The 208471-nt window shown below is 43.2% G+C and overlaps 9 protein-coding genes across 17 annotated transcripts; 4 read left to right on the forward strand and 5 right to left on the reverse strand.

Moving 5' to 3' along the window:
- The first annotated feature begins 4958 nt into the window (after positions 1 to 4958).
- Positions 4959 to 39935, forward strand: CCDC158 (coiled-coil domain containing 158). Of its 3 annotated transcripts, XM_068941209.1 has the most exons (24): positions 4959 to 5113; positions 6064 to 6100; positions 8304 to 8434; positions 9208 to 9452; positions 9692 to 9801; positions 10083 to 10410; positions 12695 to 12771; positions 15633 to 15747; positions 18905 to 19024; positions 20568 to 20765; positions 22086 to 22568; positions 23338 to 23527; positions 24890 to 25042; positions 25501 to 25613; positions 26985 to 27143; positions 28952 to 29044; positions 30354 to 30479; positions 32584 to 32744; positions 33321 to 33380; positions 34685 to 34744; positions 35088 to 35155; positions 35807 to 36019; positions 38359 to 38460; positions 39659 to 39935. In XM_068941209.1, the coding sequence occupies exons 2-24, from the start codon at positions 6075 to 6077 to the stop codon at positions 39733 to 39735; spliced, it is 3408 nt and encodes a 1135-aa protein (XP_068797310.1). In that variant the 5' UTR covers positions 4959 to 5113; positions 6064 to 6074; the 3' UTR covers positions 39736 to 39935. The 3 variants fall into 3 exon arrangements, with proteins under 3 accessions (XP_068797310.1, XP_068797311.1, XP_068797312.1); XM_068941210.1 differs by lacking the exons at positions 9208 to 9452; positions 34685 to 34744 and adding an exon at positions 38899 to 38988 and having other exon boundaries at positions 4961 to 5199; XM_068941211.1 differs by lacking the exons at positions 9208 to 9452; positions 34685 to 34744 and having other exon boundaries at positions 4961 to 5199.
- Positions 39936 to 45520: 5585 nt separating this feature from the next.
- On the reverse strand, positions 45521 to 47339 carry STBD1 (starch binding domain 1). Its single transcript, XM_068941214.1, has 2 exons — positions 47039 to 47339; positions 45521 to 46803 (listed from the first exon to the last, which is right to left on the reverse strand). Exons 1-2 carry the CDS (start codon positions 47337 to 47339, stop codon positions 45983 to 45985), a joined length of 1122 nt encoding a protein of 373 aa, XP_068797315.1. The 3' UTR covers positions 45521 to 45982.
- A 1973-nt stretch (positions 47340 to 49312) lies between these two features.
- FAM47E (family with sequence similarity 47 member E) lies at positions 49313 to 62960 on the reverse strand. Its single transcript, XM_068941010.1, has 10 exons — positions 62944 to 62960; positions 62031 to 62391; positions 61258 to 61415; positions 60540 to 60694; positions 59914 to 59970; positions 56496 to 56554; positions 55664 to 55699; positions 51571 to 51723; positions 50198 to 50269; positions 49313 to 49547 (listed from the first exon to the last, which is right to left on the reverse strand). Exons 1-10 carry the CDS (start codon positions 62958 to 62960, stop codon positions 49485 to 49487), a joined length of 1131 nt encoding a protein of 376 aa, XP_068797111.1. The 3' UTR covers positions 49313 to 49484.
- A 5927-nt stretch (positions 62961 to 68887) lies between these two features.
- SCARB2 (scavenger receptor class B member 2) lies at positions 68888 to 97499 on the forward strand. 2 transcript variants are annotated; one of them, XM_068941213.1, is made up of 13 exons: positions 68902 to 69086; positions 76157 to 76314; positions 80201 to 80348; positions 81834 to 82022; positions 82793 to 82884; positions 83628 to 83747; positions 84680 to 84858; positions 85454 to 85572; positions 87698 to 87771; positions 89636 to 89687; positions 90326 to 90484; positions 90618 to 90687; positions 92923 to 97499. In XM_068941213.1, exons 1-12 carry the CDS (start codon positions 68970 to 68972, stop codon positions 90645 to 90647), a joined length of 1437 nt encoding a protein of 478 aa, XP_068797314.1. In that variant the 5' UTR covers positions 68902 to 68969; the 3' UTR covers positions 90648 to 90687; positions 92923 to 97499. The 2 variants fall into 2 exon arrangements, with proteins under 2 accessions (XP_068797313.1, XP_068797314.1); XM_068941212.1 differs by lacking the exon at positions 90618 to 90687 and having other exon boundaries at positions 68888 to 69086.
- Positions 97500 to 97750: 251 nt separating this feature from the next.
- Positions 97751 to 114574, forward strand: NUP54 (nucleoporin 54). Of its 2 annotated transcripts, XM_068941218.1 has the most exons (13): positions 97850 to 97974; positions 100707 to 100868; positions 103690 to 103773; positions 103904 to 104038; positions 104753 to 104982; positions 107863 to 108050; positions 108564 to 108760; positions 110468 to 110522; positions 111060 to 111153; positions 112212 to 112319; positions 112706 to 112825; positions 113255 to 113365; positions 113736 to 114574. In XM_068941218.1, exons 1-13 carry the CDS (start codon positions 97923 to 97925, stop codon positions 113862 to 113864), a joined length of 1665 nt encoding a protein of 554 aa, XP_068797319.1. In that variant the 5' UTR covers positions 97850 to 97922; the 3' UTR covers positions 113865 to 114574. The 2 variants fall into 2 exon arrangements, with proteins under 2 accessions (XP_068797320.1, XP_068797319.1); XM_068941219.1 differs by lacking the exon at positions 100707 to 100868 and having other exon boundaries at positions 97751 to 97974.
- PPEF2 (protein phosphatase with EF-hand domain 2) lies at positions 114095 to 142671 on the reverse strand. 2 transcript variants are annotated; one of them, XM_009687261.2, is made up of 17 exons: positions 142577 to 142671; positions 134460 to 141662; positions 130202 to 130329; positions 128981 to 129038; positions 127792 to 127967; positions 126957 to 127071; positions 125446 to 125492; positions 124797 to 124963; positions 124677 to 124713; positions 124433 to 124582; positions 123328 to 123663; positions 121362 to 121547; positions 120528 to 120670; positions 119711 to 119817; positions 118269 to 118432; positions 117085 to 117172; positions 114095 to 116434 (listed from the first exon to the last, which is right to left on the reverse strand). In XM_009687261.2, exons 2-17 carry the CDS (start codon positions 134518 to 134520, stop codon positions 116256 to 116258), a joined length of 2142 nt encoding a protein of 713 aa, XP_009685556.1. In that variant the 5' UTR covers positions 134521 to 141662; positions 142577 to 142671; the 3' UTR covers positions 114095 to 116255. The 2 variants fall into 2 exon arrangements, with proteins under 2 accessions (XP_009685556.1, XP_068797318.1); XM_068941217.1 differs by lacking the exons at positions 130202 to 130329; positions 134460 to 141662; positions 142577 to 142671 and adding an exon at positions 129388 to 129421.
- On the reverse strand, positions 142329 to 157092 carry NAAA (N-acylethanolamine acid amidase). 3 transcript variants are annotated; one of them, XM_068941220.1, is made up of 11 exons: positions 156671 to 157090; positions 155785 to 155949; positions 153726 to 153852; positions 152882 to 152972; positions 149461 to 149537; positions 148253 to 148425; positions 147315 to 147377; positions 146688 to 146754; positions 144509 to 144537; positions 143494 to 143575; positions 142329 to 142671 (listed from the first exon to the last, which is right to left on the reverse strand). In XM_068941220.1, exons 1-10 carry the CDS (start codon positions 156868 to 156870, stop codon positions 143500 to 143502), a joined length of 1068 nt encoding a protein of 355 aa, XP_068797321.1. In that variant the 5' UTR covers positions 156871 to 157090; the 3' UTR covers positions 142329 to 142671; positions 143494 to 143499. The 3 variants fall into 3 exon arrangements, 2 of the variants coding, with proteins under 2 accessions (XP_068797321.1, XP_068797322.1); XR_011140762.1 differs by lacking the exon at positions 144509 to 144537 and having other exon boundaries at positions 156671 to 157019; XM_068941221.1 differs by lacking the exon at positions 149461 to 149537 and having other exon boundaries at positions 148253 to 148340; positions 156671 to 157092.
- Positions 157093 to 158468: 1376 nt separating this feature from the next.
- Positions 158469 to 179061, reverse strand: SDAD1 (SDA1 domain containing 1). Of its 2 annotated transcripts, none has more exons than XM_068941216.1 (22): positions 178610 to 179061; positions 178098 to 178202; positions 177528 to 177626; positions 177229 to 177339; positions 176406 to 176477; positions 176214 to 176314; positions 174476 to 174533; positions 173457 to 173531; positions 172494 to 172595; positions 171868 to 171937; positions 170937 to 171040; positions 169537 to 169594; positions 168807 to 168865; positions 168030 to 168106; positions 166770 to 166867; positions 166273 to 166349; positions 165734 to 165866; positions 163939 to 164036; positions 163291 to 163481; positions 162708 to 162792; positions 162139 to 162300; positions 158469 to 158931 (listed from the first exon to the last, which is right to left on the reverse strand). In XM_068941216.1, exons 1-22 carry the CDS (start codon positions 178697 to 178699, stop codon positions 158881 to 158883), a joined length of 2076 nt encoding a protein of 691 aa, XP_068797317.1. In that variant the 5' UTR covers positions 178700 to 179061; the 3' UTR covers positions 158469 to 158880. The 2 variants fall into 2 exon arrangements, with proteins under 2 accessions (XP_068797317.1, XP_068797316.1); XM_068941215.1 differs by having other exon boundaries at positions 172494 to 172639; positions 173384 to 173531; positions 178610 to 178844.
- Positions 179062 to 194113: 15052 nt separating this feature from the next.
- On the forward strand, positions 194114 to 205660 carry LOC104152120 (protein FAM47E). Its single transcript, XM_068940978.1, has 10 exons — positions 194114 to 194201; positions 195568 to 195661; positions 196854 to 196902; positions 198099 to 198402; positions 199636 to 199784; positions 200628 to 200784; positions 201383 to 201589; positions 202668 to 202817; positions 204251 to 204325; positions 204974 to 205660. The coding sequence occupies exons 4-10, from the start codon at positions 198112 to 198114 to the stop codon at positions 205100 to 205102; spliced, it is 1158 nt and encodes a 385-aa protein (XP_068797079.1). The 5' UTR covers positions 194114 to 194201; positions 195568 to 195661; positions 196854 to 196902; positions 198099 to 198111; the 3' UTR covers positions 205103 to 205660.
- Positions 205661 to 208471: the final 2811 nt, after the last annotated feature.

Consider the following 208471-nt stretch of genomic DNA (forward strand, 5'->3'; position numbering starts at 1 on the left):
TATTATATTGCTAATGCAGGCAAAATTGCCATTGATTTCACTCTTCACAGTTCAAGGTCAAGCCCGACATCTTTCATCAACAGAGGCACTGCCTCCTTGCTGCTCCCTTCTCTGATTTTTTCTAAATTCCTTCAAATATTGCAAGTTTCTTTTGCAAATAAAGGCCTTCATCAGAGCAATACTGCCCCCATCTGTTGGCCTCTAGCTAGCACAGGTTTTAGTAAGTGGTCTTTATTGATTACAGTCCAAACATTTCACAGCTTAATTAATAGGCATTTCCTACTCTTTTCCTTTTCAAAAAGGAAGCCAAGCCTTTAGTAAGCATTTAGAGCACCATTATTGATCCTAACAGGGTCCCTCAGCTGGGGAAGTCATCAGGTCAGATTAAAAGTGAACCTAGCACACAAAATAAATTCAGTTCCTCTATTTTGTACACACCTGTTATTGCTTTTTTGGCTGGAGAATTAAATGTTATGATGGGTTCACATATACTTTCCCTTTAGCTATATCCTCTAAGTTCCGAGGAAGGAGGAAGCAAGCTCATGCTGATCTCTAAAGAGAAGTTTAATAAAAATAAAGCACCCTTCCTCTGTACTGATGGGACTTCTAAGGAGGAATAACATGCCCAAGTGGCTCAGATTTGTACATCAGAAGTTTAACTGATTACCCAATGTGCTGACTTTGGTAGAAAAATCATCACTGCAAGCAAGTCCACAAAGAGTGCAGGAGCCAGCACTGAACTGCCTCATTCTTGTTTTACTCCAGCACAACTCTGTTGACCTCCCAGGAATGAGTCTGTAAAAGTGAGAAAGGGCTCACAGTCACTTTCCAAGCATAAAGCATCTTTGGATGGTTCAGTATTTTTATTTCTAGCCTTTTCATGCAAAGGGGTGAACCAATACCATTCCAGGCTTTGCACATCTTCAGAGAGCACATGGTATATGGTCAGGCAAGACAGCAGAAACAGGATGTCTGTGCAAGTTTTGTGCTGAATAGAGGGGGAAGGCTGGGGCTTACCCCTCCCAGGGGCCTTTCTGGAGCCTTCCATGGAGATGGGTGCTGAGGGCATCAGTGCACCACACCTCCAGGCCAGGCACCCAAGCCTCTAGCATTACGGAGCTGCCATCCGTATTTCTAGCTGCACTCACAAATTGCTTATGAGTGAGTTAAAGGCTCAGACAGCTCTGCTCTACACATTTTGTATTAAATGTATATTTATTTAAATAGGCAAGGTGGAAGAAGTGGGGATCTTTGTACCTTTCACAGAAACAAGCAGAGAGACTATTAATCTTCAAGCACCAGTGTGCGTCTCAGTTTCCTCCTCATCCCCTAAGTCCCAAGGCTATTCACCTGCATCTGCAGAAGGATAGAGGGGAAAAACAAACAAACAAAAAGTGTTTGTCAAAAGCCACAACCCTGGTGTGAATCAGCCCAGGAGCTCTTAAGTGAAACGCTCCTTCTTGGGTTAATAATTCCTCAGAAGGTTTATTATATCAGTAAATTTACAAATGGGTAAATAGAAGAGTGGTTTTCTACACTTACCTCCAAGTAGTAAGTTGAGCTGACTCTAAAATACCCATTCACTCAAACTCTGTAAAATGTCATTCTGGCATCTAAAAGAAAAAATTAGAGGAAAGAGCCAAAATTAAGCCTCTATACGAATTCAAAGAGATGGTATCACACACCCACATTCAAAATATGTTTTCACAGAAGACGCTTCTATGGCTATACAGGGAAGTGTGTTCAAATGCCAGGCTGCACTTCAGTCCTTCTCTCTTCCAGACCACAGAATAAGTCTACTCGTCTGGACAAGTCCAGGATAAAATAAGAAAAATCAGACAGGGAAAGGGGAAAATGTAAAGTGTACACTTTTTTACACCCAAAAGTGTAAAGAAAGAACAAGGCTCAGAAACAGAAGGAAGCTGCAAAACCATGAATCTATCTTTTCACATTGGAAAAAGTGACCTCTGAAGGTCTGAAAAGAAAGAGCTCTCTTTAGTGAGCAAAGAACCCTCCTCTCCAGACAACGCTGCCTTTGGCACTGAACACCTCTCAGTCCCTCAGTTGCTCAGAGCAAACTGAAAAGCAACAAGACAAGGTGAAGAATAAAACTGTCCCTCTAAAGATACTAGAAGAGCAGTCACAACTGAAGTAGCTGAATTCCAGCTAAGTCCAGAACTGCAGAATTTTTCTTTGCACCTGCATTTTCACCTCTCCAACATAATGCAAAGAGTATAACCCTGTGAAAACAACTGCTTCAGTCAGGAACTAGTAATCAAAAAAGGTTCATAATACAATCCAAAAACACACATTGCATTAAAATTGTAATAACAGCAAGTACATTTCAGTAATAAGACTTCCTCATTTTCCATATATTGCCTTAAGCCCTTCCACACAAAGGAAGTCTGAACTCAAGACTTTATCAAGACTGACAGAAGCAGGCACTTCAGAAAGGAAGTCTTCATTCTAACACTAAATTAATAAGAGTCTGAGTATTTGGATTTATCCAGTATTATCAGGCAATAGCCAAAGGGGTTTTCCTTGCTTAGACTCAGTTACATGCTTTTTAAAAAGAGGGAAGCACAAAAGGCTTGGGGAAGCCATCCCCTCATGGAACCGTACAGTAGTATAGTAGTTAACTATACCTTAGCAGGCTATGTATACGATTTGACAGCTTCTAGATATATCCATTTGTTGACAGCAGAGGTTTCTGTGTCAAGCTACTTCTTGCAGCTGTTCCTTGCAATCTGGAATACAGATAAAGTCACCTGAGGCACCATGACAGGCACTGTTACCGCAGTTACAGTTACACCTTACTTACCTCAGCCACACTCTTCAGGGCAGGCACCACAGCAAAACAAGTTACCCCAACCCTGGCTGGACTGCAGGCTTCCACTGTACATGCACTTCTCACCTACCAAAAACATGAGGTAAAAATGGTAGCTTAAACCCCACTGAAGGAGCCAGGTGCTCTTACTATATTGCCATTCTATTATAATTCTTATATCCTAGAGTATAATTCTATTATATTAGTTTTCTGGTGTTAAACAGATTAAATCGTTGTAAAACAATTATTTAACCACTGAAAGTAGTTATCAATGCCTTTATCCAAAACTGAAATGGCTGGTGGGTATGGCTCAGATATTTTAGAATCAGTGCCTCAGCTGATATAAGTAAGTCCATTGCCTTCCCATAAAGCTGCATCCCCCTGCACACAGTGGAAGAAATGGATTTATCTTAAAGACAGGAATTTATATTTGCATCAGGCTGGCAAGCACGTGGAAATTCTTACATTTTCTTCTCAGAGTTATTCCCAAAATAGGAGAAAAGCTATCGGAGAATAGTCTTCTGAAATGGTTATTCTTTCTCCAGGATATGACTGGTGTCGGGGTGGGGGGGAGGAAGCAGCAGGGAAGGCCAAGCCCCTGGCTAGGCAAAAAAAAAGCACCTGTTGCCAGGAGAGGAAATGCTCCGTAGGAAGCACCCTGCGCTATCAAATTCCCTGCTGAAGCTGGCACATTTTGAATGAAACTTCGCAGAGAAATCAAACGCTGGATGTGGTTTTTATTGGTTCCCACTCACGCGCATGACCCGCTTCAGAGGAGGGGTCTGTTCCCAAGGCTACGGAGTCAGGCACAGGGGTGAGGGGCAGGTGGCTCCCAACGGCTCCCATAGTTCAGGAGTTGGGTTTTGGGAGCTGGATGTGCACCCCACAGCCAGAAAAGGGACAGGGGGGAGAGAAAAAGTGAGTGAAGGTGAGCTGATCACAGCCCCTCCTTTCCCAGCCCCAACACAGGGAGAAAAACCTCAGGACACACCATCCCTAGGAGCGTGATCCTCACCTCAGGAGGAGACGCACGTCAGTGCTCAACAAGCCATTCGAGAGCTGCCTGAGTGTCAGAAAAACAAACCTCTCCAGTGTCTGCCAGAGGTAGGTGCAGTCCACATCCCAGGTGAGTTTTTATGCTTTGTTACTACCTGAGACTGAGCCTTAAAGTCTGCCTTGGCATAGCGGCAGGACACCGGGTAGCATAATCCCATCTGCCTTCTCTGTCTCTGATTTACCTATAAACTTTCTTTCACCCCTTTTCGTTTTTGACAGAATAAGGAAGTACCTTTTCTTTTCCGCCTCTTTTTCCAGGTGGTGCAGCAGGAAACACTTCTTTCCTCAAGTTATTTCTCCATCCCGCATGCCAGTTTTGCAGCTGGCGCAGCAGGGAGAGCAAAAACCAGGGCTCTCTTTCCAACTGGCTGATTCTCTCCCTTGTCTCCTCAATCCCGAAGCAATCCCTGTAAAAACCACTTTTCCTCCTTTGCCTTTTGGGCTCAGTCTCTTAGTTGTAACAGGAAGGCTTTCTTCTCTCTGAAGAGCTACATTACCTCCTTTGGAGGAAAGGTGATGTGTTTTGCCACTTAGCTGCGGTATTTAAATATACGTACATATGCGTGTATGTTTTTCCCGGCTTCCTGCTGACTGAAGTTTTCGGAGCTCTGTGGCATTTTTCTTTCGCGTCCAGGTCACACACATATTCCTTGAGCGCCGTAGGGCGGTCTCTCCGGTATACGCTGCTGGCGGTGATTTCAAATAATCTGGTAGAGGTGCAGACTGCTGAGATCTGCACGCGCGCTCCTGAAATCAAGACCCAAGACGGCATAGGCACCACAGGGGCCGCGTTATACCCCCCTCCCCCCGTTCCCAGCCCCACCACCCACCTCCCGCCCGTTTTTCCTGTCACGCCACGCAGCCCCCCACACGCCGGCAACGGCCTGTGGGGGGGGGGGGGGCTGCCGGCGGGAGTCTCCCCCCACCCCCAAGGGAGGCAGCCGGTGCTCGGTGCTACGGGGGTTTTCGTTTTTACCTCCAGGCTCGAGAAAGGAGCTCGTTAAATCATTGGCGTTTACAACTTAGCGGCCGTGAGGGCGGCTCGAGTCCCCTCGGCGGCGGTCCGGGGTTGGGGGGGGGGGAGGAGAAGAAGGGGGGACACCAACGAGCGTCCATTTGAGGACGGCTCCCGCCCAGCCCCAGGGGGAGCCGGGCTGCCCGGCCTCTCCCCCCTCGCGGGGAGGGCAGCGCCGGCCGGCGGAGCTGCTCTGCTCTCGCTGCTGCTCTGAGGTGAAACGGGCGGCGATCGCCTCCCCCTGTGTGGGGAGGGGTGGTGGTGGTGGTGAGGCGGTTCCCTCGCGGGGAGCCCGCAGCCGGCGAGGCGAGAACCAGGGCGCCGCCGTCCCAAAAACCCGAGGAGGGGAGGCGGGAGGGTTTATAAAGGCGGGGGGGGCGCTTTCTCGCAGGTGGGTTGGGTCGTGCTCGCGGGGGCCACCTGAGGTAGTCGTCGCACACCTGGGAGGGGAGGGAGGGGAGAGCAGGGCTGGCGGCTTCAGGGGCGGCCATTTTGTGGGGGGCCCGGGCTGGCCTCGCGCCCCCCGCGCCGCCATTTTCCCACGCGGGAGCAAGGGGGGGCAGCGGGGTGACACGGTCTGAGCGGGCGTCGCGAAATCAGGCCTTTGGTTCGTGGCGTGGTTGAAGTTTCTGGGCCTTGCTATTGTCCTCAGGGGCTTTTATAGCAATCCGAAACTCAGTGCGTAGGAATCTAGGGGAACCCGTCTGAGGCTCACCTCAGACCTCGCTTTCTCTTTCCTCCTTGGGCATCCCTCCCAAAGCGCCTGTGTGAGCAGAAAGTCCACTTGGATTTAGTTGAGCAGACTGGATAGGTAAGATTTCTAAATAAGATCAAGGTAAACTTCTGTAGAAATCCAGTCTTCAACGTTTCTTTTAGAAGAAATTGCATATCGGAAAGCTTATCTCAGGAAAGTGTCAGTATACATGATTTTCCATTTAATTGTTGTTGAAAAACAGGAGATGCTAACAAGCATTTATAAGAACGTGCAGCTGTGTTTGTTCATCAAAATCCAGAATAAAGCATAAAACTATAAAGGAGAGTAACTATGACAATATCCTGGAGTTCCTCCTGCAGTATTCAAATTAGGGGGCCAAAATACATTTTGTATGACAGGAAGTTGAATGTTTAAATGCTACAAAATAACGATAGTTAATTTTCTTCACAGATGCTGTTACAATGAGCAAGAATATCCAGGAGTTAAGGTAGGATACTTTTGAGAATACTGTATCTGCCGTCATTACAGTAAACATCACGCTCACTGAAAACAGGAGCAAACAGACCGCGAAGGTGTAGTCTGTTAGTGGTAATTTAACAGGAAAGATGTAAACCCCACAAAATTTATGGGCATTGGTGCCCAAGACACTCCACGGTGAGGGATGAATTACACTGATAATTGTAATTTGTGTGCCAGTGTTATAGTTAGCTCTGTTTCTAGTCACAGTGGAATGAGTTCTCACGGATGGCAACAGGATTTTTTGCACAAAGAACAGGATATAGTGTGGCCCTGTGCTAATGAATTTGCAGGGCCCCTTTCTATCTACTATTAGATTCAGTAGCGGTCAACATTGGAAAAGTGATACATGGTTGTGAGATTTAGTGATTTTTCTTTTTCTTTTTTTTAATTAAAGTGATGCTTGGATTTAATAGTGTCTATATATAGCTGTGTACCTAATATTTGAAAGTTTATTCCAAAAAGGATCTTCAGTGAGTTTCAGAATTAATGGCCAAATGAGAAGCATGGGGATGTTAAGGATTTTCTTTTCTAAGCCTTAATTTACTGATTCCCTTTGATGGATCAAATCAAAGTTTCATCTAGCCACTGTCTTGATTCCAGCAGCGTCCAGTGGCAGATGCTTAGAAAAAGAGTGAGGTAAAAATGACACTTTCCTCAACATACCTCAGTATCTCAGTACCCAGGAACTTAACATTTAAATACTTCCTGAATCAGAATGTCCGTCCCAACTAGCAAGCCCTGGGGATTTCTCTAATCATTCTTTGCAACCATTTATGCCTTTGGGTTATATTCCGCAAAAACTGGTCTGTGTTGGTAGAACCCTCACCCTTCCCTGTAGCTGATGCCCCTTCTTCCCAATTTTCATGGTAACAGACTCCTCAAGATGCTTTTCTCTATGCTCTGCAGCTCTTTGTATCTGAGTCCTCAAGCTTTTTGCTTTTCCTTTCTGTAGTGGTATGGAATGAAAATCCAGATTTCTCAGGATGGGTTGATAAAAATGCAGAACAGCAGCATAAAAAGCGCGGTGCGTGCACACACAGTGACTGGTTGCTTGTGAAAAAACTGCCGTATGGACGAAAATCAACTGTGCGTGTTGTAATTGGGTCATTTGCGAATGTCACATTCCTGCTAAGCACACACAGTGGTAATTACACTAAGTGACATGAAGCTGCTCTCCTTGCTGATCTTGTATTCCTCTGGCTTCTGTAAAGTTCCCTTTAAAAAGTAGGGTTTTTTCCATAATTTTGTATTCCTCTTTGTCTTATTTTTTCTTCACGTTATTTTTTCTCCACGTTTCCTCGTCGTTTCCTTCTCTTTCCAGCTTGTAGGTGACCTGCCAAAGTTTGTCTAAGGCTGTTACTCTCACTTAAGTGGAATTTCTTTCTTTTTAGTTCAGAAGAATTCCTTTTGTCTGTTTTTTGATTATCTGCCCCTTACTTGACGCCCCCGGAACAAAGCCTACTTTCTAGGCTTGTAAATGTTTCCATATTTCATTGCTTAGACTTTAATTTCTTATTTTCCTGCATCCTCACTTGAAGAAGTCTTTCCCAGTTTCAGCAGTAATAGGCCATTGTTCCTGGGAGAATGGCCTGAAGACTGTTATGACCACTGATAAACTAATAGTATTTACACCAGTCGTCTTTTTTGCAGTTCTCATTCAAAGTACTCAGAATGGAGTTCAATCTTTGACCTTGTGTAATCCAAAATTAAATGTCTTGAGAAACGGTATGCATTATATCAAGACATCACCCAGTCTGAAAGTAGCTCAGCAGCTAACACCGCACCATCGTTTGTTGTTCCTGGTTACTTTTACAGTCCCATGAGGTATCCCTCCAACTTCTAGAGCTAGTACTATCTTGTGTGTAAAGTCAACATAGTGTGACCCGGGGTTTATATGAATGCAGATTCTGCTTGATGGTTTTGTTAATGCCTGCGTATTCCTACTTGAGTCAGCCAGCAGAGTTTCTAGTGTCTGTGACCACCCCTTCCTTTCTTTTACGCAGTTTGCACATAAGCTTTGCAACATCCCTCCTGAGCTGCTCCTGTGTGTGTTCTTATCCCTGGTGAAAAACGTACGGTTTGTAGCAGTGACAATATCCAACTAACAGTTGGATAGTCTTCTGTATTCAGACCTGATGTTTCAGCAAATGCTTTTATGTACCGTTTTGCAGAGAGGCGTCAGAAAGACAAACAGCAGATATTCTGAAACTCCGGGAGGAAGCCACCAAGGTCTCGGTGGAATCATTCACACATTCTCTGAGTCATGAGGAGACTTTACCAAGAGGCAACAGGCCTAGCATTGGCAAGTACTAAACAGATTTCACAGACAGATTTGGGACTCAATCACTATTCACATTACAGCTATTGTGTTGTTTTTAAGGTTGCTCAAAAGTTAATATTTCATATTTCTTTCAAGTTGAATCATTTGTAGCTAATTGCTTCCTGTTGTTCTGAAAACAACATTTTGAATCCTGAACAATGGAAAAATATGTTTTTCCAACAAAAGGGAGGCAGTGATAGTGACTGCAGAGGGATCTGTGTACAAAAGCATGCATTCTTAACTCAGTGTTACTGTACACTGGATCCCAAGGAAAAATCAGGCAGGCTGACAAACTAGCAATATTATCAGGCCCCCAGGCGTCATGAGAATGCAGTAATGCCTTGGCCATGCTACTTTGGTCAGGGGGAGAGGTAAGAAATGTGCTGCATCAACAGCAGCTTGTCCTGTTCGACCTTGGGCGAAGACCACCAGGCCTGCCTCACCAAGGCCTTGCATCTTGTGCAGCTCTTGTACGCAAGTGCAAGGTAGAAGCAGAGCGGGTTTGAAGCATTCCTGTCTGATCACTGTGGCGTTCCCCACCCAGTGTGCACTGGTGTATCAGAAGGCAGAGTGTACACACCAGGAGTCAGCTGGACTTCTTGTCCTTAGAAAAGATGATTCCTAGGCTTGGCTACCTACAGATGGGCACTCAGAGGCAGCGGTGTCCAGTGCCACTAATGTCCAGTTTGGGAAGAGATGACTGCATTCCTGTGTAACGGCTCTGTTTTCAACACTTACAATTGTCTACCTTTCAGGTACTGTTAGCCCATTTCTCAGCAACCAGAATGTTTTAGCTTCTTCCGTTCTCAACACAGTGATGGAAACCTCAGCCTCTTCTAATACTGGTAGCAGTCCCCCCAAAACTGTCTTCCATTCAAAATATGAAATGGACGTTGATTCTGTGAAAACAACCACAGGTTATCCTGGCAAAGAGCACATTGAGTATACCTTGGAACAATATTCACAGAAAGTCAGAGATCTGCAGAAGAGCCTGAATGAAGTGAGTTGCAAATCTGGGGCAGCTGCCTAGGTACAGCTGCGCTTTTGTCATCTTTGTAATTGCTAGGTCTTTGAACAGTTTCACCAGCGCTATTTTGAGAAGCCTCTTGGCTGCTCTAAATTGTACTTGGCTCTTCTGATTCCCAAGTGCCGTTTGGCAGACAGAAGTAGTTAATACAGTATTGGTGCAACCCCTGTAATGATGTCCCAAATTTACTCAGTTCACCTTTTTTTTTCCAGACCAGTGAGCTACATGAGCAACAAAAAATCAGTTTGAAACAGACCATTTCTGATTTGCAGACCAAACTCCTGGAAGTGCAGCTGGAGAGAGAAACACTTGAAGATATCAGGTATGAATGCCAAGCCAGCTCTATGTTATGTGGAGTTTATATTTGGGCTGTGGGAGGCAGACCAGATCTCCTAAGTGTGGGACTTGCCCTCAGGAATGAAGAAAATGAGACTGTGGCACCTTGGTTTAGAAAACAGCTTATGACATTGTCAAAATACTATTATATTAAAATTTATTACATTAATATTAAAATACTTACAAAAATGTTATACCTGCTATTCAGGATAAAAATTCTGTTGTGAATCCTATCTTTTAAAGTATTTCTTTGGTTTCCAAATTCAGGCAAAGGGAGTCCCAGAGCCAAGAGAACATAAAAATACAGCTTAAAACTACCATTCAAGAACTGGAAACTGCCAATCACCTGCAAGAGGAGATGCTAAGGGAGGCTGACAGCCAAACTGAGCATCTGAAAAAGATGGTCCATGGCCATGAGGAAGTACTCATGGAGCTGCGTGGTATCCTAATGGACTATAAAAACAGCGCAGGCAAGAAACTGTATGAGCATGAGAATATTACCAGCCTCCACATCCACAGCCTCAGCACAGCCTTTACTGAAGTCCTCCAAGATTTAGACTCAGAGGTGTTGTACCTCAAAGAAAAGGTTGTCCTGGTATGTGGAACTAGGTTTTGCTATATAGAAATATATTTTTTTAAAACTTTCCGTGGGCTGATGTCTGCACTGGCCTGAGCAAATGATTCATAGCTATCCACACTGGGGTTAGCTGAAGTTTCTTCCATCTAAAAATGGTTATCATGCAATTGACCTCTAAAGGCTGCGTGAGTTTGCTCTGTGAGCATCCCCTGCACCCCTGATTTTGAGGAGCCTGCTGGAACCTAGTTTAATGCAATTTTGTCTTTATATAGAGATAAGACACATTTGTGTTTATATAAAGTTTTCAAAAACACGTGGAATTTAATTGTTCCATGATTTCCTTTTTTTTATCTTTTACATTGGTTTGACAGCGGCAACTGAGTAGCTGTTGCACCTCAGTGACAATAACCTAAAATGATGTGGAAGTGTCCCTGCAAGGGCCAGGGGGCTAATCACAGCACTCCCCACATCCCCTGAGCATTGTGAGGCCCAAATCAGGAGTATTCAGGTGTTGCTTTTAAAGAGTCAAAAGAGAAGCTTCAGAGAGCATTAGGTGAGCACGAGTTCTTACTTTGAATGCTAAAAAAGAACTATCAGTGGAAGAAGTGCGACTGGTAGAATGACTGACTCAAAACTGAAGTGAAGTTCATGGGTGTATGGGCAGTCCTCCCTAGGCTGAATGTATGCCTGCTGGTTGAGGGAAAGGTGAAACCAGAAGAGGCACTGGTCGAGACAGCAGTGTCCAGGAGCAGGGGTTTTGGTTAGTAGCTATGGTGTGTCTCACAGGTGGAAGAAAAGGCCAAGAAAAAACCCACAGACATTGAGAAATGTATGAGAAGGAAAAATGGAGCCCCTTGGAGCACACTGGTAGTCTTAAAAATTGTAAGCAGGGAAAGTTATTTAATCTGTATTCCCACTTCATTCTGGAAAAAGGGACTTCTCGGGCATTTCATTTATAGCAGTCACCAAAAACGTCCTGGACTGGTATCACTAGTTTCTTCTCTAAACAGAAGTAACACAAGAAGGCCTTGGATATCAGCTGTCTTTTCATGTGACTAACAATAAAGTTGGTTAATAATGATCTTTTCTTTGTGAAGCTTCTCGTATGTGCTCAGCTTACCTTTGCTCATCTTACCTTTGCTGCAGTTTAGCAAGCTTAGCATGTTTTAAGAAGAACCCTACAGAGATCAGCTGTTGAAGTTGTCTTTACTTCATGTTCTTACATTTGTTTGTCTAAAACCAGGCATACCAGACCCTCCGACAGGTACAAAAAAGGTTTCACTGACGCTTGGGCAAAATTGGCCGTTGTCAGCTCAAGTTAGTCGGCTTGATCAAAAGCCCTCCTGAATGCAAAGAATAATTTAATTGTCAGTGCAGTGCTTTTTGAGGAGGAGAAGTTCTTTTATTTCTGTTTGTATCACATGAAATCTAGTAAGTTGCTCCTCATAAAGAGATCTAACAAGTTACAGTACTACAGATAATCAATATTAGAAACTATAAATCATCGGATGGTGCTAAATGCTAGTCGTTACGCAAAAACTACTATGTGCTTGGATTTCACTAGGATTTTAATTCAAGCTGATTAATCTAAGAACCCTCTTTTTTCCTGAATGAAGTCAATCCTGGGGGGCACACAGAGTCCCACTTCTTTTACATATGCTTTTCAAGAGCAGGAGTCTGGTGCTGCAGGTGTAAACAGCTGGTACTGCAGACCACTCTATCTTGAGGAAGGGAGGCAGTGAGAACCTGGATTATGTCTCCATCTTATCTCACAAGGCAAATGGAGATGACTGAGCTAAGGTATACCATCTGACCCAGTCCTGGTTTTCCTTAGAAAACTCTTCCTCTTTTGTCCAGAAATATTCTTCCAGAGGATAGCTTAATCTTGGATTTCTCAACGTGAAATAAATAGTATTTCTTGGAAAGGTCCAGTGTTTTGAACAAGAACTGCATTTCAACCAAGAATCCCAGGTATCCTCAGTGCATACATGCTGTAACTGTACAGCATAAGTGCAGGAGATCACATGATTCCCAAAAAGCACTGTAGCAAATCCTGGAGAAGCTAGAATCCATGCCAGGCATAAAGAGGGAAAAATGCGTTTTCACAGTTAGGAAGGCAGATGCTGGGATGCTAGGCTTTTGCACTATGCCTGGCTGGATCTGGGTTTATGGCTGGAGTTTAACCTGCATTATGCCCGTTTGCACTGGTCAAGGCAGAAACAAAAGGTAAGTTATTACTTTGCAAGCTCTTGTATAGACTGTGTTTTCTTCAGGGATTAGCATTGTTATCTGTTTACAATAGGTGGAAGAAGAACTGGAATCACTGAAAAAAGACTCACAGACCAAAACAGAACTTCTGCTTCAACAACATCAAAATAGGTACCTATTCTCCGTTTATTTACTCATAAAGCTTAGAGAGAGTTTTTCTCATTTTCCACAGATGATTCTTTGTTGATGATGGTAACACTATAGTGCAGTGGTGGAGCTGCGCAATCACTGTTTCAGAGGCCTTAATAATTGTTCTGTTTCTAGCTGTTTATTTGCTCATGACTTCCTGGTACTTTTTCCTTCCAGGCTGACAATTTCCAGTTGTAATTACTTCCTGAAAAAAATTATTTTGGAAGAATCTGGACGGAAAGGGTCCCAGTGTGTTGTAGTGGATTTTTTTTTTCCTGAGTTTTAACATGCACATAGCACATGTTTATTTTTCATTGACCTGCAAGTATTAAGATAATCTTATCTGAGGACCCATGCCTCTGAAAAGAGGACTTGGCCATCTGCACTGTGGAGGCTAAGCTCACTAGATGTGATCTCATGACTTCCTGACGCGCCTACTGGTCACGAATATCGGTATACGTTACTTTTGTTAGCATGGCAAGTCACCTATGCTCAGGCAGATCCTTGGAATTTGTTTGGAAAGTGTCTCCATTATTAAATAAATAAGAATTAAGGAAATGGATTCACTTGAGTGGTTCCATCAGTGTTTTTTCTTACTGATTTCATTCAGAACTTTGTTCTTCCTTCTTCAAGAAATCCTAATTTCCCCAACTATCCACCCGAGTTATGAATGAAGGGGTGAATAACTTGATACCTTGTACTTCATTCCCAATAAACCATCAAAATGTTACATTCCTGACTTTTGAAAAATACCGTTATCTGTTCAGTGGATGAGTTATTACTTGACGTGACTAAAATTATAACCAGTATTTTCTTTTTAAAACAGGATTGAGCAGCTAGTAAGTGAACATGAACAGGAGGTGGCAGCACTAACTGAAAAAGCTAACAGTGCACGCAGCCATGCAAATAGTATCCAAAGCCAAATGGAGATCATTCAGTATGTTTCTTGATAGAAAATGTTAAGAAAGTATAGAAAATGTTAAGAGTAACCTTATTTTGAGAGGAAGTTTACACACTGCTCGTATAGCTACCTTCTGCCCTGTTCTCTTGGTTTCTTCGTGTCTTTGTTTTAGAGTTCAGCAGTTCCTGCCTGAATTGTGGAATGGGAAAACAGAAAAAAAAAAAAAACCCAAAACTATGCTAAATAGATAAGACAGAAAATAGTTGTGCATTGAGCAAACTCTGAGAATCAGGAGACTCAGGGACTGATTTTCTTCCTGAACTGCTGTAGATAAGAAGCAGAGTAAATCCAGCAAAGTCAGTTGAAGTTCAAACTGTGTATTGAGCTCTGTTTTGTCACCAGCTTTCTGAATAGTGAATCCCTGGAATCTGAATCGTGAACAGTTCCTGCAGAGCATGCGGCTACCCTTCATTCAGGAACCAGTACTTAAGGCGCCTTGTAGACACAAAGCTTCAAGTGCTCCTTCTGAAACAGCACGTTGCTGCAGCACAGCACTGGATCATTCAGTTGGCTATAGTGTCTGAACCTGTGAAGTGAGGTTAAGAATACAGTTAACATATCAAATTATTTAACAGCAACTGTCTTGCTGTTTAAGCACTTTTTGTGGGGAAAAATGTCTAATTTTGTAGGGAATTTGAGTTTTTAATCAAAATAACTAGGAAAAAAGCAAATATTTTGTCCAAAAATCAAATTGTTCTGATTCATTGATGTTATGATGGGTAGGTTTCCTCATAATCCTTTTTTCCACCTTGGAATGGACGCTAGAGGCAGATAATCTCTCTCTCAGGCAGGAACTCATATTTAATGCACTGACCATGAGGGAGTCTCAGGAGAGACTGGGTCTGACCCAGCACTTGGGGAGACTGGACTCTTCAGGTACTTAATGTGTTTCCACTGGAGCATTTCCAAACTGAAATACTTTGAGCTGTGGTTTTTCATTATAAAGTTAAATCATCTTCTGTGGAAAAAATTAAGGGGGGAATTGTAATTTTTACTTTCTTCAAAATTTTCAGCAGGGAAATAAGTTCTTAGCTGCTGTGATGAAAATTGCCTACTTCCTCTTAGCTGCCTTGCAAAATTACTTTCGAATTCCTCAGGCAGAACTGCAACAATGAGTTATCAACGTAAGAACTGTGGCTGTGGGCAGAATTTGGATGCCCGTAGGCCAAGTGCGAGGATGCACCAAGGCCTTTGCCTTCTGGGCTTTCTGTGAATTCAGATACAAAATTTATTTCTAGCAATATTATCAGCTGAATCTCAAACAAGAATGGGTAAACAGTTGTGCTGTTTGCATATAGGTACAAATTGTAGTGAAGGGTAACTTTAAAGGGTAATTTTCATGGGGGAAAAATGCATATTTTTGCACTGTTGACATTGCCAATAATTAAGCAAGAATAAAGCAGCACTATAAATGTCACCAGCTACTGGCTGACTTGGAAGTCAGTGCTCAGTTTGTCAGTTAAACGACAAGGACATGCCTTGCGGTTCTGCAAACTTAAGATGGGATTTGGATATCAGTATGCATTTTATCTGACCTGAGTAGTTGAGACTTGACTAGCTGACAGCAAAGTGCTTCTCACTTCTGCTTGTACAGCAGTTGAAGTGCGTTTGAAAACAGCTTTCTTGGAACTTAGTTGATGGTAACTGAGTCGTCATCATCAGGAGTAAAAAGTATTAAGACTTAATTTTATGTGAGAGAACGCTGAGCAAATCGGTTCAGTAAGAAGGTATAATTTTTATGTAAGCCCACTGTGAATGATAATCACGTTTTTTAAAAGTGCATGTCACTGGTTGTATTGGTTAGTCTAAAAACGACCACAAATGTTTCAAGCTTTCATGGTTCTTACAGGTTTTTAATTTCTCCATTTAAAATATTTCTTAGAGAACAAACAAGAAGCCGTAATTCAATGCATGCACATCAAGTTAGTGAGCTGGAATCTACTGTTTCTCAACTGCGTTCTGAATTACGAGAAGCTAAGAGGATGTATGAACACAAGGTGCGTACGGATTCTTGTGTTAGGATTAGCGCTAGCTAAACTGGATATGTGCATATGTGAAGTGTTTTGTATAGCTAAGAAAAGGCTTTTGTCAAGCTATTGCTTCAGCAAAACTTAGGTGGATGATAAGTCACATTATCCCTAACTCTATTCATTTGTATTATTTTTAAGAACAAGCAATGTTTCTCTACCACAGAATATTTTGCAGAATGCATTCAAAGCATGCCAGAAATGATGCCTTGTGGGAAAACATAGAAAGGATTCTGCACTACAAATGTCACTTGCACATGCGGGACAAGGACATTGTTCCACTATACCACCAAAGAATTTATCAACAAAAAGCAGGAAATAAAAATTGTTTCTTATCTGAGTTGTAGCACCCAGAAAAATCCTGTGGTATCTTTGTCTTGGTAAGTGCAAAGATATGAGAGCATAGGAATTAAGGCAGCTCTTGAGAAGCATTCAGATGCCCAGAGATGCTCCAGTGTGAGTTAAGAATCTAACATTCATTGAAATCCATAGGGTTCTTACTGGCAGGATATGATATAGGCAAGAAAGACAGGCTGGTGAGCATCTATGTATTCAAACTTCTGTTTATTATCCCATAAGAAAACATTCTCAATAGATTATCTTTTTTTACCACACTCCACCCTGGAGACCAATTTTTTTCTGGGTAATACAGCATAGAATTACTCCAGACAAATGGAGAGAACTTCATACAATCCCATGACAGAATCTCTCCCTTTCTTGGAATCTTTCTTTTGAGAAAATGCAAAGGCTAAATCTGCCTTTTCGCAGTGGGAACAGCAAGAGAATTACTTTAGTGGTTTTTGGTGGGAGGGGAGAATTGCAATCCCTTTTTTGTCCTCATTTTCAAATCTAAGGACGTTGAACACAGACCTCAAAATTAAACTCCTGAGTGGTTACAGCAGCTTCAACGCTATAGGTCTTTCCCTGGGTTAACAAAATTCCTTTGAGGATACTTCCCTGAAACCAAAACATCCGTCTTGCAGGATCACCCAGAGGCTTGAGGGTCTACTTGGGTAAAGACTACTACCAGTTCTGACTACTTGAGGACTAGGGGCACCTCTGTTACCTCTACTTTGCTGAGGATCTATGAGTGAACCAAAAGAGTACAATTACAGCAGAGACTATTGTGCAGATGCCTACTAGATGTCCACTAGGCTCTTCAACAACTAGTAGAATAAGGGCGTTTGCGCAGGACGATTTAGACTTTCTCAATAGCAGATAACTCCAGGTCACTAATCACAGCATTTCTGTCCCCTTTCCCTATAATTGACATTTCCTCATTCACTTATTTTGTCCCTTTGGATTCTAGTTTTATGAACAATTTGAATATCTTTAAATCCTTTCTCATTATTGGTAAAGGAAAATTCACATTTTCCTTAGAAGATGATGTGAAAATAGTTGCTGTGCGCTCCCTTTAAAATTAGTGGAGCTGACTCATGCAGAAATGCTTGATGTATCCAAATCCAGTTTAGATTACAAGTCATGAGGATTTAGGCAGCCTTCTCCTACATACTATTGGAAAGTTCAGGCCACAGAGTGCTATGTGGTTTGACGGAGCTGATATTCTCTGATCCGAAAAGGTCTGGGAATAGAATGGCAGGGATGTGGCAGCTATGTTGTGGAGTTGTGGTAGGCACGTACTTGGACCATAAAGCGCAACGGGAAAGACATTGCCTTTTATCTCTTCCACAGAGTCTCATTTATCCCAATTCCGTTGATTCAGAATTCACACTCGTCCGTTCCAAAAGTGACTTTTCACAGCATCACAGCCAATCTGTTGTGAATTTGTAAATCTCTGCTATACTTCATCCTCAGGGAAAAGTTCAGTTACGTTGTGCTTTTCATGTAGGTCTATTTACCTAAGGTCTTTTGACTTAAATCATATAGTGCACTGCGTAAGAGCGTATCGTATGTGTAACTGTAGTGTGTATTCCCTTAGACATCTGCCTTTTCAAAGGCTCATAACAGATGTAAAATTGGAAACTCCCAATCAATTATAAGTTGTATTTCACAGTCTACTAACCCCAAGAAATGTTGGTTTCGTGCGTCTACAAAAGAATATGCTATTTGGTCCATCAATATAAATTTGCTTCCAAATGAGAAGTACAGTATACTGAGTTACTAAGCTAGACTTTAGTGAGAGACAAGTTTATAGGTGAAGAACATTTGATCTAAGGCTGCTCTGTGGAATCATTCCCAGGGAGGAATGGGAGTGAATCTAAATGAAGCTTTTCCAGCTGTATTTCTCTCTTTTACAACAAGCATTTCTCCACAGCTTCTCTGGTGGGAAAATGCCTTACCAACTAAAATTTTCGAGGCAATAGGTGAAAACTAAAGCTAGTGTGAGCTGTTGATAACAAGTACTTTCAGCAGTCAGAAAATCTGGTATTTATTTGTGAATATACACGTAAAGATTTAACAGTAAGTGTTCTGTTTGGATAGGCCACTATTAATATTTTTCTCTTTTTTAGAAAGGGCTGTAAACTGGCCTACCATCTCATACACGTCTCTTAAAATGTCACTGGCAGAAGTTGCAGGGGAAGAGAAAGGGAAGAGATTTATTACTTTTGTCATATGCTAAATAAACATTTTTAAGGAAGTAGAAAGAACATGCCTAGGTTTTGGTGTTGGCCAAAGCGGAGATTGCAGATCTTAAAGTGATTCTTAGAATAGCACTATGGGAGATTTAGTATGTTTTCTCTTTATGACTCCATATAAATTGCACTTTGCTTATACATAGACTATATTGGCTTTTCTAGCTGCTAATCCTGCGAACTAAGTGAAGAGCTTGATTGTTTTTTCCTAAAGCTTTTTCCCCCATTCTGCTGACGGTGCCTACAATTTAGTATTTACAGTGTAGGTAAGGAATTTTTTATGAGGTGTGGGTCAGGGCAGAATCGAACTCGTACTCATGAACCTGAGTTAGCTCTGCAATGAAACTGAGTGTAATCACTGAAATAACGCAATTCTGAATATACCTAGGGAACAGCTCTGCAGCAGAGTCAGAAGACTTTTGGACTTCTTTTAAGTAGCACTAAAAAGCAGCAGAGCTACCTTTTGAAGTGGAACACATTACAATAATTACCTTGAGGTGTTGGATTGCTTTTTGTTTGTGCTTTTATTTTAGGTAGAAGATCTTGAAAAGCAGTTGCACCAAGCTCGCTCTGAGATGGCAGAAGCTCAGACAGAGCGAGATCAGTACAGCCAAGAATCTGGAAATCTAGATGACCAGCTTCATCAGCTGTTGGTGAGCTCAAGTGATCATATTGAAAAATCTTGCTTTTTAAAAGCCTCTCCTTTCTCCTGGTGTTCTGACTTGTATGTTGCTTGCTTTAGAAGTGTGGCAGCCCGCTTATAATTAAGTTTGAGACTTATCTTTCATTATAAATTTGAATTAACTGTGAAGAAAATCTTCCAAAAGCCTTTTCCTTTGGAAATACCAAACAATGAGAATTAAGATTACTTTTGTCAGAAGTTCAAAATCCTTGGAAGTATGCAAATCATATTATAGACCTCAGCCACCTTCACTTTAACCTGACAGTTTAGATCCCTTTGTTAAGGAACCTTGGTCCTGTTACACATTTTTTGTAAGACGTATCCAAGATTTTCCTAACAGCTCTAAACATTCCTTTGTGATGAAAATATTCACAAATTGAATGTGCAGTATAGAAATTTTGCCATACACCGTTGGTTTCATCGCGGCTGGCTCCGTGCATTACAGTCACCCTTGCTGTTCTTCTTTACGTAAGATTACACTTTAATGACAGAGTTTTGGGAGATTAGTTTGTGTAGTTTCATTAGGTCTGTTTGCTGAATTAGCGTCACGGTGCTTCTGAAGGAGAGGCTGAAATGATTTCCTTCAGTATGGTGTCCTTCTCATAAGGAATATGTTAAGTGAATCTTTTCCTATAGATTGCACATAGCTGTAGGGAAGATTGGAGTCAAAATAATCATTGTATAGTTGAAAGCTAGGAATTCTAGTTTTAGGATCCCAGTTGTTTTGGTGCCTTCACTTCATATTTCCATTCTCTGAGCTTTCTACTTTGTTCTCTACTTTGGTTTAGCCATATAGGGGTAGTCTCAACTTCCAAAATAATAGCAAAAGTTATTCATAGCAGAAATTTCTATTCATAATTCTGTTTGGACTGATTTTTCATTCCTATTTTTGAAATTAGTAACTCAAAAATGTGTGTGTCAGTGGTTTTAATCTTATTTACATTTCTAAATATAATTTATAATTTTAGTTATGTACTGTTGGTATTATCTTTGAGATCTGCTAGTATTATCTTTGAGATAGGAAAGCTTTAAGCTCTGGAGAACATATAACAAATCACTGTATGAAATCAAACAAGGAATGAACAATTGTCGTTAGTGGTAAAGGATGGCTATTTATCTGAGAAGCCTTCCTTGGTATAGACTGTAGTGCTTTATTGTTTTTTATTTAATGTTGACACAATATAATCTCATTTTGCTGCTTAGACTGATTTTGGGGACAGATATAAATGACATCGAAGACTTCTGTGTTGCAATGTCGTATGCTTCAAAATAATTATAGTAGCAACATGTAAAGCAGATAGATAAAGTTGAAAGCTATTGCTTTGTTGTAAGAAAGCGTGCATAGGAGGTGTCAAACCAGTCTGGCCAATACTCCTGTCTTCTGTTACATGTAAATCCATGCAGTATTCCCTATTCAGATATGCAACTGTGTAATTGAGTGTTGCTAGTGTTAAGAAAAAGAACAAAAAAGCAAAGCATGATTCAAGGAGAGAGATGACTGTAATTTCTCCTAGGCTGAACTACATAAAAAAGAGATAGAACTAAGTCTAGAAAAAGAGCAGAACAAGAGATTTTGGGATCGGGATAGAGGCAACAGCATCACTATTGACCATCTACGGAGAGAGCTAGACACCAAGAACATGGAATTGCAGCACATGGAAAACATGGTGAAGGCAATGAGGATCGAATGTCAGGAACAAACAGAGTGCCAGGTTGGTGAGCAGCTGCAGCATAGCGGTGTTCTGGATATGAAGTGTAACGACAAGGGGCTGTTGTTCAGACAGAGCTGCTACAGCTTAGGTTATCATGGTTGGGAGGCCTCTGGAGCTAATGTGCCAAAGTATTCCATATATTTTATCTATATGTATATGTATGTATGTTTGTATATGTGCGTATGTGTGTATATATATAAAACATTAATAATGTAATACACTTATAAGTTGCATCTTCTGTCTGTTAATCTATTCTGTCCAGTCTTGCTCTCTGTTCACTGGTGTTGTACTAGAAGTGTTATTGTTAAATTTGATTTTTGTCAGTGACATCAGATTCATGGGAAAATGAATATTCTGCTGATACTGTGTTTGCTTTGATTGTAAACTTCCAAAATAACATTTTCAAAAATCTACAAAAAGTGTGATGCTCCCAGAAGTAACAAACAAGCTGTTCAAGGCAGTATTTTCAGTAGTGAGCACTTCTGTAAGGACGATGAGTAAATTAAAGGCCTTCATAATTGCCCTGCTTTATGCAGTGCTTAATGAGAACAGAATGATATTTATGTCTATACCCCAAATTCTAAGCTGAATGGAATCCTTTGTCAGAAGGAGCTACTTCTGACAAAGTAGACTCCTAAACATTGAGCCATAGTCCGATTCCTGAGGTTTCTTCAAGACCTCAGCCCCTCAAAAATGAGCTATGAGTAACTCGCTAGCAGTTCCGCTAGCTACTTCACGTTATGAGAAAAGATCAAGTTATACTGATTCTCTTGTTATCTACCAAACCACAAGCCTTGTGCTACTTCACACGTACCTTCGGCAGTTTCCCAAGCCATTATTTACCCCTTCAAATCCTCATACTATGGTGTTCATTCTTTTCTGCTGCTTCTCATCTATACTGTTAGCAATTCCTAAGTCATAACGCTTGTCATAAATGGTGGAACTCTATGTGCATTGCTGCCTCAGTAATAAAATCAGTGATAAATTAGCCACGTGATAAATTAGCCATTAGCCAACTCCTCTCAATTCTGTACTGCACTGCCATTTTGTTCTTTTTTTTTTTTTCCACATCACTCTAACATGTTTCATTTTCTATGATTCAAAATATTTATATTGCAAGCAGTACTTCATCAAGCAGGGAAATAGGAAGGAAAAGCAGAAGAAGCATGTGGTCATTATAGACCTGACCATGCCAACTTAATTTTCATGCGAGGCTGTTAGATGATTAAGATGATGTATAGAAAACCAGGAGGGGGAAGGAAATTCTGAAGGTAGAAATAAACATTCCTCTTAATTGACAGTTTCATTGCTTTTATTCAGATGGCTGCAATTAAGGAAAAAACCGAAAGCGCTGAAAGAGTCTCTACCCTGACTGCCCAACTGGAGTCAACCAAAGAGACACTCCGTAAAGTTAAGGAAGATCTTACAGCCAAACAGATGAATTTGGAGGCTGCTGAGAGAACAGTGTCAAATCTGACAGCCTGTGTGCAGGAGAAGGAGAGAGCCATTGACATTAGCAATAAGGAAATCAAGAAGCTGCGTTCAGAAGTTGGCAGTAGGGTGCAGGAGCTTCAGCATCTAAAGAATGAAGGAGACTGTTTACGCAATGTGCAGTCAGAATGTGACTCATTGAAACTGCAGGTGGTAGAGAAAGAAAGGATTATTGGGATCTTCCAAAAGCAAATTGATAACATGACCCAGATTGTGGGCCAGCACAGTCGAACTGCTGGAGCGATGGAAGTCGAGAAGTCTCAGCTTCTGAAAGAAATCAATGACTGGAAACTAGAAGTACAAGAACTTAAGGTCTGTAAATTTTATTATATTTCTATCTCTTTAAGAAAGTTCATTTGTTTTTTAAGTCCGTATATTAACACTATCTGGTTTTCAAGCAGGTCAGACAATGCACCTTGAATCCTAATAATATTAGAAGAGTTTTTGGATAGATAAGAATGATACTATCACATGACCATCAAAAATGAATAATCGGTTGTGCAAAGCAGTTGCCAAAAGGTTTGTGAGAGCTGGAATGTAGCATACTGTCCTCAGTGATATAATGATCCACATGAGTAACAGAACAAGAAATATAAAGTATTACTAAGAAATAAAACACTCTGAGCGTGCAGAGTTCCAAACTGAGGACGCTATTTGTAGCTGGCTATTTCTCAGACAAGAATCACATAATAGGGTGGTCTTAGTCAGGTCAGCAGCTTCAGAAAATTTTGACTTCAGATAGGGAATTCGGTTCTCTTCTGTGAGAAGATAGTTGAGTATTAGGAGTGAATGTGGAGGTAGTACTGCAAAAGGTTGGAAGTCATTCTCACGTCATACACCTGGCAAGGTAAAACATGTGCTGTAAAGCCATCAGGTCAGATCCTATTACACCCTTTTTGCCTGGATTAACAATGTTCAAGTAATTTGTCTCTTCTCCTCAGTTTTTCTGTCTTGCCCCAACTTGTTCTCTGACAAATGAGATTTAAAGTAATGATGATGTCTGCCCATCTTTATTGTTAATTTATGTGTTTCTGCATATTTCACATATTTATTGTGTGGTTTTTGTTTTTTGTATAAATAGGTTGTAAAAGATGAGAAAGAAGCCAGAATACTTGAAATGGAGGCCAGACTGAGTGAGCTGGAACTGGAAAAGGTTAAACTGGTGAACACATGCACCGAGAAGCTCCATGCAGTTAAAGATACGAAACTGGAAAAAGACCAGCTAATGAATGAACTGAAAGCCAGTCGCAGTGAACTAGCTGGCCTTGCAGGTAGGGAGCTTCAGCTTAGCTCAGCTCAGATAGCTGCTAAATCAGGCTGATGTTAAAAATAGAAGGGCAGCTTGCTTGCTGAATCCAAATATGGCTGCTGGTACAGCAGAAGGTTCCCTGCTAGCATGTGAGGGTCAGATTGCTTTGGAGAGCTAAGTCATGGTTTGGGATTCTGGCACAGAATGACGGAGATATAATCTTTATGGCAGTCTCCCTCCAACCGGTGCAAAAATAGTAATTGCTTGAATGACTTTCTCTGGAGCCCAATGAAGCATGTCTAGTAAGTCACAGAATACAAGCTTTACTACTTTTCCAAAGTGCTGTTTAAGGACACTAGCAGATCCCATTAGCCAACTTTGATCAGATTAGAGGAACTTGACTTCATTTGTCTTTGGTTGTAGTTGTACTAAATCATTATTTGAAAGCTTATGACTTAACTACAACCATGACTTTCACAACTGATATATGTGCAAGTAGATCAAGATAATAGTAACCAAAAAAACTCAGGGTAAAATATCAGGGCCTGCACCTGAGCAAGCACACCAAAATTCAAGGAGGTCCTCTGTTAGAACTGCGCTGCAGCCAGACGGATGATACTGTTCACGTGCTGTGCTGTCTAAGTAACCCCATACTCTGATAAAGCACCCATTGGTGACATCTGTTTCTTCACAATCGTGCTCAATACACAGCCACACTTCTAAACTCAGTAAGTTTTCTAAGAATTAAACAGATAATGTAATTTTACCTGGAAGGTCTGCTTTAGGTTTTTATAGTCCTAGCTAGGTGAATGAGGTGTGAGAAAGGCTTAGCAGAGCAAGTGACCACAAAGGAGTCGGGGCCAAGCTGTTGATACAGTCTGAGCACAGTGACCCATAGCTATACGGATGATGTGAGAGAAATTGGAGCGATGCATAAGAAACAGAGCTGAGAAGCAGAGTGGGAGGAGAACTGGGTGGAAAATGGGATCGGTTCGGACCTATGTCGTGCCTGTAAGTGAGACTGGAGAGAATGACCTGAGCTAAATGCTCTCTCTCATTAGTAGCTTCACCTTTCACAGTGTGCAGTTTATTGTAGCAGTGGGGAATCAGAAATGTAGATTTGTATCACCTTGTTGAACTGTTGCTTTGGGGAGCAATTGAAGAACACTTTTGTTTTTCTAGTGAAACAGAAGCTTTTGCTGACATGCAAAGCACTGAGCTACAGCTTCTATATTTATTAGCAGTGGTTGTTACTAGCTTTAGGTCTTAGCTATTTGCATATCTAGTATTCCCTTAAAGAACTAGGTAACAAGTCAGTAATCTTTGTCTACAAGGGTGATAACCTTTGGCCACTGTGATTTCAATCTTTCCTTACGCTCATCAGAGGAATATGAAAATCTGAAGAGGAATTACCGAGATAAAACTGAAGAGATGGAAAATACTGCAAAGAAACTGAAAATGCAGTTAAAATCTGCCAAAACTGAACTGGATCAGACCAGAGCTGCTCTAAAGACGATGGAAGGATCTGATGGCCATGGTAATTACAGAAAGAACTTTCTACCTATTTGTCTTTTTAGCAAGAGGATTTTTACAAGTATTGATAAAACTTATAAATAAAAGTTGTCTCAATAGATGTTGTTAATGATATTTCAGATACTCTGTGAAATAAAAAAATGAAGTTGCACATGCAGACGTATTCTTATCTTAGCATTTACTACATACTGCATACAGACCGTGAGCTGAATTTTCTCACATCTTTATTCAGACTTCCAGGGAATGTTCTCTTCTTGTCTTGCATGTGCCATGGGCCTGGTACCACCACGTATGGAACAACTCTTGTTGATCCTAATGTAAGTGACAGTGGTGTCCTGCTTCAGCATATCTGCCTTAGCGTACTGCTGATAACTGACTTCCAGAGTCTTTCATCAGAGCTCAGGATGCATAATCAATGTTGCTTTTTGAGAACTAACAGTTGGGAACCTTGTTCTTTTACAGCTATGAAAGTTGCAATGGGAATGCAGAAGCAAATCACAGCCAAGAGAGGACAGATAGATGCATTACAGAGCAAGATTAAATTCTTGGAAGAGGCAATGACAAATGCAGCTAAGGTCACAAGAGCTCCAAGTAAAAGTATTTAACTATATTTAGAGAAATTGTTCATTGCAGAGATATAGGGCCAAAAGCATAATTAGCCCAAGGAGTACCAAAGGGAGTATTACTTGATGTCACGGGCACCCTCCTTTGGCTTTCTGCTAGCGTATGACAGACCAAGGAGCGTCTCCACGACATAAATTAGACTCCCACAGACACAGAGTCAGGTTCTCGTTCATATTTGTTTTCTGTGAAAGAACAGTACCCGTATCGATGAGAATCAGGCTCTTAATCTCAGACCTTTTCAAACGTCTTAACTAACGCACTCTGTATCCTTCTGAATTTGGCCCACAGTGCTTCCCCTCTTTGTTTTCGAGACAAAGTTGAGACGACGAGCTGATTTCTCATCTGATATAGCCCTGTTGGAAACAGTTTACATCATCTGAATCTGTATTTGATACATTAGCAGATTCTATGTTTTCGGTGTAAATTCTCCAGGTATCTTTACTGTAGATTCTGCTCTCAATCCTGGCAAATCTGAAATTGTTTTCCAAGCAGCATTGTCTCAACATAATCGTCTTTCTTAAAAGTTTTCCAGCTACATAACCTTACAGTATACTGTTTCCTAGCTGGAAAATCCATCCAGAGATCATTAGGGTTCATTCTACCCAATGGCAAGTCAGTTGTTTTATTTGGCAGCTAATACATTTGATCTGTGCAGTACAGCAACTTGATTTCATGGTCTCTGTAAGCGTTAATGTTTGTGTGGGGTTACAGTCAGCTGTTTGCAAGGGAAGACTGTTTGCAGACTCTTCTATCTATCTTAACTCATACTTTTGACTGCAGTTCTGGTTGTGAGCTCTGTATGTTGAGGTCTGTCTAGCGTACTCTATGACAGAGAATCTTTATATCTGTTCACTGTAATTTGTTCTTCTCTGCTTCTCTTCCTTCTCTGGCTTATGTGACTTGCATGACTTTGGACAGATGTTCGGTGGCCATGAACACCTTTATGTATACAATGGGCCATTTAATATCTTTACAGTAGTACTTAGATTGTGGTAAAGTCTTGAGGCCTTAAACTGGAAGAGCTCATTAAAGTATGATGTGGAACTTTGACCAAGTCGTGGACTCCTGAACTTAAAATCCCAGATTGAAAAGGGGTCTAAAATCTGAGAGGTTACTTCTTCAGAGCTAGTCCCATTGTACTGTTCTTTATAAGACCTCATCTTGTTGAAAACAAGAATATTTGCAAAATGCAATAGCCACGCTTCTGGAATGGTTTATGCAAAACTTTCAAAAATCAAAAAGATCACAGGAAAAAAATACATATAATGTAGGTAGCTCTAAATTCTTGTCTCACACTTTGTCCGTCGTCTCCTTAAACTCAGGAAAAGCATTATCTCAAAGAAGAAAATAGTAAACTAAGCCAAGAACTGAGCAATATTGCAACAGAAAATACCAAGATGGCTGGGGAACTGGAGATCCTGAGGTCACAAGACAAACGGCTGAAAGAAAAAATATCCAAGATGGAGACAGCCCTTGATAAGGTAGCTTTCAGTTCAGTAAGATGACTGGGTGCTTTCCTTTGTGGTCTCTTAGGAAGAGACGATGCCTGACCTCTTATCCAGGTTGCGTTTAATATGTCCTATTCACATGTATTGCAAGCTAAATACCTAAAGAGAAAACTGTGGTTAAGATAGTCATCTGAATGTTATGATTAAATGCTTCTATTTTCATTAAGAGAATCCTTGATTTATTCCTTACTAGCTCAGGGAAATGGAAATTGTGGGGAATTTAAAGCAGACGGACCCTCCAGGCAGTAGCACTGGCTCTTGTATGGCTCCCCTTCCTGGGTGTTGCGGCCAGAAAGGGCACTATGCAGTTATGACCAGGGCTCTCCAGGAGCCGAACGTGGGCACACGCCGCCTCATCATGTGTCTGTGGCCAGCCCTTTCTGGGGCCTCAGTCAGCTGGCTGTGGGTCCCTCAGGGCAAGAGAAATTTTTAGGTGCCTCATGTTGTCACGTTTGCCTTTTTTAATTGAACTTCCTGTTGCTGACATATCTGCCTCTTAAGTCTAGGCCTTGGAATTAGGTCTGACTAGCACATAAATTACAGGTGAGCTGTTGGACTCTTCCCACTGCAAGAGTTCTTTTCAGACACTTAGAATTTTAGTTTTCAGGATATAAACTTCCGTGGACGGTGTCTGTCATGAACTGGAAAGACAGTTGTCAGACAAAAGAGTTCCACTCTTTCTGAAAATAATATTAGAGAAAAATAAATTGCTTCATCCCTTTAAAAAAAAAAAAAAAAAAAGAATAGCTCTGATATCTCCCAGGTGTGGCATTTTCTATTTTAAATGCTTGACATTGGAAACTTAACTTTCTTTTAACGTAAATCTTTGTGAACAGTACTGCCTAACTGACAGAGAGGCTGAGGTGCGTTGGAGGCCAGTGCTGACTGAAAACCAGCACATATGGTACACTGAATACCAGTTCATAGAAGTTATGGCATAAAGATTGCACTGTGACTTCTGACAGGATGTTAGTATCTACTGTTGCAGATCATCCATCGTATAAACATCAGAAAGTATTACAGGTCGTCTTGCTCATAAAAAAAAAAAAAAAAAACAGTTAAATTTTCAAAAAGCTGCTGCTTGTAACCTTACATGTACAGTGCCTCAGTGAGCCTGCACTTGCATCAGTGGCAGTCATAAAGAAGCACAGAAAGAGAGTCATGTTTTATTTTAACACTGAAGAATGACTTCTTTTAGACTGATGAAAGCAGTCTGATTCCTAAAGAACTCTTTTTTTTTTTTCGTGCTTCACTGCTTTGGCTTAGGGTTTTCCTCTTTTCTTCTTGATAACTTTCCTGATGAGCATTCAGTGAAAAATACTTACGTTATTAGATGTTGCCCATCTTTTCAGAGTAAACTGTTTTAAAGAAGAAATAGTATTTAACAGTGGCAATCCAGACACGTCAACAAAGTTATCAAACATCTACTTTAAAGCCTTGAGTAGGGTTTTGCTTTATTAAAACACTTGAATTATCTAATCCCAAAGGTGTTCAGTAGGTCTAGGACTGTTACTGACAGGATTAGTGCCCTTCTATGATGTTACAGTGTGCATATTATTGCTCCTAGGATCATGTAACAAGTCTGTTGCCCATGTAACCCCGTTAAGGAAGGCATCTGGTCATCTTCTGTTTCTATAAAGCACTTTCCATACTGCTAGCAGTAGGCAAATGAAATATCTGTATGTGTGCGTTCTTTTTCCTGTGTCAGAAGGACAACACGAAAGAATGTAATTCACAGAAAACTAGTAAAATTAATTTAAGGCTGGTACCCTCTCTTGCAGGCATCCATGCAGTTTTCAGAATGTCAGTGCATAATCCAGTGCCAGGAACAAGAAGCTATGCGCTTCAGACTGCAGCATGCTTTAAATGTAAAAGTAAGTACTTTATTTGTAAGTGTGGACATAAAGTAGGTGCATTTACTTTGTGTCCTGGCTTCAGTACTAACCCCATTTTTTGCCAGGTGGTCTCAAAAGTCTGTATTCTGAAACCTTTTCTTATGTGGAATAGCTCCTTTCTGCACAAGTAATGTTCATAGTTTCGGTTACTCTGAAGTGCTATACACTGGAAAGGCATCAAAACAATTAAAAAGTTCTAGGAATATTGGGCCATATGCTCCAGCTGCTAAGCTCTTGGTTTCAATGATCCTTCAGCGTTTTCTTGCGGCTTCAGGCAAATTAAAACTAGAAATGTTTATAACATTATTAGGAAAAATGAATTAGAGGGTCAAGGTCTATAGGGATAGGTGATGTCTTATTAGACCAACCGTAAGTATTAGAAAGGGCTAACAAGTTTTTGGGCACACGCGTGCCTATCCAGGTCTGGAGTAGAAGCAGCAGCCTTCAAGCTACATACAGGCTGGGAACAATGGCTTTTGGTCTTATTTCATTTTGCAAGTTAGTTAGGCAACATGAAAAAAAAAAATCATAAATTTTGAAGAAGCAGAGAGAGATGTTAGCAAGGGGAAAGCAGATATAGTGAGTAGGCACTTGGGAGGGAAAGACATGTGATTAGCATCTGGAGCTGTAAGAGACAGAATATCTCTGTGAGTCTAGAATTCATACTGCCCGGTAGAATTGGTATACTCTCCTATCTTTACTAATCAGTTTAATCCAGGATATTATTTCACCTTGCTTTGTTTATAGCCACAGCTGATTAAAGCTACAATAAAACTACTACTACAAATGAATGGTATACTGAGAACAGTAATTCTGTCATAAGAAATTATCATTAACATTACAGTGACCCCAATTTTTAGTTCTGAGTGCAAAATAAAATATTATATTCAAAATGTAAATTTACATAAATGATGCAAAAAATAGTTCATATGAATCATGGCGAAGGTGGAGAATCTCATATTCTAATGAAAGAAACTCTCACATCAATGGGAAAAGAACACACAAGAAATGTCTGACAGTTTAGTTTTGTAATGGCCCTGAGACTTCCTCCGTTTGAATGGTTCCAGAGCATATAATGAATGTCTAAAAACCACCCTTGTTGCATCCAATTCAGTCCCTAAAGCACTTGGAAGGGTTATGTCTGAGGACATACAATAAATATTATAGGTTGTTTTGAGAATTGAATGCTAGATATTATAAAAAGACGCAACCAAAAGAGAGGCCTTACTCCAGAGGCCTCTCCATACCCGCTTTTTCTGCTTGGCCTATGACTAATGTTCTTCCACAGGAGCTGCAGGGCCCAGGCTACTCATCAGCTTCTGCTTCGGGCAAGCAGCGGCACGTACTCCCGCTTCCCCGCCAGCACTCTGCGAGTGTGCCTCCTTCTGTGAACTTGGCCAGCTGTGTTCCTCATGTGAGTACCTCCCTCGAGCTGGGAAACTGCAATGAAGCAGGGATGTTCCAAAGATTAAAAATATATGGAATTTCTAAATGGGAGAGCAGGTGGTAGCAGGAATACAAAAAAGGATTCCTACCAATAAAGATTAAATCCTTTCCGGTATTTCTCTTACATTACAGACTCACCAGTTTTTCTTTTTTTCCCTTTGCGAAATGTATCTAAAAAACAACCAGGCAATAGAAAATTACATAGATCATAATAGCAGCTTTTCTTAACTTTTATATATTTTTTTCTGTCACTAATAACATTATGAGCTTTCAAAATTGAAATAACTGATTTATAAGCATTTTGTTTCTCTCTTTTTTTTTTTGCTAGTAGTTTACTTGTAAATCACTTATTTTTGGCAGTGAAAACAGACATGTACATAGTATCTGATCTATTTCATCATATTCATACAGGTGGTTCACCTGTAACAGCTTTTCTTATTTAAATATTTGAGTTCTTCTCCAAGTTCACTTTCATGGATTAAGACCAATTTTGTCCTAATATTAGACATGTCACTTTCCTTCCTTCCTTTTGTTTTTGGTTATCTCCACTTAGATTTAAATTAGATGCTAGTGCTGTTCTGATTTTTCATCACAGAAAGTATCATCTCAAATCTCTCTTGCCAGAAAAAAATCTGTTTTTTTCTGTATAGATTTTGTATAACTCTCCAAACTGGACTTGATGTAGCTCCCACAGAAGTTAGACCACTCCCCATGTATAATAACAGAGAAAGCATGTGTAGAATGAGAGGCAGATGCACTCCAAGAACACCCCACGTTCTTACCTTCCTAAGCTGAAAGTGTTTCATGTCGTCTTTTCCTCCTATATACATGCATATATGCAGCTTTCCTTCCCATAGAAGGAAGGGTGTGAAGGGGAGGATGGTGGGTACCCAGAGCTCGCCCTAGGGTGGAATTAGGATGTGACCAAGACAGGTAACCACCTGGAAAGCGTTCCCAAGTTCCACAGTATAGACAGTATAAGCGATACTATGCATATACCTTATTTATAACTGTAAAGATGCCATGGGGTGAATGCTATCCTCAGAGAACTCCAGCACCAGATGTTCCCTAGAGGGACCCTCCATCTTCCCTTTACTTACATACGTGGTCCAGTCCCATTGCTCCTGCCCCCACAGAACCCAAGTATAGTTAATGATGCTAGGGTGTCAGCAGATTTTACCTCAGCAGGTTTAAACTCTGCTGAAACTAGTGTGTTCCCATTGGAAGTTCCCATTTTGATGAATTGACCTTTTTCCCAAAAAAACATGTTAGCAAAAAGTTTCTAGCCAGTTCAGTCCACAGATGAAACTTAAGTCAATGGGAGTGGTGCTTTGAACTTAGAAAGTGCTGCGTACTCTGAAAAATCCAGTTCCTACCTCCTGCAATTCTTTCTCAGAAAGAATGTGTTCTTTTGAACTAGGTCTTTGCCTCAAGTAAAATGAGAGTAATAACTGCCCTTCATCTCAGCAGAGGGCTGTCACAATGGAGTGGTTAATATTTGCAGAAAACTCAGATGTTGCGGTAATGAGTGCCCTGAGAAATTAATATTTCTCTCTTCGGAGCTGTATTTGCATAATGTGCAGTACTACCTGCAATAACGTGTTAAAAAGAAGGAGAAAACATAGTTGTCCTTTAAGTGAAGTTTATCTATTTTGGGTCCTGAAAAAGGCAATGGTTATATGAAAAAAACAGCATATCATCTCATACTTAAAGCCTTATTGTAATGCTTTTGACCTTGCAACTATGGTAGTAAACTTTTCCCAAAGTTTACTTAAAATACAGATGTTACCATTGTTCTCCCTTAATCATAAATTTCTTTACAAAATTCTGCCAGATAGCAGATAAAGAGTCTAATCATGTTCAGAGAGTAGTTTGACAGTTTTCAAGTTATCATGATCTCACCTCCACCAATTTCCAACTAAAATTAACAGGAAAAAAAAAACAGTTTCCAAATTTTAAGTCAAGGAAAGAGGGGAAAAATATGTGCATAACTTTGAATGAATATATGTAGGAATGAAAAAACAGAATGCCGTTAGAAAAATACTTTATAATAGAGAATGATTTTATTTCAGATGACATCCAAACCAGGCATTTTGAAGGAGGAACCACTGCGAGATTTAAAGAGGATTCTTCAAGAATTAAGCTCAGACAGTGAGATCCCCTCTGTGGTTCTTAGCAAGAATGACAGTGATGGTGGGAGAACGTCACCTTTGGCAACCATGAGGAACATAGTGTAAGAGTAGTATACCGTATTTCTGTTGTGTGCTATGCACTTGTATTGCCTTCTGAAACTAGGGTCTGGCCATTCACGCACTTTAGGATCAGCACTTTAGGTTGCTTTTTTGCAGGAAAACTGGGTTTAGGAATAAACTTGAGCTGTATAAGGGGTTCCTCAGCTCCTACTGCTTGCCTGGTTCGTGACTACACCGTTTACCTTTATTGTTTTGCTTTCAGGCATTTGTGCTTTTATTTTAATTTTCAACTCCTTTTTCTGTGTTATATAAATATCCCTTCTCTTATTTTGGAAGCCGGCAAGTTTATTTTTCTTAACCTACAAATGATAGTGACAATGGTATATGAAGTTGAAAAATCAACACAACACAAATGCTGATGTTTCCAATCCAGGACATAAAGACACTTTGTAAAGGAAAATATAATTCACGGGCTTTCAGTAGGATCTTTTTATTTCAAGCATGACTTTTCTCCCATAATATATACGGATAGAACTAGATCAGATCAGTCCCAGTATGCTATATAGTCTGGTTTTTTTTGTTTTTCACCAGCTATGTTTTTTTTCTTTTTTACATAGAGATGGTGCAAGTAGAGAATGTGCTGCTACCTTCAGTCTGCGTTCAGATCCTTGCAAAAGGTGAGAAATCACCTTTCTGAAAAGATCCCAGATGATACAGTTGGTCGAGTGGGTACAGCAAAATGACACAGACAGAATTTTGAGAAACAAAGGCAGACAGAGCCGTTTGGCAAAATGGATTAAAAATTATGAAGAAATTACTATTTATGTTCCTAAAAAATAGGAAAAACCAGAAATTCCTTGCAGATCAAAATTCTGAGATAGATTAGTCAAGTAGTGATGTATAAGACTCATTGACCAGGCTTGTGTTCCAAAGTTTCTGTTTCCATGTGCCACTGACTTGGTGTTAAATGTGTGAGAAGGATTATTAAAAGGCATTCTGTACCGTGGCGTTTTCTTCAAAGAAAAATGTGACAATGACGTCCACAGGCCATTACTGAAATCCCTATAAATTAATACATTTCCTTTTGAATAGAATTGTTAATAAGTGGATAGAGGGCTTTTGTCAAAAGAACCACAAATGGTCTGTGGAAAACTTCTAGCTAGCTGAGGTAGAGCTGAGATTTTGTTGATTGTCTCCTATGAAAACTGAGATTAAGATTGTTTGGGTTAGTTTTTTTGTTCCCAGTGCCTTAGTATCCAAAGCTACGGATACAGTAGCAGAGCTTCTGGTGGGAGTGGAGCATTTCTGCCAAAGAACAATATTAAATTCAACAGGATTTTGCTTCTCTGAAACATTTCCATATGCCTCCCAAGGCTGATAAAATGCATCTGGTTGGTTTTTGGAAATTAATCAAGTTTAATGATCCATCTCCATAATCTCATCAAATACCACTATATTCTGAGAATTTACAGTACCTGAGAACATATATGGACCAAATACGAAAAAGGCAAGAATTCATGTCATGGCAGTCATCTGATGGCATTAGGTGAAATATGGGCTAAATAGCACGTTCCTAATAATTGGACACCATTTTGTAGAAGCTAAATAGAAGCACTGTTGCATGAGTAACCAGAAAGGAGATTGTTAAGGCATCAGTCATGAAAAGCAGATGTTTATTGAATTTTTTTTAATAATCTATGACTGTACAATATTGACACTGAGTATAGTCCTTTATTTCTCAAAGATATCCATTGCTTCCGTGGTCTAAATTCACTGCAACTCTAATACATCTTTTTAGTGAGCTCAGATGACAATTCTACTATGCTTTGGATTCAGTATTAGGATAAGAACAGCAGTCATCAGATGCATACCATTGCACTCTGCTTAAGAAATAAACTACTCTTCTAAAAATGTAGAATGTAGCGATCCTATTGGCAAGGCTTTTGTTGTGATTGTGATAGCAATATGTCTTTCCACGCAGGGAAACGCCAGTTAGAGACTCTGCTACTGAAAGCAGCATGGAACAGGATACTTTCAGCTGGTGAGAAGTGCTTTCACTTAGCTGAATTACCTGCTTTTCAAAGTACTGATTTAAGATTCAGTTTCTAAGTCATTTTTAAATTTAATCAGTCCTCAGCTTGTTTGTATTAGCTTATTCATTATGCTAAAAGCTTCCTGGGAATTACAAAACAAAGCTGTGAGCGTCTTTCATCCCTCTAAGTAAGAGCTCTGGAACTTATTTGCATTGTTTACCTTTAGTATACATGTATGAGATCTGTGAATTACATATTAAAGCCTCACACTCACTGTGGTGACTAGCTAGCGTGAGCAGAATTTAGCACAATACTTCCAAAATGTGAGTTTTGCTGTCATTTTGCTTGCAGGGATCCTTTACCCTTACATACTGCAGATCTGCAGTCCCAGGATGTTTCCCTGCCTTTCACATCAACTGGTAAGTTTTCACTGGCTGCATTTAAGGATAAATGCGCCACGCAGATGTGGAACTGGAACATTACAGAATAGCAGAAAAACAAACGCAGTCCAAATACGGTCTATTTCGTTAGGTCACTTTTTGAAGGACCTCTTAGCAGGAATTATTTACAAAGTCTCCACTGCACTTGGTGCAAAATCTGTATTTTGTTGCAAACCTCCTCCATGGAGGCTGATACCAGCTCACCTAAAATGAATATCTTCCATGATAGTTATTTACAAATAGTGGTAGTCTTGTTTAATTAGTGTGAATAATATTTTCAAATTTTGGTGCCTAAAATCAGGCTCCTAAATTCTGTATTTAAATAAATAAATATGAAATAAAATAAATATGAAATGAGTTGCCAGCAGAAAAAAAACAGGCATTGCTTTCTCCTAGGCAGGTTTATAGGCCATTCCTCACATGACAATCAGTTTAGCAGAAACAAGCATGTTTTGCAAAAAGGCTATAATATTCTTCTCCCCTGGCTACTAATTAGGAATGGAAAGGATAAAAGAGTACATACAATGAAGGGGACCCAACTTGGCAAACATTGCATAGGTAGTGCTGACACTGGTAACGGGGTGTGTGTTCAGGTGTGCACTCACTGGGCTTTGCTTGGCGATCTCCTAGGAGGTGCATCCATCTTCTTAGCAGCTCCTCGTTACACATCCTCCCCCAAGAAGATCTCTCGGGAAGAGAGGTGCAAAGAAAGGTCTCCAGTGCACTCACTATTAACTACTCCAGCCGATGACCTGGATGCTGGCCCTAGCGCTTCACCAGAGCGCAGACCATCCCTGCGGAAGGGTGGCTCTCCAGAGGGTGCAGCCACAGGCACCCGAATAAGTAAGTCTGGTCCCATTTCCGGTCCAAAGAGCTTGGCTGGGTCTCTTCCCAGCCAGTGCAGTAGTGACTTACAAACAGGAGGTTAAATTCAGCCCCTCTGTAATTCTGTAGAAAGCCGTAGAGTCCCACCATCATTCAAGGATACATTCTTGTGCAAATATATGATTGTGGCACTCTAGTCCATACTGTAAAATTTTCTTGTACCTTTATAATACGTAGCTAATGTAATCCATTCATGTCGCTGAACATGGTGATTCCCAAATGTGCATGGCTGACACGAGTCTCACCTTCAGCTTTGGTTCTCAGAAGTGCAACTACAATATGCAGATTTGTTGAAATGTGATTTGTTGACGTTTCGTTTTAAAACACAGTTTTAGCGCTCCAGGCCCACTTATGTATCAGAAATTGATCTGTGTTTGCTTACATCAGACTGCCTTCGTTACAAGGCCAAAGGCTTTTATCTTTTGAAAGCTTAGCACTGTCACAGTCCTGTTTAGGAGAAGTAGGGTGTTTTTTTTCTGTGATGAATGAAGTGTGAGTAAAACATAGCAGCTGATTAACACGGTGTACAAAGAGAAGAGAAGATAAATGCTATACACCACTAAATTTAGGAACTGGTAAATTGCTTTATTCAGTTAAATATGATGTGCAGTTGCTTAACATTAATAATTGCAATAATTGGCAACACAGTGGCCTAATATCAGTATTTGTAATAGTTCCTTTAGTTCCTGTAACACACTTAGAAAAGTTCTGGGGTTTACTGAAAGTATTGATGTAAGGCTCCCTCTGCGTATTACTTGAGATAAAAATAGGCTTTCCTGCACCTTTTCTACACCTGCATTCTCACAGGTTTGAAAATTATGAGTATTTTCATGATAGTTTTTACCTGCCAGCGAGCCAGGCTGTCAGGACTGCTTTATTACATTAAGTTGCAAAAGCCCCCCAAATGAATGGGTACAATAGGAAAAATGGGTGGGAGACTAACTTTTCAAGCAATATTACCTACGAGGTAGCATTTAAAAGTATATATTTTTCTCTCCCTCTGTCTTTCTAAAAGTCTGAAAATTGCATTTCTTTCAGAGGGTGCATAAGCACTGCAGGTAGCAGCGTAAGATGAAGTGTGCATTTGTTAGCTAATTTGTATTTCTGATGGATGTTTAACAACTGAGAAATGCCTGCTCATAAGAAGAGTTCAAATGTCTGTGGCGTTTCCCCATCAAAGTCCTGACCTGACCATGTGGGTTCATGCAAGTTCCTGTACCTGGAGACCAACAGCACCTTCCCCTGCAGTGGGCTTCAATTCTGGATGGTATTTGTTTTAGGCAAGGGATCAGTGGCAAATGTAGTGCCAGCTTTTGTGGTGTGGATATCTCTTAAATTGTAATTGGAGTTAAATCCCAAATTGTTTCTATACAGACCACTGGAGATGTAGCAATCCCAACCATGACTTTCAGTCATTGCTCTATTCAAAGGGAAAGAGGAGGAGTTGTAGCACTCCTGCCCGCCCCCGGTCCCCGCCCACCCTGGTTCCCATTTCTCGCCCAGTTGTTTTATTTGAGGATCAACAACTGCAGCAGAAATTATATAGTGCATGTTCTAGTCAGAAGAGACTCGAGGCTGGAGCCAGCCACCCAGTGAAACAGATCATAATTCTTCACAAAGCACTTCATAAAGATGCCTGTGCTCCTTCTCACTGGGCTAACATCTGCACAGGACCTTCTGATTAAGCTGAATCTCAAGCAGGCAGCTACCAAGATGTGCACTGCTGTTGCGGCTTTATGTTTCCGATCCATTTGTGGATGTCAGAAAGGCAGTGTGCCTGCTGAATTCTGCACTGGTCTGGGTCTCGGAAGACCTAGCATTTCTGGTTTTATTCCTGGCTTTAGTTAGTAACATCTTTCTGTGCTCTAGTTTTCCCACCTGTAAAATGCAAATTATACTCCTGCTTTCATTAGTACACCCCTAGTGTACTAATGTACTAGTGTACACTAGTGACCCCCTTCAGATCTACTGGCAAAGGGCAGTTTATACGTTGTGGGCATACATATTATTTCGTTAATATAAAGCACTGTTCCTCCATTCCCCAAAACTCGTTCACAGGCAATCTAGAAATTTGGTTCCATTCTCATTTAAATAGAAAAACCATTAAGTATAATATAAAATGACGTTAATAACCTTGTCATTTGCTTTTTTATTGGAAGTTTTATTATTTGAAATGTTATTTTCTAGGAGCTTTGTTTTAGATGGAATCTTTAAATAATTAAATTATGCTTTTTGTTGTTTTTTGTTGTTGTTTTTTAACATCTGCCCTAACATTTGACTAATAATTTTCTCAATAGCTTCTCAGCCCACGGAGACTAGTGAGAGTACATCTAGGAAGCTACAGAACAAGATGGAAAGCCTGCAAAACCTGGTGGAAACATTACAGATGAAAAACCAAGGTGCCAGAATTTACCAAAAATATTCCTATTTTATTTAAAATACTCACATTCACCAGAAATTATCTGTGGTACCTGCCATAGCCCTAGCTGTGTTCTTGCATTCTATCAGTTTAGATGTGTCTGACTGACTTACTAGTACCCCCTTGTACTTTATCCCGCTCCTAGGAGAGTAATTAGATTAACTCCACAAGATACTGTCAGCCCCTTAACTCTAATAAGCTTCAAGATCGTTAACATTTCAAGCATGGCATCTGGTCAGGGGTGCCCTCGTGTGCTGTCATGTCCAATTAAATGAAAATTTTAAAGAGCTGATGACACTTTCATGGGAACTGAAAGATATTCTGACAGCGGTAGAGTTCAAAACACACAGTTTCCCAGCAGTGGCCATCAAGCATATCCCGTCCTCCTCAATGTTTTTTTAATCTGAGATGACCACAGTGACCATGGAGGACTTTTCGAGTTCTGTTCTTACTCCCTTGGAAATCGCTGGTGAAACCCTCATGAATTCCTGTGATGGCAGGATGCCAGGTGGGATGGAATTTTTTTTTTCTGTGCTTATTGCAAATTCCAATTGCTGCCCTTTAATTCATGCCCTCCATGATGAATTTGGAAAACTATCTATTATTTCCCCACATCATAGAATTCATACAGGGATATATAAATAATCTGATTTAGGTAAAACTAATCAAATTATTTTATATAAAGTGTAAGGTAACTGTTCTCTCTCTTCACCATCTGTTTACATCTTCAGGTAGCTTGTTTCCTGTATCATACATTCAAAATATAGATTGAAATCTGTAATAGATCAACAGTTAACTATATGAAAGGGATGGAATCAAAAAGCCTTTTACATGCACACTAAGTAAATCCTATTCCATGAACACTGGACCAAAGGTATTAATTTCAAACCATTACATAAGAGAGATTCTGAAATCAGTAGCACGTTGCCACTCACTCCAGCTTTGGATTGTGGCCCTTTGGCTCCAAAAAGCAGATTAGGTGGTATCCATTTGTAATTAGGTTTATCTTTTCTATTAAAATCCTGCATTTAAAGAAATGCAAACTGAAGTTGCATTTGTAAGGGCTTGATAAATGCAGAGTATGACATGTGGGAGGATCTTACACAGCTTCAGGTGTCCACACTTCAATCATTTTAAAGGGCCATGTGCAGATAATCCCTTCTTGCTGCTATTTTCAGCAATGTCGTCAATGATCAGAACTCAGGAGAAGAAGATAGAGAAAGTGAAAGAAAAGGAGAAAAAACTAGCAAAATGAAGATGTTCTATACATTAGTGATTACTTTCGCGTATGTACATTGTGTTTAAAATATACTTTTAAAGATTAATAATAAAGGTTCTCATAGTTTTGTATTCCGTTCCTTGAACTAGCACACTCTTTACAATCCTTATTTTTAAATTAGTGGGAAGTACAGAGGAGTAAACATACATCTAAATACAGACTCTTTCACTGGCACGCATTTGGAATAGCTACGTGCTGTGAGGGACAGTGGCCACAGGGAATTGCTGACTGCTCCAAGTTCCAGTAAAGCATATGCACCCCAGGTATTCCGGATCTTGCACACAATTTCAGGTACTCTTTTTTAGAAAGTTTGTTTTGAAATGTCTTGTTTTGGTATTTTTCTTGCACTTCTAAAAAAAATTCCTTTCCCCCCCCCCCCATACTTCATGTTATTAGTTTAATAAATTACGATTCACCTGGATGTCCCAGAATGACCGACTATTTCCAATACAAGCAGGAAATCTCCCCTTGGCACGCGTTAACGTTGAGATAGGTGAAGCGTTGAGCCACGTGCCTACAGCTGCAAGACTGCACAGATTTCGTCCTATACCATGATTCCTTCAAGCAGAATGGACTCATCAAATGGTATTTTTTGTGTTATTTTCTCTGCTTGTTGTGATTGTTTGGTTTTATTCATAGTACAAGTGGAGTCCACAGTCTGCCCCGGGATCAGCTTTTCAAGCACAGCACTCATATTTTGACTTCAAGTCAAAATGCTAAGGGTGTGCAGGTCCCTGGTTTGTTTGGGACTCTGTCCTTTTTCAATCTGTGGCCCTCTGTAGAACTGAAAAAGAGGAAAGTTAGGCAGAAAAAAATGCATTTGGCATCCACACTGACTTTTCTTGTAATACTCTAAATACCTAAGTATGACTTACATGCCAGGCTCCAGCAGCCATTTTAAAAAGAAGTTTGCTAAAGTAGCTGGGCATAATTACTTCCAGTTGCTCTCCAAAATCTTCTTCAGTTGAGTCACCAAAACGCATAGACTTCCCTTAATACGCATGCCTAAAAATAACGTTCTGGAAGGCCACTCCTAGTCTAAGATTTAGTAATAAACAGGAAAGAATGTTGAGCACATCTGGCATACACCGATTTATTTTTAAACCTCCTGTGACTTCTGACATTTGAGAATTTTTGCAGTAGTGGGCAAATGACTTACTGCACTTGAAAGAATTAACACAATATCTTATGCTATAAACAATTCAAAAGCAAGAAGATAAACGGAATCACTCAAAAATCAGATTGATGTTTAAAGCCTCATTAGAGTTTGATGATATCTCAGGGAACAAGATAGTCACAGACAAAAGAGAGGAGAAATTTTATACCATCCCTCAATTGAATATGTTTGCAGAATTTGCCATTTGATTTTTTTTTTCCCTCTGGGGACCCATTCATGAAGAGCAGGTACAGTACTGCCCCTTCAGAGTCCAGCAAGGCTGTCTGAGAAATCGGTAACTGAAGCTGCTGGCCTGGTAGCAGGGGGGCTTTTCTGTAGACGCCGTGACAGTACTAACATGATAAGAGGCAGGATGTCCCCCCCCAATAAATCCGTGCCTGAGCACAAACAAGTAGGCCATACAGCTGTACCTGGGTCAGCAGGAGGTGGCTATGGGCCAGATTCACTAGCATTAGCATTATTGTCTTTCTCTGCTTTATGGAAAGCAGTGGTTGCCTTGGGTCTGTGGCAGGATGGAAAGCCATGCTGGCCTTCAAGGAGTTAGTTACAGTCAATTCAGTAACCTTCTCCACACCAGATGATTTGTAAGCAGGGCTCTGCAAAAGCAGCTTCATTAGCACAAGCCATCCAGTCATGAACTTTGTTTTATTGGCTTTAAAGCTGCATGGAACTATATTCAGAGCAGACCAAACCTCTGGATTTGTTCGATTTTGGGTCTTGTTGTGGGAAAGGAGAGATTACAGAGGTGTTCTTAAACTGTCCTCTGTCATTAGCAACAGTATTTTCACTTAATTCAAGCAGTTTTCTCTGAGCAGATCTTTTTTTTCCACTGATTCTTCGGAAACAGTGTTGCAAGCTTTAGTCATAATCTTAGTAAAGGCACATCCCTTTTCCTAGGAATCAGTTGCACTGACATGATTGTTTTAGGTGGGTTTTGCATTACAGTTTAGGCCTGTTTTACATATTAGACAGATTTACCAAGGCTTTAGTAAGAAAGAGGTGAGGTGAATGAGAGTCTGTATTCAGCCTGCAGCCCAGCAGGCTCAAAAAGGTCAGTGAAAAGTGCCCTTCCAGCTGTGCTCAAGCAGCCAAGTTAAAGAGAGTTTCAAAAGGCTGCAGCCCTGCAAGAATGGAAGGGGACAGGTGGAGAGGTGGAAATAGCCAGGGAGAAAGGAGATCTGCCACGCAGGAAAGCAACTTAACATCCTTGTGCTGTAACCCGGCAGAGCTTGGTACAGGTCTGGGCTTACTCTCTGCCACTACCAGAAAGGAAAACATTAGCTTGGGAAGGTGAAAAGGCCATAGATTAGCAGGGCCAAGACCAGATATCTGTGTCCTGGACTTTGCAGTATGAATGGCACTGTTATCCCGTGTCATACAGATACGGGTTTATGGGTGACAGGACTGTTAGGCAAATTTTGACCACAATAAGACACCACAGATAGGAACCAACCCCCTAGATATAAAACCTAATTCCAGTCTAATGTATTCGAGTGGATCAAGTGTAGAGCCTCCAAGCAGCGAGTTTAACTTCCAAAGAAAGGTAAGGAAGGGGCTTGCTTTTTGCAAAGGCACCTGCAAAATAAATAAGCAGCCAGTTGCAATGCAAGTTTCTATATACCACTTTAACTAGGTCCTGCCCAAAGAGAGCCCAGTCTCCGTGCCAGCCTTAGGCTGTTTGCTCAGCTTACCAGCGACATGTACCATTTCACATTTGTACACAATACTTCACAAATGAGACTAGATTGCATTTCACCTAAAAATAATCAAGTTGACAACAGCCTGAGCAGATAGCAACCAAAGACCTACATTCTAAGTCAGCCTCTCTCTCTCTCTTTGCCAAGCTACAAGTGAGGCAGTTTGTTATTTGCTTTTAGAAATCCCAAGCTGCTGGCTGCGAGGCTGTTATATCTACCTGGGAATGTCAACAATGACTTCTCACATAGAGCTTCCACCAGTGCTCACAGTCAGGACTGTGTCCTAGACAAGTCATCAGCCCATTCTAGTATGACCACCTTTCATGTAACAAAGCAACTTTATAGCTGTTTAAGTCTACCTTAAGGCTTGAGTGAATGCATCGTTCCGTAATGAGAAATTATCTCTGTAAACCTGGAGAAAATGCTGATTAACTACTCCTTTGGCATTGAAATCCAGATTTGTTTCATTCGCCATACAAATGGCATTGCATTTACATAGCATGGACCCTGCTGGGCAAGGAGTGACGTGAATGATGCAGTAATTTAGACATTTTTGGAAGAGTGCAGTGCAGGTCTGCGTAGAAATCTTGCTTGGTCATTCAGCAAGACGATGCAACCACGAAGACTCTGTATGTGCTGTCTGTGGGATCAAAGGGCAGCATGTTTAATTAAAAAAGTATCCTTACTTCTAATTTGAGAGACTTTTCAGGGTTAGTCTGAAACATGTTCATCATTGCATTAGAGGATCTATTCTAGTGTAGGGTAAGTGGCTTTCTAGTGAATATCTTAATCTAATAACACAGTTAATCTTCTCAGACGAGCCTGCAATGTATGTATAATTCCACTCAAATGGCAAAGGCTGTTAAACAAGTGGTTTTTAAGTTCACAGTACCTTACTGTTTGAAGAACTAGCAGCAATGGGAAAAATAACTTAGGGCATCTTGAAATAACATGCTTAGCTTAAACTTGAGTGGTTCCTTAAAAAAAATTTTTCTATTTCAACTGTACCCCCCGGGTATACTGTTAACTTTGATTTATTGGTAGGAAAGGTGAGTACAAAAATGTAATTACTGTACAAGAGCAGTAGTTCCAGCATGATTCTGCTTATTCATTTAAAGCTGTAAGCTGATGACTGAAGCCCACACAAGTATTTTGTGTATTCAGTCATAATGCACATTGACAGATCTTAGAGCTTTCTGTTTATACACAGATAGAAAGCAAGGTCATAATTAAACAGCAGGAGCATTTGTTACAATGAAGCAGGAGCTCCTCTGTTGAAATGAGCCTCATGTTAGTTTTTTTAACGCAGGGTATGCTTCAAAGAAAGTCCCATTCCTTTCAAATTAAGGCACTAAATAAGTTGCACTAATATTAGTTGTCTCTGAAGAAGTTTAGGACTAACACGCTCACACGTGCGAGACCTCTTCCTTCCAGAACCCACTGAACCAGCATTAGGCACGTCCTGAATTGACAGCACCTTCCTCTCCCTTTTTAGTCCAGTTAACATAAAAAGCTTGCAACCTTGCATTTACCCCTACCACCTTTTCTTACAATATTCTCTTGTATACAAGGTCTCTTCAGACAGGAAATCAAGACTTTTCTTCCCCAGAAGCTTTAGGTTGTTTAAGACAACCAGAAAGTAAAGCTGACAGTATCTGCAAAAGTAATCCTGACCCACAGAACAAGATGCTCTGTCATGTAATGACAACTGGAGATACTCGTTTTCCTGAGACAGACTCCAGCTTACCAATGCACCAGTGCATTTGCCAAAGTTCCCCCTCCCTTCTCATCCTCCCCTCAAAAAAACTCCAGATTGTCTTTAGCTTTTCTGTGGCTATGCCTACATGAGCAGGCAGCGCCACTCACTCAGAGTGAATTTGTATAATGAAACAGCTAGCACTTAAGATCCAGTAGCAACATTTCAGACAGTTGTTCTTGACAGCAGCTCTAGTACAGTCCACCAGCTGTATGCCAGTTAGCCATTAAACTGCAGGAGCTAAACTTCTGAAGTTCATCTGTTATCACTCAAAAAACGATCCAGTTCACATACTCAGACTGCTCCACCATGCAAGGAAAAAAGAATAAGCAGAGACAATTACTCAGAAACATGATTTTGACATTACTCTTCCCAACTAAATTGCCAATGTATACCCTTCCAGAATTCCTAGAAAACAACCCTCTTCAGAGCAAGTTCACACTAGGGAAGTCATATGAGCAAACTAGGTTCCTCCTTATGGGAAGGAGAGTTTGTTGGAAGGGGCATTATGTTATTTGTATCCTACAATACAAAGGGCAGGCAAGCAGCTTTCCGCTTTTGTCATGTATAAACGTCAGCTGTTGGATGCTTTGTCTTTTGTGGCTAGGAAGTGTTTTGCATCATCTGGCTTACTAGAAGCTCACAATTCAGAGGGAGCAAATTCATATGGAAAAGTCTAGTCCTGAGACAAGCATATGAGCCTCAGAAAAGAGAGTTCCTAGCACTGAAGAGAGGTAGTTGCTCTGTATTGTTCAGAGGTAGGCAGAACAAGGTACCTGCTTGTTTCAGATAGAATCCCATCCCTTAGCCACCACAGCAGTCCAGGTTTTTTTTAAAGCCTGGTCCCACCCTGACAAAAGTAATTTATTAAGCGCATCAGACAGTCGCTTCTGACCTTTGCTCTCCTCTTAGCAGAATGATCCAACTAAAAAGGACCTATCTGCCAAGCCTTCATTTGGGCTGAGGTATTTCCTAGAGAACAGGGAGCAGAGAACGAAGTACTTAAGAATTAAAGCTTTGGTACTCCAGAGCACCAGACACTTTTCGGGGAACTTCTAGCACTAAAAGTACAGCTCAACTAAATCAGTTCTATTCTATCCCAACTTACTAAGAGTCAGTTCACAGGTCAAGTTATGAAGGACCGTCAGTCTGAAAGTGTTTATTGCTTACTGATACGTTACATAAGTTAAAATGCTTAAGTTCCTACTACAGTGCAGGCAACCACACTTTCCAGTATGCTTTTAAAGCCCCTAAGCAGTTTGTACAATGATTCATCCCATAACCGCACTCAAAGCAATGCAAACTTAAGTCCAGGGTCCAGATTTATCCTGACAGGCAGCTGCTTGGAACGCTGCTCATGCCTTCATAGCCTACCTTGCACATCTTCAGAAGGTTTTGAGGTTGACTTTTCAGGTTGCTGAATTAACTCCTAAAGACAGCAAGATCTGCTGCTCACCCCGTTTAACCAGGTTTGATACAAGATGTACAGAGCTCTGCAATTGAGATGATCTACTGGAAGAGGGGTAAAGGTTCAGAGGTTCCGTGACTTATCTAAGCAGGCTTGCCATTAAATAAGCAGCTTCCAAAATCTATTTAATGATATCCCCACCACTGGTGAGCCATCTGATCTTCGTGTGCAGTCACTAGGGTTCTGTTACCGCATTCTTCCCAACGTCTGACCTTCCCGTTCTCCACCAAGATAAATTTCCACTCTACTTTGGTGTCTACTGGCAAGATAATGGATTCAGACCAGAAGCCGTCCTTGTCATACTTGAGTGGAACGTAGCTGTGCCACTGGCCAAGACACTCATGGTCACCCGTAACACCAATCAGCTGAGCATCCGAGTGTGTGATATAGTGCACGCGGAAAGTCACGTGGATGTTCTGAAGCATCGGGGGCACAGCTGCAACTCTCTTAGCTTTCAAGTCCCCATCGGGGCAGTCTCCTTGCTCCCCCTCCTTGTTGTCAGAGTCTTCTGCGCTGCCATTCTTAACAGCCTCCCCCCAGGCCAGGTGCTCGGAAACAACTTCCCACTCTTCATGGTCCAAGTCCCGACTCTCTGCTGGCTGACCAAGCTGCTCCTCGCTTTTGTCCTTTTGACCATTGCCAGAGGCTTCTGCCAAGTGCATCACGCACCATCCGTCGCTTGCCTGTCCCTTCTGGGCGCTCAGTTCCCCCGCCTGGTCACCATGGATTTCAGCCGGGCGTTCCCAGGAGTCACTCACGGAGGCGGCAGGCTTCTTTGGGAGCAGCGGCTCCGTCTCCAGCGATTCACAGGGAACTGCATCGCTTTGAACGTGGTTAAGCTCTTTCCTCGCTACAACTGCCAAATCCTCTCCTGGCTCCTGCGGGCTGGACAGGGCAGTGGCCTCGGCTGCTACCAGAACTTGCTCCCCGCTTGCCAAGAGGTCCTCTAAGCACAGTTAAAACAGGCATAAACAATAGTTTAAGCGCCACGGTTCAACTCAGCGGCAGCAAGCCCCTAGAAGCAGCCAGCCGGTCTTGCACACCACCCCACCGGCCCGGTTCGTGCCTCCTCTGAGGCCAGGGCTCTTCCCCCGCGCAAGCCGAGCGCGGGCGGCCTTGGCCAAACGCAGGCAGCGCCGCAACCCGCCGCCGCCCCGCAGCTCCCCGCCTCGCCCCGCTACCTGCGGCTGCCGCCTCGCCCCGCGGCTGCGGGGGCCCCGGGCCGAGCTCGCCGCGGCGGGGGGCTGCCGGCGCCTCGCCGCCCTCCTCGCCTCGCCCGTCGGCTCCGCCGTACCAGAGCCAGGCGACGAGGGCGGCCAGCAGCCCCACCACCAGCGCCGGCCACAGCCCCGCGCCCAGCCAGCCCCAGCCCCAGCCCCAGCCGCGGGCCGCGGCGGGGAGGGCGGCGGCGGCCGGCGGCGGGAGCCGCGGCTCGGCGGCGGCCGGCTGCCGCAGCACGGGCGGGCCGCTGTCGCGGGCCATAGCCGGGCACAGGCGACGGGGCCGGGACCGCCGCCGACCCGGGCGGCTTTAAGCCCTGCCCCGGCCGCGGGGGGAGGAGCCGCGGCCGCCACGAGCCGCCCCGGGGCGGGCCGCGCCGCCGCCACCGCCTCCGGGAGCCGTTGGGACCGTTGGGGCGGGCCGTTGGGGCGCCCTTGGTGGCAGCGGGGCAGGCGTGGGGTCCCGCGAAGCGCGCTCCCCCGCCGCTACGCGGGCTGGCCTTGAATTTATGCGGAGCGGTTGTAAGCAAGGATTAAAAGAAGAGATGATAAGCTAGGCGGGGGAAAGTGAAAGGGCTTGCTTCCCTCCTCACCCCCCTCCCTTACCTTTTCTGTCCTCCTTCCTTGTTTTCTTTTTCTTTCTTTCTCTCGTTATCTCGCCTTTATAGGCAGTCTGCCCGAGGCAACAGCAGAGGCGTTCCCCCCTTGCAGGTGTGTTAAGTCAAAGATAACATAAAATCGAGGTGAGAGGACGAGCAAAAGCTGACGAACGACAGCTTGATTCATTTATTTATTTATTTTTCTCATAGGAGAAGCATTCATGATTGGTGAGCTTATAGCTATAGTAAGCGCAGGAGTTTGTGGAGTTTAATTTTAGCAGTGTGGGTGGCGTTATGATTTATATGTTCCAGCAGGGTGACTGACTTGCTTGTGCTTTTGCTGCTTGTGCTGATGAATATTGGGCCGCGTTTTCCTGGTTTCCCCGAGAGGTGAGATACAGGTGCTACTTCAGGTGCATCGTATGCTAATGCTCACAGGTGGATTTCTTAATGTTGTCACGCTCTTCTGTCGTTTGTGTTACGCCCAGGGGGCTTGTGGGGGACTGGCAGGACTTCAGATGCCATTAGTGCAGAATCAGTTTTGACAATTACTTTGATCTGGCTTCATTTTGCTACCCAGTTCTGTTCCTCTTGAAGTGACGACGTCAAAATTTAATTCAGAATTAAATGATTGTACAGATAAATCTTACGCTAAGTACCCAGGAAATTCATACGATTTAGTATTTCAAATCGATAAGCCCGGAGTGACAAATGTTCAAAATGTTTAACAAACCGGTTCAGGTTGGACTATTAACAGCAGAGAAAGAATTAGGGGAGGTAGTTCCGTTGATTTTTTGACCACTGCTTTCTTAAAACCATTCCCTTTATCTGAACAAAGGTGTTGTCTTTGTCTAATTCTAAAGCCCACTGATGACATCTTACCGGCTATCTCATTAGAAAAGAGAATGGCTAAGTGGATGTCCGAATAAGTCTATTTCCAGTATGCCAAGTTCTTAATCTTTCAGTGTCATTTAGAGCAATGCTATCTCAGCTTAACAGGACATGAACTGTCATTTAAATTTATAGAAGCACAAGTGTGCGGTCTTCACAGTGAAGTTCCCTGGCTGATGTGGTACATGTCGATCTCTGTGAATACACCAAACCCACAATTTAAAACATTTTTGCCTTTCTGTGCATACAACATGGGTCTAATAGCTACAACACCTTCTCCGAAGCCTTGCTGCAACAAAGTGCTGAACTTGTGCTTTAGTATAAATGCGTACTTTGGTGCTTTGATGTATGGGATGTGTTCAGACTTGTAGCCTTGCTACTTCAAACAGAAAGTTGAAGTTAACTGCTCCTTGCATAGTAGATTATAATTCCATAGTTTGCTTATATCCCCTTTTTCTCGTCTTCAGAGCAGAAACAGTCCCTTGTTCTGTATTTATACAACACTTAGCACAGCTGTGCTTTTCAGTTAGGGTATCTACGTGCTGTTGTGCTTTAAGTAGTAGGTGTGGACTGTAGGTGAAAATTCCTAACCACCTCCCTGAAACAGAGCAGACAGAAATCATTACCTTTCTTATTACTGTGAAAGAGCATCCTTCTGCCAGCTCTCAGAACATCAGAACAGACAGTGTTTGGATCTGCAAATCCCAACATTTATTTTTTCCAGTATATCTGATAAAACGGCTAAGAAAGGAAGAGAAACCAAACTGACACAGCTTAGAAGTAACTGTTACAGAAATCTTTAAGGAACAGTTTATTTTCAAGACACAAAAGTCTGAGAGAGTAAAGGCAGAGTGCTTATATAAAGGCAAGGCACTTCTTAGCAGTAAGAAAAGAGCAAAGTTATCTCCTGGTTCTGTTTATCTCGCAGGCTCATCATCTGTTGCTTCAGCCTCCTCTTCACCTAGTATCTGCAGAAGAAACTAAAACAAAATGCACACACAAAAAACTGTGGTTACTAGTAATGCATTTGAATAGCACGGAAAAGACAAGTGACAGGGACCTAGGTGCCACCAGAGACAGGCTTCCCACAGAGTTGTACAGCCCTCCCAAGCAGAGAGGAACAGTTTTATAACCCTTTCCCAACTTGCTCCCTCTGCTGAGCTCCCCAGCCCGCTGCCAGTAGCTGCTAGCGGTGGGGTGGCTTCTGTTTTGTGCAGGGTCAAAGGGAGCAGGGAGCTCAGTGCTGCTGAGCAATGAGAATGGGTGACTAAGGGAAAGGCAGACCTGTCCCTTTCAGGGGCAATGTGAATTTCTGCTGGATTAAACTAGTTTAAGGCGGTTCAGTTATGACTGTAACAATGGTACCCTGTCCAGCTTAGCAGAGAATTTGAGCCTTGGAACTCCTCCTAGGCTGTCTATAGCTTACTTTGTATTTCCTTTTTTTAGAGCAAGTTCTCAGTGACTGCGAAGACTGAAATTTCTGGGTCACTGATCACTTACCACATATTAGAAAGAGAGATGCTTGACAGAAGAGAAGTGAGAAGAGTCATGGCTCAAGAGCTACAGGATGCTGAGCACTGAGGTAGCTGCTCCGATGCAAATGCACAGATCATCGTAATCGGTAACTTACCCCTGGTTTCCGGTAGCCTTTCCTCTCCAGGAATTCCTTAAATGCATGCATCCCGTAGTACTTGGGATTCTCCTATGAGAATTTCCAAAGCAGATTAATAGAAAGGCTGCAAAATACATCTTGCATTTTTTTTTTAAAAGTTTTCACTGGAAGCACACAAAGCAACAGTGCAGTAGAGGGGCAAGCAGGCAGCTTCTCAAAGTCTCAGGGATATTACCAATTCTGTTTCTGATTCAAGATTTTAGTTAATTCATGGGATCATTTCCAGTGTGGCATTATTTTAGAAGTTAGTGTCTTCAGTGAACACTGAGGCATTGTTGCACCATTGTTTATTCAGTAAACATGGTAGCAATTGCTGAACCTGATTTTGAAAAGCTACATGTGACTCTGCAGACTTGCCAGCCAGCTGGCTGGGGCAAGATCAGGAGCCTCAAACCTGCCACCTTCTCACATTTCAAAACCAAAACAGTAGGGTTTATATTTACTTCTGACAATTCTATAAACAACAACTATGCAGCCACGGCTGTTATTACAAAGCCCTGGCCCGTGTCCATTCTGTCTCTCAAGTTAACTTTCTGATTTTTACTCTGTAAGCTATGCCATCTAGTGTGGTGACAGGGAATCTCAGCTGTAATTTGCAAGAGTAGAAGAAATGCTCTCAACGCCCTATTGAATCAGACCAGCGATCCATCTACCTGACTCTTCTGGTTCTGACAGCGGCAGTAGGGGATGTTGTTTAGGGAGCACTCATGAGCCTGGCCAGTTTCCACTGTCTGATCCCCAGTATCTACAGTTATGGTATTAAGGAAGTTAGAGAGCACTGCTCTTCAACAACCCTTGTGTGAGTGCAGTGCTTCTTCTGGTTTTATTTTTGTAATAGAACAAAATGGAAACATGAACAAGTAGAGAAGAAATCAGTTAAGCAGCCCTATTATCCCTTTTGGCTGTACTAGTGGGGCGTCTGGAATTCCACAGACAAGTCAGGAAAGAGATTTGCAGGGGAAGCTTTACGGAGATTTGAAGGGAGCTCTTCCTGAGCACAAGGGCAGCGTGGGAGAAAGCCCAGTGGGGCTCTTAAGAGGCTCTAATGAGAAGGAAAAGGACAACAGCTCTTAGGTGACATGGAGGAAGGTAGCAGCTTTTTGATGAGTAAGAGCTGTCTGTGTTTGCATATTGCCAGGCCTTACACTGTGGCTTCTTGGTGTCACAAAGTGAAAAAAAGCAGTCATTGTCACCGGTAAGGTGAATAGTAGGAGCCCTTATGTCTCCTGTTAATACTGGATATGGTGCTCAGGTATTTTCCCATATCATGTACTGCGTAGTCCTTGACTCAGCTGAGCTCAGTGTCCATGATTTCATAGTGCTTACGGTACCTTCTTAACGGATGGTGTCGTGAAATTTTTAACGCTGTCGCCCGTTTCTTTTGGATCCATTAAAGGTTCACCCACTTTTTGCTTTTTCCATGTTTTAGGGTCAAGGTACCAGGCTCCATATCTGATCTTAACAAATTTGGGCTGGCCTGGTTCCTAAAACGTAATAGAATAATGAGTGGTAACTCTCTTATATTTCATATTGATAAAGCAGATGCCAAGTGCTAATGCTACATAAGCATACTTCAGTAGGTACCCCTTGTAGTAGCGGTATAGTAAAGTGTAATCATGTTTGTCGCCATTGATTCTTGCAGTGTAAAGAGTATTACACAAAAGACCCATGTCATGTCTACTATTCGTCTTGCGTTTGCTAACCCACCCATTTGCTAGTGAGTTGTTTATTCTTTGCATTCAAAGGGGCAGACTTAGGAAGATTCCTCTGTAGTAAAAGAGGATGCACAGCAGAGTGGAGGAAGACAAGCAGGGGACAGAGTTAGAAGGGAGAAGCACAGGTGGTTGTGTGGAAACAAGAGGAAAGATGGTTTGTTCTTCTCTTCTTGCTGTCCCTGATGTGCCCAAAGACAGAGCTAAAAAGAGATGGGAAAATAAACAGCATCAGTTCTTAGTAGCTCACAAGACTGAGTCTAAACTATCTTCCCCTAGAAGCCATCTGCCAAGGTAAAATCTCAAACTCAAGACTCAAGACACACTGAGAACTAGCCTTTTATCCACTTCGGGGATTTTCTTCAGATTTTCTTTTCTGAAAGTGCTGGCTTGACACCCTTTTGGGTGAGGACCCTTTTTGGTCCTCACCCAGACAGGTAGCCAAATCAGTGAGGAAAGTGTTCATACACCTTGGACGTGCTTCATCCTCCTAGAAGAAGCAGTAACCATGACCGTCCTTCTGTACCATCCTTTTCCCTATGCTAGTTGGTAGTACTGCAAGAATCTTGACCCCCTCCTGTGTGCAGTATTTCCCAGTAGCCGGCAGGTGGCACATGAGTAGTATTTTGATAATAAAAGCTCATTTTTGGTTCCACTGAGTGAAGGGATGGTTTCTCTTAGTCACTATTAGACAGTTTTTGAAGAGCAGTATTTGTTATGCCTTCTGACCCAGACTGCTGACCAAGAAGCTTCCTTCTACAATAACACATTGGAAAAGGTAGGGAGAGCACAGAAACCAAACCAGGCAGATTAGAACTGGTTGTAGCGCTGTCCTCTTAAGTAGCCTTCAGAGTGGCTAGTCATGAGGACACCCCAGATCTAGAGCTGCTTTACACTGTCAGCCATTGAAGGTTGGAAAGGAGCCAGTGAAGACAAGGGAAAGCTGTTTCTCATAGTGAAGAAGCGTGTGTGTCTATATGGCTCACAGTGATGGTGGAGGAAAACCAAGCACCAGCAAAGCCTTTTCTTGTGTCCAAGGTATCAAAGGCAATAGGGATCTCAAGAGTGTGGTGTTAGGGCTGATGTCTACAGGCTGCTTGTGGTCCATGAGGGTATTTATTAACAAAAAAAAGGATCACATGGATGGCAGCTATGTTTCTGCCTGTCAGCAGGTAGACTCAGGAACTGGTTCCCACCTACTACCAGTTACAAATTCAAATGTTTTAAAGTCTAATAATAAGATCCAAATTTTGGAAAACAGTAAAGTTTATTATATCTTGAGGGCTTTATTCTTTATAGCCACCAAAAAAATTGTAGGATACAAGAGAGTCTGTGGATCTCTTCAAAAAGTTTGTGATCTTACAATCAAGAAGCAGTGGTCTATTTTACCTGTCTGCCCTAAGACAACATCAACCTGCTGATGACTGTCTAACCTGATCCTGAAAGAGAGACGATCCACAGCCTCCAGGACAATGTATTTCATTGTTTACCTGTACTTTCTGTTAAAAAACTGTTGCTAGTTTTGTAACTAAATCTCTCTGCTCCCCCTGAGCTCAGTGTTTCTTACCCTATCCCAAAGAATCATGTGTCTTTGTATCACACTTCTACTTAATTGAAGCTTCTTACATGTATCCCCAATTATCTGTTATCTACATTAGATAATCAGTTTGCTACATCTTTGCATGTTTGGTCATAGGTATGTGGTCATTCATTTAGCTCTCCACATTTTTGCATTTGTTCACAGTTTTCTTGAAGAATAGTGACCAAAACTGGACACACACATCAGCCCCTGAGGTCTTACCCAGACTGAGCAGAGCAGAGGATTATCTCACATTCCTGCTTGTTCTCACGGTAGGTTACTTCCTTTTTTTACGTGACCAGGACACTGCTGACACTTGCAATCTACTAAAATTCCCATATCCTTTCCTGCTGATCTCCTGCCTAGCCGGTTGTTCCTCGTTCTGTATTTGTGCAGCTGAAAATTTATGCTTGGGAGAAGCAATTTGCATTTGGCCTTGTTTTTTTGCACTCTGCTTTTTTGTCTAATATGTCAGGATCATTTTGAATCCATCTGAATCCCTTCAACATCCTCAGTGTCTTCTAACTTGATTTCATCTGCAAATTCAATAGATTCTTTGGAGCTACGTGTGTTCTCCTTGATTTTTCAAGGAAACAGCTAGTGAGTCAGAGTTTGTTTCTACCATTTTTCCACAGTATAATGCATTTCACCCTTGCTTCGCTGCCTTGAAATCAATTAACAGGTCTAATTACTATGAAAACTATTCTATCCCTGGTACATCCTAAGATCTTAGTCCTTTGTGTGTTAATTGCCTTAGCTACTTGACTGTGACTGAGCTTTTCAGTAAAGTGAGGCAGAGAAAGTATTAAAGTCCGCCTCATCATCAATTGCTGATAGCTTCTTTCTCCACTGAGAAAATTTTTCCCTTGGTGTTCTGCTCATTACAAACATACATAAAGAATGTCTCCTTGCTACCTAATATCTCTTGCTAGTTGCCTCTCATTCAATGTGTTTACTTCTCTTAGTTTGCCCTAAACACTTGTGCTGCTCTTTCCTACTTGCCGTTAGTAATCTGACTTGGAACTCCTTCTTGGCTTTGAGGTAGAGCTTATTGCTTGCCCAGGCTGGTCTCTTACTTCATTTCCTGTGCTTCCTCAGAACATCTGTATTGTGCCAGTAATATTCTTTAAGGAATGCCAGCTTTCCCTAAGCTGATTTTCGCCTTATGTTTATTTCCCAGGAGACTTTATCTGCCAGTGATCTCAGTTTATTAAAGTTACCCTCTCTCAAAGTCATGCTTTCTGCTTTATTGTTCTTCATTCTCCTTTCCCTAACTGGCATGATTGCATGTCATCAGCCGTTTCAGGATTGATGCTTGATGCTTGATGCTTTTCACGTCCATATTCTCAAACAGATCCTCCTCCTAGGTTAGAATCGGATCTCTTCTAAGGATTTGAAGGAGGAGGGAGGAAATAGGAGACACTGACAGAGAAAAAGAAACAGAGACAGAAAAAAGACAGAGAAAAGAAAACATTCTAGTAGTGCAAATCTCCTCTTGGAGCCCAGTAGAAAGGGATCAAAGCTTGAAGATCCATAGATTTGGCATGGAGATTTTGCTCGAGCAAGTATCTCCCTGCAGCCAGTATTTTAATCAGCGTACTCTTTAGAGACATAATGAGAAAGGCCACCAAAATGCCTTTGTTCCTCAGTGGAAGTTCTACGTGCAGCAAAGGGGCAGAGTCAGTAGACAGTAAAGGAACAGACTGAAACAATAATAAGACATTGTTCTGTTCTGTTCTATTATTTTGCCAGTGATGGGCAGCAGCAGAGACACCAATACATAAAGCAGTGTGATATACTTTGGCCAAAATCTGTGAAGGGCTAAGTGTCCTGAGCTCATCCCAGAGTTCACTGAAGCCCTAGTACCCAGTAACTCTTAAAGGCTCCTTATTAATTAACTCCTAATTAAACTGTTGCAGCAAACAAGATCATCTAAAGTCCTAGAGACATTATGCCTTGACTTCCATGTGGATTCTTTACATTGCCTGGCTGGTAGAGAAGAGCAGCATAAAAGACATCCAAATATTTATTTTCAGGCAACTTCTAACACAGAGGATTATCCAAGTCCAAAGTCTGAAGAGCACTAAAAAAACAAATACAAGCTTGAATTTTGTGATAAGAAAGAACACGTACGTGTGTGTTTGTAGCTGGCGGGTGTAATCTTCCAGGCTGGAGACAGAAAACAATTGATGTTGAGAGAATACCAGAAATGTGTCTTTAACTGCTGGGAAAGAACAGTTCCTGGGAGCATACTCAGCAGGGAGCTGGTGTAGAGCATGGTATCTTTTCACACTCTCTTACTGCATGCTACCTATGTCAGCAAGCTCTACAGGCAGATTTCTTTTTTCAGCTGGAGCATCCCATGTGTATTCTCACAGCCTAGCTCTGATATTTTATTTACTGTAAAATTAAGCTGTTCATCAGATCGAAGGAGGCTTTAGAGCCGTATCACCGATGTCTTCACCTGGCTCATAGCGATACCTTCTTCACACTGATTTAAATATTCCCTTAGATTTGTAAGGTGCCAGGAATAACTTCATCTGCTTTCCTGAGGAAGGATTTTGCTGAGGTATGTCTGAGGTTTGTCTAAGTGAAGTAACTAAAGAGGTGCAGAGTGGAGCAGAAACAATTCACAGAGGGCTCTAAGTGAGCTTTCCTTCCTTTGATGAGCGTTTTCTTGCCCTCCAGCCTGCCTGTAGACTCTTTTACTTTTCTTCATCTATCACTGAGTGCAAGTTCTTCATTTTCAAGAGGCTGAGAGAGTCTGAGCCTTCAGGAGATCACTTATGCCAGACTTTCATATAATTTCTGAATTTGGCTGTTCCTGCCCCCTTTGTGAAGATAATGCTTTCCTGAAAGCTAGAAGTCATTTGATTGTCTTATAAATTGCATGATTACATTGCATTAAAAAAAGCTCCCAGTTCCCTGACTTTGCCTTTTTTTCTGTGTAGCCTGGCCTCCTTACCTCACGAGGACTCTTTATAGCTCTCCTGGGAAATGAGTCTCCCAGGCACTCTGTAAGCTCTGGGGGTATAACATTTATCTCCATCACCTAGACACTCTTGGTGTCAGAGCTGGTATTTTCTGTGGTGTAATATGTTTCTTCTCCATGAAATAAGAAGGCAGGGATATAAAAAACGCAGCAACAGGAAAGTTCCACGTGATTGAAATACACTTCTACTGACAGGAAGTCTTCATGCCCTATTCTGAAACTTCCCACAAGTTCCTCTTTCCTGGGCATAATGTTTGAGGGAGAATGTCATTTTGGTCACTTAATCATGTGCTGCTTCGGTCTAATAGCAAAAGAAAGCCTAAAGCCCTTTCCCACCCTATCATGCTAGAGAATAAAGCAAGATGTGGGCCTGTAATCTGTGCTTAGCAAGCCAGCACATGATGCAGTGACCCCGTCGTGAGACACCGGTCACGTGCCAGAACTGGGGGTGTGATTTTTTTACTTCACTGAAGTATTCCCTGCTTTGCCCTGGCTGAGGTGTCAACGGATACAACTAACCTATACAAGGCACTGCAGACTGCAGCGAAGGCCCCTCGTCACAGGGACTGTTGGCAACATGAGTCTCCAGCACTGCTTGTGGCCACAAAATATTCAGGACTGAAAACTGAGGCCAGCAGGCACAACGAAGCATGACACTGAGCCAGGGCTGGTGCCCAGGGGCTGACAAGCATTGGGGACAGACAAGTTTTCACTCAAGTGACGTTCTGCAAGATGCAGGTGACTAGGAGTAGCAAAGGCGTGATGAGTTGTTTGTCTTCCTGAGGAAGGTGGAGGTGGACAGGCAGTGCAGGAGGTTCTCAGACAGTATTCAGCCCCAAAATGTTCTTTTCTCAGAGACGCTTGTGGTGAGAAAATACTGCAAATAATTGAACACTCTGTTGCCCTGGTGTGAACAGCTGTACTCTTGAGGGGAGCTAGAGACCTGCCCATCTGAACAGCTGGTGGACTTTATGTTTATTGTGCTAGAATAAAATCCTGCTATGTGCAGGCGTTCATCACGTCGTGATGCCAAAGCTTTGTGCTCAGCAGAAAGACTGAGAGGAGGTGAATCTGCGTGACTGACATTCTGCAGTGGGTCTCTGGGTCTCCTCAGGTGGGGCTGGGAGAGGGACTAGATCTGCTGAGAGGGGCAGCTCGTTCCCGATCTGTGCATGCGCACAGAGGAGATCGTAAAGGAACCACAGGAAGGAGATGCCACAGTCTTCCTTAGTGGGATTAGGCCCCTAGGAGTCCTCTTGATTCTTTAACATCCCCATCTGTTCTCCCAGAGCCCCTTTGAACGTGGCTTCCTTACAACCCAACTTCTCCCCAGCCAAGTGGAGTTCGTGTTAGCACAAATGCATCTGGATGCTGATGCGTTCACCAGCATAGGTGTGTTTCAGAGATGGGCTTTCTCAGTGCTCACCTCAGGAGCACAGCCCAGTCCAGATCTGGGCCTGCTCCTGCTCCCTCCACAGCCAAAGGCCAGTTTTCCAGAGGAGTCCAGGTGAACTGGGAAGTCACATCACCATTGCATTCTCCCTCATGGGGCTAGGCGTGCCCTGTGTGACTGACTTATCTGTAATCACCCTTCCAGCAGCTGGAAAACAAGCTATCTGTCTCTAATAGCTCCTCCTTCTCCAGCACTGGTCACTTAAGACCCCTGTCACCTGGCACACTTCCAGGGAAGCAAGTGCCTTTCATGCCTTTAGCTAGTGTTGCCCTGCCCCAGGGCAGGAGCCAAGGGTTGTCACACAGAGAGCTTCATTGTTATACAATGTATAACAATGTATAACAATGTATAACAATGTATAACAATGTATAACAATGTTATACAATGTCTATCAGCTTATAGCTGATAGACATGAGCTATTTGTATAAAGGCTGACATATAAAGCATTTGTTTACTAATGGCTGCTACGGACCAACTGAGAGTAGGAGACAGGGGCTGAGAATGACTTCTAGGCGTGTCAAGCATGCATTTAAGTATAATAGACATTGGGAATCAGGAAGAGACTCCGACTGGATTTTCATTATCTTAAAGTAGATCTCATAGACCTCTCAGGTAAGCTGTGAATTCTTCTCCTCATAGTCTCTGTGCTGAATCCCTCTGGGAGTTTATAGATGTCTGTAAAGGTTCGCTGACAGCGGGCCAGGCCTTGATGCAGCATGAAGCAAACAGATGACCAAGTATTTCTGATGTGTACAGGAATTAGCAGATGACATGGTTTTACCTGCCTAGCGTGTCAAAGATGCACTGAAATGGGGAGGAGGCACTGCATTGTAACGCAGTAGGATCTTGAGAGTCCTCACAAGAAAAATACATCATCAGAAAGCTACCTCAGGCTTGTTCAAATAGGAATAGCGCTTGGGCTGCTCTGCTTTAAACCCTCATGCTGCGTATGTGAGCCATTTTGGTCTCTCTCCTCATCTGTGCCATTGAGCTCTGTGCACTTAAGGACTGCGACCGCAAGATTTGTGCATCCCAAGACTCTAGAGAGCTCAGCTGTGCTGCTCTCACTCCATTGATATTGCCTGCTGAAAGATACATTTATTTCAACATGTCAATAGTTGAAAGACTGAGCAAATAATACTGTAACACAGGCTAGCAAAATAATCTAATTGCAGCCTTCAAAACCTTTGTTGATTTCAGGAACAGGGGAAGAGATCAGCCCGTGATACAAGACAGCCTCAAAACAAAGCAGAAACTGATTGTAGGATTGCAGCCTCACTCAAATGTACAGGTAAGTAAACTGCAGTTAGAAGTAAAAAACCCTCTGTAAAAATCCCTTGCTCATTATGCAAGACCTCTACTTTTACTCCGTAAGATGGCACGCAGAGATAGCACACATCTATGTTTTAATACAGCAGCATAAATTTTTCGCTCCGGAATCTGTCCTTGAATTCTATGAGGTCAGTAAGAAGTTAAGCACAGGCTAAAAAAAGAAAACACAAGAATTCTAGAGCATTGTAGTGGGATTTTCAGAAGCACTTAGTCACCTGCTCCAACAGAAATAACTGGAAAGTTTATCTTTGACTTCAAAAGAAGACTAACGTGGAGCCAGAAGCATGGACGTAGGTAGAACAGGTTTCAAATCTGCTTCCCCAGAGTCTGCTCTATCATAAGCCAGTGGAGCATCCGTCACCTTTGCAAGGCTGAAGCGGTATTCTTGTGGAATACAACTCACAGGTCAGGAAAATGGGTGTCGTTGGTCGCCAATTTTAAATTGTACCCGTTGTGGTACAGTTCACATAAAACTAAGTATGGACCGCTGAAACTGCGCTCAGTCAGGCTGAATCCAAAATGAAGCAAATGAACGCAGCAAGTATCTCTCTCCGTCCCCTCTCTTCAGGCAGGCAAATGTTGAACAGAGGGATTTGGCAGTATTACCGAGTAAATTGACTTGTGATTTGCTTTGCACTTTGTTGTTCTCTATGTACAAAGCTCCTGTGAAATCAGAAGGCCCAGAGTCAGGGGCCTTTACATGCCAGGTTTTTCATCAGCTCCTGTGGGATTTAGGCCCTCAACTCCCCCGACAGTTGTAGACTTTAATCCTAAGTCTTTTAGGAGGTGTGAGTGTAGTATTTCATAAAAGATCATATAGGAAACAGTGTGTGATAACCATTACAGATACTGTGTGTCCAATTGCCTTTTGTTTCTACGCATTTTCTACCTATCATCATAGCATGTGAATTTGGCACTTTGTATTAATATTGCATTGGTCTTTATTTACTCCCTGTGCTGCATGACTTTTGAGTTGCTAAGTCAAATTCTTGTTGTCTGCCTTTTCTGTTTGGAAAAGGTCCTTGTATTCCCAGCTAATGTTTGAGGGTCAGCCCATTTAAAATCCTAGCAGCCAAGTCCTGAAGACCGTCATCTGCTGCAGCTGCTCACAGCTGCGAGTGTGCAGGGCATTTTTTTCAGATCTCAAGCTGTGTTAAGGCACACTACTTTTGAAGAGAGTAGTGTAAGTCGATGACACCAGCCTTTGGTGAAAAGGTTCTGTTTTTTCTTACTTACCCGAGATGCATCCCAGACACAGGATTCCCTGGCTGCCGGCTTTGTGTTTATATCCACAGGAGGAATGTAGCTCGGTCTGGGCACCTTTTCTCTTTTCTCTACCTCTGTTTTGAGAAGTTGTGTATGCAGGTTGTTTCGGCTGGACTCTTTGCTGCAGAAAGAAGAGACGTGACACAATTATTCATGGTCTATGGGTGCCTCTTGACAGCATAGAGGAGACCACAAGGTTTCAGGTCAGTGCAGTTTGGATAACTGTAGCTATGTCACACTCCACTTTATCCATGGGGAAAATGAAGAAAGTTTCTGGAACTGGTGGAGCTTCAGGCAGCTTTGTGACTGCCAGAGATGCATGTATAGACTTGCAGATCTCAGCCACAGCAAAGGGAGTCTCCTTTGAAGGCCATGGCTGTGGGTCAGGCCCATAAAAGCCTCTTTGGTGTGTGTAATTGGAGGAATTAGTTAGGGTACCCAGAATATTCCATATCCACTGAGCTGCTTAAGACAAAAGACAGCAATCAGGAAATTAGTGCTGTTCCTGGAGTCCTTCTAGAGGTAAACTGTGGCAAGATGTGGAACGCATCCCACCCACAGACATACACCCCCCCCCCCTTTTCTCTTTCCCCATCTTGCATTTTGGAAAAGAGAGACTGGGCTGAGTCCAGTCCTACATTCAGAAGCCAATTCTGAATTCAGACTGCCGTGTCCCATACTCACTGTGCTGATGACCCAGAGATTGCTTCTGTTTGGTGTTGGTCCTTGGGGTAACGCCAAATTTTCGGAGGAGGGAGGACCTCCTCTTCATGATCACTCTTCACAGCCCTGCAGCTCTTGTGCATCTCAGCTTCCAAGGTATTCATCACCTCTAGAAGGAGCTGAGGGCCAAACAAGAGGAGAGTTCAAAAAGACTGCCCCAGCTGTTCTTACTTCCACTGAGTTTAGGTGGGACCTCACAGCAGAAAAAGGAACACAATAAGAGGATAGGCTGGAGGGAAGAATGCCCTCCACATGGGAAAGGTGGTGTCTAAAGATGTGAGAAGTAATTGTAGTGTGTATGAGACAGCCTGAATTACAGATGTGATGCAGGACACCAGACCTTTATTCTATTTGAAGAAGGAGAGATTATTTAGTATTCTGGAACGTTCAGGGATATTGTGAGATGTTTCCAAGACTAAAGGGTAAGGCCCCTTCCCTCCAGTGTGATATATTGATGGGGAAGTGTGGAGCTGGTTAAATAACTGTGCGACTCATCTCACCATGTTAACAAAGTGTCGGAGTAACCTGTCAGCTCCTCAGAGCTGTCCCTACGATAAGATCAGGGATATATTTTTAAATGGCAATTCAGACTTTGTTGCCTTGCTATTTGTAAGGAATAATGAGTTTTGACTTTTATAAAAAAATCAACAGTCAATCCTGGACTGTTTTTGCATTTCGAGTGCTGAAAGAATGCTCATTTCAATGAAGAATATCTGCAACTAGATTGTCCTTACCTCTGGAAAGATGCTATCTTTCAAATGAGAGTAAAATGACTGAGGGTGCTGGCTCAGGTTGTGGTCTGTCTCCTCACTGAAATCCTTCTGGGCTTCCTGCTTTGACGTGAGCTTGCAGTCGGGTTTAGCAGATATCTTCCGTGCCTTCTGATGGGCCAAGTGTGATCTACTCTGTAGCACGATGGGGGAAAGCCCCTTTGTACTACGGATGATGATGTTATCACAAGGAGGAGGGAAGCCATTTCTGAAATCATCCAGACCACTTTTTAAGAATCGCCAGCGCTGGCTGTTTAGAGAATCTGAGAACCTGTGTTTGGTGCTGTGTCCTGGAAAACATCTTGATGACAATTTCCCCTTGTACCTGAAAGGGAAAACCTCTAGTTAGTGCAGAAAATGTCCATTATAAGGAAGCGTGTTTTAAGACTTAACTCACTTGTATTCAGAAAGCAGGAATAAAAGGCTAACCATGTCTGGGCTGTGGCTTGACATTTTATCTCCACTGTTTGCCCCACACAGAAGTGGGACATGGCAATTGAGGTCAGTGGTTAGTGTCAAAGCCTAGGACCAAATATGCAGCAACACTTGGGCTCCATGAGCTCAGGGTGTCAAAGGGGAGCTGGAAGCTGACATTCAGTAGCCAGGCAAAGAACTAGGTTACAAGCCAGGGGGTGATTTGCTTGCTTTGCCTGCTTGCCCACTTGCACATTTCACAGGCAAAAACTCTGGCCCAAACCCACTGACCCTGATGGCTGCCAGCCTGGCTCAGGATGGGGCCAACCTCTGCTGTCTGCCTAGGGTCTTTAAGCTAGAGCTTCTGGAGGGAAGAGCGAACGTGCCAGAGGGACAGGTAGGCTAAAGAAAGAGTGCTTAGCCTCACATTTCCACACCAGACCTCCCTGGGTCCCTTGCTCACCGTGGGGCTACGCTCATCCTGGCGGCTCTACGCCGCAAGGCCCTCACTGCCTGGCACGGAAGGGCAGAGCTCGCTGGCTCCAGGTCGCTAGGAGACGGCATAGAAGGTGCCTGTGGGCCAGGAGAGGTTCTCAGCCAAGTAACTCATCCCCAGGCTTCTCTGCTCTGTCCTTGAGACTTGTGCCCCACAAGCTCCTCTTCCCTGCCCCCATGGTCACCATCGTCTGCCAGGAGCCCCTGCCAGGTGACACTACTGTTGCAGATAAGAAAGCTGAGCTGAATTATGGCTAACTTCTTTCTGGGTCATCAAGGCCAGGCCCTCCTCTGCTCTACCACAGTGTACAGCATGGGCACGTTTAATCTGTGCTCCCAGTTTCTTCCTGGGTGCTGCAGCCTGTCACTTGGCATGAAGAGGGCCTGCCCAGCAGCCCAGAGCTGTTTGCAGTGCTCATCAGCAAAAGAACAAGAAATTTTTTTTTGGTCTTGGGGCTGCTTCAGGACTGTATGGAAAGCTGTGAGCTTGAAGCAGTTCTGTCAGTCTCCCTAGGCTCCAGCTGTCTATCTTGTAATGTCTCAGCTCCTCCCAAGACCTGAGGTGTCCTCAGGAAAGAGAGCAGGTGGAAAGTGGGACTTAATGCCTAAAAGTATAAGATCAGGCACTTGAAAAGCTTTCATGACCATGTTCTTGACTGTTGCAGTCTGCATTGGAGGAAGATGCAGTCTAATAGCTCTAACTTGATTTAAGGTAATAAAACTTTGACAATAGGAGACTTGCAGATTAGTGGGGCTTGGTACCGAAAGCCAGGTCCTCAGCAAACTGGTTATGCTGTTTGAGTTATCCAAATAGAGCCAAATGCTAGAGTCTCCCATGCTCCCAGTGCAGGTCCTGCTGCTTCCTCTCCTACCAAGATCTCTATTTCACAGCTGAGTGCCAAGTCATAGCCAAGTCATACGTACACAGCCGCTTGATGCATTCCCCCACTCCACAACATATTTCCTCCATGCCCCATCCCCTAGCATGGGATCCTTGGCCATGTTCAGTTTGTGAGAGTTCCCCAGTGCAGCAGTGAGGGCTCTAACGTTGCTGTGGCAGTGGTTAAATTCAGGTGTGCGACTGAGTAAAGAGGTCATAGTGTGGGCAGGCAGTCCACCCGGTGGCCAGAGGAGGAGGGGGACAGATTAGGTTCAAGGTAAAGTTTGTAGGAGAGGAGAGCTGACTGAGGAGAGAAATCTGGGTGAAAAGAACAGCAGGGGAAAGGTGGCCTGAAGCAATACTCTGTCCTCCTACACAGGCAGCTCAGTTTGATGCCTGTGAGTCATGAGCCATTATATGCAGAATCAGCTGATGAGTTAGGGAACCAGCAAACCAAACCAGAAGTAGTTGATGGGTAGGAGTAGTTCCACTGGCTAATCTTTGTATAACTCAGATTATGAGGAGTGTAGTTGCAGATGTGTAATTTTAAAATGTATTACATGATCTGTATCTCAAATATTGTACGTGTGTATGTGTGGCTTAGAATTCATGAGGACTGTGATTATTTAGCAAGAGAGAGTCAAAACATCTGAGTCAAGCAAGACCAAATTTCTGAAGAAAGAACGTTTTTGGTACTGTTCTCATGAAAGTTGGTAAGTACTAATTCCCTCAGAAGCAAAAACAAGTGCCTACAGATAATTCTCTTGTCCCTTAAAAAGTCACTGTGCCAAATTTGGACGCCAAACAGTGAAGCCCTTTATAAACATAAATCCCATCCTGGCCTTTATGATGTGCTTGCTTCACGTGCATCCATATGCAGTTAAACTAAGAGCAAAACTGCTGTTCCATAGGCCACAGCTCTGTTCACAGCCCTTTCCGAGGTCACTGTTGAACCTGTTAAATTGCAGGGTATCTTTGCCCTGTAGTGAACTGCTTTCCTGCCAGCAGCTAATTTGTCATGTGTGGGAGTAATAAATTAAGCTTCAGTACAATGAAATTTGATGCCTACCAACTTCCAAGCCTTTCAGAAAATTCTCAACTCTCAGCTGAAATCAGTAGGTTATAGTTACATTATTATTTTATTAATTACGCATACAGTGCTGAAGACATACACAGTATGTGTAAATTCATTGATGAGAAGTGTGTGTATTAGCTATGCACGAAAGGCAGAAGAGCTACGTCTCTGAGAACATTTCCCTTGTCTAGAGTTGATGCACTTGTTTCTCAAGAGCTTCTCTAAGATTGGGAGCGTATTGCATATAAAGCTTCTGCTGTTCTCCTTGGCCCATGCTGTGAAATGTCCAGCTAACAAAGGCTCTTTGTGGTGAGCTGTCAGGAAAACTTGAACTGTTAATGATCTGGAAGTTACCTGTAGTATATTTTATGTTCTATTAATGAGCAGGGTTGAGTTTAAATGATAGCTAGGGGTTAAATTCCAGCCAGTATGCAAAACAGAGGAATGCTCCACCTTCCTAAAAGTATCATTCCTGCTAACTAGATGTCAGTCGCTTTGAAGTTTATTTCTGAATTTGTTCTGTTGAATATCCCAGAGGAAAATACTGGTAGGATTCAGAAACATGGTGATGGAGATGGATGTAAATAGAGTACTAGGGACACAAAGATGAAAGGAGACTGAAAACGTCATCCAGCAGAAGGAAATGGGTGGACAAGTCTAACACAGCTTTAGATAGGACAGAAACCTGTAGAGTATTTATTGAATTAAACACTTTTCTAGTTATGATTACCTACTCGCTGTGGAGATGAAGCTACACTTGGCTCTGGAAAGGCTGTTTTATTTCCTCTGTATGCCTTCGGGTCACAGCTGCTGCAGGGAAGCAATACAGGGTTTGGATCCAGTTAAACCTGGTGTGAACAGGTCTGTCAGCGGTGACACACTGTATTGTAGAACCTAAGTCTGAAAGAAAGACAAGTGTGATTCCTATCCCGGGTAGTGAAAGCCGGAGATCTATGAACTGACACGGAGGCACACAAAGAGACAACTGAAAAATATCCTAATCCTCCTACCTACCCTTTCCACCCCTCCACTGTGGCCAACACGAAATATCCACTCAAGAAAAGGTCTAATAGTTATTAAAGTACAGGATTTCTGGGATCTGTTCTGATTTGATTGCTATTGTGCTATGTGATCCCCTGCTTCCTTCCTTGACAAGCCCTTTCCTTCCTTTTGTAGACCCCTAGGAGCCAAGTACCTGGTGTTAGACAAATTGAAGAAGCCATGTTGACAACTGCAGTAAATAATCCTTTTTTTTATTTCCAGATATTTTCCCAGTGCACGGGATGGGAGTATTTCACCCATGCTTTGGTTTTAAAACAAGGGTTCTTGAAACATTTTACAGCATGGAAATCATCGGGAGAGACCCTGAACTGTTCCCCTGGGAACATGAAACTTATCCTTTTCATCACGAGAGACTGCAAAATCTAGAGGAGCCTAGCGGTATAGGTGGGTGATGAGGGCAGAACAAGAGGCAGGCTCTATGACTGCTTGCTGCGTCTGTGTTCCTGCAGTTCGGTTTCTCCAGACCCTGACAACTCATCACTCTCTCTGGCCACAGCTCTCTGAATTACTTCCCCTATGCACCCATTCCAAGTCCGGAGTAGGACTGGCCTACTATTTTCACCGTATTTATGGTGTTATTGCCAGGGACCCACCCGAGCTAGGGTCCTGGTTGTACTGGGGTCTGTGCAATAGTAGAAAAACAAACAACCCGCCACAAGGCTTTACAATGGAAAAGAAAAGACAGAGGTGTAGCACATCAGCAGAGTAACTAGGATGAGCTTCACTATCGTTTTAAGTGTGTGGGGGGGGTGTTCTTGGGAATGGCTAATTAAATGGTAAGAAAGGGAAAGGAAGGGGGAGAGCGAAGAAGATTGAAGGAGGGAAGAAAGGGAAGAGTAAGGACATGCAAATCTCCTGGGATAAGCACATTTTCCCAAATCAGGGCCTTCTCTGCCTTTTCCCCTTGCAATATCATTGTGATTTTGGAATGGGAAGATATGCCTCTGCTTGTTTCATGGATTTGTAATTATGACACAGGATTGTGCCTTGAGCCAGCATTGCACCCACTGCATTCCCATGCTGCACTTGAGAGGTGGAGTCACTCTTCATGGGAATGTTTTAAACATATCATTGCTAGTAAGCAGTTTCTTGACTTCCAAAAATAAAATAACTTGGCAAAAAAAGAAGATAATCCTCATCAAGAACCTAGAAATCTGTATGGAGAAAGCATGTAGTTCTGTGCATCACATGCGTAGATTTTTATGAAGAAAAAAGGAACCACTGAATTAAGCAAAACCAAAATTCTGCAGAATTCACTGGTAATATCTGTATTACCAGATATTACCAGATATAAATGATCTGTAAATATTCATGCCAGTGTTCAGGTAAAAGCATTTCACTTCAGAATCCTTATCTGTTGCAATGGCTAATCAAATTTACCCTTAAGAAAAAATTAGATGTCCCATTTAAAGTATCACCTCAGATGTGATTACTAGTATCTCTTCAATGTTTCTGCCTTTCTTTTGATTTTCCAAAGTTTCAGATAAAACAGTGTTTTCTTTGACATGATTAATAAAAAATGCTTAACGGCTCTGAAAATTAATTATGATAAACATGACTGTGCAACTAAAGGATTGTTATCTATTCTTATTTTTCTAAATCTGTGTCTGATTTAGAGCCAGAGGACCGGATTCACTTTGTACTTGCATTGGAGCATGTGCATCAGGATATCCTTACTAAAATCAGAAGTCACAGAGCAGTTAAACTACTGCAGATGAGACAGGAGAGGCCTCCAATCCACTGCTTCGGGAGCCACGGAAAGTATGTTTAATGTACTGCAGGAGGAGACATTTGCTTGTAAAAGTTGTCGCTAGCTAGCGCCCACCCAGGGCAGCATTTTATGGCATAGGGAAGAGTTTATGGCTTCAGAGGGAGCGTTCCCACGGAAAAATTTTCCAGGGAGAGAACTCTATTGCTGTAGCTAAGTTAGCCTTCAGGAAGGGATTCCTAATCACTTAATCTGCTGCTTGCTTTTTGGAGAGATGATGACGAAACAGAGTGAAGACCACCGCTTTACAGTGCGAATCTGAGTTAAAACAGGTTGACAGCACAGTGTTTTTTCCTGCTTGGAAGGAACCACAATGATTCTAGTTTCCCAAACAACTGTGCAACATGACCACGTAACTTTCAATAAGCAGAAAGGTACGTACTAACATAACATTAACTGCTGCAATTACAATACCAGGAAGTAATATTTATAAAGGAAAATGCTCCAGTTCTTCTTAGCAGGAAATCCACCTAATGGTCTGCTTGCTGCCTTTTGGGGAAGGCATTGCTTGGATGATGGAGGCATTAAAGCATCGGCAAGCCACCAGTCTTGTGATTTGAAAGGGCGAGGGGAGAGGGAAGTGACTCATGGCTTTGGAGACAGTGGTGCTGCTAGCAGCATGGTTATAGCTGTGGGGCAGGAGTCCGGTACTGCTAAGCCTTACCTGCCTTTTGTGAAATACGGAGGCCGCGATGGGAAGCAATTAGCACAGCGCCCTTTCCTGGGAAAGGGGCTTTTGCAGATATCTTTCCCTACTGCTAGGAATGCTCTGAGTTGTGATTACGAGGGCGAAGCCGCGGCAATAGCGTCCGGTTAACTGTCTTTTAAAGGAGAAACGGGTACGTCAATTTATTTTGTGAGCGGCTTAACCGTATTAGTGAACCTCATTGATTTTATGGTAGAATCGGACGGCTATGTGAAGGCTGCTTCGGTCTAGAGGCAACTTGCGTTCCCGACAACGCTTTTTTCCCTGCTCTTCTTCCGGAGGAACAGCTGCTTTTCTGCTCGTTTGCCACAACAGCTTTCAAACGAGTCGCCTGGCGTCGAGAAACCCCCCCCCCCCCCCCTTGCGAGCCGGGAGCGCTGGTGGCTGCGCTGGCCGCGCCGAGGCGGGGCGGGGCGGGGCGAGAGGCGGCCGCCCGAGCCCGGCCCCGAGCCTGGCGGCGGCGGCGGCGGCGGCAGCGGCCGGCGCTCTCCTCCGCGGCAGCCATGAAGTCGCTGTGCCTCGTCACCGTGGGGGTGCTGGCCATGACGCTGCTCATCGCCAGCATCTCCTTGCTGGTGGCGCACGTCTTCCAGACGGTGGTGGACCTGCGGGTGAAGCAGGTGAGAGCCTGGCCCCGCGCTTCCCCCCCATCCCACCCTCTGCGTCCCTCCTTGCGGCGTTTCCTCCTTCGCGAAGCCTCTCCAAATAACCCGCGGCCTTGGGGGGGGGGGGTGGGAAGGAAGCCCACCGCCGGGAGGGCCTGGCGGGTACCGCTGCCCTCCTCCATCTTTGCCCCGGCCTGGTACGACCGTGGTCGCAGCATGGCGAGGCAGCAAAGCCCCCCCAGGATGGCCTGGGCCCGGGCTGCGTTTTCGTGTGAGTTAAAAAATCAACGCTTTACTAACGGTGAGGCAGCAACTGTAGCGATGGGCCTGCTCCAGAGCAGCAGCGCGCAGGGTGAGCAGGGGGTGCCTAAAGCGCCGCTCCTGCCTGCTCTTTCACCATCCTTACCTACCGTATTCTCCTTGGGACTTTCGTACGGTGGCTTGTTCTGCCGCCTCTGGAGCGCAGGCCTTCCGAGGTGCTCTAGGCCGAAACCTGTGCCCTGCCTGGGTGGTGATAGCAAAGCAGTTCACCCTCTTGTCCAAGGCTGCTCGCAGGGCACTTTGGGACATCTGTCCAGGCATTGTTATGATTGCAGGGCCCTTGTTGTTTATAGTTTGCCTAAGCTTTTGTTCCTCTCTTCTGCTGGCCCTTTATATTTATATGGTGGTTCAGTGAGAATGGTCAGCTGCCTTAGCGTTAGTAACCCCCGTGCTTAAGACTGGAAATGAAGACCATCAGCTGTTTCCCTTAAAATACCTGTGACCAATGTAAATGAATAATTATTAACTTACATACTCTGAAGAATATCATCCTCTCTTATTTTTTAAACAGGGAAATCAAGAGTGCTAAAAAATAGTGATGTGACCAGTGCTCCTGTCTAACTGGTGACAGAAGTCTGCTGATCCCCATAGTGTCCTAACCAATGTACTGATCTTTTCTTTGACGTATTGACAGGGAGCATTTCCTAACGTAGAAGCTGTATTGTCTTAACTTAAACCAGTTTGGCTTAAGTGCAGTTCTAGGTTGACAGTCAGCTTAAAACAAGTTTCAAGTCACTTTAAAGTGTGCCTGTAAAGTTTAGAGGATAGCCAGAAAAAAGCTACCGTAGGGTAGGCTGTCATGCAGCCTGCCAATGTGTCATCTGCTCTTCAGGAACTATTCATACAGGTACTCTGTAGTGTTTGTTCTCAGGTACATGCCTCTGCTGTGCTGCAGTGTAATCATGGGTGATACCCCTGGTTTACCCTGAAGTCATTTGTTCATCAGCGCATACGCTTCTCTAAGCAGTCTGAAAGCTGGGTGCAAACTGATATGAGTGGTAATGTATGCAAAGTTGCATGTATGTCAAACCAAGCCAAACCAATACAGCTTTGTGTAGACATGAACAGTTCCATCTCCCCTCATCTCAAGTCTCTTTGGAAAGGAGCTCTGTCATCTTCTGCATCAGGTCAGAAATTAGTTTCAAGCCTATTCCATGCTGTTACCCAAAGAGCAGTAGGGTGAAAAAAAAGGTTTGGTGGGAGAGGATAGGACTGTCAGGAATTAGGTTTGATCCTCCTTATGCATATTATCTCTTAGCTACATGCTCCTTACTCTTAATGTTTGATTGCATAAGAGTAAGTTGGTAGTTGGTCAGCAGAGCTTCCAGTAATGCAGCATAAAGCTTCTAGAGCACAGTGTTTTCCTCCTTACCACTCTTAGCTTGCGCTACCGTGCATCTGAATTGTGCAGAATCAAGCGTTTTACTCCCTGTGGTAGCCTGTGAATCCCTCCTGGCCTTCTCCAGAAGCCTCACCCACAAACTGCAGAACAGCTTTCAGCCCCAAAGCAGTGCACTCTTAGTCACTCTGCTGATTCTGCTGCTTTCCACATGTGCTCTTTCCCATGTGAGCTTCTTCTCATTTGTGTGTCGTCTAGGAAGTTGCTGTCTCTTGTGTAACTGTATATGCAGCTTGAAAATCTTGTGCAAATAAAGAAATCTTACTTTGCCTTTGAAATGTGGCAAGACTTAAGCTTTCCCAGCTTTCTTACTCCTCTACCGTCCAGGGCACTGGACATAAAATCTTATCTCTGCGCTCATGAATTTCACATTGGCTTCTCTTAGTCTCAGCGATCCTTCTGCCTTTAGGAGAGTTGCAAAAGAACAGCAGGACGAGGGGCAGCGGGCACAAACTGAAACACAGCAAATTTCACTTGAAAATAAGGAAAAACTTATTTCCTGTGAGGATGACTGAGCCCTGGCACAGGTTGCCCAGAGAGGTTGTGGAGTCTCCGTCCTTGGAGATATTCAAAGCCCAACTGGACATGGTCCTGGGCAACCTGCTCTAGGTGACCCTGCTTGCGCAGGGGGTTGGACCAGATGAGCTCCAGAGGTGCCTTCCAGCCCCAGCTATTCTGTGATTCTGCAAAGGGAGAGAGGTTACCATTACGACCAGTAGCTCTGAGGGCTCTCCTACAGTCCTGCAGCAGCAAACAGAGGTGTCTTGCAATGGAGAGCTATCTTTGCAGTCTCAGTTACAGCTTAAACGGAAGACTGCACTTTGGACCAGCCGAAATGCTTGTGTGGCCTGTGTTAGGACCTGTGAATCATTGCGAATGGGTCAGGTTTCACTAGGCAATTTGTGTGTTGCATGCCTTCTAGCCAAAGACAGGAAAAGGGAAGTCTGTTCCTGGGTAGAGGAGCAGGGGGTATACGAAGGGCAGGGAATCCAGCAGGCTACCAGACTTCTCATCTCCTTGAAAATCAGCAGGTGGACGGACGTGTGTCGTGACAAGGGGAGTAGGAGCACCTTTCCCAGAAGGCATTCAAATCTTGTCGACTTACTCTGTCGTCTTTGCCAGTCTTGCTAGCTTTTTATGAATTAGAGTGTCGTGCTGAATCAGATCAGATGTCCAGCTTGTTCAATATACATTAGCTGTCAGGGAATAGCATCTTAAAATCCAGTGAATGATGGGAAAAAACCGATACCAAACAAGAATAAAATAATTACCCATAGGAAAGAGCCATTTTAGCTGCAAGCACTGTTTGCCTTATGCTGTTTATTGGTTATATAGTTATGGCTTTAACTGCCATGACCATGCAGTTTATGACTGTATAACAAGCTTTGATCTATGTACTTAATTCCAAACTTGAGTAATCAATCCCTGAGCCTTTCCCTCAGGTGTTTGGTTTATGCCACATACCTTACACTGATCGCTTTAGAAAATGTTTAGTGCTCTGACCCCTTGAAATTTCACTGGAATTTTGTTCCGAGCCGTCTCTAGAGCTGTATTGGCAGGAGTGTTTAGTGCCCAGAAGGCCAAGGAAGATAGTATTATGTCTTAACTTTTTTTATGTATTGACCATTTTCAGGTGTGTGTTTTGTTTAATGTGAAATTACTAGAGCTCTCAGTACAGTTTAGTGTGGAGGCTTAGTCGAATGATGAGCTGAGCTACTCCTTTTGAGCCAACTGTACCCAAGGTGCAGGGGAATATCTGGGTCAAAGAACTCGTATTGGTCTAAAAGTTTACCCTGTTACTTGCTTCTTTAGCAATTGCAATTAAATTCTGTCATGGATGAACATATAGAAGTATGCCCTGACATTAGAACATTTTACAGCTCCAGAAAACAATGGAAATTTAGGTCAAAAAGCAGACAGTACCTTCCCTGCCCTGCCATAATTGCCACCGACAACTGTTACATTTCTGAGGGAAGACAGTTTTCATTTCCTGTGTGTGAAGAGTGGTCAAGGGAAGGAAACATAAGAAAATGAGATATGGGCAAATTCATGATACAGTCAGTGGGAAAGGCACCTTGGTAGGCTTGAAATGAAAGTGGAAAGTCTCCTTTCCACCTGGAAAGGAGAACGCCTGTTGTGCTGCTGGGTGGGGTTGCAAGATCACATTGTCAGCAGAATTTAGGTTGTGATCTTGTATTAAGGTACACCTTTGCATCTCTGTGAGAGAGGATTGTGGAGTTTTAGGCCTGCCCTCTAGACCTGCCTGCAGGACTAGTGTCTAACTTGAGGTTTCTGAGTGCTTTGAGTTTTATCTCTTGTTCTTGCATGTAAGTATCTGGAGGAAAAGTCTGACGCCCTGGCTTTACGTAGTACAGTAATTATAACTACAGTGGAACTCTATCTTTTATATATTCTATGGTTAAGAGCAGTTGTGCGATCTGATATCTCACAGCCTGCCCAACCTAGTAGTGAACACAGCCTCTGACAAAAAAAAATAGTAGTCCCAGTCATGTAGCATCAGATCCTACTCTAGTTTGAATAAAAGACGGCAGAGCCAAACTAACTGCCTTCAGCTGAGGGACGTGGACATATGTTTCTCTCAAAAATATGTGCTCATGTTTTTTCACTCAAGTCCAGGCTGTGTGATACCATGTCATAGACCCGAATATGCCTGGTAACATTTGGTGAAAAATAGAAGAAAAGAGCTTGCAATATTTTATTATTTGAGAGTTTCATGGAGTCTGAATCCTGCTCAGAAGTTTGTGAATCTGGGCTTACACTAGAGCTATCCATGTGCCGATCTGAAAATAGAGGCTGTCATTTCTGTGAGAGATCCAAATGGTCTTGGTCAGGTAATAAATCACCATATTACTTTGACTGTTTCAGTACCTTTTTGCTCTCCAGGCCATCTCCCAGGAGATCACTTGTGACTTCAGACTCTCAAGAGCATGTACTTGTTCCAGTCTGCCAGAGAAAAACTCCTACATTTCCTTCCTATTAATGCTCTTTGCATATAATCTGGTGCATATATTTATGTATTTATAGCTTGTTGGAAATCCATGTTACATTTTACTATGCTACATCAAGTGGGGGAGCTTCTTGTTCTCAGCTGAGCTCGGGAGAGGGGGACAGGGGAAGTGGCATCCTTGCACATCATGAATATGATTCCCCCTGTCAGAAAGGATAGACTGGAGCCTAAAACTGGAATGAGTATGACCAGAGTACACTTTTATATTTTTTTAATGTGTGAAACAGTTATACATTTAGATTGAGAAGTAATCCCTTTTGTAGTTGTCTTGCATGAGAGACATTTGAGCGCTAGATAGGTGGCCTGAATATGCTTAGTAGTTGTGGGGGAACAGTACAAATTCCTAGGTATGGATAGTTAAGCTCAAGGCAGGTAATAATTAGTTTAGTTATCAACGTTAAGCTTATCCTCACTGTGTTTCATGCACGTGAGAAACGTGAGCTTTATACAACTTTGGAAGGGAGCAGACCAGTAGTTCACTGCAATGCAACCTCTGAAATAATTGACTTTGTAGAGTGGCTATTTGCATATGGAGAAAAGCTGTCATGGTTATCTCTAGTAGTCTCAGATACGTTGCTGTCTCGTTCTCAGCCTTTTCTGTTATGGAATCATGGAAACTGTAGACCTGATTGGGTGAGATTTTCTGTTCCTGATCCTGAAAACCAAGTTCAGAAGGGCTCTATCTGAATACAGGGATAAGCCTCTTTGGCATAGATTACAAGGAAACAGAGTCAAATGTGTTGGGCTGTGTAGGTAACGGGATATATGAGGTGCTGGTAGCCCCAAAGAAATGCACAAAACTCCTGAAGCATGCCTAAAATACATTATTTTTTGTGGTATGTGCATGGTTTGAAAATCCTCAGAGGAAAGCAGTCTGCAACTTCTCAATGCTGCCAGCTGGGTTGGCTTTCATTGGCATTCAGAAATACTGCTACTGTTCAAACACCAGTGCGTTTTTCTTTGAAACAGTCTCCTCTTTATCTAATCACTGAAAATTAAAATAAAATACGGAGGGAAAACAGCCACTTAAGTGGAAGGCCCAGAATGAATCCTGAGGCAACAGTGGCTGATGATGTTAAGACCCCATAAATCGCATCCATGAAGTGGCAGCAGTCCAATCTGCCCTGCTTTTGAGCTTGTACTTACAATATTTGACTTGTTTTCTCAGAAGAATAAAAGAACAAGTGTTGATGAGACTCATTTAGTTGCAAATTATTTGCCCCCTTCTTCTGCCTACTGGTGGAGTAGCATTAAAGGTACAGTTTTCTTTGTACATATTCCTAAAAATTCCACTCTGCAAGCCAGTTTTTTCCCTACTACCACAGGGTCGGTATCAGTAGTATAACCATACAAAATGCCCTGATTTTGGTGGTGGTGATACTTTTATAGTTATGGTGAATTTTATCTAAAATGGAATGGTAATGAAATGAGGGAATAAGGCCTGTATTATATGTTCCTAATGGAGCCACGCACAGGTGCAGTTGTGTGACCTTCCTTATAACGTGAGTATGCTAGTGGATAAAGGAGTTGCTGATTCATTACTTAAGTGCTTCTATCATAAAATAATCGTTTATAGCTATCCTTCTGTAAGTCCCTGTTTTGCTGAATACAAAATAAGAGTGATACTTCATGGATTTGGAGATGCATGTGCTCTCATCACTGTAGGAAAGTAATAAAAGGCAGAGGCTAAAAAAACATTGCCCTGTTCAGAGACCTCAAAAGTTATGAATCCCCGTCTGCCTGAATTAAAGACATTTCTGTCACTTGCAGGTTTTCCTCCCAGGCTACTGAAAAACAAAGTCTAGTCACACTGGAGACAGAATCTCTTTGCCATACAGGAATCTGACATTCTTGGCAAAGAAATTAAAAACACAAGGAAGCTCAGCTTCTTTTCTGGCCTTGCTCCTCCTAAGATGCTCCTCTTAGTACTTTTTGGCATCACACTGTTGAGCTCCACTTCTTTTATTTGCAGTGTGGGCACATGTTTCATGATGTCTCATATGCAGTTTTGTTGATACACCTTAAACAGGTGTACTTCAATTAAACAGGTCCATTGTGTAATAGCTGATAAGCCTTCTTTCTCAGAAATGTCAGGCAGAAACGTTTGTGGGGAGAAATGGAACAACAATCCCAACAGACACATGCCCCTAGCCTGCAAGCATTGTCTGATTTTGTTAAGATTTAGTGAGAGGCTTTGAAGTAAAGCGTGTCTAAAAGTACGTGTGGAAATGGCATTTCCAAGCCTATTGCCCGTGCTTGTTTTGAGGGCATAGTGTTCCTCTTTCCTATAAATACTGCATCTATCAAAACAGTTAACTTGCCTTTGTGTTCTTTCAGGGAACAGTATTAAGAAATGGCACGGAAACATTTGAAGCCTGGGAAGATCCTTCTCCACCAGTCTACATGCAGTTCTACTTTTTTAATGTGACAAATCCTTTAGAAGTGCTTCAAGGAGATACTCCTCTCGTGGAGGAAGTAGGGCCGTACACCTACCGGTAAGACCATTTCACTGTATTTTTTGTAAAAACAAACCTGATGGTTGCGAGGAGGCAAAGAAGTGGGAGGACGTTTGGGATCCCGTTCTAGCAGAAAACCCAGCTGTTGATGTGTGTTTGAAAGTTTATCCAAGAGAGAATGGGTGGCCGAGTACCACTCGGACACCACAACTAGACTGATACGATCTGCAGTCTGTTCTAGATTCAGCTGGTCGCTTCTGTCTGATTTTAGTCAAAGCATTTAGGTATGCTCGCGTGCTCCTTTTTCTCAGCTGCTGGACACAGAGAAAGTTCTCTGCATGCTGGCCTGCTGCCTTAGGAGGAAAAAGACAGTGACTGGTGGGATGGTTTAGGAGTATGTGGTGAGGAGCATATGAACCATATGGTTCATATTTTCCCTTGGAAATTAGTTCCGAGCTAAAATGTAGCAATTCATATCAGTAAAAAGTGATGCCAGGTAGAACCGGTTACAGAGTGGGACTACAGGGATCTTCCTCAGCCAACCCTCACTATAAAACCTACTTAGATTCAGACCTAGCTACTATTTTACAGAAAGCAGGACCCAGGAAGAGCATGTGCAGTGATGGAGCTTGCCATACCTCCTGGACTCTTCTTTAACATGTTATGGCTTCACACTGCATGGTCTAACTTTGCTGCGTTTGGAGAGAAATTAAAGTCACTGTAGAAGTGAGGTTTCCACTAGAACTTCATTCTGTTCCACTGTACACAGCAGTGTAAACCAGGCAGGAGACCTTATGGCCTTTAACATGGAACCGTGGCAAAAAAATTGAGTTCTCGTCATTAGTCTCACTTCTGGTCGTTGACACCAGAAGTGTCAACCAGACACCAATTCAGACCAGGCAGCAGTTCAGCGTCAGAAGGAGTTGTCTTTACCTAAGCTGCAAGATGATTCAAGGTCAGGCTGTTAAGTGCTTGAAAAAGTACTGTAGAATAAAAAGGAGAGCTTTCTGTGGTCACCTCTGCCTCAGAGGTTTGTCTTCCTCCTCTCTTTCTCTCCTCCCACAGCTCAGCACCTCTACTTACATCTCTTTGCTTGGCCCTCTCTCTTCTGTATTTCATCGCTGTGTCTGTTTAGCCTTGGCATCCTGCGTGTGGTGCTTTGGCAAAATACCTTTTATTAGATAAACCAGTAGGACTGGGGAAAAAAAAACAGATGAACTTTCAGGTTCACAAGCTTTTCTTCAAGTCTGTATGGTATAATGTTAATAATTAGTCAGCAGCGCTTCCTTTCTGTCCAGCGGATAAATGGGACTAGCTCTAGATGGGACAGAACTATATGAAACCACATAGGCCCATGCTTTTTTGCATGGTGCCCTGGTACTCATACCCCCTTGTTAGTTTCTTTCTTCTCCCTTTTCTTAGCTCAGCCAGGTTTGTGAAGCTGCACCGCAAAGAAGGCATTGAGTGGGATGGGGCTGGGTTGGTGTAGCTGGCTGGGCTGGTCTGTGCCTGTCGGGAGGCACAGCCTGAGCTGCTGGATTGCGGTTCCCTGGGAAAGCCTCCCCCTGCAACGCGCACCGCAGGCAGTCTGTGAGTGGGTCGGGGCAGGCGACGCGGGCTCTCTCTGCCTTGTTTATTGCGATCTGAGCGAGGGAGGCTGCGCGTTCCAATGTCTTCTGTTTCAGTTGCTCCTGGCTTGTGTGGTTTGCCTGATTTTGACATGTCTCAGCAGGATTCGATTCTGCTGTGCTCTGTCTGAAAGAAGAAACAGTACAGCTAGAAACTGGAGTGCACTTTTCCAGCAGATTATTTAATCCTCGCCTGACTGTCACTGCTGGCTGGACTAGAGTGTTGGCGGTGGGTGGGGTGGAGAGGAGGCACGCAAGAAGAGAGGGAGAAGGGAGGGACACTGCAGACACACTGCATGCTAGAGCCAAAGATGAAATACCAAGTTGATCTCACAGGCCTGATGTAGCAAAGCTTTCCAGACCCACTTAGGTTTAAGCATGTGGTAGAACTCCTAAAGCACCCTAAAATGAAATGCATAGTTCTGTGTTTTTATAAAATGGGGGATTGGGGAGAAAGGCTGGAAGTGAACCGTCCCAGACAGGTCGGGGGAAAGCTCTTATGAGTGACAGAGTCTACGCTGGACAGCTAAACAGAATCTCTTCCTGCATGGCTAAGCTTAAGGCAGTTCATATTTTTGACCTGCATTGATTGGAAACCCAGTTAGTGCAGAGGTATATTCTGTAACAAAGGTATAGCAGTGTTTATCTTTCTGAATCTTGGCAGCTGGATTTACAACATATAAAATAATTCATTCTAAGGTACAAACTGCTTACCTGCCCAAGCCTACTGAGTCCTGAAGAGCACTTAAATATTGTGTGGTCTTGCCTGCTATTACAGTTTTTTGTCTTTAACATTTGAGATCTTCCTGCTTGTGTATCTGATCGGGGAGTATTATTTTCCTCTCCAGCCCTTTTAGAATAGCAGAGGCTTCTCAGGTTAACTGGCCTATTTTAGGGAAGTCGCTTCACATCCGCCCATTCCCATCCCCTCAGCTTAAGCCTTAGATTCTAGAGCAGATACGCTGTACAAGAGGCTCTTGCCCAGTCAAGCTGGAAGGGTTGCCAGACCAAAATGTTCCCAACTGGCAGGGATGCTGAAGAGTGGTAGATCTGCTATTTGTGTAAGGGAAGTGGGAAAGGGTTGATTTCTAGTAAGAGCAGTTTTATGGGCCTGTCCAGTCTGCTTTAAATTAGAAAGGCTGAACCAGAGTAGTACTTAATGCTGCATGTCAGTAAGCTGCGTGAACAGATCTAGTGCAGCTGAGAGAGAAGCAAGGATCTAAAATGAATGAAACACAGCACAGCACTGCGTCTTGCAGAATAAACCACCATTGCGTCTTGGGACTTAAAATTTACTAAGGAAGCAAGGCGATGTAAAAAGCAACAAACTCTTGGGTGAATACGGACTCATGAAATATTCACCTGGAATTTGCACCAAAAGGATCATGCCATGAGTACACAACCTGTCGCTTCCATTTTCTGGTTTAATGAAGACAAAGGTATAGCTCGTTTGGGACCTGAGCCAGCCAGTTCTGCAAAACTGTGTTTCTTGTTTGTAAGATGGTAGTGTCAATGGATTGAATTATGATTATGACAGACGTTTCAGAGTAATTAAGATCTGACTTCCTCACCAGGGCAGCACATAGCATTTGATGTTTCTACCAATTGGACTTGTTTGTCAGCAATCCTGGGTTCATTTTGGTGCTTGTCCAAGTGCTTGGACGCTAACAGAAGCAACCTCCCAGGCCGTGAGCAGTTCAGGACAAAAATTCAGTTGGTTTCTGTTGTGTCCAGGATTCCTATCTCAGAATTAAAGGGGAAGAGCCACCATGAGGTTTGTTCAGCAGTTGTCATGTGTAAGCCCAGAAGTCCTAGTGCAAAGTACGTAGAAGTCAGCAGAAAAATCCTGGTAGGTTCTTAGGTCAGGTTAATGAGACTTAAATGAACCCTACATCTTGTTCTGCCTGGGAGTGAATTTTGCCTGCAGCAATGATGCAAAAGTGTAATTTTCAGTCTGTATTTCAAGGTCAGGCCCACGTGTAGTGCCTCCAAATCCTTCTGTACTGTCTCAAATTGTCATCTTTCCTCTTAGGTTTTTAAAGACAAGGCAAATAAAGTGCAATGAGCCTGTGGGGTGCCATTTTCGAAAGCACCCTGTAAGGTCTGATTGAGCTCGCATTGACGCAAAGGGGAATCTTACTGCTGACAGCAGCAGCAGTGGAGATGGACCAGTTCCTAATGAACTGTAAATCCTTCCCTTTACGTGCTTAAAACAGTAGAATAGTTGTAAGTTGATTACAATTTATATTATTTTACATATTTAACTTGCTTAAAGAACCCACTCTCTTGTTTCCCAGAGAATACAGGCCAAGAGTGCATGTTCAGTTTTTGGACAATGGTACAAAAGTGTCTGCTCTGAACCCAAAGACCTATGTGTTTGAACCTCAGAAGTCAGTTGGAGACCCTGAAGTGGACCTGATTAGAACAGTTAATATTCCTGCAGTGGTGAGTTATCTTTGTTTTCTGCTTGGAAATTGTCCAGAAACACTTCATATCTAGCAGCTTTTTGCTTCTCACTGTCTCTCCCATTGTGGTAGATAAAGGTGATTCAAGAACCAGCGAGGCAGGTTATATCCAAGACGGATAATGCATTCAGTTTTGGAAGTGTAAGTTTGGGATGGGTTGGGTTTTTCTGTGATGTTCCTCCCTTGCCTTAGGCTTCTGCAGTGTCAGTGCCTCGCTCTTGCCCTGAGAGCTGATGCACATTTAAGTAGAAATCAGGCTTGTTGGGTTTTCACTGGCAAGTGAAATTAGGGGATTAGCGATGTCAAACGCATTGGAAGAACTCAGAGAGTTGAATGAGAAAACTTACAATTTTTTAAAGTCAAAATTGCAAAACTTACCTCCAAATCTGCATCTGAAACTGAAACATAGCATCTAAAGCAGAAGGGTTTCGGATATAGCTGAATGAAAAGGCATTCCCAGAATGATACTAAGATTACAAAAGGCATCCCCAAAGAGTGGCAGATTAAAATACTCTTCAAAGAAAGTTATGTTTTAGTGGTCACAGACAGACCACTATATCTGGTCTCACATGGGGATACCATGAGACCAGACATATGTAAAGTAGTCATACCTTGCAAAAGAAATTAGAGAATACCAAAATACTTGTTGATTGTGTAACTAAGCCTTTACTTTCCATTCTAATTTAATTGACTTCAGTTATAGGGTACATTCATTTCTATTTTTTCCCCAGCGTTTCCCAAAACGGCTGTCTGATTGTATGAATGAATGCATAAATGCATTGTATATAGGCTTAGCTAGAACTCAGCTTACAATAGCTTGCGCACAATACAGTCTCTATATTTACTTTCCCTTTCTAGCATTTAAGTGTTACTAAGTGTTATCTCTTGTCCATATTTTTGACCATGGTACACAGTGACGGGCAGTAGCAGAACTACGGCTTGGTTCGCCCAAGAAATATCCCCTCTTCTTTATTTTTGTGTTTTAAAAACATTGTAAAGCCATTTGTCATCTGCAAAGGAAATAAGTTTTGGCATTGTTTGCATTTTTGGGAAATGGTAATCTTTGCAGCCTGTAGTTTTACAAATGTAAACTACAGCTTCCTAAGGGTGAAATTCAAAGAGCATCTCCAGTTGTAATACACCAGTGAAATTAAGGCTATTTAGAAAGTGATTTTGCACATTTCACTTAAAATCCAGTCTTAAGAATACAGAAGTTAATGGCATGTAACCAAACTGATTGTGTGCCAGTGCTTGGCTGAATGGGAATCTGCAAGAGCACATCCTTGTGGGGGAATAGCTGAAGAACCTGTTAGCCAACACCTTACTTGCTGCAAGTAGAAATAATGGAATTTCATGCCATGCTGAAATGCATCCATGTGTCCGTGAATCTGTGTTTGTATGCAGCTGTTATTACATATTCTTCTGTAAATCTGGCCATTTATCCCTGATTCCAATTCTTTGGCAGACAACGATGGAGTTGACCAGATCAACCCCTCTTCGGTTTGCCACAGAGGTGCTACTAATTCTATACCAAGAATCCCTGTTCACAGTACACACCGTTCATGAATTACTGTGGGGCTACAAAGACAGGCTCCTGTCAACCATTCATCTTTTGCATCCTGAGACTGATCCAGAGTTTGGTTTGTTTAACAAGGTAACTGGTATACAAGATTTTCCGAGGCTTTAAATAAGGAGTGGTGTCATTGCTGCAGAGTTGGGACTGTCATCACTAGTCAGTTGAGAAGGATGTAGCCAGACTGAGGCCAGGAGGTGGGCTGCAGGGACAGCAAGAGGATTTCCCCACTACAGTTTGGCTGTATCTAGGTCCTGAAGCATAGCTTCGAGTGTTTTATCTCCCTTGACATTGTCAAGTATGCAGAAGCCTTCCTAGGCTGCATGTAAGCTATTTCACTGTTGCTTGAGTAACACACTCTTTGTGGGGTGGTTATGCAAACTACTAGAAGAACTTCCTGTCCGGTTTCCTTAGTGGTAATTGATTAAATTTGCATGTTATTTCTGTGCTGGAGCTATTACTGGCTTCCACGGTGCTTCTCATTGCAAGTCAGTCTGGATTGTGAGGACCAAACTTTTCTTGGAGAACATCTGTGATGCTCAGGTTATTTTCAATGGGTTTGTTTTTTTTCATTAAGGGCTGTTTTTTCGGTGAAAAATTCCAAAGTTAAAAAGACTAACCTATGTTATATTTTCTTTCCTTGGGAGGTGTGAGAATCTAGTTCAGTCACTTCCACCTCATTCATATTCAAGGTGGAGTTTAACAACTTGCCCCTACCTCAAGGGGACTCTGTCACTCCCAAGGCGGATTTTAAGAAGAGATGACAGCTTAGATGCCTGCCACCCTATTGTAGTTACCAGCAGGTGTTGCAGAATGAGTGGAGCGATATAAACTAATGTATCTCTCTCTAGATGAATGGAACTGATGATGGAGAATATGTTTTCCTAAGTGGGGAAAGGAGCTACCTTAACTTCTCAAGGATTGTGGAATGGAAAGGAGAAGAGTAAGTTTTTCAGTGTGGCCAGGCCTCTGTCAAAATCTGCCCCCCTTAACATTTTTGACAGACACAAGCATTCTTTACAAAAATGGTCCTTTCATAGTGAAGATGGTGGTGGTTCTTAGCAGCTCTAGCTTCGGACCAGGCCCCTGCTGTGTTTAGTGTGATATATTCATGAAAAGAAGACAGCCCTTGCCCTTAGAGAGCGGACTGCTGTGATTATTCACCTCTGAACCTCTGACTGCCTTTGGCAGAGGTGCCCCTGCCTCTGCTTCCTTCTCTAGGACATCCCTCCCTGCCCAGTGCGGGAACAGCTCCCCTGAGTAGCGAGCCTGGGACAGTGTTCCCCAACGCAGTGAGTATTCTCAGTACCTATTTACTTGCCTAGAGCCAAGTTGGGAGAACTTGTGCCAAGGTATATGACGCTCTTCAGTGGAGAGTCTGTGTTACAAAGAAGCCAAAATTGAATTACCTAAAGCTCCCCTTCCTCCATTAAATAAATTATGTGCCAGCAATAGCCTGTATGGGAGGAGCTGCTGAGATTCTTACTTGCCTATGGTAACAGTTTAGAGAGAAGATAAATGCAATTTATGCCCATTTGAATCCCTTTTTTTGGCTAGCAGACCTGAGGCAATAGGACTTAGCACTGTACAGGTCTGATTCTCGTTTGCTCCGACCATTAGCTGGCACTGTCTGGCTAGTGCCTAAAGATCTTTTAACCCTTTCTCTCTTTGCTTTATTTATGTCAGGTCATTGACCTGGTGGACAACAAAGACGTGTAACATGATCAACGGAACGGATGGGACATCCTTCCACCCACTGATTAGTAAAGATGAAAGCATTTATATCTTTTCTTCTGATTTCTGCAGGTAAGAAGAGGAAATTTTCCCTCAAGCTTTACAGCAGAGCACTTGCATCCATTCCTGTTGAGATTTCATGGTTTTCCTCCCATGATTTTATTTAATAGCATTAATGTTCTGCATTCGTTCATGCCATGAAGGACAAGAGTTAAACCAAAAAAAATCAAATTAAGGATGAGCTATATCTAAATAAAGGCAAAGTGAAAATTTGAGAGAAGACTGGCAAGACAGGCTGGACTGCCTTACAAGGCATGTAATGAGAGGAATGGAAGCATTTATCCAAACCTTGCCTAAAGCTTCTTTCCTCCAAAATCTTCCTCTGTGCCCTGCTTTTCTAGAGAAACCAGACTGCCCTATTTGGATTAGTGACTTGAAACAGTGCTGTTTAAAATGCAACAAGATGTAGAAGAGTTTTGTGTTTCCTTCCTTATATTCCACCTGCTAGTCTCCTCCCTTCCAGGTTTCCTTGTCTTTGAACAGAACCAATCTGAACTTCTCTATTTAAATCAACACAAATGCGTGTTATGCTAAATTTGGGACTTGCTGAATTTGTGCCTTCCTTCTGTTCTGTCTTGCCCAACTGTGTTCTTTTCCGTGTCCCTCACAGTAGCATGCAGTAGTACTGCTTCGCAGAACACACCACAACAACACGAGTGGCAGAGTGAGACCAAAATGCTGAAGGCAGGCCTCAGTGTCCCTGGAGCAGCACAGTTAGCGCAGGATTGTCCGTTTTGTGCAGCAGCAGAATGACAAGATGTGTATGTGCTGTTCAAAAGCCTATTAAATTTAATACAAAAGATCATGTGAGGGAGCTTTAGGCCAAGTCTGTAGTTTACTGTAAACTTAAGTAGAAATGCAGGCACCAGCAAGGAGGAATCTGCAGCAGATGTTAGCGTGTGCTCAAGACTAACGAATCTGGATCTGGCTTTTCTTCTCTGCAGATCTCTTTATCTGGTGTATGACAGCTCAGGAAGTGTTGCAGGCATCCCAACCTACCGCTTTGTGCCCTCTCCTAAGGTGTTTGCCAATACTACTGTTAACCCGGACAACGCTGGATTCTGTGTGCCGCCAGGAAACTGTCCTGGCGCCGGTGTCCTCAACGTCAGCATCTGCAAGCAAGGTACGTTGCCAAGTGGTGGAACCAGACTGGGAGGACACCAGCGGCAACGTATTTCTCTTCCTCTCCGAAGTGTATGAAGACAATTTGGTGAGCTCTGTCAAGATATGACTGTGCTCAATGAAATCAGTCACCAAAAAGTGATTGGTTGATTTAATGGTTCTAAACTTACAGTAGTGAGGAAATGTGATCTGAGGGATTCCTGTGAGATGCCATCTGTTCAGCAATGATTTAGATCAAGGAGTCAGAAGAAATGGAAGTTACCAGGATCCATACTGAACAGCTTGCGCATTTAGAGTCTGCTCTTACCCAGGTAGCTCTCACATTTGAGTAGTTGAATGAAAACAGTGCAAAAGACCACACGCAAGCCTGAGACCTGAAGCCATGCTGACTACTGCAGGGGGGTAAATTTGGCTTGCTCTGAAGGCAGGGGATCTGAGTGTCAATTCTGTAGCTTCAGAACGGACTTTTCCTTTGACTGTGGGTGGCACAGTGGGAAGGCTTTTGGGGTCCTCAAAGAGCGACTTTAATTAAAGTAACCTTCTAGAGACCTGCTTTGCATTTGTTAAATGGTGACTTTCTATCTTTTCACGTTCAGGTGCTCCCATATTTCTGTCAGCTCCACATTTTTACCAAGCAGATGAAAAATTTATTGCAGACATAGAGGGCATGCACCCAAAAAAGGAATATCACGAGACGTTTGTGGACATCAATCCTGTAAGTACAGCCTTTTTAAGAGTGATGTAGGCAAATCCAAGAACGTGGGTTTAGGTCGCCTCCTTCGATGGTATCGACATAGTCCCATGACTTCAGGGAATCTATGCTATTTATGTTGAATTGATCTATTTTTATTTGCTTGTTGTGCAGAGCAAACTTTGATAGATAACAAGAATTAAAATACTTGTGCCTGTGCAATTAAATATGCCATCAGACTGGTAATGATGAGATGAAGGGGTTGAAATATTGCCCAGGAGCCGATGAAGATAATTTTCTTGTTCACCTTGCCACCTCCGTCACTGCTCTTGACTGTGCTTTCCCCAAGTTGAAGAAGCTAGCATGTGGACTAAGAGAGCAAAGCAATAAAGATTCAGTAGATGCTGGGCTCAGTTTTGATAGCATGGAGTCATGTAAGGAGAGCTACAGAAGCATGATGACTGTGTCTTCCATGGAAGGTCGCAGAGTTCTTGGAAATCTCACTGTGAGCTGGCAACTCCAGTTTGCTGTCTATCCGATATTGAAAAGATCCTGCCATGTTGTTCCGAGTTCCATTTGGCGGGGCCTTGGCAAAGGAAAGCCGCGCATTATTACTGAGAGCAACACAAGAATCTTAATATCGTATTGTATTAAGATCAAGCACTTAATTTGGGGGGGCCATTCAGATCTCTACTGGTGTTAATCCAAGAGTTAAGCTGAGGCAGCAAAATCCCTAGACAGGGAATAACAACTTTAAGGCCTGAGTCACGTTCTGTAGGCTACTGGGGGCAAACTAGAGTCCTTATAAATTGCTCTCTAGTCTGCCTGGTTCCTGTGCAGTGCTGCCTTTTAAGTCGTGAAGGTAGCAGCTTGGAAAATGACACGTTTGCCAGTGCTTGTTCTACTTTGTTACCAGTCTGAGAACAGTGTGTGTAAATTCTGTTCATTTGCCCTGTCCATCCCTGCAGCCTTAAAAGTGCTCCGCTCAGCAGCCACCAAGTGGCCCTTTCCCAGAGAATGCAGAGCTGCTACAGGCAGTGCCTTGGGGAAGTCAGAGTTGATGAGTGGACCTAGTAGAGCCTTTTTTGTACCTAATGGTCTGGGGTTTTACACTCTTCCCTAGACGCCCACATCTGACTGCAGACTGAGGGAAAGAGCAAAATTATGTCCTGCTCAGTTGGCAGAGTACTCTGACTCATCAAGCTGTTAGGTGCAGCTAAAGCAGGAGGAAACTGACTAGTTCCTTTCTCAGCTCTAGTGCACATGCTTTTGGAATGTGGTTTGGTGCCAAGCACTTTCTGTTGCCTAGCTCCTAACCTGTCTTTTTTAAGTATTAGGATAAAATGCTCTCTACCCCTCATGCTCCCCCCCTGCGTACTAAATTGTGGGGCTTGGATAAGGAAAACAGTCCTGTTCATCCCATCGCAGCCTTTATTTTAGTGGTTGCAATATTGTGAGAAGTACTGTATGCTGTTCATCTCTGTGGGCGTTTACTCCCATTCCCTGTGGTCAGTAGTGACTAGGCACGGTTGGTGTCTGTTTTTTACCCTTTAAAAAGAAAGGTTTGTCTTACGGTTGAGATCATGAAAGCAGTCCTCACCTGCACCACTCCCCAGGGCTTTGTACGTGCTAGTTTATCTCTCTGCAGGAGAGATCAGGCACTTTAAACCCACCTGATTTTGCTCAACGGGTCACAAAAGTGCTTAAAAGGCCCTGCGGAGGCTCTGCAACAGTATTCAGGGACCAGAGCAAGTAGCTGTAGGTGGTTGCCTTTTCCAGAACTGCAGCTGGATCTGAAAGAAGAGGGATCCCTCCACAGCTTATCTGTGGGTCTGCACAGCATAGACAGCATGATGGCTCCCTTATCTCTTTTGTAGCCTCTTGACATCACTTTAATTTAGTGGCAGACTGGAATCTAGGTGCATGAGTTACAAGAGAATCTTGGTGGAGGGATACAAATAATACCCCTAAGTGGGTCTTCTCTTCTTTTAAACTTTGATCTGCCCCAGTTCCATCTCAACTAGCACACGCACTGTGTCACCATCCTATAAGCAGGTCCACACTGGTGTAAATATTAGGTTGGCATACTTCCAAATTCTTTTAATCTCATGTTTTTTTTTTTTTAACATGCATTTCCTTTATTTCCCAGCTGACAGGGCTCGTCCTGCAAGCAGCCAAGCGGATGCAGATCAATGTTCATGTCAGAAAATTACCTGAATTTGTGTAAGTGTTTGCTGCTGAGTGGATATCTCAGATCTGATGTAATACTCAGAATGAATTTGTCTGCAGTCTTGAGATGAAATATTGGTTGGGAAGAGCAAGTGAGAATGAGAAATTCAGTCAAATCTCAATTACGAATGACATTATCCTCTCCACAGATGAAGTGGGTGTTGAAGTTCCTTCTGCAGGTAAAGATAGTATTCAAGAAAAGTAAGATGTTGTGGAATGGTTCCTCAAGCATAAACCGCTTTTCCTGAGGCTGCCTGAGGCTGCTGGTTCGTTTTTAATGCAGACAGTGACCAACAGAAGAGCCTCGTGGCACCTGATTTGCATGGCATTTCAGAAACTTGGAGACTTAAATCATTCCCTAAAAAACACTATCGTATTTAACACCATAACCTTTTGATTTCTCATGTCGATCAGTTAGGATCTCTGTCAGTGCTCTTTTTAGCTCTAGTTAGCCTGAGCAGAACTTAAGTAAAAGAAGACAAATTCAGCTTCATTCTGATTTCCTTTGGATTGGTTTTAATGCAGTAAAACTCCTTTGCCTTGAAATGAACCATCTTCTTGCTCTGCATTGGTAAAGGTCCAAGTCAGGCCGGCTGTATCAAATGTAGGAGTAAACGTGTTTCTTCTGCTGTAGCAGCCTGACCATCACGGTGCTTTGGGGCTTACTCAAAGAGAGGGTCTGCCACAGTGGGGCAGAGCTTGAACTTGGAGTGTTGCTACTCACTGCATTGAGGGCGTGCCATCCTATTCTTCACAGCTTTTAAAAGGCAAGCATACAGCAATTATCATTATTTCTCATCCGTCTTCACGTGGAAACCAAATGAGAAGGCATGACCCCAGACAGAGCTGCCTGTGCCTTTCCCCCATGGGCACAAAGAGTAGATAGTGTGTGATATCTCGCAATGGCAGGCGAGTCCTATCCAGAACTCCAGAGGGAGGGCTTGTCTGATCAGGTAGAGAGAAGTAACTTGCCTGTGACTACGTTGGTAGGGTAAGAGAGGCTTTCGTATTGCAGCTTTGGCAGTCAGTACAACCCTCAAATGGGTATGATCTCAAGTTATGTGCGAGTAAAAGACCCCTTTTCTTCTCTGCTCCAAGTGGGTTCTGCATAATTTTCTGCGTATTGCAGTGTGACGGAGATGTCCCCAAACTGCGGCTCAGTTGTGCACAGATAAAGGACCTTTTACTTGGTCTTGTGTCTTTCTGACGTGTTGATTTCATTGTTGCCAGTGCCATGGAGCAGCTTTTCTTCTTGCTCAGCTTCTGAGCTGATATTGATAGGCATAGCTTTGCTATATATTATGACTTAAAAAAAAAAAACACACTATTTTGTCTGCCTGATCCTCTTGGGATGGTTGATGATATTTCTTCAGAATGCTACCACATTGTTTTCTGGTGTCCAGGAGCTGTTACAGCTTATCAGTAAGCTGTTATTTCATGTGTACCAAACGTGTTTTTTTTTTTAGCTGCTATCTGCATGTTGTATGGACAATAGTTTCAATGTTAAACAAATATGAGTAACTTTCAACTTCAGCTTAGCTTAGCATTCCCACTGACTGACACAAATTTGCCATTCAGTCTGTTAATAATGACCCTCTTATGGATCCATCTTTTTCTCTCCCCACCAAATCCCAAGGTATGTTATTGCTCTCAAAACAAAAATTATTTTCCATCGTGGAGGCTGAGATTGTTCTACTCCAGTGGGGAGGTGAAAATCAACAAAAATAAAAAAGGATAGCCCAGAGTTTCTTTAGAGGCAGTTTCCTCATTAGTTTTCTCTTGTAATCGGTCTTCAGAAATCTCAAGTTGAAAAGTTGCAAAACGATAATTTCTTACCTTTTTTTTTTTTTTAACACAGTGAAACAGGCAACATCCGAACACTGATTTTCCCAGTGATGTATATAAATGAGGTAAATATTTTTATTTATTTCTTTGCCATAATTTTATGTTATGCTTACAAAAATACTGTCTTTTTGCTGACCAAAAAAAATAATTTCCAATTTTTCTTGATGTTTTGTGCAGTAAGAGATAGGAAACTGTTACTGATTCCTACTAACATTCTGCCATTGCTTGCTGATCATTGCATTAGGCTGAGTCCTGCAAAACACCCTCAGTCACATAGTCCTTCTAGTTTCAAAGGTATTGGTCATGGGGAAAAAGGGCTGCTTAGCGGAGGAGGGGGCTCACAAGGTCAGAGGAGATTTTTGTGGCTATTTCTGTGCTGCAGTTGGATCACTGAATGCACTGGATTGAAGGAGGACTGTATGAGACTAGATTTGGTGATCTCTGTCATTCTTCCGGGCCTATATTGTTGTGATCCTAAACTGAGCATTCAGAATCACTGCTTTCTTTAGAAAATGCAGAGCCAGATTATCCCTCTGGCCACACAAGGAGTTTGAAGAATTCTTATCAGGGAAGGTACATCAAAAAGTAATGAAGCAGAGTTGGAGCAGTGTTGTTTTCGCTACTCTTCACAGCAATAAAATGGCTCATTATACAGAAGAATAGAAATAAATCTTTTTTCTCTGTTAATCCCCCTCTACTCCAGAGTGTTCTGATCGATGAAATGTCTGCCAGCAAACTCAAGCACGTCCTGCTGGAAGCCAGCGTTGTAACTGGAATCCCCTTCGTAATCATGGCTCTAGGAATTGTTTTTGGGATTGTTTTTATTGTGCTTGTGTGCAGGTCCCGTGGAATAAGCGAAGAGGTAAGTAGCATTTGAATTTGAGCTTGTTTACTCTATGTTTGCCTGTATTTGATCTTTCTTTTGGTTGATTTTACTTGTTGAGCGTCCACAAACTTTTTTTATGTGTTATTTTTGTTTAAAATGACCTTTCTAGGGAAGGGAAGTTTTAATAGACTCAGAATAAGTGCACCAAACAAAGGAATGCAGCTAATATAAGAAACATGGTAAGGCGGGTAGTATTTCCTGTGCCTAATTTCCTTGCCAATAGTAGTAAAAAAAATCAGCCTGTCTAGAGGACCCTAAAGGATAAGATGCAAAAAGTCCACCATATTTGATGAACAGATTTAGTCACAGACAATTTGACAGCATTCTCGGTAGAAACAATCGTCTTGTGCAACTCTGCTCTTGTAGGCTCAGCCAGCTTTCCAAACCTACTTGATAGAGAGACCTCTAAAAGCCTGCGAGCCTTAAGCCCATTCTGACTCTTAGTTTGGCTTTGCAGCTTGCTTGCTTTGAATGTAGTTTCCCTCAGTGTTCATCAGAGAACTGGGAATCATTCACAATATGTGGTCTGGCATTATTTAGTCATCGAATTGTAGTCAGATTTTAAGCAGCTTCGCTTATCAGCTTTTCAGACAGATGGAGGCTACCAAGTTGATGTTTTTTTTCAAAATCATAAAGCAAATTTATGACTGAAAGCAAACGAATTGTAAGGACAATAGCATGCTGATAGTTTTATCCAGACGATGCTAGTTTGCACATCTATTTATGAAAAGTTATGTTACAATGTGACATACTGGCATGAAGATACATACTGGCAGAAGCTGATGTTAAAGCTGATGCCAAGCCTTTGCCCTACGAGGCAAGGCAGAGGAGTTGAGACAAGATAAACTATGGATCCTTTGGGTAGAGTAATAGACTGGGTACTCTAAGTAGGCTGTTTTCTCCTCGTAGTTGCCATATCTTGGTGTGGTCTTGCTTGTATGATGTTTGCTAAGAACACCCTCACAACTGTCAAAAGCCCCCTCACGCCTACCTCCGAGTGTCTGACCAAGCTGCGCACATGCTTCATCTTAGTCTGTGAGAGCCAGTGCTGGGTAGGTATGCGATGGTAGTGGCAGCAGTGGCGATAGTTCGCCGATGAGGTGGTGCACTCCTGCAGCCTGGCTTCCTCGAGCAGTGGCTTGAGGAACTAGATCTTTGGATCTCTCAGCTTCACTCTGGCATTTTTCTCTGGATACCCAGGAAGGTTTCCCTGAGCAGATGCACTCAGGACCATAGTTCAGACTCCTTTACAAGAGAGCCTGATCCTTTTTCCTTTGAGCTTTTGAGCCTGCCTGTGCTATTGGCAGGCTCAGCCACAGGGTCTCAACTGTCCCATTGCCTGAGGCCTGTGTACCAGATATTCCCGTTCCTATATGTATATCTTGACACCAAGTCTCTTGGATGTTTCTGAACACTTCACAGTAATTAAAATGACAGAGGGACACCTAAATGTCATGCTTTTTTTACATTGGTTTTGTTGTTTTTCCTGCAAACACAGAGACCCCTCGTGACTCTGAAAAATAATTCAGCCAGTTACAATTCTCTGTGTCATTACCCTCCCACCAGCGTGCTCATGGCCTTCCATCAGCTGTAGGCTGCTACTGGGGGCCCAGCTCAGTCTCTCCAGCTCTTTTTGTCTTTGCATGTGAACGTGTACATCCGCCTTGCTGAGTCCTTCCTGAAATCCCTCCAGCTCGCTCCTGACATTCAAGTGATGCAGTGCTCACAGCTGAGCACACCACACCCCCAGATATGCTTCCAGCTGTAGCGAGAGGATTCCCTTCTCCCTTTGCCCTCTTCCCCCTCTCCCTCCCAGTGCTGTGGGGATGCAATCTGAGCCTTCCCTTTTTTTGCTTCCTTATTATCCCACTAATTAATGACTTGCCCATCACTTCCTCCCTCACATCTCCCACCTTTTGAGAGGACAATACTTTCTCCTAAGCACATGACTCACTGTATTTCCTACCACTGACCCAACGGTCCTGCTCTAGGAACCCTCCCTGGCCCCGCTGGCACGCACAGCTCTTCAAGTATAATCTTGATAGGCTGTTTACATCCTGCCTCGTACCAGCACTGTCTTAATCCGTGTCACCTTAGAGAAGGCAATGTCCTTCCTCGCTTAGTGCTGAAGCCCTGAGAAGCTTTCTGAGTGTGTGTGCAGTGGCTGCCGTTGTGTCGGGACCTGGTTGGGAGAGCTCTTTGTATCCTCTCAGTGCATGTCCCTGCAAAAGCTACCATCCGCCCTCCAGTGCTTCTTTGCAGTGTTGGTTCCCTTACTGAAAACTGCACTTAGAAGTAGGTGCCAAGATCTTTTTCCTTTCCTGCTTGGAGTATGAGAAATCCAGCTTCCCCACCTTGGAAGCTATCTAACGTGCCACAGTTAACTTTGCTGTGTCGTAATTTTTTACTTTCAGAGCACTGAAGATGAAAGGGCTCCACTCATCAGGACATCTTAGTAGATTTTCCTTAACATGTGGGCTTGGAGAATAAACTATTAGAGCTGACCTAATACCAACTACCACTACCCAGTGTTGTCCACTGTGGGAAACGATCGTGTCGAGTTTAACTTTTTGTGGTATAGAGATGGAAGAGAATCTGCAGCATCGTCAAAGGAGGAGACTTTTATTACCAGCTAAGTTACAACTTTAAAACTACATTTTAAAACTGCTTGAGATCCTGCTTTTTTCAGCCCTGCATTCTATTTGTACCTGCACTGACAGCCATAGATGATCATAACCACTATATCAGTGAAAAGAAAATGCCCTGATTTGTTATAAGAATGACGCGGGTAAAATTTGCAAATGGCCTTAGGAATGTGGGCTGCGGGAGTACCCTTTTAGCAGGGTATTGTACACTACAGCAGGCTCCTGTGTCACCCAGGAACACTTGAAAATTTTGCTGTAGGCCTCGTATTGTCTTTTCTGTAGAGTGCTACAGGCTTCTTACTACCAGGGTGCGCTGACTGTTAGTATCATTGGCCCTTTCACAGGACTGATTTGTAAAACTAATCCAAAACATTCACTGAAATTTAGTTAAACATACATAGATATTAAGTAAAAAGAAGCCAATGATTTGAAATGTTTTTCCTTACAGACCTCTTACCTGTTTTAACTGTGCGCAGGATCCCATTGCATGTTAGTGATACATTTATCCTTTAGTTTTTTCTTGAACTTATAAAACAAAACAAAGCACAGCATTGCTCTTGATGGTGGAGGGTACAAAATGGTATTCTTTTTTCTCTGATATTTGTGTCACAATTATCAACTGTGAGGTGTAATGTGATCGAAGACTTGGCAGTTAAATGTATTGTTTAGGATGCAAGCAGACCTCCACATTAAGGTATGTATAGGGCCCTGAAAAGCCAAAATGTTTTTTTACTTGTCAAGTGGAAACTCTGCTGTTTTAAAAACAAAGGTATTTTTTCCCCCAGTGCAAGGAGTATTTTCATTGAGAAAATATCCATGAGATAAGATAGTGAATCAAATTTTAAAATGTATTGTTTTTTTCAAAACAGAGGCATTGTTTTTGGCATTGTTTTGGTTTATCTTTTTGCCTAGCTGACAACTGGCTCAGCAGTTTTGTTCATCTGGAGCCAGTTCCATCCAGGAACTTTCACAGTGATGACAGTTATTTATTATGTGTTGTCTAAAAGCGCTTGCCGCAGCCCAGGGTCCTCACAGTGCTGCAGTTCCAGCTTTGCCTGTTCCACACAAGGGGCAGATTTGCCTCAAGCTGTGCTTTCAGCAGAAGGCCAGAGCCTAACAAATTAGTATCCTAAGCCAGGGCCCGAGCTTGCTGCTTGGCTGAGGAACAGGACTCCGCTAGGACATTGCCTGCCTATCTCCTTGTGAACTGTAAGCGTATACCCCAGGAATAAGAGACTCGTTCCAGCTTTTTACATGCAGTCACCTCAGCGAAGCTGTTCTGGAGCAACCCCTCTCTTCGACATCGTGGGCTGAAACTATCATCTCTACTCCATGTCCCCCAGATGTTGCCTTTTGGCTGTCTGGGCTGCAGATAATGCTCTGTGATAACACTTTGGCAACTTTCTTTGCTCTACTTTAACCCAGACTGCTGCTCTTCTTGCCATGTCCCGGATGCCGGATATGTAGTTGGAGTCAGTCACCTTAATGGTTTTGCGCTATTCATTTCCTTCCTCGGCTGATGTCTGAGAGAATCTGCCTCATAGGGAAAGTCCAGTGGATTTTCTTTCCTAGCTGCCTGCCAAGTCATACCCTGGGGAGAGTCTGCCTGCAAATTATGGTGTCAGGAAGGGGGCAGGGAAAAACTGCTGATTCCAATGTGAGGCAGCTCCCCACTAAGATAAGTCTTTCTCAGGCAGATATGGAGAGGCACCAGGCTGCGTGGCTACTATAATCAGCACAGTATAGCCACGTGAGTGTGTATCTCCTTCTCGAGTCAGTGTGCACTGACTTTTTGGGGGGGTTGATTAGGCTCCATCACGCTCTGTGCTAAAGGAGTTCGTTGCTCCCCTTGTAGAGCTGCCTCTGGTATCTGTGTGCCACAGCATGTAGGTAGGCTCCAAGGCATCTATATTCAGAGTCTCGTCTGCTAACAGGCAGTTTGTCTTGCACAGTGTAGGCCGGAGACTCGGCAAGGCCTCAGTGTCTCCGTTCTACAAGCCAGGCCACTGCGCTCTAAAGGCACGCGATCTGCCTTGGCTGCATCTTGTGCATGAGTGTCTAGACTGCAGCACAGAACTAAAATCCTCAGTGATGCTTCCACCATTGCCCATGGTTTTCCCAGTTTTAGTCTTAATAAATAAGTAATAAGATTCCTAGAAGGAATAAGATTATTCTGATCAAATGATAATGTTTCAGAGGGTAAAATCCCCCTTCCGGAGAGAATTAGCGAGCAGTCCCTGCACCACAGGTGCTTTGGCCAAAGTGGCTTCAGCCAACTCCAAGGCAGATGGGGGGGGTGACTTCAGAGCTGCAGCTGGTCTCAAGGACTAGGGAGCGGAGGCAAGCCAGAGCCTGACACAGGACTTCAGAGGTGGTAACTCCGTTCCTTGGGCTCATTGCTCAGCCACTGTAAACCTCCGTGGCTCCTTTGCCATCAGGGGAGCCGTTCCCCCTTACATATACGAGGGGCTTTGCCCTTCAGTGTTGCTCTCTTTCTGAAGATGCAAGATGAACATCCTAGCTCTCTGAATTACTGTTGCTAGCTGTTTGTTTGTGTGTGCTTCCCTAACATGATCCAGCACGTTAAGCTGCACTTCTCTTTTCCTTACTGAATTGCTGCAGTACCTCCATTCTGCGACCTGTTTCTGAGAAGTTTTTTTTTCCCTTGGGAATCGTCTGTTTCTTAAATCTGCATTTAACCAAAAAGGAGGAAATTTTCCTCCGCCTAATACACAGGGAAGATCTGGTTAGGTTCTGTAACTCTTTAATTATTTTTTCCTGCTCTACTATTAGACACTCGATTTATTCTTGTACAGTCAGACTGTTTTTCTGCATCTTCTCAGTTTTGGTGCAAGGGTGGAAATTCTCACAGTGCTGTGGAAAGTGGCTTTCTACTGATTTCAGGGCTGCTTTCTTCTCTGCTGGTGGTGAGGACCTGAGGGCAAAGTTCCGGCAAAAGTTGTCTTTAGTCTCTTGGTTTAGACACAGTTGTTCTGGGCTTCTGAACATCTGAATCTTCCAGCAACAGATACTGAAGCAGACGGATTTTCGGAAGACCGTAGCTTGACCTAGCCCTGTGCCCACAGAAGTCAGTTGCGTTCTGCTGTAGGCTCTGTGGGATCCTCTGAAACCTCCCCTATAAATGGGTACAAATTGACAGACAAATGCTTAGCTGCTTGGAGGAAGGTACATAAATGTCTTAGTAAAATGACTACAGAATTTTAGAAAGAAACGAGCCTAAAAGATGCCTGCTGGTTTGGCTGATATTTTATTTCCTTTTTGGTTTATTAAACCAGTGTATTTCCATGTGATGCCTTGTAGTGGAGTCTTATGCCCTCCTACTAATACAGCATCTACAAAATAGCAGCTGTACTTTGGAAGAGCTGTTCGCATTGGACACCAGGCTTTCCCTCACTAACTTAGACATGGTGACAGTTTGGTGGTTCACGCAGTGGGGACAGTTATCACCAAGAATTTATTGCACTATTTTGGTGTGATCAGTGGTCTGGCTATTTTCTGTGACGCCAGGGTCTCTTTTGTTCTCTCTTTTTATTTGTAAGTGTTCAAGAAAACACTAAAACATGTATTTTACTCCTGTGAGTGCATCGTGTGTATGATGACAATAACACTCGTGTGCCGGCGCAAGCTCCTGCGCTGCCCAGGGCCTGCAGGGTGGCTGGAGCTTTGGTTCCCCTGCTCCGTAGCACGCCTTCGTCCGCCTCCCGGCGCTTGGTGGTGACACGGGAGACGTACAGGGCTGCGAGGACGCTGGGCAACTTTGTGCGGGCGCTCGCGTAGGAGCAGGGGGAGCTGCCGCCTTTGCTATCCAGGGATGGTGGCGCTTCAACTGCACGGCGCAGCTGGGAGGAAGAAACCATTGGCCCTTGTAAAACGCGTGAAGCCGTCAGCGTGCAGCCACCCTTGGTGTGAGCGGGAGTCCAGCACGGGGCAGGGTGCTGAGCGCCGGGGCGGCAGCTCCCCGGGGCACCCAGGCATCTTGGTAAGAGTTGCACATGCTGCGCCCAGCAAAGACTGGACACGTAATCCCTCCCCTTTGCTGCTCCACAAAGTATTAGTTGTTCTCGGAGCCAAGGATGATCCCGTGCAGCGTTTAGTTACTTACAAGTGCTGAAGACTTGTGGGGGATGATTGTCAACTTCGCTGATTGTTTACTGATTGTTTTTTAAGCTGAAGTTATTTCCCGGTGGCTGACCAGAGGAGACACTTGAGCGCAAATCACTGTGTCTGCACGCGTGGCTCACTTCTTGAGACGAGCAGTTTTTATTTCCACTGTACATTCAGATCAGACGTCGCACTAATAAAAGTTAATGTTTCTATTTAAGCGACCCTGGGCGTGTGACGCTTCTTTTACCGGGCGCAGCCGCCCTGCTCTGCTTCTGCCCCTCAGTGCGCTGAGGGAAGCGCTGCGCCGAGAGCCGCTCACTCCCAGGCTGCGGGGCCCCGGGCCGGCTCCCACCCGCGGCCCCGCCGCAGCCTCCGCGCCGGGCGGCCCCCAGGGGGCGGCAGAGGGCGCGCGGGGGGAGGCGGGGAGGCGGCTCGCGTCATCCGTGGCGTCACCGCCCGGGGCCGCGCCCCGCCCCTCTGCGGCGCGCGTTGCCGTGGCGACAGGCGGGGCCGCGCTTGCTTCGGAGGTCGGCGGTATAACCCGGAAGCGGCGCTGGGCAGCGGCCGGAAGCAGCGGGGGTTTGTTTCCAGCCGGACGCCTCGGGCGTTGCACGCTGCTCCCGCGGCCCCGCCAGGAGCACCTCATGGCCTTCAACTTCGGGGCGACGGCGGGGGCCGGTGCCGCCAACCCTACCGGTGAGTGTGAGCGGCCGCGCGGGCGGGAGGGAGGAGCCGCTGCAGTCGCTCTGCTGGGGCCGGGGAGCTGCCTTTTTCTCTTCCCCCCCCCACGTGCCCTGCCGTGGCGGCCGAACCCCTAACGGTCGCGGGGCGCGCGAGCCCCCCCCGCACGAGCCCCCCCCCCACGTGCCCTGCCGTGGCAGCCGAGCCCCTAACGGTCGCGGGGCGCACGAGCCCCCCCCCCGCGTGCCCTGCCGTGGCAGCCGAGCCCCTAACGGTCGCGGGGCGCACGAGCCCCCCCCCACGTGCCCTGCCGTGGCGGCCGAACCCCTAACGGTCGCGGGGCGCACGAGCCCCCCCCCACGTGCCCTGCCGTGGCGGCCGAGCCCCTAACGGTCGCGGGGCGCACGAGCCCCCCCCCCCCACGTGCCCTGCCGTGGCGGCCGAACCCCTAACGGTCGCGGGGCGCGCGAGCCCCCCCCGCACGAGCCCCCCCCCCACGTGCCCTGCCGTGGCGGCCGAGCCCCTAACGGTCGCGGGGCGCGCGAGCCCCCCCCCCACGTGCCCTGCCGTGGCGGCCGAACCCCTAACGGTCGCGGGGCGCGCGAGCCCCCCCCGCACGAGCCCCCCCCCACGTGCCCTGCCGTGGCAGCCGAGCCCCTAACGGTCGCGGGGCGCGCGAGCCCCCCCCCCACGTGCCCTGCCGTGGCGGCCGAACCCCTAACGGTCGCGGGGCGCGCGAGCCCCCCCCGCACGAGCCCCCCCCCACGTGCCCTGCCGTGGCAGCCGAGCCCCTAACGGTCGCGGGGCGCACGAGCCCCCCCCCCACGTGCCCTGCCGTGGCGGCCGAGCCCCTAACGGTCGCGGGGCGCGCGAGCCCCCCCCCCACGTGCCCTGCCGTGGCGGCCGAGCCCCTAACGGTCGCGGGGCGCGCGAGCCCCCCCCGCACGAGCCCCCCCCCACGTGCCCTGCCGTGGCAGCCGAGCCCCTAACGGTCGCGGGGCGCACGAGCCCCCCCCCCACGTGCCCTGCCGTGGCGGCCGAACCCCTAAGGGTCGCGGGGCGCGCGGGGGTCAGCAGCCAAGCGCCCAACGGCCGCGCACGAGAGCTGTGTCCCCTTCCCCCCCCCCCCCCCCCCACAGCCCTACACACAGGTGAGGCGCCGCAGCAGCCGAGCCCCCAACGGTCGTGACGCGCCGTTGCAGGTGAGCCCCTAACGGTCGCCGGGTCCTTGGCATGGCTGGGCCGAGACTGTTTTTTCAGTTCTTGGCGGCGGCGGTGTGGGCTCCAGGACGGACCCCTCGGCTTTTTTCTCCCAGGCACTTTAGATCAGAGTTTGTCTCTCTGATTATGGTTGTTGTTAGTCTTTTTTCCCCCCCCCCCACCGTTTGTTTGTATGTCTTTCTCCTGTGGGTACAGCTGCAAGTAGCAGTGGGAGGTCACTGTAAGAACTTAGCCGGCGCTTGTCTGTATTCATGCAGTTGTGGAAATGCTTAAATATCGTTAGTCACTCTTAGAGCGTGCGGGGTATGCGTTACCTGACTGATGCTGACAGATCACTCAGATTCTCACTTTCAATTGCAGTAATGTTTCTCTAAGAATGAGAGGCTCCTGGAAGTCAATTTCTGAGAAGTGCAAAACACTGTTGAACTTGGAAAGACTGAAAGACTCCCCCTGCCCCTCTTTTTGTTGCTGCCCAATGACTGCCAGTGTTGGTGAAATGTAAATCAGAGCCTTTCTACTCTCATTTAGTAAAATTATTCTTTCTCAGCTTTTGGAATGTTTAAAATAGATTGAAGAGTCGTGTCTTCTCTGGCTAGTATGCACAGGGCTTGTCATCTTTGGTTTATCTCGGGTTACTTTATGGGCTCTCCTCCTGATTGTGTCATTGTTCTAGATGCAGACTTTCTGGCCCATCTTAAGGGAAAAGATAATATTTTACTGCTTGCACAGCTAGTTACTTGGTTTCGTGTGCGTGCAGACCACACACCCAAGAAATCCCAGTTGCCTGCCTAGCATGAGCCTGTTCCCCAGCTACTGCTGAGGAGGACCTGATAGGGATGCAGTGTATTGGCCCGTTTTTCTTAGCCTGGAGAACCTTGGGTGCGTGAGGTCAGACACCTGCAAGCACAAAGGTGGACAGAGAGAAGTTGTGAATGCACTTGAGTGATTGTTAGCCCTTAAGTGCTTGTTATCAGAGTGATTACTGTAGCGAAGATGTATCTTAGCAGCTCGTAGTGCTTTAACTGCTCAAGTTGTATTGCTGTGGTTACGCTGCTACAGCCACCCGTGTGAGGGTAGTATATGGGCATAAAGATCCTTTATCCTTGCCTTCCTGATAGTTTGTGAAATAATGATACTACTGTCAGTCGTGCTGGTACTGATGCAACTGTATTCAGCAGTCGTAGGTGGTTTAAAAAGTACTATTAATGCAAATCTTTAATCACATGGAAATTTTCCTGTTTAACTTAGAAATGGGAACAGAAAAGACTCAAGTGTGTTACATGCGGTATAGTTGAAAAATATGATTACAGTAGCGATGCAAGGAGAGTGTGTCAGACACTAAGCTTGCAATTGTCTTACTTGTGTTCAATAAATGCTCTTTAATATCAATTGACTTCTTACTCTCATTTTTTAACTATGCCTGTTTTGTCTCCTGTGATGGAAAATATTTTAGCTTTTACTTCCTGAACCTGCTTTTTACTTCAAACTAATGTTGCCTTGCTCTTTTTCTGCTTCCCACTTGTCAGGATTTGGTGGGCTTGAAACTGCAAACTCCACTGCCAGTGGGTTTAATTTTGGGGGTTTCGGATTAACTGCTAATCCTGCAGTGAATTTTAATATTGGGAATTTCGGTGTTTCCACTACCTCAACTCCACCATTCAATTTTGGTAACAGTCTGGCAAGTGCAGGTAGATAATGCATACGTGCTTGTTCTATAATAAATGTTAATAGCAGGGGTCCAAGAATTATTTTCTTAACTGAGAGTCTGTATTTAGGACTAATCTACTTGCTTCATATTCAGTGGGAATCGGAGATAAACGCTCTGAAAGGGGAATGGATTTGAGACCTGTAGATGCATAGTTCTTTTTTTTTTATTTTTTTTTGCCTATTAAATTCTCAAGAAACAGCTGTTGAGGGGAAAAAGGAACTGTATCCCAAACTCTCAGTTGCTGAAATGGAAACAAATCATGGTGTCCTGCCATTTTGCCTAGTCTAAAATTAAGCCTCGATTACCTAGCAGAACTGAAACATCGATTCTGTGTTCAGATCCAGGTAATTGGGAATAATTGCAGAGTTAGTTCCTAATGCCACGTTTCCTTACATGAGATTCTTGGACTACTGCAGTCATGTTTTTCATCTTTCCTGTGTCTTCTCATTGGCCTTCTGTTGGTTGTCATGAATGCACTACACCTAAGCAGTTTCTGTGGAGAAACAAATTTTATACGATCAGCACAAAATTAACAGCCCTTGCTGTAATCTCAGTTTACTAAATATTGTTCTGGCACATGTCCCAGGCTGTCTTGAAAAGATTTTCTAGTTTTTTGGGAGAGTGTTTTCTGTGTGATGAGTACACTGGATATTTCTTACAAAAAGCATTTATAGCCCAGTGTAGATCCATCAATTCTGAGTAATCAACTGATACGATTTCAGCTTAAAATTTTTCCATTTTACATGAAAATGCTTAACTATGTTGATTTCTAATATTTTCAGTTCTGTAGAATTAGCCCATGGGATCCTGTTGCAGCTGCTCGTATAGGAATTCTATTCATTCCACAGTGTCATTGCTCCCTGTGTTAGAGTACTCTTCTCTGTTCTGTGCACTTGAAGGGTCTGACTTGTTTTTTATTTGGTATGAATGCTATTAAACTGTATTTCTCTAGCTGAATTTGAACTGTTCCAGAAGAGAACTTGGATCCATATTTTTATTTCGTAGCTTACAGTTCTAGATCTTTTTCTGAGAGAAGCTACTAAATTATGAAACTACCTAAAAAGTGTGCTTATGTGATGGTACTCCTGTTACAGTTCCTCACCTTCTGGTAAGGGTTGAAACTTGAATGTTAAAGGGAACAACTTATATCCAGTTGCATTAAGCTTGATGCTGAATGAGAATAAAATGCAATGTCAAGTTCAGTTTAAGCTTTTTAGCTCTTATTTATACAAGAGGATGGTAAGTAGAGCAAGTCTGAAGATGCAACATTGTTGTTGTTGTTATTGACATATGAGTTAGCAGAGGCAGTGCCTGCCTCACAGATTTGCTCACATGAAGAATGACAAGTTCAAAACAGCTGGCAACAAAGCCATTTGATACTTTACAGCTAGCCAGGTGTGCACAGGCTATGTCTCTGCCTGCTGGAGCTGAGGACAGCGCTCGCGGTGCTGGAGGCCGTCAGACGGGCTGACGGGGGTAGCCTGGAGGAATTCCCAGAGGTAGGAGAATCACAGCACAGGCTGCCTGAGCGGGCATCACCCGAGGGAAACGCCACATCTCCACGTGCTCTGGAGATGGAAGAGGGCTGTGCTGCTGCCTCCTGTAAAGCACAGAGTAACAGTGCATGCTGCAGCTTCTTGTCTGAGATGAATCCTGTGGATAAGGGCACCTACTAAGCATGTAAGCTTATGCCAGGGTTTTCCTCCCTCTTAATCGCCCATCTCAGCCTTAAACAGTCCAGTCATCTAAGTAACTATCTCGTATCCTGTGGTTTTGGCCAGATGGTGTGGGCACCACTGTAGCTCAGGGGCTGCGCAGAGATGGTGCTGGAGCATCCCCTTCCTCGCTGACAGGGGCTCGTTGAGGTGGTGCCACCTGTCTGAAAGGGGATGGCGTTGAGGGTCAGGGAAGCTCCTGTCACAGGAGGTGCTGCCGGTGCCATGGCCCTACTATCCGCTTGGCTATGGCGATGGGCCCTGTGCCTGCGCAGGGCTGTCGCTGGGAGGCCCTCAGGGCTGGTAATGTGTTCCACCACGCCACTGCCCTGTGGTGGAGCCAACTCTTGTCAAGGGGGCAAATGGGAATATGGATTTGCAGGTTTTCTGGCGTGGTTGAGCTCAGGCCCTTGTTTACCAGGGTCTCCCTCTGCCACCTGTAGCTTTTGGATTTGTCTCCCTCTGGTGATGATTGAACCTCAAAACCAGGTTTAATGGGGAAACAAGCCCCAAAAAGGACCTTGTAGAATCCTTCCTGCATATAGAAAGGAATCGCTAGTGTGATAGCGCTCCTGTGTAGGCACAGCAATTGTGTATACCTTAGGCTCAGACTTAACTCACTTAGCTTCTATTTTTGCTCTTAATGCTTAAAAACGTTTTTTAAACTTGCAAGACATCAGATCACTTTTTGAACACCTAGCAACAACATAATCTAAAAGTATTCCTGAGAATGGCTAAGAAATACTAGTATTAGTTGTGACTTGATAAGGAAAGCATGTCCCGATGGTAAAAGAATAGGTTATTAACCATTGCCTTTCTTCTTTTTTTTCTTTTCTTTTTTTTTTTTTTGGCATTTCTTGCACACCATGGATGTGTTGGCTTTCTGATTCATGTTTTCTTTCCCGTTTACTCAGACAATGGACTTGGTAACCATGATCAGTGTGACCAACATGCTTGTAACATAATACGTTCATCTGTCGTTATCTCCTCTCATACCACCATCGAAGTGTGCAGTTTATTGTCCTGTTCTGCACAGTTGCAGCTCACAACCTGCTGTCTGCCTTACTTGTGAACTTTGTTCATTAGGTGCGTTTGGAGGATTTGGGACAACTACCACCACTGCGGGGTCAGCGTTTAGTTTTTCTGCTCCCACCAATACAGGCACCAGTGGTAAGAGATCACAAAGTTGAAAATAGTTGCCTTAGAATTAAACTTAGCGTCAATCCATAACAAATCATTTTTTTGCAATTCAGAAGTACAGTTCTCATATTTTGCTCAATAACTCTTATTTTATTTTCAGGACTCTTTGGTGCTTCCCAGAACAAAGGCTTTGGGTTTGGTACTAGTTTTGGCACAGGAACTGGAACTGGCTTGGGTACTGGGTTGGGAACCGGGTTAGGCTTTGGAGGCTTCGGTACGCAGCAGCAGCAAACTAGTAAGTATGGTCTTTTATTTGTTTACGCCCTTGGTTTCTAAGAAGTGTGTGAGACTACAACAGACTTTAGAGCGGTAGAGCTAGTGGTGTATCATGAAAGGAGCCTGTAACCATTCATCTCTTGGTTGATGGAGACGTCCTAGAAATTTAGTTTTAAAATGCCTACCTTTGCAGTCCTCACCTTTTTTCTTAAACGAGCTCAAGCAACTGTCTGAGCTTCACCCTTGAGTTTCTGATGACAATATTTGTCTCTCCGGTTTAGCAGCAGTAGAAAAAGCAGTTACGTAAGGTGGTGACTGCCAACAGTAGTTATTACAAAAGGGAGGAAAACAGTGCTGCGTTTAGTTTAAATTCAAGTTAGAATGAACAGCTGCAGGCTCTGAGTCCGTTGAACTTGTAACAGGTCTACCCTACAGATTAAGATATTGGAGATGATCGTGTAGCAGGTGAGCATAGATGTCTCAGCTAAAGGAAAAAAAAAGAGGGAGTTTTTTCTTCTAATTCAGCATTCAGTAATTACTGTTACTGATGATGACTGGATGTAAAAAGATGCTTTTATGAAGAAAATATCTGACGCTGATTTACCTGTCCTGTGTGTTTGTTTTGCTTCTCAAAATATGAAGTGATAGTGATCATGTGCAGATGGTATATGTTAGCAAGCAAGTCTTTCTTCCTTCATAAAGGAGTTTACTTGTTCTTTGCCTTCTGACACAGCACTGGGGAGCAGCTTGTTCAGCCAGCCGGCGCAAACACCTGCCCAGTCTAACCAGCTCATCAACACAGCCAGCGCCCTGTCGGCTCCAACGCTTTTGGGGGATGAGAGAGATGCTCTTTTGGCAAAATGGAACCAGCTGCAGGCCTTCTGGGGAACAGGCAAAGGATACTTCAACAACAACATTGCTCCAGTGGAGTTCACGCAGGAAAACCCATTTTGCAGATTTAAGGTATGGTATTATTTATCTGTCTGCAAACAATTTTGAAGCGGTTAGCTTGCTTGCTAGTTCTGCGTCTAAATGTGTCACAAGAGCTAGATTAGTTTTGCTTGCTGTTAAGAATAATCTGAAGTAATATTTTCCAGGTCATGGATGCAAATCTGATGTATGAAAATAAAAGGTTTGAAGATGTATAGATGCTGGAAATCTGGGTATTGCTGAGGGAGTAGACATGCCTGATGCGCATGCACTAGACAGGCATACGTGGATGACAAAAACAGGCTTCTCTATGATAGTGTTGAGATGAGCCTGTGTGTGTGGTTAGAGCAGATGTGTGGATATGAATTTCAGAAAAATGCTCTATGAACCTGGCCTGTACGTACTATCTTAAATGGACAGTCTTTGGGGTTTTTCTGCCTTCATCCTTGCAAGTGCTAAAGCTGACTTCATTCCACGCATGATATTGTCAACAATTCCTCATTCTGGTTCTCATGTCGGCAAAGAATATGTAGCTCTTCATCCTCTGCAAGTCTCATGTCTGCTGACCGTCTTGCTAAGCTTTGGACTTAGAAGCCAATTCAGGTCAAGCGCAGTAATGACCTCCTTTTCTAAGCTTATTCTTTGAAGTGTAAACTTGCTAACCTGAATGTAGGTTAATGCTTAATTAAGACTAGTTCTGATGCATGAATCAGGAGATTTTATAAAAAAAAATCTTTGTAACTCAATATCTGCATAAGAAACGTTTGGCTTCTTTTGCATTACATTTTATGGTGTCATCTTGAATGTTTTGCTGATAATGCACCTGTAAACATGCTTTCTTGTGAGTTGTGACCTGAAGTGGCTTTAGAGCTTTCTTGGCTTTATTTTATTTTATTTTTTTTCTCCAAAAGCAGAAGTTTTCCTTTCAAGTTAGACATGTGGTACCGTGTACTAAATTGACTCTTGTCTCTGTGACTTGAGTAGTACCGCTGCTGGTATGAATTTCTGTATCTAAAATGAATTATTATATATATGAAATATAGGAAAAGAAATCGGCTATATGCCAGCAATGGCAGACATCTAGGAAAAAGTGTAGACGTTACTAGCGCAGGTATCGTTGCAAAGCATCGTAAACTAGTTGGTTTATTGTCTCTGTCAGCATCAGACATCTAGTAGGAATGAAGTTAACTCACAGGGTTTCGACAGGAGTAAAGGAATCCAATTTTACACAAGTCCAACTCCAAGTCAGCTGAGCTGTGTATAGTTTTTAACCAGGAAAAGTGTGCTTTTAAGGTATGCGGTTCAGGCCAACATATGAAGAACCATGATGAATTTAAATAATCGTGGTAGCTTGAAATTATTACGTTCGGTAAAGAAATCCTGGTAGACTTTTTTCTAACAGAAACACCAGCGGAGTAATAGGTGTGCTGGTAGTACTACTTAGAATATAATGAGCTTTAGTTTTCTGTGTGTGAGTTCTCCCAGTGCAAGCCTTTCTCACAGCTATGAAAATGAAAGGGATGCATGTTTTAAAAAAAGAAAAAAAAAAAAAAGGTGATTTGTATGTGTGTCTTTTTTTTTTCTTTTGAGTTTAAGAAGGAACAGCTTAATTCAGGGACAAATGCAATACCAGTAACTTAAAAGTCACTTTTTTTAAAAGCCAGTTTTCTGTTCGACACTGTTATAGTGCATAATTCTTCCCCAGCTTTCACTGTTGTGCGCTGTGATACGATAGCGCGCCTGAAGAAAGCTGCTTTTGTGAGGCTTACCCTCAGGGTGCGTTACCCAGGGCTGAGGGAGGGTGGGCTCTTTGGCAAGTCCTCAGCTCATTTCTCTCTTCAGCTGCGCTTGCAGGGAAAACAGTAACTGACCCACATGCGGTGTCAGTGCCTTGAAAAGCACCCGTTGTCTAACACGTTGCCAGTGATATGTTGGTGCAACGGTACAGAGGCAAAACAAACTGCCTGCTCTGCTTTAGCTTCTAATGAGTAGGTCTCACAGGAGATGTGGAGTTCATGGTGGAGCTGACAGGATTTTTTTTGAAAGGGAAAAAGATCCTGATACTTGGCACAGATAGCACCCTAGTGTCACAGGGTGGCACAGATAGTGTCCCTGTACTAGGTTATGATGTTGCATTAAAACACCTACTCTTGCTACAGCTTTATCACGGAGAGGGTAAAGATGGCCTTAAGCCTTATTAGCAATTGTACGAAGCCATGATACCTGATAATCAAAAGAAAACTGCCTGTCCCAAACGTTTCTGTGATAATGTTGATTGATGCATGCCTTATGTAGTAGCAATATTCCATGTCTGTGTTTTGGCTTGTATTGTCAGGTAAACTGTCTTGATCTCCTCCAGTAAGAAAATACCAAGGGTGAGTTCCAGAAATCCATAGAGGATTATGGTTGGCCTCTTTTGTTTAGGTTATTTTAGTTACTGTTTTTCTTTCAGGCATCTGGAAATTTAACTTTACAAACCGCTTCTGGAACTCCCTAGTAATTGTTCTGTATTGGAGTCTGGTCCTGCAGTTCTGTTTGCACCTTAGAAGAAGTGTAAATCTGTAGACTGGTGCTGACTGAGATCAGTTCTAAAGGACCATAAACGTTCTGCTAAATTGGCATCTCCTGATCAGTAGCTTTAGTATTTGAAGATGGGGAATGATCACTTTAAAACTTTTTGCAAAATGAAACTGTTTCAGAAGCTACTCTACTGACGGCCTTGTGAGTGCACTTTTATTTTTAAAAATGGGATTGATTTATGTTTCCACATCTCTGAATATGTTGTGCCTTCCATTTAGAACCACTTGTTCTAAAAATTGAGGGATTCATCTTAATTTAGCCTCTCCCCTTCATACTGCATAGGTATGCTTTTGCTGAGGAATGCATCCCTGGTTTTTGTTTGTTCATTTGCAGGCTGTGGGTTACAGTTTAATGCCGAACAACAAGGATGAAGATGGCCTCGTGGTTTTGGTCTTTAATAGAAAAGAAATAGACATTCGAAGCCAGCAGCAGCAGCTAGTGGAATCGCTACACAAAATTCTGGGAGGAAACCAGACCCTCACTGTCAACGTAGAAGGTGTTAGAACAATGCCAGATGACCAGTATGTGAACTTGATATGGTTTTGTCCTTTTCTCCACCTCTGTGTTCTATAAAGGGTTGGCCCTTAGTCCGCTTCAGTGCGTGAGTGTTTGTTGTTGTAATATGGTTGATGTTCCTAAATGGCAATGGCTCACTCTTCCCTTCTCCTCAGTTTTGCCTCTACTCTTTCTGTGTTTGACTTCATTTCTAATTTCTTGCTGTTGTTTTTTTTTTCCTTAAGAAATTAAGTCCGGTATCTTTCTTGTGTATGTTGAAATGCAACCTGATGAGCGCGCCATCATAGGATATGGTTGTTAAAACAGGAGGAAGCTGTAATCTGTAGTGTATTTACAGCATATCTTTCTCATTTAATCCTGTTATGTTAAACCCTAGATTTACTGCTATTTCATATCTCAATTTGCTAAAGTTAACAGTCAACTGGGAGAAGTGTTAACTTAGACATAGGTTTGCTGTTGATCACGTTTGTCTAAGCTGCTGGCCTTTGCTGGCTGACAGTGTCCTTTGCCTTGCTCAGGACTGAAGTCATCATTTATGTTGTCGAGCGCTCGCCCAATGGCACTTCTAGGAGAGTTCCAGCAACGACCCTCTACGCACACTTTGAGCAAGCCAACATAAAGACGTCCCTGCAGCAGCTGGGGGTCACCCTGTCCATGGCCAGAACAGAGCTTTCCCCGGCACAAGTCAAACAGCTCCTGCAGAACCCTCCTGCTGGTACGTAGCCTGAGGCGGCGCGCTCAGGCTGCTAGTCGGGCTCTCTCGGGTCTCTGGGAACAACGTGTGTCACGTCCCCCTAGAATCACCTTTTAATGCTGCAGGGGTTTCCAAGGCGCTCTTGATGGCACGGTTATAATTGCAGCCAGCTTTAATACTGAAGTGCCGCTAGGTTATGAACGCAATTGTGGAAAAATTTAATTCAGCAGTAATGTGCCACGCAACACTAGGCTGTACTCTTTAGCTATCATAAATCATTTGAGCTTGTCTGATTTAAAAACAAGTTAAATATCAGAATAATCACATCTATGTTTAACCTCCCATTTTTTTCTGGGTCATTTGGACTGTATACCGACATTGCGTGGCCAGAGGTAGTAACTATACCACTTTGTTCCAGAGTGTTGCAGTGCTGTTCATGCCCCTTCATAGGGTAACTGATAGCTTATTCTTTATATACAGTACTGCATGTAATTCTTGCTGTGAGCTCCATGTAATGAGTCAGGGAAAGTGGCATGCAGTATCCAGCAGACTATAGAGAGAGAGAGAGAGCATGCTCAATGAGACCCCATAATGCTAAAATATAGCAAAAGTTACCATACCTGGATTGCAAAAAGAACTAGGCCTATTCTTGCAGAAAAATCAGAGGTGAGCAATGTCTTCCAATTACTGCAGTGCTGGGGAGGAGCTGTTGCTTTACGAGGGAGGAAGTTGGCCTTCGATAATACTGGAGGCCTATCGCAGGGCTTTTGGGTTGGTGGCTGAGCACAACTTGTCAGTTCATGACTGAGAAGGAGGCTCATTTTGTAGGTTGGCTAAGGAAGCAGTCACACCTACAGACGTGAGTATTAAGGCAATATGTTTGCAGAATGACCTGGAATGTTGTTTAAAAAAATGCCACAATTATGGTTCGTAACAGCTGACTGTCCTAGTCTGCTCTTTATGCTGGCCTGAAACTGATAACTTTTTTCTTGGTGGTTTGGTTTGGTTTTGTTTTGTTTTTTTTTTTGGTCAGGAAGTTGGTTACTTCTGTATCTGTCGGTTTACCCCCCCCCCCCCCCCAATAGTTAATCATGTGCATTTTAAACACTGGTTTGATTTGCAGTAAGGTCTGGAGAAGGTAATGACATGCATTATGGTGTTGAATTAAGTGTTGTACAACTAGATTGCTTTTAATGTATGTATTTACTTGATGAAGCACTTCATGGCAAAACAAGCAACAGTTCTCTGAAGAGGTAATAGTCCTTCATGTGAATCCTTTTAGGAGCCCTGATGAATCCTACTTGCAATTTTTTTTCCCAACTGGTTTAGTACTTTGATCACTTAAACATCAATTTTATTTATTCATACACACTCACTAACTTTGAGGGGAAAGATGATAAAACTATAGCATACAGTGGGAACAGAAAGATTTTTTTTTTTCCTCCAGAAGCATGTACAGTTTGATTTTTATCATTTATTAGTTGTTTTTTTTCTCACCCTTTCAAACTAGTAGGTGTGCTTGACAGTCTTTTGGGCTGGACTTATTGCCACAGCCCAGGACCAAGATTTTTAAGAGCTAACCTTGTTTGTTTAACCTTAATTTGTACAACAGTAATTCAGTTTACTGTAGCTCATGGGTTTTGTGTCTTTTACCATACTTCTATTTAACAGCTGTGAGATAACCTATTCAGATCTGTGTATAATCAAAACTTGCATTTTTTTTTTAAGGTGTTGATCCTATTATCTGGGAACAAGCCAAAGTTGATAATCCTGATCCTGACAAGTAAGTCTAATTGAGTATTACAAAAAAAGACTTGTAAAGAGAGAAGAGAAATACAGAATATTCTGGGTTATTCTTCAAGGTAACTCGTAAGAAACCACTTGCAGAATAACTTTGTCCAGTAGAGATGTCATCTGAGGTAGTGAGGATAACTAGGAATGCCTGCCTAATCCCTTTATCCATTTAGGTGCTTAAGGGGAAGCAGGATGAAAAACCTTACTTGAGTGACTTGGAGTTGCGATGTTCTGTTATCTGAACTAGTTCAGATGAGACGTTTTTCACAATCAGGATTTATTTATTTATTATTTCTACAACTGGTAGAGTGAAGTACCCGTGTACCTTCCGGTGGCTGAAGATAACTTGGGCTGACTTCTGTTATAACTGTTAGGAATAATGAGGACTATAGAACTTACCAAGAGATATATTAATTTGTAGTGGGGCAAGATCACCTGCAATTTAAGATCGTACTGTATGTGCAATTACTGCCCAATATATGTCTTGTTTAAAAATGTGTTGTGAGAAATATTTCTCTTCATGTAGGCTTATTCCTGTGCCAATGGTGGGTTTCAAGGAACTGCTGAGAAGACTGAAGGTCCAAGATCAGATGACCAAACAGCATCAAACCCGATTAGATGTAAGGTTTCTTATATTTATTGTGACTGTTTGTTATTGAGGAGGGAGTTGGTACTCAGTTAACCTCCCTTCTGTGCCTCTTGTGGGTGGAGAGCTGGTGCTGAAGCAATGAACAGGGAGCTGTGATTTTATTTTACTTTTTTCCCCCCTCTTGTTATTTCTGCAGCTGAAAAAGTGAGGTACACTCTAGTGGCTAACAGATAACTTAGGCTGATTTCCTTTGTGGTTGTTACAAACTTCTCCCTTTCTTTACTTTTTTTTATCTGCATAATCCTGAGCCTTCGTGAATTGGGAAAACACGCATTGAGGGAATAGATAGCTTATCTGAAGCAGCCTTTCTGTTTGCCCTAGCAGCTGCCAGGAGGTAGTATAATTTCCCTTTCCAGCCTGCAAAGGAGGAAGAAATAAATAGTTACTCTTAATGAAGCAGTTAGCATGTCTTAGGCCTCTGCTAATCACATATCTGTTGAATGACAGTAGATCCACAGGGTGCCAGGCCAGTTCTTGTCACTTGTAACTTTGAAACACCCTGACTATCCTTTTTCTACAAGCTAGGATCTCCTTTTGTTGTGTATTTTTGTATGCTTTGCGTGTATTTTTCTTTTGGGCAAAATCCGATCAGTGGGGTGGGTGGGGTGGGTGGGGGTGTGTTTGTTTTTTCCAAGCTTACTGGGGTGTTACATGTTAATTCAAACATGGACTTTCAAAACAGCTGAATTAAGTTGTACAGGTTAGGACTCTAAGCTGGGCACCCAGGTTTCTGATGCCTTAGGGAAATCTCAGCTACATTCAATTTCTTCTGCTATGTATGAAAATAGCTAGCAGCCAGAACAGAAGTGGTCCAGTGTAAAGTCAGCACTGGCAGCAGGGGACCCAAAAGCAGCGATGACGCTGCTGCACAGAACACTAGCATGCAAACAGCTTCCTGAGAGCATCTCTGGCGAGGACCCCAAACTGCCGGACCAATTACTGTTTTGGAACTCCTGGTATGAAAGCAGGACTAATGTGCCATATTATCAAAAAGTGTCCTAGCTTCCAACTGACTCATCTCCTTTGCAGATAATATCAGAAGATATCAGCGAGCTGCAAAAAAACCAGACAACAACGATGGCAAAAATTGCACAGTACAAAAGGAAACTGATGAAGCTTTCTCATAGGACTCTACAGGTAAAGTGGATGTTGTAAAGAACTCTGACGGACAGCCTGGTGCCAGCAAGCAAACTGACAGGGGACATCGAACTAACAGTTTGACCTCTTCAGTCTTGTGCCCAGCCCCATAGCTTGGCCAATGTTCATCTAATGCTATTGCTTTAAGTCACTTGCAAATCCGCCAGGACAGACTGGAGGGGTGAAGCATGTCTTGCTCTTCTGGGAACCTTCTCTCTCGCTTACCCGGAAGCTGTGGGATTGCTCTGAGGAGCAGACTACAAAATGGAACAAATCTGACTAGAGGGAGGCTGGACAAGGGGCAAAGAGAGATATGGAAGGGCTAGTAGGGAAAGAGAAGAGGAGACAAAGGCTTCTCTAGTGATCCTCAGAGGCTTCTTTTGCAGGTCTTAATAAAGCAGGAAATCCAAAGGAAAAGTGGCTATGCCATTCAAGCAGACGAAGAACAGCTTCGTGTACAGTTAGATACAATTCAATGTGAACTAAATGCACCTACGCAGTTCAAGGTGAGTAGTTACCAGATCTCTGCCAACAACTGTGTTTTTTCCTCATAAATCATTATAAAGTAAGTTTTCCAAACTAGGTGTAGTATTTGCGGAACGTTTTCAAGCAGCGTTTCTAGGTTATAGTGTCATACGCTTGCTGCGTGACTGCTAACACATCTGTGAGGTTTTTTTTATAAGAATTAATGTGTGTTATTTTTAATGTATTTTATAGTTATATTTACTTTAATTAGCACAAAGCATTAAATACTTTAAGTATTAATTTGAAAGACATGTTCTTCACATGTCTTCAAAAAAAAAAAAAAAAGTGGAGTGAGCAAGTAATATGTCCTGCTTTGATGACACAGGCAGTGTTGGATGCTGGAGCATTGCTGACAGAATTGAATGAGTTGTGTGATTTAAGCCCTTTTTTTTCCACATATGTCTTTCCAGGGCAGACTGAATGAGCTCATGTCCCAAATCAGGATGCAGAACCACTTTGGTGCAGTGAGGGCTGAAGAGCGCTATTACGTAGATGCAGATCTCTTAAGGGAAATCAAGCAAGTAAGTATTACCTGGTAGAAGCCTTGGATACTTTTTGAAAATGCACCACTGACGCCACTCCTGAGGCACTAACTTGGGAGGGCTATTTAGCATCTGATGTGGCTTTCAGTTGCTTGATAGCAAGTCCTTTTTGCTGTTTTCAGCAGCAGCACATCAAGATTGCACAAAGTTACTCTAAGCAGTGAAGCTGTTACTGTGGAAAGCGCTGATTTTTTTTTTTTTCTTACAAATAAATTATGTGAGGTTTGTCAGTGTGCCAAGGTTCCCCCCCCCAACATGGCAGCTTTGAGAAATATTACTTAAAAAAAAAAATCTGTCAAGTTGCACTATATTAACACTTTTTTTTAAAAACCTCTCCCTCTATCTGCAGCATCTGAAGCAGCAGCAAGAAGGCCTGAGTCACTTGATAAGCATTATAAAGGATGACTTGGAGGACATAAAGCTAATAGAACATGGGCTGAATGAGAGCATCCCCATCAGAGGAGGTGTCTTCAGTTGACATGTCAGATGGCTGCAGGGGTTACACAGAATGTGTTACTCCACTTATTGGTTCACCTTCCAAGGCTGAAATCAGTGAGGTAAAATAAAATGTTTATCTTCTAGAAGCAATGGTGTATTGGCTGTTATCTTTAGAATTAGCAAAGCCTCTTCTAAGCTTTTGAACTTGACCTTTGGAAGGTTTATATTTTATAAAGCTGTATATGCTTTAATAAAAGAAGGAAAACTGAATCTGTTCAGATACTGTTTTACTATAAAACTATATGTACTATTGTACATTTATTTCTATTTTTTTTTCACAACAGCATTGTCTTAAAAAAAAAAAAAGCAGTGCTGAGGGAGTGGTTCCAGTTGTAATTTGTTTTGGGGAACGCTTAACCTGCTTCCTTTTTTGTCAAAAGAATTAATGAACAACATTGTGTAAACAGCTAAGTCAAGTCATTAGTCATGTATGTTACTTTACCATAGTTTTCACAGTACCATTATTTGGTTGGGGGCGGGGGGGGGCGTTAAGTTGCAGGAAGTTGACATTATCATTGTCTGCCCTTCCTTGGGACTGCAAGGAGTTGCAGGATATGTTGTTATCAATCACTTTACATATGTGAATTATACAAAGCTTTCCTACCCCTCAACCAACAACAAAATGTCTAGATGTCTTCTGCCTTTTTTTAATTTCTGGAGACTAATAAATTCAGTCTCACTTTGTCATAAGTTGTGCATGGTCTTGGCTCTTTTTCAGCTCAGTCAGTATAGAAGTGAAACTGGTGGCAGGTACAGGTTAATGTACTTCGCTCTCCTCCATGCACTGCAGGTAACAGGCCACCAAACGTGATACCCCCCGCGCTACTGGGCAGCTGAAGTCCCCAAACAGTCATTTCCCTTAGGTCCTACCTGCTACCCAGGCCTGCAGAGCAGATGGTTACTGCAGGCACAAGAGAGAGGACTTCTAGCCCAAGTAACCTTTTTTTTTTTTTTTCCCCCTCATTACAAAAGTCACTGAAAAGCACTGAAACAAAAATACGCTATTTTTCGAACATGAGTTTGTACAGCATCCAGCAATGACAATTAGGTCTCCACGCACAGTGTGCTTCCCTCCCTGCAGTGTTTGAGTTCTATCTGCTTTGCAGTAGCAGGGGAAATGTTTTGTTCATTAGCCTCAATGAAAATAAAGACTTTCATTCATAAAACATACGTACGCGAGCGAACAAGAGAAATATACCTTCGGAGGATGTTGTAAAGGAGCTCCCCGCCAGTGGTTGTAATGCATGTTCGAGATAGTTTATTTTTGGAAACATGGTTCTACTGCAACTGAGAAAGGTATACGTGGAACTTCAACTGGGGCTGGGGGAAGGGGTTGTTTTAGTCCCTGGAAACCTTTCCAAAAATAAACTAGCTCGAACATGCATTACAACCACTGGCGGGGAGTTCTTTTACAATATCCTTTTAGGATGTATTTCCCTTTTTCAAGAGCCCAGTTAGTCTCTTAAGTCAAGACAACGTAGTCACTCCAGCAGGGACCTATGTTGCATGGTCGAGATAGAAGTGTTTCCAATGAATAAATAACCTAAAATAAACATCACTCTTTTTCATCTGCAATTGCACCATGCTTCCAAAAATAACCTGTCTTGAACATGCAACACAGTCACTCTAACAATTAAGGTGCTAAGCTGGCTCTTCAAAAGGGGAAATATAGCCTCACAGGATTTTATGAGAGCCCTCTGCTAGAGGCTGTTTTGCACGTTCGAGATAGTTTATTTTTGGAAGTGTTGCTCCACTGCACATATTTAATAGCTTCAAATGTACAAAACAGCCTTATTGGAGCAAAACAACAACAGTGCGTTGCAGATATTATCAGTAAAATACCACTGCTGCTAACAACATTGAAAAAGTAGAAAGGGTATGAGCAGCCCAGAAGAGGCAAGCTAGAAAAAAATTGCTTATTAAGGAGAAGGCTGTACTCAAATAATGTCCAACTGGTTAAAACAATGCCGACAATAAATAGTCGTCTTCCTATTTTACTAAAATTGAATAGATCTGTAAAATACCATCACCTGCATTGACAAGAGAGACCAAATTGCATCTTCCTCAGAGGGGAGATAGGCATCTACTCAAAAAACGGTTCCTTTTTAAAAATTGGTAAAAGCGAAGTGCAGCTTACCTATTTTACCAGTTAGTTACCATCTCAAAATAGAACACTTCTGTTTAGTGGGGTAATCACCGCTTTCAACGAAGACGTGCTACATGTACCTGACATTCCCTTTCCCTACACGGCTTCGCATCTGCAGGCACGTTCTGCGGTTAGGTAGGAAGAGGTTCATCGGGCTTCATAGACAGTCAAGGCATTGGACGTGGCGATCCAGCGAGGGCTGACAGGAGCTCTGCTGTTTTCTCACTACTGCGACTGTTTGACAAGGCGGAAGGCTTCTAGGAACTCGTTGAAGTCGATGTTTCCATCCTTATTGAAATCAATGCTGCGAACTAAGTCACTGATGCCGTCGTCCGTGAGTTCAATGTTCATATGGGAGCTGAACAGCTTCCAGGTTTGGTGAAATTCCTCAAATGAGATGAGGCCTAGGGGGCAGAAAGGCATAGCCACATCAGCGCAAGGCCAGCATGTGCACTACTGCCGGCCAGCCAGCAAGCCCTGCTCAACATGCAAGTGGCAGCCTCTGCTCAGGTTCAGTTTCTCAGCCCATCCCCACTGCCTGCCAGTCCCTAAAGGGAGGAAATAAATAACTCGTCCTCTACCTTTAAAGTGCTGCAACTAAATTTCCTAGTGTAGAGAGCACTGGATAACATACAACTTAAAACCGAAGAGCAGCAAAGGAATGTAATATAGTTTGGGAGAACAGTGGAAGGCAAAAAACAACTGTATTTTCTTTCCCAAAGTAGTTCAGTGCATTAGCAGGTAACATTCAGATCCCAAGAGTACTATATGGTGTTCTCATCTCCATTTTTTTCTATTAAATTCCTCCAGAACAATTCATTCGAATTCTCTGCCCTGGCTCCACCTGTTCCTCATGTTTGTGGAACTATGCAATGACATTTCAAAAGCCCTTGAGGCAGTAACCCTGATCTAGGGAGGAGCAAGCCCCAGGCCTTAAATTGTTACATTAAAAAAAAAAAATGCATTAGTATATAATAAAGGGAGCCCAAAAGTAGAACATGTCAACCAAACCCCCCCCCCCCCCCCCAATCCCCGGCCAGCACATCCACCTTACCTGAATGATCTCTGTCTATGATCCTGAATATGGTCTCCAAGTTGGATCTGTTTCGATAAATGACTTCCAGCAAGCCCGCCTGGACGTGCTGAAAGAGAACATGGTCACGCTCCTTCTCTAGCTCCTACCTAACACCGTAGAGCGCTGTGCTGTCTCTGGGCAGTTACTGCAGACGTTCCCAAAAATAGAAGCATCTGCTGCTCTCAAGACTCGTTCCACAGTTACCAGCTGAGGTGCTCAAGGATGAGTTTGTCAGCAATGCACTTTGCATCGTGCATGCACTAGGAAACAGGTTTGTAATGACTGGCCCCTCTGTGCACCTCTATATTACAGCACATCGTCAGCCTGTCAATTCCAAACAGACCATTTTTCCTGGTTAATAGGGGAGATGGTGATTTGGGCTATGACTTTTAACTGTTGCAGATTTGTTTTTGCTGGCTGTAATTAGGAAGCTGCAAGTCAGAGAAAGGAACCATGGCACTCCTGGAGAGAGTGCAGCGGAGGGCTACAAAGAGGATGAGGGGACTGGAGCCTCTCTCCTATGAAGAAAGGCTGCGAGAGCTGGGCCTGTTCAGCCTGGAGAAGAGCAGACTGAGAGGCGATCTCATCAACGTGTACAAGTATCTGAAGGGGAGGGGTGTCAAGAGAATGAGGCCAGCCTCTTCTCCGTGGTGCCCAGTGACAGGACAAGAGGCAATGGCAGAAACTGAACCACAGGAAGTTCCACCTAAACCTGAGGAAAAACTTCTTTCCTGGGAGGGTGACAGAGCACTGGAACAGGTTGCCCAGCGAGGTAGTGGAGTCTCCTTCGCTGGAGATATTCAAAACCCGTCTGGATGCCATCCTGGGCAACATGCTCTGGAGGACCCTGCTTGAGCAGGGAGGTTGGACTAGATGATCTCCAGAGGTCCCTCCCAACCTCAACCATTCTGTCATCTAGTTTTCCAGTTTAAAAGCCTGAATCCAAATCTAGGCTTCTATTTCACAGGGGGCATCCATTTCTATAATGGTCCAAACCCCTCTGGACTGCTCAGATTCATGCAAGTTTTTCCACTGATTCCAGTATGTTTTTGGCTCATACAGGAACCATCTGTTCTTCTAAACTTTCCTGCCACACTTGGTCCCCCACCCTGGGAATCTTGTGAGCTGCTCTGACAGAAGAGGGTGAGCGTGCCACCCCTTACCTCTCGGCTCCGCTGCTCCATGGCCAAGTCCTCGAGCCAGGATTTGTACTCCAGCATGCCATCGGCCGTGCTGCGCACCAGCTGCGGTCGCAGCATTCGCCATGGCAATCCCAGACGCAAGACGGATTCCACTGCCGTCGCCCAGTTGCTCAGCGTGATCCTTCCTGCAAGGAGCAGAGAGACCCATGGAGACCTCTGAGGGATGGGAGGCTGAAAGCACATTAAGATGACTGGCATGTTGCTTTTTCAGTGCCACTACTTGCCACAGCACTGTCCCCTTTAGGGACAAACAAAACTCTCTATGGCATCTGCTCCCTGCTTAGCTGGTAGGGTGATGGGACGGCAACACAGCAGATAGATACATTTAACACCCTATTCACCAAAGTAAAAAGGTGAATACATAGAACACACACCCTGTTTAGCAGGCTGCTGGCAGCAACAGCCTGGTTCCCAGGCTGTCTCGCTGCATTCCTGCATGGCACACCTGAGTGCTTTGGCAGAGGAAAAAGCCCTACACAGCCACAGAGAGGACATCAGCCCGCAGCCCTCACTGCAGGGCATAAGCACTTGCTGCTCCCCTCGACCTCAGCAAGGTCTTCGTTGCCTAAATCAGGGCAGTGGGGTCGCAAACCTCCAAACAAGGCAGAGCGGGAAGATGCTAACTAACTGGGTTTTTCATTGCAAGCCTGTGCCCTGCAGATTGTGGCCTTCACAGCTGGGCTAGTAGTTTCTCAGTGACCCAGCACTTGGAAAAGCTGCTATTTTAACAGCTGCTATACCTGCTAAATCTAAATTTGCAACCTATTTCGCTGCCAGGGAAGGGATACGCACAAGAACACAGTTCTGCTCAGTGTCTGTTTCCCCCTCACGGGCAGATCTCTTCAGTAGCACGTCTAGGTCACTGCACCAGCAGAGCACTCCTGGCTGGTGGAGAAGCAGCCCAGAGCTACAAGCTCACAGCTCCCTCCTTAAGGCTCTGACAGAGGCAGCTTCTGCTGAGGGCATCGGCTCCTTCACTTTCCGCTTGCTACTGGTTTTAGACTCCGTGGCTGAACGGACTCGAAGAGACCACGCAGTTCCCCGAGAGAGATGCGACTGACATGTGCCAGGCCACCTTCTCCAGCACTTCCTCAGTAGTCCTGTTCCAAAGGCTTTCCTTTTCTTGAGTCTAAAATGATGCAAATTAAGCTAATTGCCTCTTGCTTTTCCTCCTGACACCTTCCTCATTATAATGCCACTCTGAGGCGTTAATAGGTTCCTAACAGAGACGCTGAACAGCGGCAAACAGGACCAAGGCTTTGACTGGATCCGAGGCAGCCTCCTCGTGACAGAGCAGCTGACAGTCCCGTGAGGAGCCTCTCAAGCAGCCGCGCACCTGACTTACCCTCTCCAACCCTGTGCCATCAGGGAATTGACTTGAGCGTGTCTTGGCTCAGATTTACCTGTACCATCCTTATCATAGGCCTTGAATGCACTGATGAGGGCTGATGTGTGAGCAAAGAGCTTTTCCCGCAAGGCTCGAAAAGCTGACTCCTCTACTCTGCTGATTCTGGAGGATGCAGAAAGATAGAGAAGCACGTAAGGGCTCACCACAAACTGCAAGAGTCACCGCACCTTCCCATTCCTCCGACTTGTCCCTGGATTGCCCAGACCCTCACACAACGGCCCTGCGCAGCTACGCTGCATCGCACTGCCCGCAACAAGTCGCCGCGTGCTTGGAGCGGAATTCCCTGCAGTCAATGCAGTCGATCCCTGGCACAGCGCAGAACCCCTCACCCTTGCCCATACAAGTTGCTAGCAATCAGGCCAGGCTCAGGGAGGAACACCGCATCCCAGCTAACTTCCGCAGTTGGTGTTTACCCGTATTTGTTTCACTTCTACAATACCAGTTGCAGAGGCTTTTAATAGCTATGCAACTTGTGAAGTGATGAAGTGGAAAGGAACTTCAAAAGGATCAAAAGTTAAAACTCTACATTGAAAAGAGAAGTTGGAAAACAACAGTCTAACAAACAATCCTCTTCTGATCTTGCAACACTCCCTCCCCACCCCCTGAACCTCCCTCAGAAATTTCTACAAGGCTTGAATGCTCCTGTAGGACTACTACATACCCCTAAGAAACAATCTTTAGTAAATCAAGCTGTGAAAGTTCAGCTCTGGAGCCAAACTTTCTCAAAGCTCCCAAAGTCTTCCCTTTTGGAATTTGACTTGAATTCGTCAGCAGTCAAAAGCTGAGCTGAGTCAAAAACTGCAAAGCCTTGCCTTTGGGTCATGGTGAGAGTATGGGCTGTCTTGCTCGCTTGGTACTGAACAAAATGGGGAACCAGGTCCGGCCCCAGCTTCACATAGGCTCCCCTGTTGCTGCCAATCTCATAATAGTTGGAGGCTGAAAAAATGGTCAAAACCTAACCCCAGAAAAAAGGACAGGCATTTACAGTCAGTATATACATCCTATATACATATATACATACCAGTGAAAACAATACAGTCAATGCCATCTGCAGTCAAGAGACTGTGAAAGCAACGTGTTTTATGGTGAAAAGGAAGAGCTAGGTAGCAGCTGGGCTGCAAGCCTTAGAGGTGCGAGCTCCTTGCGGGCAAGCACTGACCTTGTGCAGATCTGGCCCCACGCTGGGCGTCTGCTATTTCACTGTACTCTCCCAGCAAGCTTCTACTCTCCTTGGCAGTGGGTAGAGTCAGAGGTGTCTCTGTGGAAGTCACTGAAGCTACTCTGAATCTTCTAAGGCAAAACTTTGCTGTGTCAGCTTAATAACACCCTTTTATAGTTCATCTTCAGGGACGGCTGCTTTAAGAGGAGGCAATGGTGCAAATCGGTTCAGATCTTTTCACAGCTACAGCGCACAGAAACGTGCCTTGCCCGCACAACAGATGCCCCTGACAGTATGGGGGGCTTCAAACTGCCCTGACCTAAGAGCTCAGCTGGGAGCGCGTTTCAGTAACTCCCAATAAGGCTGTTCAAGGACGTTGTATGTACTTAACAGAACCCCACTGGAAAAACACAGAGCTAAGAACCACCACCTCGGAAACCCCATCCTGGCAGAATGGGGTTTCCTTAACGCTGTCCCCCTCACCGACCTTCCGGTTGTGACAAAACTCGTAGCCCTCTTGCTTGCACTCGTGGGAGCGGATAAGGAACTGCAAGCTGTACTTCTCGAGGATCTTCTCTGTCACGTCAGGCCCAAAGTAGCAGCCACCACCTCGCACTGTATTTTCTCTGCAGCCCTCCTGAGGCATGGGGTCACTCCAGAGAATGTCCAAAATCTGAAAGGATCAGAAAGGTCCACTGCCAAATGCGTAGCACATCACTGTGCAGCACAGGAGCAGCCATCACCCATCAACGTGTACCAAGCAAATACAGCACTGGACCTCGGGGAAACAGAGATGCCTCCCACATCCACATCAGAGTCTCCCACACTGCTGTGCAGGGCTGTCACAGACTTGAGCCCTCACTGAGGTGACATTACTGTTGGCCTGGAGCTACAGGCACACCCAGAGCATCCGTGGGGAGAGAGGGTGGGGCCATAAATCAGGCCTGAAACGAGCTTTCCCTTTGCTCCCTCTAGATTTCAAAGAGCCTTTCCTGTCCTCCTCCAGCCCAAAACACAGGACCCAGAGCAAGAACCCCTGGCAGATCCCAGGGCCAGGAGCGCGCTCACCATTAAACTGCTTTGCTCTCTGGCCAGGACATTCAGCAGCCTCCAGAGACAGAAGTGCTGACTCAGTAACCCCTATTTGGATTAAAGTATAATCTCTTTAACCCTGACCTCAATATGCAGCTTTACACCGATAAGGTGTGCAATGCGTCAGGATGTCATATGTAACGTGAGGTAGGGAACGACTGTTTCACAGCGCACAGAAGAGGTTTACAAACAAACTAGTCTAAGAAAAACAGGAAGCTAAGTTCCCAGGCCCTGCCTTCCCTAGCAACTTGCTTGTAGGAATTGGCTAAAAATGCAAACTCACTCTGCTCTGAAGTTCTCAAGATCAGGACTCCTTGTACTCAGCAAGCGACATAACCGCTGGGCTATACAGTCAGTCTTGCTTAATATTTCTCTCTGTTACTGAGAGCCAAGAAGACCTGTAACCCCACTTTACGCCTGAGCAGCAGGTTTTGGGACAAAGCCCTGAGCTCAGAAAGCACAAAGCCTGGTGAAGAGGCTGACTTGCGAGGGAAGGAACAACGTGCCAGCAGAACAGGAGCTAGCACCAGTCTTGCACACGGTCAGAGCTCACCACTGCCACAGGACCCGCCAGGCAGGGCCTGGCCACGCTGCCTAAGCCGTGCTCACCACAGGAAGAGTCAGGGCGACAGGCAAGAGCACAGTGCCCAGTTAACTGTTGTATATCAAGCCCTGCTCTGCTGCCTGCACACAGCCCAGGGGACCTGGCTCCTTAAACCGCTCCCAAAGCACAGTCGCTCCCCTTGGCTTGAGGGAATCCATGAGGGCCAGATAACAGCTCTCACACTACGAACCAACTGCTGTAGCCAAGGAGGAGCTGATATGAAGGAGGAGCTGATATGAAAGAGTGAACACCTACTGCTCAACATTGTAACCTGCACTGGCACCAGCATGGGCGACCCAGTTCAGCTTCGCCTGTGCTGGCTCGTAGGGGTGCCCAGACAGGCTGAGGCTTCCTTGTTCTCCTATATGACTCATGGGCCCAGCTCTTCAGTTGCAGGGAACTGCACCAGAGGATGAGCAAGATGTAGCGCAAATATCTAACAAAACATCTCCGCGGAGCAGAGATCACACGCTCACGCAACACAGCTCCTTCCTGACCATTCACCATTGAATGACCAACGCCAGGCTGTCTGGGAGAGCAGAGCGGGAGGCACAAAATAATACAAATCCCATTAGCCATCCCGTTGGCACCCAGCATCGAGTTGCTCCTTAAGTCTATTTTACAGGGCAGGAAAAACCCCTTTGCATAGAGGGCTATTAACATATTTTATACCGAGATTCCTGGTAAGACAGAGAGAACAAGGCTGCAGGAGGCACCCGCAGCTCACTGAGCCCAGGGCCCTGCTTATACCACTCACCTGCTTCCACTCCTCCTGGCGAGTCCAGCACGGGGCATCCAAGTCAGCCATGGAGACGAAGCTGGAGTAGGTGAGCTCCTCCTCCTCTGACTCGCTGATGTCCACCAGCCGGCGGCACCGCTCAATTTGTTCCTGCACCGTCTGCCGGACCCACTTGGAGAACTCCAGCCTGTTGGCCATGCTGGGAGCCTGGGCTGGCCGAGGCTGCGAGGATGGACTGGTCGCTGCGTCATGCCCTGCTGGGGAGGCATCTGCTTTGCTTTCCCCGTTTATTTCCTGTATTTCCACATTTCTATTCGACTCCTTTCTTTTCTTCCCTCGCAATACAGAAATAAACTGAAAGAGGTAAGAGAGAAAAGAGAGCTGGTCACACAGCTTCGAAACCTAGAACTCGAAGTCTAAGATCTTCCATGGGTATCTGTCAAGTCAGCCAGGCCCCTGAGCCTCAGTTCCCCTCCCCGCCTTCAAATGCTGATTAGTTGTGCAAGGTTACTAGAGCAGCCCTCTCAGATGTACCATTCTTGTTTTAGAACTCCCTCCTGACCACAGACCATCTTTTCTTCATTGATTTTAGGCTGCTCAGATATTTCACAAAAGGTAGATCACATGGATTTAGTCTGCAATGGGAACTAGGCGACAGAACAAGGGAAAGATTAACGATCATCATTCCAGAAGTGAACGCAGAAAGGTTTAGCTGATAAGAAAACTTTAGGAGGACTTGAGCACACACAGAAATTCCACAGCTGCTCTAAGAACAGCGAGACTCTTAAGAACAGCGAGACTCTTATCCCAAGGAAAGTAGCTTTTCTCAACTGGGAAATGAGGCAGAGACAAGTTATAGTTGTCACAATCCCTCTGGAAATCCAGGGAAGGAGCCAGACTAAGGGACTACGGAGCAAAGTCCCGTCTTCACTGTTGTTTTCACAGTCAGTACCAGCATATCCATTTGCCCAAGCCATAATCCACCACTGCCCTAGCTAGGATCCTCACGTCTTCCAGAAGACAAAAGAATGCTTCTTCCCTTTACACCTTCTGCATACACGCCATTAAATCAAAGCGATCCACTCCAAACCTGTATCCAAACACACTTTGGCTAATAACCTACTTTGTGCCTCTGAATTTTCTCAAGCATGTCCAAGTCAGTGGTATCAGAGATGCCCCCGTGTATAATCAGGACTTTCTGATCAATGAGGGTGGCCAAGGGTAGCCAGCAGAAGACATTCTGTATCATCTTCAAGATTTTCTTTCCATGCACCTAGGAGGACAGGGCAGAAAGGAAAAGATGAAGCACCAAGCCTTCAAAGTCCATGTCCCACATGGTGGAGGAAGAGACACAAATATACGCCTACCTTGTATTTCTGCATGACTTCTTTAGTGAAGCCGTAGCTAATGAAACAGGAGAAAGGAGGTTAAGTGAGATTTTGCAGTGGCACCCTGACACTGCAATCAGTCCCACACCTAACCCATACCGTAAGTTGACCATGTGGTCCTCATGGTTCCCGCGGTTGAGATGAACCTCATTTGGATAGACCAAAAGGAAGGTAAAGAGGACAATCAGAATCTCGAGGGACTGTTTGCCTCTATCTACGAAGTCCCCATTGAACACATAGGACTTAGAAGGGGAAGGAAGGCCATTCTGTGAAAGCAAGAAAAAGGTGGATGTTACAAGAGAGGCCTCCCCACAGTACTGCCCCAAACACATGGAGTTCTGGATTGCAACAGCAATCTACATTACATATACTTCCCCTCTAGCTACACACCCTCTCAGTCCTGCCCCAGCTTATGCTATACGATAGATCCTGACCAGTTTTTTTATCCCGTAGGCTCCCAGTGGCAAGTGCGCTGGTAAATGAAAACCGCTGCCCCTGGTATTAGCACTTACAACAAAGCGTCCGTTGGCACTTATCAAATATGCATTAACAGGACAACGGCTCTAACAGATTGTAAAAGCCAGCAAGGGGATAAACTTTGGCTTTGTGAAGCACTTTAAAACCAATCAAACTGCACTGGAGAATTAAGCTTCAAGGGCCCAATCCTGCAATATACGTCTTAGCCTGACCCATGCGAAGCCTCACAAGGTCAGGCCCCAGCCTCCCTCTCACCAAATACGGTGCCTACCTTATAAAATATGAGGAACAAATCATCCAGCTGGCCATGCAAGTCTCCTAACAGGAACAAAAATACAAGTCACAATACGTTTAGCCACCTCATTGGTATTTAATATAGACGTAAATACCTTTAACTTAAAAAGACACCCATAAAGTAATTTCCAGTGAAGAATCTCCTCTATAAATTAATGACAACTGAAACGCTTTAGGAACTTCAAGGTCCAAGTTTCCTTACACTGAGGCAATGTACCCTGAGGAAAAGGGCATGAAGTAAAGGCTTGAGCTGAAGCCTGGGGAAGACAACAAAAAAATCTACCTCAACATCTGAAGATTCTCAATTAAAAGCTTAGCCCTCTGCTCTCTCCTGTTCAATACAGGGCAAGATGGCAGAAGAAACTGTTTGACCTTGATCATTAAATGGGAGAAGGGTTTGCGCAGAAAATGGTCAATAATCAAACTAAATCCTCATTTAACATGATACTGGAAAGAGGTTTCTTTCTTGGAAGCTGCCTACACACAGAAGTTCTGGGCAAACTGCATATTTTGCAGAAACATAACAAAGTTTAAATGTTAATCCAGGAGTAGGAAAACAATGCTGAAAAGCTTTGTCTCTTTCAAATGGGCTTGACAGGATTCAAAGACGTATTAGCTTTCTGGATCCAAATGTATATATGCTTCTGCTAATGAAGACTCAGCCAAAACAGCCCCAGGACTTGGTTGCCTAAATAATCCCAGGCACACAGCAGGGGAGGAAGCAGCTGAGTTTTGAGGCCAGTCCTCAGCTGTGGGTAGTTCCAGTGGTTTAGAAAAAAACAGCCCAACATACTCCATGTTCAGGGTTACAGAGCAAAGAAAAATTCTTTGAGTCTTTGCTGTAATATATAAACATTGTTAAGAGCCGCAGGCCATTACCATCACTCTTTATCTTCCCCTAAAGATAAATCTGGTATTATGGTTGGATTTATCTGAATTGCTCTTGGAGACATGTACTTTTTAGACGCAGGTCTATCCTTCCCATCCATACCCCCTCCTCTCCTTGCATTTTTATAATCTCTCTGACAGCAATGCTATTACAGCGGACTATGCTAAACTGAACACTACCATGTAAGGGGCAGGGTATGTTAACGATATATCCTAAAACCTCTCATGGAAGCTCAGGGACCAAACACAGGCTGCAAATAGCCAAGCCACCATCCCCTCACCACCACCATCCCATTCCAGACCAAGCAGATGTAGGGCCGTGACGGAAACTTACTCCCTCCAATGTTCGGGTTAGTCCTGGCAGCATCTCGAATACAGCACCTTAGCATAAACCGGCACATTTTACAGACAGCCCCAGTTGCCTCTCAGCACAAATCAAGTTTTGCACATGGACTGCGTTTGTGTTTCACGTTCAGTGCAGCACTGTGCCCAAGCTACTATTTCACATCTTTTGTACCCCTCAGCAGAACCCCTTCCACCTAACCGTTTCCTCCCAGAGCCTGCACAGTGCCCTCCCACTGTGCACTCCCCCAGACTCACCACACACGGTGACCTCCTCGCTATAGCAGGTGGAGACATGACTGATGTTTGGCAACTGCTTGAGGTGCTTCCTGGTCTCATGCAGAAGGTTTAAGACATAGCGAGCGTGAAGCTGCTACTAGGAGAAAGCAAAGGAATTAGAGCAGGAAATCAGTGACCGCTGAGCAGCCACATGGCTCTGTCTGCACAAACAAATAATGGCAAAAGAATGTTTCAACATGGACTATTGTGTTTTTTTTCCTTTTAAAATGAAATTCAGGTTCATATAGGTTCACACCTATGAAAAGTTTGCAATTTTGTCAGAACCCCATTTTCAGAAAGAAAAAAAAAAAGCCTTCATTGTGGGGGGAATAGCTATCAGATCATTTCTGTTCTGCTTTGCCCGTCTAGTTTGTTAGGAAGCCTAACAACAAATTATCTGTCCCATGCCCCTGCAGACGTTCACATAATATTTGCTTCATAAAACCCCTGTCCTCCTCTGCAGCAAGGGAAAATATATACCCCCTTCAAAGCTTCTATCAGATCTTTTGAAAGAGGGAACATGAAGTCAGCTTCCCCTTTGCCATCAACACACGCACAGTGAAGGCCCAAATTCTAGTAGACACTGTTTTCAAGTGAGCCTCCCTCACTGACTCTAGCCAAAAGGCTTCACGTACATCACTGAGAAGCATGTTGAGTCCATCACCCTCTGAAGGTAACAGTCTAAAAATTATCTACTTGACGTTCTTGGTGCAGGTGCCTGGAGGGAACCTACCCTATATTTCTCCACCTCCTCCTCCTGATGAGTCCCCCACTAGGGAGAAGGGGAAAGCGTGGGTGCTTTTGGGATCCTTACTTGTTTCTGTTTGAAAGCTTCCAGCAAGGCAGTTGCATGGTCAGGAAGTAGTGGGAAGGAGAGATGGGGCCCCGTGTAGGAGTCTGGCACCTCCATGGATTCATAGTCACAGTATTTTTCCAGTTCTGCTTCTTTGAAACTTTCACCACTTACAAACATGCGACTGATGAAATCTCCTGGATGGCAGATTTATTTATTTATTTTTTTAAAAGAGAGAGAGATGAGAAAAAGTTGATTCAGTCCAATACACCGTTCTAGTAATTTGCTAAAGAAAAGCTGTTTGCTTAGGCTAGAGCTCATGTGCCATAGCAGCAGTGTCGGCTAGCTCCTAGTTTGACAGGACAGAAGCATTTGCAGCAGGCAAAAGGCTGTAGGGACTACATTCAGACGAAGGTCAGTGTGCCAGATGTGAAGCAGTGCTGGCAGATACAGTAGTTTCTGCAACACTTGGGCAGAGCCAGATGGAAGCTGGCTGCCATGGTTAAGTGCAATTTTATTTACAATGACATGTAAAAAGAGACAGTAGAACAAGGAACTGTCTCCTATGTCACACTCCATTTTTAATACACCTGCACCTACATTCCCAGTGTTGCACAAAATTTGTATAAAGACACATGATTTTTTTTACTACTGTGATATCTCAGAGCCCACCTCAAGGAGCAGGACACCGTTGTGCTATGCTCCGTACGGACACTGAACAAAAAACGCCCCTTGCTCCGCAGAGCTTAGCTGTAAAATACGTTGGGTGATAGTGAGAAAAAGGGAGGCAGCTTGAAATGAAGGAACGGGCACTTCAGCAGGTTCAGGTCAGCAGTGTAAATAGTTAATACCCACATGTTTCTATCAGATTTCAGAATGACCTTCATTAGGAAGTTCATAGCGTTAAGAGCTAACATATCTCAGGAAAATAGTGTATCTGTTCCCACTGCGTTTTTCCCACCACAATCATGAATGAGAGACTAAATATAAAAAAGCAGATATTCTCAAGTATTCTGAAGTACTCTGACAGTCTCCAGATAATTCACTCCCTATCTGATTCCTGACACCCCTGTTCATTAGCAACACCTAGGGAGGCCCCCTTGGGCCCCTTAGCCAGCCTGAAGGGCCAGCAGAGAGCAACGGAATCAAGACAGGGTGCAACTTGCTGCACTGCAGGTGCCATATCTACAAACCGCATGCAGAAGCTTACGCTCTTTACTGCTGCTTGGCGTGAAGTGGTCCATGAGGTAACTGAAGAAGTTGTGAAGCTGCAAGAAGAGAGAGAGAGAGAGAGAGTGAGAGAGAGGGCGCACAAGCACACCCTGGAATATCACACACACTGCAAATTCTGCAGAGTGGCAAGTTAACATGGATCTTCTTTCTCTGACTATTATCTATACCCTTCCCGTGTTTTCTGGCATGTACAACAAATCAGACTATACTGATTCTAGTCTTGTATTTCTTGTGACAAAGTAAAAAAAAAAAAAAAAAAATGGAAGCAACTTTTCCTTCAACCATATAGACGTGAGTACACTCATCAGTCTTCCCCCCTCACCCCCGCCCCCTGTCAAGGCAACCACATAACAGAATACTGTGCAAAGCTAAAATAAAACAAACCAACTAGGCTTCCATCTCATGTTCTGACTCTCAGAAAAGGGTTGCGGTATTGAATGCTCTTTGTGACTTTATTTGATTCATGGCTTGTGGGTTCATCATGCACAAGCAGACAGGAAACCAAGAGGCAAACAAGTAGACAGGGCTTGAGTTACAACATAGTCCTTGGCCCACAGAAGCACTTACAGGATTACCAGCTCATACCCAGAAACAAGCGAGTCAGTGGCACAGAAACTACCTTCCTGTTTGAGAATCCAAAGAACTGGCCCTGTCTACCAGAATGGCCACCAATGGCAGGTTGGTAATGTTCTCTCCCAGAGGCAACAGAAAACAGGCTCCAAGAGGTGGAGAACTGCTCATTAAAAAACAAAACAAAACAAAAAATACCCCTCACCCTCTCTCAATTTAAAACAAAGTTGTGAAATTCTCGACACATGGAGATTACTCAGCTTCCCTAATACACGACGCACTTTGCTCGCTAGACTACTCCATTACTCTAGTCCCACCCACCTATGGTGGGCACTGGGATCCGTCCTAACTCTTAGCTCCTTTTACAGCAGCAGTCCATACAGGCCATCAGACAGAAGGCAATTTCTTTTGCTCTGTAAGTTGCACAGCATCCTAAAAGATACCCCGGCATCTTGCACTCCCAGACAGAAAGAAGCTCCCTGCTTCTGCCTAAGAAAGTAGTTTGCATTGGCTAGCTTCAGCACACAGAAATTGCTTCCAGACGCAAAGCCGGGCATAAAACTCAGCCACTATGGAAACTGCACAGAGAGGAAGTTTTTCCCACGTACTCTTTCTTCTGGCACCTTACCTTGATCTGATCCTGCTCACAGGCGTACTCAATGGATTGAAATATTCTCCAGGTGCACCGCCGGCGCATTTCCAGCCGAGCAACGTAGCGCCGATACCACCTTTGGATCAAGACGGCTGCCTTGAAAGCTAGGACACAAAAACACAAACAACCTGCTGAGCTGCCATTGCTGCACCAACTGAGGTACTCCCCACTGTCCCTTTCCTGACCCTGAAAATTAAAGAGGGACCTTTCCCTTTTGGGAGCAAGCTTTCAGGAAAGGTGTTCTGAAACCTAAATATTGAGGATATCAGAACACCCACTTCTCTTTACCACACTCTAAGAGGCAAGCTGACCTTGCCAGACCAGAGACCTCCAAAGTGCTTCTAACCATCACTGCCAACTCCTCAGCACCAGTGTTACCTCACAACAACTTTTTAGTGCCTACAGGTCCAACCACATTATTTATTGTTAATAGATAATTTCATCACTTTCTCTCTACCCTTATCATTATCACGTCCACCTTACAGGCTAGGTACTGGGGTTTCAGGAAACAAGAGATTTGACTGAAGCCACGCAAGGAGTCAGGTGAAAATAAGACACTGAGCTTCCTTCCAGAGCCTTAAAAACGTAGGTTTTGTCTCACTTCCTTTAAGCCAAACGCACACAGGACTTGAGTGACCACAGTTCTGGACGAACTTCAGGAGGGATCTGTCCTGGCATAAACGTTAACATCACACTGTCTTGGAGTAAAATAAAGACAAAATAAACACACTCATTGAAAAGAGGGAAATGGATCTTTGGCTACTCAGTGATGCAGAAGGAACGAAGCACTGGGAATTGCCAGGTCCCTGTTCAATCCACAGCCAGCACTGTACCAGATCCTTCCCTCCAAATGATGGCTGCTTGCCCTGGTGTTAAAAACCTAACCATTCCTCTGCGTTTCCCCAGTTCTAGGGGTTTTCATTAGAAGATTATTTCAGATGGCACGTGTGCATATTTAAAGCAAAGCGCACTGGTGCAGTTTACCTTCTCCTTTTTCATATTCTGCTACAGAACTGTATGTACCTCTATAAACTCTTCCATCCTCCTTAGCTGGTCTCGACCCAGTTTGAACTGCCTAATTGCTTTAGACCACCTTGCCAACCAGCTCGGCTACTCGACAGCTTTCTTTTCCTTATGCTTTGTGTCCCTTTCTGTTCATTTCTGGAGCCCTACTCCAGAGTCTTAAGTTTAAAACATTTTCTAACAATGCTGCTCTGGGTCACGTCAACTGAGGGAGGAACGACTGCTCTATCTATAGGCTGGCCCCAAAATCAAACACACAGTACAGAGTTACAGTTAGCCCCACTGCAGAAGCTTGTATTGCCTTGGTAGAGACCGGCATCTGGTTCGAGAGAGATCACTGCGGCGTTCACAAAAGCAGGAAGAGCAGTAGGGTATGTGGGGTGGAAAAGCTTGATAAAAAAGAAGGAAAAAATACCCACTGAAAGCTGCTAAGTGCTGGCAGGAGACAAAGAGATCACTTTAATTCAATTAGCTTGTATTACATAACATAAACCACTCCCCACATACATCAGCAGGAAACAATACTTGACCTTTACCTAAAAGAGATGTCTGGGTGGCTTATGCATTGAACCTAATAATCCTTCTAAATTAGGTTACCGTAACACCATTGAGAGCTGCAGCTGTTTTACCTACATCTAGTTAGAGGCAGCTGGTGGTCCCAAGAGCTCACACACTAAAAATTGCTGTTTTGCAGATGGGGAACTGAGCCCCACTAAAGTCTCAGGTAAGAAGGTAAGACTCCGTCTTAATTTAAGAACAGTATAAATAACTTATGTTATCCTTGGCCTGAGCCTTGTAGCTTCGTGCAAGCATGCTTTCTGATCTGCTGAGCCATGAAAAAATGAAAAAGGCTGATTTTTCTTTCTGCAGTTTGCCACTTCTGATGTTGCCTCCTCAAGCCTACAGTGTAACAGACCCAACGCTAGCTGCCTTACTTCTTGTATAGCAATTTGGCTGAGACATGACCAAAATCACAGTGGTAATCAGTCCCTAAAACAGCTTCTAAACACGTTGCATCCCTTAATAATCAACACAATGTCCAATTACGGCAGCAGGAGTCCCATGTTCTTCAACTGAATCTCAAGTGGAAGTTTATAGTTATACCCCCACATATACCAGTGGAAACTCTGAAACATTAAATCCATGAAAGATTAATTATCAAGTGCAGTGAGTACGTATATATCACCATCCACGTCATTTCAAGCTTCTGATGGACAAGCCATTATTTTCTTATGCTACTTTTACACAAACTGAATGGGCAACTGGAAAAGCCAGGTATTCTAATTTACCAGCTTACCTGGGTGAGTTGCATCTGGCAGTGTTTGTACTAGTTTAGAAAAAAAAAATAATAAAAAGGAAGAGAAACAGATTTATCCAGGATCCAAGCAGTAAACTGAATCATATATCATTGTATAAGCCACTGAAAGCATGCCAAGTGGCAGCACTTTCACTACAATATGCCTGTTCATGCTAGTAATATAGTTCAAAAACCACAAATCAGCTGTGAATAAATATTGCCTTCCTTTTCTAAAATAACCGATAACCAAATCAATTGCCTAAAAGTGGGCATCCCAGGATGATCCTTTCAGGTGTTTTGCATGGCAAAGTGCCAGCACAGTAGGATTCCCTAAGAAGGGCACTGCAGAAATACAGGCAGATAGCTAGAGGATGATTTTAACAACAACTTAAGCAAACTGGAAAGCCTATTCTAAGATCTACTGTTCTGAATTATTTTAAGTTTTAATCAGTGAAAAAAAGGCTAAGGAGCATTTTTGGTAAACTTTAACCTGACATAAGCAGCCCCAGTTCTACCCAATTTTCAGATTTAATTAAACAAGATTTAAACTAATTAATTTCCACATCTACACAGGCAAATGGCAACACTTCAACCACGTGTCTGTTCCACTATGCCGCCATGTGCGCTATCAGTGTCCCACAGCCTTTACAAGACAGTTACAGGCCCCACAGCCAGCAGTGGTAGCTGATGCCCTGTCAGCACAGCCCTGCTGCCTCACTCTGTGTCAGCTGATACCCGCTGAGGGTCTGGCCTGCTCCTAAGCAACTCCAGATCACCAGATCTAAATGCTTTTGAAAGAATCACATAAATTCACAGAGATTTTACAGTCATGAGAAATTTTTGATGAGGTGTCAGACCCAATGCATACTTTCAAACACATGACTAGTTCTACGCTATGTTTTGTTTGTTATGGACAAGCCCTTGCATAGTATCTGTCACAAAACAGCCCTGAACTTGCTGGGAAAGTCCCTGGTTCTCTGGTGCTATAGGCGTAGACAAATTCTGACTTACTTAAAGAACAGGTGGAGTTTTTCAACAAACAAAAGTTACAAATGAATAACGCTGAGTCACAACAGTATCCCCACTCTCTGAATTTGTAAATATAACTAATGTTCTTGCTTTCAAGGTAGTGGCAAACAGTCTGTACCATACTGCTGTACTGCCAGTGCAGATGACTGAAGGAAACAACAAAGAAAGTAGTCTATTTACTTTTTTACACTTTTTTACACTTCCTTCACGCATAAGCACCCTTTGTACCGCAGCAGACGAGAGCACGCACCCAGAGAACTGTTATTATCATACAGAGGGTTTCATAAAAAGGAAAATCATTACACATCTTGGAGGACTCATAAACAAGCCTAGATTAAGAGCAGACATAAGGACATTGCTCTGACATGTTAAAACAAAAAAAAATCTCACCACATTTCTTGGCTTTTCAGCTTTCCTTAGCCACACTATCTTACCTGCTTTAGAACCAGCTTTATTCTGGCTTTGCTAATGCCCCTGCTTTACCAGTCCTGCACCCCTAAAACATTCTTTAAATATGAAGTCCACCAGAAGCGTGAGGGTGATATCACCTATCTCACTGCCAGCACATGAGGTTATAACACGCACATAAGTCAGCAAATGATTATTTCACCTGGTGTCAGTTCCAACAGAACTGCTTTTTGCTGCTTCATTTCCAGTCTGTTTTTGACTGATTTTAATCTCGCCCTAGTCTAAATAGCTGTTATTTTCTCAAGCCTAGTACTGATTTTCAGCATGATAGCCGAGATTCTTCTTCATGGGATACTTGAAGACATAACCATGCCTCAATACGATCAAGAAAACCATGCAGTTCAGAAAGAAACACAACCTTCCAACAGGATGCGCGTGAGCAGACAGGAAAAGATTATATTTCAAAGAATCACTCACCATTTTCAGACTTCTGCAGGGAGTATCTGAAGTCGGCATTTACAGAACTACCAGATCCCATGTTCTCCTGCCAATACTCCTAGAATGCTGCAGACTGACCCCAGTATCACCAAAACCATGCAAGAGATGCAGGAAAGAGCATTCAGTCAGAATCAAACCAGCTGCAACGTGTCCCACAGTGCTGGGAGTCTATAATTAAACATATTAACACTTATTAAGATCACCAAGCAGATGGCCTGTCCTGTGCCCAAGTACACCTACTACTAGCAGGTTTTTCCCTACTTTGTTGTTTTCTAGACTATCTGATATGGGAATTTTTGTCTTACTCTTCAAAATTTCAAGTCAGCTGTGTAAATAGTAATAAATACAGCACTTTTGCTAGTTATATAAAAATATTACATATTTAGGTACTGTAGTTGTACAGTAGATGTATAAATCAGATATTCATGTATTCTCACAATGTTTCACACGCCTAATTTTAGGTTTCTAAACGTAAACTCTTAGTAAGATGGCAATATAGTGACCTCGACCTTCATTTCAAATGCTAGACTAAAATAAGCTTGATTCAGACAAAAAAAAAAAATTTTAATGAGATACTCACATTTCCAGAGTGGGGGGACGACCTGTATGTAGATAAGTTGTTAGCCATGCTCTGAGAGCAGACTACATCTCCCAGTCCTCACCCCACCTCCCCCCTTCCTCATGCACAATAGAAGTGACTAGATGAAGTAAAAGGTGCTAAATTACTGCACATGACTGCATGTTGGAGGCATTCACACACTCTATAGAAAAAAAAATCAAGTTTTGTAATGCTGATCTGGAAGGAAAAAAGTAATTAAGTGACTTCATTAACACTCATTTTAAGATTTGCAGACAAATATGCATGCATACACCACTCTGTGGAGGATAACTCTAATTATGAGGGATGAACACCCATGTGGTATTTAAATCTATTTGCAGTTCCACAACTGGAGTGGAGATAAGTCTAAAATAACAACTAGCTGTCATAAGAAAATAATCAGCTTTGTTAAATAAATACTGCTTTTCTTCACCTCGCAGATCTGCTTGAGCGTGGGGGTGTATTATACCATCAATCAGTTGCTCACACCCTTGCGAGCATAAAAGGACAGGACAGCTCGACTTCTTTCAACCTCACTGTTGCAAAGACAGCTCTACCCAGAGAGAACAGATCCTGTTTCAAGGGAACACAAAACACCATGTACTACTGCCAGAGCAGTCCCAGGCTGTACCGCACAGTAACTATAGATTCTTATTCTGACAGAGATTTGGAATGGGGCAGGGGGAGAGGGGAAGGAGTGAGAGAAAGGCTGAGAAAGGAAGGAACAAATCAGCTGTAAAAATGGTAAGTCACGTGCTAGTGGGAGGATTTTCCCACATCTCAAAGAATTTTGAAGGATCAAGAGAATGGGACTGCAGGGGCACTCTTTTTCCCCAGCAGAGGAGAAAATAGCCCTTCTCCTCCTTTTCCCACTTCCTGCAACCCCCTTGCCTACTTCAGTCTCATTCCACCTATCCCACACCTTTCTTGGCACAAATGCTAATTGAAGGAATATGACCTGTATTGTTTAAAGTACATGTGCACATTGTTCATGTAGGAAGATAATCATTTTGGTCTTGTGAAAGCTAAAAGAACTGTAAAAATATGGGCTTCAAAATCCAGTATCAAACATCAAATTGGAATAGGAAAAAAAGTCTAAAATCACAGTTCATCTGTGTCAGCAGGTAAGACCAGTTCACCTGGAAATTCTGTGCTCATTGCACGAAGCACAGCGTGAAATGATCATCAAACTCCTGATCCTGGCAAACCATTTTAAAGTCGGAGGTTCTCAAAAACTTTGCAAAGGGGACTGGAGCATTTTTTCACAGGTGCAGAAACTGAGAGGCTGGAGGAGGAAATTTCCAAGTTAGTAAGCACCCAAAAGGACAATCACACACACAAATCAGAATACCTAGCATTTAAGGCTCTTGCTTCTCACCTTCTGTACAAGGCAAATCCCATTTCACGAAAAACCTTATGAATTTTCAAGCCAAGAATTTCTAAGCATAGGCTTATAAATCCACATTTGGATATCCAAACAAAAGTATCTTTTCAAAGAGAGAAATCTGAAGATTTCAAAAAGTATTAGCTATCCAGAAAAGCAATGACATGAATGAATTAGTTTGAATTGGGAGCGTGCTTTAGAAACAAACATCCCCAATCACCTCCGCTTACTGCATTCTGGTATACATAGCAAAACAGTCTGAAACAGCATGAAACAGATTCCTTTCAGATGAACTGACACCAAAGACACGCTCCAGATACTAATGGGAGTTCAGTCCACAGGACCAGACTCAAGACAGACCCAAGGAAAAAAAAAGGAAACATGGATACTGCGGACAACTTACCCTCCCAGGCACACAGCCTGTGTGCCTAGTGTATCTTTAGTATCGGGTTCCTCAGCAGCACTACTGGTTTCAAACAAAAACCAGATGCTTCAGAAGAGAAGAGCACCTTTTAAAGGTACCTTTAAAAATGCAACCATGAGAAAAACTCTTTTTTCAGGAACTACAACAGTGCCAGATCACTCCTAAAAAACAGAGGACAAATTTTAAGCCAGTGCTCAAGTACAGAGTCGGGTACTCGGCTTGCCTAGGATGTGTTCAGGAGTACTACCTATCTGTGTTGATAAGATGTGATCTTGGGAGTTTTTTGAGATAGAAATCTCAAAATCTCTCTGAAGCCAGCTTTGGAGGCACAAAATAAAACTCTGCCTCATTTCCCTCCCTCTCAACACATAAAGAAGCATTTATTAATTTTTCACAGCCCTACTTTAAAGAGAAATTGTGGCCATCCAGATATAGGTATGGCCCAGTACTAGTGTGCCGCAGGAGCAACTACAGAGAGCAAGCACAGGCAACCATCACCCACCTATTTCTCTTGTCCTCAGCAGTCTGTCAGCAGGTCTCTCTCTCCTGAGGAATTCCTGCATCTGCAGGTATTTTCACCTCCCTACCCTCAGATTCTTCTGTGGACAGAGGCCTGACCAAAGGAGTGCACAGCAATAAGCTGGAGAATCCAGTGATAACAAACCTGTATCAAAGGTGGGAGGAGTGAGGAAGAAATAGAGCCAGCCCAGCTGCTCAGCACCTCTGATCCTTCCTCATCCACCCAACAGTGAAATGCACCCCTCCCCTACCCTAAAACCTGTAGGCAAGAAAAAGAAGAAAAAGGAACAGGGGCCTGAAAAGATGCAGCCTGGAAGACTTGAGAAAATCCAGCAGTGGCATCACCTCAAATACAGATTGTACTAAACAACAGCTGAGATGGAACAGCGCATCTGGGAAGCAGCCACCCACCTACTCCTTTCTCATCTTGCTCTCGGCCACCATTCCGCAGCTGCGGACACGTCTATGTTTTCTTTGGTCCCATTAAAAGACCTCTGAGACAGGCTTTCCTCAACACTTCTGGGAGTTTGCAGCACATTCACATGCATCTCAGCCTCAGCTCATGCGTTTCCCCTGGGACACAATGCTGCGCAGAGCATCCTCTATCAAACATTATGTGTAAGTAAAGCAAGGTGATAAAACCGGCTATACTTGCTTACATCAGGCCAGGACTTAAAAGCCACTAGAAAGAGTGGATTCAGAGTGGCACACGGATGTAGACAACTAACAGAACAACGCTTAATGTTTCAATTAGAGACCAGACACACACAGAGAAGATGTGCTTTTCCTGCTCACCAGTTACCCCCAAAAGTCAGGAGAAGTTTCTAACATCTCTACTCTATATGTACTTCTCAGGCAAAGGGATGACATACTCACTTTTGCAATAACACAAGCATAAAACTGATTAAAGGACATAAAAAAACATAAAACCGATTAAGGGAAGACTTGCACAAATACATTTATGTCAACTTAGGGGGGAAAAAAAAAACCACACACCCCAAAATCAAAAAGAAAAAAAAAAGTCTAAGGAAATTTCCTGGCTTACCGTGACTATTATTTTGAATTCCTTCAAAACTAAAACAAGTGAAACCATTTTGAGCCAAATTCTACACGTGCCATCACATCACTGAGCTTGCTCAGAGTACAGATCTGCACAGAATGTGGTGCTCCATCCATGTAAAATGAAGGCCTCTGCAAGGAGCACCAGATTGCTCTGGTACAGGAAACAGCTAACTCCCCAAAAAACCAGGGCTCCTAGGAAAGATGACACATTTCACATACACAGCAGAATCCCCACTGTCTTAACAATTTCACAGACATTTGGACAGAAACATAAATCTGGAAGACAACGAGAGGACAGGGTAGACTCAACAAGAGCTTACTAGGAAAAAACAGTGAAAAAAATGGGTGAGAGAAGGAAACAAATTTAAGTTCTGCTAAAAGAAAAAAAGGCAACAGGTCATTTAATGAATAAAAAAAAAACCTCCAATACAAGTCCCACAAGAATAAAGATGCTAGCTAGCACTAATGGAAGTGATGATCCTGCCTTTACTTCCTAGGGTAAATACCTATGTCCTGTGTGTGCATCCGATTCAGCGCTGCTCGTAGCTGGAAACAAGAAGGTGAAGCTTCTTTTATTTTACACATGCACTGACCTCTGCACCTGAACAGTTACTGCAATGCCAAAAAATGAGAATTTCAGTTAAAAACTCCCAACCATAATTTTATGTAGTCTGACGTATGACCAAGGATATTTCACCTCAAACTATGGGTGCTTAGTATTTCCTTCTGCACACAAAACATTGTTACAGAGAAAACAAAATGAAAAATACAACTTACCTTGCCACCAATTTCTAACTTAACGATAAACAGCATAGAAGCACTCCAATATTTTTTTTAGCTTTTGTTTGGTTTGTATGCTTATATAACCAGCATTCAATATTCAAAATGATCATTAATCTTTTAAGTGATTTACTTGGTTAGATTCAGAAACTCCTCCTCAGACACCTAAATTATCAAACAAGCTGTTCCCTTGGCCACTCAGTGGAAACTCCCATTTCTTTTAGCACTTGCAGTACAAGATGTGTGTGTTGTTCTGCAACAAGTGCAGACCCTTCAATTTATTTACTGCACAGTTGTTTTGAGCAGCCTTAAGAACCCTCCCATGTGATGCTTAAGAAAGGCCACAGATCTGAAATGGATTAGGATTACTGAGGGGGATTATGAATGAGAAATGCAATACATTGGCCTCTCTCATCTTAGAAGACAAACCAGCTCTTACACACTTTCCAGTTGCCTTTTGTTAACCATTCTTTTTCTTCTAGATGCTTGTAACGGTTTCACTCAGCTCGGATACTGAGCAGAAAAATTTTTTGGTGTTTGTAGATAGGGAGTCTGCTGTGCAGAAGCAACAGGATAAATGCAAGGATAAATTATTTATCTTAGCTCTATTTATTTACTTATAAATTCTACGTTGAGGAACTGACTGGGCTTGAGAAAACTGAAAAGCTCTTTTGCTTCCTGATCTCTAAAAAAAGGACACCCAAAGCAGATGAAATCACAAGCAGAAGGACGACCAGCAAGCAGTTCAGTTATCTACAAATGATCCTTCCTTTTGTTTAAAAGCAGAAAACAAAAACCTGCAAAAAATACAAATCCTTTAAAAAACTATCAGTGTTACACTTCATGTTTTCTTACGTATCCAGAATTGTTAAAATGGTTTTATTTAAGCTATTAAAAATGTTGACCCTCATTTTCATCAAATTTCAATCCTTATACAAAAGCAACTCAATACGCATCTCACAGGTTAAATCATCTATTTCATAAGATACATCATTTACCACTTGCTTAGCGTTTATATTTTTTAGCCTGTAATTAAACTGCTAAGACCTGAAAGTTAAATATCCTCCTGGTTAGCAAAAAAACCCTATTCAAATTAACATATAGGCTTTGTTTTGTTGTGAATCAGGATGTCTGAAGGTTTATGAACTGATGAAATGCAAGACTTCTGCTAAAAAAATTAGAAATTACAAAGGCAAAATAAAATTGACTTATTTAAATCTAGTTTCCTTTCTTGTTTAAAATCCAAAAAAAAAAAACAAATATTTTTGCAATATTCTACTTTGTGACTGGGCCTAAGCAAGTTCTGAATAGCTGATGAGATGAACAGGACAGGAATTTCTATTTGGCTGCTGAATATTCATGGATAACAAATATTTATATACTCCAGATCTGTTTTTACACATGGAAATGAATATATTTGATTAGTTCATAAACTACAGAGAAACTGGCCACACCATTGCCAGAAGCTAATCAGCCTACCGCTGCTGAGGAGGTCAAGACGACTATGCTAAATTACACAAGGGAGGATCCTTTTCGTCTCTACTTGTGGGTGGCTGTTACATAAAGAAAACTTGCTGGGATCAGGAGTCCATGTCTGCTCTGTGAATTAAAGCAATATCAATATGAAATCTCAAAGGGTGTGTGATCTCCTCTGTATCTTCTTTCAGGAAACCTCTGTTTTTCAACTGCATCAGTTAGGTCATAGGACTCCTCATAACATCACTGTGCAAACTGGGTCAAGGCAAAGCTTGCAGTGCATTTATCCAGGCAGAAGTAGAGGATGCAGGTAAGTAGGTTATGACACTTAGTGAGACTCAGTGCAAGACGATAAAGGGCCCACATCTCCAGAAGGCGCTCTCAGGAAGTTTGCATAATCCATGCACAAATACTGCAGGCAGTATCTGGAAATCGTGCTCCGGCTGCAGGAATGCACCCCCTGTACCCTTCACCTCGCTCACAGGGGAGCATTCTTCCTACATCCTACTACGCTGTCAGAATATTTCCTCCTGTTTTATCACTCATAGGAACTATGGGGGAAGAGGGGCTCTTGTCACAAAGTAAAACATCCACCAAGCTGGATACATGAGACATTACCAAAGGCGCTCCAGGTCATGGGAGAAACTTTCCATTTGAAGACCTAACAGTCTGATAGCATCATCCTCTCCCAGGTGAAATTCTCACCGACATTCGTGGGAATTTTGTCCAATGAAGAATCAAGCCTTTAAGCTTTATGTGAACGTATCCACTGGTCTTGACTCCTCAAACCCTTCTGTATTTCGGCTGTGCTTTCAAGAAGTGCGTGAATTGACTGTATGCAGGCACAACATAAGCAGACAAACCTAAAAACCTCTGTGTTCTAGAGAAAGCTCATCCCTTTTCCAATGTCACTGTTATCACATCACAGGCTTCTCTCATCTGTTAGAAGAAAAAAACTGTATTATCTTGTCTCCTTAAACAACTCTGGATTTCTGATGAATAAAATCACAATAATCTACAGCTATATATAGAGCTACTCCTTCTAGCCACATTTCATTGCCTTACACCAAATAACCACTTCTTCAACTGACTGAAAAGTCTACTGTGGTTAAACACCTTACCTACTACTAGAAGACAAGGGCTTTTAACATTATTTAGGGGCCTCCTTAAGACTACATGCCTCTCAGTCACCTTTCACAACCCTAGTAAAAACTAGGGGCCTATGCACCGGAGAACCACAACTGAAGGGGAGAGACACTGTCTGCAGTGGAATCCACACTGCTCAGAGCCACGTTCCCTGCACTGATGCAACAATTTCTGTGTCGAGGAAGGTCCCACAGAGCACATCAGGGCAGGATGGCCAAACGGATGCAGTTCGACACAGGATTAAAAGATCTGAGGACCTGCAGCAACCCCGTTCTGTAACTGTAATAGAACTGTCACAGGGTTCAGGAGAGTTCTGTCTGGTCTGCAGGCTCCCCTAGCCTGCCCTGGCACGCAGGCCAGTTCTCTCTGGACATAGCCTCTGCCCTGATGGGCTCAGGGTCACAGGCCCATCATATGTCAGAGAAAAGGACTATGACATTAACAGCAACAACACGGGTCTTCATAAATCAGCTGCATCTTTTTATTTAATTATATTCAGACCTACAGGCCAAGTAAAAATATAAACTTTTTATTTATTAGTAATTACATCCGTACATTCAAATCGCACAACTATTTCCAGAAATAGTAAAAATACCTTTAGCCATAAACACCTGCTAGAATATTAATGTAGTTAAAATAAAATCAAACTTCCACTACAGTTCATTAACAACATCTGGTAACACATTAAAGAACTAACAAGTCATTACCTGAATGGTTCATGTAATTAATATGCAGTGCTTTTAAGAGTAATTTTAAAAGCGTGTGCTGGTCTTGGAAACCTTCAACTTTTCACCCATTTTGCCTGTTGAAGTAAATAAAAAGACAGATAAATAAGAGAGCATAGGTTTGTCAGGAAAGAAGGCAAACTCTTTAGAATCTCCAAAGGAAAGGAATTAATCCCTCTGTAATCAGATGTCCAATACAACTGCTACCAGTAAGATACAACAACAGTTCAAAAATTAACTGTTCAAACGAGAATGCAGCTTCTCATGCTCCTGCCAAGCTCCAAGCTACCTGACTCTTTCTTGGAACAGAAATCCACATAACCTAATACCTTCCTCTGAACACATCAAAGCTATGATGTTGAGCACCCTGGGGGTTCAAGCACTTTGATTTTTCTGTAAGTCTACAGGACAAAACCCTCAGAGGATGCTGACGGTCAGTTGTCTGTGAGGGGCTGTCATAGACTAAGCTTGATCCTTCTTGGGGTCAAGTGCACAGCCCTCTCCTGCTGGGGTTCAGTTCGCTATGGTATGACTCCTTGTCATAATCAAGCTCCTGAAGACACGTGGTATGTTTCACAGGAGTGAGACTTGTGAAAATAATAGCTAAAACCTTCATATCGGGAACTGCTACCTTTAGGTCCTAACACCCCCCACCCTCTTCTCTCTGATAAAGCACTTTTCCTGACACAATAAAGATTTTGCAAAGAAAGTCAGTACTTAACTCTATCTCTAAAACAGCAAAGGAAGGTATTTGCCCAAGGTCAATAAGCAAACCAAAGGAGAGTCAGGAATTCAAACTAGGTCGCTTGAGTGCCACTGCAGTGCTCTGTCCCTCAATGACTCTTTCCTTGAAATTTTTATTTAAATACAAGTAGCTAGAGTACCAGCATGCTACTTACACCTCTTCACTTCACAGTTCTGATCCACGTCCTGTACTTATCTGGAAATGCAGCGCTCATTACTGTGGTATACACCGTGTTACTGGTAGGGGAAAAAGCGAAGAGTGAGCGAGTAAAAAAATCATTCCAAAGATGAGGGGATTCATGTATAAAACCAGCAAAGCAGCAGAACTAGTTTTAGCAGAAACAAATGTTCTGCTTACATAGAGAAGTGTTAGAAAGACATTGATAAAAAGGAAGGTTCTTGGCACAAATTTTTAACACGTTTTTTCCACCTACTAGAGCAAAGAAACTGTTTCTACATCTGTTTAATTAGTGTATTAAAATATTAGCACTGCTGATCTTAGTAGTCACACGGATATAATTTTCTCCTTTTCCAAATTTGTTCACATTTATAAGACAACAGAGATGAAGTCCTGGCACTGACTTTGAAGACACCATTGCAAGCTCTAATGTGAATGACTGATCCAGAGTAACACAAAACAAGGTAACCTGCAGAGGTACAATTTGTGTAACAATGCCGAACAATAACGGCATACTGAAATGATTCTGTTCTAGAAAGCCTGTAAATTGTACCTAAAAGCCAGTTTCCCGCACACTATTTTTCCTTTTCACACATCAAGCAGAGTTACGCCAGAAACTGCATGGAAAACCTTTTTCACGGTTAATACAAATCCAAAATTTCCAGAAGGGAAAGGCAGAAACGACTCCACAAAAAGTACCGCTGCTGGTCTGAGCAGTCATTTTTTTCGGTACTGCAAAAGGTAGCCTCTTCCCGTAACCAGACTAAGCCTAATGGAGCGCAGTTCAACGGCTGGAAAGCGAGGGACAGAGCAAAAAGGGAGAGCGTTGTGGAAGTGAAGACAGTTCCACGTGCACAAGCAGAAATCTAAGCTGGGAAATCACAAGATATTCAAAAAGACATACACAAAAATCTTGAGGAAGATTGTGTTTGCCTTTTCAGTGGCCTCAGGCATGGCAGGAGGCACTGATCAACACTGAACCTAATACTTACTTGTTTAAGACAGGCTTCACTGACAACACCTGTGCAGAAAGTTTGAAGAGTTGTCATTTTGGTAAATGAAAAGGGAATTAAAAGGCTGTTCAGAAACAGCAGTATGACTAAGTTATGAAAATGAATGATGCAGAATCAAGGATTACTCTTGCCATTTCCTTTTTAACATCAGACCACATCACAAACATATTTTAAATAAAAACTCTGAAATACACAAGACCCAAGTTCTCAAAACTAATTGGAAAGTATCACTCTTCTCTAACACTTTCCTTGCCTGCTGTAGCATTTGTAAGCGTGCTTGAACTGCACATAAATTATGGTCATGGATTCACCTCTTGCTCTTTCATGTTCTCCTTCTAGCAGTCAAAGAACAGCCATGTTACCAAAGACTGTTAGCCAAGGACAGTCATTCACAGACTCCTGGAAGGAATAAAGCTTATTTCTACACAAACTTTGCATAGTCCGTGTCCCTAACTGGGTAAAACTGCAGTCCGCACAATATACCTGAGCAAAATTCCGTTAAGTATCAATGCTCTTTCGGTTGATTTCCATATGTTGTGATTCTGTGGATCAACCCCTGGTATTAGAGTGTCATAGTCAGTCTAGTTATAGGAGTTCCTTCAATAAAATCTTTCTGTCTGAATGCCACACAGGGAAATCCACACAGAGAAAATTTAAGAACTTGGATTACACATAGAACAGGTTCTGGATGCCTCCAATTCTGATGTAATGTTATTTTCTCTATGCATACCTATGGAAATTTGAGTTATTCCAGTGATCTTTAGCATGCTTATCTGACACAGCCACCAAAACACCTGGATTGGTGGACCGTTAGGAAATGACTACGCAGAGAATGCAGAAATGTTTTGTACAGACTGTGCACCATTACACATTTTCACTGCTCTTTATAACCAAGGCGAGCTAAAGCTAAACTCCCATGTAAACAGCACTGAAATTTTTAATTCCTGATCTAAATTGCAGGATTTGAGCCCATCACTAACTAATCTAGTGTAGGAGCAGCACACTTACTTCGGATCAGAGTGCTGAAAACTCCGCCATAGAGCTTTTTTCTGCTTACTAGTACATACCTAGAATCATTTAACTGTACAAATATTGGTGCTTTACAATTTTCATTCCATCATTAAAGCTATTTTAGTTACAGGAACCTGGATTTTTCTACCAAAGAGGTAATTATTATTTATACTACTGTTGAAATCCAACAGGATTTAAAATCTAAAAATATTGCATTCCTTTGCTTCCTGGAGCACCGCAAAAATCAAATCTGACTTGAACTTGTTACAGTTATTACATGTGATAAAGAAGCACACAGTCAATAAATTAAATTGTGCTTCTAAAAGCCTTTAAGTACATTTGAAAATAACAACCTATTTCTAGATTAGTAATACTTAAGAATCTCCATCAAGACTCAGGTAGTTTTTGATATTTGAACAGACTCACACATTACACTCGATAACTGTAAAATAATTAAACTGTTTTCTGAGGTTTTTTGAAACTTTGAAATATCTGTAGTTCAATGCAGGTATTGATATCAGGACCCTAATCTAGCATCAGTGTTTCAAATCTCCCATTAAAACAAAGTAATAATTTATACTCTCACAACATATTTTACTGAAATGCCTTGAAGCATTCAACCAACCAAATTAGCCCTTCTTTTGAAACAAGTTCTTCCTACTAATTGTGTTTAATTCACTAGAAAACTGAAGCACTGCTTCAGATCTACTCCTTTTGAATTCTCAGTGGGAAACCAAAACAGACTGTCCAGAAAAGTCACGCACCTATTTGTTAAATGAAGTTCACAAGAACTTAAAAACAGCGTCGAGATATCTCAGTCTGGGCATCCAGACAGGAAGAGTTCCAGAACTAACAGGCCCCTGAAAATCTGGATTCAACCCAGGTCACACAATGAATTAGTGAAAGAATCTGATTTGTGGGTGTCCAGCAGTAGATGACATTTCGAAATGAAGCTCGCTTACAGCAGCTGTTGATGCACAAACTTATGTCTTAAACTCTCCAGAGATGGCCCTGCAATACACCTTTTTCTTTACGCCTTACTTGTACAGCTTTTAGATCCCTGCCAAAAACGTAACTGCACTTCTGCTTTGAAAGAGAATTCTAAGTCAAAGCTGACACGTCAAAATGTTGAATTTAAAAGACATACCTGAAACAGTGTATCAAAATTAATATTCTGCTGTCCAGTGGCATTGAGAGCTTTGATGGCTGGAGTTCTGAAGGAAAAGAATGCAGTATTAAACACACTTCACTGTTTCAAAAAGCTACAGAGCTTGAATGTGAAAAATCTCTCACAAAATGCCTTCACATTGGAATGCTTATTTTGGTCTAAAATAATCTAGAGTGCTGTGTGACTGAATCTAGTCTCTTATTGCCAAAGCTACTATATCACTACACCATGAGCACAGAACAGCCAGGAAACTGCCAACAACTTTTTGCATACTATACAGCCTAATGATGGCATGATGTCTGTGAATCTCTTAATAATGCCATCAAATACTTTCTCCCTGTGAAATCTAAATCCCATGTTTTTTAACAAATTCTGGAAATTGTTGGTAAATGCTATACCCCTGTGATTTTTCACCTTGCATCCCATGCACTGTCACACAGATTTTCCCCTGGCACTCCTTAGCTCCCTTTTGAGACGCATTACAGAAACTGAATTAGCTGCCTGCTCAACAAGCCTACACCTGGCTTAGAGAAGAATATACCCAAGTGTCTGTGCTTTTTAAGAATGAAAATGCCATCTCACTGCGCAGCTCCAAACTAAATTTACCTTCGATCATCAAAAGGAGGAGGGGTAGTCCAATGGTCATAGTTTGTCTCCACACGAAACCACCTATACCATAATACACAAACATAAAAGCAAAAGATGTGTCAGCAGGTAATTAATAAAGGCCAAAAGCCAGTATTTCTGTACTGCCAAAGTGGGGGGGGACGGGGGGGGAAGCTCCCTCAAAAGCCTCTTTCCTACGTCTCTCACGAGCCCAATGGATACGCATGGCACCCTTTTTAAGCTACCAAACACAAATGAAATGACTTCTCAGCTCTTGCTGGTGACTCTTGCTGGTGGCAGGGACAAAACTACTACTGACTGCAATAAAAGCAAAATCAGACCTTTGAGAGATGACCAGAGAAAACATTATCAGTATGTGTACAATGCAGCCTGCAGGGGTCAGTCTGGAGCAAACAGAGCCAGCAAGCCACCTGGCTGCTGCCAAGCAAATGTTTAGCGGTAGACTGGAGTAATTAAGTACTGTTTCTCATAGCAGGGCAACTATTTAAGGTCTCCCTCATGTATTAAGCTGCTGATTTCACATGAGTCACAGGAAGAATTCTTTCTGAAATTTCAAACTTTCTATTGCATTTGGTCAAAACTAACCTATAAGTGTTGAAATTACTGGTGCACAACTTGACAGACAGACAGGAGGAAACTTTTAAGTCTTGTTTCTTTTGGAACTTGGCTAAAAAGCAAACATCTACACGTATTTTTTCCACTCTCGTCCTTTTGGACTGCCCCAACCTGACAAGGTAGTTTCATTCTTTTTCTAGGAAGGAGAGACTAGTGTTCCTTTCAGAGGGTATCATTTAAGCTTGTCCTATAAGCGGTAGTAAGAGACGAGCCTGAGTCTCTAAAGAAAGCACTCTTATTATGCCTGCCTATCACTCAGAAAGGAGTACGAAAGACAAAATAACACTTTTTTTTCTACTTACGCTCCACCTAAAGGATCGAGAGGCCAGAGGTCTACTGGCTCTCTTCTGTTCCTTGTTATGACCATGCCTTCTTTGGGCGATACGCCTCCTACAATATAGTACACTTCAGCAATGATGGGAACGCCAGCTAGTCTGAGAACAGCAGACTGAAAGTCCTCTGCTCTGCTCAAGGTCTAGTGCAAAAAGAAGGCCAGAATGAAACAAAAATCACACAGCACACTCAAGGGCAAAAGCAAGTACTGAGACAACCTAAACAGACCAACAGTCCCAGCTTTTCTGTAAATTATAATTGACTGCCAAGTGTTATTTGAAAATATTTTTCTGAATATAACTTTCCAACACAGCTTTAGCATATGAACGTGAAATGAATACGACTAGTAACTGAACTCAATAACCCCAGCTTAGAAAATACTCAAAGAAAACAAAAAATACATGCATATACATATACGAATAGCTCTATCTGGGCCAACAAAGCTACTGTTCTCAGGCCAACAAAACTGTTAAGACAGACAGACAAGGAAAGCCTTGGAGAACAATTAATTATTTCTGACAGCAGCACTGTAGCTAGTACTTTTGAGTCACAGCCTCAAGTCACACCTCAAACTCAAAAAATATGAACAATTAGGTCTCCAGCAGACATTCCATTTCTGCAGGAAGTTTACGTTACCTACAAACCAAATCATTCATGTTTGTTATAACTGAGAATTCTGAGAAGCAGCGGACCTGTTTTATCCTAGTGACACCCTAACACACTGTTCATAAAATGTGTTATACAAAACACCAGTCTAAGGAGTGCCTCTCAACATATTGAGAATACAGAGTTAACTGATAACATATCAAACGTAGTGTAAAATAACTACTGGGTCATCATCTAAGAGAGCAACTGCTCTATCTGTCACATTATTGTATCCCTCCCCCCCAGCTGAAATATTCCTTGGGATGGAAGCTTTTGCACAGCTGTCGAAGATTTTTCGGCACTTTCGGGAAGTGCCAAAAATTTGGGAAGAGTTAGCCCCTCAAAAGACAAGAATTGCCTCTATCATACATATCGCTGACGACTTAGGATCAAGACCTAATCCCCTTGAAACATGCATTTATTTATGAATCTATTACATTTTCTGTATAAATAGCAGTTGGAACATCAAATTTGTTAGAGTTCTTAAGTTCAAATGACATGACTGTGAAACCTGAGAACATAGTGCACTTACGTCTCGGACAAGCCAGCTGACTGGGTAATTTCGATTCAGAAAAGCAGCTATTGCATTTTCCCACCATCTACCACCCTCTTGGAGAAAAAAAAAATCATTAGACATGCATGTTACTTACACTCTGTGAAGACTTTCTGTCTTCCTTTCTTTTACATGTCTAGCTCTGTACTCTTTCCCTCCACGGCGTTACAAAAAAGCAGTGCAATAAATTCTCTTGCTACACCATTATCATCATATCATCAAAGTTACGCAGCTTACACCAAACTGGCAAAGTACATGCCACTTCAAAGTAATAGGCACCTCTGGTGCCATCCTGGGTTTATCAACACTGCTCAGAACACTGAATGCTGGGAATGCTCCTTTTCTGTTACTATATATTACTTCACCGATAGCTATATATAAAACTGCAGCACATGCTGCATAACCAGGCTAACATATCCTGAAAGGCCTTCACTTTAGAAAATTCATCTTTCAAATGCGCAGCCATACAATTTTGCAGTTTTCTAAATCGTTAGGTATGTGACTGAAGTACCACAGAAAGCTAAGTCCTCAGTGAAACAGGGTAGCTACATATCAACATGAAATGACAGCATTTCAGGAAATGAGCTGATGAGCACAACTTCTACCTGAAACTACAGGCGAAATATAAATAGACTACATAATCCCAAGTGAAGTTCAGCCAGGGACAGCTGGATTAACACCCCTGCTTTTTAGAACACATCCCAGGATCCGTAATGACGTAAGCGATTGGGATTGTAGATTTTCAGTCTATTCTGAAAGTTACCATAAGTTGGCACAGTAAAATGATAGGGAGGTGAGAAGATAAAATTAAAAAAAAAAAAAAAAAGATGATAGAACAGTTTGGATATGGTGCTGGATTCAAGAGAGCTAGAGCAACAAACTCAACCAATCTGAAAGCTTTCCATCACAAAATACGCTCTCAAGTCAGAGATCTCTTTCAAGACCACCCTCAGTACTTCAGGAATCTCAATTTCCAGGCAGATACCTATAATGATTTCACCATCAGCTTTAGCGATTTTAGTTTTAAGAACTCACATGGAGCTGCAGAGAGAGCAAACTGCTTAAAAGGACTGCAGTAAACAGAATATGGATCCTCTGCTCTCTACTTAACTTAGAACAAAAGACCTCAAGGAAACCACTGCAGGAACCACAACGTGAATGAGACGCAGAGGACCTGAAACCAACTGTAATGTAAGTGGAAAGCATATTCAGCACGTAACAGAATACACACGATGTCTCTCAGAACAAGTTAGTGCTAGCAATTTCAATCAAAAACTATCGCATCCCTTTTGGTATTTATGATCTGCCAGCTTCTCAAGATGATCTTCTAGCTTCTCAATTTAGAAACAATTTTTATTCATAGCCGAATGCTGAGCAATGAAAAGTCAAAGGCTAACGTAACAGGGAGTAGTATTTCCTAAAGCATACTGTCAAGAGGACTGCAGCTCTACTGATTATATAATAAACAACCGCTGTCAGCTCAAACATTAGCATAAATTACCTCATAATTTATCTTATTGAAATTTTACAACAGGATTGCGCAAAAATCTTAAAATAGCCACAAAAAAGGCAGTGATAACAACTGAGTGTTTCTGGAGAAAATTAGGAAAACTAAGAACATCGGAAATATGAAGGTCAAGTTTATAATTAATCATATGCCAAAGAAAATAGAAAAAGTCAGCATAAAAAAAACCATGTTCTGTCACTTGAGAGACCTTCATCCTAATTTAGAGTCATCCTCCTCTCCAGCAATAAATCATACTTTCACTTCCCTCAGTTTTAGCTCAACTGTACAGGGATACATAAAAAAGCAAGCAGGCAGCATCAACTCTTTTACAAAGCGCCACATACGTTGAGTGAATGACTTTTATCTATAATTTAAAAGTAACAAAGGTCAAAGCATACAGGTGGGATGATGGCACATCAGTTTGTGAGGGACAAGAGGAGCCCATTTCACACAAAGCTTTGCAGTCCTTCATTCCTGTTGCAGGGTCAGGTGCACAGAATGGGTCTGTGCATGAACTACACCATCTCAGTGCTGTCTCAAATGACCTTATACTGAGGTTTGAAGCACACTGCTGAGGAATGGTAGGGAGAACAGGACAGCACCACCTTTGTCCCCTGGATATATCCATTCACAGACAGAGAATCTTGGTCTGCACGATTTTCTGAATCAAGCCCTTTACAAAAACTCAGTACGCCTAAGACCCAATTTCTATTTTCGCATGAATTAAAGGCAGTTAGTATCTCTCAGTATTAGCCCATAACAGTCCAGCTTTGGATTAAACTACTACACTAGCATCAGAAATAAAATGTTTAAAAAAAAAGTGTATAAACCGCGATAAGACTCTAGAGAATGCAGTAAGGTAATATCAACAAAGAAAACAGGAATCAAGAGGTATATGTGCTCCATACCAGAATCCCTACTCCTAGGGACAGTTAATTTGTATATATATAGATTGGATACTGATCATACAACATCTACAAAGAATTCTGAAAACAAAAGATTGTCTACATTAAAAAAGAAAATTTGCTTGCCCCTATTGAAAAATAAACATTTATTTTAGATGCGGCTTCTAACTCAGACTAGATCATTCCTGGTTCATACAAACAGCCTGCAAAGAACAGCATAAAATGACTGCTTCTTCAAAAAAAAAAAAAAAAAAAAAAGGGGGTGGGGCGGGAACAGGGGAAGGGGGGTGATGACCCAAGCTGATTTGGACATGTCTATCAATGCTTATGAAACTCAAGCGCTGAAGGATATGGCAGTGACCCTTCCTCTGCCTTCCTGACTTTAAGCCCTTCTATTATCATCAAGCGTTAGTTCTCAGCAGTGACACTTCTCATCTTTCCTCTGCTCCCTAATCTTTCCTCAACTGCCTTTCCAGTATCTGCAGGCATTCTCTCAAGCCCCACTGCATTCCCCCTAGATCTTTCAGCCTTCTGCTTGCTTCTCTTCCCACCCTCTCAAGTTGCCTTATGGGGACAGATAAAAATGGAACACAGAAAGGCAGAGAGCGCCTCGGGAAGCAGCTGTTTAATTACTATGCAGGACAGTGCAACTTTTTTCTCTCTGCCCCTGCTCTGCCTTCTGCAGTTGTGTCTCTTGAAAAGATCACATGAATCTGTCTCTTCCCGATTTCCCCAAGGTTCTCAGTCTCCCTTGAAATTTTTCAAGCTCAAATGACACTGTGCTGACAAATACCTGTCTTCTACACAGCAGCCAAAAAGCAGCATTACATGCGCCTTTACTCCCTGAGGGCCAGAGAAGCTGTCTGAATTTCAGCTCCTTCCTGGCATCCATACAGCATTTTCCCTCTGGGAGAATGAGGCAACAGCATTGGAAGAGGCAACATTCAAGTGACATGATGTCAAGTGTGGAAGATGGATTTATTTTTACCTCGTTCATCACCAGAGATCGTGAACTTGTACGGGCTTTGTCCAGTCCATAAGCCTACATAACCAAGAAACGTGGTGCCTTGATACGCTATCTGAAATCAGAAAACACAGTATTTTAGCATTCTGGAACAGAGAAACACAAGCAACATTCTGAAACAGCATCCTGTATTTTTTCTGTGAATTTCATACATCATTTTAGAAGTCACCACGAATACTTTGCCTCCAGATATACAAAACCTCACCAAATAAATTATAAAAACACCCTACGGACCAAAATTCACCACATTTAATTTGGAATTTGGATACCTGGAACATTTTTGTAGCAGCTGGTTAAGAAAGAAACAATGAATTCTCCATTGCTAAAATGAGTAATGAATATTAAGAAAAACTATATTGAAGAGGACTGCATTAACAACTGCTTCATTTTTGGTGATTTTCAGCATCTAAACCAAACACATTAACCATGAAAATTAACATCTGAAAAAGGCTTTGGGATCTCTCTCCCTACCAAAACTGATCTCTTCTCTATGTTCTCTAGTATTTCTTCTGGTTGTTAAATGTCTTGATATTTTCTTCTTCCGATGTTTCCTTCTAAATAACAATCTTGAGATGCTAGATTATTTATGCTGTTCTATCTGTTCCTATTTTTCATCACTAACTGGATGCTCAGAAAGCAAAATAACCCAACATTCATCTCACGCCTGAGATGAGAGAGATGCACTGCAGTATTCTGATAACTCAGTAAGTTGGTATTCTTACGCTAAATTCTGTTCTCTACACCGTTGTACAGCTGTATACCATTCTTCCAGAGATTACCACCCAGTCATGTCAACCACAGACCATACCTGCCCACTTTTTATAAATTGCACATCAATTGTAATCTTGCTTAATATATCTACAAAATCATAATCCAGGTTCCGACCATGGTAAATGTTTCCTTTATCATCCTGAGCAACAATACTGGTACAGAACCTTCAAAACAAAAAGCAGAAAGAATGATTTAAGAAAAACTAAGGTGACACTTTCCCATGTTATAGTCTAGTCAGACTAGCATAACATTTCAGGAGCAGTAACTGAATATCTATTTTTTGCAAAGTATTTTACTAACATAAGCATACAAATAGGAGTTCACGTTACATCACTAATACTTGCAGTTCCTGACCTGAGACAATAGTCTCTTCCTGTACTTCTTGACAGAATTTCTTAAGAACTTTCACTTCTAATTAAAAAAAAAAAAAAAAGATGGCACAGATAGATTTGACTCAAGTTCTACATAACTAGATAACACTACAATGTTCTGCGTAACTCATGCATGATATCCACGTGAGAGCCCTTTCTCCAGAGAACTCTTAACATCCAAAATTGCACAATACTTAACTTATCAGGTCCCACTCGGCTCAGAAAGTCAAAATCCCTACTACTATCTGCATCATGTCAGATATTACAAACCAGGTAGGTAGCACCATTTCTACTTGGAAAATATTTAATCATTTCAGAACTTACCTTTTCAAAATCAAGATGAAAACGTGACACCTAAAAACGTCCACAAAGCATCAGGCTGAAACTTTTTAAGTTTCATTTTGCTAGACCATTTCATTTTAATTTGGATCCTGTTTATATGTTTAATCACAATTAGATTAAAAGTTCAAACAAAATCCTCTTAAATTGAAAACACCAGCTGATTTTCACATTAGCCTTTTCAACAATAGCCAGCCCTTACCTCCAGAACAGGACATGCGCTGAAATTACTTTTTGAACATTAAGAGTTTCAGTTTTGTGGAAACTTCTTTTTTTTTTGTTTTCTTTCTTCTAATTAAGCATATTTAATGAGTAGGAAATTCAAAACTTTTGTTCTCTGGAATGATAAGTTTGTCAAACCAGTGATGCAAAGCACTGCCTTTCAGAGCTGTAGATGCAGACAAGTAGTTTTTTCCTGGTTGCTGTTTTTCCTTTAGAATTGTTAGTGCTGAGAATCTTAAACTTTCATCAGCTTTACTGCGGCTCATGATGGTGAGCGCCCTCCATGAAAAACTAAAAGAGCTAGCATTTAAATGACTATCTTATCAGGTATAAACAGTAAAATCATTTCATTAAAAGGATTAACTGAATATCACAGATTAGGAAAAGTAATAATAAAAATGTGAAGAAGTGCCTGTATGCACCTATTTTTTATCAAAGCAAAGATGGAGAACTATTTTTCATGACCCTCATAGACAACTTAGAGCGCTTCTTATTATCCTCCTGCACGTACTTCTAGTGCAGGAACTGAAACTGAAAGCGAGTACTTTTTCCACTGAAGTTTTGCTTGCTTTCATAAAGGTAACTACCTCCCTTTTGCATTGTGAAAAATCAAAAAAATTACATTATATAGCCATTGTGACAGTCCATCCAGACAATGTTTTGGAAGCAACTTTGTTGATCCTAGCTAAATGGTTTAACTGTAATTAACAGCCTAAGTAAATTATTGTGTTATGTTTTTTTAAGGCACAGCTAATTCTTCCAGTTTCCCTTTTGGTGAAATCCAACAACTTAAATGACAAAGGAATACATGAGATTTATCTTGAAAGAGTAACAAACTAAAAAAGTTTGAATGGATGGTCCTTCCTTACTAGCAAAAGTGATGTTCATACTTTTACATTTTTATACACGTAGATGAACACACAAACACAATGGTTGCGTGCTACCATTACTAATAAATAAAAATACTGCTCTGCAACGTGCCTTCTTCAATTCAGCACACAAACTGCCTAAGGAGAGAATAAAACTTTCCGGTTGAATATATAAAATCAGAAGAGAATGACCTATGCAATTAATCTCCCATGTGTCTTCAAGCATATGCCTTAAACGAACTAGAAGCAATCTCTATGTTGCTTCTATCAGATTCTATCAGTATCAGATACTTACGCTGTGGACTCATAAGCAAAGTTAAGCAGAACTCCATCTCCCAGACTTATTCCCAGCGCTTTGCACATTCCCAGAATTTCTCCTGCAAAGGGCTGGGGCATAAAGAACTCCAGTTCTGCTGCTATCGGCCGAATAACTTCATGGACCCATTTCGGTACAGTTTCACTGCAAAACACACTCAAGCCGTTAGCTAATTATTACCTGAGAACGAGACAGAGAGGTTTGCAACTTATGCTCAGAAATTAGATATTTGTTGAACCTACTACTACTCTAATTAGCCTACGCTGTTTGGCACTAATCGTTTATTGGAACCCTCTCCCATGCTAAATCAGACATCCCTGCATCCCATCCTTCCTCAAATCCTGCTGGCTTCTGCACATCCCCAGAGAAGTCCGCACAACCTCAGAGGCTAACACTGAGCACGGGCTTCGTGCCTGCAGAGCAAACTCATAAACTTTCAGTCTCTACCATGAATCTCTTCAGGCCATCCTCTGATGGATTCCTAAGTGTACACATAATGCAGTAGCACTAGGCTTTCCCTAGGTTAACACTCATAAAAACTGGATTTTTGAAGAACGAAGACAAATACAGCACCTGTGCAGCATCACCTCCCCCTCTTCCTTCCAGCCTCACTGCTGGGGCTGAGGGGGAGCAGAGGGGCCCTGGCCCAGTCCCACTCCCGGCAGTAGCTGTGGGAAGGGTGGCAGGGACCCGGGGCCACCCTTTTTCTCATTCTACAGGGGAAAAGGGCTGGCTGACAGACACTTCGCTGCCCCCCACGGAAGGTCACGCGTTTCGCCCCAGCGGCGGCTCTTTCGCCCGCACCCCCGGACTGCCCCGGCCCCGAAGATGGGGCTGCCAGGCCCCGCCGCCGCCTCACACTCACTCGATGACCCGGGCGACGGCGGCGCGCAGGAAAGCGGGCTCGAAGTGCCGCAGCACCGGCAGCCACCGCTCCTCTGCGGGGCTGTCCAGGCTCACGTTGCACTGCAGCGGCGGCACCGCGGGACCCACCGCCGCCGCCGCCCCGCACAGCACCGCCAGCAACCCCCACAGCGGGGACCCCCACGCCGCTCTCCACCCCATGGCGCCTGACACTGTCGCCGGCCGGCAGAGCGGCCCGAGCCCTCCGCGGAGCGGGGCGGCTCGGAGCGACAGCGGCCACGCCCGCCCGCGGCCCCAGAGAGCCGGTTCAGGGGGCAGGGCCAAGGCCTGGCGGCGGGCCCGCTCCCTCAGGGCGGCGGAGCGCCGCGCGCCGTAACGGCCGGCCGCCCTCGCGCGCCCAGGGGCTGTAATGGCCGCCCTCGTGCGCGCGCGCGTGCGCGCGACCGACCGCCCGGGGGCCGCGGGCTGTAACGGTCGCCCGCGCGCGCGTGCGCGACCGACCGCGCCCCCCCCCCCCCCCGCCCCCAACGGCTGCCCTCGCGCGCCCACCTCAGGGACCCCAACGGCCGCCCTCGCGCGCCTGCCCGCCCGCCCGCCTCAGGGACCCCAACGGCCGCCCTCGCGCCTGCTGGCGGAGAAAAACGCCACCTCCCCGGCGCCGGGGCCGCTGCGCTTACGGTTCACCCCCACCTCAGCTGCGCATCCCCCACCGGGGTGGCAGCTGCCCCCTTCCTCATCAGTCGCCCTCCCCGCAGTCATGCACCTATACTGGGCAGCCTCCGCCGCCACCCTCCCCTCCCTTCCCCATCGACACCGGCTCCCTTTCTGTGTACGGTCGTCAAGATGCTACAGAAGGTTGGAAATCATAGGAAGAGGATAATTTTAAAAAAGTGTGTGTGTGTGGGGGGGGGGGGGTTAGGCGAAGGATTAGTCTCTCTCCTGCCTTTTCCCCAATCCTGTCTGTCCCTCTCCTTTTTAAAGGTGGAGGAGAGGAGATGGCCACCCACCTGAGAGAAACGGGCCACAGCTCTGAGCATGCCTGGCCCACGGCGGCGCTGCAAAACGACAGGGAGAAGGGAGAAGAACAGAAGGCCAGGTGCTGCTAAACTCAACAAGAGAAGGGGGGGGGGGGGAAGCTTCCTCCCTTTCAATCGAGATCTATTTCATTTTCAATACACCCACAGAATTGAGGGAAAATAGCACAGCTGTACAGGGAACAGAGCAAACAATGGAGCTGGATTTCCTACAAACAGGTCTTGTATTCCTGTACTGCTCCCTCTATACTTGTGGTCTCTTCAACTCCCTGCCTCACATCCCTTCCACATGCCCCAATAGCTCCTACTCCTTTGTGTCCCTCCACCTCTTCAGCTCACCAGTTACATACCCTCCACGGGGCTGTTTGGCTACTGTCACCATCCAACCATCCCTGCCTTTCCCTCAGCATTAATTTTCATATTGCAGCCACTGGTTTGGAGGAAGTTCATTTGTACGGGGTTTGTTTTCTATTTCCCTTGAAGCCTTAATAAGCTTTTTGCTCTAGGAAGCAAGATGTGGAAACAAACATAACACAAGAGAAGACAAATAGTAAGAATAAAAATGACTTTTTCCCAAATATAAACATCCTCATACCAAAATTGAGGAAACAGGCCCTGTTCAGACCCTGCGAGCAAAAGGGCATGCCAAGATAAAACCAACCTGCAAAAATTCATGTCTCATTTGGTATTCAATACAACAAGCAGATACCTAAGTGAATTCTAGCGTAGGATATAATTATTAAGCCAGCTTTCTAAGAAAACAAATGCTCTTCCATTTATTTTTATTTAAGATTAAATTTCCTTCCAGGAAATAATTTCCTTCCATCAACTGCTTCAAGTTAAATATGTTTACAGTAAGGTTGTATATTTTAATTAATACTTACACATACAAAAAAAACAGCTGGAAATAAGTTATATTCAATTAGAGATAACTGCCTTGTTTCCCAGAAAGCTTTCAGAATCAAAATCTTGTAAGGATTAAGGCCTCTTCGGTCTGTCCTGTACATGCAACGTCCAACCACCAGGCAACGTTGCTTTATAATTCTGAATAGGAGAGACATGAACCCACAAGACATTTCACTACCTTTTTCTTTGTGGGGGGTGGGGAAGGAGAGGGCTAAGATTTCTGCGGTTATTTCTTCAAGGGTAATAAAATATTCCTCTCCTTTACTGTTCGTTATTTCAGCAGCCGTTTTCTCTTTTTCAGAAGTGCATCTCGAAGAGCGAGCTGGAACATGAAACAACAGTGGAATATTCAGGTATTTCAAACTCTGTTTTAAATATCAAATTAAATGACGAGACTATAACGCTACCAAATTGAGAAGCCTCTTCAATATGCTGTTTTTGGCAACAGACATGTCTGTAGATAAAAATCACCACACAAGAATTTAAATTTACACATCAAATAAAACTATGCATAGAATATTCATTAAGTAGACCAACATCCTAAGAGAAAGCTCCTGTTCGGGCTAACAGCTTACATCATCTGTGCTGAGATACCGATGTATCTACCAAAGCACTTATATACTGCAGGTAAGGAGGGGACTCCAAGATGAAAAATGAACATGAACTAGCTTTAATACCAGCTGACTCAGGTACCAGTAACAGTGTAGCTGTAACACTGCTGAGTACAGTGTAGGCTGCAGATGATGGACAAGAACTGGCCACGCTCAGCTTTTTATTGCAGCAGTTTGATAGCTACTAGTACCCAATTAAAAAAAAAAAAAACCACACACACACACACACACACACACACAAAAACCACACACAACCTGAAACAAGGCTGTGAACGAACTGCAGACAAACTAAACCTGGTGCAAGAAGCTGAAAAGTAGTAAAATAGCAGGATGCAACTGGAATTTCATTTCCACAAATTTCCACAGAAAACATGATTACAGCAACATTTCTAGCTGTAAATTTAAGAACTTAGGGCAGAACTTATTCAGAAAAATTTACTTAACTAAAATTTCATTATTCATGCTATTTTTAATGAGTACACGCAGTGTTATGTAAAATTCTTGAAGTAATTTGTTCAGCCTCAGAGACAAGCGCTAATAACTGCTCAGCGAAAACTGGGAGCAGTAAATACAGTAACAAACTGTTCATCCACTGACTCATTATATTCCATTAGAAGGGATCAGAAAAAAACCCTAAACACATCAGTTCATCTGAGAGAGCTAAGAAGGATTAACAGGCATTTTTTGAAAGAGTATTACAGAGCTTCTTTTAAACTGGGCAAGGAAGGGATGTTATAGTTTTTACAAGTGCTATGTCACTTCAAAGAGACTTTGCTGTGTAGTTCAGACAAACTGGTAGGGGGACGTATCTCTGGACTATAGACTGCGCTCCATTTTATTCTACCACTAAAACAGGTGATAGAATGCAGTATCAGACAACTACCGTATTCCAACCCACTCTTAAGAAGCATTTCCAAATCATGATTCTGCAGCCTAGGTGAAAGACAGCCTGAACAGTTTTAACTTTAAAGAGAGGGAATATAAAAAAATTCTTCTTTGGACATTTATCTGTCATGTTTAAACTCCAAACATTAATCGAAAATAAGACTGAAACAATTCAAAATGACTTTTTAGTAACACTGAGCCTAGTTTAAAGAATTTTTGTTTGAAATCTGGGAAAGAGTGATTAATGGCACCACAGCAGAGGCTGTTTTTATCTGATGGATAAAACCACCTCAAAAAACCCCTAACTGCACTGAACACCAGCAGCTACTGGCTGGCTACTCCAAATCTCTCTGGCTCAAAGCACACCTAAACTCTCAGTAAAAGGATGGAGACTTAGTAGCAGTTTCTTAACAGTAGCTGGGTTGTTGGTTTGCTACATTTTGATTGTGTTTTGAGACCAGGATTAATACAGTCAGTTTTACTTGGGGAGAGGGAGAATAAAAAGTAGCAAATAAAAGACTGCTCAGGATATTAGGCCAAGTCTTCCTATGCAACCAGAAACACCTAAGACATGCTCTTGGTTGAGTCTATACAGAAATTTTTTTTTCAGTCTGGCTGCCCTTGGGCAACAAAAGGCTAACAAATATACCTCATCCTATTGATACGATCCTGCAAACAACTTATGAAGACAAAGGAGGGTTTGTAAAAGAAGAAACTAAATGTGCTCTAGCAAAAGACAGAATCTGCCAAGAAAACACAAAAATTAAAAACACAAACAAAAATAAGCAGCCTACGTAACTGGATTACCCTTAAGTTTTTCCTGGAACACGTTCAAGAGCATTCAATTTTATAATGCTCTGTAACACTCTACGTCGGCCATCTGCCAGGTTAGTTAAAAGGATTTTAAGGCAGGCTTTTGTTGTTAACACAGCTATACCTGCCAAGGTGAAACGCATCAGGGCAAGACAATATGCCTAGGCTTCTGCTCTACTAACAGCCCCTTCAGTTTAGGCATTTTCCTCAGCTGAGCTGCATTATGGGTGCGAGGAGAGCTGTCTACGCTCTGTGCTCACCAAAATCAGCTGCAGGTCCCTGAGGGCACTGTGTGGGCCCCCAGCCCAACACCTTCTGGAACAAAGTCATCCCCCAGAGTTCTTGCCTTGCCCTCTTAGGCATCTCTTCAGCTCTGCTACCACAGCTGCCTGTAGGACCACGCAATAGACTACAGAACAGATGTGTGTTTCACCTGTACATCCTTCCACAAGGGCTATTTTGAAACCTGCACCAGTTGCTGATCTCAGCAGTGAAAAGGTCGTGGCAGCTATGTTCATATTTCTGTTGTAGCAGTGGGAGGAGAACTATTGCAGTGGAGAGAAAGAAGGGACAGCTTAAAATAAATTACCAACTGGTGCAGTGAATGTTTTAAATATTTTTAAACAATGATGGCTGGCGAAACCGAAAAAGTGATTTTTCTAATCAGTTCCAAATATGTCTGAAAAAATGTTCTTGGATCTGTTGAATGACCTCAGGCCAGGATAACTGAGCCCATAATATGACAGTAATTCGAGAAAGGACAAAGAAAGAATATGGAGAGTGGAAGAAACACGCACACAAACTAATAGCCTGTCCTGAAAGACAACTCTAACACGTCGGGGAAATGTTTCTTTCATTACACAGTTATCATCAAGGTTCTACTATGATCTGCTCCTGCTTCTACAGAGGAAACCAAACCATGTTATCATTGCCTTCCTTGCCTAGGCATGACTTTGCACCAGAGCTTGGTCCTTCATGCATATTAAAGAGTAACTCATGCTATAAAGATACTAACAAAAGCCTTCTTCTCCACCTGTACAATCTCTGATATACTCCATCTGGGCAGGATTCAAGAGAAGGAATCTAGCCCACAGTGCCTTCCAGCAATGCAGCCATCCAATTATATACCAAAGGCTTAGGGCATAGAATAGACAATACCTCATCGGACCATTAAGTTTACTGCTCGGACTACCCAGTCCATTCTCAACGTTGAACATTACCTGCTTTTCCCTGAAAGAACGCTTGTTTTTCGTCCGGACATTATGGCTATATCTCATCATCATGAAGTTCTTCTGCTTTTTCTTTTCTTTGTTGGTAGAGCTGGCAAAGGGGTTCATTTTAGTTTTCTTTTTCACAAATTCTTTTCTATCTGTTTTTCCGGCCTAGAATAGAAAACATATTTTAATAACATGGGGTCATTTTCCTTTTCCCACAATTAACATTGACTCAAGGTGACAGGTTCTATGCCAGAAACTACAATTCCAGATTCAGTATGACTCTCTCTCTGTTATATACATTCCCCCTTGCTGGCTGTATTTATTAAGCAAGGGTAAAAACAGGTGTCTGCGTGTTTATATTCCCATCACTACTTGGGACGAGAAAGAGGGTATTTACCTGGTTTGGCCAAAGCACAACAGCAAAAATAGTATACAAATTTATCTCAAAGCATAAATGGCAGCTAGGCTTCTGTCTTACCGACTCAACCCCACCTCCTCATTTTGCAGAGAAAACCACAACCCCTTTTGAAACTGTAAAAAGATAGGGGATACGAAATGGCAAAGTTCCTCACCATTGCAGTTGCCAGTCTGGTCTCCTTGTCCGATTTAGGCTTCTTATGCAGATGTTCAATATCTCTGAGTGAGAGCAACTCTCCCCTACACACAAACAGAAATCCAACAAAAGGCCATCACACACAAAGCACCATCTGGCAAGAAAAACATAATGCCCTCCTGATCCACTGTCTTTCTATAAACATTCACAAAAGTACTTTTTGTTCTTTCTGTCAGGCTAATCCTCGTGCTTGGGACAACTCTTTCATTACTGTTTTTTTAAGTCCTTTAAGCACACCATCTAAAAAACTTTGGAGATACAAACATGCAACTACTACTAAAAACATGCCTATCAGTCTGAACAAGCTGAACTGTCTCACGGTTTTCATCCGCCCCTCTTGCCTCTCCCTCTTGTCTTTTCTCTCAAGTATAAACAAATTCTAGGGGCCAGGGTCCATGGTAGGCCCTGCATCTGTATGCCACCTGCCACCAGAGTATCCTGATATAACAGGAGAGTTCTGTACCCTGCTGCAATTAAATAAATAAATCACACCACCAGATTGTAGAGGAAAAAAAAGTACTGATCCATATTTCATATCCTACCTGCTCTCCTCTTCATCATCTATTTCAAAGTTTTTCCTCTTCGCAGCTTTTCCTGGTGCAGAAGTGAGCTCTTTAGAGAGCTGGGCAAGGCGTATTTTGTGGAAGTCTTCTTGAGTTAGCAGCCTACTTGTGCTGACCGCTGCTGCTTTGGCTTTTCGTTCCTCTAAGGGCATGCTTTTGATCTTCTCTGCCTTTTGCAACAAGTACAAAAGAAGAATCATCCAGAGTTTCACAAAACCATTTCTGTGCCATAATCCATGACCCTTGCTTCCCATATACCTATACAAGGGGGAATATTACTGGTAAAATCTGTGGTCGGTTGTTAGGACTCCCAATATTCTTATATCCAACGTGCAGTATCAGAGGAAAGGCATATATCGGCTTGTAATATTTCAGAGTGAAAGAAAGCACTCAGTATGTAAATGTTACAGCTTTGAAGGAATGTAGCATTGGGACACAATTCCCTGTCCCTCTCTACAACATGCATCCTTTAGTACATGTACAAAAATATGCCTCATTGACTCTGGTAAAATTACTGTGCAGCTCTGCACAGTTGTAAGCAGCCACATGAAGGTACAGAGCAAGAAAATCAGGTCGGCTACTAACAAATCACATTGATATTTGGGGTAGGAGACGCTTAAAACTCACTACTTCTTGCTGCTCTTCATCTGAGGAGTGGTGCACATCAATCCATTCCCCATCTTCATCATCTTCCTCCTCACTTAAACTAGCACTTTCCCATCCATCTGTTTGGGGGGAAAAAAAAGCACACACACAAAATAGTACAGATTCAGTTCAACTGCCTGAGTTCCATGTAATTTAAAGATTAGGTCCCAGGCTCTCACTGCCTTTCACTACCTACCTGATAACTGCATTTATGCCCAGAGACATGCTTATCAAACAGCCCATGCGCAGATCTCAGCACCCCAAGCCTCAGAACCACAAGGACATTAAAAAGCCACATGATACTGCACACATTTGATTGCTTTTTGGGAATGGCATATTCCTAAAGATATCCACAAAGGAAAAGACTAGTAGCTCCCAGGCTTTCCCACTGGCAAGTTCAGCTGCAAACCCCACTTCTGCTACCAATTTCTGTCTAGCTTGCAATGTCTTGAGTGTCAGAGCACATAGTTCTGGCAGCCACTGATTTAGAACCGTACAAAAAAAAGAAAAAGAAAAATCTCAGCCTTAATTTCTTGGTGCCCCCACATCACCTGCCTCCACCACATTCAGCTACGAGCACTCATTTTAGAGTGATAACAGCATATGTCAACGCAATATCTTTGAAAGTGAACACACCTGAAAGACTGCTTAAAACACTTAGTGTACCTTGCCATTACTGTCAACTGCAGTCTCCTTAATACATTTCTTTATTACAAGCTTATAACAAACACTGGAACAATGGCAGCCGGAGCCTTTACAGGAAATGCATTTATGTACCCCTCATCCACTCAAAACGGAGCCAACCACGGAAAACACCCAAAGCAGCTTGCAGAAAGCGAGCATCTCAGCTGTTTAACAGATGATAGAGGCAGGCTGTACAATAATCCTATGTTTGCAAAGTGTAACTCAGAATTCACGTTCAAGATCCTCAAGATGACAAAGTGTGCTTGGGAGAGCCTCTGAAATGCAATAGTTTACAGATACTAATCCTTATTACACAGTGTTCAGCAATATTCCATAATATCCCCCATCATCTAAACCAAGGAGGGAAGCAATGCAATTTGCAGGTAAGTTTGTTGTTTTCTACCATACACGCATTGCTTCTCGTAACTGTTCAAGGTGACTGATGTGTTGTAAGTATCAACTCAAAAAATGAAGGCAAAGAAAATTCTTGTTTTACTAATCGCTGCATTCAAACGATTAAGAAAAACAGCATGTCAGGGTGCATGTATTCCTCGATTACACCTCCATTGCACTATCTCCAGTGCATCTCAGCCTTGATTTGCAAACCCTTCTGACTTGCGTTTCAAGTCCCTCCCCACCTTTTTTCCACTTCAGGCAAGGGTTCCAGACTGTGTGGAGCTTTTACACCAGAAGAGAATTAAGGTAACTAACTACTAGTTTAAATCATTTTCTTCAATTTCATGTTTTCTAATAAGCAGCAAAAGCTTTGCTTTCCAAAGAGACAAAAACATGCAGTTTCAAAAGTGTACAGCATTCCCACCCATATAAATCACAGAGACAACATAACCCTTTTCTAGTTCTTACAGTATGTCTACCATACTAAGCAGCATACAGCAAGTATCAGACTTCACTGGATGAACCATGCTCACTTCAGGACTGTATCAGTGCTTCTTAACAGACAAACACAGACATGCCCAGGGCACGCAGAGTGTTACAGCACCGAACTAAATGGACAAACATCACATTTTACGTGCAACTACAATCTTAGTAACAATAATACATAAAACAGAAATAATAAAGACAGAAGGCCAACCTTCCTCTTGGTTTCCTCCCTTTTCCTCTTGACTGTCAACATCCAGTACTTCTGCTCCTGGAATATAATCTTTTGCATCCAGCTCTCCATATTCATGAATCCTGGCTTCCAATGAGGCCTCAGTAGGCTTGCCCTGTAAGTAAACAAAATACTTGTTAAGCAGGCTGCTAGTTTCAATGCTAGTTTCAATCCCACAAACCCATGTTTTTTTTTTTTTTTTTTTAAAGACAACTTTTCTCTGATGAAGTAAGAAGCGATCTTGAATTATTAAAAAAGGTTGAACGAATTCTAGAACTTGTAGCACAATCCTTCTGTCAAAGAGTTTGATAAATTTGAAGTGAAGAAGCCTTGAAACAAGACAGAGCCACGTCAAACAAAATGCAGCCAGGGAGGAGGCACGGGGAGAACGCATCGTTTCTTCAAATGCATGCATGATTCCATTGCATTCCCCAGAGCGTAAGGAGACTACTTACATGAGCATAATTTTGGAGCATGTGAGCCTATGTCTATGATGAATGCAGCGCGCATCAAACACTTACCCTGAATTTCTTCTGCAACATCTCTGGATTCAGCGAACGGAAAAGGTGTATCAGAGTTCTTGCAGACATCATCACATCTACAGCCCAAAAAAAAAAAAAAAAGAGAGAGAGAGAGAGAGAAAGAAAATCAGGATTACGTACAGTAGGCATTTACAGGCTGCTCATTGACTTTTCCAAAATCAAAGCTCCCACTCATTTCTCCAACACAGGATCCAACTGTTATTTAGGGTCAAATCGTCATTAGCAGGCAGTTGCTTTCTTCAGTTTTGCCATCTCCCCTGCCACAACTACCTCTGACTGCTTTAGTCTCTTACATATACACACTCAAAACAGGCAGACAAACGTGACAGACCTACCATTAGAAGTTACACCTCTCAGTCTCATAGTAAAAAAATTAATCCTACATTACAATTGTGAAGGCTATAACAATGTAATGGAAGACAAGATGATATAAGAAAGAGAAAAAAGTAAAAGTCATATCCACGTAATACACTTACTTTTATTTTTATGAGTCTTGTACTGAGCAAGGTCTTGGAGCAGATCTTCAGTCATGGCTAAAGGACATCTTGCAGTGATTTCTTTTATCGCATTGATTCTAAAAAATTGAAAATGAAATATTTTTTCAACAACACAATTGGGAGAGATTCCCACTAGCCCAGCAATAGCCTGAATCATCAGAAATTCAAAGACTCTTACAGAACAGTTATACAAAACTAAGTATAAAAGACAAGAACATCAGAAGATGCTCTGCCACAGTTCTCCAAAATCCTCCATCTTTGGCCCACTTTCTATTCTATTATTTTGTCTGATCTCCACCTGTGCAGACTGCCAGTCCCTGATCACTTGAAAAGCAACGCAGTAAGGCCTTGACAGTGCCATTATTCCCATGGCCTAAGGGTTCTGCCACTGAAGTCTGGGTCCAGAAAGACAAGCAAAGGTAGTCAAATAATCATCATGCCTATGCCAAGCAAAATCAATCAGCAGTTCTTCAGTCAAGATTAGGCCAAGAAAAGTATAACGGATGTTTGTGCGTGCACACAAGTTCCCTTTTGAACTATCTTCACACGTAAGCTTTGTACACTAAACTTCACTTCTGGACTGAAACCCCACCAAAAAAAACCTGCTGAAAATCAAAACATGGCTCCAAGTTGCCTTCCCCTGCCAGCTGTTCCGTTATCTTTTCCAGGACAGCTCAGTTCTCTCCTCCATTTATTAACCATACTGCACACTGCCTATACCAGAGGTTTTATGAAAGCATACCTCCCTTGACTGGTCAAAGAAAGCACGCTAAATTTCATTAACAGCAATATCTAAATTTGGGGCCAGTAATGAAATTTCATCCACTAAACAGGCATAGTCCAAGTCATGCATTATGATGCTGTCCACTCACTGAGTGCACATAAATGCAGGGTATTTTAATCCATATACTCGAGTTTTGCTACCCTCAAAATAGAAACAACATAGTATCACGGACAGAAGAAAAGCACAAAGCCAAACAAGGAAGCAATAAAGACAGAGCATCATGCAGCCCAACAGAGTTAGGTCACAGCCATTGTTCTGGAGCATTCAAAAGTCATTTAACAACTTAAAACACCGCCTCCTCCCCTTCACCCCAAATTGCCCTAACTTGTTTTTATTCCAGCAGGTTCTTGAAAGCATAGCATGAATTATAGGAATCAGCTGCAGGTGGTTTAAAAAGAAATACATTTTCCACATTCAAAGAGTGTTTCACGGTTTGCATGAGATTTTGTACCCACCCCACAGTCATAACCTCCCCAGAATTCTTGTCAGTGACAAAGTTGTTTGCTATAGTCATTAACACTGACTGGATAATCTGAAAAGAAAAAAAAAAGTTTAAATACACATACTGCATTTTTAATAAAGATGTCAAAGTGTTTACATTTTGTTAAATAACAGAATACAGTAGGCAACAGAGCCGCTTTTCACAGAAAGGTAGAGCTCAGGACTTGTCTCTATAACCTGCAGATATTTTCAAGACACAAATTCTCCTCCAGAAATGCAGATATTCGGGATGAGGGTTGTTTTTCTTTATACAAAACAACCCCTTGGAACTTGCAAAAGCAGCCAACAGGAGCAAAAACTCACATATGCTTTTCAAACCATCCAAAATGTCAAGAAAAAAGCTACCCTGTAGAGAGAGAGCAGGCACCGCTGAGGTTGTTTGGGGCTTTTTTGGAGGATTTTTTTTTCTTTCGGGGCTTATAAAGCTCATAGGACAAAATGGAGACGTGGAGCCAAGAAAGCCAGTAACTGAAATGCCCAGGCACTAGCGTAAGGTCTCCAAAAAGGAACTTTTGCATTACACATTTCTCCCAACCAAGTCTTATTAAAAAGAACTACCATTCTGCCACTGAATTTTAACCATTTTGGGGTTGCTTCGGCGTTCAACGCAAGAAGTCTGACCAGATTCCCTACCCTTCTCTCCCCCCGCCAATCAATGCACTCAACAATTATATTTCCATGCTGGCCCGCTGCCCGTTTTTACTATCACCAAAACTTGGTGGAGTCCTGACCTCTGGTGGTACTAGCTGATGTGAAGCTTGTGCAGCAAACAGAAGAATCTTTGTCACTTCTGGAAGAAGAGAAAATGGGAAAAAGATGTCAAAGAAAATTGCTGCAGCCTACTCTGGCTGATAAACACCTCCACAAACGCAGTACACCAACAAGACGCTCAGTCTCTTAGTCTCAAAGACATTTCAATCTGCGTTTTCGTGGGCCATCTTGTACAACAACTTTTTCTGTATCATTCTCTCCCTCCAAGCATCAGGAACTCATCTGCTATCTGCCCAATGGCACTGCAGGCCCTTAGACTGCCAGCAACACTTAAACGCTCCAGTTCTAGACTGAAACACTGGTGAAACAAAGCACCGAAAGGCAGTCACAGCTTTGCTAACCCAGTCAGAAGGAACTCCAAGGAACTAGGAACTCAGCAGGTTCATTTCTACTCCATTTCTGGAGTTTCTCAACTGCTAATGTCAGTAGCTGTGACTCACAGCTTCCTTAGAAGTTTGAAGTGCCCTGTATTTCTGGCAATTGAGGCCTTTGGCCCAGTAGGAGAACCTGGGGGGAAGAGGGGAGATCACCTCTGTTCTTGATCTTCCTTCATCCAAACTCTCTGGACTGCTCCTACTTACTACTACCTACTAAGCTACTACTGCCTATTAATTTACAGCAACACTTCTACTAACTGACTGTACATGTCACATAATGGACCGGCTTTATTATCTACTGGTAGCTGCTTACCTCTCTGATGGGGCTGTAGGAATCTCTGAACAAAGGGATAGAAGTTAAAAAGAAAAAGCTGTGGGGGAAAAGGAAAAAAAAGTTGCAACAGATTAGCTTCTTCCCTTTTAACCGAGATGGCCTTCATAGGCCAAGACGAGACATGCTTCTGCTTTGAACTGAAGGGGAAGTAAGTGGAGTTAAGGAAGTGACTTGCTTAAAGGAAATGCAAGGTTCAACCCCAATCTCTGTGAAATCCAGAGAACGGCTGCTCTTAACTTGCACAGGATTTGAATTAGGGCGGTTTGCAGTGTGATCCTACAACGTGCCACTTGCCCCTCCCTCAGGAAGGGGATTTGCTCTTCCAAAACACAAAGAGATTGTCCAGAAACGCAAGGTCATTTAGCGTCTGAGTCCATTCATTGACTTCTCCAGGAACGCCTGAAAGAGTACATGTTGCTAAAGCAGCCTAAGACCTGGACACACTTCCCAACCAACTTCACATGAAAGATCTCATACCTGTTGGACTCAAACCTCTAGGTAGTAAGTTCTCCTGCTGAAGCTTTGTATAATGGGGAAATAGTACAGACTCAGGTTGGACACCACTGCAATCTCTAGGTCTATGTGATCTACCAATTAGTTATAGATCTATTTTCTGTTAGAACTAAATATTGGTTCTTGCCTCATCTAGACAAGACCTTGTGTTTCAGATGCCCTAAAAACGTAAGCCAGAGAGCTGGTAGGTTCCTTCGTGCAGAGACTACAGCACAGGGAAGAAGCTATAAATACCCAGATCTCATCCCGATATGGAGTCAGAAAACAGCTGGACTACGTTCTCACACTCACTAAATTGAAGGTTGCTCCTACATGCAGCCACGATATTTCTACCTTTCTGATAACCTTCAGGATAGCTGCAAGGACTACTGTATTTCCCCAGCCCCGCAGAGCCCAGAGGAGGAACAGATTATAGCAGGGGAACAGATTCTCCAGGGAATTTGAGCACACTTTGGTTGTACTTCAGAGACTGCTGAGAAAGTGCTGTTCATGAGCAATTGCTGGATTCCCTCTACAGCGAAGAACCTGCCAAGAGCACCTAGGTCTTGCAATAGACATTTGCCCTCTGGTTGTTACGAGGCAATGCTTACTGACAGCATGGCCATAACAGACTGATAGCCTTCTCGAGCAAAGCTCACTTGATGCCGTACAAGGCTACGCCGTCGTGCCGTTCCACAAGGCCTACTGGCAACTACAAGACCACATTCATCTTCATTTTTCAACATATAGAGAAGCTAAAACCCACTTTCCAGAGGCATAAGGCCAGAGCATACCACTGCCCTACCCTGGCTGGCTGTACACAAAATATTACAAAGTCAGCTTCTCACACCAAGTCAATAACCCACTAATATTGACATAGTAAGTACCTCGTGTATTCCAACTAGCCTAGAAATGAGGTCCATGAACATCATCTTCACTTCAAATCGTTCTTTACAGTTCTCCAGCTGCTTCAGCAGTTTCTCTGCAAAGTCTGAAAAAAAAAAAAGGGGGGGGGTGTGGTAGATGTAAAGAGCACAATACAGAACTCAGTCCAGACTCAGTTTAAAAAAAGGCAGTCAGGTTTTTTTAAGCTCCAGTGTCCTTGCCAGAAGGAATCAGAGGTGCCCAGAGCACTGCTCCTGAGCGATACTTTCCTCTCACATGCCTGCAAAGTCAAAATCTGTGCACAGGTGCAAGATAAAGGAAAACTAGCAGAAGCTCCACAACATCAAAAATACAAGATTAACATTTATAAAGCTAGGTGTTTTTAGATACGTTTTGGTTCTACCTGACAAACAAAATCCCCACAAGTTCACTATAATAGACTGAAAACAAGTCAAACAATATTAGACAAATGACAGACTAGTATAACAGGAATTAATTTCTAAATGGAGATAGCCCATTTTTAACCACTAAAACAATTTAATCAATCCTATCAAAACTAGAGAGAAAACGTACAAAACTAAGTTATCTGGAGATAAAGTATTCCCCATTCACACAAATTACGGCCTTGACACATACAAGGAAGAGGCTAAGATCCACGTTCTGATCTGGGGCAACCTAAAGCGGATGAATGTAACACTTGCTCCTTCCTTGTCTGAAGACCTAGGACAGTAAAACTTGGACAAGCACAACAAGATTTAAATTACTTTTTCGAAGTACTATAAGACCCTAGGATAAAGCATGCTACAAGCTTCATATTGTCACATGTGTAACTACTTGCCACTTTTATTCAGGTTGCAAAGGTGTTAACACCCAAATATTAGGATTTGCAGGACAATGAAAAAAAAAAACCGCAAGAACAGGATCCCAGCTTACCTTGGGGATCATGAATCAAGTGAATAGCAGAAAAGTTGAACACCTCTGGCTTCCTCTTCTTCTTCTGTTTCTGGATGGCAAAAAGAATAAACGAGACATTTTTTTCTTTCCGCTAAAGCTGCGGGGGCCTCTGTTCCAGGCTGCTGTTGGAAGCTGCTGTTCCCCATTACTCTCTTCAGAGTGTGCTTTGATTTTAACAAGAAAACTACCATTCTTTCAATTGCATAGGGTTTTCAGCCACCAGACCTCAGAGGCAACGGGATTTGCATAGAGTTACCCGTAAGTACAGACACTTGTTCCTAGATAGCCCTTTCTGTTTAGCAAACTGCTATTTAGACAGCAGGTAGTTATTACTTCAAGACCCAATGCACTCTAAGTAGGGGACCACACAAGAGGTACCCCAGGCAAGAACTAGTCCACAGCTGATATTGGACAAGTCTGTTTTAAAAGACCTCTCTCGCAGGCAAACATGGCATATACCTGGCCAACGGATGTTAGAACACTTGAGGAGCTTTATCTAGAAGAGATGGCAAAAGCTAGCTAAAAAATCACAGCAGAAACCACAGAATTCTTGCGCTTGAAGGATTACGCTAAAATGCTGACAAGTCAGACACCACTCTCCTCACCTTGAGGACCTTCATGGCTTTCTCCAGTTTCTTCTTACGCTTCGTGGTCTTCTTATTGGTTGCATACCGCACCATCAGATCTCTGGCTGTGGGGCCATCATCCTTCGGAAAGGACACGAGGAAAAAAAGACTCGGGTGAAACCAGGCTTCAGATGGGAAGCAGAGAAACAAAAAGCACCAATACTTTTCAGAATCACAAACTATATTTGAACTATATCCCCCCCCTCTCTCCCATCCTAAATTTCATCATACACAAACATTAGCACTTAAAATTCCAATTCTATAAAACTAGCCCCATGCCTACATACAAAAGAGACTAAAAAGAGGTAACAGGACATCAACACAGTAGTCCTTACAGCTGGGTAATCACAGAGTATTATTCAGTGGCACCCAAATAAATGGGAACCCTTATATGTTGAGGTTCTAGATTGAAATCATTTTATCAGCCTTCTCAGGACAACACATTTCACTGACTTATGTTCATTTGTACATAAATGGGAATCGGAGCCCAAGAGGTAGAACTAAAGACGAAGGGAAATCCAAGGCAGAGCCAAAAAAATAACCCTGCCTCCTAATGACCAGGTGAAAGCCTTTCCCCACAAATCTACAGTACATTTCTAGCAATTTATTAACTGAACAAACCAGACCAACCAGTCCCTGGTTAGCTGTTACAAGCAAACTGATTCCTGCACAATGGCAACAAGAGAAGGAAGGAACTCTTAGTGTCAGTCTGGAGACAAACGACAAAGGCATCCTGCTCTCAATTGCGGTCAGCTGTCAAAAACATTATAAGTTTTTCAAAAACATTAAAGGCTTTTGTGAAGCAGACAAATAACTGGAGGAAATAAGAGGGAAAACACAGTAATACAGAACCAGACAGACTAGTGTACCCGGGTTCGGCAGAACGATAGCTGTATTAGCATTTGAAGAACTGAGAGCAGAAGATGTAACTGCAATATCCACCTCAGATTCTGAGTCGCTGTCTTGATTCTCATCTTCATCTCTCCCAAGAAAGAACTTCAAACCAGCAACTAATACCTGAAAAGCAAAGTAAGTTCAGGTAGGACTGGATGAAAGGACAAGGGGAGTTACAATAGCCAAACATCCTCATCTTCAGTCATGCCAAGACACTCCAATCGCTTATATGAACAGAAAGCAAACTAGATGGAAGACTGAAAAGCACAGGCAGTCTGTGCAAACGCACTCAGTCTTTGCTGCCAATTCTCAACAGCAAACCAGAGGCGCATGAAGAGTCGAGAAGCAACTGGGCTTCCACATGTGGCTAGCCAATTTTAACATGCAAATTCTCTTCCTATGTTTCTGCACAGCAGTATCAACCTAATTGCTCCATGCCTATCAAGTACTATCAAGTACTATCAACTATCAAGTACTCCTGCATAGCCAATACCTGAGCCATGATGCTCAGAACTCCAAGCTTTAATTAGTTTACATGGGTTTGTCAGGTTTTCCTGCTCCTTTTCCCCCCTCTCCCCCCCCTTCTTTTTTAATTAAATGAAACAGCTTTTGAATCTTCATTGGGAAAGGACTTCTCTCAAACCATAATATGTGTTTTTAGAACATCCAGCACTGCAGAACCTAATCAAATGACAGCAGGCCTCAGATCCACTCAAACCACAGGCAGGATAGCAAGTGTCTTCGCATCTCACAAAGGAAAGCCTTATGGTGCCAGTTATACGGAGGCGACAGTCTAGCAGTTGCTTCTGACTAACTGGAAAGTAGTCCTACCCTCCACGCCAACCTGCACTTGTTGGAAGACAAGCTTCCAATTGTGTTGCTTCGCAGGTAAGAATCAAATGCCTCCTCCTCCCACAATACCAGTGCTATTTTGAAAATGAAACAAGCAAAAGACAAGTAATCAATGAAGCTCATCAGCAATTAGGGTACAGAAACAGAGTTGCATCCATAGGGAGGTGACGGCTTAGGTAAAATTCACCGTCATATCAAGTCATTTCTGTTCTCACCTTCGTCACTTTGGAAAAGCAGGCAGTTGTGATAACATTTACCGTTTTGGCATCGTTCCTGGAATAAAACAAAACACCATCTTTTACTTCAAGTATGGCCATTTCAAAACATTCTCAGAAAATGAAGTGGTGTGAAACGGGACTCCTAAAAAGCATGAAGGTTCATTAGAATCAATTCCTTCAATACTCTATTCTAATAGATTCACAAAGTTATGTTTCTGAATGTCATTTTCTTCTATTTTTCTAACGTGACAGTAGCTTCATCTAGATAAACAGACACATTTACGTTCCATCTAGTTCACGCTGTGGCAGAAGGGGCAACCGGACTTTGAGGATGAAGATGAAGCTACAGTAAAATAACGGAAGACGGTTGTTACAACTTTTTCAAAAGAGAAAATAAAAACACTGCCTGATAAAAATCAACGCAGAATTCTGATTGGTACTAGAAAAGCTGCTGGAAAGTTTTGAAATAAGTTATCTCCTAAAAATAAGGGCTTATAAGAAATAAAGCTGCTGAAATTAATTTGAACTTACCCTGAGTCTCATGTGCTTACAAAACTATTTATTAAAACTGCAAAACCCTTTCCCTTAGCAACACAGTAATTTATTTTAAGCTGTCCCTTCTTTCTCTCCACTGCAATAGTTCTCCTCCCACTGCTACAACAGAAATATGAACATAGCTGCCATGACCTTTTCGTTTGTGCCACAGAATAGACAGTATTTCCTGGACCACTACACATCAGAACTCCTTAAGCCCAACTGCAGGCTGGCACAACGTTCTGTCCATCAGCTGTGGTCTCCCTGTAACCCCTAAGGGCAAGCAGTGGTGACATTCACAGCCCAGCGCAACTCACGCAGAAGTCACTGGGAATTCTGCCAGAGTGAAAAACGCAGGACTAGCACTCTGCCTCTATTTTGGAGATAGAGAAGAAGCAGCAGGTACACTGCACACTAGCAGCATCACTTGCTGAATTCATATGCCTTCTTCGTATAGTTAATTTCTCTGCAAGAATCAGGAAGAGCAACGGAGTTGGAAACTGAACAACTTAAACATTTTAAATGAGCTGTTAGAATGAAGAAGCAGGTGAGCGAACAAGAGGCCACCTCCTCATGCAATTTCCCACCAGGTTACATCTGCTTGGGCGTTTTGTAACAACAAAGAACGATTTTGAAACATCTTAGGTATGAGAGAACAACTGACAGTACTCAGTGTGCTGTTATTCCTTTCAATATTTTTCTAGGCTGCTATTATTCAGGATGCTACCTACTAAAAACAGAAGCTATATTACAGCCTCAAGGTTTAAAAAAAAAAAACAACATTCAAAACACCCATTAAATCAGTCATCTAGAATGATCTTGCAAACTAAGAAGAACAAAAAGCAGAATTCCTATCTCTCCATCGTACACCATAAGCTTTATTTCAATACTAGCACTTATGTGAAAAAGCTCAGAACAGGTCACGTGCAGCTTTTATTCAACTATGCTACATGCAATTTCCATGTTATTTTCAAATAAAATGTCAAAGATTCAACCCAAGTAACTGAGAGACTTCATATGAGAGAGTATTTCCTCCCAGCAAGATTGTACTCCACGAAATACACTTCCACTAGTTCACAAAGAGGATAAATATATCGAATCACAGCCCCTCCACATTACACTTTGCACTACGTGCCAAGAGTGACGTCAAGAGGTCTGTCCCATGGTAAATGGAGATTCAGTTTGGGCTTGCCAAACCTACCAAATATTCCTTCTGTAAAGTTCAATCATCACATCCAGAGATATCTTGGCAGCAGTGGGATTGCTGTCTCTCAGCATGGTGTACATGAAGTTCTGCAGCGTCTAAGAAAAAAGGTAGAGCAAGTTTGTTATCAGAATTCTTTCACAATATGAAGAGGTAAATTGACGTAAATCTGAACGCTAAAATACTTACTGTGTTTATTTTATTGTTTTTGTGTTTAGCATTTATATTCTTGATGTCTGACACGATATGTGTATACAAAGTCTGTAAACGAAGAGAGAAAAGGGAGTAACCTAGAGAAGTCATGCAGGAAGCACTGCAGTGCAGGCGCACTACTATTTCCCCAAAGCACTAAGATGAGAGAGAACTGAAAATTGCTCTGTTAAATATTATTTTGTCTTTTAAATTATAGTTGGAAAAAACCAACAAGAAACTATCCTGTAAAGCCTCAAATATGCCCAATTTTATGTATCTGAACAGACCGCTTAATTTATAGTACAAACAGCGAGGCAGGAAAATGAGTAGCATGAATCATAGCTAAAATAAAACACTCCTGATTCATTTTTGCAAGTTCAGGTATGTTCTGGTGGCCAGTTAAATAATGTTGGTGGTAGAAAGCAACTAACTTCATTTTTATGTCAAAGAGAAATGAAATATGGCTACAACAAGCACCTTTTCTTTACTTAGAAGAATTCAACAATCACTATTCTCACAGCAACATGCTTACCATTTTCAGCTACAGACACATCCGAGCCGCTCAACTTCAAATGCAGAATAGGCCTACAACCTGCAATACCGCGTAAAGTAGTTTACGGCAGCATGCCTCTTTACTAATCATATATATAGATCAAGTCTTGCCTTTGGCGCACTCAATGGTGAAAGAACAGACCTATTTTAAGCTTACCTATTTTGCTACCAAGGAAAGCAAAACAGCTGCCTACTAGTGCTGCATTACTTCTGATAAGGTAGTCAAAGCCCACTGGAAATCAAGAACAGTTTTATGAGTATGGCTTACTTTTCGAAGAAGTTTATCATGACACCGTAGCAGTTGAAAGAAGAGTTCCAGCAAACTCGTTGGATTTATTAGATTCTTGTTTCTTAACAAGATCAAAGCCTTACAGAACGTCTGTAATAAAGAAGCAGGGATCAGAACCAAAGCTCACGTTTTGGTAACACTCCACAGTTTCAATACTTATTAAAAACTTCAAAAGGAAACTGTAGGCTCTAATCTCACACAGGCATTCTTTAATTGCAGGATGAAATCTGCCTAAAACTTCTTACTGACAAGCATTAGACCGTTCGCGTCAGCCTTACCATTCGAAGCTCTACATCCAAGACCGTATGGTGATAAGAAAGCAGCTCTTTCAGTTGCTGTGGAAAATTAGCCATGTGTTCTGGGTAGCAGTGGGCCACCTGGGTAAAGACAGTCTTAACTGAGGTCTCCAACAGAAAAACTTCAGCTACACAATAACACTAAGAAAGTGAGAGTTATGATGAGCGACCGGTAAAGCTCTTCTTCTGATAACGATTTAAGATCTCCATTCCAGGCAGCAACTATATTCAGCTACAAGTAAATTAACATCAGCTGTCCATATTTAAAAGACACTATGCAGTTATAAAAGACTTTTAAAAACTGAACCAAATGCTCAAAAAAAAAAAAAAAACACAACAGAAAAAAACCCAAAAACTTGTGTTCCTGGAGCAGACAATACTGCTACGAAAGTCTTGGTAAACACGCAGTTTTACAACAATGCCTTCAGACCCATCACAGCAAAACTATATGAAACATATTCTTTCATAACTGTATTCAAGGTAAAGACTTCACATGTGGTGAAGGGCTCAATGCTAGCTCAAAAGTTTTCCTTCAGAGCTACGGCAGCTTACCTGTGCCAGAAACATCACCAGTTCAGCCAGCTCCTTACTGGGTTTATCCGGTTGGAATGTGAAAATCTGCACGTGGGACTGGTAGTGGTGATACTGCTGGAGAAACTAAACACACAGAGCAGTTCCTTCAGAACAGCCTCTGCCGCAGAATTAACATCACTTCCCTTCGAGCAGAGCTACAAGACCCTATCCCACTCCACCGGGAAACACCCGCAAAGGTCCCAGTGCATGCACTTATTCCTGTTACCTAGCCCGGCGGGCGCGGACAAAGCAACAGCAGAAGCAAAGTAAGAGACAGCAGCAAACGTGCTACTTTGATCTTTCAAGGGTTTTCTACCTTTTCTTAAAACAAAGACGTGCCCAAAGCTCCCTGCAGCTTCCCGAGAAGAGCCGCCCCCAGCGGCCCTACGCTCCAGGCCACCTCGACTCGCCGGCAGCCCCCCCACCCCCGCCGGCTGCCTCCGCGGAGGGTCCCGCTGCTCGGGCGCCGCCGGGGCGCCCCGCTCTCTCACCTCTTCCGTGTAAGACGTCGGGTCCCGCTTGATGAGGTTCTGCAGCTGGGGCAGGTTGCTGGGCAGCTTGTTCCCCTGGCGACCCGACATGGCTCCGCCGGACCGGGCCGGACCGGACCCCCCGCCCCGCAACTCCCCGGCAAAGCCGCCGCCGCCGACTCCGTACCGGCCACGTGAGCTAGCAGCCGGGCGCCGCCATCTCGGCCCGTCCCCTGACGAGCGCCGCGGAGGGACAAACTTCTTCCAGCAGGGAGTCCTCCTCGCAGCGCCGCGTTTGCAGGTTGGCAGCTTTTGAGGGCAAGCCGGGCAGAGGGCGCTGACAACACGCACGTTAGTTAACGCTAGTCAGGGGACTACATTGTTGAAACGGCTGCTCCAGGCCAAGAAAGGATGGCTGCTGGACCACGACCTTTCCAAGCGTTTGTCCCCTTTTCAGCCCCTGCACATCCCTCCAGAACCACCCTCTGCAATGGACAGCCACCACCGTTGCCCTTCCTGTTGTCTTCCAGCAGTGCCAGCCATGGCTTGCATTGTCCTTTGAAGCAAGCTGTGACACAGATGGCTTCTTCCAAAAAAACAGGACCCCACACTACATGCAAGGGCCACTCCAAAGTCCTCCCCTCTTCCATCCCGTTCTCAGCTACTGGCCGCACCAGACCTCTCTGACACACGTAACTGAAACAGATCCCCTTGTCTCACCCTGCCTTGACAGGATTAGGTACAAGGAATTGGGAACTGGTACACTGGAAGCTCTAGGCTATTGAGCAATCACAAAGCATTCTTGCTGCTTAGGATGCTTAATTTTTATTACTATAGCATTACTATATTACTCCAGTGCAGTTCCTAGGTGATTAGTAAGCTCAATCGATCCAAGCATACCAAGAGAAAAAGAGCCATCCAGTGTGTTCACTCTTCTCTGTTAGGATAGTTATGCTGTATAAAGGCCAGGAGTTAAAACAGCCCCGCTGCATACATTTTTGCACAGTGAGACAAGATAGCAACATTTGAACTATAAAATAGTCACTCTTGCACTTTATAGAGGCTTTTGTTTCTTATAGGCTTTTTGGACAAGTTTCCTTTTATTCAAGAATTACTAGCACATGCAACTCAGATGGTAGAATAAAATGAAACAAGGAGTACATATAAAAATCATTCTAATAAAGCATCTGCTAAGGGAGCACAAAGCTTCTAGAGCACAAAGCTTCATGTGGCCAATATAGATAAGATATGACTTGATTAGGAGACCACATATCTTTGTGTAATTCACCAGTACAATCCAGCTTTAAATGATCACGCAAAAGAGCAAAGCAAGTGCAACTAGACACCACGAGGAGACTCCAGATGAATTCAGGCTTCCTTATAGCCTTTGGACAGAAAGGCCACAGGCAGAAGCTCGTGATGCCTACCAAGACATGGTGATAATTCATGTTTTGTCAGCACAGAGATGGCACATTACCTGCAGTGACAGTTTAGCACAGGACACTATGCTTAGATGATTCAGCAGCTGTCTTTGCATCTACATTTGTGCCAGGACTGTGAGAAATAAACAGCTGCTTTTTTACTGCTGCCGGGAGGGGAAGTATCCAAAAATCCAAAACACCAGAAAGCAAGTTCCTGCTGGTGTCTCCCTCTTCTTACTGACGAAGGCTTTGGGCAGCCCTGTCAAAAATAAATACAAGAGGAATCAAGCATCACAAATATAACTTCTTCTCCACTTTCCTGAGGGACTTCCCCCTCCCTTATACCATGTCACCCTAGCAGTGACTCTGGACTCACTCTGAATCAGATTTTCTTTTGTAGGAAAAACGCAGTTTTGAAAAACTAGGTGCTGCAAGCAGTGCAGTACACAGAAGGCTATATTACTGAGGGATTGGGTCTGGCCCTTCACAGTTATGTTGGTCACGATGTGTCAGCCAGCATTGCCGACCAGCTGCTGAGATCCAAGCACGCAAAGGCAAGGATGCCATCATCACTGTTTCCTCATGCCAGTGCTTTAAAGCAATACAAGGTTTTGATCCATGCAGCTGTGAGGAGCAGGCATGAGGTCTGTGAAATGCAGTCTATGCACTGGAGCCAAGGCTGGGTCCAGGGAAAGGGGCATGTCTAAGGCCTGAGTGGGTTTGTCCCAATGCCATGATCTCCAGCTGAGCCTCAGTTTAGGAGATATCCACACAGATGCTATTGCAGCCGAGAGTACATCTCAGGGACATTAACACCAAGTGAGCTCTTTGCACCCCAAGACTAATAAAGTCAGAGAACTTTAAAAGTCCTGTATATGAAGAAAGCCTTCTTCAGGGATTTCACCTCTTTGGAGTCAGGGTTCAGGCATCTTCTCTTTCCCTCTTGCTTCATTGTAGTGCTGAAATGACCAACCCAAAGTGAATATGTCTCCCATCCTAGTCATTTGCTGGCCATATTCCACATATCAGTGATTAGAGTGTGACCCTTGGGGCTCTGATTCTATCCCAAGCTGAGTGCCATATCTCAAGGGTCCTGACTAAGAAATATCTATTAAATGACACAACATGAAGTCCTGTTAATACTTCACCTGTTCTGACACAGCTAAATCCTACTAGTTTTCAACACCCAATCTTTACTTTTTCTTTCTCTAGACCAATACCATGTTCAACACAACTTATGCAGTTTATGCTGTTGGAAAAACAAAGTCTGTACTCACATAATCTCAATACATTCACATGCAGCAGTCTTGGGGAACAATTCAGTTTTCTGTAAGAACTTTGCACAGACAAATTTAGCACCTTTTTGGATGCAGAGGCACTCTCCTCTGAGGAATCAAGTCTCGTCTAAGAAAGAAACCCCATACAGAGACCTGTCGTTGTTCAGAAGAACATGGATAGTTTAAGAACACATCCATCAGATGCCCTGCTTTTTCACCAGGCACTTAGTTGCATACAGGCAGCAGTATGATAAATGCAATACTATAGAAGTACTCTTCATGGCAAAAAATATAGTTACTTTAGCAGACCAGCCAGTTTAGGAGAACTCAGTCCACCCTACCCTCAGCCATGCATTTCTTGTTTCTTTCCACAGGAAACACATGCAGTGGTTTTCATTTACATTCACAGATCAGTCAAATAAGTGAGTTTGATATGGGTTAATAAGGGAAGGGGCAGGGTAAGGAAACAAAGAACATCCAATAAAAGGGAGGGATTGTCAAGGACCTCATTAACCTAATTTCTTACTCTAGGGATCATTATATGAAACCACAACTTTAAAACCAGTAGCAAAGCGTTAATTCTTCTTTGGTGTGTCTTTCTGCAACCAAATGTGAGTTCCAGTCATTGCAACTCTATAAACCTTCACAATTAAGTACAACTCAGGTTTGATCAATGTAACACGTAAATTCTCTTACCTTGAATTTCAAGGAAAAACCACAAACATGAAGCAAAGAATGAGAACAAATGTTTTATTCATGACATCAGAATAAAAGTTTTTCTGTAATATTCTTGAATGCCTTCCAGAGATGGGAAAAAACCCTATGGAGATGTTTCCCAGCATATATTTATACTCTAGGCTTTTTCCCTGCTCCATACTTATTGGTCTGGAGTAATGCCTGCTCAGCAGAGTAGGGACTTTACAGTCTAAAGGGAAATCCTTGTAGACACCTGACCTCATGAATTCTCTTTTCCTTTGCAGTGAAACTGCTCATTTCCCCATAAGAAAACAGGCTGAAGTTTCACTTTCCATGCTGCTTAGGAAGAGGCCACTTTACATTGCACACTCAGGCACTGGGCAGAGCTGTGCAGAGGGGCTTAAGGAAGAGCGTAGCCTAAAGGGACTGTTCCAAGTAGAGCAGTAGTTCCTTTGTGCATTGGGGAGTGCTTTGTGTATGGTCACCTCAGCCCATTCCCTTGGGCAGTGCGGTGCCTAGGTAAGATACTCATCCAGCAATTGGGAAGAGCCACTACCTCTCCTCTAAGAGTAGGTGACAGCATGTCTAGCTAAACTGGCATAGGGTTGCTATGAAAGCAGGAACTGTTGCTAGCTGTCTTAAGTCTTTCCTAAGGATACACTTACTGCACTTTGCTGACACTAAGCTATTAAATCTGAGAATGTGTCCATGTGCATGCAAGGACTACAAATAAAATGATGCCTGACAGTAGTATTACTGTTCCCACTCAAACACTGATTCGCAAACCAGGAAAAGGCTTCTCTGTCCTGGTAAAACTAAACAGTCACTTAGTAGAAATAACATTACATGCAAAATATTTTGCACAGAGCTCTGATCCAGTAGACTGCTTAAGTACATACCTGGCTTAAAGTCAACATTTGTACTGAGCATGTCTCTGCAGTGGGGCAAGCAGGAACAGTGCTCATGCCACCCCAGGAACAGGTGACTATTCTTATGCAAATGCCCTCACTGGGAAGACCATGGGCAGGGGCTGCTAACAGATCAGTGTTGCAGAGCCTCCACAGCGCCACAAAGGATCTAGCTTGTGTTTCAGAAAGATGCAGGAAAACTTTGTTCATATTTGTCATTTAGATCTTCACTGTCCCCAGCAGACCTTGCTTTTCCTCTTCATCTGCCTGACCTGCACAGAGGCACTTATACCAAGACATCTGTGCTTAATAGAGGCAAAGCACTATACCCCAGAAAGCAGCCAGCACTACCAGCTCACATTCACACCCTTTCCCTCCCACCCCCAACAGCTATTAGCCTTCTAGCTCAGCCACAAGGTTTTCCTTCCTCAGGCCATTATGTAACTGGATAAATTCCAGTTACAAGGAAGGGCAAATTCTAGGTAGAGTAGTACCAGACAACTGTCTCAGTGAGGATGAGACAAGCACCTTAGAGTGATACTCCCTATCCCCTCCCTGCTTCAAACAGGTGAGTTCTGCACTACATCTTGCGAGTGACCAGCTTACAGGAACAGTCAGTAAAGAGCCAACTCCAGAAAATGATGTAACAGAACTGTGGTTCACCGTCTTATTAGTTTACTTTTAAAAGAAGGCAATAGACAGTTTAGAGCTTATTCCGCTTTATGACATTCTCTTCTGCAGGCAGCTGTATATTAACACTGTGGAGCTAGCATTTACATTGTTATTTAATATCAGTCTTAGAAAGATTATAAATGAACTTGCACCCAGTAATTACAGTCTCAATATTTACAGTCATATGGAAAGTAACAAAATATGCATTGTTAGGAGATCCAAGATAATCTGGATTCTTGCTTAGAAGTAAGCTAAGACCTCAGCAGGAGGCTCATTCTTAGCACCATAATTCATTAAAACAGTCAGTTTCAGCTGCTCAAGCTGAAACTTGGTAACACAGAAGCAAGGAAATCCCAACAAGCAACCTGAAGCGACTGGACACCCCAAAGGTTCTAATGGTTACAGTAAGGTCAGTTCTGAGTTAGGCTTCTGTGTAGGAAGCACATGCATGTACAGTGCCTGCTGAGACACACTGATGTTCCAGGTGTTAGTTACCAGAGATGTTGCAGGTGCCTTGAGAGTTCTGGGACTTAAGAGAACACAGAAAAGCCTCAGCTGCAACCTGTCTTCAGAGAGCAGTCCAGAGCCAACAGGGAAAGGACATGCTTAGGAGCTCTGGAGCCCCATAACAGCAGGCTGTGAGAGCATGTCTCTGGTGGTCATTCACAGCTTTTCTGTAGAACTGACAAGATAAGCCTAACAGGGATTTAATCCTTTTTCTGCCCAGCCTGGATCTACAAGACAACTCACAAGTCTCCCTTACACTGAGTGCAGACACCCATTACAGCATTTCCTCCCATTTTAAGTTAAGCTTCAAGGGCTGGATGCTGCTACAGGTAACAGTCAACAGGAGCTTAACTGTCAACAGCAAGCCCTTCACAAAGGCATCCCCTTCTCATGATTACTTACTGCTGCCTTGCACAGTGGTCCTAGGCTGGAATCAGCCAGAGGACTAACAGCAATGCCAGAGGAAAAGAGGAAAAAGTTATGTCTTTCCTGTCACCTGTATCCCTTCCTCAAAGCTTTGAGAGAGTTAATTTCCTAAGAGACAGCATAAACCAGGGCAGTAGGTTGTGCTCTGTCTCCAGTTATGCTGACTTGCGCACAAGTAAGATGTTGCTCCTTACATGCTTATGCAGATACTGAGAAATAAGACTTAGCCTCAGTTTGAGGACCTGTAATGAATGCCGAGATAAAAGGAGTCCTAGTGGGGGCTGTCATTAACCATTGGGACAAGACAAGCTCTTTACTCTCCAAAAAAATTCTGCATGTAAAGAAACAGTAAGATAAACAAAGCACTTCAACATTTTGATATGCTTAGCATCTTCACTGTCCAGACATTGTCACTGTTTTAAGAGCTTCAATGTAGCACTACAATGAACAGACCCAAACAACTCAGTTCTGCTCATTCACTGATAAAACATTCATTTCTGAACCCTTGAGCTGCACCTGTTCATCAGGGATTGAGTTTTCTCTAGTAGAAAATGATATGCTTAATTTAACATTAATAGCTGAATAACAGCAAAACTTCAGAAAGCTCATCTCTTCTAGCACAGCAACACCCCATTAGCTTATTCTAGCTTAGTATTTTCAAGCAATCTGAGTAACAACCCTGTTGCGAGAGTTATTCAAGAAATAGAATCTTACTCATGTAATCTCAACACATTCACAAGAGGGACTCTAAGGAAACACTTTAATTTTTCTCTAGTATTTTCATAGGAGCAACATTATAGCCTTTCTCTAAGTAGGAGCAGTATCTTCTATAAGCAGCTGAAGAACCTTAAAAAAAAAAGTAGGTGCTTTAAAAAAAAAAACACTAAATTTTCTGAAGAGCAGCTAGCTACTCAACATTGGTTTTTTTTTAAAAAAACACATCAGAACTTGGAGTTAAATAATTAACTCTAAATTTATAAAAATTAAATATAAATAATTAAATTTATACTTAATTTCATTTATAAAACAAAAATGAATAAAATATAGTTTTACAAAGCTTCATTAATGAACCAGTCTTCAGTTTCACACATTAAAAAATGATTTTAAATCTAACCCATCCACTTACCCTGAATTTCAACCACTAGTATAAAGCAAAGAGCCCCCATGTGACTATTTATAATCCAAGCCCTTTGCCTCCTGCATACTGATTGGTCTGATTTCTATGAGCTAATCAAACCAGGCATGATTTAAGTCATGTGGGCATTCCTTATCTGCTCTTACCTTTTTTTTTTTTTCTTTTTCCTTTTTTGAGAACATTTTATTTCTCATAAGGAAAGAAACAGATGTTTCATTTTCAGTGCTTTTTGGGAAGAAGCCAAATAATGTATCACATGTGTTTTGTAAATAGGATTGGTTTAGTAGATGAATATATAGAGAACTCTACTTTTCATTTACTTACCCAGTGCAAGTATTAAAGGGGGGGGAGGGGGGGGGAAACATGAAGCAACACTTATACCATGTTTTTGGTGTATGTATTTTTCCAGTATTTTTTAACTGCAAGCTAAAGTTTTCATTATGGTTATTTGTACAAGATCAAGAATAGTCAAGAAACATCTTGTTTATTATTCTTTCTTATTTTATTCTCTAAAAATCCTGAAGATGAATGTACTTATTAGGAAGATAGAAGATGTTGAACTTATGTTCTTGCTGTAGCTTTTTAAGCTTATTTCAAATGTATTTTAAGCCTGTATTGTAAAAGTTCCTCATGCTAATTTCTTTCTTTTTTTTTTTTTTTTTTTTTTTTGCTTAGCAGATAAATGAGCTAAGTATGTCCTTAAAAAATCACTGCAAGTGAAACAGTATTTGTTATTTTTTGGATAAATATGATCCTATGAGCTTAGATCCTCTGAGAAATAGAGTAAGAAAGGGGAAAAGTCTATGAGTCACTACTAGAGATAAGGTCATTCCTTTATTAGTTAGCTATTAATTGCTTAAAGTCATAAAGCAGTATTTTTGGTGACAGTATGTGTGAATACTGTCAAGACTTCCTGCAAGAGGTTTGGGATCTAGAGGCTAGCAGATATTGCCTCTTTTGTTTTGCGTGGGCCTAGATTTATTTTTGCATTATTATGTTACCCAGATCAGTAGATAACCATGTGATGCTTTATTGGTTCTGTTTCTTGGATCAGACAAGCTTTTAAGCAGTTGCAGTTGCTTTTAAGCATGCAATTGCTCTGGCATGTAGCACAAGGTGTCAGCCTTTAGATGGTTTTGGGTAAAGCATTTCTGTTCTGGACCACAACAGTTGCAAAAATATAGAAAATATAGAGAGTATAGCTCCTCTCACTGCAATTGGTCTCTTTTGGACTCTTCTAGCAGCAAGGGTTGCAGGACCAGAGGTGGCTCGAAGGAGGCTGGGCTATGCTGTCTGCCTGGGGGTGTTACTGTCAGTGTGCTACAGGTGCCTGGGGCCAGCCTTGATCAGCCCCTGTTCTTGCCTTCAGTGATGCCTTCCTGGGAAGTGCAGGCAGAAGAAAGACAGCCCTGGCTGCTTCCTCAAACCTGGCTGTCTTTTTAGAGCTTCTCTTCTATCCCAACAAGATCTGTAGAGTTTGATTGGTGTTTTCAGAACATCTGTGGGACTTTACCTAGCTCATACAGTACACCTGATCTTACCTCATTTGTATTCCTGGCCTTTGGTTGTTGCAGAGAAATTGACTTCCTACTGCCATTTTTTTGTAGCTGAGAACAGCAATCACAAATGTGTTTATGCTAAGTGTAGTTCACTGGTATGAAATGGGCAGTCTGTCAGAGCATATTTAGCAAGGCCTCTGCTTCTGAGTTACAAACCATTCTTGCTCAACAGGATCTACTCCTTATATTGTACTCTTGCTGATGGGCGGAGAGGAGGGAAGTAGGGCTCTCGTGAGGTTAATAGAATAATCTAAATCTGAGATCAGTAGCATCTCAGATTAATAGCAGAAGAGTCAGTTTGAGAGTTCTTTTTTACTGTAGCGCCTCTGCTCAGGACATGTATAATGAAAACTTATCTGTTAAATTAGTGGAAGCAGTAATAATGGCGTGGCAATAGTACCTAATGACACTAATAGGAAGTTGTAGTCACTGCGTATTTTCTATAGGAAATGGAGCACACCCTCCCTTCAATGGTACAAATGGGAGGGAAGAGTGGGATGTCTTGCGCTTGCTTTCTTCCCGCTGTCACTGGTAAGTCTGCTCTGGCTGGCCCTTAGGAACGGGATATAGGTGTTGCTTTCAAAAGCCCTATTTATGGCTTGTTGGCTTCCACAAGACTTTTGAGTTAAAGGCATGCATAATGACACTGACTGTGCTTAAGTGAGGTATGTTGCAAGATGCAAGAAACCTGCAGTGGTTAGACACAGTAACCTACTTCTTTAGTTAAACTTAAGGAAGTGTTTTTGTTCCTATAGGATCTTGCCACCTGATGTTAAACAGTGAACTAGAAATGTATCTACAGTAAGAGAAGGGCAACGAAGCATCATTCCACTGCTACGAGCATGTTTGGTCCAAAAGGATAATAAGCAGATGAAATCAGGACACACATTTCGGGTTTGAGTTACTGTCTCTAAAAATTCTTGATATGAAGGTCTGGATCAGTTCCAGGTTGTTAGGATAATTAAGTTTACATGGAAAATATAGCTGCTACCGCCGCAGTTGTCTACTTGCATTGCGTTGGGTATAGAAGCTGTATTTTCCTGTAGCATTTTAATGCCTTTTTTCAGTTTTACCTATACTTCTCTGGAAATAGAAGTATTTCACTTCTCAACTCTGGGGGCCTGAACAAAGGTATCAAACATTCATGGCTTTTTGTTTCTGTCAAATGACAATTGTATTGGAGAAGCAGTTAGTAATAGAGGGCCGGTCTTGCTGAAAGTGATCTGAATTGCCTGGTTGTCTAGCAGTGCAAAGCTGATTCAGTATGGCAAATAATGGATGAGCCAACAACCAGAATAGCTGGGGTTCTCTTCTGGGAAGTAGAGACTACGTTAGTGATTATTCACTAGTCAAGTTCAGATACTTTTTTCAGTTAATAGAGGGCTGATAGGCTTTGGATCTATAAAAAGAAGATGGAGAATTAGGAGAGAAATTAGGCTGGACACAAAGTCTTACAGTAAGCTTTATAGAGAAAGAAGAAAATGGGAAATAATGCAGAAATTGCACCACGCAATGGAGAACTTAAGAGCTGATTTCTTCTGCTTCTCAAAGGGACTGTTAAAACTGTGGTTGACCCAGGGAGCAGAAACTTGTTGTGAGTTCTTCAGCTGGGCAGGTGACTGGACAGCATAAGGTCTGAAAGCTAGCAAATGGGTACTACTCCCTTCAAACACATTGTTGCATACGAAAAGTGTTCCCCTGTGTGAGCTGTATGGCTGTGATGCCTAAGAATTCAGGGTAGATGCTCACAAGGCAGGTAGGAGTGGGAGAAAATGGCACGTCTATGCATCAAACACTTGAATGAGTTACTGTCACGGGAGAAGTCATTGAAAGAGGCTTGGAATAAAATTTCCAGCTAAGTGGAAAGGTCAAGTCCAAAAATCAAGTGAAGGTTGCTCTGTGCTAGATGTGATATAAAAGACAACGTAGGGTTGCCTTCCACAGAGGGAAGGCGTGCAGGGATACGGTGTGTAACAAGGGCACTGCAGAAGGGGAACAATGGCAAAGAAATGGAAAGAAACTTGTGCCTGTGGACTAAAGGTCTAGGAGGAGCCTCTAGTGAGTCCAGGTAAGTCTCTGCAGTACTCTTGCTACTAGACAGTAACTTGAGGACTGTTTGTATTTTCTTGGGATCCTTTCTTTTAAGGCATGGACTTCTCTCCTGCAGGAGCTACCTTCTGTAATAAGAATAATTCCTATTACTATGCATGGATTTGCTCACGGCATGGTTGGCCCACTTGAAGAGGTAGTTGTGCACATGAGTTCTGCTGCACAAGCTAGGATACAGAGGGTAAAGGTGCACCAAACCTGTGCTGAGAAGCACATTATGGCCTTGAAGTAGTAACAAAGTACGGCTAAACATCAGTCTGCTCTGTACTGTACAAGAAACCCTCTTCCTGCTTGCTTTTTCTTCATCATGTTTGTCTATGACTTCTGGTGGAGGTAAATTGCATATAGACTCACTGACTGTATGTTTCCTTTTAACGTCTGATCAAAGTAATAAAATGTGGCCTTTATGGCTGCACATTAAGAGATTTAGGATGTTTAGGTCAAAAATAATTCCGCTAGCTTTTGAAGGCTTGGGTTCAAACCTGTGATGTCCTAAAAGGATCATTCTGTTAGATGTCTGAAACATGGCTTTCTTCCAGAAATGAATATTTGGGTTTTGGGTTGCCCAGAGGGGTGACTAGATATTTTTCTATCAGCATTCAATGGATTGTGACTCCTTTAGGTAAAAATATCTGTATGTTGTACTATATACTTCAGATATAAAATAGTAGATGCAATTCTTTCTCGTAAAGATTATGAGTGTGGGCTGAACCCACATGCAGGAAGCCTGTGTGACTGGAGAAGAGGTATGTGCTGGTGTTTGACCTTAAAGCTATGTCCCCTGGGAAAAGACTGGATATGAACTTTGGATGTTAATTTTCCATATGCCAAAGTCTGGCAAAGATGCATTCTCTTAAGCTTACAGGATTTCCCCTCAAAAAAGATGTCACATTTAGGTAAATCAACAATAAGGCCAAGACTCTGTGTACCTTGGCTGTTGGCTGTAATCTTTAAGCTTACTAAACATTTACTTTTTTCTCCTATAGAATAACTTCCAAAGGCCATCTCTGCTGCAAACTCAGAATGTGGAATCCAATTGCAGCACTGTATCTCTTCCAGTAAGAGTACCAGTATAGTCCAGATCTTACCTGGTTGTAGGTGGCTTGTAGCTGGGTTAAACTTCTGGGTCTTGTATGATTTCAGGCTCAATGAGCCTGAGAAGACAATGGGTTGTGTGCAGCTCTCAGCATCTAGGACTCACAACCAGTTGTAGGTCTTTTCTTTTGTCACTTTGCAACAGAAGACCTGGAGCTGAGGGCCTCAGACCTCCCAGTATCCTAGCTACATGCTCATCTGCCCAGTCCTATGCTCAGCCCTTCAGCTCCTCTGAACATCATGGCAGCAGCACTCCAGGAATGCATGGGATAAAAGATTAGTAAGAGTCTGCTAACCAGCCACTCTTTTTTTTTTAAATGGGAAGTGTTAATGTGAATAACTCCTGAAATCTGTTCCCTTTTTGTCTTTTCAGCTGTTGGATGAGCCTGAGGCTCTTCTGCTGTTACACAGTAGGTGTCACAGATGCCTTCTCTGCTCCCCTCTAAGCATGGTACCCCCAGGCAGCTTGAATTGCCTTCTGAATACTTCCATGCTGAGATACTCTGGCTACTGCCTTCAGACCTGGCCTTTGGCTCCATGGAGACTGGCCACTAACTGATGGGAGGGAGTCAGTGGTACTGGACACATGACTTCAGTTACTTGGTGCTTGATCTTCCCCCTCAGGCAGGAAAACTGGTTCCAACACACCATTTTGCCCTCTCAAATGTATTTTGAACATGTTAAAACCCCAAAGGAAGTTTAAGAGGGAAATAAAACGAGAGGAGCCTCCTTGTTGCCTAAAGGTTTGGCTGAGATGTAGCGGTCACTTACCTGTGCTGTGAGGCAGCCCTGCTTGGATTCAGCTCCATGGCAGAGCTGTGCTTCTGGTGTGGATGAGGCACAGCTCCAAGAGACAGCGGTACAGTGAATGAAAGCATTAGCTGGAGCATTTAAGAGCAGTATTGTGTCCTTTCCCCTACAAGGGCAGGCAAGGTTAGCAAAGTGGCTTGTTTGAGCAGACCCAGAATCTGCTCAGGGGAATGCTAGGTCTGAACTTACTGGGAATATTTTCTCCTAACAGAAACACTGAGTACAAAGGGAATGAATCAAGAATGCTCATCTAAAGATCTGGACTACTCTGTGACCAACAGCATGGGATTGAGCTCATCTTTTACAACCTCTTTCTTCCTAATAGGTAGGTGGGCAGCAGTGCTGTGGATGTTTATTCTTCTCAGTAGGTGTGCAAAAGGTAACGAGGGAGGTGCTTTTGCTAATTCAGGCTTCCCTAGAGACTGAACAAGGGGAATCATCTTACTGTCAAAAGGATGGCAATTGCATGAACTTTCCCTATGTACTAGAGAAGCAGAGGGACAGGGGCTTCCCAGGGATGCAGCTCTTCTCAGATTAAACATATCTCCAGGAAGCAATGCCTGCATGTTGGCCAGAGTTTGGAGACTGGGCTCTGGCTAACTTCTGACTGATTTGACAGATGGTGGTTGCTGATGCTGAATACTTCCATATAAACTGACCTGCAAATTCCTTCCTTGTCTGTCTTTAACTAGGAGTGTGAACTACTTGTTTCAACTGATTCAGCAAATACTCCTCCACTCTGAAAATGAGGCTTTAAGCATGTCCGACTGAAGATCTGGAAAACACAATACTCAAATGGGTGAGCATAACCTGAAATTGCCTTAACTTCTGCTTATTGGTTCTGTCAAGCTTTTCCTTTGTTACACAAAATCTTTGAGTATAGAATAGGTGTACTTTGAACAGCTAATGCTACTTTAGGTCAACTTATATCTGACCCATGTTCCTTCTGGTTAAGACAGACTGGTATGGAGCATACTACCTGGCTGCTTATGTGTTTAGACGTTTCTAAGTTCTAGGTTAATATTAGGAATATCAAAGAACCAACTTGGATCTAATTTTTAATTTCACTTTTGCAGGGCTTACGCTGTAACTAACAAAGCCGTGCTGACTTACACTGCCGTGCTGAATACACTGACCTACAGGTCAGTGTATTCTGCTAACTTTCTTAAAGCCTATTTGGTGCTTTTGAAATCATTTTCTGTCCTGGTGGAGCAGTGCTTAGAGCAGCCTCTTCCCTCACCTAGAACTCTATGTATGCGCTCTGCTCTAACTGCATCAGTGTCTGTGCCGGAGGAGGCTTGCATTGCCCTAGCTGAGGGTGATGAAGGCACTTGTGGAAAGGTGTCTTCTAACTGTCCATGCGGAAGCTCTCAGAGCAGGGAGCCTTACGGGTTGATGGGGCAGCAGTCTGTTGGGCATGTGTTGCATCAGCATGCTCTGCACAGCAAAGAGGGGCATAAAAGGGAGACCTCTTTCCTGTGGTGTTCCAGAGGAAGGTGTGAGTGGGCCATGAGGAAATGGGGCTAATCCAAAGCTTGCTGCAATCACTGGGGCATTTGAGTCAGCACTGGGGAAGTATAGTGGAGACAGAACCAAGAAAGGCAAAGGGACATGAAGAGGCTCACAAGGGGTAAGATAAACTGATAAAACAATAGAATGGACTTAAGTGTGGGTGTGAACACAAATCTACTTTTTTTACTGAATGGCCAGTGTAGTCCCAAGATTACTGCTTATATAAGCAAAGCTGGGGCCTGCTTCTGCTTCATACTAAGGGTTTTTCCACACCTAGTGGCCTAGGGAATAGAGTTACCTTAGGTTTGAAGGAGCCCCAGACCTGTGTGCTCTGACTGTTACCATATGGTCCTTGTACTGTCAGAATCCTTTTCATACAGGCTACTTCAGCTCATAAAGCTAATCTTGCTAACAAAACCATATCCCTGGAAATTCCCTGTTGGCCTTTCACTTTTCTCAAAGTGCACAGTAGTTGTCCTAAGAGGAAAAAGTCACAAACGCCCTGAGTTTCTCCCCCCCCCATAATGCATTTTAAGGTACTCTTGCAATAGCTGTGCCTATTTTACCTTAAGTGATGAATAGAAGGAAAGCACTAAAGACTGTGCTGCCTGCTTTCCTTCTGGCAAGTAGACAGTGGTCCCTGTTATTCCTATAAGCTCAGCTGTCTAACTAGAAAAAACACCCAATATCATCCAGGCATCTATCTAATTTTCTACTGTTTCACTTTATTATAGCATTCCATACCATTTCCACATGATTGCAGACAGCTGCTAGGTGGGTAAGGGACTGCAGGTGGAGCATGCATAAGGTGCCATAAGAGCTTCCTGCTACACCCTGCCCGCAGGGAAATATCTATTTACACCAGCTTTCAGCTCTAGCAGTTCTGGTTGCAGGTTTGCTGTATTGCAGAGATGGCAGCCTTTACCTAGAAGAGGAAGACTTACAGGAAAAGATAACTTATTAAATTAACTGATACAGCTGGAGCGGGGGGAAGGGAGGGGAGCTTTTGGGCTTGTCTATCCACATATTAAGCACATGTAGGTTGGGAACTGTTGTTCTGAGTTAGAATCCAAGATGGATGAGCAAGGAACTCCTGGCAAAACCCAAACAGAAGAAGGAAGTCCACAGAATGTGGCAAAGGGGACAGGCCACTTGGGAGGAATACAGGGACATTGTCAGAGCGTGCAGGGATGCGACAAGGAAGGCTAAGGCCCAGTTGGAATTAAATCTGGCAAGGGACGTCAAGGACAACAAGAAGGGGTTCTTCAAATACATCAAGAGCAAAAGGAAGCCTAGGGAAAATGTGGGTCCACTGCTGAATGGGGCGGGTGCCCTGGTGACAAAGGATACAGAGAAGGCAGAGTTATTGAATGCTGCCTTTGTTTCAATCTTCACTGCTAAGGCCAGTCCTCAGGAATTCCAGACCTTGGAGATAAGAGAGGAAGGCTGGAGAAAGGAAGACTCTCCCTTGGTGGAGGAGGATCAGGTTAGAGATCTTTTGTCCAAACCTGACATCCATAAATCCATGGGCCCTGATGGGATGCACCCACGAGTGCTGAGGGAGCTGGCGGATGTTATCGCCAGGCCACTCTCCATCATCTTGGAAAGGTCATGGCAATCAGGAGAGGTGCCTGAGGACTGGAAGAAAGCCAATGTCACGCCAGTCTTCCACAAGGGCCAGAAGGAGGAGCCAGGAAAGTGCAGGCCTGTCAGCCTCCCCTCCATCCCTGGAAAGGTGATGGAACAGCTCCTCCTGGAGGTCCTCACTAAGCATCTGGAGGACAAGAAGGTGATCAGGAGTAGTCAGCATGGATTCACCCAAGGGAAATCATGCTTGACCAATCTGATAGCCTTCTATGACGGAATGACTGGCTGGGGAGATGAGGGCAGAGCAGTGGATGTTGTCTTTCTGGACTTCAGCAAGGCTTTGGACACTGTCTCCCATCACATCCTCCTAGGCAAGCTCAGGAAGTGTGGGCTAGATGAGTGGACGGTGAGGTGGCTTGAGAACTGGCTGGATGGCCGAGCTCAGAGGGTTGTGGTGAATGGCGCAGAGTCAAGTTGGAGGCCTGTAGCTAGTGGTGTCCCCCAGGGGTCAGTGCTGGGTCCAGTCTTGTTCAATGTATTCCTCAATGACCTGGAGGAAGGGACAGAGTGCACCCTCAGCAAGTTTGCTGACGATACTAAACTGGGGGGAGAGGCTGACACACCAGAAGACTGTGCTGCCATTCAGAGGGACCTGGACAGGCTGGAGAGGTGGGCGGAGAGGAACCTCCTGAAGTTCAACAAAGGCAAGTGCAAGGTCCTGCACCTAGGGAGGAAGAACCCCATGCAGCAGGACAGGCTGGGGGTTGACCTGCTGGAAAGTAGCTCTGCCGAGAAGGACCTGGGAGTGCTGGTGGACAACAAGTTAAACATGAGCCAGCAGTGTGCCCTTGTGGCCAAGAAGGCCAATGGTCTCCTGTATGTTCTGTGTGGATCTATGTTAAAGAGCGCTTAGCAATGCTTTGTTCAACATGCCTTTATGTTGTTTTTCACCAGCAGAAAGGACCTGGCTTGTTAAGTAATGAACCAAGTGCTAATATTGAAAATATAAACAAATATGTGGTAAAGAAATGAAACTCTGCTTTAAATTCCAAGTTATTCTCTACAGCCCCTGGGAATTCTGTTTTTCTGCGCTGAAGCATATGTGTGACTGAAAGCCTTTGTTGTAGGCAGGTAATGAGTTGGTCTAGTTTCCACAACAACCAAATGCAAACATGCCTAGTGTATTTTATCTGCTGGGACTTAAAACTAGTGCCGCCTTTGCCTGAAGCAAAACTGCAAAAGTGTTAAGTTAGATTTTCTTGCAGAGTCACCTTTGGGTACCTTTCTATATGTCAGTCATCACGGAATAAAAAGCCATTTTTGCCTGTGAAATCTTCAGTCAGAGCTGTAAAATATCAGGTATGTACTATTCTGTTTGCAATTCTTGTTTTACCTCATAGTTTCTTAGAACTGATTTTGTACTGAGTTACTGAGACATAGCTTAATCCAGGGGTATCGGCTATTGAAAGTGAGAAACACTGAATCTCTAACATAGACCTTGTATGCTATTCAGTCTTATTATGCTTTAACATGTGAGGGCTATTACAACGGCACTGCAAGTAGCAATTGAAAATACATGAACCTAATCAATCACTTAAGTATGCCAGTGCAGGCAAACAAATGTCATAAACCACACAAGGATGGTAAGCAGCCCGGCATGGTAGCCTCGCATACAACTTTGAACAATGGAATATAGGTTGAAGTGAATTATGTGGGCCTGAAGGAAAGGTAAAGAGTGAGTGACAGCAAATCAAAACTGAGCAGGCTGGGTTGAAGCAAGAGTTTTTCGTTTGTTCTTTGCTTCCGGTTTGGTCTCTGTTTCAAGTCAGGCAGCTACTCCAGACTCTGGAGGAGGTACTCGGAAACGGAAGCCTACTAAGTAAAAAGTATTTGTGGCTGTAAAGTTGTATAAAAGGTGAGGAGAGGGGATTTAAGACTTCTGCAGACAAGGAGCCAGAGTTTACCTAGGAACCCAAGAACTTGCTATGTATCCAGGACCTCTGTATGCTTCAGGAGACAAAGACCACAAGGTAGTATCAGGAGGTGGGGGTCATTTGAATTGAGGAAGAGTGCTAACTCTGGAGCGTTAACCTGTGTTAGTATGCTTAGATACCTGTTCAAGGCCTACATGTGCGTGCAGTGTTTGGGGCAGTGCTGCTTGTGCATAAGTGCCCACAGGAAAAGACAGAGCCTTAAGTCCATTCTGTGCTTGCTCACTCTGTCAATTAAGAGCTGTGGGGAGGAAAGGTGAGTGTGGAACGGGAGTGCACTGCCCTTCCTAGGTCTTACTGCTGCTGCAGCAGTGGGGACTGTGCTGTGTGGGAGCTGTAATGGCATTTTTCTCCCAGAATTTGGCTGCTATGCTTAGCACTTGAACCTGGAGGATCTATGAACGACCACCCACCTGTGCTACGTAGCTGTAAATCTCAGTCTGGTTTTCTTTTCACTGGAGTAATGCACGCTCATGCATGGCTATGTAGCAATATCTCAGCATTTATTGTAAGTAGATGTATTTCCTAGCTGCTGAGTGTTTTTTCTTTTTTCTTTTCAGAGAAAAGAGATGCCCTGCTAGCATCCAAAGTGAAGCAGAGCAAACTATGGTGAGAATATATTTAGCATGAGAGAGTAAAACTGAAGTAGGATTAACATAGCCATTTCTCATTTGTACTTGGCATAAGCAGAAAGCTGGGGAATCTGTGATGCATGTCTTATTTTTTCTCTATTTGCTTTGCAACAGGGTCCTAATATTCCCATAGCATAATTGATGCTTTTCTGGTAAAACCAAGTTGAGCAATAAAGTTACTGGTTTCCTACCCTCCTTTAATGCTTATAGATCAAAAAGGATCTAAATCAGTCTAAATCAGTTTTGCAACTTCAAATCACTTTGTTAATGTGTTCTATGGAGTTCCTAACACAAACTGTTGGAGAAACTGCCAACAGCTGGTTAATGCAGCCTCTGACTTTATTAGAAAATGTCTGGGGTCTCCCACTCCAGTTCCACCACTCTGGGCTACCACGCTATGTGGCTAGCAGTGCTCCCTGCAACAACCTGAACCACCTTGAAAACTGCAACTTGGATACTAGTCATGAGCTCTTGAAAATGAAGATTGCTTCAGTTACCAACTGGTACCTCGTTTGCTGAAATTGCCAAAGCTATTTTGTTTGAGATGCTATACTAATTCAGGATGCCATGAGTGAAAGATTTCATGTGGAATAGCTGAAATTTGAGCAAGTTACAATCAACTGAAATGAGGCAGTTGTGAAGAGTGAGGGCAATCTTGATGGTACAGTTAACAAACACTGGAAGATTTGTGTCAGAAAATGCTGCCCTGAGGAAATCCTCATTTGATAACTTTATTAAAACCTTATTTTCATTGTGATTCTGACTACATACATGGTATAACTTACATTGTAATGACGGGAACAGCTGAAACTAAGATATAACATGCTCTTATGTAGTTCAAGCAATATGTGTGTGTGTGTGTGTGTATATATGATATATACTTTGAGACATAATTTTTCTGAAGTTCCTAGGAATTTTATTTCAAAACAAATTTTAAGTGTCAGGAATTTCTGTGAGCTAGGAATTCTTATTTTTGGCAGTTGTCCTTGATATAGTACGAGTTAAAGTGTTTATAAGCTTTTTCTAAAGCAGAGCAACGATAAACTGCTGGGCAACGTGGATGAACATACTTGGAGTTAAATATCCACTTGTACTCTCGATGTTCAGGATATACTCTAATGCTTTTCATTAGAACCCAGCCTTTACGTTCTACATAATATAATTTCTTTTCAGATGTCCTAAGAAAATGTCTTCTAACTACTTTCGAAAAAGCAAGCTGACGTTCTCAGATTCCCTTAATAGCCAGCGCTGGATATTCCTGAAAAAAGGCTTAGATGACTTCAGAGATGGCTTTCCTCCTTCATCTGATAATACGATTGTGTATGGTACAAAACGAACTGTGCCAATTATCCTTAAAAACAATACACTTAAATCTTTCGGCACAGCTGAATGGAAGGAAAGGAAGAAGTGCAAAACACAGGTCTGTCTTTCCAAGCTCAGCCCACTGCAGCAAGCCAGGAGGAATTATGTTGCACAGGTAGGGTATCACCTGAGCCACCATCCTTTAGCTCTGTACCTACATTTGTAAGAAACTGTCTCCAAAGGTAATGATTATGTAATCCCAGTTAAACAGGAATTCTTCAGAGAGCTGGAACAGGAACCTAACCTAGCATGTGACTTCTCTTGTCACTTAGACACAACTTATTTTTACCAAAAAGCAAGGCAAATGATATTAAATATAACAAGAGTTTCAGACTTTAGGTCTGAGTTGTCAGCAAATTTGGAGAACAGTATTAAAATGGGCAATTCAGAAATCTAATGCCTGCCAATTATGGTCTACTGATTACAGAAAATGCTTTACCTATTAAGCTATCACCAGGCCCTGCTACAAATGGATGTTACAGGGGCAGGAGGAGAACCTGTTCAAAATGGAAAAGGCAGGAGTATGCCCAAGACAGCAGGCCCAGAAAGATGGTTAGGTTACACCCTATCAATAGAATCATCTTTTTCCCCCCAGTCTCTGGCGCTTCAACTTCCTGTGCTTCATGCATACAGTAGGCAGCAGATACAAATATCTGTTTTATAGCTGGGAATTTGTTTTGTGCTTGTTTGGACGCTGCAGACAAGCAAAAGACAGTGGTTGAGAACAGTGGCAACGTTGGACTTTCCACTCCAAGTATTTTCCAAAAAGAATGGCGGAGAGTGGGGTAGAGCCTTTTGGAAAAGGTAGGTGTCAAAGTAAGGAGTATGGGAACCTCTGAGTGAAGCGCATGAGTCTGTATCCCTGTTTAGCCTACTCCAGGGGGATGTAACCACCTAAAGTTGTGATGCGATAAGGTGGCTAATGGTGAGTTTATTGGGAGAAACCTCAAGATTCAGAGAAGGGAGTTAAGTCCCTGATCTCTTTTGCAAGACAAGGCGAGAGCAGGGCTCTTCACCCTAGACTAGCTATCAGGGGCAATAGGGTTGTGTAATAAGGGATTGTACTGAAAGGAAGCAAACTTGAAAATCTCACATGCAGAATAGTGGATTGTCATGGAGGATGGCTGAGACCAGCAACTTAATAGGATTCGGAGAGATGGCAAGCAGCCTGAGTAGCAACTAATGCTCTAGCTAGCAGTTTTGAGAAAAATGTATAACATGGAGCTACTGGTTTATGAACTGTTCCACTGGTAGACCTAGGGAGGCCTCTGTGTCTTTCACACAGCCCCCAAGAGGATTTTATCCAACAAAGCATTTTTGAACACATGCTTTCTTGGTTGGCTTACAGCTCCTTCAAGAAGTCATCGGTGTCCTCTATCCTGAAATGCATTTAAGTGGTAAAATTGGATACAATGACTCTGAACAGGAGAACCAGCCTCTTCAGATGATGCAAGGGGACGAGCGAAGCAAAGCAACAGATACCCAGATACCATCACTGTGAGTGGAGGACAGGATGAAGAGAGCAGCACTAAGGCTTTCTGAATCCCTCTGCTCCGAGATGAGATGTGTGGAAAGAAGTTCAGGTTTACGCAGGCAGGCATGTTCCCAGTCAGAACCAGACAAAACAAAACCTACTACAGGAAATCCTCTCAGCTAGTGCTGATGAATTTAACATTTTATTTGTTTCAGTGTTGTCTTTATCCTTCTGAGATTTACAGTGTTCACATAAGCATTTTGTAAAAACTTCTTCAGCTAGCCCTTTCATCAACATTCTGTCAAAGGGGTAGTTGTCATTAGAAGATTTCTTTGCCTTCCTCAAATGGTATTGCTGATAAACTATTTGATATCCTTCTTGTCCAGACTAGTCAGGATTAGCACTGAGTAATGCCAAAAAAATAGAGCTGACCAAAGATGTTCTTACAGTCTGAGTCAGCTAAGGCAGAATATAAGCAATATTTTATTCTTGCTCAGGTGCTTTTAATAATGAGAAAGGCATGGCAATGGGTATGAGACTCCAAGCTTGACTCTTTTTAAAGAGTTTTCTATTTTGAAAATTGCAGATTATTTCTGAAATCTTGCATCCCAATCTTGGCACTTTGTTGTTATACAGCAGGTGGAGCCCTGCCTTTTATTTATGAAGCCGATATTTAAAACTAGGTCAAATGGCTTAAGCTATTCCATGCGAAAAAATTATTGCCATATCTGGTGCTGAACTGTACCAGCTGTGATCCAGAGGGATATGTGCAAACACAGGATCCAGCTTTAGGCTTTCCTCTAGAACTGACAACTGTAGCTGCAGCTAAACAAGGAGTGTTTCAGACTTTGTATTTATCCATTCAGCAGCAAGGAGTCTCGAGGCAAAAACGCATGTATATGGCTTACCAAGAAGAAGGAGGTAGCAGCAAGAGAAAAAGTGGCCAAACTGAATGACTTTGCTCTCATTGATGAAAATATAAAGCGGGCAACCAAGCATTTTTGTGACTGGGTTATGTCTTTGGTAAGTTGGATTGGAGGGGGAAGGGCTTAGACTTCTCTGCCCCAAAACCTGCCACCACCTGTCCTTTTCTTCTATAAATCAGTGACTTCATTTAGGCCAAACGTCTTCAGACTTAGGAAGTAAAAATATTATTCTGGTTGTGTGAATCCAAGAGCCAAAGCCAGAAAACCTTTTCTGACTCAACTCTGTCATGTTATGGCTAACGGGTTTCACCGCATCGAAGTGTACAGTAAGGTTAAGCAGAAACACTGCAAGCAAGTTTACTTAATGAAGAATTTCCAGGAGGAGGCCATCAGTGTATGAGTTAGACGACTGAACTGTCTCACCTTGGATCATTCCCTGTTTACCTGACATTAATGCCCCAATTCATGTTTTAGTTACAAATTGACTTTGAGCATGCCTCCTGCTTGCTGCAATGATGCCAATGCAAACATACCTGTAGACCAGCTGACACTGACTTCGGGTTTACTTTTACTATAGATATACATTTGGAGGACTGGGGCTAGGGGAGTGGAAGTGAAACAAATGCGTGGAAGAAAGATAGTAATGAGAAATTGTCTTTGCCTGCTCTGAGGCTGTCTTGGGGCTTGTGTTCCAGGGTGGAGGAAACTGCAACATTGATGAAGACACCCTCATGAACTTGTTCAGCACTAGCTGTGAAAGCAAGGTCACCCTCCCTACACCTTTCCATATTGGGAAACTCAGGAACATGCAAGCAGAGCAGCCAAAGAGCCAGGAGGTTTCACCTCTGTGGGCTGCTGTCAAGAGTTCTCATCGCATAAGGCACCTGCCCTGCCATATTAAGGTATAATATAAGCCCACATTTAAATTTGAAGAAGCCTAGTTATTTTGGTGGCTTTTTAGGGGAGGGTGTCCACTGCAGATAAGGAAGGGTCCTGGTTTCCCAGAAGCACTTGATACTTCTCTGCAAACATGCCTTAAGGATCCAGAGTGTGGTGGGAAAAGGAACTACTGATGAAGTTACTCTTTTGAGATGGAGCAGAGTAGTGAAACAGGAAGAATGAGACATGAGTGTCACCTAGGGTCTAACCATACAGCCTTTTTGCTGGTCCAGCTGCAGAGGATTCTCAGCAGCTTTGTACCCAGTGGCAGTAGAAACACTGGGAAAACACTTTGGAATATTGTGCGCTTTGGATCAGGTGAAGGATGTAGTCTGATCCATTTCAAAGGATGGTTAGTTAGATATTACAGTTGGTGCCTCTGAAACACCTCAGTCATGAGTAGCTCTGTGCCCCTGCCATGTGAATGCAGGGGGAGTGGCTGTGGCATAAGCAACTGGAAGAAGCTGAAGCATAGGACAACTGACTTCCAGTCCCTACTTCTCCTGTTACCTGCCTTTCTTGCTGCATTTGTTCCTTTATTTTAATTATTGAATGTGTAGACAAAAAGGTTGTACACTGAGGCTAGAATTGGAGGAAGAGTTTTAGGAAAACCTCTGCAGGAGACTTTTGAAGAGACCAGAGCTGGTCCAGTTTTGGTTTATACTGAAACCTCAACTTTCTCCAACCCTATAGCTAGGTTTGTTTCAATTTCAGATGTTCTGGAATAAAAGAACAATTATTCAGCCCCTGACTCTCAAAGCCTAAACCTCACAGGCTTCCTTTCCAGGGTCTTTGCAAATGAACCAGTCAGCCGAATGGTGGTCAAATGGCTTGAGGCTAAAGGTTCTCAGAAGCAGCTTATAATACTAGTCAGATGCTCACACCAACTATCAGCTGTGCTTTGTAACTGAGATACAAGATCATCCCTACCAGACCCTTTATAGGTGGTGTTCATTTTCTGGGACAGTACTGGTCTGCGGGCCATATGGCATGAAGGGCAAACCTCAAGATGAGCGAACACTGTAATGATGTTTTTCACAGGAACTTTCACAACCGAAACAGGAGAAGATCAGATATGGATCCTGGTACCTTGACCCAAAAATGTGGAGAAAATGGAAAGGGAGTGAACCCTTAAAAGCTCTGGAAACTGCAGGCAATAGCCTTGGGAATGGAAAACATCAGTTTGAAAAGGTACCATGAGTGTAAAGCAGTCTGCAATATCATTTTTGTGTGACACAGAAATGAGAGAGCTTATGTTACTATGGGAATAGTCCTGGGTTCTGTAATGTGCCTGGTAGCTACGCACAAATGTAGAACAGCCTGTATTAACCAAGCTAAGACAACTGCGGTTGAAAGAGGCCAATTTGCTCTATTAAACTGGGACTCTGCAGCACCTATGTGTGGAAAATAGCTCAAGCAAGCAGCTATGCACAAATCAAGATTTAGTTTAACTGCTGTAAATGGAATTCCTTTAATGTTCTTGGTATCAAAAGTGGCCAAAATGCATTCCTTTGCTAAAAGCAAGCAAGTGGCATTTCGGAATATTGTAGGTTATTTTTCCACTTGGTCTTTTTCTATTGCAATACCTATCTTTACAAAGGAGTTGGATTCAACTGTGATACAAGCAGATGCCTGCTCAAAATATCCCGGGGAGTGATGAGAAATAAAGGTTGCTAGCATTGTACTTTGGGCTTTTCAGGTGCTGTTAAAAGGTGTTTGAAGAGCCAGCCGGCTGGTTTTTCAATTGCTGGCTTTATTTAGGTGTAGGTACGCTTTCCCCTTTACGAAAAGGGTGTATTCCATCCTCATGCTTACTACATAAACCTAAGGGAAACAGAAGACTTTGCTCGTACTCTAGAGGGCAGCCCTTCCAAAGGTAAAACCGGGGAGTTGCACTAAAGCAGTTGTCCACGCACAAAGGTTGGTGTGCTGAATGAGGAGCACCACTGCTATTGTCTTCTCATGAAAAGTTGGAAAAGAGCCATACTCTAAACTGCGGTGGGGATGTCGTGATACATGCTGGTATTTGACAGGCAGCGTGGGGCTGGTTCTGAACCAAGAACATAGGACAGTTTAATTGCATCGGTCAAATAGAGTCTTATAAAGAAGATACCTAGAAACAGCTACGCTCAGAAGAACACAAAGGCAAAGGTCTGTTTTGTGACTACTGTCTAACAACAAAGACAAAGCTTATCTGACTGGGGGTGTGGGGCTTTTTGTTTGGGGTTTTGGGGGGGGGGTGTTTGGGGTTTTGGGGAGAGGGTGGTTTATTTGGTTTTGGCCAGCTCCTCCTGGGAATATAGCACACAGTGAAGGTGGTGGTTTTTACTTACATAAAGAATAAACCTTTCCTCCCAAAGATGCTGGGGGTGGGGAGGGAAGAGGACAATTTTTTTGTGTTGCACAGAACATCAGATTATAGGGCCATAAGTTACAACTGAATAAAAAATTATTTCAAAAAGCAAATCAAATCTGAACTAGTTAGTTGTTACCAGTTAATGTTTAGTGGTTAAGTAGTTCTGAGAGATGGACAAGTGTGTTCTGGTTTTGTTTGGCCTGATGAAGCTGTGCATAAGAACTCGTTTTGCATGATTTATTTTAATCTATTCTTGAAATTAACTTAGATGGAAATTGCACAGCTCCACAGTACACTTGCCTTTAATGAATTCCTGGAAAGAAAGGGATACCGAAAACCTCAGGTGAGTTGGGAGAACCTGCTAAGGGTATTGACTGTGTCTCCAGTTCAATGTGCCTGTGGCTTTTGCTGCGCTGTGCCAGGGTCCTGGCCATGCGGTTAGCTGGATTAGGGACCTCTGGTTCCCTGCTCTTGTGCGCTGGAGCTCATGTTTGGAGGTGGGGAGGCATGGGGTTCTCCCAGCTGGGGTGTCAAAATGCAGCAAAGGGCTCAGTTCAGCAGGGAAGCTTGAAAGCGGTGCTGGATTCCCCTGTTTAGGCTTAGCCTGGAGGACCATGGGGTAGAGTGCTGTGTTCTCATGTTGTTCTCAAGTGAACAACAGCTGTTTGAAGTATGCTTCCAAGTAGCAGGGCTCTGCAGCTAATGTCTGAGACCCTTTGAAAGGTGACATCAGCATGTGTGGAAGCCAACACTGCCTTAGCTATGGAGTAATTGTGGGCATAAAATGAGTTTTGCTCTCTGAAGTCCCAAGAAGGGGTTTTACTGGGTTTGGGGGCTCATATCATGTAAGAAAAACTGCAGCCATGAGCAGTATGAGCACAAGGTTTTTGACCTGTTTTCTTCATACGTTTTTTCTAAAAACTTCACTTGTTCAGTAATAAGTATGTTTCAGGCTGGTAATCATACTTATATGTTGAATATTCTGTTTTAGTTCCTTCTGAAAATGCTGGCTGGGAGAAATGATAGTGGAGCTCAAGAGGAAACATCCAAAGCTTGCAAGTTACCTTGTCCAAAAAGGCATGACAAAACTGGAGGAGATTCTTCCAGAATTGTTGAATAGTAGAAATCTCTACATTCTCTTACAATGAATAGGTGATGGTAGCTGAGCTGCTTCTAGGAGAATAATCTCATGTTAGAGCAAACTTGAAGATAGCTTGCAGCTTCTTTTGCAAAAACGGCCAGATAAAGTTTGGAGGTCAGACATGGACTACCAAATTCCAGGCTCAAATCACTTTTCCAGCTTAGTAGCGCTTGGGTCTGGCTTGAAGACACTGAAGACTTCAGCTGTGCTGTAGTGCGCTGTTCCAGTCAAAGAGCCTCGTCCACAGTTACCTTATTGCTTTATAAATATCCACAACAGGCTTGCTGCTTTACAGAATGATTAAGCATCCCTTTCTCTGAATTCTGAAAGGACAAGATGGTTGCAATTTATATACCTAGAGAAAAATTGAAACCTGTCTGAGAATTGTACTGCTTTGAACACTACAGAATGATCCTAACATGCGCACAACTTAAAGTGACATAAGCATCCTTTTGTAATATAGAAAAGGCTATCAAAAATCATAACTTGTTATCTATTAATATAGCAAAAATATCTAATAAAGGTAACTCAAACCCCTTTGTGCAAAGCTCTGTACTAAGTGGAGGAAATAAAGTGTTGGTTTGCTGCAGGACTTTCATTGTAGCTGGGATTCCAGATGGCATCTAGTACTCTTTTGCTTCATTAGCATGTCAGAAAAGCAGAAACAAGATAATGGTAGAGGAAGGAACAGGTTTTTTTAGACAACAGTTGGACTGCAGAAGTGGACTCTGTCAGAGCAGAGTCTCTCAGGTCTGAAGCCTTTACACTGCAGGAACTTGGCTGTCCTAGAGTCCTTGGCCTATCTGAATTCAACTGCAGTTTGCCCTGGCTAGTTTTGGTAAGGGGTTGCTCATGTGTTGAATTCCCTACTGTAAAACAATATCTTTGAGTTCAAAGAATAGTTTTGCTCAACTTTGTGCTTCAGTTTCTGCAGCTAATTGAACTTTTTTCCTAAGCTGGAAACAAGATTATAAGAACAAATTCTCAGGCCTTCAAAAGGACCTCTTTTTAAAAAAAGAAGGCAAGAAATCCCTCTTGCGCTCAACATTACAGAAGGATTCAGACAAGGAGGACAGATTTGGGAGGAGGTGAGTGCAGAACCAGCCTGTAAGAAGATACAGTAGGAATGTTTCTACAGAATCTAAAACCAAAAATCAGTTTAGCTTAAAGATTCTGAGATATAATGTTCCAAAAATGTTAAATGCAGCTGAACACTTCATCTGAGTTGGTAAGAAAGAGATGGGGTGAACTCGGTCAGTAGGAAGGTATTGCATACGGTAGGAAGCCTTGTCCCCCTGTAGTCACCTGAAGGGCAAAACGAAGCGGTTCCCTTTAAAGGGAGGCTCTTAGCACAGCATCAGAACTAACAAGAAATGGCATTTTCAAGTAGTCTGACCACACACACTCCAAAGGAAGGTCTTGTAAAGCCGAGCACCTTTTTGTCAGCATCTCCAGGAACGCAACCCCCAACAAGAGGAGTTTTCCTTGTCTGTCAGCACCTCTTCCCTTGGCTAGAAGGCTCCAGACCCATCCATGCGTGCTCTTAGGGACAAGCAGATCTCTGTTCCTCCTGTTCTACAGCTGTGATCTTACAGGTAAGAATTTGGAGCCTTTTTTTACTTGCTGTGTTTGCTGCTTTGAGTTTTCACTAAAACTTGGCTTTCTCAATCCAGTAATGATGAGTGGGCGGGGATGGCAGTTTTGGATTCTTTCTCTCGGAAAAGGTGGGGGAATTAATCCTGCTTTGCTACAGTACCACGCAGCTCATGTGGGACTCCAAAGGGGAGTCATGTGGGACTCATGTGGGACTCCCCGCCAACACGTTTCCTGGTGGCCGCTTGCTCTTCCCGAGAATCATTAAGTATGCACGCATAGCTGCTTGGGAAACGGCCTGTGCCTGATTTCTTCTTCCCTGCACACATCTCATGCGTTATCTGAGCTGGTGTTGCTAGAATCCCAAGATGTGCTGCAGGGTGATTAGAGGATCAGTCCTTCTGTGAGTAAACAGTAATCCCCTACTCGCTCTGCCAAGTCAGCACTGCACTGTTTGCTCCCAGACTGGAGCTGTCTCCAGGAGCGTGGGTTTGGATGACAACAGAGCACATTGGCCATTGCTCGAAATGATTGAGGCAGGGTAACTAGTGACATCTAAGTTCTTTTCCTAAACTATTTGTAGGTTAACCACATCCTGGAAGTAGTTTCTTTTGATGCGAGTTGGACAGGATCTTGCCCTAGTGTGAGAACATCTGCTGCTGTGTTTTCCAAGTGTTTCACTAGTTCTGGGCCATGTGGGTCTAAAGGTTGTTAACCCAGACCATATTCTGAATATATGTCCTCTCTGGTCATGCTTTCATGTGTTATACATATCTCTGCTTATAGGCAAGTGTGTTATATCATATTTTCCCCTTAGCAATTTTGTGGCCATTTTTACTGTTGTGTTTAAGCATTTCAGTTTCTTTGAAACTGAATTTATTTATTTTTATTAGCATCCCTTTGAATTGTACACTTAGTCCTCTTTTAGAGACTAAAGGCTAATCCTACAAAGCTAAAGATGATGTTGGCACCTGTTCATTTCAGGTGGGACCTCAGAGTCTAAATGATCTTGCAAGTCCAGGGACAGGGGCTAAGTCACTTGCTGGATTAAGCAGGAATGGACGGGAATCAGTGAGAGGGGCTTCAGGCCATAGGTTTTCCATTCCACGTGTGGCAGTTCCCCAGCTCAGCTGGCGCTCGCAGGCTGGGAGAGCTCTAGCAACTGAGGCTTCAGCGGGTGCCTGCCTGTCTGCAGACTGCAGCAGTGCCAGATGCGAAGCCTGAGTTGCTGGGCTGTGGTACCCCCATGAACACTCCCTCGCTCACCTAGCCGTAACCATAGTTATGTCTGAGCCCAACGTAGCCTAGGCAGCCTGCAGCAGGGCCAAGAGCTGCACACAGTCTCCCAAACTCTGAACTGTTATCTGGATTTGTGATCATCTGCCCCAGCTCAGTCTGGACTTCAGACAATGCTCAAACGTGCACCACCTGGACCTAATGTTCAGTCACAGATTTCACTTTCAGGCAAACTGTTCCAAAGTAGAGGCAGAGCCCCAAGGACTGTTGAATTGCTGTAGCTGTCATCCCAGTGGCTGTGTGGAGTTGGGAGACAAAATGCAGCCTCACCATGACTTTCTAACATTGCAGAGCTCCTAGGTGGTTTACAAACAGCCAGTAGTGAATATCAAGACTTTCCAAACTTTCTCCCTTAAATTTCAGTGAGCAGAATACCTAATCATTGAAATACTTCTAGGTAGCCATGTCAGTACATCGCACAAGTCTTTCTGCCTCCCTTTGTGTTTTGTTTCTTCTTTT

This window comes from Struthio camelus, chromosome 4 (genome assembly GCF_040807025.1).
Source record: "Struthio camelus isolate bStrCam1 chromosome 4, bStrCam1.hap1, whole genome shotgun sequence".
NCBI lineage: Eukaryota > Metazoa > Chordata > Aves > Struthioniformes > Struthionidae > Struthio > Struthio camelus.

Coding starts and splice junctions, on each gene's coding strand:
- CCDC158 (XM_068941209.1), top strand. CDS start 6,075: ATGAGCAAGAATATCCAGGAGTTAAG. Junction 9,453..9,691: donor TGCAGAAGAGCCTGAATGAA/GTGAGTTGCAAA, acceptor TTTTTTTTCCAG/ACCAGTGAGCTACATGAGCA. Junction 27,144..28,951: donor TGGAGACAGCCCTTGATAAG/GTAGCTTTCAGT, acceptor CCTCTCTTGCAG/GCATCCATGCAGTTTTCAGA.
- STBD1 (XM_068941214.1), bottom strand. CDS start 47,339: ATGGCCCGCGACAGCGGCCCGCCCGTGCTGCGGCAGCCGGCCGCCGCC. Junction 46,804..47,038: donor GGGCGAGGCGGCAGCCGCAG/GTAGCGGGGCGA, acceptor AACTGTGCTTAG/AGGACCTCTTGGCAAGCGGG.
- FAM47E (XM_068941010.1), bottom strand. Junction 60,695..61,257: donor ATCTCTGGGTCATCAGCACA/GTGAGTATGGGA, acceptor TTCTTTCTGCAG/CAAAGAGTCCAGCCGAAACA. Junction 56,555..59,913: donor ATCACAAGTCAATTTACTCG/GTAATACTGCCA, acceptor TTATACCCCCAG/AGCTTACAGAGTGCCTGGGA.
- SCARB2 (XM_068941212.1), top strand. CDS start 68,970: ATGAAGTCGCTGTGCCTCGTCACCGTGGGGGTGCTGGCCATGACGCTG. Junction 83,748..84,679: donor TTTTCTTCTGATTTCTGCAG/GTAAGAAGAGGA, acceptor TCTTCTCTGCAG/ATCTCTTTATCTGGTGTATG. Junction 85,573..87,697: donor CGTTTGTGGACATCAATCCT/GTAAGTACAGCC, acceptor TTTATTTCCCAG/CTGACAGGGCTCGTCCTGCA.
- NUP54 (XM_068941218.1), top strand. CDS start 97,923: ATGGCCTTCAACTTCGGGGCGACGGCGGGGGCCGGTGCCGCCAACCCT. Junction 104,039..104,752: donor TACGCAGCAGCAGCAAACTA/GTAAGTATGGTC, acceptor CTTCTGACACAG/CACTGGGGAGCAGCTTGTTC. Junction 108,051..108,563: donor AGAACAATGCCAGATGACCA/GTATGTGAACTT, acceptor TGCCTTGCTCAG/GACTGAAGTCATCATTTATG.
- PPEF2 (XM_009687261.2), bottom strand. CDS start 134,520: ATGGGATCTGGTAGTTCTGTAAATGCCGACTTCAGATACTCCCTGCAG. Junction 121,548..123,327: donor GCCAGGAGGAGTGGAAGCAG/GTGAGTGGTATA, acceptor TGATCCTTTCAG/ATTTTGGACATTCTCTGGAG. Junction 120,671..121,361: donor AGTTTTGTCACAACCGGAAG/GTCGGTGAGGGG, acceptor TTCTGGGGTTAG/GTTTTGACCATTTTTTCAGC.
- NAAA (XM_068941220.1), bottom strand. CDS start 156,870: ATGGGGTGGAGAGCGGCGTGGGGGTCCCCGCTGTGGGGGTTGCTGGCG. Junction 148,426..149,460: donor TCAGCTGGCTTGTCCGAGAC/GTAAGTGCACTA, acceptor TTTTTGCACTAG/ACCTTGAGCAGAGCAGAGGA. Junction 144,538..146,687: donor ATTTTGATACACTGTTTCAG/GTATGTCTTTTA, acceptor CTTTCTGCACAG/GTGTTGTCAGTGAAGCCTGT.
- SDAD1 (XM_068941215.1), bottom strand. CDS start 178,699: ATGTCGGGTCGCCAGGGGAACAAGCTGCCCAGCAACCTGCCCCAGCTG. Junction 174,534..176,213: donor CTTTACAGAAGGAATATTTG/GTAGGTTTGGCA, acceptor GTTTTATTCCAG/GAACGATGCCAAAACGGTAA. Junction 168,107..168,806: donor ATCAGCTAGTACCACCAGAG/GTCAGGACTCCA, acceptor TTTTCTTTTCAG/ATTATCCAGTCAGTGTTAAT.
- LOC104152120 (XM_068940978.1), top strand. CDS start 198,112: ATGTCTTCTAACTACTTTCGAAAAAGCAAGCTGACGTTCTCAGATTCC. Junction 200,785..201,382: donor GTGACTGGGTTATGTCTTTG/GTAAGTTGGATT, acceptor CTTGTGTTCCAG/GGTGGAGGAAACTGCAACAT. Junction 202,818..204,250: donor GAAAACATCAGTTTGAAAAG/GTACCATGAGTG, acceptor AAATTAACTTAG/ATGGAAATTGCACAGCTCCA.